This window comes from Gobio gobio (assembly GCF_949357685.1).
Source record: "Gobio gobio genome assembly, chromosome: 4".
NCBI classification, from domain to species: Eukaryota; Metazoa; Chordata; class Actinopteri; order Cypriniformes; family Gobionidae; genus Gobio; species Gobio gobio.
The window spans coordinates 58,832,192-59,038,145 of record NC_137100.1 but is presented as its reverse complement, the minus strand read 5'-3'; the positions used below and the strand labels follow the sequence as shown (position 1 = coordinate 59,038,145).

General features: G+C 38.0%; 1 protein-coding gene across 2 annotated transcripts; it reads right to left on the bottom strand.

Moving 5' to 3' along the window:
- Nucleotides 1-78,781: 78,781 nt before the first annotated feature.
- On the bottom strand, nt 78,782-199,403 carry rtn4r (reticulon 4 receptor). Of its 2 annotated transcripts, none has more exons than XM_079815183.1 (2): nt 198,902-199,403; nt 78,782-80,892 (listed from the first exon to the last, which is right to left on the bottom strand). In XM_079815183.1, the coding sequence occupies exons 1-2, from the start codon at nt 198,921-198,923 to the stop codon at nt 79,478-79,480; spliced, it is 1,437 nt and encodes a 478-aa protein (XP_079671309.1). In that variant the 5' UTR covers nt 198,924-199,403; the 3' UTR covers nt 78,782-79,477. The 2 variants fall into 2 exon arrangements, with proteins under 2 accessions (XP_079671309.1, XP_079671308.1); XM_079815182.1 differs by lacking the exon at nt 198,902-199,403 and adding an exon at nt 179,258-179,386 and having other exon boundaries at nt 78,788-80,892.
- Nucleotides 199,404-205,954: the final 6,551 nt, after the last annotated feature.

The window sequence follows — 205,954 nt, the reverse complement described above, 5'->3', positions numbered from 1 at the left end:
GACCCCCCGGGAGGTATGGACAGGACCATCCTGGTGGTGGTGGGGAGGATGGGGGTAATCGTCGCTTCATTATCTGCGAACTCAAACATGTGTAAGTACCGGGCTTTTATACAGTGAGCATGAGTATATAATTGGGTTAGAATGAAGGCAATAAGTGACGTAGTAGTTGAGTCTTCCCAGCAGAACTTATGCTAGAGCTTTAATTTCTCCATTTAGTAAACAAATTCAACCCAAGCGCTCTTTGGTGACGTAGATGATTACGTTATTGTTGATCATCTGTCCATCATCATATAAAGCCCGTCCTGACAATTTGATTGGTCCGAGCAGCTCTGGTTCGAGCATAGTTGCTCCACAACGGATCAAGTCCAGGCCGAACTTCCTGACCTCAAATGTTGTGGGCGGGGCTAAGTTCGGCTGGCATCCAGGATAGGAAGTATCATCAGCAAAACTGGAAATGGCGATTTACTGCAGAGAAAGTACTCAACGCAATCAAATATTGGTGTCACTGTCACTTGATGGTGGATCTGGCGAAGAAGCTGTCAGCAATCAAGATATTGATTTTGAAGATGTTGAAAATGATAGTTTTGAGAATATGTTTGAGATGGCGAATATGAGCCAGATGCTGAATGTACTAGGAAATGAGCTCTGACGAGGACAGTGATGGTGGTAAACATCTGCTCAAACTGAACCCTTCCAAGCTCCAAAAGGTAACAAAATATGCTTTATTTGATTATTCTGTAATTGTTACTATAATATCAGGAGAGTTTTATATAATCGTGACAGGTAGAGCTCCATCCGTGTTAGATACAGATCCAGGTCGCTAAAGACCCGAATATGTAATAATGATTGGCGAAAACGTTCATGCATTTAAGGGTTAACCCCGTCTTGTTTAAATGTTTGAAATTGATTACCAGTTGAAAACATTTGTTAGAAATGTAGAAAAGTAATGTAATCAGTTACATTACTTTAATAAAGTAATTGAAATAGTTACACTAATTACATTTAAAACAGGGAAACTTGTAATCTGTAACCTATTACATTTTACAAAGTAACCTTCCCGACACTGATTATATTACACCCGACAGCAAACCTGCAGCAGTGAGTAAGGGCAGTTTCTTATCCCTCATAGGTAGAGGTTGTTGTAAAATGGTCTGTTTAAATAGAGTGAGGGTGACAAATGGTCATGAAAATAAAAATTATAACTGTTTTGGTTTAAAAAAGAAACCTTACTAGGCATGTAAGTACAGATCAGGAGGAAAAATAATGATAAATGCTGTATATGACCCCTCTTAAGAAAATATTGCTGCAGTTTGTCAATCAGTTTTCCTATTTTCTTTTTAGGCTTTCATCTGCTTTGTATTCACAGGTAGAACGCTTGTATGGCATCTGAAATAGAATACAGCTGTATAGAAAAGTTGGGAGGGAAAAAATGGGAACAAACCTGCGGTAGCACCATTCCAAGTTGGGGAAAAAAATGAATTATCCCTTTCAAATGAGTTTGTCGTATCTTATGTGTCAGCAGCGCATTATGTTGGCGAGAGCAGCTGTCAGAATGAGGCTCTATTGGGAAGAAAGCGGCAAGATTGAATTACTTTCCTCTCTGAAGGCTGACTAAGAACATATCAACAGAAAAAAAGTAGTTTTGACATGACAGTGTGAGATAACTGTGAAGCAGCGTTTCAGATACAGATATCTCACATCTCTCTGTGAAACTTTCTGGATATTGACAAAAAGAATTTCTAAGAAGACTCTCTTCTTGTTTTACAGAGGTTTTAATATGAATATCAAGAAAAGAAAGCACTGAAATGCATAAAAGGTTGCTTTAGCTACTTTTATCCCAAACCTTCAAAACATTGGGCCAGCCAGTTATTTAAAATGTATTCCAGCAGAATGTGTGTGTGTGTGTGTGTGTGTGTGTGTGTGTGTGTGTGTGTGTGTGTGTGTGTGTGTGTGTGTGTGTGTGTGTGTGTGTGTGTGTGTGTGTGTGTTATAATATATTTAGATTCCATTGGTAACAGACAACATTTATTTAAGGGTGCAGTACATATTTTCTCTGCCAAAACTATCAATGCAAAAATGACTGCTATTGGTCAGTAAAAGATAGTCCTGCACATGCTCACACCATTGGTTGTGTTAGTATTGTTGTTTCAGGTTGGATGGATAAGGTAACCAATCAGGGGTAAACCACCATAGTATGATGGATTGTAGAAACTAACTAACTAGTCACGTCTGTATCCCGAAACCGGTAATACTGTAACACTGCCACAGTAAAGCCCTGCATGCTCACTATAAATATATATATAATATATAAAGGTCATTGTATATGTACATGTACCATGCCTAAATGATCGTTGTTTGTTTTTTTGCATGTATGTTGATTTTAAGCATTTGCATGTGCCTTTTTGTTGGCGGAAGAATTAGGGGGACTTTTGTTGGCCTCTAAAAGACTCTTATTATGATGGGCCTACCGATAAAGGGAGAGGGCGGCCATTTTAAATATGGGTGTTTGGTGAGATGGCATGTTTTTTTTTGGGTAATTGTCTAAAAATTGTCTCTGGGGAATAGAGATTTTGTAGACTTTGGAGCCGTTTCATATGTGCTCGCTCTGGTCGAGGATATACGTTTTTGGACTATACGCTGGAGACTTTTTACAGCTGGAGGATAACCTATTTTTTTGTGGGGCCCTGAACCAGTGGATTTATTCCTTTTCTCTTTTTTTGTGGACATTTTTTTTTCCATCAGGACTTTAAACTTCCTACCTTCCACAAAGCAGAAAAGGACTGTTGAGTATCATTTTTTTTTTTTTTTTTTGTTTACCTTAGAGCTGTTGTGTTGAGTCAACATATTGTAGGCTATTATGTTTGTGTCTAAGTTGCTTTATATTTTCAATCCTGTTTTTTTGGGGTCTTTGATGTGATTGAAATCATGCTGATTTTTGTGTATTACATTTTTGGCAAATTAGTAAAAGAAAACAATAGTCAAACTCCCCTTGGGATAATGATTCAACCTTTTTTGTAAAGAGTTGCTTTACCTCTGTCGTTTGAACCATGTTAGTTCAAGAATATAAGACTGGCATTAACTCTTTCCCCGCAAAACATGAAATGTTCTGTTATTTGTGAGAAAACATCTTCCCTGCCAATAATGGAATTTTCCAGTTTTCCATGTTTGCACTGTTTTACCCTATGGGGCGCTATACATCTTGTGAAAGAGTACACAATCTCCAGATTAACACTCATTCGAAGAAGACAAGCGATAAATATACAAATGTAAAATATCGCAATCACCAACATTAAACACCATATAAATCAAAACTGCTTAATATTACTGAATTAAATGTCGACCCAGGACTGTGAAGCTTTGGGGGTGTTGATGGACTCGATCTACTCCATCTATGTTTCGATCATCGTGCTAAATCCCATCCAGATATAGTCTTTGACAAAAACTTGACTTTCTCAACATTTTGCACAAAATAGCTTTTTTAATGAAACTTGCCCATAGTCAAGTGTTGATAAAAAAAACGAATGCAAGACGCTAGAATAAAATTAGTTGTTAGGGTCTGTTCTTTCTTTTGATATATTGTATGTTCAGATACACATAAAACAAAATATTCTGGGGGCCATGACATTTTGGTGAAAATGGTGAAAAACGCTGGTGGGGAAAGAGTTAATTATGGTGGAGTAATAACTGTGAGTGCTGTATTTGGCGTAACCTCCCTTTATATACAGGGGTGTCAAGTAACGAAGTACAAATAATTTGTTACCTTATTAAGTAGAAATTTTGGGTATCTATACTTTGGGTATCTATACTGGAGTAATTATTTTTCAGCCGAATTTTTACTTCTACTCCTTACATTTTCACGCAATTATCTGTACTTTCTACTCCTTATATTTAAAAAAATATCCTCGTTACTCCTATTTCAGCTTGTTTTCATTCCGGCTTGTCATCGTTCCAAAAAAAAAAAAAACCTATCCAGATAAATCGCGCCATCCAGATAGAGTGAATTTAATTCTGGTTGGATGAGAAGTATAAACATATTTCGATACTCTATTGGTTTGTACGCGATCCATCGCATCTGCACATGACACAAATCACGTAATGCTCAGTAGTATACATATATGGTTCGTTAATGTATTTGCATTGTACTAACTGCGTTCATTTTCAATGCGGCTGAAACAGGTAGCCTAGTGCATCGAAAATTTTCAAAATTACCCTTTTAATATAACATTAGAATCATTATGACCTTGAGAAATTTTTTTTTGAGGAGGTGGGTTAGTGCACTATAGGCCCCCTGTGGCGCGGCCTAAGCTTTTGTCCTATATGGCATTTTTTCCTTACATTAGGCTACTTTTACTTTTATACTTTAAGTAGTTTTGAAACTACTTTTACACTTAGGCCTACTTGAGTAAAAAGCTTGAGTTGATACAACATCTACAGAAGTCTTTTTAAACCCTAGTATCTATACTTCTACCTGAGTAATGAATGTGAATACTTTAATTTTAACAAGAAGCTCGAGAGCTATAGTTCCAAATACATGGTAAGTTTGTGACGCTGTTTGCAAATGTTTGTTGGAACTACGGTTTGATGAAATGCCAAACCGTTGAACTATGTTGGTAACAACGGAACTTGTGACCATAGTTAGCTAACGATGCTTTTGCGAAACACACCCCTGGTCAGTTCCTTTCTTTCTTTGAGTTAATGAATATTAATAAAACAAATTAAATTAACAGTCTGTCACATCTTATAAACAGATGTACAGATAATGTAACATTGATTAGACGGCCAATTACCTGTGGAATTCTGGGGCAGCCACTCTGGGGCAGGTTTTATTAATGCTGTTTGCATCTATGAGTAATAATAAACATAATAAACATCTGTGGCAAAAGCCGGTCTCTTTTATCAGTTCGTGCAAACCTCAACCTGTAAAGCAGGGGTCTAGATCTCAATTTTCCTGGGAGCCACAAGCCAGGTGTTGTTCTCTATCAGGGACCAGTTGAACAGTGTTTTTACAACTGTGAATTTAATCTATATGCAGTTATTAGCACACGTGTAGGACTATTGATGCATGAACAGACGTTTTCAGAGTTGAGCGACACATTCTGCTCTGCACATTTAATGGAGTAATGATGCTTGTCATTTGTGTTTCTTGAGAACTGTGATTTTTCTCCTTTCAGATCAGGCAGGTTGCAGCTTCAGCGTCCAGATGGTCAGTTATTTGATATAGAAATACTATTAATATGCATAGCAGTTAATTCACACATTATAGTTGTAAATAGAATAATTTTGCTTTAGTTGTGCAGGCAAAGTAAAGTGACTGGAGTAGTTGTGTCGAAAATAGAAACATGTTGTGTGTCGATTGAACACAATACGAGTGGCAGTGTAACTGCATTAATTATATTAGGAGAAATCGCTTGGTCTCTATGTAGTGCACTGTGATATTCACTATATAGAAAATGGCATGAAATGTGAGCGTACAAGCATTATCAAACTGTTTTTGATGGTTATCAGTATGCAGGCTTGTTCGTTGTCCTCGCATAGGAGCAGCGCTGCTTTATAGCTGATTTGACTTCGTTTCATATTGACAAATTTTGCAATTATTGAATTAAATGGAATAAACATTGAACTGGTTCAAAGTAAATAAAGCCCTAATGTCTTTTATAACTGAGTTGATGAACTTTACACAGTTATTTAACTGAACTGAATCAAGCTGTTGTCATTTTCATTGACTTTTAATTTGTATTCCTCAGTTGTTTGTTTCCTGTTTTCCTTTGTTCCATTTCTCCCGCCAACCATTTGTTTCTATGGAGACTCATTTAATCTCCACACCTGTTCACCCTTGGGCCCATTATCTTTGTATATTTGAAATTCTGTGATATTCTGTGAAAATGATGTCATGCGAATGGGTATTACATAATCAGTCTATATTTATGCGTAGTGTTTCTTTACAAAGTGGCATCGCCATCTACTGGCTTGGCAGCAGAATAGTTTTCTGCTGAATAGATAGCCTGAAAATAGTCCCCAGCTAGCAGCTAGCTGCCTGTGCAAGCAGGTTATGACATTGGTTATGTTTATGGAAGTTAGCCTATTTTCAGGTGCTGCGTAATATCAACATTTTGGTCATGTTACAATGTGCCCCTCACATGTTACAATGTACCCCACATATGGGGCATGTTGTCACATTTCACTTCCATTCTTTTGGGGTAAATTAAGAAAAAAGTATACACTGTATTAATGAAACAAAACCAAATAATTGTACTAGACAAGTGTGAAATTAATGTGGGAAAAAATAAATACTATGAACCCCAAGTGGATTTACACAAAATGAGAATGTCAAAAAGCGTTAAAGGTCCTGTTCTTCGTGATCCCATTTTTCAAACTTTAGTTAGTGTGTAATGTTGCTGTTAGAGCATAAATATTACCTGTAAAATTATAAAGCTCAAAGTTCAATGCCAAGCGAGATATTTTATTTGAAGGGTTAGTTCACCCAAAAATGAAAATTCTGTCATTAATTACTCACCCTTATGTCGTTCGACACCCATAAGACCTCCGTTCATATTCGGAACACAAATGAAGATATTTTTGTTGAAAGCTGATGGCTGAGAAAGGCTTCAGACAGGCCTCCATTGGCATTCAGTACATTTTCACTCCCAAGACCGATAAAAGGCACTTAAAACGTCGTTACAAAGTCCATCTCACCACAGTGACTCTACAATAATCTTACGATGCGACGATAATAGTTTTTGTGCGCAAAAAAAAATCAAAACAACACCTTTATCCAACTTGTTATTGCCTTCCGTGTGTGCCTCCACGATGCATGCGCGAGAATATGACGCAGATCCGGCGTTCGGACAGATGACCCAGAAGCGATTTGTTTACAATCAGAGGACGACGCGCGTGTCTAAGCTGTTGGATTCTACATTGATCGTGCTTTAGGTCTCGGCGTAGTTCTCAAAATGGGACTAAAGTGCGCATTTCATGGATTCCCGAACCCCGGCGCTACGTCATATTCTCGTGGAGGCACACGCGGAAGACAAGAACAAGTTGGATAAAGGTGTTATTTTAATTTTTTTTTTTGCGCACAAAACTATTGTCGTCGCTTCGTAAGATTATTGTAGAGTCACTGTGGTGAGATGGACTTTGTAACGACGTTTTAAGTGCCTTTTATCGGTCTTGGGAGTGAAAATGTTCTGAATGCCAATGGAGGCCTATCTGAAGCCTTTCTCAGCCATCAGCTTTCAACAAAAATATCTTCATTTGTGTTCCGAATATGAACGGAGGTCTTACGGGTGTCGAACGACATAAGGGTGAGTAATTAATGACAGAATTTTCATTTTTGGGTGAACTAACCCTTTAACAGAAGTTCCCTTTCAAAGCCTACAGCGAATGGCCGGTTTGGACTACATCCCTGTACATCCGGCTTTAATGACGTCAGTAGAACAGTTTGTTGACTAACCTCCGCCCACAAGAATACACAAAAAAGGGGGCGTGGACTTGTTGCTCTCCCACGTGGAGAAGAGAAAGTGTTGCGTTTGTAGAGAGTGTTTGTCGCCATGTCGTCGAGACAGTTATTTTCATCCCGGAGTCAAATCACCTTTTTTTGGCCTTCAGGGACGCTGTACTTTGAGCACATGCATCTCCCCGTTATGGTAAGAGGCGTGACCTTTCCGGGCAACGTGCGCTAAGCTGCTGTCGAATCACAACACTGGAACCGCTGGCACAATCAGAACTCGTTACGTATTTCTGAAGGAGGGACTTCATAGAATAAGGAAATCCTCCAGCCATTTTTAGGACAGTGAAAACAGCGGTATACAGATAAGTAAATTGTGTGAAAAATACTGGGTTTTTTTACACCCGAAACATGAACACGTTATATTGCACACTGTAAACATAATCAAAGCTTAAAAAAAACTGGAAAAACGGGACCCTTAAGTTGTGCCCCGCTCTCCCCTACCCTTGTTTTATACCTTTTGAATCTTGATCATCTTCCTTTGGACCTTCTTTTTGAACTGTCTTGAGTACTGTGAGTAATTACATAGTATTTTTTTAGAGCTGCTTTACAGCAGAATGGAATTCTGTTTGCATCACTGATCGTTATTTTCCTGTTTATCACTGTAAAGCTGCTTTGAAACAATCTGTATTTTATATAAATAAAGACAACTTGACATAGGCTAGAATTGTGTGGTTTAGGTCTGTGAGCCATGTTCAGTTGTGTATTTTGAAGGTTTTGGTCGTCTTTTGAAAAGATTGTGTTTCAGATATGGATGCATATGATGGGTGTTGCACTCTTTATGTGATTCTGCATAGAATTCTTCTGTCACTGGTTATTCTTAATCAAACTGGTGAGGCACTGAGGGTCAATTTCAATGACAAATGACCATGAGATAAAAGTATGCTTATCTCGCTTGTGCCTGTTTATGTACTGAACTCAAATTGATGTGAACATGTGCCGCAGTTTAAATGTTAGCTCCCAACTCCAATTAACATTAGTGCTAGAGTGCTGCTCAAATGCGTAATTGACATAAACATGGCAGGTTTTACATGTCAGCTCAACCATTCTGCACATCACATTGTTTGTTTAATTACAGTGCTTGTAAGGCAATGCTGTATTAATATTGCTAAAATATTATTTTTAAAGTTTAAAAATGTCCCATTAACTGTAACAATAATATAATTGCCATTCTTTGCACTCTGAATTCTAATAGTTGTTATTTCTTTCAGCTATTGAAATGTGATTGTTCTAGATTATAATAGATTAAATAAATGTTATATTTATCTATTTAACTATATACATTTACAAAGACATTGTTCCTTTTTTGCTTTACGAGCATTGGTATTTCATTTAGAAATTAAAAATCTTTATTAATAATTAATTTTCTACTCCTTAGTAGTTGTGTATTCAATATGTAATGATGCATAACCGTATTTAGATGCAAAAGGAAATGCATCTATTTGCATAGAAATGACTATATGCATTTACAAAACCGCCTAATATTTTAACATTAATTTAACATTAATTTCCATCAGAAAATAAAAATATTGAATAATAAAATCCCATTTTTGGTATTAATTTGAACTCATGGATGCATTTTTGTTCTCCTTAGAAGTTCCTTTATGTATTTAATATGTTGTGGTATATCCGTATTTAGATGCATCTTCTAATTTATGCTAATTTCTGCATCATTAGCTCTATCTCTAAAGCGACTTTATACACATTTTATGCATAATTCTTTATTCAAAAGCATGGGTGAGAATGGGCTGTTCCTCTGGGAGAGTCTGCTGTCATGTGATAATATAATCTTGAACTATGAATAACAGCTGGAGGCAGGAATAAAGAAGGTTAAAGCCCCTAAATAATCTGACATCTACAACAATTTGCAGAGAAATGCGGGAAGCCTTGGAGGTTAGTACAGTTTTTACCTGAGCAGCTTCAGTAAGCTGTGATAATAAGACCCTGAAGTCTTACTGTCACTATTACTTTTAGATTTAGATATTTGTGACTAATTTGTTTTTATGTATAATGAATGTGTTAATGTAAAAGGGGTACAGGCAGTTTCATAGCTAAAGTTTTAAAGATAAAACTGATGATTTTTTATTATATGGGTCATGTCTATTATTTTGTTAAATGAAGAATACGTTTGTTCTCTACATAGTCTTACAACATTCACATTTTGTTTCACATTGTCTCATGTATGTGAGTGGTGTTTGCCAATGCAAAACTCACCGCTATGTTGTTGTGAATGCCGTGGATACTACATCCAAGCTATTCACAACACCAAAGCGGTGTTGAGTTTTGCTGAGTTGTTCTGAGTGGTTGCTTATGGGTCTCTGTCAATAGAGCCTAGTTTCTATATTGGTTCCTTCCTCAAGGGATTTTTGTTCTCATGTTTTATCACCCATCAAGCAACAATTGTATGTCTGATTGCTTAGAAACATATTAGTGCACCTCTCCTCAACAAGCCAAATCATTTGGGGATGTAATTTAAGTCTGTAGCATAATTGTTGAGGAATGAGTTATACGCCAAAGTTTCAATACATAGGGTTGGGTAATTGTTCGATTCTCTAACCTTAAACGTATGAGCAATATTAGTAATTATTGCCTTAGAACACACCTGAAACAAGTTAAACACACAAAACCCCCCATGCCCGACCCCGGAAGATGGTCGTTGCACCGTAAACAAACATATGAAAGTCCAACAGAGGAGAGAGGGTATGGGCTCTAGAGGAGGACAAGGGGACTGGTACAGGACAGGGAACAGGAAATGCCGACAGTAGAAACCAGGACGGAGAAGACTGAGGGAGGAGCCAGGCGGGGACCCAAACCACAGCCAAGACGAAGGCCCACAGTGGAGCCAAAGGAGGAAGGAGCAATGGTGACGACCTGACCGGCGAACCCAGGGGGACAACAGACAGTGATGGATCTGGAGCCGCAGCAACGAGTGTACAAGGTGGAGCCAGGGTGCTAGATGACTGAGGTGAAGCCGGAACCCGACAGAACCGAAGGGGTGTAGGGGTGAAGCGCAGCTGAAGGCCCAGAAGTATGTGGCACAGACAGAATGTTGTCTGACCAATGTGAAGCCGGAGGGACGAGCGAGCTTGGTGGAGCCATAAGGACGATGGTCCCAGGTGGAGTGACAGGGTCAGCAGTGGGAGGGGATCCTCTTGACAAAGTGGAGTTAGAGACCTGAAGACCCGAGACAGATCCACACAGCAGAGTAGTGTCAGAGGGACTGAAGGAAACCAACCAGTGGAGGCGGGGCAGAGGAACTGGCTGTTATGGAGGAGGTGGGAGAGGGAGGTTGGGTGGGATCCCTGAAGACACAGGAGACTTGGAGCTGGGCAGGACCAGTGTAGACACGAGTTGGAGCTGGAAGGGACCAGCGACGACATAGGAGACTTGGAACTGAGCAGGACCTGCGTAGACACAGAAGACTTGGAGCTGAGAGGGACCAGTGGGCACTGTAGACATAGGGAAATATCCTCTTTCATTTCCTCGTAATGGTTAACAGAGGCCAGCTGCAGCTCACCCTCAGCGACAGGAGTGTGGGCATGGCTCCAGTCCATGCCCTCAAACTCCATAAGGGCACCCACAATAACAGATGGTGTAGCCGGCTCGACAATCCGGCCTGACAATCCATTGGGCTCGGGCTCCGGGGTGATGATTGTCTTTTTCCTGTCTACTGCTGACATTGCGGCAGGCTGGGGAACCGTGTCTGCAGTGGGTCTGGCATGCGCTCCGTGCAGTGTGTGGGATGGGGCTGGTTTGGTTCTAGGTCAGGAGTGGGGCTGGTAATGTCCTCCTCAGCAGGGCAGATGGTGAGTGGAGATCCGCTATTCACCCATTCCACATAGGCTGTAAAATCTCCCCGAGGACCAACACTGGGCAGGCATGCCTTGGATCACTCGAAGCGTAGCGTTAGTTCTGGCGGGTCACGTTAGTCAAGCTCGCATCAGCTGACTCTCAGGTGATTTCCCTCCTACCTATAGTAATACGACACCTATCACAAAACACATATGTATGTGTGTGTGTGCATATATTTATAAAAAATATAGGGTCCATTCAGTATTATCAGCATCATGTTGCTCAGGAGCTAATTACCCTCCTCCATCCCCAGCACCTCCTGTCGTCCAGTCAGGATTTGACCTTCTGATATTTTGCGGTTACATTAAATTATTGTCATTAAGGACATTAATGATATCGCTACCTTACATTGGTTCTGTTCTGTTTACCCTAAGGGGGTTATCGCTGCTCTCCCTGCTCTTATCCATGCTAGGCTGCATGGATAGGCAGGGAGTTCTTGACCAGAACACAAATCCAAACTGTATGCTAATTGTCAATCTTTGACGATAATGGTCCTGACAGAACTAAACACAACTGTAAAAGCACCATTAAAGTGCCCCTATTAAGCTTTTTAAATATTACCGTTGATGTAGTGTGTAATATAGCTGTTTGTGAATGAAAAAGATCTGCAATGTTTTAAAGATCAAAGTGCACAACAAATAAAGTCTCCAAAAAGAAATTATCAATTCTGAACTGAGTCGGAAACGAGTCGCCGGTAATTCCAGTCTCACTTCCTGTTACAAGGTTTGTAACAAATTTGCACAATTCCAGCCTATGGTATTCATTGGCTGCCCTTAAACACTGTAGCTGAGGCATAGAAGTGTTTGGTTTGTCGACATGTCGAGAAGATCTTGTTTTCTGTACTGCGAATCCACTTTGCATGCACTTCAAAAGGATAAGGACTCGGGCTCGATTTGATACTGTAAAACCGACACATCGTTATTGTTCGTATGTGTATCAAGGAAGCCTCTGGAGCTGAAATTGAGATATAGCAATGGGCATTTTGTTTCTAGCGTTTCTAGACTGTAAGCGGTAGACCAATCACAACAGACTAGGCCATCTGACCAATCAGAGCAGATTAGGCTCTAGGAAAGGAAGGGTTTTGAGAGACAGAGTCTTCTATTAACCGTTTTCAGACTCTTTGAGGAATCAGCTGTTGCTGTAATGTATATTACGATACATTTTTTATATATATATATATATATTATATATATCATCTTGTATGCATGTAAACCTATTGTAGGAGATCTCCAAAACAAAATTAGGAACCTTTAAAATGGCATAATAGGTGCATAATTATTTAATTATTTTATCTTAAATGTGACTTTTGTGCAAGAATATAATGGCCCTATTTTGAATCCCTGAACACTTGCATAAAAAAAGCCTAATTTTCATTCAGTAAAGACATTATATCAGAGCACATAGTCTTACCTTCACTGGTACTCTCCCCATTTGAAAATCAGCCAGCAATTTTGTTCCTCAGCTTCAAGTGAGTAATGAGTGCGTGATTATACTTCAGGCTGAGCTCTAGTAGTCAGGACATCATCTTTATGGTGTATACAGTGGTTCAAAAACCGAAACACACACTCACACTCATGTTGTGTTTTCATGTTGCATGGGGACTTTTCATAGACATAATAGACATTGTATACTGTACAAACTGTATATTCTCTCCCCTTACACTATCGCTACCCATAAACCTACCCATCACAGAAAACGTTCTGCATTTAAAAAAAAACAAACAAAACACAACTTAGTGTGATTTATGAGCTGTTTTCCTCAAAGGGACCAAACCAAAACATTTCAGATATTGCCATCTTTGTGGGGACTTTTTGTAATTGACAATTTTGACTTTTTTATGCAAAGAAGTGATGGCTTATGGGTAATTTGTCTTGCCACATCGATCATTGCCAAATTGTGTTGTGTTTTTGTCAATTATTTTCAGTTGTAGCTTTAGTTATTTTTGTACATCAGAGTAAACTAAATGAAAATGAGAAGTTTCATTGACAGCTGAAATAAAACAAATGTTAAAATATATAAATATAGAATAAAATACATTTTTAAACCTTTTTATTTTAGTTATTGTTTGTTTTATAGCAAATAATTTTTTTTGTTTATTTTAGTTAAGTTAAAGGCCCACTGAAGTGCCTTGAAACGCAGAATTGTTCAATGTGTTGACGTAATTTCCCCTGAAACGGCTCCAGCTGTTTGCAGCTCCTCCCCTTTTTCAAAACATCCAATAGCGTTTTGTTAATACCACAGTTTGACTAGAGCCTTTCTGTTTGGTAAAGCCAGAGTTTCCTCCTAATTTCTAACTGTTTATCATCATAATCTCCTCCATATCGCTTTGAAATACAGCACTCTGTGCAGCATTTAAATGGGTCCGATATGTTTTGTTGTATGCGCTGACTCACACACATGATCCGCGCTGCGCTCTCGGTTCTCTAGTCAACGGCTCTGGTCTAGACTATGTGTGTGCTGCGGCGGTACACGTGAAACTCTCGTGAAACCAGACTTCATTCGCCTCAACTGAAAGCATATTTACACTGTCTGAATCTTTCCTATCGCATGTATAGTGCGCTATGTCAAGTCAAGTCAAGTCAACTTTATTTATATAGCGCTTTTAACAATGTAGATTGTTTCAAAGCAGCTTTACAGTGTTAAACAGGAAAATAATGCAGCATAATTTTATTCAGCTGTATAGCCATTCTGGAAAAATTTCAAGTATCATACAGTGACAGTGTGGGCTTTAGATTAATAATTTGATCAGTAATTTAGTTTAAATGGTTAATTTAGTTTATTATTTAGATGTATTTTGATGTTTAGTTGAAAAATTTAGTGTCCCCAACTGAGCACGCCAAGCCAGAGGCAACAGTGGCAAGGAAACCAAAACCCCATTAGGTGACCTAATGGAGAAAAATAAACCTTGGGAGAAACCAGGCTCAGTCGGGGTGCCAGTTCTCCTCTGGCCAATTAACAAACAGCGTATTATTATTATTATTATTCTGGCAGTTTTACAGCTCGGAGGTCATAATAGATCAGAATATTCGAGGGACCGGGGGCAACATGCTGGAGACGGGTTTATTGAGGATGATGTTGATTAAATAATTATTAAAGTGCAATATTCGAATGATCGGAGGCAACACGCAGGAGACGGGTTTATTGAGATGCCGTGTCGATGAGGCAGTTTCAGGGGGAGTCTAATCACGGTCTCCCAGACACTTCGGGGTCCTGTGTTGGTCTTCTCTGGGCGCAGGTCCACCATCTGATCTGGATACGGCCCGGATCCAGCTGACTGCAGTAAACCTCGGGATAAAACAGAGAGACTAACATTAGCGTAGATGCCATTCTTCTGATGATGTAACGAGTACATCAGGTGTTATGGGAAGTGTTCCCGGTTCCGGCTGACCTAGTTAATGCAGCCTAACAATCATTTCATTGAAAAAGTGTTTTATGTGTATGCCACAGTAAAAAGATGTGTTTTTAGTCTAGATTTAAACTGACAGAGTGTGTCTGCTTCCCGAACAATGTTAGGAAGACTGTTCCAGAGTTTAGGTGCTAAATAGGAAAACGATCGACCGCCTGCAGTTGATTTGGATATTCTCGGTATGATCAACTGGCCAGAATTTTGAGACCGCAGTAGACGTAATGGAGTATAATATGTTAAGAGCTCGCTCAAGTATTGGGGAGCTAAACCATTTAGTGCTTTGTAAGTAATAAGTAAGATTTTAAAATTTATGCGATGTTTAATAGGCAGCCAGTGCAGTGTTGACAGAACTGGGCTAATATGGTCATACTTCCTGGTTCTAGTAAGAACTCGAGCTGCTGCGTTTTGGACCAGCTGGAGTTTATTTATTAAGCGAGCAGGGCAACCACCCAGTAGAGCATTACAATAATCTAACCTTGAGGTCATGAACGCATGAACTAACTGTTCAGCATTTTGCATTGAGAGCATGTGCCGTAATTTAGATATATTTTTAAGATGGTAGAAAGCAGTTTTACAGATGCTAGAAACGTGGCTTTCAAACGAAAGATTGGTATCAAAGAGCACACCCAGGTTCCTCACTGACGACGAGGACTTGACAGAACAGCCATCAAGTGTTAGACAGTATTCTAGGTTACTACTTGTGGAGCTTTTTTGTCCAATAATTAAAAATTCAGTTTTTTCTGAATTGAGTTGCAGGAAATTACCAGTCATCCAATGTTTTATATCAGCTATGCATTCCGTTAATCTTGTGGATTGGTAAGTTTCTTTAGGGCGTGAAGAAATATAGAGCTGAGTATCGTCAGCATAACAATGAAAACTAACGCCATGCTTCCTAATGATATCTCCCAGTGGTAGCATGTACAGGGTGAAGAGTAGCGGTCCTAGCACTGAGCCTTGCGGTACTCCATACTGAACTTGCGATCGGTGTGACATATCTTCATTTACTACTACAAACTGATAACGGTCGCATAGGTATGATTTAAACCATGATAATGCAATTCCACTAATACCTACATAATTTTCGAGTCTATTCAAAAGAATGTTGTGGTCGATAGTATCAAATGCAGCGCTAAGATCGAGTAACACTAATAGAGAGATACAGCCACGATCGGATGATAAGAGCAAATCATTTGTAACTCTGACGAGAGCAGTCTCAGTGCTATGATACGGTCTAAATCCTGACTGGAAATCCTCACAGATACCATTTCTTTCTAAAAAGGAACATAATTGTGAAGACACTGCCTTTTCAAGTATTTTTGACAGAAAGGGTAGATTTGAGATTGGTCTATAATTGACTAAATCTGTAGGATCAAGTTGCGGTTTTTTAATAAGTGGTTTAATAATTGCCAACTTAAAAGTTTTCGGTACATATCCTAATGACAAAGATGAATTAATGATATTAAGAAGAGGATCTATGACCTCTGGTAGCATCTCTTTTAATAGCCTAGTTGGTATAGGGTCGAGCATACATGTTGTCGATTTTGATGATTTAACGAGTTTAGCCAAATCTTCTTCTCCTATAGCAGTGAATGAGTGTAATTTTTCCTCAGTGACACTACAATGCTCTGTCTGATGTGATGCTGTATTAGACGGCTGCATGGTTAAAATTTTTTTCCTAATATTATCAATCTTACATGTGAAGAAGTTCATAAAGTCATTACTGCTGTGCTGTTTACAATCATCAGAAGTTGAAGCTTTATTTTTGGTTAATTTAGCCACTGTATCGAATAAATACCTTGGGTTGTGTTTGTTTTCTTCCAAGAGAGTTGAGAAATAAGCAGATCTAGCAGTTTTTACAGCCTTTCTGTATGTGATCATGTGCTCTTTCCACGAATTACGAAATACCTCTAATTTTGTTTTCTTCCAGCTGCGCTCCATTTTTCTGGCTGCTGTTTTAAGGGCCCGGGTGTGCTCGTTGTACCACGGCGTTGGACTATTTTCTTTAATCTTCTTTAAGCGCAGAGGAGCAACTGTGTCTAAAGTACTGCAAAAGAGAGAGTCAATAGTTTCTGTTGCAACATCGAGTTCTTCTATACTATCTGGGATGCTGAGCAGATGATACTGATGAGGGAGATTATTTAAAAAGCAATCTTTAGTAGCGGCAGTGATTGTCCTGCCATTTTTAAAGCGAGGGGGCGGCTTTGCAACCTTAGCTAAATTAAGTATACATGATACTAAGTAATGATCTGAGATGTCATCGCTCTGCTGCAGAATTTCAACGGTATCAACATTTATTCCATGTGACAATATTAGGTCTAAAGTATGATTATGGCGATGAGTGGCTCCTGACACGTGTTGCCTAACTCCAATAGAGTTTAGTGTGTCTTTAAATGCTAATCCCAATACGTCTTTTCCGTTGTCAACATGGATATTAAAATCACCAACAATTAGTACTTTATCTACGGCCAGTACTAACTCTGATAGAAAATCAGCAAATTCTTTGATAAAGTCTGTATTATGCCCAGGTGGCCTGTATACAGTAGCTAACACAAATGTTGAACGGGTTTTATCATGTACACTACATAGCGTTACATAAAGCACCAAAACTTCGAAGGAATTATATTTGAAACTAGACTTCTGAGTAATACTGAAGATATTATTATAAATTACAGCGACCCCTCCCCCTTTACCTTTCAGACGCGGCTCATGTTTATAACAATAATCTTGGGGGGTGGACTCATTTAAGGTAATGTAGTCGTCAGGTTTTAGCCAGGTTTCTGTCAAACAGAGCACATCTAGATTATTATCTGTAATAATATCATTAACAATAAGCGCTTTTGGGGAAAGGGATCTAATATTCAGCAACCCAAGCTTTATCAATTGTTCATCTGTATTATATATTTTGTTTATTTGTTGGACGTCAATTAAATTTTTACTGTTGAATGGTTTTGATGTTTTTTTGTATTTACTAATTCGGGGAACAGACACAGTCTCTATATGATAATATCTAGGTGAAAGAGTCTCTATGTGCTGGGATTTATCTGACTCCGGTAACGTGAGACAGCTAGCAGACGGTCGGTTTAGCCAGTTTGTCTGCTTCCTGACCTGGGCCCTAGTGAGTCAAGGTTTAGCTCTAAGACTATGTGCCAGATTACTAGAGAGAAGAGCGGCACCACCCCAAGAGGGATGGATGCCATCCTTCTTCAACAGGTCAGGTCTGCCCCAAAAACTTTTCCAATTGTCTATGAACCCTATGTTATTTTGCAGACACCACTTAGACAACCAGCCATTGAGTGATGATAGTCTGCTAACTATCTCATCACTCCTTTTTACCGGGAGCGGTCCAGAACAAAAAACAGCCTCAGACATCGTACTAGCGAGTTCACACACCTCTTTAATGTTAATTTTGGTGATCTCCGACTGGCGAAGTCGAACATCATTAGTGCCGACGTGAATAATAATCTTAGAGAATTTACGATTAGCTTTAGCCAGCACTTTTAAATTTGCTTTGATGTCAGGTGCTCTGGCTCCCGGTAAACAAGTGACTATGGTAGCTGGTGTCTCTATCTTCACGTTCCGTGTAATAGAATCGCCAATGACTAGGGCACTTTCAACAGGATACTCAGTGGGTGCTTCACTGAGAGGGGAGAACCTGTTTGATGTTCTAACCGGAACGGAAAAGCGGTTCTTTGGTCTGCGACTATGCTGCCTCACTGTTACCCAGTTTCCCTGCTGCGAGGGCCCTGCAGCCGGAACCGAAGAATGTACAGAGTTCACTAAGCTATTCGCATCCAAATCAGTGTCTAAAGCTGTTACATCCTCACTACTCTCAGATAAAGTATGGATGCGTGTTTCTAATTCTGAAATCTTCTCCGTCAGCCTAACTATCTCCTTACATTTATCACATGTGAAGCCCTTTTCGCCAGCGGAGAAGCCTATACTGAACATGTGGCATGCACTGCAGGTGATAATGACAGGAGAAGACATGACTTACCGTGTTTGTTGATTAATCCAATTTACCACTTACCACAATCGTTTGCTGGACACAATTTACTAATCCAAGTTATGAACTCAGAAAAAGGGAGGCCCGGGTGCAGAGATAACAAGCTAGCAAAATGCTAACGTGTGATGGTGATTTAGATTAAAAGCTAGCGATGTCAAATTTAACGTGATAGGCAATTTTTAAACAATGTATGCTGATGAGTAAGTTATATTTAGCAGTAGAAGAAAGAGGAAATATCAAAATAAAGATTCAAACGTAAGCAAGGCTCTACAGAGCTACAGACTTGAGCTACAGAGCAACAGACACAGCAGGCAGACAGGAGCAATCGATCAGCGAGCAATCATGTGCTATTCACCATGTAGAAAATAGTAAATGTGTGAACTGCTGACTGATTTCAGCCGCTGCTTCAGCGTCTATTTATAGTGTAGGGGTAGTACTGTAGTTGTGATGCATGATCTGTATGCATCTTTAAATTGTGATTTTTGTAATTAATTATTCAAAAAATGTAATAAATGAACATAGCATTTAGCATATATTATACATACTTCAATATTTTGCAATGATTTGGATACAAGCAATACAGTGATGAAGAGGAACATATGTATAATGCCCAAATATTTTGTTGTATTAGGTCTTTCATCCAAACAACTTTGGCATTTTATATTCAGGGTTGATTAAATGGTAAACAGCAAGTACAGTATAAACTGTATTCAAAAAATCTATGGCCTGAATTGAGAATGATATAGCATGATATAATGAGAATGATACAAGTGTGTGAGCGCTTGTGTGTGGCTGTTGTTGTTGTACGTCTGTTTGACTTTACAGAGGACATTAATTCTATTATAGCTGTGTCCTTAGGCCCAACACTATAATTTTATTGCAGAAGAGGAGAACAACTTCATCATTTACTTCAATTATTGCAGAAAAATTGTCAGTATGCTGCGAAATGAGACAACGTGCAGTCATAAATCAAAAGAGCATAACAGATTCCCCACTGAGACTCATTCTCCTTATGTTGCAAACATCCCATAAAAAACACACACAACTATGAGTTAACACACACATACACTTTTTTCTGTTTAATTTTGTCAAAAACACGGTAACACTTAATAATAACTGCATGCTATGAATCATTAGTTAAGCATTAGTAAATGGTTAATTTATCATTTATAAAAGCATTAATTGACAATAATAAGCAATTTATAAATACAGCTATAAATGTGTTATTCTTGATTTTATAAGAATATCTATAATGTGTTTATTCATTAATAACAACCAATAAACGCACATTTAAATAGTTTATTAATCAATTACTTACACTTTCGAAATTATCATATGAACCACTGACAATTCCTAAATAACATTTCTAAATTAATATAATTTAAAAATTATCATGAATAAAGTATGGAAATACAATTATTAAACACATAGATATTCTTATAAATCAAGAATAAAGCATTTACAGCTGTATTTATAAACTGCTTATTAAAGTCTATTAATGCTTTATAAATTATGAATTAACTATTTACTAATGCTTAACTAATGATTCATGGCATACAGCTATTATAAAGTGTTTCCAAAAATACATATATACCGACACACAATCTACTACAAATCACTTTATATACCATAAACTTATCCAACTTTTTGTATTGTAGAGTTGTATGAATGCAAATTTGTCTTAGAACTGAGACAGTCCTCCTGTTAAATGTCATATTTCAGTTTTGTTCCCAAAATAATTTATGCATTACTTTTAAGAAAGACGAAGAAAGCTCAATGAAAAAGTAAAGAGTGCATCATTTGTCTTTGTCAACTATTAACTCTTTCCCCGCCAGCATTTTTATTTTATTTTTAAGTTGCCAGCCACCGTCAGCGTTTTTGATCATTTTCACAATTTCATGGCCCCCAGAATATTATGTTGTATGAATATCTGTGAACATGTTTTATCCTAGCTTCATGCATTATTTTGATCAACTCTTGAATATGGATACATTTAATAAAAACAAGCTACATTTTGAGCAAAAAGGTGAGAATCACATTTTTGTCAAAGACTACACACTCTCAAAAAAAGAGTTCCAAATTGTACCTTTTAGGGTACAAGTGGCCATCACTGGGGTGGGTAAGGGTACGTTTTGTACCTCCTAAGTAGAGGAAAACAATGGTATAATTGTATCCTAAGGACCAATTGTGAACCTTTAAAGGTACAGTTATACGTTTTGTTCCCCAAGGTACAAAATTGTACCTCCACTGTACCATTTTTTTTCTGAGAGTGCATCCAGATCAGATTCCGAAAGATATCCGAATCATGGATGGAGTAGGTAGTCCATCAACACCCCCAAAAGCTTCACAGTCCTAAAGCTCGCCCTGGGTCGACATAAGAGTTTTGATGTATATGCTGTTTAATGTTGCCGATTGGGTTATTTTACATATGCATATGATTACATTAGATATCGCTTATTTATGCATCTTCTTTACCTGCGTTTTGATACTCTTTCAGAAGATAAGTAATAGCTACCGCATAATAGTGAAAACACGGAATCACGGAAATTCTGTGTTTGGGGGGGGGGGGTGAATTGCAAAAGTATTTCAATGTTTAATGTGTGAGACACATGCTGTGTTGTATGCTTTTCCACTCTCATTTAAAAGGTAATAAATGTAAGACCTTGCTGAGACGTTTGCCTGTCTGTCATGTGGAGGGAGACCGTGTGCTACAGATGACCGTCTGCCAGCCTGAATCCAAGTAAAGGGTTCTGCTGTTATGCCTGAGAGCAAACACTTAAACACTCTTCTCAGGAAAAAAAAACAAAAAAAACAATAGGTGTTCCGGAACACAACCGCTTCAATCTTTCTCCGCTACCTAGACCCTCTGGCTCGCCTTGAACATCAGAAATAGTTTTCAATCAGTCTGCCAAAAAAGAAGGTTATGGGAAGATGGAAGCTGTCAGGGTCATCTTATCTTGAAAAAAACGATGTCCTTTGTTAAGAAACTCAAAAATTCTGGCCTCCCAACTCTATAAGAATGATTGGAAACGGTACTGGAATCAAGTCTTTAATAGAAAATTATACAATGAAATGTACAATTTAAGCAAACACAGTTTATCTGAAGAAAGAAAGTCATAGTAGAAGCCAAAAGTGATGTCCGGATGGGATATTTGCACAACATAAATATGAGGATATGATGATTGTTATATTGCGAAGAAGTATACTCTAAACTTGATTTAAGGTATTACAATGACAATTATTTGTTCAGAAAGGCAAACTCCAACTTGTAATTAAAAATGGGTTTTATTGTATTATGCAAAAAAGGCATAAAACAAAAAGCTCACTGGAATAATTTATAAATGTTTTGTTGGTTCTCTGTTTTTGATTACAGCAGCCATTCTCCTGGGCTAAACTCACTAAACTTTGCACGTGTCATGCTTAACTTCTTTCCAATCCTCCTTAAGTTCTACCCAAAGTTTAGCATCATTGGAAGACCTGCATGACATATCACAATTCCCGTTTATAATTTCCCAAAGGGTTCCAGTGGCTTTAAGGTCAGGGGACTGAGGAGACTTCAAAATGCTGAGCATGAACACTTTCATTGCGCACAATCTTCTTGTGTTTGGGATCGTTATAATGTTGGAAAATGCACATTTGCTCTCAAAACCCACTGGTCCATTGACACAATCACATTATGAAATGAATGTTTTCTCATTGGCCACAATTGGCCACAATTATTGGCACCCCTAGAAATTCTTATGGATAAAATATCTCTGAAGTATATTCCCATTACTATTTACATTTTTTAGCAGGTTGACTAGGAACATGAAATTGTCTGGCTAAGACATCTTGATTCACAGGAGTATAAATATGAGGAAACACAAAGTCAGAAAAAAATCCTCCTCACTTATCCATAAACTCCGGCATATTCAGTTGTCAGACAAGACTGGAACTTTAAACGGGACCAGCTTCTATGGTCAGATGAAACTAAAAAAGAGCTTTTTGGCAGCAACCCCACAAGATGTGTTTGGTGCACACAGGGATAAAAAGTACCCAATGTCCATGGTTAAATACTACTGGATCTTTAATGTTGTGGGCCTATTTTTCTGCTGGAGGTCCTGGACATCTTGTTCAGATAACAAGCGTTGATACCAAGATACATGGTATCATGGATTATAGAAAATACCAACAGATAAAAAATCTAAACCTGACGGCTTCTTCTAGAAATCTTACAGTGGGCCGTGGTTGGATCTTCCACCAGGACAAACATCAAAATCAATACAAAAAATGTGTCACTGAGCACAAAATGAAGCTTCTGCCGTGACCATCCCAGTCCCCTGACCTGAACCCTTTAGAAAATGAGTGGGGTTACCTGAGGAGCAGCACCAACATACATGTATCTGGGAATCTGAAGGATCTGGAGAGATTCTGTGTGAAGGAATGGTCTCTGATCTCTTCTCAGGTGCTCTCCAAACTAGTCTAGCATTATAGAAGATGATTCAGAGCTGTTCTCTTGGGAAAAGGATGTTGCAAAAAGGATTTAATAAAAGGGTGCCAATAATTATGGCCAACATGTTTTGGAAAAAAGCATTTATTTCATAATGTGATTTATTTATTTTTTGCTTAATGTAAAAGCAGCCAAGCAAACAGCTGCAAATGAGGGACATTCAGAATGTGTTTTTAATATAGGTGACGTCGGGTGAAGTGTTAAGCAGTCTGACAAATAGCCATAATAAGAGCCTATAGCTTGAGGGTTGAGAGCAAAACACACACACACACACACACACACACACATTCACATTCTCCACAAGAGTTTTGAGATCATTAAACTGATTAGATCCATAGGATACTTTGAGGCGTTAAAAGAAAGGAACATCAGGGAAAAGAAACATTGTTTGTTTGCGTTGTAATTGTCCTTCAGCAATGCTATGGCGGATGGCTTCCCTGAATTATTTGTCTCAGCAGAAGTTTGTGAGGCCATGCGTTGTTGTCTAAAGAGAAAAAAAATGTACAGTGACAGATTTCAAGCTGTGTGAACATTTTGTATGGTAATGTTTAGAATTTGTGCACAAGGCTATAACGGATTTACTTTGACATATATTGTCCTAATAACAGCTTACATGCATATTAACATTTTAAATTAAATATTTGTGTCACCTCAACATTGTCATCATTAATTTATTATATTTGTTGATGAGGTGTTGCTCTTTTGTATTTCACAGTGTTATGAAGCAATGCATGACCTAGATGTACTGCTTCATAAACAATATAAAAAAACAGAATGTGAAATATTTAACAAGTCCTGTATTTCGTTTTATGTGGGCGTTTCTTCAATATTTTATAAAACAAGCCATCTTTTCACACTCTCGATAGTTTATTTAATTTATCTGCGTACAGTTTTCAACATGTTTTTCATTCTGGGTTGGAAATTACATTTGAAGCATTTATTGAACTACTGAAACATAGCATTTTATGATTTGTAGATACACTTGTATAATATTTTAAAAAGTTTTGCATACTGCAATATTTTTGGTATATTGTTTTAGAATAAATAAGTGTATTTTTGCTTCTAAAGAGATAACACTGATAGGCATAACATTATGATAGGTGAAGTGAATAACACTGATTATCTCTTCACCACTGTTAGTGGGTGGGATATATTAGGCAGCAAGTGAACATTTTGTCCTCAAAGTTGATGTGTTAGAAGCAGGAAAAATTGGCAAGCGTAAGGATTTGAGCGAGTTTGACAAGGGCCAAATTGTGACGTCTAGTGTATAGTATGTCATCTCCAAAACTGCAGCTCTTGTGGGGTGTTTCTGGTCTGCAGTGGTCAGTATCTATCAAAAGTGGTCCAAGGAAGGAACAGTGGTGAACGGGCGACAGGGTCATGGCCGGCCAAGGCTCATTGATGCACGTGGGGAGCGAAGGCTGGCCCGTGTGGTCAGATCAAACAGACGAGCTCACATTGCTCAAGAAGTTAATGCTGGTTCTGAGAAAGGTGTCAGAATACACAGTGCATCGCAGTTTGTTTTGAATGGGGCTGCATAGCCACAGATCAGTCAGGGTTCCCATGCTGACCCCTGTCCACCGCCGAAAGCGGCAACAGTGAGCATCATAACTGGAGCCAAGACCACGGAGCAATGGAAGAAGTTGGCCTGCTCTGATGAATCACATTTTCTTTTACATCACGTGGATGGCCGGGTGTGTGTGGTTCAAAAATGGTTCAGAAATGGCTTGAGGAGCACAACAATTAGTTTGAGGTGTTGACTTGGTCTCCAAATTCCGCAGATCTCAATCCAATCGAGAATCTGTGGGATGTACTGAACAAAGAAGGCTGATCTATGGAGGCCCCACCTCGCAACTTACAGGACTTAAAGGATCTGCTGCTAACATCCTGGTGCCAGATACCGCAGCACACCTTCAGGGGTCTAGTGTAGTCCATGCATCGACGGTATATAACCTACAACTTTGCCTCTTTTGCCCTTTTTTGCTCTTTTTTTTTATTTTATTTTTTTACTAACTTTTGTTTTTGAAGTATGATGATCTTTCTTGTCAACGTTCTGACACCCTTCTCATTACACCTCCTCTTTCCAAAGGATTTCCCAGTTCAAACGGCCATGATCCACGTTTCCTGTAAACCCCTGCTGTCCCAAATCAATACTGCTCTTATTTAACGAGTTGAATCCCTGTTAGAGGATTTAGACACGTAATGGCAGCGGTTACGGCTCAGTGTCGTGGTTTTCAGTTTTGTAATGAATTTTGGGAATTCAACAGAAGGGCAGCCTATTTTGCTGTTGATAACAGGCACCGTCCATCCAGTGGTCAGCTTCACTTCGTCTAATGAGGTGACAGGTTTAATGTTTACGCTTCCATTGCTGCTCTAGTTTGAGGAGTCAAGTGTGTTTACTTCTCAAACATACAACCGTAATGACCAAGGCTAAATAGTTGACCCTCCATTTTATGCTGCATATATTGAAAAGGTCAATGGTAAGCTCAATATAGATCTCTGTGTCTGATGGAAATAAAGTAAATATTAAACATTTTTATGTATATGCACATTCCAAAACTGCCTTATTTCCACCACAAAATGTGCAATATACTATTCTAATCCTTCAATCTAAAAATTGATCTAACATGCATCCCAGTCTACTTCATCTCTATTCATTCTGCTCCATCAGTCATTTCATTATTCAGATTCAAGTCTTGGCGTGACACAGATGTCCGTGACATTTTCTGTCAAAAACGATTTGAGGGCAAAGCCTCATATGAAGTTCAGAGGCTGGACAAGGAATGCATTTGAGCAGCCAGACTTGTGAAAAAAAACTTTTTCAATTCCTGCTTTCTGCTTCGCTAACAGTACTTTATCCAGATTGGCAACAAAACTGCTCCTCACCTCCTTGTCTGTGGTCATGGAGTGAGCTCAACTCCACAATAAGGTTCTGACCTTTCCGGAAATTATCCCAGCACCCCTGATTACCTCAGCTCGTTCAGACCCTGTTTTGACCTCCTGCTTTACAGAGCTGGAAGGGTTTAAGGATTAAGGATTGTATCTATATCAAGAGTTTACTAAGAGCAGGGGATATGGGACTTTCCTGGCTGCTTGTTGTTTCAATGACGCTATTATATTTTATATTTATTTCTTAAAATGATCTCTATTTATGACCTCTATGGAAAACAGTTTGGCCATTGTTTTTTTTATTGTTTTTTTATTTTAAAATATTTATTTATTTACACTACAGGATATACACAGATCATGCATAACATTATGAACACCTTCCTATTGTTGCTCGATTGGATTGAGATCTGGGGAATTTGGAGGCCAAGTCAACACCTCAAACTGTTGTGCTCCTCAAACCATTCCTGAACCATTTTTGCTTTGGGGCAGGGCGCATTATCCTGCGGAAAGAGCCACAGCCACCAGGGAATACTGTTTCCATGAAAGTGTGTACATGGTCTGCAAGAATGCTTGGGTAGGTGGTACGTGTCAAAGTAACATCCACATGGATGGCAGGACTTTCCCAGCAGAACATTGCCTACACCGGCTTGCCGCCTTCCCATAGTGCATCCTGGTGCCATGTGGTCCTCAGGTTAGCACGCAAACGCACCCGGCCATCCACGTGATGTAAAAGAAAATGTGATTCATCAGACTAGCAATCTTCTTCCATTGCATGGCGCTTTCGGTGGTGGACAGGGGTCAGCATGGGCACCTTGACTGGCTTGCGGCTATATGCAACAAAGTCCCATACTCAACAAATTCAATAACCAGCATTAACTTCTTGAGTAATTTGAGCTACAGTAGCTCGTCTGTTTGATCGGACCACACAGGCCAGCCTTCGCTCCCCACGTGCATCAATGAGCCTTGGCCACCCATGAACCTGTCACCGGTTCACTACTGTTCCTTCCTTGGATCACTTTTGATAGATACTGACCACTGCAGACCGGGAACACCCCACAAGAGCTGCAGTTTTGGAGATGCTCTGACCCAGTCGTCAAGCCATCACAATTTGGCCCTTGTTAAACTCACTCAAATTCTTGCGCTTGACCATTTTTCCTGCTTCACATCAACTTTGAGGACAAAATGTTAACTTGCTGCCTAATATATCCCACCCACTGTGATGAAGAGATAATTAGTGTTATTCACTTCACCTGGTATAATGTTATGCCTAACCGTGTATAAGCAAAAGCTATAAAAAATAAATGAATTATAAATAATTCATAATAAATAATTTATTCATAAAGAATAAGTATGTGTTCAAACTTTTTACTTAATGAAAATAATACTATATTAAATTATTACAACATAAAATACTTATATATTTTGCTCTTGCACATATTGTTTGTTCAGAATTTTATTTTATTATTTTTATTTATTTATATTTTATGATGCCTAGGTAATCTGTTTAGGAAATGGTGACTGATTACTTGTATTGCCATTTTTTCTACACTGATGCCAAGGTTATTTCTTCAGAAATTGTATTATATTATTTATGTTACTAATACTATACATTTCAAATGCAAGTGTTATTTTGCTTTATTTAACAATACATTGGTATTGGTTGAAGTATATTGGATTGGGTTTTGACTGGTCTTAAATTTGACTGGATTAAAGATTTGCAGTTGAAGTATTTCAAGAGATGTTTATATATGCATGGATCAATTGCTGCAAATTGTTATTTTTTTCTCTGGCTTAAGAATAGTGAAAAGCAGTCTTTCCAAAAACTCAGGATAAACCCATTTCGTGTGCTTGACCCACATTCATCTGATGATAAGAATAAGACCAACATTAACCTTAAGAAGAAGATTAAAAAAGAATATGAATTATTTAATCATGTCATTTTGTATGAGGCATTGTACAAAAAACATGTCAGTCTTAAATTAAACTCAAAGAAAGTGTTATAAATGATAAACAAAATGGCATGGCTGCTATTTACTCCCTGAATGATTTTTTGGGAGCTGACAGCAGCTCACAAACCTGTCTGAGGTTTCATCAAACTCTATCTCTAGTCTGTGAAGATAACTCACAAGATTAGTGACAAAGCCGAGCTGTGGATTATGCATTCATTATAAACATATTCCCTTTTCTGCTTCAAGAATCAAATTAGTTTTTATTTTTATATGCCCTTTTCCATAGTCTTGGTTTTGTGCATGTCAGAAAGCATCTGTATAATTCAATGAATTTGTAGTTATTGCACAAAAGGATTTATAAGGCTACATCAACACAAAATCGTATATGCTTTACTTGCATATTTATAAGCGGACGATCAGAAGAAGTGAACACTTAGAAAACAAACAGATTTCAGTTATATCACATCATATCAGTGTTTGATGTCATATGATCTCATCTATGACACTGACATGAGTACAGAGGATTGTGACTCAGTCTATCATTCAGGGAGATGTAATGGGGAATTATGAATCTGCTTGGACCATACGTAGAGGATCAACCATATTATTCGGGTTAAGCCTCAGCTTTAAAGCTGATTTGATGCTTTCCACAGAGCTCAGAACACAAGCCATATGGTTTTAAATGATTTGTGGTCATTTTGGGGAAGTGTAAAGCTCAGGCCTTAATCTTTACTATTTTCATAATATGGTTGTAAATTAATAAAATTGTTGTTCTGCTTTCACTATAATGCAAGAGATCACTTAAGTGTTCGGTTTATTTTGCGTTTTATACATTGAAAAAACTGACTTGATAAATATCCCATTCACAGCCCTTATCCTATAGGATACTACTTGCATTTGTTGTATGTACAACCAAAGCACTTTCCTTTATGGTGCTTTGGCCTAAAGAGAAGGTGTTATGCCCTTTTCCAAAGTCTTGATTTTGTTTTTGGGGTCTTCTAGAATAGATTTCCATGCTTGAATGTTAAAATAAAACTAGGGCTGTCAATAGATAAAAAATTTAATCGCATGAAATTAAGCATACACCATGTATCTTTTTAAACACATTAATTTTGTCATAATTTGCTATATCCAAAGTAAACAATCAGATTGAAGGGTGATTCTCACAAATCAGTTTTTTTTGTTTTAGTCTCCAAAAGGACACAAAATAACCAAATATAAGGAGTCCATATAATTATATTATATAATACATTTATACACACCTAAGCATCCATGAAAAAAAAAAAAACATTACAGAATTCACAGTGTATAGTATGTGTACAGAGCCACAACAACGAGATTGTTTTCATTTTAGACGTTTTATGTAGAATGTAAATTTAAATGTAGACTGGTCAAGCTGCGATACCGACCAGAACCACACGGAGATGGCAAAAAAACTCCTAAATCAACCGCTTTGATGGAATAAACCTACGATTATTAAACACAACAACGTCGCTCACTGCGCTGCACGCATGCTCAGTATATCAGCTGCATCAGTTCTCTCTTAACAGCAGGTTAAGTCAGTGTACTGTTGGAGTAACTGAATAACTCCGGGATGTTGGTTTATTTCGAGCCAGAGGAAGAGTCAGACACATCAAAAAGTGAATAACTTTAGAAATTTGTGGATTAGTGCATACTAGAGATGCGAACTGTTTGGAACTGATCAGTCCGATTTGGTGAACTGGTTAGATCGGTTCACTCAAAAGAACGATTAGTTCGCGAACTTGACATTTAAAGACGTCCACATGACAAATCAAACATTATCCTTCCTGAGTGTGTGTGGAAATAATGCGAATGTACTGAAATGTGTCTACATGAATGCAGCGTGCGATCAGTGATCGAGAACGCGCACATACACATTTGCTTGTGCAATGCATCAATATAACAGACTCTCACGCGCTTACTGCAAGACACCAAAATTGCGCTCTTCACAAACATTTGCAGAATAGGCTACGACAGAGCTCGTGTTTTAAAGCAAAGCAAAGCAAACAATGGAATGAATAATTCACTAAAAACGTGATGTGAGTCTCTATTCTCTCGGATATCTGATTTAGCATAATCAGCCTGGCCTTCTTTACATTAGCGCTGTTTTGGACTGTTTGAATGAACAATTTCCCAGGGTTTAACGGCTTTAAATGTCCTGATCACAAACAGAGAAGCAGAATCGGGTTAAAGAATTAGAATGGACATTTCCTCCTACCAGGGTTACAGGTGCAGATGCTCAGTGTGATTGTGATAAACTCCCCACTTTTAACATCATCTAACTACATGAGGAAAATTACGTTAATGACGCAGCTTCACGTACTTCTGTAATTTATTTGCGTCAAATTATTTTTACGCGTTAAGGACTTTAAATTAATCGCATGCGCATTCGAAAACACATTATTTTACCCCTGTTTTACATTGTAGCAGCAACTCTCTTCCCAGTCTGTCAATAACGCTCTGTTTAGTTCCAATCTCTATGACGCCCCTCCTTCTGAAAAGCGCAATGCACTCTGAATGGTTGGTTTTGTGATTGGTCAACTGCTTCAAGCGTGTTTCAGAATTGTCACGCCCCTTACCTTAACCACGAGTTTCAACCAAGTGTCTGCTGGATGCAGTACAGGTCATAAACCCTGCCCTCTTCATGAAATGTAATGGGATGTAGACCAACTAAACGATCAAATTACACTTTAAATAATTTTTTTCCAAAGATGGTTTGTCTAGGCAGTTTTTAATCACGCTGATGTTAGTTCATTCTTTAAATAAGTTTGGTTTTAGTTAGTTATTTGATGCTATAAAAACCTGGATGTGACATGGGTGTGACATGATTGACAGCTGAGATTGAAAGTTATCAATGAGGCACCAGCTGACATTTTTCGGGGTCTTCGGGAGTAGATTGGAGCTTTAACTTTAATTTGTAGATTTCCATAACTGTTGATTAGGCGGGAGTGTGGGTGGGACCTTATCACAGCTACACTTCACGCTCACTACTGCGCAGACTCGAGACCCAAGATGTCAGCGCCATATTTGGACACTGGCGGCTTCACTTATGTCAACGGAAGATAGTAGGTGTGTTCCATTCGACATGGTCCCTGCGCAGTGTTCACTGCTCCCTACTCCCTGAGCACGGTATATCAGCTGAAGTGGACTTCGCTGACAATAATCGCTCATTTGGAATGCCCTAAAACGTCATCAAAGAAAGGCAACGACGGGGCCACGCAGATTATGATATAACTCAAACAAACATCGAAATTTACTTTACTTTCAAATTTAAAAACTTTTAGTAGTTTATTTACAATTAGTTTATTGCATAGACTACATTATATTTTATTGACTATTAAAGATTTGAAGCTGTAGCCTACTGTAACTTTCATTCAATATGAAAATACATTTTGATTTGGTTAACTGTATAAATGTGTTATTAATAATGGTCTTAATAATTGTAGCGGTCTCATAGCACGAGCAGCTGCATAGTAAACATTCCTGAGGTAAATAAAGTCAAATAAAAAATGACAACCCTCAGCTGCTTCTCAACACTTTTAATTTGTTTACATATTCATACTATGTAATATGCGAATGTAACAGTATTTGCCATAACCATTCATAAATACTCTAGTTTGTATAATAACTATGAATATTCAAATGCATACATAAACTCCTCCATCACAGAGCCGTTTAAAAACTCTTAGTTAGCTCCATCGTTAGTTCAGAGTGGTGATTGTTACGAGCAAAGACGGTTGGGTGATTTTCGGGCTCCACTTCTTGTGAAGTGATGTATCGATGTTCCCTTATTCCCTACGCCGTTCGCAGAACCCTTCGAACTGAACTTGTACACTCCCTTCAGATTGGAAGCTCACTTAAGATGGCGGAATACCCTGTGAAGTCTACTTCGCAGTCTACTTACGGTTCGAATGGAACGCACCTAGTGAAGGCTTTGCCAGCAGCCATATCACCCTGTAGCCCAAGACTGGTTTCCCACTGAAGTTAAGCAGGGCTGAGCCAGGTCAGTACCTGGATGGGAGACCTGGGAAAACTAGGTTTCTGCTGGTAGAGGTGTTAGTGAGGCCAGCAGGGGGTGCTGCTCACCCTGTGGTCTGTGTGGGTCCTACTCCTAACACCCCAGTATAGTGATGGGGACACTGTACTGTAACAAGCACCGTCCTTTGAATGAGACGTTAAACCAAGGTCCTGACTCTCTGAGGTCATTAAAAATCCCATGGCACTTCTCGTAAAAGAGTAGGGGTGTAACCCCGGTGTCCTGGCCAAATTCCCTCCATTGGCCCTTACCAGTTATGGACTCCTAATAATCCCCATCCATTGCATTGGCTCTATCGCCCTCTCTCCTGTCCACCAATAGCTGGTGTCTGGTGAGCGCACTGGCGCCGTTGTACTGTGGCTGCCGTTGCATCATCCAAGTGGATGCTGCACACTGGTGGTGGTTGAGGAGAGACCCCTGACATAGTTGTAAAGCTCTTTGGGTGTACAGTAGTACATATGAAAGCGCTACATAAATGCTTTCTCATATTTATCTTTCATTCCTTCATTCAAGGTGCGTTAGTTTGTTAGTTTAAAAATCTACTTTAAATATAATGGGAGAGAACACTATTGTTATTGCAGTCAGTTTGATGCAAAATTGCTATCTTTATTTTGAGTCAAGATTGCATTGGCACCACAGGATGGATTGAACATATAGATGTTTTTTAAACACTCCCCAGGAATCCGTTTATGCAACATGTAATTATTTATAACATGTTTTTGAGCTGTAAAACTCACAGCGATGGTCTCTGGCATTGGCTTTTTGATCTTCCAAAGTGTTGACTGTGAGGTACTTAGTTTGAAAATTGTTAATCCATTCATGCTGCCTGGTGAAAGGCAGTCTCTTTGTTCTCGCTGCCAATAATACACCTGTTTTCTGCATGATCTGATCGGCCAGTCAATATTATAAAAGACTTCTGGGAATTCTGTGCATCACAGAAAGCTATTTGTAACACTAATTGATGTCATGTGTAAATGACTAGCCACAGGGAAATCATTTCATTAAAAAAAACTGCAGAAAAAAGAACCTCTATTGAAAGTTTTACAACTGCTTCTACTTCTATCCATCCGTCTGTCCGTCCCATCCATCCATCGTTCCATCCATCAATCGTTCTATCTATGTATCGTTCCATCCATCCATCCATCCATCCTTTCGTTCCATCTATCCATCCATTCGTTCCATCTATCCATCCATTCGTTCCATCCATCCATCTATCCATTGTTCTATCGATGTGTCAATCCATCCATCCATATTTTATCCATCCGTTCCATCCATCCATTAACCCATTGTTCTATCTATGTATCGTCCCATCCATCCATCCGTCCTGTCCCCACAGTTCTTCATTTAGATTTCTCAGTTTGAGAGTTTCCCAACACTCTTTTGAAATTAAGTTTCATTCAAACCGGAATAAAAGGTTTGTTTTTAGGTTTAGTATTTGGTTGTTAACTGATTGCACATTTGCATTGATTTGCACTGATTTACATTCTATTCATTTGACATTTATTTCTATAGCTCTTCACACAATTACATCATTAAAGCAATTATTACAAGTTCATAGTAATACATTGCTCATAATGATTACAATATATAGAACATTTGGAAGTTGTGCATGTTGATTCAGAGTTGGCGTCATCTGAAGTCCTTGCAGGGGTCGGGGCATCTGAAATCTTTGTAAGAGGCAGAGTCCAAACTGGAGCTGGTGTGATCTCTAGTTAGAAAACAGGAAAGAAAAGCAAATAGTGTAGCTGCTGTTCATAACATTTCAAGCAATAGATAGTCATGCGCATTTGATCTAATATAACTGGAGTGCAAAGTTATGAGATGCATTATGTGAATGCTTGGCTCAGGAGATCTAGATTTAAACTGGGAGGGTGTGTCTAAGCCCGAACATGATCAGGAAGGCTATTCCAGAGTTTAAGAGCCAAATACAATCCTTTATTGGACTTGGACTACCAAAAGTCCAGAGTTTTGTGACCTTAAAGGGGACCTATTATGCAAAATTCACTTGTGTCGGCAGTGTGTATACACAATCACCCTATAACAGCAAAAATCCACCCATTCTTTTTTTAAAACCCTAAATCCTAAGCAGTGTCTTAAAATAAGCCGTTTGCAGTATCTATGCAATGTGACATCACATTGCACAGGCCCGCCCACGACTGCTGACAGACTTTGCCCTATTAGCATAGACCCCACCCTGAGTGAACCGTACACAGTCTGCCATGTTTATCTCCTCACCAGAGCATTTAACAGCAGCATTCAAGTAAGAAATTTATTCTTATTAAAGCTGCTAAAGTTATTCAGTCAAGAGCAGTGAGTGATTTTCTGTTTTTCTTTTGTTGTTTGATTCAAATTAACAGCATAGCAGTATGTACTGTATATTACACTGCTTTCACTTTAATACACAGATCTAATATACACATGCAATTTCTTTACTTTTCTTCACAGACCAACTGTGTTTATGTGAACTTTTTGTGCATTTGACATAACCTTGTGTGTATTTGACAAAGTAATCACAATTTCACAATGAAAGAGAACCTTTTAATAGAAGTTTAATACTTACTGTGCGCAGGCTTCTGATGTGTGTGCTCAGAAAACCATATGTCAGAAGTTTAGACTGATATGACCGTGATCAAGATGATAATCAAAACCAAACAGATGTTTTGTTAGTTTTTGGCAGAGTATCCGAGGTACGGGTTGTAGGCTCCGCCCTCTTCTGGAAAGTGGGTCGGGGAGCAGCAGCTCATTTGCATTTAAAGATACATGAACAAAAACAGCCAACACGTTCTCACTCCCAACTCGTCACATATTGACACTTGGTCAGAACCCCTCGGTGTCACTTTTTTTAACACTCATGGTACCCCTTTAGCATAATTTTCCAATTCGCAGGGAGCTCCATTGATTTCAGCTGTTTGCCCAAATGCGACAGATCAAGACTCATTTAATTCTTTGCATTTGTAAAAGTAGACATGATTTTTTATTTTATATATATAGGCTACTTTTATATTTTGGAGCAACTAACCTCACCCCTACCCTAAACCTACCCACTTCTAAACAATATAAAACGCGTAACAGGCAAATAAAAGTACAGTCACAGGTATTTATTGTAAAAACAGACCAAAAACAGTATAAAAGTATTAACTGGTGTTGCATTCCAAGTCTTCTGAAGTCATACGATATCTTCATGTAAAGAACAGAGTTGATCTTAATGTTTTAATTGCTGAAATGATGATCCCGCCGCTCCGTGAAAGAACGAATGCACACACTCAGTCAAATCTCATTCAAAAGATACACCCGACTCTTGAGCATGACACAATCGGTCACAAGCCACACGAGAGCCAATGACATTTTACAATGAAAGCTGACGTAATTACGCTATTGGTCACGATACATACGAGAGCCAATGCAATTTCACTATCAAAGTGTAACATTTCTTCGGGGGGCAATTTTTGAATGTGTTCATGAGGATTTTCTTCACACAAATCAATCGTTTTTTTATTATTTTATTATTATTTATTTTATTTGAATAGGGACAGTGCACAATAAAACATTAACCCTGTATATAACAAGGAGAGATGCATTGCACCGGGTTTTAGCAAATTGCTATTTTCCACCCGTAGTCCCTGGGCAGGTAAATAAAACATACAATAAATTAACAGTTACTAAAGTTTGGCCTCGGAACACTTGGAATATTTGTACTTTTGACAAAGTTGTGTCTGCAGTCGTATCTGCCTGTTATATCCTGTGTTTTACATCATATAATACACACATGGGTAGGTTTAGGGATGGGATGAGGTTGGGTATTGTTCAAATATGTAAAAAATAAATGTAAATAAAGTATCGTTATGCTGTCTGATTAAATTGAGAATCACACTCCAACATGTCATAATGGCAAAATCATAACTCAATATATAATTTCATCATGACGATAACATTTCCATGCCCAACATTTCCATGTGTATGATGCCAAAGGTTTCTCATTGAAATCAAAGGAGCGTCGGAAAATAAAGGGGTACCCTGTGCGAGGGGTCCTGACCAAGCGTAAATATGTGACGAGTTGGGAGTGAGAACGTGTTGAACAGCATGTTTTTCAACATGGTAGAATAAATTATATGTGAGGTATTTTGAGCTAAAACTTCAGACATATTCTGGGGACACCTGAGAATTGTATTACATCTTGTAAAAAGAGGCATCATAGGTCCCCCTTAAAGAGCGTGATGGAAGGTTGGGTAATAGAAGCATGGTTAAATGTGCATGAGCTAAACCATTTAGGGCCTTATAGGTCAGTAGCAATACTTTGCAGCCGATATAGAACTTAATAGGTTACCAGTATAGAGATGATAAAACTGGGGTTAAATGATTTTATTTTCTTGACCCGATAAGAGCTCTAGCAGCTGGACTGTAACTTTTTTGTTGAGGATGCAGGATTACAATAGCAGATGGGAGTTCGTACAAACCTCTTGATCCCGCCTCTGCTTCAATTTCATTGGTTGAATCTGTAAACCAATCATTTTCCTTTCTGCCCTCAGAACATGTTTGAGTAAGTAAAACTCCCATCTGCATTACAATAATCCAGTTTAGAGTTCATGAATGCATGAACTAGCTATGAAACTGAAATGCTGATTAATCAATCAAAGCATTTGCAATTATTTGTAAATCAATATTTGCAAAGAAAAGCCACCAAATGAAGATCTTTATATTATTGTGACAGATTAGTTGACAAAATGTCTTTAGAAGTCCATATATTGGTTGTTTTATTTCCTGTCATTGAAGGCAAGTCTGTCCTACCGTTCTGAGAAATCCTTTTTAGAAGTACACATTTTTCAATCTGTATACACGTTGAAAGGTTTTTATGGGTTATTTTATACATAATTGTAATAAATGAACAGCCCTACTTTGAAATCATGTACAATAAATTGTCTAAATAAAAGTCCAGCTGTTGGTATGGCAACCAGGGGAATTATTGGATGGTAGAAGAGGTCTAGATGTGCTTCTCAGTGATTACTTTCCCATTCTCACAAACTGTTCGCATCTCTTCAAAGGCATTTTTTAGAGTGTCCCCGTTTAACACTGTACATCACACGTCTCTCATCTTATTATGAATGCATGGTCCTTGAAATTATAGATAAAATAGTAGTTGCTTCAGTCGCTGCATGTGGTCTGTGATATGGTTGTTTATTAATGTCCATATATAGCTGAATGCTCTTATAGAATCATTATTTTATTAGCATCTTGTCACTGGGTAAAATTTGATATTAATGATCTGAATGCCCTTTTCTGGGCTATATTAAAGCAGTGACAAATCTGTGGTAAAATGTTCTATTGATTAATTTAGTGAAGATGAAGTAATTCAACCTGCTACTGTTGTGTTGTTTTATAAATAAAAATTCGAAATAATGTTTTCCATTTTGTCAGTCCTTGCTCTGAGAGTCAAGTCACCTTTATTTATATAGTGCTTTATACAATAGATATTGTTTAAAAGCAGCTTTACAGTGATAATAGGAAAATTATGTTGTTCAGCTGAAGTCACTTCAGTGTTGATTCAGTTCCATTGGAAGATCCTCAATTATTAAATTTCATCTATAAAGCAGTTCTGCAAAAAATTATGTCATCGACCAGTTCAGCTGAGTTCAGTTCTCATACAACAGCTCAGTACTGTCAGATCAATAATATTGTTGAATATTAAGTGTCCTCAACTAAGAAAGCCAGAGGCAAGGAACCCAAACTCCATCAAGTCATAAAATGAAGAGAAAAATTGAGAAAAACAACAACAAAAACATATGGAGAGTGATGTGCTGCTGCTTACTAATGTAATGCACTTTAGTTTATTTCAGAATTTTATGTATTGTAACCCTGCTAGAGACTTTGCCATTTCAGCTTTCCTATAAGATCATTAATCACACTGTTCGACGTCAATCTAATAAACATGGGTACGACATGTATGTAGACTGTACGACTATATTGAATTGTAGGCTACGTACAGAAGAATAAAACATCAGCAGCATGTGCTAGTGGTAAACAAGAGCAAGATGAATCGGCCTTTGGCAATTGTGGTTTTTATGTGCGCTGAAAAAAGAAGACGAAACAAAAGTGGAGATGGCTAGGGAAAAGAGGCAAATAGAGCTTGAGGTAAGTAGTTTTAAGTTTTAGTGCCATGTCGTGTTGATGAAAACGCCATATCATGTTGCATTTTTATTGGCTAGTCAGTAGACGTAAGTCTAAGGAAAAAAACACACTGGCTGCATCCGAAAAATGATAAATGCTGTCTTTGGAGGACGCATTCCAAGGTAGGAAGGCATTAAAGGAACACGTTGACTTTTTGGGACTTTAGCTTATTTACCGTATCCCCCAGAGTTAGATAAGTCCCTTCACACCATTCTCATCTCCGTGCGTGCCATAAGTCTGTCTGACGCACCCACCGCAAGCCTAGCTTAGCACAAAGACTGGAAGTAAACGGCTCCATTTAGCCTAGGCTACTGCTCAATAAGAGACAAAATAACGCCAACATTTTCCTATTTACATGTTGCGATGTGTATAGTTACATTGTGTACGTAATAATCAAGGAACTTTGCTGCCGTACCATGGGTGCTGTGTAATATCATTGCGCCGCTGCACTCATGGTACGGCAGCAAAGTTCCTTGATTATTACACAGGAATGAGAGAATAGTTCCTAGCCATATCAGTCTAGAAAATTACAACTTTTCATTTTCCGTCGGTCTTAGTACACAATGTAACTATACACATCACAACATGTAAATAGGAAAATGTTGGCGTTATTTTGTCACTTATTGAGCAGTAGCCTAGGCTAGATGGAGCCGTTTACCTCCAGTCTTTGTGCTAAGCTAGGCCTAGGCTAGGCTATCTTTGGTCGCAAGACTGTGATAACAGTCGTCTTTTAACCTCTCTCATTGTATGATGTAGGACCACCGTTTAGGAGCCACGACCACAGAAATCGCTAACATTGGTCATCTTTCACTGTGGCGAGGTGGACGAGCGAGAGACATGGGAGGAGCGAGCGAGATCGGTGTGCGTGATTGAGAATGAACGTCACCTGCGAGGCACACCGGTCTCGAGTCCTCTCATGAGGGAGCACGGAGACATAAAAGGACGAGCGACTCAAATGAAGGACGAGAGAGGACCAGGCCTGGATTTTAATTTGTGTTTTATTTATGTTTTGTTATGTGTGTGCGGCAGTCGTCCGTGAGGGGCTGCCGCTTTTACTTTCACTTTGTTTGTATTCTTTTTGATTAAAGTGTGTTGTATTGTTCGCCGGTTCCCGACTCCTTCTTCCCACACGAACGAACTTTACTACATTCACCCTTTAAAAAAAAAATTAAATTAAGTTCAGTCTGATTTACATGGACTATAATACAAAACATTATTTGTGTAATTGTGGTCATAAGGCACAATCTATAGGCTAAGCCTAATTTATATAGACATGTGCTGTATTTGCTCTGAAAAGAATGACAATGCCATTTAAAAAAAAAAAAAATAGTTTTGTTTGTGAAATATGTCTCAAAGGATCCAAAAGAAAAGATCCTGTGACATTATATAGTCATCACATCTCCAGAATATCTAATACCATAGGCCAAAATACAGTCTATGATAGCCTATATTACTTTAACGACTGCAGCTTTGTAAGCGTTGGATGTAAAATGCCCTCATTATCTTGATAAAACGAGTGTTAAACTATGCGCTGAGGATTCACCTCACACATAAGACTCTGACAAGTCGCCACACAAAAGACACAACGGTGCATGGAATCTGATTACTTCAATCTTTGTGCATCTTTTATTCATGATGGAGACGGATATTTTATCAGGCACTGTGTGAAATGGAATTGCCATGATTTGAAGATACTGAACATTATACATATACATTATAACATATTTCCACATCATGCATGTTTGTTTTTTTTCCGACCAGGTCATTGCTAATGTAGTGTTTCCCTCCCTCCCTCTGTTCTGGGTTAAACTGAGTGAGTTGCTCTGTGCTATTGATTCAGGACTGGCTTCCCTCAATGGATGGCTCACCATAACTCACCTGAGATCTGCACGAACAGGTAATATCCGTCAAAACATTTGAAAATGGTTCAGATATTCTCATGATACCATAAAAGATTAATAAACTATGTCTGGAGTCTATTCCCAGATATTCATTGTGCGGTAACTAGAAGCTTAAAGCTTAATGTGATTTCTTTACATATGGTTTGCATCACTATTTCTTTTGCTCAATCTGAAGGTAAGGGATTTCAACAAACACTTAGTATTAAATGTAAAGTTTTAAAGATCAAAGTGCATGATAAATGGATTTATTGTCTCCCAAAAGAAAGAGTCTATTCTGAAATCTCTGAAAAACAAGTCGTTAGTAATTCCATTTTTAATCCTGCACAAGGAGTTGTAACAAACTTGTGGAAAAAAAGATTGTTCCTGTTCATATCTAATTCAGAAATGGTAATAGCCATTTCGTTTCCAAGCGATAGACCAATCACACCAGCCTGAGCCATCTGACCAATCAGAGCAGAGTATGCTCTCGGAAAAGTGGGGTTTAGACTAAAGAAACTGAATTCTTTATTGAACCGTTAGAATTAGGGGTGTTCGATTCCAGTTTTTTTGGAGTCGACTCTGATTCCCGACACCCACTGTAGGAGTCTATGGAATCGACTCATTTAATTTACATCAAAACAGCGTCAGAAATAAGACAAAATTGCAGTTGTTACACACTTTAATTATTTCCCCCCGACACAAAGCCTTAAAATCCCCTTATTAAAACCTCTCACTTTTAGCGTGACTGTCCAAATGAGTCAATTAGCGATGATTCGATGAGTGGCTATCAACGTTTTCTAGGAAAAAGTCACGAAAAAACTGTTGTCTTGTGATGGCGCTAAACGCACATGATCATTGTCTTAAAAGGTGAGTTAAATATACTAAATACTAAAATACATACAATAATGTAAACGTATTGATGTGTGTCTTCTTGATGTGAGTTTTTATTTTATGATTTATGGTTGGTGATTATGAACACAATGGAAATCCAAATCTATATTTTATGCATATACAATCAATCAAACTAAAGCTAGCATGGAGGAAGCCTATGTATAATTACAAACTAAAGTCGCTGTGAGTGTTTTCTGTTTCTAAAGTAAGCACTCAAATAAATGTGTGTGACAAAGTTTCGGCGACAGCTCTCTGACGCGGTGTATAACGTCAGTGCTCCATGTAAACGCACCTGTCTGAATTCCTCGCTTCATTTAATCCCCTCCTTGCTTAGTGCACTCAACTTCCATGCACTTTATAGGGATTAGAGAATCAGTAAACAAGTGAGCGATTTCGGAAACCGTTGACACCGAGAGTCGATTCCTGTGCTGGAGTCGACCCCGACTCTGGGGCTGTTCAGAGTCGGCTCCCAATCACTAGTTGGAATATGGCACACAGCATTTGTGAATAAAGCACCATTTCTATCCAAAGAGAAGAAGAGAACAAAATCATCACTTCCTTATAAACTTGCGTCAAACTAAGAAAAATGTAATTTGGCTAAGAGTGAAACGCAGGGTGGCGGTCTAAAGTTAAAAGTTCCCCTGCTGAACATGATACAAGATCCAAGATTAGATCATTGCTACTTCTAATATTTGTTAAACAAGCTTAAATGTATGTAAAATTCATAAAAAAATATATAAAATATGCTCTACTGTAAAATAAAGGAAAATTTTAATAATTATCATGCAAACCAGTGACTGTGTGGAGTATTTTAAAGTTTTGAGGATTTAAATTAATCCGTAAACATTAATTCATGTATGAAGTAAAATAATAAACTAGAATTATATCCAACCCTTTAGGCTGGTTTAAATAAACAACCCAATTTGCAGGGTAAAATTAACCAAATTAAAATTCAAAGTAAAATTCCAAAGTAAAATTCAATTTTACCAATTTTACCAAAGTAAAATTCTGTCCTATTTATCCAGCCCTATTGCCTATATCCAGCATTCTTGCTGAACAAAAGTATAAATTTCATTAAAATAATAAAAGTTCTTCTTACTGACTCCAAACGTTTGAATGGCAGTGCATATCCTCATAATTTTCCAGCCAGCCAAACACTGAACATAATGGCTCGAGTGCAGTTGTTTGCATTTCAATTTTTTAAACCATTACTATAAATGATTCATTATATTTACATAAATATCTGCAGCTGCAGTGTTCCTCCTCACATCAGTTCATTCAGTAGTGGTCTGAGGTGGGATTTTAGTACGTTCAGACCCCTGCTGAACTGAAATGCTATGCATATCTTGCTTTCAAATAAATATGAATATTGCACTTAACATTTCAATCTCCCTCTCCAGGCTTGATCTTTCTGTAAAGTCTTCATTTCACAACAAGCATTACCCAGAAGAGACGATTAATGGTACTGAAACATGATTATTCTAAAAGAAATTTGCATAACTAATATTGTTTATCTGTAGTTTTTAAGGTTTGTTTGTTTTTTGCTTGGGTCCATTTGATGACAATAACAGTAATTGCCATTTCATTGCTGGTCCTCATAGCATGGATTTCAGTTAGTGTATGTAATTGTGCACAACGACAACCTCACTGATGTCTAATCAGTTTCTTTGTGATGTCTGAATGCAGATGAATACTCCAACACTGATGAAAACTCAGCTTAAACTGCAGAAATATTTGTAGATAGATGTGACATTTGTACATATAGGCCATTAGAGGCTGTGTGTTACAGTGATTTGATTTTACTATGATAAACCGTTGATAAAAATCGCCTCAGTACCTTTTACAGAAATGTCAAATTTTTATGTAAAAATCACTGTACTGTAAGTCAGCTTTGAGATGGCTGATTTTGAAATGGTGCAAGTGCAATATAAAATACACCAGCAATAAGCTATTAACATTTATTAAACATTAAAGTGCCCCGATTATGCTTTTTTGAATATTACCTTTCATGTAGTGTGTAATATAGCTATATTGAATGTATGTAAATGATCAAAGTGCACGATAAAATGAGTTATTGTCTCCCAAAAGGAAGAACCGATTCTGAACTGCCTAAAACGAGTCATCTGTAATTATAGTCTTACTTCCTGTCCTATTATGTTTGTTTAATATTTGCATAATGTTAGCCTATGGTTTTCATTGGCTGCCCACGAATAATGCCTACTTTGACCGGTTTCCGAACCCACATCACAATAGATTGTGCCATCCAACCAATCAGAGCAGAGTAGTCTTTTAGAAAGGAGGAGTTTAGAGAGAACAAATCCTTCATCGAACCGTTTCAGACACTGTGAGAAAAGAAGTGATGCTGTAATGTATATTATGATAAAATTAAAGTTAGTTTTTTTTTGTTTTTGTTTTTTTACCTTGGATGCATCTAAACCTGTTGTAGGAGACCTAAACAAAATTAGGAACCTTTTAAAATAGCATCATAGTTTCATTCAGTTGATGTATGGATACAGGTGTGCATAATATACAGTGGATTTGAAAGGGTCTTACCTAATAAGATTGAATAGGAATCCTTATAGTTTTATAAATGCATATCAATAACAGGTACGAGCAGGTTCCATCGGGCAGCATATTGACTGCATATGCTGAACATAACGAGATGCTAAAGGGAATCCAACTGGCATTTCAGGAGTTTTGTGTACTTCACTGAAGCTGAGCCACATTCACTGGCATAAGCTGGTGTGTGCTAACCTCCTGGTTCACATGCAGTATGAAGAATATGAACCTAAACATTACATCAGACATTATTTAAATTAGCATTTTAATGGAATTTTCTTTGTGTACAACCGCCACCGAGGCAATGTTTCTATTTGGTGTGTACAATTGCACCATGAATAATGTGTTACTCAATAATGAGATATAAAAAAGTTGAATATGTAATTGGACACCATTAGTTCAAGCCATTTTCAGTTTTCTTGGAAGCCTGCTTTTTCTCCCTGAGTTTAAAATAGTTAAAATAGTTCCATTAAATACATATAAAACAAAATATGTGGGAATGTACTGTTTGCAGACTTCACTAGTTAAACCTTTAGAGACAAAAACGGTAGATGTGTTCTTCTATAGCTATACAGTAAAATCACTGGTGAAATAACATATTTCCATTTTTTTAATTGAGGATATAAAGTGTCTAATAAATTTCTTATCATATTATCTTTCATATTCACAGAGAGATTCTGGATAAAGGATATAAGGTACACCAGTCCTCATTAATATAATCATGGATGGTGCTGGTTGTTGCTCTGTAGTTTAGGCGAATCTCATTCATATTCAACAAAGACACTGAAATGTACCATGTATTGACACCATCTTAAATGTAAAGACTTTTGCAAATGCGCAACTTTAGAAATGTTCAAATCATGGGACTGAAGTTCACTGCTCACTATTGCGTAACATCCATTACGAAAAAGTTTATTCAAGGGGACTATTAGTCTACTTCTAGTCAACTTTTTATGTACTTCTCAGAAATATACTTAAAATTGCACTTAAGTATACTTGACTTATACTGACAGAAAGGTTTATTTGCGCTATCCAATATTTTGATCGAGATATAATTAAAATTATAATAAGCTTTTATAAGTATACTCTAATTGTAGTTGTGTTTAATCTTTTGATTGAGTAGCCAATTGAATAATTTTTTCACATAGTTTTAAAAACTGTCTTATAAACTTATATGGTTTGAAAATATTGATATATAAAGAAAACAGATATGTTCCTAATTCTGATTATCTGCATTTTTGTGTAGGATAGTCCACTGGTAGTGTACTTAGGAATTTACTTCAAATCTACTTTCTCTCTTCCCCCGCCATTCACTGAATTTTAAGCTATGCATGTGTTCACTGTTATACGGTAGGGGGCGCTATTGCGGGTCTTCCAGTACGAAATCTCCGGATCAAAGCACAGGTGAAGAAGAAGCAAAAACAAGTCGATGCTGTTTACGCAAATGTAAAACAACCTTATCATAAAATATTAAGCAGCATATACAACTGCCTAACGTTACCGAATGAAATGTTGAACCCATGAAGAGGAAACACCTGTGATCTACTTCATCTGTGTTTTTATCATCATTCTGAATCCGATCCGGATGCAAGTTAGTCTTTTTAGACAAAAATGCAATTTCCGCAACTTTGTTTAAATTTTTTTTTTTTTAAAGGAAACTTACCCACATTCAAGTGTTGATAGAAAAAGAAAATTGCACAAATGTATAATTAATGTTTTAAAAATGGAAAGAGTTAAAGAAATTTCAAATTAATACCTAAATAGAAACATATTAGTAACGTTATACTTAAAGTACAAAATTAATACATACATTTTAAATTATACTGTATGTATGATGTTATGTTCACTTAAAGAAAACTTACAAGTATACTTGCAGTATAAAAACTACTAAACTAGTAGTTTACTGAGTGAGTATACTTCAAAGTGTACTTTCATAAACTAAAAAATGTACTACAAATATTAAATAGTAAACTACAAGTATACTAGCAAGTTCACTTGTACGTATTGTGACCTAGTTGTACACTTAAAGTTTACTATTGTTACACTTAGGCCCTGTCCCAAATGGCACACTTCATATGCACTTTCGGTCTTGTGGACTTACAATGGCCGCTTTTTTATATAGTAAAAAGTGGGCCAATTTACTCTCAAGTAGTATTGAAGCTTTTATTTTAATTTTAGTTTAAGGTTTTGTAATTTTGGTATGTTATTTTGGCATTTTTATCATTTAAATTATTATTATTTATATTTAGTGATTTTAGTGCTTTAACTTGCATTTATTTTATTTCAGTTAGTAGCACTTCTAATTTCTAATTTAATATTTGTTTTATTTTATTTTGATTACATTAAATGATGTGTAATAGTTTTAGTTTCAGTTAACAAAAACAACAGAGATTTCTCTTTATTAATGAATTTAATTCTCATCAGGGTTCAACCTTAAAGGACATTTGCATGTCTCTAAACTTGTAAATGCATAAATATGTCTGTAAATTGATGTTGGACTTTTGGTAGAATGTTATGGATTTGGTATGAATACTAAAGAGATGTCATTGTTTTCATAGATAAAGGCTGGAACGGAACGATGCAGCTCATGTGCCTTTCATCTGGGGTCACCTTAAAATCAGTAAGTGACGTTTCTACTGTCACAGGGCTATAATTTCATTGTTTTTGTCATCATTTGCTTGTGGTTAATGGAGAAACTAAGGCTGTAGTTGCCGTATGCACAACACTCTCTAATGATTGCTACCAATTACTGGCAGCTGTGTTACTATAATGACAAGGTTTTAAAAGTCAATTGAACTTTCAGATGGCAATACAGCTGGAGGATTGAGTCGAGGCATTCTAATACCTGAGGTGCGTTCCATTCGACAGGGTCCCTGCACAGTGTTCACTGCTCCCTACTCCCTGAGCACGGTATATCAGCTGAAGTGGACTTCGCTGACAATAATCGCTAATTTCTGCAATGTCATCAAAGAAAAGCAACGACGGGGTTGCGCAGATTATGACATAACACAAACGAACATCGTAATTTACTTTACTTTCAAATTTAAAACCATAAAATATATATATACACACACAAAACACAGTATGTATCAATCTAATAAATATAATCAAAATATTGTATTAGTCTATTAGTTTTACTATTAGTAGAATAAAAAAAAATTGACAGCGCATGTTCGCTCCCTTCGAATTGGAATTCTGATTTAAGATGGCGGAATACCCTGTGTATTCCTCTTCGCAGTCCACTTTTGGTTGAATGGAACACACCTTCAGAGAAAGCGGTCCGTTAGCATTCCCATTCATTTGGGTTCCATCTTTGCACCAGCAGTCTGTAAGTTACAACTGATCCTAGTACTACTACTGAATATTTGAGAGTTGCACCGTGAAAGGGTTAGTTCACCCAACAATTCAAATTTTGTCATTACTCATTACCCTCTGAGCCTTTAAATCTCCTTTGTAAAAGCTTTACGAGGCATAAATAGTCCTCACTTTAGATGAGCTCACAGAAATAGTTAAAGGGTTAGTTCACCCAAAAATGAAAATTCTGTCATTAATTACTCACCCTCATGTCGTTCGACACCCGTAAGACCTCCGTTCATATTCGGAACACAAATAAAGATATTTTTGTTGAAATCTGATGGCTGAGAAAGGCTTCAGATAGGCCTCCATTGGCATTCAGTACATTTACACTCCCAAGACCCATAAAAGGCACTTAAAACGTCATTACAAAATCCATCTCACCACAGTGACTCTACAATAATTTTACGATGCGACGACAATAGTTTTTGTGCCCAAAAAAAAATCAAAATAACACCTTTATCCAACTTGTTCTTGTCTTCCGTGTGTGCCTCCAAGACGCATGTGCGAGAATATGACGTAGCGCCGGGGTTCGGGAATCCATGAAATGCGCACTTTAGTCCCATTTTGAGAACTACGCCGAGACCTAAAGCACAATCAATGTAGAATTCAACAGCTTAGACACGCGTGTCTTCCTCTGCTTGTAAGCAAATCGCTTCTGGGTCATGTGTCCGAACGCCGGATCTGAGTCATATTCTCGCGCATGCGTCGTGGAGGCACACACGGAAGACAAGAACAAGTTGGATAAAGGTGTTTTTTTTTTTTTTTTTGCACACAAAAACTATTGTCGTCGCATCGTAAAATTATTGTATAGTCACTGTGGTGAGATGGACTTTGTAACAACGTTTTAAGTGCCTTTTATGGGTCTTGGGAGTGTAAATGTACTGAATGCCAATGGAGGCCTATCTGAAGCCTTTCTCAGCCATCAGCTTTCAACTAAAATATCTTCATTTGTGTTCCGAATATGAACGGAGGTCTTACGGGTGTCGAACGACATGAGGGTGAGTAATTAATGACAGAATTTTCATTTTTGGGTGAACTAACCCTTTAACTGACAACTACTAAATGTTTTATAACTACCTGAATTAATCTTGAATTACAGTATGAATACATGTTAATAAAGCATTTATTAACACAATGAGTAACTATTATTATGTCTAAATAATAAGATTTACAAATGTAAATTTAAATAGTTTATGAATCCTTTACTTACACTTTCTAAATGATCTTATGAACCACTGACAACTCCCAAATAACTGGTTTATAAATAATGTAATACTTAATTTAGAAATTATTAATTGATCATTTATAAAGTATGAAAATACAATATTTAAACACATTATAGTTATGCTTATAAATCAAGAATATAGCGTTTATAGCTGTATTTATAAACTGCCTATAAATGTCTATTAATGCTTTATAAATGATGAATTATCTATTTACTAATGCTTAATAAATGCTTCATAGCATGTAGTTATTATAAAGTGTTACCAAATACACTTAATGCTAATGTACTTAATGTCACTTAATGCAACAAAAATATAAATGAAAATGCATAAATATCAGTCATTTTATTATTCATTTTGTATTATTGTTTTCTACAGACTCATTTTGGATATGGCTCCAGTCAATAGATTATTTACATATTTATATATTGTATTTCCATAGAAATGTAATTTACAATTAACAAGGTAAGTGGACAAAGCTTTTGAAAGAAAAACCGTGTGCGTGTGCGTGTGTGTGTGTGTGTGTGTGTGTGTGTGTGTTGACAATTGTTGAAAATGTTTTTTAATTGTGATTAATCACACCTAACATTAAACATTTTTATATTTTTTTTTTTTGTGTTGTAAATATAATAATTGTAACACATAATTAATGACCCTACCAGGAAAGAACAAAACACTAAACTTGGTTAAGGTGTTTATCTGACAAAATTATTTGGCAAAGAGGGGAAAATTGCAGCTACAGGTTTTATTGTACTTAGCAAAAAAAGCATGGACTACAACATAATCAGCTATTAATATTTTGTTGGGTTCTCTTCTCTCTTGTTTATGTATGTGTTCATAATTTGACAGCCTGGTCAAAAATTATGTCCACTCCAAGCACAACTACATAAAATGCTTACAAAATCTTAAAAAAAAAAAAATGTTTTAGTAATAATTTAATAAAAGATGAAGATTTCTCTAGGCTGGACTTTTGGCCACTACTTTATATATACTGTATTTCCAATGTTTTCCTTCTGTCTGCTCTTTTCACCCTGTTTTCTTTTGTTTCTTGCAGTGATAATTTTGACAGCATATTTTGATTTTTAGTCATAGTCTTTTGACTAAAATGCCATTTAGTTTTAGTCATATTTTAGTCACCTGAATTGTTTTTAGTTTTAGTCTAGTTTTAGTCGACTAAATATCATAAGATTTTTGTCGACTAAATCTACAGTAGATTTAGTCTCCTAAAATCGAATGAGTTTAGTTAAATTGTAATACATTAAGCATTTAAGTATAACATAACCGACTGTCACTTGAACTGACATTTTGTTTTTGACATTAAAAATAACACGAAAGAGATCTCAATTCACTTTTTTGTTTGTTTTTAAAAACATCTATATAGTTTTTATAACTTTGTATTTCTGTTTTAGTCAGTATATCATGTTAAGCTAAGGCTTCAAATAAGTTTGTTTATTTATTTTTTTTAATTTCAGTTAACATTTATTTAATATCAAATAACAAAGTTTTTTTTATGGTTTTAGTGAACTATTATAACCCTGATACTTTATTGAATATGTGTCAAATACTGGTCTTTCCTCCTGACTATGAATTAAATGGGAATGAAAGTAAATACAGTTTATTGTGCAAGCAAAAACGAATATATAATGTGTGACTTTTAATTATAAACCAGCTGGAAATACACCGGGACTCTTATTTTGAAATGTCTGCACCTTACTATTGGAGGTGCAGACAGTATATAGTGTACAGTACAGTGTACAGTATATACTTGAATGAGCAGGAGCTCATTCAAGTTCAGGTGAGGAGATAAATATGCGTTGTTACAACCGTCTAAAACTCATTACTATATAAACATTGTAAAGTAAACATTGTCATTATTCATCAGCATTAGTTCATAAACAATTGCCTGGCATAAATGTGTGTTATTCATTGATTGTGAGCCGCTCTGGAGCGCTGGATTGGGGATGCGTGAGCCTGTAGAAGCGCAACAGCTCCGTGTTTTCCAGCGGTTAGATCAGTTCAGATCAAATATGCGCATCTGTTACAGGATATCAGTTCTGACTGGATCTCTTCCCTAATCGACCCTCCCTAACATTTTCGTATCGTTTTTATTTGTTGAAGAAAATGACAGTTGATTTTCGTCATAGTTTTTGTCATCCAACACTAGTTTTTATTTAGTTATCGTCTCGTTTTCGTCAGTGAAAAAAGGTTGTTGACAAAAATTATGACACAAATTATTCGTCAACGAAATTAACACTGGTTTCTTGTTCTGTTGACCCGTCAGTCACCCGTGTGGATCATAACATTTGAAAATGAAACATACCTGCTACACAGCAGCAACTATCTTGTATGTTTGTGTTTGAGCCTTTTATGCGCCTTCGCTTTGTTTTGGGCTCAGCTCTGTTTTTGTAGGGACACGGTAAGGACGTGTCCCAGCGGTCTGTGTCCCAAAATGAGAGCTTTATCTTATTTAATCATGCTAAGCCAGCTCATTACTTGTACCCTTTGGTAAAGTACAATCTAGTTAAGAGAAATCCCTCAATCCTGTTGGATAGCAGCCTGGCCTACAAACCTAAAATCCTGACAACCTTCATTTTTAAGCTGCAGACATAAGCAGATATGCTTTATATTATATCCCTACTTGCCCTTTTGAATTGTTGATTTTATTATTCATCGTTCTAGCTTCAAAAAATAATTGTGTTAAACACCCAGAGAGGCTAAATGTTTCTGATGTTGCATTGTGTAAGCGGGTTTATTTCACAAATCTTTGGAATAATTTATTCTGATTGGCCATGCATTCACAAAATGCTCTTGTTAAATCTTTTTGTGTAAATTGCATAATGTTCCAAATCAATATTTCATGTTGATTTATTTATTTAGGTAAGTAGCCCATCGGTGGCCCAGTAGTGCACAACACAACAAAATTTAAAAAGCAAACATAAATTCACAACACAAAGAAATCAAGCCTCTACACAACGTAATCAAGCAACAACACAAAAAAATCAAGCCACAACACAACGAAATCAAGCCACAACACAACGAAATCAAGCCACAACACAATGAAATCAAGCCACAACACAAAAAAATCAAGCCACAACACAACGAAATCAAGCCACAACACAACGAAATCAATCCACAACACAACAAAATCAAGCCTCAACACAACGAAATCAAACCTCAACACAACGAAATCAAACCTCAACACAACGAAATCAAGCCTCAACACTACGAAATCAAACTTCAACACAACGAAATCAAGCCTCAACACAACGAAATCAATCCACAACACAACAAAATCAAACCTCAACACAACGAAATCAAACCTCAACACAACAAAATCAAACCTCAACACAACGAAATCAAGCCTCAACACTACGAAATCAAACTTTAACACAACTAAATCAAGCCTCAACACAACGAAATCAAGCCACAACACAACAAAATCAAGCCTCAACACAACGAAATCAAGCCTCAACAAAAACGAAATCAAGCCACAACATAATGAAATCAAGCCTCAACATTATGAAATCAAGCCTCAACACAACAAAATCAAGCCTCAACACAACAAAATCAAGCTTCAACAAAGCGAAATCAAGCCACAACACCATGAACTCAAGCCACAACACAACAAAATCAAGCTTCAACAAAGCGAAATCAAGCCACAACACAACGAAATCAAGCCACAACACAACGAAATCAAGCATCAACACAACAAAATCAAGCCTCAACACAACAAAATCAAGCTTCAACAAAGCGAAATCAAGCCACAACACCATGAACTCAAGCCACAACACAACGAAATCAAGCCTCAACACAACGAAATCAAGCCTCAACACAACAAAATCAAGCCTCAACACAAGGAAATCAAGCCCAAACACAACGAAATCAAGCCTCAACACAACAAAATCAAGCCACAACACAACGAAATAAAGCCTCAACACAAGCCACAACACAACGAAATCAAGCCACAACACAATGAAATCAAGCCTCAACTAGGCATGTGCCGGTATCAAATTTTCATGTTGCGATCAATTGCTGAAGCTTTTATCACGGTATACGGTATTATCACGATATTGAAATAAGTTGCAAAAAAAGTGTTGTCATAGAGACAGAGCGACACGCGTCATAATCTGAAGACCACGCCCACCGGGGGGGAAAACAATCAATCCGTCTCCATTGACTTTGCATTGCGGGAGGCTGCCGCCTTGTCATTTCGGACTTATAACAAAAAACTGAACAATGTATAAAAGCTGATATGTGACAAAGTGAACTGCAAACAAGCTAAACAAAACCCAGAAGCAAAAACCCAGACGTTTTTATAAGCTGTTTACCCAAAAAACGAGCGTTTAAGGACAAAAAAGTGGATTCAGGCCATTGAGACAGCGCGCGACGGGTCATATTACACTGAGAACTACGGCGACTAGAGGGGAACGAAATCAGCCACTGTAAATATAATATATAAAACGGACATTTGGATATTTGACTTAACAGTGACAAAATATTTACTGCACACATAGACATATTGAGGCATACTGAGTGTCAGGATCCCAAAATTGACCCATTCACCCTGCAGAAGCGTTACTTCGTATTGCCTGTATCCACTTTTATCTTCTTAAACGCTCGTTTTTTGGGTCGACAGCTTATAAAAACTTATTTCTGTGTTTTTTAGCTTGTTTGCTGTACACCTTGTCACATATCAGCTTTTAGACATTGTTCTGTTTTTTGTTATAAGTCCGAAATGACAATGAGGCAGCCTCACGCAATGCAAAGTCAATGGAGAGCGTTGGATTGTTTTCCCCCCCGGTGTGGGCGTGGCCTAAATACGCTCTGTCTCTATACTATAACAGGTTAAATCACTTTCTTATAACAAAAGAACCAAACATTTAAATACAATAAAGCAATACACAAAAATGTATAAAGTAAACAAATATTTAAAACAGATTAAAGTGCAAAATAATTATAAAGAACAATAGGTATGCTGAAATGTACATTTAACTAAGATTAACACATGCTTTAGAAGTATTTTTCATTGTTAGTTTGTTAATGAAGGAACTAATGTTAAATACTGGAGCCTTGTAAAGTGTGTGATTGAACAACAGTCAGAACATATTCAAATAATATCTAGGGCATGTAATTTAGTCCAGATTAAAAAATAAAATGTAAGTTTGAAAATGAATAGCCTTAAGTCTTTAAGTATTATGTATTAGGTTGTGATTACTGGGGAAACGGCTGCATTTCTGCTGTTCCGTCAGCGCCCTCTGCTGTCGAAGAATGAATGTGCACTTCAGCGTGTCTCCTCATTCCGCCATGTGCTCAGCTCATGCACTGTCTATTTACATCAGTGCTCGTTCCTCTTTGACGTGTTTTTCATTTTAAACGGTTGATGGGTAAAGTATTCATAAAATTCATTCTAAAAATCTGAATAATTCGTAATAAATAATTATTCACGGTATTTTGAAGTGCCCACGATAACAATATTGTGCATGTTCATTATTGCGGTATATCGTATTACCGTTTACCGGCACATGTCTAGCCTCAACACAACAAAATCAAGCCACAACACAACGAAATCAAGCCACAACACAACGAAATCAAGCCTCAACACAACGAAATCAAGCGACAACATAATGAAATCAAGCCTCAACACTACGAAATCAAACCTCAACACAACTAAATCAAGCCTCAACACAAATGAAATCAAGCCACAACACAACGAAATCAAGCCTCAACACAACGAAATCAAGCCACAACACAACGAAATCAAGCCTCTACACAACAAAATCAAGCCTCAACACAATGAAATCAAGCCACAACACAACAAAATCAAGCCTCAACACAACGAAATCAAGCCTCGACACAGCAAAATCAATCCTCGACACAACGAAATCAAGCCACAACACAACTAAATCAAGCCTCAACACAACGAAATAAAGCCACAACACAACGAAATCAAGCCACAACACAATAAAATCAAGCCTCAACACAACAAAATCAAGCCACAACACAACGAAATCAAGCCACAACACAACGAAATCAAGCCTCAACACAACGAAATCAAGCCTCAACACAACAAAATCAAGCCTCAACACAACGAAATCAAACCTCAACACAACGAAATCAAGCCTCAACACTACGAAATCAAACCTCAATACAACTAAATCAAGCCTCAACACAATGAAATCAAGCCACAACACAACAAAATCAAGCCTCAACATAACGAAATCAAGCCACAACACAACGAAATCAAGCCTCTACACAACGAAATCAAGCCTCAACACAATGAAATCAAGCCTCAACACAACAAAATCAAGCCTCAACACAACGAAATCAAGCCACAACACAACGAAATCAAGCCACAACATAATGAAATCAAGCCTCAACACTATGAAATCAATCCTCAACACAACAAAATCAAGCCTCAACACAACAAAATCAAGCTTCAACAAAGCGAAATCAAGCCACAACACCATGAACTCAAGCCACAACACAACAAAATCAAGCTTCAACAAAGCGAAATCAAGCCACAACACAACGAAATCAAGCCACAACACAACAAAATCAAGCCTCAACACAACGAAATCAAGCCTCAACACAATGAAATCAAGCCCCAACACAACGAAATCAAGCCTCAACACAAGCCACAACACAACAAAATCAAGCCAAAACATAACGAAATCAAGCCTCTACACAACGAAATCAAGCCAAAAATTAACAAAATCAAGCCTCTACACAACGAAATCAAGCCTCTACACAACGAAATCAAGCCTCAACACAACGAAATCAAGCCACAACAAAATCAAGCCATAACACAACAAAATCAAGCCTCAACACAAGGAAATCAAGCCACAAGACAATGAAATCAAGCCACAACACAACGAAATCAAGCCAAAAACACAAAGAAATCAAGCCACAACATAACGAAATCAAGCCAGAACACAACCAAATCAAGCCACAACACAACCAAATCAAGCCACAACACAACGAAATCAAGCCACAACACAACGAAATCAAACCTCAACACAACGAAATCAAGCCACAACACAACGAAATTAGGCCTCAACACAATGAAATCAAGCCACAACACAATGAAGTCAAGCCACAACACAATGAAATCAAGTCTCAACACAACAAAATCAAGCCTCAGCACAACGAAATCAAGCCTCAACACAACGAAATTAAGCCACAACACAATGAAATCAAGCCTCAAAACAAAATCAAGCCACAACACAACGAAATCAAGCCTCAACACAACAAAATCAAGCCACAACACAACAAAATCAAGCCTCAACACAACGGAATCAAGCCTCAAAACAACGGAATCAAGCCTCAATACAATGAAATCAAGCCACAACACAACGAAATCCAGCCACAACACAACAAAATCAAGCCACAACATAACGAAATCAAGCCAGAACACAACGAAATCAAGCCACAACACAACGAAATCGAGCCACAACACAACAAAATCAAACCTCAACACAACGAAATCAAGCCACAACACAACGAAATTAGGCCTCAACACAATGAAATCAAGCCACAACACAATGAAGTCAAGCCACAACACAATGAAATCAAGTCTCAACACAACAAAATCAAGCCTCAGCATAACGAAATCAAGCCTCAACACAACGAAATTAAGCCACAACACAATGAAATCAAGCCTCAAAACAAAATCAAGCCACAACACAACGAAATCAAGCCTCAACACAACAAAATCAAGCCACAACACAACGGAATCAAGCCTCAATACAACGGAATCAAGCCTCAATACAATGAAATCAAGCCACAACACAATGAAATCAAGCCTCAACATAATGAAATCAAGCCTCAACACAACGGAAATCAAGCCTCAACACAACGAAATTAAGCCACAACACAACGAAATCAAGCCTCAACACAACGAAATTAAGCCACAACACAATGAAATCAAGCCTCAAAACAAAATCAAGCCACAACACAACGAAATCAAGCCTCAACACAACGAAATCAAGCCTCAACACAACGGAATCAAGCCTCAATACAACGGAATCAAGCCTCAATACAATGAAATCAAGCCACAACACAATGAAATCAAGCCTCAACATAATGAAATCAAGCCTCAACACAACGGAAATCAAGCCTCAACACAACAAAATCAAGTCTCAACACAACAAAATCAAGCCTCAACACAACAAAATCAAGCTTAAGCAAAGCGAAATCAAGCCACAACACCATGAACTCAAGCCACAACACAACAAAATCAAGCTTCAACAAAGCGAAATCAAGCCAAAACACAACGAAATCAAGCCACAACACAACGAAATCAAGCCTCAACACAACGAAATCAAGCCTCAACACAATGAAATCAAGCCCCAACACAACGAAATCAAGCCTCAACACAACAAAATCAAGCCACAACACAACGAAATAAAGCCTCAACACAAGCCACAACACAACGGAAATCAAGCCTCAACACAACAAAATCAAGCCTCAAAACAACAAAATCAAGCCTCTACACAACAATATCAAGCCTCTACACAACGAAATCAAGCCTCAACACAACGAAATCAAGCCACAACAAAATCAAGCCATAACACAACAAAATCAAGCCTCAACACAAGGAAATCAAGCCACAAGACAATGAAATAAAGCCTCAACACAAGCCACAACACAACGGAAATCAAGCCTCAACACAACAAAATCAAGCCTCAACACAACGAAATCAAGCCTCAACACAATGAAATCAAGCCCCAACACAACGAAATCAAGCCTCAACACAACAAAATCAAGCCACAACACAACGAAATAAAGCCTCAACACAAGCCACAACACAACGGAAATCAAGCCTCAACACAACAAAATCAAGCCTCAACACAACAAAATCAAGCCTCTACACAACAATATCAAGCCTCTACACAACGAAATCAAGCCTCAACACAACGAAATCAAGCCACAACAAAATCAAGCCATAACACAACAAAATCAAGCCTCAACACAAGGAAATCAAGCCACAAGACAATGAAATCAAGCCACAACACAACGAAATCAAGTCTCAACACAATGAAATCAAGCCACAACACAACGAAATAAAGCCTCAACACAAGCCACAACACAACGGAAATCAAGCCTCAACACAACAAAATCAAGCCTCAACACAACAAAATCAAGCCTCTACACAACAATATCAAGCCTCTACACAACGAAATCAAGCCTCAACACAACGAAATCAAGCCACAACAAAATCAAGCCATAACACAACAAAATCAAGCCTCAACACAAGGAAATCAAGCCACAAGACAATGAAATCAAGCCACAACACAACGAAATCAAGTCTCAACACAATGAAATCAAGTCTCAACACAACAAAATCAAGCCTCAGCACAACGAAATCAAGCCTCAACACAACGAAATTAAGCCACAACACAATGAAGTCAAGCCACAACACAATGAAATCAAGTCTCAACACAATGAAATCAAGTCTCAACACAACAAAATCAAGCCTCAGCACAACGAAATCAAGCCTCAACACAACGAAATTAAGCCACAACACAATGAAATCAAGCCACAAAACAAAATCAAGCCACAACACAACGAAATCAAGCCTCAACACAACAAAATCAAGCCACAACACAACGAAATCAAGCCTCAACACAACGGAATCAAGCCTCAATACAACGGAATCAAGCCTCAATACAATGAAATCAAGCCACAACACAATGAAATCAAGCCTCAACATAATGAAATCAAGCCTCAACACAACGGAAATCAAGCCTCAACACAACAAAATCAAGTCTCAACACAACAAAATCAAGCCTCAACACAACAAAATCAAGCTTCAACAAAGCGAAATCAAGCCACAACACCATGAACTCAAGCCACAATACAACAAAATCAAGCTTCAACAAAGCGAAATCAAGCCACAACACAACGAAATCAAGCCACAACACAACGAAATCAAGCCTCAACACAACGAAATCAAGCCTCAACACAATGAAATCAAGCCCCAACACAACGAAATCAAGCCTCAACACAACAAAATCAAGCCACAACACAACGAAATAAAGCCTCAACACAAGCCACAACACAACGGAAATCAAGCCTCAACACAACAAAATCAAGCCTCAACACAACAAAATCAAGCCTCTACACAACAATATCAAGCCTCTACACAACGAAATCAAGCCTCAACACAACGAAATCAAGCCACAACAAAATCAAGCCATAACACAACAAAATCAAGCCTCAACACAAGGAAATCAAGCCACAAGACAATGAAATCAAGCCACAACACAGCAAAATCAAGCCACAACACAACAAAATCAAGCCACAACACAACAAAATCAAGCCACAACACAACGAAATCAAGCCTCAACACAACGAAATCAAGCCACAACACAACGAAATTAGGCCTCAACACAACGAAATCAAGCCACAACACAACAAAATCAAGCCTCAGCACAACGAAATCAAGCCTCAACACAACGAAATTAAGCCACAACACAATGAAATCAAGCCTCAAAACAAAATCAAGCCACAACACAACGAAATCAAGCCTCAACACAACAAAATCAAGCCACAACACAACGAAATCAAGCCTCAACACAACGGAATCAAGCCTCAATACAACGGAATCAAGCCTCAATACAATGAAATCAAGCCATAACACAATGAAATCAAGCCTCAACATAATGAAATCAAGCCTCAACACAACGAAATCCAGCCACAACACAACGAAATCCAGCCTCAACACAACGAAATCAAGCCACAAGACAATGAAATCAAGCCACAACTCAACAAAATTAAGCCAAAACACAAGGAAATCAAGCCACAACACAAGGAAATCAAGCACAACACAACGGAAATGCTCCCGACCACTAGGGGGCACTTTGGGGGCGGTAAAGTTTGTTTTCCTTTCTGCAGTCTTACAAAGATATCCATACAATCAGTTTAAGTGTATGTAACCATTGTATATTAATTCAAAATCACCTACATGCATTAAAGCTGCATATTTATACTCGAGAATGCTTTGACCCGCTACCACGGTGCATGCCGCCTAAGGAAACATCATTGAAACGTATAATTTGTAATAATTAAAATCACTTTTAACATTTAAAAAAAGACATGTTCAAATTCCAAAGTTGTGTTGTTGTGGCTTGATTTCATTGAGTTGTGAATTTATGTTTGCTTTTTAAATTTCGTTGTGCCGTCCACTACTGTGCCACCATAAGTAGCAGTGCAATAAGCGGGATAATGTACAGTCAGATAGTAAGCAAAATAAACCACTGACTCTACACAGGAATTTATGCTGAGGTTTAGTTAATGAACACAATTTTACCATACTTCATCTTGAATACAAGATAATCCTTCACAATGTCTGCCAGCAATGAAATAATGAGCAATTAATGTACATTAAATTCTGATGTCGCTCTGCTGTTACTGGATGTAAGGAGTATGTCTTAATGCGTCTGTGTAACTCACTCACCATGTGCATCTGAAGTGCAGAAACAGAACTGAGATAAATGGAACATTTGTCTGCCTTGACAGAAGACCGCAAATTAGGATTAATAGAAATATATGACAGTGCTAGCAGAGCCAGGTGATCAATTCCAGCCAATTTTCAGGCCTGGCTCACTGTCCTCACCTCTGTCACTGCGGGGAAAATCTAGTTTTATTTAAATGACTGGATCTGCTTATTCTAGTGAAGTTTAGCCCCTAGTATAGTGTATTTCAGATGACCTAAATAAGAAATCATAATGATGTAACTGTGTTATCGTACACACAGCTAAAATTTATAGCAGACGTGTCCTGCACTGTAGAGTTATTTTGAAATACAGAAATTAAGAAATTATATCATATGGCTTCTTGTACTATTACTTTACTAATTGATCAGTCAGTTTGACTATAAAACAGGTATAAACAAAACAAAACACTGCATTCTAAGAATTGACCACTTAAAAAATACCATCTGACTAACATGTACAGCAATCCGTCATACTTTTAGTTTTTATGTGCTGTTTAGAGGCTGTTATCCGGTATCTTGTAAATACAACTTTGTTTCCATGTGGACTGTAAAAAAAAAGCCTGTGTAAAGTGTTTTCCAGCCACAACATTCAGAACACCCTATTAATTATGGAAGTTTCCGCCACAGAATAATCTCGTAATTCTGACTTTATATCATACAATTCTGACTTTATATCTCACAATTCTGACTTTATATCTCACAATTCTGACTTTATATCTCACAATTCTGACTTTATATCACACAATTCTGACTTTATATCACGCAATTCTGACTTTATATCTCACAATTCTGACTTTATAACTCACAATTCTGACTTTATATCTCACAATTCTGACTTTATATCTCACAATTCTGACTTTATAACTCACAATTCTGACTTTATATCACACAATTCTGACTTTATATCACACAATTCTGACTTTATATCTCACAATTCTGACTTTATATCTCACAATTCTGACTTTATAACTCACAATTCTGACTTTATAACTCACAATTCTGACTTTATATCACACAATTCTGACTTTATATCTCACAATTCTGACTTTATATCACTCAATTCTGACTTTATATCACGCAATTCTGACTTTATATCACACATTTCTGACTTTATATCTCACAATTCTGATTTTATATCTCACAATTCTGACTTTATATCACACAATTCTGACTTTATATCTTACAATTCTGACTTTATATCACACAATTCTGACTTTATATCTTACAATTCTGACTTTATATCACACAATTCTGACTTTATAGCTCACAATTCTGACTTTATAACTCACAATTCTGACTTTATAACTCACAATTCTGACTTTATATCACACAATTCTGACTTTATATCTCTCAATTCGGACTTTATATCTCACAATTCTGACTTTATATCTCACAATTCTGACTTTATATCTCACAATTCTGACTTTATATCACACAATTCTGACTTTATCTCACAATTCTGACTTTATATCACACAATTCTGACTTTATATCACTCAATTCTGACTTTATATCTCACAATTCTGACTCTGTATCACTCAATTCTGACTGTATCACAATTCTGACTTTATATAACAATTCTGACTTTATATCACACAATTCTGACTATATCTCACAATTCTGACTTTATATCACACAATTCTGACTATATCTCACAATTCTGACTTTATATCACACAATTCTGACTTTATAACTCTCAATACTGACTTTATATCTCACAATTCTGACTTTATATCACACAATTCTGACTTTATATCTCTCAATTCTGACTTTATATCTCACAATTCTGACTTTATATCTCACAATTCTGACTTTATATCTCACAATTCTGACTCTGTATCACTCAATTCTGATTTTATATTTCACAATTCTGACTCTGTATCACTCAATTCTGACTATATCACAATTCTGACTTTATATAACAATTCTGACTTTATAACACATTATTCTGACTACATCTCACAATTCTGACTTTATATCACACAATTCTGACTTTATATCACTCAATTCTGACTTTATATAACAATTCTGACTATATCACACAATTCTGACTCTGTATCACTCAATTCTGACTATATCTCAATTCTGACTTTATATAACAATTCTGACTTTATATCACACAATTCTGACTATATCTCACAATTCTGACTTTATATCACTCAATTCTGACTTTATATCTCAATTCTGACTTTATATCACAATTCTGACTTTATATCACTCAACTCTGACTTTATATCACAATTCTGACTTTATATCACTCAACTCTGACTTTATATCACAATTCTGACTTTATATCACAATTCTGACTTTATATCTCGCAATTCTGACTTCTTTTCTCACAATTGCGAGTTTATATCACACAATTCTGACTTTATATCACACAATTCTGACTTTATATCTCACAATTCTGACTTTATATCACACAATTCTGACTTTATATCTCACAATTCTGACTATATATCACACAATTCTGACTTTATATCTCACAATTCTGACTTTATATCACACAATTCTGACTTTATATCAAACAATTCTGACTTTACATAACAATTCTGACTTTATATCTCACAATTCTTACTTTTCTCAGAATTGTGAGATATAAACTCGCAATTGTGAGTTATAAAGTCCAATTCTGAGGAGAAAGACGGATTTTTCTTTTTCAGAATTCAGAATTGTGACATTTAAGCTCGCAATTACCTTTTTTTACTTTTTATTCTGGCGTAAACAAGCTTCCATAATCAATTGCATGGAAACCCTTCTCATTTTCTTTTGAAAATGTATACATTTTAATTGAATCTTTTGGATGTGTCCAATTGGTGAACGTTGCCCTTTCTTTGGATAACTGACAAAAGATGTCTGTCTTCAAAAAAAAAAAAAAGGAAGAAAAAAAAAAGATGCTGCTTGTTGAGTTGACAGATGGATTCCTTGTTTTTTTTCCCTCCATACACTCAATGAAGGTTAATGGCATTTCGTGGCATCATGATCCCTGGGCATACAATCCTACAACTCTCTAGGTGTCCGCTGCTGCCTCCTCCCTCACGCTCTGTTCCAGAGTTACGAGGTGACATTGATGAACCATCTGTTCAGTGCATGTCACCCCCAGCAGTGCCTGTGATGGGCGTCAGGGCGAGAAGCTTTCTGACACTTCCCACTGCCTGCTCAGCTACTTTCAGCCCCAAAATAATCACCACCGACCAGGAGCAAGTCATCAGTCTGTCCGTAGAGACTCACAAGAGGGTTTGAGTTGAAACGGAAGATGGGATACGAACTTGTCTGGCTTATTGGAGCAAAGGGTGAATCTCACAAAACTTGCCAAGTCATTTCATACCAAAATCTAAGGCAAATGTATATTTTACTGTTTAATGACCATTAAGATTTCTTAGCTTTTCGTTGCTTTTGAATTATTATAATGCAATATATATTGCCAAAAGTTTTGGGACGTCTGCCTTTACATGCACATGAACTTTAATGACATTGCATTCTTAATTCGTAGTGTTTAATATGGAGTTGGCCCACCCTTTGCATCTATAACAGCTTCAACTCTTCTGGGAAGGCTTTCCACAAGATTTAGTGTGTTTATGGGAATTTTTGACCATTCTTCTAGAAGCGCATTTGTGAGGTCAGGCACTGATGTTGGACGAGAAGGCCTGGCTCGCAGTCTCCGCTCTCTAATTCATCCCAAAGGTGTTCAATCGGGTTGAGGTCAGGACTCTGTGCAGGCCAGTCGAGTTCCTCCACACCAAACTCACTCATCCATGTCTTTATGGACCGACGCTTGTTCACTGGTGCTGGAACAGGAAGGGGACATCCCCAAACTCTTCCCACACTTGGAAGCATGAAATTGTCCAAAATGTCTTGGTATGCTGAAGCATTAAGAGTTCCTTTCACTGGAACTAAGGGGCCAAGCCTAACCCCTGAAAAACAACCCCACACCATAATCCCCCCTGCACCAAACTTTACACTTGGCACAATGCAGTCGTTGTGCATTGGGCAACCGCGAAACCCAGACTCGTCCATTGGATTGCCAGACAGAGAAGCATGATTGGTCACTCCAGAGAACACGTCTCCACTACTCTAGAGTCCAGTGGCGGCGTGCTTTACACCACTGCATCCGATGCTTTGCATTGCACTTGGTGATGTAAGGCTTTGATGCAGCTGCTCGGCCATGGAAACCCATTCCATGAAGCTCTCTACGCACTGTTCTTGAGCTAATCTGAAGGAGGTCTGTAGCTATTGACTCTGCTGAAAGTTGGCGACTTCTGCGCACTGTGCGCCTCAGCATGCGCTGACCCCGCTCTGTGATTTTACGTGGCCTATCACTCCGTGGCTGAGTTTGTTATAATACCACTGACAGTTGACCGTGGAATATTTAGTAGTGAGGAAATTTCACGAATGGATTTATTGCACAGGTGGCAACCTATCACGGTAACATTTACTGAGCTCCTGAGAGTAACCCATTCTTTCACAAATGTTTGTAGAAGCGTCTGCATGCCTAGGTGCTTGATTTTATCAGTATTTGAGAGAAATATCCAAACCTTTTCACTCGGCACAAGGATCAGTTGGGATCCTCTGGATGATGGATTATCATGTTTACTGTTATTACCTTGTCAATTCATAATAAAAGAGCCTTGTTTGCAGTTGTACCACCCTGACATTTGAGAATACTGTATACAAATTGCTGAACAAAAGTTTTTCAATTATCTCAACAGCTTTAAAACTACTGATATTTATGAAATGTGTTTATATGAAAGGTTTCCAACCTAAATTGATTTAGGTTTTTTTTAAGAAACCATTTTAATCTTTGTCTATTAAAACATGAAATATGTATTATTTAAATATACAAAAAATGTATTCAAACTAAATAGGCTTATAACTCCATAAGAGGCTGTGTATACGTCAGAGTTATGTGTTCATTTATGCCGTTTAATGTTATTTGTATATGCAGGAACAGTTAAAGAACTGTGCGAATGTGCATGTTACATCTAAAAAGAGAAATGTGAACCTCTCCAGTTTGAGAGTGGGCGTTCTGGCTTTTTTGAAGCGCTGAAGTTCAAATGCACAGCTCTTTCAGCTGGCCTACACTCATGCTGGATGTACGGCTATATCAACCGTTTGGCTGGTATGTAGTTCTGTAGGAGTTGTGCCGTTTTTGGTTTTATTTTTGGATCAAAAGCAGGAGAGAGGAGGAACAGCTTCATCCTCCACATACGGGCCTACGGTTTCAGGAGGCCATGATCCTTAAGAATTGAGTCACTCCTGTTTGCTTCGTACACACATCACTTCCACATCTTGTGTTTGCACCTTGTTGCATGTAAGATCACGGAAAATTAAGTGAAACTGCATTTTCTGCAGAGCACATCGTGCCCCTTCCATCTTCAGTCTAATTATGTTGGATGAGCTCAATTGTGCATGCAGAACTTAGATTAACTTTCTGAGAAAAAAAATGAAGTTTCAAAGAAAATGCATGATGCTTTCTTGCATCTACGTTTCAAGACAATTATAGTGCAAAAAATATTCTACATCCAATGGAGGCTACTAAAGTCTAGAACCATTGGAACAGGATGTGTAAATCTGTAGAAATAGTCCTGTGCTGGTTATACTTTGACAGCTTTTCTCTTTTCTAATTTGTTCTATGCACTAAAGAAAATCTTGCTGACCAGAGAACTGATTCAGCAATGAATAAGGTGAGTTCTTTTTTAAATTGCATTTTTTGTAAAAAAATCTTTAGGCAGTCTGATTGCATAAGGAGTCCAGATCTGCATGTATCCTGTGTGTTTTATAACTTTTTTTTTTTTTTGCAAATGTAGCAAGTTAGGTTTATGCATACAGAAAATGTACATTCTGTGTATATAGTATACATACTATATTCTACACAAACAATAAGATAATAATATTTTCCAAACAAAAATATTCCAATTTTTTTTTTATTTAAATGTAAAGTTTTGCCTCTTTGTCGCCATCTCTGTTTGAAATCTGCAATTGCAGTTATTTGCGGAATTATCATCTTTATGTAGGTTGTGCATCGGCGACTCCTCAGCGCGGATGAATCTAATGTTTTGAGGATTAGGGGAGAGCGGGGCACAACCTAACGCAGGGTTAGTTATAACACACATGGTTTAAAATTTTCCACACATGCTAGGATGACGAAACTTGGTGTATTTACTAGTTGCCATATCAACATTATTTAGAGAAAAAATTGCAGCAAAATTAAAAAATCTTTGGAAGATATCACTGAACATTTATTTAACCATAGCAAATGTATTAAGTTTATTTTTCATCTCTGTTTTTTGTGTTTATTTAAAATAAGCCAAATCTGATATTATCTTCTATCTGTTATTTAAGAGTTGAGATCGTTCTTTAATGCTGATCTAACAGCAGAAGACACAAGCCGGGTTTAAATCCCAGTTGTGCAGGTGGGGAATGTTGTGTCACTGCATTACAATGAGCCCCTATTAGAACTAGGCTTTTATATTCTATACTTTTATGAATTATTTTGAGAAAAAGGTGAATAATGGCTGCGAATCAATGTTCAGAAATTATGAATTATTATTATTATGTTTTTAACTATGCTGTATAGCTGTATTTAGCGATGTGTTTGTTGTCAAACTCAAAAATTACTATATTTTTAATGATAAAAAAACCCATTATTTTATTTAAAAAAGTTAATAATTGTATTTTACTGAACAAAATATTTTAGTTTGTCTTGGATTTTTTTTTATTATTATATCAGGTAACATTTTAAGCTGTCATTTGGTCATGTTAAAATGTACCCCACATATGGGGCATGTTGTCACATTTCACTTCCATTCTTTCGGGGTAAATCAAGAAAAAAGTATACACTGTATTAATGAAACAAAACCACATAATTGTACTAGACGTGTGAATGAGAACCATTTTCTTTTCTTTCTCTCTCTGTTTTGTTAACACATTAATTTTCGTTCAATACCCACACGTTCCACTTCTTGGCTCAGACTCTGTAATCTTTGCAGCTTTGCTATGCTATTTGGCACAATCATACAGTTGATAAACTTAAGTTCAAATGGCCCTCAATGGTCATGCTCTTATGGCATCAGGCTAAAAGCCTTTAGCCAGATGGCCATATTCCTCCCATGCTAAATGAATCCAGTGCTAATCTACAGTCTTAACATGTAAAAACACCACATTTGTGATAAGAATGATCTTAGTCCAAAGGAATAGATCAAAAGTTCACAAAGGATGCAAAAGTGATATGTGATCCATACGATTGTGCACTATTTAAGTCATACAATAGTGTTATATGAAGAATAATCGGGTTTACAGATAATCTTGATGTCCACCCCAGCTCTTCTCACCGTGTTCAAGTAGTGATTGTTAGATTTGTGAACAAATTGCTATTTTGATTTGGATCTTTTCAGTGAATTGATTAAGCTGGTTCACATAAATGGGGGAGAATGATTTGTTTAAAAGTCAAAAAAAAACAAAAAAAACATTTGTTGGTTAAAATGAACTAACAGTAATAATATTTGACATTGATTATTATTTGTTTGTTTTGTTTTTTCCTCTCACATTTCACCAGTATTAAGCCTCTCGTAAAACTTGATTTTGCCGTCAGGAAAAAAAAAACTGTTTTTACTCTAAAACAACACATCTTTAAAAGTATTAAACTGTTTAAACTGTGGGACAGAATGTGCTAAAAATCTATTTAAATGCACATTTTCGAGCCAAATCAGCCAGTTTGTGTAATTGACATATCAACAACATTTGAATAAATCCCTTGCGTCATATTTTCTGCCTATATTGAGATGCTGTGTCGCTGCCAAATTGCTAGTTTGTGGTGGAATGAGTCTGTGGTGCAGATGGGAGGGTGATATAATTAAGCCTAATTTTCTGTTTTCTGTTCTTATGATAACAGGGTAAACCACAGACTCTCACAACCCAGTCCCAGCATAACAGAATGTCTTCAGAAAGTTGCGTGATGCCTACAGATTTTCATAGACACAGAGACTGTTATTTCAGGCAAGTACAATTAGCAAACTCTAAATGTTTGCCTCCAATGCCTTAGGGAGTTTATACACTGCAAAACCAAAAAATCTTCCTCAGAGGTCACCCGTGCACCGGAACTAGATCGTATGACCGTTACCGGAAGTGATTATAGTTTACAAATAAATATGGATATTTTTCTTACACAAATACATCTCTTTGCTTCAGAAGGCCACTGGAGCTGTGTGGATTACTTTTTACGATGGATGGATGCGCTTCTTTGGACTTCAAAAAAATGAGACCATTCCCATTATAAAGCTTGGAAGAGCCCTATGTTTGGCTGAAAGAAGAAAGTCATGTACACCTAGGATGGCTTGAGGGTGAGTAAATTATGGGATAATTTTCACTTTTGGGTCAACTAACCCTATAATACCTTAAATCTTTGCTTCTCAATAAATGTATCTTGATTTAAGAATGTTTAGATATTTGTACTGAAAAACGAGACAAAAATACAGGGGAAGAACTGAATTGGTTATTTTTGTCGCCAAACTCTGAAAACCCCAAAACTACTACAACTAATCTCTTCTCCATGCCAATCTCTCACATTCAAAGGATGTTCTCTGGTGTTCCTGAGGGTACTGTTCACTTATTTCCTGTTTCTTGACCTCAGCTGCAGATCAGTGTCTTTTAAGTGTTCCTTCAAGCTATTCTGGTTGTGAAGGTTAATCGAAAACAATGGCTAGCTGCTGGGATTTGCAAAGCTGCCGCATTTAATCCCCTCATTCACTGTGAGATAAACTCTGGATTTTCCACAAGATCTTCTCTTAATTTGTGAAGATTATCTACAGTGGATAATTCCCACCAGCAAATATATAGACACAGCTTGTCGTCAATTGCTTAAGCAGGAAGTATCCATATATTTTGTGTATATTATATACAATGTGATCCAAAAGTTTGAGGCCACATTTAAATGATAGGGTTTTTTCCCCATGTGAATCTTATTTTAATTTAAGAAGTTTAACTGGAATATATATATGCATATATGCATTTTATATATAATATAATTTTTACTGTGCAACTTTTCACTCAAATTGGCATACTGTTAATATGATTTAGAATTTTTAAAAAAAAGTGTCATGGAGGGGTGAGGTGTCTAAAATTCAGGGGTGCCTCAGGGCTCCGTATTTGGACCTTTTCTCTTCTCCACCTACATTTCATCACTAGGATCTGTCATTCAGAAAGATGGCTTTTCCTATCACTGCTATGATGACACACAACTCTACCTCTCATTCCAGACAGATGATTTGACGGTAGCTGCTCGTATCTCAGTATGCCTGACAGACGTTTCTTGCTGGATGAAGGACCACCGCCTTCAACTAAACCTTGCGAAGACAGAACTGCTTCATCGCTTCATCAGATCTTCTCCATTCAGCTAGGTTAGTCAACCATAACTCCTTCCAGGACAGCCTATAACCTTGTAGTTGTGATCAATGATCAGTAAAACTTCACATACCACATTGCTAGAACTGCCCAGTCCTGCAGATACAACATTAGGAAGATCAGGCTCTTCCTATCGGAGCATGCTTCTTTCCAAGCTCTTGTTCTATCCAGGCTGGACTATTGTAATGCTCACTTGGCAGGCCTTCCATCATGGACTGTCAAACCCCTGATCCAGAATGAGCAAGAGTGGTCTTTAACAAGCCAAAGGGAGCACATGTCACACCTCTCTTCATAAACTTGCACTGGTTGCCAATTGCTGCTTGCATTAAATTCAAGGCACTGATGTTTGCCTCCCGTACAACCACTGGCTTTGCACCCCTATACCTGAACTCACTACTTGCGTTCTGCAAGTGAACAGAACCGTGTGGTGCCATCCCAAAGAGGCACAAAATCACTTGCACGGACTTTGACTGTTCCAACTTCCAAGCTGGTGGAATGACCTGCCTCAGTCAAGTCAACCCGAGTTGCTGAGTCTTTAGCCATTTTCAAGAGATGGCTGATGACGCATCTTTTCATCAACACTTGACCCATTAATACTAACACTTACTATTCAATCTAGCAAGAAACACCTTGCTATCCTGTGCTAGACTAACTAGTACTTGTCACAGCTATTGTTGGTTTTGTAAGTTGCTTTGCATAAAAGCATCTGTTAAATGAATAGAAGTTTTTTGCCCCCCATCCTTTTTTTTATTTTATTAAAAGCCGCGTTTCCACCGAAATTACCCGGAACAATTTGTACCAGGAACTTTTTTTACAGGAACTTTTTTCCCCCCAGACCTGTTCCTGTCTGTGTTTCCATTGCGGTCTAAAGTACCGTGAACATTCGGCAAATTAGTCCGGTGATGTAGGACTGCGCGCGGCTGCTCCTCCCAGTCACCGACGAACAGTAATCATTTTTGCGCGACACTGTCTGCAACAATAACAAGGGGAGGAGATGCAAGCAGCGCTGCTTTTGCTGGTTATGTATTGGTTTACTAAAGAGGTAATTAACAAAACTGCAGAAAAGAGATGAGCACTGATACTAAAGCGTAATCTGAAAGCTCGTAAAGCTAGATTTAAAATAAGACAACGCATGTTATTATCAGCTATTACGGATATTGACCGTGCGATTGCTGAGACGAACGCCTGCCATCGGACAGAAAGAGCAAGACTGATATTTACTGAACGCAGAGCGAACCTCGCAAAAGACCTTTAAAAATGCCGGTTGAAATAAAATGCTGCGTTAGCTCAACCAATCAGCATGTTCAGCGCCCAAGTCCCACCCCCGTAAGTTCCCGAACTTTGAAAAAGTACTACCTCGTGAGCAGGGCCGTTTGGAGGGGGAAATATTTATCCAGAACTTCATTTAGACCCCGGTTCCTGCGGTCGAAACACACCAAGTACCACCCCAAAGTTCCTATTTCCTGAGGAAAGTTCCTGCGGTGGAAATGCAGCTATAGTCACATGACACACATCTTAGAAAATCTTTATTATTGGTTTTAGTTGCTTTAAAGCAGAACATGGCCAGACTTGTAACTTGTTGACTCCATTTTGTTTTTAAACCTAAACAAGTACAGTATCTTGCATTTTTCCCCGCTGAAAATATGTAATTTTAGAGGCCCTTAAAGGGACGTGGTTATGGGAAGAAAAATGTTTGCATTTCCCAGAAGAAAAAAAAAACCCCACAATGACGCCTATAGTTTAAAGGCTTCATGCATTTCAGCCATTTTAATTCTTGTTCAAAATGAGGCTGCAGGTTAACAGCAGAAATGTATTAAAAGACATCAAACGACCTTCATTTGCATCACAATCCAATCAAAACAAAACACATAAAGCACATCTGATTGTTGGACTCTCATCGGCCCACCACGTGTGTGATTTTTCCTGTGGAGAATTGTGATGAGTGATATTGTGCGGTACTAAGAGTGGGTGGCGTAAATAAACTCAATTTCATACTCTCGCAAGGCTGCGGCAGATGCCTGGGGCAGATGATGTAAATACAGCAGCGGCTCCTCGGCATGTCGAGGAGCTCGGCTCGGCGCCCGGAGAGAGTAAGACTGATAATTACCACTGCACATTATGACAGCGACACTTCCCCCAGTGTCATCACTTACTGCTTTCCTCCTTATCACGACGTATAGATGGCCATCATAAGACAATATTCCAGTGGAATGTTTTTCCTGTGCCGATAAAGGTTAAATGTGGGACCCAGAAATCTTGCAATAAGATGTGAATTCTCTGTAGTGACAGTGCAGGCTTTTTTTCTTTTCTTTTTTGGATAAAGGATGGATGGTTTTTACTCTGGGATTTCATTTAAAGCCACAAGCTATGAAAATCTTTGAATGTCAGTCACCCCGAACAGGTCACTGCGAAACCAGTGACCTTTACTTTTAAAAAGAATAGCAAAAGCACATCAAACAAGGCCTCAGACTGTTCCCCAGACAGCTCTCGCTCAACACAAGTCGATACGTTTAAAAAAAAAAAACATCTTAAGACTGTATTTTCTGCTTTAACGTGGAGTTCATCCAACAAGGTCCTTGTGTTGGTTAAGATCATTCCTTGAATATCTATGTTTTAGGACTGAATTGTTAATAATGCTGCTGAGTGGAAGCACCATCATGTGTGGTTCACTTTAAAGTGCCCCTATTATTTTTTTTTTTCAAATATTACATTTTGTGTAGTGTGTAATATAGCTGTTTGTGAAAGTAAAAGGCCCTCAAAGTTTTAAAGATCAAAGTGCACAAAGAATAACGTTATTGTCTCTTAACTCTTTCCCCACCAGCGTTTAAAAAAAAAAGGTTGCCAGCCACAATTTTCACAAAAATTGAATGGCCCATAGAATATCTTGTTGTATTAATATCTGAGCATGCAATATATCAAAAGAAAAAGCAGACCCTCTGCTTTTAAACAAAAAATAAATAAATACAATTTATTTTAGCTTCATGCATTCCTTTTTTATCAACACTTAAAGGGTTAGTTCACCCAAAAATGAAAATTCTGTCATTAATTACTTACCCTCATGTCGCTCGACACCCGTAAGAGCTCCGTTCATCTTCGGAACACAAATGAAGATATTTTTGTTGAAATCCGATGGCTCAGAAAGGCCTCCATTGGCACAATGCACTTTACACTCTCACGACCCATAAAAGATACTAAAGACGTCGTTACCAAGTCCATCTCACTACAGTGGTTCTACAATAACTTTATGAAACGACGAGAATAGTTTTTGTGCGCAAAAAAAAACTAAATAATGACTTATATAGCGATGACCGATTTCAAAACACTGCATCATGAAGCTTCGAAGCGTTATGAATCAGTGAGTCGAATCATAATTCGGATCGCGTGTCAAACCGCCAAAAGCTGAAATCGCGTGACTTTGGCGATCCAAACTGCTGAATCAACTCACTGATTCATAACGCTTCGAAGCTTCATGATGCAGTGTTTTGAAATCGGTCATCACTTTATAAGTCGTTATTTAGGTTTTTTTTGCGCACAAAAACTATTCTTGTCGCTTCATAAAGTTATTGTAGAACCTGCACTGTAGTGAGATGGACTTTGTAACGACGTACCTTTTTATGGGTCTTGAGAGTGTAAAGCGCATTGTGCCAATGGAGGCCTTTCTGAGCCATCGGATTTCAACTAAAATATCTTCATTTGTGCTCTGAAGATGAACGGAGGTCTTACGGGTGTCGAACGACATGAGGGTAAGTAATTAATAACAGAAGTTTCATTTTTGGGTGAACTAACCTTTTAAATATGGGTACGTTTCATAAAGCAACATTTTGAGCAAAAAGCTGAGAAAATCATGTTTTTGTCAAAGAATATATCCATATCAGATTCAGAGCGATGATCAATCCCAGATGGAGTAGATCGAGTCCATCAACACCCCCAAAGCTTCACAGTCCTATAGCTCGCCCTGGGTCGACATTTCATTCAGTAACATTAGATAGTTTTGATTTATATGATGTTTAATGTTAATGATCACGTTATTTTACATATGCATCTGCTTACATACGATTGCTTGTTTTTTGCGTCATCTTCGCCTGTTTTGATCAGGAGATTCTGTACTCATTCAGAAGATGCGTAATAGCGCCCCCTAGCGTATAACATTGACAACACTGAAACCCTGAAACCCTGAAAATTCTGTGTTTGGCGGGAAAGCATTTTCTCACAAATAACAGAAAATTCTGTGTTTGGTGGGGAAAGAGTTAAAAGAAAGGAACAAGTCATCAGCAATTCCATTCTCACTTCTGTGACACATCTACGTAGGTTTTGTAACAAATTTGCATAATGCCAGCCTATGGTCTTCATTGGCTGCCCATTGAACAACGTCTACTTTGTTATTTTGATCCGCCCTCAAACACTGTAGTTGTAGCTGAGAATCAACACGTCGTGTTGCACTTCCAAACAATGAGGACTAGCGCTGGAATTGATACGGTTAAACCGGCGCCTTTGTAACTGTTCGTTTCACTGTCAATCAAGTGCTGAGGAAGATCCGGAGGGGAAATTTAAATATGGTAATGGGAGTTTAGTTTCTAACACGCGCTGTAAGTGGTAGAAAAGTTTTTTTTTGATCTTCAGTGTTAAACATGAAACATTTTTAACATTTTATCATTGTGGTATCATGGTGGTTGTGAATGTGCAATCGTCCACCGCTCACCCCTCCTTTTCGAAGCACATAGAGAAGCTAAGGTGGCTGACACAGGACAAAGATGTCATTGTCTGAGACAGCAGTGAGTAGCTAGCGCTCTGTAGAGCAGTTTGTCCATTTAGGGCTACTGTAAAAACATGACGGCGCAAAATGACGACTTCATTGTAAGGGGACCTGCGCAGTGTATGTAGATAAACATGGCTCATTCTAAGGTAATAAAAACATAAAAGTTTGTTATGTAAGGTCTTTATACACCTTTGAAAACATAATTATGTATATTATATTGCATTTCTGTAAATAGATCCTCATACATGCTACACACTGCACCTTTAAATCATTATCTAGCATTCCGCCTTTATTCAGTAGAGCTAAATTTATTAGAACAATAATTAATTCTCCTTTGTACATTCAGGGTCAGCATTTTCTTGCAATTGGAATACATTTTTCCCATTTACTTATGAATGTGATTTTGCTTGGATATAAATCTACAGAAGTTATTATTTTTGCTAACCTTAAGAGTATCTATTTCGATTAAACCATCAGATGTTTGCCTTTACACACACTGTATTTAAATGAGTGTATTGTTGAACTTCTAGATGAACACAAATCAAGAAAGGAACTTCATATTCTTCAGTCAACGTGATATCAAAATGGATTTGTTATAAATACTAACAAAAATATAAAAACTATTAAAATAATTAAATTAATTAATATTAAATAATAAAAAATATATAATAACAGTCTTTTTTTTGCAGATATCCCCTATGCTACTTAAGTTTCAACCAATGAGTTCTAGCTGTGTTTTAGGTGTCGTCTGGTTCTATTCTAATATGAAATGCTCATTTTTCTTGAACCGATCAATTCCCAGTGCACACAATCCTGTACACATTGTTTTCTCAGTAAGTAAAATGTTTTATGAAAACTGTTGACCTTTTAAACCTCAAGTGTTTGTCCTCTTGCACACCATCTATATTGCAAGTGTGCAGCAGCAATACAAGAAAACTCCTATAACCAACAAATCTTTTTCGTCATTGCACGCTTACTGTGTGTTGTGGATTGCTTCAATGGTTATAACCTGAGTGTTCTAGTTTTGTCATGTCACAAGCAGTGTAGACGGGGCGTAAGTGAGCTGACAGGAGTGTGTTTAGTATAACATACGACTGCTGGCTAAACCTCTCCCTACTGAAGTGTGCCTCGCTCTCTTATGCCAGACTCCTGCAGTGCACGAGTAGTTGAAGGCAGTGGACGAGGACTTGAGTGCCGGCCAGATTTGACAAAGCAATGGGTCATCATCCGCAAACAATCCCAGCACGCTCCGCCATCTGTTTATGGGAGAGGACAGAACATGGATTCCTCTGATAGTCTATGACCCATACTTGAGCGCTTTTCAGTGTGTACAACTGATTAGAGGTTGTTCACTCTTCACGCTTTTTTCCAGTTCAAATTGGTTATAAATGGTGCAAGGGTTCTCTTTTAAATGAATAAATACACCATATTGCCAAAAGTTTTGTGACGCCTGTCTTTACATGCACATGGATTTTAATGACATCTCATTCTTAATCTGTAGTGTTTAATATGGAGTTGGCCCACCCTTTGCAGCTATAACAGCTTCAACTCTTCTGGGAAGGCTTTCCACAAGGTTTAGGAGTGTGTTTATGGGAATTTTTGACCATTCTTCTAGAAGCGCATTTGTGAGGTCAGGCACTGATGTTGGACGAGAAGGCCTGGCTCACAGTCTCCGCTCTAATTCATCCCAAAGGTGTTCTATCGGGTTGAGGACAGGACTCTGTGCAGGCCAGTCGAGTTCCTCCACTCCAAACTTGCTCCTCCATGTCTTTATGGACCTTGATTTATGCACTGCTGCGCATTCATGTTGGAACAGGAAGGGGCCATACCCAAATTGTTCCCACAATGTTGGGAGCATGAAATTGTCCAAAATATCTTGGTATGCTGAAGCATTAAGAGTTCCTTTCACTGGAACTAAGGGGCCAAGCCCAAGCCCTGAAAAACAACCCTACACCATAATCCCCCCTCCACCAAACTTGACACGAGGCACAATGCAATTACCAATCACATCGCCGAATCTGCTGTTTTGTCCGACAAAGCAGTCAGGAGAGTTAGTAGATTAATGTGGGTGGAAAAACTGTGTGTTTCCGCGGTTGAAACAACATTTCTTTTAGTGTTCATTCATGTTTATTTCCTGCTTATCAATGAACTAGAAGGAAGAGATGATCGGTTCATGAGCAGCTTTAACTGAGGCGCTACAGCGATCACGACACATTAAATAGCTGCAAAACGGTATTTATTGTTTAAATTTCGTAAAAAAAAATTACAATTTTGTTTAATATCAAAAGTAACCTGCTCTGTCCTTTCTGTCGGCCTGTCTTCAGTGTCCTCTTTGCTCCCCGATGTACAGTGGGGCAAAAAAGTATTTAGTCAGCCACCAATTATGCAAGTTCTCCCACTTAAAAAGATGAGAGAGGCCTGTAATTTTCATCATAGGTACACTTCAACTATGAGAGACAGAACGAGAGAAAAAAAATCCAGAAAATCACATTGTCTGATTACAGTGGATGTGTTGTGTATAATAATGTGGCACACAATTCACATTAACATATTGAACTATTTTCACATTAAATTATTTTTTAAATTAGCATTTAATCTAACTTTAGTATACTAAATGTATTGTCACAATTGTTCATTGTCCTTTGTCTATCCAGTGTCAGTATTTTCTTTCGTTGCAAATTAGATTGAGTTTTTTCCATTTACTCTGAATGTGACGGATTGCATAATAAAGGTGTGGGAGAAACTTATTCATTGCATAATATAAAAAAAAAAAAAATCCATCACCTTGTTGCCCAAACCACTGGTTATGATGTCTTATGAATTTAGGGCCCTTAATAGAATCTTAAAGCTGCAGTCCGTAACTTGTTTGGGTTAAAAATTAACCAAAATAAATTTGAGCAAGTACATAACCAGCTAGTGTTCAATACTATCTGCTTACCTTAGCTCGATTTAAAACGGTAAGCTTGTAATAATGTTTTTAATTCCAGTGGTACTGGTGGATTTCCGCGGGAAATTCAAGCATGTCTTTGCGTCATTACGTCATCTGTACACATGAAGGTGTCCCGGCTAGTAGGCTATATTGCGTGTGAGGATGTTGGAGGTGGAGATTTATAGCCTTTTCTCACAGCACTTGATATAATTAAACTTATCAATTTGATGGCGGATCCAGAAAGGTTCAAACCACAATTTGTACCCGTTGTAAAATGCAAAAGACTTCGTACTCTTGGAGTGGCTACAGAAAAAAAAGAGACTTCAACCGGGCCCATCTGAAAATAAGGATAAAAAGGGCTTTTGAAATGTGATGTGAACGCTGCGCTTCAAAACGGACTCAGAGACCGCTTTTTTTCTGCTGGACAAGACATTTCAATGGTTCAATTATGTAACAGAAGCACACTTGTTTGCTTAATTCAAACAGTTACAGAGTTTTCTTTGTTGTGCCTTTCTCGTTTTGCTATGTGCATTATGGTAAATATAAATTTTGCGCTAACTATGAGAGGGAGCAATTCCCCTCTACTCCAAATCAATTTGTTGGTATATAACAGTCAGAAATTAGACTGCACAGAAATGGAAACTGAACTACAGGTAGCCCTGATACACTTTAAATGTAGTCACGCAACGCTGATGTTGTTAACAATTTGAAAACAAAGTATAATTTGCACGGTTTGACGTGATATGATAAGCGATCGTTAGATTTAATCATCGCAATTTATTGCAATGCTTTTTTCCCCTTAGTTGGTCAGAACAAAAGTGGATGTTATGTACTTACTTGTTCAGATGACATTTTCCCGTGAAAATTCTTATGTTGGTCATACTTTCAAAAAGTAGAATCTGTGATTCCGAATGACAGTATCCACACCGGCGCGGTGACTGAATGCCGCACATTCTCCTCAAAACATTGGATTCCTCCGCGCTGTTGATCATTCCGATAATAACTGCAATTGCAGATTTCAAACAGAGATGGCGACAAAGAGGAAAAACTACGGACTGCAATAATAACTTTTTGTTATTATTATTATCTATAAATACTAGTGCTTTCAAACCGATTAATCGCATCCAAAATAAAAGTTTGTACTTGCATAAATATATGTGTGTACTGTGTATAATTAGTATATATAAATACACACTCATTCATATATATTAAAAAAATATTTGCATGCATATTCTGTATATATATTTATATTATATATGAATATCAATATTCTATATATATAAATGACACATTTTTCTTAAGTATATACATGCATGTGTATGTATACATAATTATACACACACACACCTATTATGTAAACAAAAACTTTTATTTTGGATGCGATTAATCACGATTAATCGATTTGACAGCACATAATTTCATTTTACATGAAAAAATGTCTAGTGCTGTAAATCATTGCAATAATATTTTTCAGTCTTTATAAGTGGTGATTATGAGCATGATGCCAGGCAATAGCCAAAGGATGTGAGTTTTACTGCTACGGATGTGCAAATTTTAATCACTATTTCATCACACCGTACACAAATGCTTCTTAAATGTCATAATATTATTGAAAATCCTTAATAGTGAATGCCAAGAGGAAGAATATGAGGAATATTCTCAAATTCAGTCAGTGTCACATCCATTAAATTGGTTATGAAAGACGCCTGGTTGTTTTGGCACGCTTCATGTTGTGAATTTCTGAGCTTCACACATGGATGAATCATTAGTGATTATGTTAAAGTTCATTAATGAGCAGCAATACGTGCCTTTGAGGTTTCAATCCTAATGGAATATACATGAAATAGACATTCCGTTCTCCTGGGTTTCATTTAGTGTTTGTATTGAATTGAAAACCCTCTTGATCACTAATGGACAATTATCCTTTAATATTCAATATACCTATGCCACGTGTTTCTTCAGTCACATGAAAAGCCATCTGTAAAAAATGAGATATTTTATTTGTCATATATTTATGCTTGTACACCAGCAAAATAAAATGCATATCTATGATTCCATCGCAATTTCAGTGAACAAATAGATAGCATTCCTTCCCAAGATGCCACCTGCAGTGTATCATGACGCAAACAGAACATAGCACGTATTTGGGGAGAGTTAAACATTTGTCTTTACTGAAATACTTATAAACATAAAAAACAGCATCAAACAAATGTATCACTTTTGAAAGAAAACAAATTATTGGGAACAAAAAAAAAAAAAAAGTAAATCCCCTTCGGTTTCATATCAGCAACATTCCTGTGTGCTTTCGGCGCTCTGGTTTAAGGATTTTTTTTTCGTTCTTTTTTTTTAGTGGTTCATCTACAATAGTCACTTTCTGATCAGCTTTTTTTTAGGAGGTGATGTGGGAATAGGGAGCTCTTCGCAGTGTTGCTTAAACACAGCACATTAAAAGTACATAGAACAAACATTTGGGCACAGTTTTATATACATTAGATTTCATGTATTCTGTAAAGGCATCCATTTCTTTTAATGCGTCGTTAGCATTGCAACTTCTTAATTCTCAACCATGCGGAGCAACGTCGTAACCCCCTTTTCAACGTCTTTTGTCTGTCCACGTAGGCTACTGCAGGTATTTTGTGTCATTGTCAAGAGCAAACTGATGGATGAGAGTATGAACTAGGACAGGGCCAAACACAACCAGAACAAGGGGAGAAACAGAACAGCCGATATTTGAATGATGGACCCATGACCCTTTAGGCAATACTGGTCTGATTTGGGCTTTTTGGAGCACTTTTTTTTCTTTTTAGATGGCGCTGTAGGTTCCAGATTGTCCAGGAGCTCTGGGTTGATTTGGTCCAAGGTCTGGTCGAGTTGGTTGGACATGGTTCCCAGAGGACCATCATTGAGACTCTGCTTATTACGAGTGTCGTTTTTCGTTCGCTCGACCTCCCGAAACTTGGTCTTGGAGATGTTCTCCTTCTCTTTCAGGGGATTGTTGGTGATCTGCCGGCTGTTGTAGGAGGAAGGATCCGGGAGGGACTTACTGGAGATAATGGAGGATTTGTCGTTATCCGAAAGACAGCACCTGGGAATGCTTTCGACAAGAGGGTCATCAAGGGAGAGGAACTTTCCAGCGCGTGCCTTGGTGTTGAAGATGCTGGTTTGAACCTGCGACGGAGAGTCCACGCACCCTTCCAAATCGTTGCTTTTCAGTCGTTTCAGGTCCTTCCCAGTCAGAGAAGTGGGAATGTGGCATTCCAACTCGGAGCTAGAGCCTTTGAAGCGTTTGAACCAGTCCCACAACGGCCTGGCTCGGCAGTCACAAATCCACTGGTTCCCATTGAGCCTTAGATACTGGAGGGACACCAGCGGGTTCATGGCCTCCCCTGTCAACATGGTGAGGTTGTTGTAAAAGAGAAACAAGGTGGTCAGCTTGCCCAGATCGTTGAAAGCCCGCTGCTGCACGTGTATGATGCGGTTCTGGTGCAGGAGCAAGCGGTCGAGGTTGATGAGACCACGCAGCATGTGATCGGTCACCACCTTGATCTTGTTGTTGTGTAGGAATAGGTAGGTGAGGTTCGCCAGGTCCAGGAAAGTGTCCTCGTGCAGGGCCAGAAGGTTATTGTCCTGCAGGTACAGATACTGCAGAGAGAAGAGTCCTCTGAAAACTCCCACCGGGAGCTCGGACAGCCCGCATCTGTGCAGGTGAAGGGTGTGCAGCTTGCTCAGACCACGAAACGCGGTGGGACTTATGATGCGAAGGTTGCTGTTGTCGCCGATGTCTAATTCTTCCAGTCTCTCCAGCCCGTAAAAGGCCCCCGCCTCAATATGGCTGATATTATTCGAGTACATCCACAAGACCGTGAGGTTGTGCACAGAACTAAAGCTGGTCGACCGGACCACTGTCAGTTTGTTGCTCTGGAGGAATATTCGCTGGCTACGGACGGGGATCTCAGTGGGAATGGAGAACAGACCCTGCTGTTGACAGGCCACGGTTGGCCTCGGCTCGCTGTAGCACACACACTTCGCCGGGCAGCCATTCATCACTGGCACCAGGTTAAGCCATAACACCAGGCAGAGGAGGCGACCACCTGTTGAGAGGAGACAGAAAGGCAACGGGTCAGTTCAAGGTCAAAGACAGTAGCTACTTCATTCGGCAGGTGAAATAATGGAATGTTTGCTGTTGAATCTGTTGATCTGCTGAGCAATTTTACTCAAGCTTGAAAACTGTGATCATGCAACATATACACTGACATTCACTAAAAGATATATTTAGCAAGGATGCATTAAACTGATCAAAACTGACTGCAAAGACATTGATAGTTAGAAAATATTTATATTTCAAATAAATTATGTTCTTTTGAACTTTCTATGTGATTTCCACAAACGTATTAATCAGCAAAATCTGTTTTAAGCATGGATAATAATCATAAATGTTTCTTGAGCAGCAAATCGTCATATTAGAATGATTTCTGAAGGATCATGTGACACTGAAGAATGCAGTAATGATGCTGAAAATTCAGCTTTGAATTACAGGAATAAATTACATTTTAAAACATATCTAAATAGAAAACCGTTGTTTTAAATTGTAATAATATTTCACATTATTACAGTTTTTACTGTATTTTTGATCAAATAAATGCAGCCTTGGTGAGCAGAAGAGACATAAAATCTTTTCAAAAATCTTACATACCCCAAGCTTTGTAAAACATTTTAACTTGCTTTGAATTATATTTATAATGGAAAGATGTATTTACAAAGAAATCTAAATTGAAAATAAAAAAGTCATAACGGTACATTTCTAATGTACATCTAACATTTATATCGGTAGAAAACCGGTAACTTAATACAAAGCAAATATTAAAGTCCCCATGTAGTCAATAATTGTATCCCTTAAAATATTTTTTTTGGATCACCAAAATGGCATATTAAAAAAAAAAGCCTTAAAATAGCTTGAATGCAACTCTACACCCTTGCTTTATTTAGTATACATGGACTATTAATATGCAAATTAGCCCCACATCCACTCACTCACACCAGCTCAGAGATCCACATGGTCAACTTTACTCAAGTTACTGTAGTAAATGCTGCACAGAGGTATGGCTCTTTACAACGCCGGACACATAACGGTAATTCATATGATTAGCCTTTTGTTTGACTACGTTTTCAAACAGCTAATAATGTGTTGCTAATGTTGCACAAACCATGTTCCCATTCGCCATCTCAGTCTGCCTTCTAAAAATCAACATCCTTAGAAACGCTATTCCCGCATCAGTGGAGAAAGGCATAGTGCTCATCATTACATCATAATATACATCTGATCATATACATAATTCACCCGCTATATTGCTAAATACACTGATTGTTCATATCAATGGACAAATATACAGAGATAACCTGGCTTCTCTTGAGACTTCCCTGCTTCAGAGTGTTCATTGTTAATGATTTCACCTCAGGGGGTCTTTAAATACATCGATCTATTACTTACATTCACATATCACATACATTGTAATGGAAGAATAGTGTAAATCTCTTCACCACAAGTAAATATTTAAAAAAGTCATTTCAAATGAGTAAAACAGCATGCATTCAATTCAGACACAGCTCTTCTATACATTAAACAGCTCTAAAATGGCCGCCTGCCTGTGAGTGCAGGACCTGTCTGTACTCGCGCCTGCATGTGTGAATGCTACCGGCAAAAATTAGTGCCGCGGGATCCATTCCCATCCATCAGCCAACGCAAGCGAGAAAAGCTGGCCAAATGAGAGAACTGATAAATGAAACATAGGAGGGAGGCTTGAACAAGCTCCATCTTTGCTATTAGCACTAGCTAATCACATTCCAGCATGGTGTAAGGTTGACATTTAGTCTGTCCAGGGGGAGATAAGTGTGCTGTGGGTGTTCGATACGTGGTTGGGTGAGATGGGGCCAGGGGAAGGACTTAGGATGTTGGATCTGTGTTTAATGGGAGTGTGGCGAGTGTGAACATGCTTGAAGTGATCCTGGAGAGTTACAGATAAGATGGCCTCTCTCATCTCTGATCTGATGCCCAGTGGTCTGTGTGTGGATGTGGCATCTGAGGGTGGGTTTATCTACGGGAGGCACACAGATAAGAAATGTTGTTTTTAATCAGCCACTCTTGATGTCAGCCATTATTTTGGAGAGCAGATGAAAAAAAAATGCATCCATCAATGAGATCTTCATCACACATCACTGGGAGATTTATGTAGGGAAACATGCATCTCTGGACAATTAATGTTTCACATGTCAATCCACAATATCTGATACTTGTGCACTACAAGCCTCTTTCCTCTGTCCTTTTTTGGAACAGTTATACATTATGGTAACTTTATTTTGACGGTCCCTTTTGAACATTCTGTTAAGTAACTTTGCAACTACATGTCAACTAACTCTACTTGGAGTATTAGTAGACTGTCTGTTTAATATCTGCTAACTCTTTATTGTGATGGTCCTGTGACTATAAGTAACTTTGCAAGTACGTGTCAACTTATTCTAACCCTACCAGTAGGTGCAAAGTTACTTATAGTCAACAGAATGTGTTAAAGGGACCATCAAATAAAGTGAAAGCTACATTTCCACCAGGGCAGCTGTAGTACTTTGTAAAATAATAATAAAAATAAAAAAAACACTTAAAATAGTCATCAAAGATGAGAATCTTGGGCCTCGAGAGCCAAAGCAGTGATTACATTTTTACCAATATTTACCAAAAAAAGTCAAATATTTCTCCCAACTGGATATGACTGTAAAAAGGTTAGATCAGATTTTATCAGTCTTTTATTATTATTTTAAATAATACATGTTAACTTGTCACAAACCTGGTTTAGTTAAACGGTCGGAGTCATCTGATTGAACACTATATTGCCAAACGTTTTGGGACGCCTGCCTTTGCATGCATATGTACTTTAATGCACACTAAACCGTTTCAGAGCGGCATTCGAGGCCAAGCGTATTCCCTCATGCATTATGTTTGGGGAGTAAAGTGCCTCGAAATCAGGAGATGTCGAGAAAAACGTTTCACTGCAAGTTAAATTGGTAGTAAAACATTAAGTGTTGCACATTTTATTGGTGCAAAGATGAGAAGGCTGTGTATTTTGTAACTGCTTTTTATCAATTTTAAAATTGTGTCTTCTGTTAGTTACATAGTGACTACTGAACATACATTCAGAAGTTTATTTTAAAATGCAAAGTATTGAAAATAAATAAAATGTAAAAAAAGCTTGCATTTTTGCAACACTCTAAGTGTGTATCGGGCAATCAAAGTTCCATACACACTTGCAGTCTTCATGCCTACTTGAACACTTGGGCCAAATACAGGAAATACTTAATGTACACTGTAAAAAAAAAAAAGCAGGTCTCCAATTGAAAATTTTCAAGTGACCGATCATATCTAAATTTTTTAGTTGGCCAAATTGAATTTCTGTGAATTAAATTGCATCAATTCACAGAAATTCAATTTGGCCAACTGAAAAATTTAGATGTGATCGGTCACTTTAAAAGTTTCAATTGGAGACCTGCTTTTTTTTTTACAGTGTAAGTAGACAAGTGGTCAAGTGCAAAGACCACAAGTGTGTGTATTTGGACAGGGCAAGTGACAATGAAAACTGAACATAACTGTTACAATAAGAGATTTCTTAAAAAAAAACATTTAAAATATTACTGAGCCCAAGTATGATTGAGATACTATTATTCTTTTTTTATGAATATTTTGAATTAGTTTTTTTTTTTTTTATATTTTTTTAATATTTAATATTTTAAAATTTAGTTACAGGTTTAGTCATTTTGTATTATTATTATTTTATTATTACTATTTTATTTTTTATGTCAATGCTATGTTTGTATATATTTTTTTTATTTCAGTTGTAGTTATTTTAGTACATCTAGTTCAACTAAATGAAAATAAGAAATGCTGTCTTGGCAAGCTGGCCAAGCTGAAATAAATTAAGTTTGTTTTATTTAATAAATAAGTTAAAATTGCCTCTAAACTTGGGAACGTGAGCACAAAGCTTTTGTCTTTTTATTTCTTTTATATTGTTCAACAACAAAAACAATATTTATAGAAACTACTTGCAAAAATTCTTATTTTTAACCTCTGTGACTTTCTTACACCAAACTAATGAATACTATGACCCATGCGGTAGTCGCTCAGACAGCTCAAAACAAGAACAGAATAGAGTCAAAACAATTTCAAATAAAAGGGGAAAGCAGACAAAAGAGGAGAAATTATATTACGGATTGTGCCGCAGGGAGAAGAAAAAGAAAGCAGCAATTAGGAAAGGCATTGAGAGGAGCGAACTGTGTGTGGAACAGCCTGTCATCGGCTACAACACCTACATCCACACTGCTCCTCCCTGACTTTAACCTTTACCTCCACATCGACACTGCTGCTGATGATCAGATGAACAGGAACTAGAGGCTGATACGTTTGAACTTATGACCGTCCATGTGTACGGGTCAATAATGCCTGCTGGATGATCAGAAACCAGGGGCCCGTTCTTCGTACCTCGCTTAATACATCTAAGATGATTTGACAGATCCCAGATCTTTTAATCGTGATAACTGATGTCTGGCTAATTTGGTTCTTCAGACGAATTTGCGGATTGGATTAAATTATCTGGATTAAATGATCTAAGATCACTGCGCGTTCTTGTTTTCCCTGAAGAGGGCAGATGCATCGATACTCGAAACCACGATCAGCAATGCAGCGATTGGCTGGCGTCAAGACAGCAACGTAATGACATCATCTAATTAAAAAAGCCACCTGGGAAAAAACTTGACAAATTACACAAAAAACCCCCACGAATTTCTGAACCTTTATAAGGAAACAGCCAAACGACCAAACCAACATAAAAGTTATAATAGATAAATGATAAATGTTTTTTTTTTTAACATGATTACCAATTATTTATATTCACGATTTTATACAGTATTTGTACATCCTTTACATTTTTATTTCAATGTTGTAATTTAATTCTTAATTCAATTTGAAGCAGATTTGTAACGTGACAGTATTCAAGTTTCTTATGGGTCAAGATCAAATTATCCTCTCTTGCGCTGCATCAAGCCATCCCATAATATCAGTCATCACTTAAATTAATGCACGGCTCAGATTAACTGCACAACATGTGTCTAAACCAATAAAAATAAAATTATATAAAGTAATTATTCCATCCCAAATAAATCGTTCAATCAAGTGTCTGGCTATAGTATTATACACAACATTATACATTCTCATATACATATACAATATAAAATTTTTATATTATTTTTTAAAATTATTATTATTGCTATTATTATTACTGGTTCAGTAATGAACTCTTGTATTAAAGTAGCAGTGGCTGGGACAGATTTTAAGTATCACCTCAAGATGCAATCTAATCCTGTTTACAGAAATAAGCCTGCTCCCGAGTAGGTTTAAACTCACGGACCTGTTACTATGACAGCAAGTCCAGGATGAGCTTCGAAGAACCAAACAATCCAAGATCATGTCAAATCGTCAACAATCAAATCCAGCTAACTGAGTTAGCGAGGTACGAAGAACGGGCCCCTGGTCCTTACAGTCACAGTCAGGGGAAAAATAATCAAAGCTGTTTCTGTCTTCCATACATTGGTCTATCGTGTGTGTGTAGTTTTCCCAGTGCACAGCTGGTCACCAGTATTTGTTGTTGATTTGTTGTTGGTGTGCTGGTCTCCTCATTAACCTTTTTAACTAGGTTAACCTCCAAGATATTCTTAGTCAATACATATACTTTCCATGAAAATCCATGTGTTCACTCCAGTCTCTGAAATGTTTAGTACCGTACATCAATGGTTAACAAAAATAGATCAAGTCTTGATCACTATTTTTTACTCTTTCTCTCTACATATAAACTTGGCACTCGATTTTAATTGGTACTTTAATTCTGTGGTTAATTGGCCTTCAGAAAGCTCACAACGGAGCGGAACCAGTGGGTGCTAAAGAGGCTTGAAATGTGGTGAATTTATTTTTATATTCTGCAGCATGATTAAGATGTTGGCACTGTCACTCATTTGTTTATTCAGTGGTAATGAGTGTAATTAATGTCAACTACGGAAATGATAATGTAATCCTCTATATTCAAGTAATGCAGAAAATGGTGCTGACGGGTAATGAACTGGAATGGAACGAAGATGCCTTTAAAAATCACCAGAAGTATGACGCCACTAGATTATGATTTTATTCATATTTTTTTTATTCTTTACTTGAGGGCAAATATGCAAAATATTGAAAAATTTGAATACATTCTCACATTATATTCGAATCAATTCTGAACAGAATATCAGTGTGTTCGCCTGTGCAAAACTTGTGCAATACCAGGACATTTGTATGCGGGTACTAAGGTGTTCTGGGTGGTTGTCCGAAGCTTGCCCAAGTCAAATTATCCCACTAAAGTAATATTTTGTCGTTTTGCTTTAAAATGATCTAAACATCCATAAACATGCAAAATTGCATAAAATATTAAGACTTGGTTTTCATAGAATTTGTCTTGAAATAAAAAAATTTCTTACCCCATTGGTGATTTTTATGCACAAGTCTAACTTACAGAGCCACTAAAGTGAAATGGTAATGGAAAAAATGTGAAAGGTGAAAGGAAAAATAATATTTATCAAAAGTTTTGCGTTCCCCCAAAAAACTGTGTTCGCTTGCAAAAACCTTTGTGTTCTTTGCAAGCGATCGCAAAGTATTTTGTGGGAGCGCAAAAGTTTTGCAAGGGAACACAGGTTTTGCTAGCAATCAGAAAGTTTCTCAGGGTAACACAAAAGTTTCGTGAGGGAACGCAAAGGTTTTTTAAGCGACCGGAAAGTTTCTCGGGTGAATGCAAAAGTTTTGTGAGGGAAAAGAAAAGTATCGAGAGAGAGCATAATTTTAAGTTAGTTCACGCAAAAATAAAAATTTGCCCATGATTTACTCACCCTCAAGTCACCCTAGGTGTATATGACATTCTTCTTTCAGACGAATAAAATCAGAGTTATATTAAAAAAGTCCAGGCTAATCCAAGCTTTATAATAGAAGTAATAGTTGCTCTGTTTTTTAAGTCCATAAAAATGCATCTGTCCGTCAAATAACGTGCTCCACGCGGCTCCGGGGGGTTAATAAAGGCCTTCTGAAGCGAATCGATGCGTTTGTGTAAGAAAAATACCCATATTTAAAACTTTATAAAGTGAAGTTTCGGCCGACCGCCTTCCGTGTTCAATTTATAGAAAAATTGTTGAAAGTTCCCCTGCCGATCGAAAGACTAACACGACCAGGTAGGCACGTCATGACGTCACGTACGCATCTTGAGTTTCACTTTCAACATTCAACACTTTTCCACTCAAGGCGATCGGCTGGAACTTTACTTGATAAAGTTTTAAATATGGATATTTTTCTAACACAAATGCATCAATTCGCTTCAGAAGGCTTTTATTAACACCCCGGAGCCGCGTGGAGCACGTTATTCAATGGACAGGTGCATTCTTTCTGGACTTCAAAAACAGAACAACTATTTCTGCTATTATAATGCTTGGATTAGCCAGGACTTTGATTATATTCGTCTGAAAGAAGAATGTCATATACACCTAGGATGACTTGAGGGCGAATAAATCATGGGCTAATTTTCATTTTTGGGTGAACTATCCCTTTAAATCAAAACAAACCAATTTGTTAATCTGGTAAGAATTTTTATTTTATTTTATTTTATACTATTAAAAATGTAGAATGATCTTACACTACAGTACTTACTTCCCTGTTTTCATTGTTATACGGTAGGGAGCGCTATTTTTCATCTTCTAAAAGAGTACAGAATCTCCTGATCAAAACACAGGTGAAAAAGATGCAGAAACAAGTGATATCTTATGTTAGCAGATGCATACGTAAAATAACACAATCACCAACATTAAACAGCATATAAATCAAACCAGCCTAAAGTTACTGAATGAAATGTCGACCCAGGACGAGCTACAGGACTGTGAAGCTTTTTAACGTTGCTTTTTTTTTATGAAACTTACCCACATTCAAGTGTTGATAAAAAAGAAATGCATGAAGCTTAAATAATTGAAAACATTTTTGGTTCCTAGATATGGGTCTGTGGGATGCTTCCACCCATTTTCATTGTCCGCAAGGTGAAAATTTGTTTACTTTTAAGTTCATCATTTATGTCTGTAGTGCAAATAACGCAGGATGAGATACTGAACGTTTACAATTTGGAGTTTGTTCAAATCCATCCACGCCATGTCCAAAACACACCTGCTGGTCTCCAGACAAGGGCCGCCATTACTTTTCATGGCCACCAGTTGAGATAAAAGGTTGTTGATACATGCTTCCCCATATGCTGAAGACATACTGTACGCAAATGTGCTAAGTCAGAGATTGCCACTCGTCCCTGCTGCCTCTCTCTCACTCTCTCTCTCGGTGCACAATTATCTCAAGTCCATGTTCAGTATTCTGTCTCCTTTGGTTTTCCATACAAATAATTCAATTAGACAGCCGAGAAGTATCCTTGATTTCGCCTCCATGTTTATCAATGGTTTATTCGCTCTCCCGTGGCGTCTTTTATATCAGGATGAGAGCTTTTCACACAAGTGGAGAGACAAGCAGCAATCAGTGCATTTTATGCAAAGCTGAAAACACCGTTCGGCTTGTCAGTTTTGCAAGAGGGTGGTCCTCAGCACGTCGAACGGAGCGCTGCTAATAAGCTCGTCATCTGAGAATGCAGCTTGGCTTCTCTGCAAAATGAGTAAAGCGGTCGGCTGGAGTGCTGCTGCTATTATGAGGAATTCTCTTGAGTTTAGAAAAATACTGGAGGTAATGCAAAACTAATAGGTCGGTAAACAGTTATATAGATTGTGGGCTGCAATGCAATAACCTTTTATGAAACAGGCGAGTAGCTGTTCCTCCGATGGCACGACAGGATACGAGCTTCCCCTCGACTAAAAAGAAGAAAAACAGAAATATAAAAAAGGCAAAGCGGGGCTCCTTACTGGGATTAGAGAAAGGAGAGGCATGACCGGCATACTGATGGAGACGAGGTAGAAAAACATTGAGTGCTACTATGTAGTCCATGTCTGCCAAATGGCCTTTACAGTGAAGGGCGCCCAGCAATAAAGGACACGGGTATGTGACTGTCCAGGGGACGAGACAATGCACCGAAATAATTGGAGGATGGCGTATGACATTTTGAGTAGCTTTGCTCAGCACTAAACAGATGAAAGACACAGAGGAAGCGCAAGGTTAGCAAGGTCGGCTACGGATGAAAAAAAAGGAGCTTTGAAAACGGGTCTCCGACGTGCATTGTGTGGGTGGGGATAGTCCACTAATGACTAGAAGATAAAACAGAAGGTCTGGTAGATTCATAAAGCCTAACGTTTCAAAGTGCGGCGATGGAATATTTTTATATCGGCAGCGAGGGTGAAAGAGAAGCGCTGTGAAGCAGAAAGACAGAGGAAGGCTGACAGCTCACTGGTGGAAGATGACAGGAGCGGGAGAGGGAGAGGGAGGATATTTGAGGGAAAGTGTAACACAGGGATGCTGTCAAGCCTCAAGCAAGCTCCATTTAACAAGCTGCAAGATTGAGGGATGGAGAAGAATTCAGGAAGCCGGGCAAGAGGATCTAGAGGCTTCTGCATGTGCAAAAGATCTCACGTGGGTTTGATTAAGTAAACATGGTTGGAGAAATAGCTGGTGAACGTTCACAAGATATTGAGGTCTATCTATCATTCTGTTGTTTTTTCTTTCTATCTATCTATCTATCTATCTATCTATCTATCTATCTATCTATCTATCTATCTATCTATCTATCTATCTATCTATCTATCTATCTATCTGTCTATCTGTCTATCTGTCTGTCTATCTGTCTGTCTGTCTGTCTGTCTGTCTGTCTGTCCACAGGGTTCCCACGCTTCTTGAAAGCTCTTGAATTTCTTGAAAGCTCTTGAATTGACACATGGATTCAAGGCCTGGAAAGTACTTGAAAACAAACATAGGTCCTTGAAAGTGCTTGAATTAAGCATGAACGGCATTTTGTTAGAGTAGCATGGTGCTATTACAAAAATTGCAGCAAAATAGCATTACGGGAGGAGCCATTTCAATATATTTCTGCTATTCCATAAGCGCTAGGGCTGCACGATATGAGGAAAAGCTGCGATGTGCGATAACATTGTTTACTATTGCGATGACGATATGACTAGCAATAAATATTCAAATGTGAATGTTAGCTATACTGTTCCCATGTCTTAGTGCTTTAATAGGTCGTGTTCAGTGTTGGGCAGTAACGGAATACATGTACCGGCATTACGTATTCAGAATACATATTATGAGTAACTATTCCATTACAGTTACAATTTAAATAGTTGATATTTAGAATACAGTTACATTGTTGAAATCAATGGATAACATTAAGGATACTTCTCTGTTTCATGAGTTTATTTACTCTCTAAATAAATTAAGGCAACTCAATGCATTTCTCAGAACGCCCCAATATGAAAACGAAAAAATGCACAGTTTGCGTGATCAGTCACAATGGAGTCGGAGAGGAGCAGCGGGATCTAGAGGTCGAGATGGAGCCAGAACAACAGAGCCAGGGCAAGAAAGCGTTTCTATCTTGGATATTCAAACAGCATTTCATATTAAAGAAAGAGAAGGGAGAACGAAATATAACACGGCAGTGCAACTGTGCAGTGCCGCGGTGGTTGGGGTAGCGGCTATACACACGCACGCCTATATTTTTTATATAGCCTATATTATATATAAATTCGTTATATATTCGTTAAATATATTATTCGTTTATATTTTTTATTTTCAAAATGTAGGCTATTTAATTGAGATTGACGTGTGTATATATATATATATATATATATAATATAATATAAATAATATATATAATATATATAATATAAATATATAATATATATATATATATATATATATATATATATATATATATATATATATATATATATATATATATATATATATATATATATATATATATATATATATATAATAGGCTCAATTAAATAGCCTACATTTTGAAAAAAAAAAAAATAGGCCTATTTATAAGGCTCAAACATGCGTGTTTATTTTAGTAGGCCTACTTCCGTCAGTGAAACAACAAACTACAGTCTGTAAAACATTTAAATAAATATCTGTAAATAATCGAAATATAAATAGTATAAGTTAAATATTACTTAAAGAAAAACATTTTTATATTTCCTCACAGACGTGCGTCATGCCTCTTTGCGCTGAAAGGGAAGACAAGAGCAGGAAAGAAGCATCGTTTTCTAATATCTTAATGTTTTCTCCTGATGTTCCAAAACTGATAGGCTACTTGTAGTAAAATGTGAAGAACGAAATTATCTTCGGCGTGTATGAAATGCGCTATACACATAAACTTGACCAAGTCTAATAGCAAGCACAAACTGTGTTAAATAAAGTAAAGTTTGAAGTAAAATGTCTGTCCTACTCCGTTTTCTACTTCACCACAGTAAATGATGCGAATATAGCCTAGGCTACTCCTAAATTAATCAAACAAGTAAGACACGTTTAATCCCCTGTGAGAGACGTAAATGAGGATTTGGGGAGACAAATAAGAGATTCCATGTCCAGTAGAATAAAATGGAGTAAGCCTAAGCCTATTGTTAAATTCGAGGAAAATCTTGTGACCAGATAGCAAAACGCAAGCAATCTTAAATTTGTCTCACCATACAAAGCTTCCTCTCTCGTTCGGCATGAATCCTTATGTTTCCATGGCTGTGATGTAACATTTAACTGCGAACCTATTATTTATTTTGTAAATGAAGCTTTGTGCTTCACTCGTGTCATTAATATTCACGTAAAACAGCATTCACAAACAAAAAAAAGGTGTTTTGGCCGACCACCGCCGGTGCTCCCTGCTTAGTTGACGTGCAACTTTACATTCTCCTATGTGCTGATTTACTAGTCCAAGCGCCGTTGGCCCCGTTGACGGCAGCTAAATATTTTATAATAGCCTATATGTTTAGTAAGCAGGATTTGATGGCCGCATTCCTAGACTTATAAAATGCAATTCAATGTGGAAGTAATCCAAGTATTCAGAATACGTTACTCAGATTGGCGCATGTAGGCTAATAAACTGTTTTTCCTTATTCATCGTGTCAGGCTGTCGGTTGCGATGTGTTCATCGCGCGAGTTCATATCGCGATGACGATGAAAATTCGATGTATGGTTCAGCCCTAATAAGCGCCATCTACTGTCAAAAGCCCTATTCGGAGGGTTATTGGTTCCCGTGGGGCCGTAAGGTATTTTCATCATTGATAGGGGCTAGTTTGTGATTTTTTTTTTTGCCGTCTGAATCCAGAATGAATCCGTGAACAGAACCTACTGTTTTTAGACAAACACCAAGGACGTGTGGTAATTTAATTGCCGTCCGAATCCACATCTCTGAGTTTTCAAGAATATATCATTTCAAAATTCACTGTTTATATCCTTTTTGACCACTGCAGGCCACCGTACGGTTGTGCTTTGCTGTAATAGGGCTCGGGCGCTGCGTTGCATTCTGGGACGTGGCGGCCATGTTGATGGCCTCGCGAATGTAAACATACAGCAAATCGTACGAGGAGAAGCAGAGTTGGGAGAAAGAAAAACTATGTTAAAATCCCGAAAAGGATGTGGAATTTACCGGGATACGTTAAATAGGGAAGCCAGGGACCGGTATATGGACAAAATTGGAACTATTAACGGTTTGGATTTATATGAAATTTGCAGTTCACAAATGGATGGGTTCAAGAGCTGCAGATCATGAAGCCTATGTAACGTTAACCTTTTACCTTGAAGCATTCTGCACCGTTCTGTGTTCACGGGTTGCACTACTTGCAAATAAACACTGAAAAATATCTGATTGTGTGACACTTCTTGCTTTTGCACATTATACGGTTATTGCGATTGTGTGACACTTCTTGCTTTTGCACATTATACTGTTATTGCGATTGTGTGACACTTCTTGCTTTTGCACATTATATTGATTTAAGTATATTTATTTTGAAGATTGTGGGTATGGATGCAACAGACACTTATGGCTGTATTTAATGCACATTTATTTTATTTCAACGCTAGGGCTCATGTTTGTCAGAGCACAACATACATACACAATCTTATAGAGGAATGTCATGTCTTCGTCCTTGCTTGGCAACACCATGTGAATCGGTACTTTATCTGACAAAATAGTGTACTTGTTGCGGACGGTTACAATCACCCTTTCCACGTGAATTCGGAGGTGGGCATTTTTTCTTGTGCTCCCCACATCTCTTGCATCCAGCTGACAGCGTTCTTTTGTGAAAGCAGGGATCTTTACCTCGTAAGTCCCACACTGTTCTTTATGTCAAAGCCGCGATCAGCCAACACCATATCCCCAGGTAACAGTTTGTCTTACAGCCGCGATTCCAAGCGAGCCGACGACTCTTTGTTACCTCGGATACTTGGTCTCCGTGGTTGCGTCTCCAAGCAGGAAAGCGGTGGAAAGTTAATCCATTTTCGAACTTTTTCCCATGGCGATTATGTGATCTAGTGTTACACCCCACAATGCAGCAACGGTTTACCATGGTTTCCAATAATAACGCCAAATTAAGACACACGACTGAGAGGGAGCACGTCTATAAACAGTGCGCAGTAGTCCGAGTAGCAGCAAATGAGGCCATCAACATGGCCGCCACGCAAAGTAATGACGTCATACGCCCGAGCCCTATTTGGATGCATTTTAAAGATCTAGACTTTCATTACTGAAACTCTGGCAAGTATTTACAAGAGCAATATTTCATCACCGCTCAAAAAATAAAAAGAAGAAAAGCACGTAAACATTTGAAATGGGCCGTTATTACGGCAGCAATTATATATGTTAAATATAATATATGTGCAGGTCTTAAAAGCCTTCAAACTGATTTTTAAAAAGGTACATGTACAGGTGATTTAAGAAATAATTTTGCATATTTTTAAGGCCTAACAATTAACTTGTCCATATCTTTAATTTAACTGGAAAATTAATGTATACAATATTATCTCTATATTTTGATGTTTTAATTAAGTGATGATTAATAAAAAAGAAAACTAATACTAGAGTGAAATAAATGTTAAAAGCAGGAATAAGACAACTGCAAACTGCATCTCTCGTTGAAACTCACTCGCTCTTGTACACCAGCATCTTTCCTCACTGGATTTTGTAAAATTTGAGATTTTTCCTCATTGGAGCGTTACTGCATTAATGATAGACACAGGTACAGTAGGTATTTGATATATTGGCAGTAACACACCCACCTTTATCGTATTTATTGTGCTTGATTTAAAATAAAAAAGGTGCTTTAAAAAGTCCTTGAATCTGGCGTTCATGAAAGAGTGGGAACCCTGCATCCATCCATCCATCTCTATCGAGATCAGTGATATTCAAATGGTGGACCACCATCCGGACAGCGGGACATAATTGCGGCATTTTACCGTTTCTACAGTTTAATGCGAGCATCGCGTCAAAACAACGGAAAGGTTCACAACACAAGTGCTCAGGGTCGTTTATCTTTTGCCGCTATATCCTCTAATCTTTTTATCAGAGACAAACGCGCATCATACAAGCCCTTTCCACTTCTCTCTCCCGCCAAAGACGTAAAGCGCCACATTAAGAGCTGCAGATGATTCGGTTCTTTTAACAACAGAAGCAGAAACGCAGTGAGCAGAAAAATAGATGTTTTGCCAAAACAATGCAGAAAATAAAATTATTTTAATCTGCCATACACTATATTGCCAAATGTATTGTGACACCCCTCCAAATCATTGAATTCAGGTGTTCCAATCACTTCCATGGCTACAGGTGTAACGTTTGGTGGAGGGGGGATTATGGTGTGGGGTTGTTTTTCAGGGAATGGGCTTGGCCCCTTAGTTCCAGTGAAAGGAACTCTTAATGCTTCAGCATACCAAGTCATTTTGGACAATTTCATGCTCCCAACATTGTGGGAACAGTTTGGGGATGGCCCCTTCCTGTTCCAACATGACTGCGCACCAGTGCACAAAGCAAGGTCCATAAAGACATGGATGAGTGAGTTTGGTGTGGAGGAACTTGACTGGCCTGCTGACCTCAACCCAATAGAACACCTTTGGGATGAATTAGAGACTACATTAGTGTCTGTCCTCACAAATGCGCTTCTAGAAGAACGGTAAAAAATTCCCATAAACACACTCCTAAACCTTGTGGAAAGCCTTCCCAGAAGAGTTGAAGCCAATATAGCTGCAAAGGGTGGGCCAACTATGGAAACCCCACCCTTTAAATCCTACGGATTAAGAATGGGATGTCATTAAGGCACTTTGGCATTTTCTTTTTTAAGACATGGGCCCGTCTTGCGCACTTACTTCCTGACGTGTGCACGCACTCTCAAGCGGTATTTGGACAGGGCAGGTCTTCTGTTCCTTTTTTGTCTGTCTTACCTTCACACGACAACGATGTACTAAAAATGGAAAAGGTTTTCCTTTGCATTTTTTTTGCATAGAGACAACTCCACTGCCGAAATTATCCTTGTTCACATGGATCTGCAAAAAAATGTCACTTTGTAAAGAAACACTATATAATACTTTGTCCGGTATTGTTTGTGAATGGCACACTGTTTCGTTGAGTTTGTACCTTTATGGATTTCCTGAGTTTGCTTATGTTAATAAATGCGCTATCATTTCTTCCCTTGTGCCTATCTTCATCAGTTTTTCTTATACCAGCACAGAAAAACAAAACAAAACAAGTGAACAACATCCCTGACCCCTTTAACATGTAGACACAGTATATTTACCGCACGTCCTGTGGACATGAAGGGCACCGGGGAAAGGTAAAGGGCAGAAGAGAGGGACATTTAGAAGAGATATTGGGTGAGAGTTAAGAGGCAACAGGAAAGGTGACACAGATGAAAGGTGTTGTTGGGACAGAAATGTAAAGATGGATGCTCAAGGAGAACAGATGCCTGAGGTTTGTGCTGTAACATTGAGTATGAGCTGTGGAATGCAGATGATTTTATAGATGCTGGAGCAAAGCGAAGCAGATCAGGACTTATTTGTGTCTGCCTTCTGTACCACATGCTCAAAGTTTGCCAGATGGTTCATGAATAACAGAGAATCGAGCAGGTTGCGGGAAAAATAAATAAAGGAACTCGCACAGACACTGGTTTACTACTGAGGCCAGAAACATACTTTATGCAAGTTCACAAATGCAAATAAATGCTTGGCCAACACATTTATCATAATACAAAAGTAAAGATACTTTTTCTAAAAGCAGCTTGAGGTGGATAGAGAGCTGTAAGTACGCCATTTTAGGTTGAATTCTCCAATTTCATATACAGTTATTTCTGACTTAGAATGATTTATTTTGTGCCTCTAGTGACTAATTCTTCGTTATTCTAGTCACTAATAACAAGGGTTTCTGAATTCTACATAAAGCACCTTTAAAAATATAAGTGCCCTATTTTAACGATTTAAGTGCTTGGTATAAGTGCACATAGGGCGTGTCCGAATCCACTTTTGCTAGTTTAAAGATGGGAAAAATGGTCGGCATGTCCGGCACATGGTCTAAAAGGGTTGCCCCTATTCTCTTAATGAGCCATGGGTGTGTTTTGGGCGTAATGTGCAATTAACCAATCAGAGTCTCATCTCCCATTCCCTTTAAAAGCCAAATGCACTTGCACCATGGCGGATTCGCTATTTACATGGAAGGAATATAGACAACCTCAACCTGACGAGTCAGTTTAAATACATGTGTGTATTGCCACGATTGGTTAAATAAGTAGCCAATTTCATTCGTCATTACTGCAAACAGGTAATTCTGATACATGCAATGACTATCCATTATTGTTTGTTTACTCAAAATAGCAACGCGCCAACAATGCGCCTGAACACACCTGCACGCCCATGGGCCGCAAATGCATTTGCTATTTAAACAACGTGGCGCAGGACGTGAAAATGATAACTGAGTCTGTCTATAACTAGAAAAAAAAAAACACTTGTGTATGATAGGGCCCATAGTGTTGGCATCAGTGGGTCCATTAAAACCTTAAGCCTTAAATTGTGGAATCTTTCCATTTCACAAAAGGTTCTTGATAGTGGAAAAAGTTCTTTAGATTTATAAAGTGTTCACTAAGAAAAAAAAAGTTTGCTGAAAAGTTATTTGGGGGAAGCAAAAATGGTTCTTCTATGGCATCACTGTTATTTTTAAGAGGGTTTAAATGTTTAAAAGATCTAACTTAATGTTCTGTTCAAAACTGATGCTCCGCCATCACAGTAGTTCATATATATATATGAAAGAGAAAACTGAATGTACACTATCATTCAAAAGTTTGGGATCTTACATAATTTCTTCTTATTCTGATAAATGTTGACAACAGCTGTGCAGCTTCATATTTTTGTGGAAACTGGATTAAAAAAAAAAGGTTTCAGGATTCTTTGATGAATAGAACGTTCTTTTTTAAACAGACATATTTTGTAACATTCTGAATGTCTTAACTGGCACTTTTGCTAAATTTAATGCATCCATGCAGGATAAAAGTATTAATTTCTACAGCATTCTGACACATTTAGGAACCGATAGACATGAAATTGAGCTCGGGAGCTAAAAGCATCTGTTCATGTACCACCGTAAGATTGTACATTATGTTTCAAGGCTGAGACTGCAGAGTTTAAATTGATTATGGATTTTCAATGAAGACACCGTAAATACTAAACTTTAAAGTGAGTGGTTAATAATATAAGACTTTGGGAGGTGAGGTTTCAGGTCCAAAACACTTGACCCAATCTAATTAGTATATAAACAATATTAATATTTAATATTTGACTACTTCTAATAGCACTTTCCAATTCTCTCTCAAAACAATTTCCATCCTCCTCCCACCCATGCAATCCACTTCTCCTGCTAACAATTATGATTTCCCAGCCCATTTCTCACAAGCCCACACGCTCTACCTATATTATGAGCCAAAATAAACACAAACACAAGCATAATCATATTATATTTATAACTATCCCCAAAGCTTCATCTTAAGTCAGCACAGTAATAACTGATAGTTTTAGTACTAACAGAGCCTATAGCCTACTTGCAATATGCATAACCACAGGAATCAGTAACACTCATCATTCACAAAGTATTGCAAATCCCCTGCCACTTAAAGACCCCGTAACATGTCTTGTAAAGCTTTCATTTCTTCAAATAGGAAATGTGGGAAGGGACATTTAAAAGCAAGCTGATAGCGTTTGTTTACATCACAGCTGTGAACCATGATTTTCTCCTTGTATTGCTAGTCAGAAAATGGTGGTACTTAGTCATTCTAAACAGCATTTGGACAAGATGAGCCATAGACATTTTGATTCAATTTCAATTCAATTTTCCTGTAAGAAAAAGACTATACCTTTTGAATGTTTTGTTCATCATTTCAACATTTACTAATACATTATTAAAATCAAAAGTTGTATTTGTTAGCATTAGTTATTGCACTGTGATTTTTTCATTAACTAATGTTAACAAATATTAACAAAAACTGTAACAAATGTACTGCTCATGGTTAGTTCATGTTAGTAAATACATTAACTAATGTTAACTAATGAAACCTTATTGTAAAGTGTTACCGTCTTATTTATACTTTTATAGTAATACTTTGAATCAGATTTAAATTTTAGATTAAGTTTTAGTAATTTCTTATGCAGTTTTGTTTTTTTTATATTTCAATTTAGCTTCTCTATTTGGAAGCAATTGGGAACAACAGCACCTCAGCCACGAAGTGGTAGGCCCCTGCATCCGAGCGGGGTCAGCACATGCTGAGGCGCACAGTGCGCAGAAGTTGCCAAACTTTCTGCAGAGTCAATAGCTACAGACCTCCAAACTTCATGTGGCCTTCCGACTAGCCTTACATCACCAAGTGCAATGCAAGCGTCAGATGCAGTGGTGTAAAGCACGCCGCCACTGGACTCTAGAGCAGTGGAGATGTGTTCTCTGGAGTGACCAATCACGCTTCTCTGTCTGGCAATCTGATGGACGAGTCTGGGTTTGGCATTTGCCAGGAGAACTGTACATGCCTGACTGCATTCTGCAAGTGTAAAGTTTGGTGGGGGGGGGTTATGGTGTGGGGGTTGTTTTTCAGGGGTTGGGCTTGGCCCCTTAGTTCCAGTGAAAGGAACTCTAAATGCTTCAGCATACCAATACATTTTGGACAATTTCATGCTCCCAACTTTGTGGGAACAGTTTGGCGATGGCCCCTTCCTGTTCCAACATGACTGCGCACCAATGCACAAATCAAGGTCCATAAAGACATGGATGAGCAAGTTTGGTGTGGAGGAACTTGATTGGCCTGCACAGAGTCCTGACCTCAACCCGATAGAACACCTTTGCGATGAATTAAAGCAGAGATTGTGAGCCAGGCCTTCTCGTCCAACATCAGCACCTGACCTTACAAATGCGCTTCAAGAAGAATGGTCAAAAATTCCCATAAACACACTCCAACTCTTCTGTGAAGGCTTTCCACAAGGTTTAGAAGCTGTTATAGCTTCAAAGGGTGGGCCAACTCCATACGGATTAAGAATGGGATGTCATTAAAGTTCATGTGCATGTAAAGGCAAACGCCCCAACACTTTTGGCAATATAGTGTATATATAATATATATATATATATAGATTTAGTTAAGTGTTAATAACAACACTGCACTATATTATCAAAGCTAATATGGATTTGCTTTATATAGGGTGTTGAAGTGTTTACTATTTTTTTTAATTAAATTATTAATACATTTGGTTATGCTTTCATATATCCATAAGCAGACTGATCTCATGAAATCGCGTATGTATGACATGCCAATTCGCTATGCCATTTTGGCGTGCTTTCAAGACGCATAATCGATTTTTAGCGTGTTTATCAACGTCGTTTCATTCTATCCCCCTACACTGCTCCTACCCCTAAACCTACCCATCACACACACACACTGCCCCTGCCCCGAAACCTACCCATCACAAGAAACATTCTACATTTTTACATTTTCAAAAAAAGCATAATTTAGTATGTTTACAAATCCATTTACATTCATGCGGAATCACACGGCATACACATACACGCGGAATCACACAGCGTACACATACACGCGGAGATTATGTCCGTTTCGGCGTAGCCTACACATACACGCGGAATCACACGGCGTACACATACACGCGAATAGCTCAAAATGCGTACAGATAACACGCCATTTGGCTTTAGAAAGTGGCGTGTATGTTTACGCAAAGTCATGATGTCATGTTGCCATAAGAATGTAGTACTCCCAGCATCAATGCAGACATCCACATATTTTTGCCTCAATCCAGCACTGAAAATGTCAAACGTAGCAGTTTCTGTCTGGCCCTGCTCATATGTGTCCACGCTACAGATGATTTTCAGTATCTCAAATGTCACGCTACATCAGTACATAAACCACACCATACCTTTCAGGTACCTTGGATCCAGCATATTTACTCACTACAAAGACACATTTAGTTCCAGATAGCTAACCCTGTGGACAGATCTGTCAAAATAAAAAAGGCTCCTCTACGCCTCCGTTCCCATGAAAAAATAAATTCAGCGGCTTTCATCACAATGTAAACAATTTATTTTCTGCGAGTCGAGACGTGAGCTGGAAATCCCCCAACTTTACCGAGACTGACAGTGGCATCTTTTAGGTGCCTCACTTAATGAGATCCTGGACTGGCGGATAAACATTCTAATTCAGTTTTGGGTGGCAAAGTGATTCGAAATGCAGTCTGGAGTAAAAACATCTGCGCGTTTAAATAGCTGCACGTTGGAAGCAAATTGAAAATTGGCTTGGCGCACAAAGCGTTGTCATTCATTCAGGCTTTTCTCACCTAATATATAAACACGCACATGCTTGTGCTGGAACTGTATTTCCACACCTTTCATTACAATGGAGAAATCCTTCAGAGCAACAGAAGTCAACAGCCCTAGAAAGCAGCGTGTTGTCTCAGCGCATTTAATCTTGATTACAAATAACTGAGGATGGGCTGTCATCTAAAGAGGGTCATCAACTGGCCATTATCTTGAGTACACAAATAACACTTTTATACAAATAAACAGCCGAAAGTGGCTCTAGCTGCAACTGGAGGACAGGGCAGAGAAATTAGAATTAATCACTTGCTTGCTAGTCTCATTTTAATAAATATCCATGTACATTTTATTCTGTAGTCAGCAATAATTCATTTCCTCATCTCTCACGTTGATGTAATCGCTGAGTATTTCTTGTTAGTACATTTATTATGCAAGATCATAACCCACAGTTCATACAGTAACAGGCCCTGTGGTGAAGCTTTCACCTAGAGACCAGTCAAACCTATTTTAATAAATTCAATTTTTAAAGATAGTCAATGTTTCTTGCACCAAACACAGTCAGATTTTAGTTATACAAGAGCATTTTTACTGTTGAAATTAAATATGCCTATTCAAAGACTTTGTTGTGTTGTGACTGGTGAAACTTTTTGCAACCCCAACCACCTGACATTTTTCACACTCACGATTTCTGATGATAAAAACATGGCCCACCATACATTTTATTTTAATCCTTGTTGAATATAATTTCTATTTCCACCACAGAATAAAGACATAACATTTTTATATTCATTTCGATTTTCTTCCCCAGAATTATGTTCATTTCTTGCAATTGCGAGTTATTCTGACTTCTTTCTCAGAACTTTGAGTGTTTAAAAAGAGCAATTACTTTTTTCATATTTTTATTCCACTTTATGGAAATAAGCTTCTGTACATACATTTGTCACATTATGAATATAAAACTGGGTGCAAATGTTTACTTCAATGACATCAATATATCAACTTCCCTCGTGAAAAATAAACATACTAAAATGTATTTGATATACATTTATTTTATGCTAAGTATACTACAAATACATTTACATTTTTATGTACTTAATATAAATGCCCTGCAATTGTGCCCTGCTAAACTGGAACAACTAATTTTGTACTTTATGTACTTTAGTTATTCAGAAATAGTCCAACAAAAGATATATTTAAGTATATTTGATTGTGCTAAAGTGAAACTATTGCAAGTATACTTTAGATACACTTTAAATGTCTTGCATTTAAAGAATGATATTATACGGTGATCATAGTGATATTACATGCATTTTAGGCTTAATATTAAGAAATATTCATAATTTGCAGCTTTTGGAGGAGCTTTGTGTTGTAAATGTTTAGATAATGTCCACTTCAAACTCGATTTCAAAAGCATAAATCCCATTTTCCATTATTAGTCCCTATTATAACTTTCCAAGCCATTACCTGCTCTTTCATTAGATGCAGCAAAGCTACCGTGCTTTCTCGCGCACATATACTATACACATCATATTTTACATCATTACCTTTTTGACCTTCTTTTCAAGCTGCACTGGACCGCTAATAACCGCAGTGATAATATTTCACAGGCTGTATCCACCTGTAGCAGTCAGACTAACACAAGACTCAACGACCTCTCAAATTTCGATGAATTCTGGATAAAAATAGCTGAATGGCACCGTGGAGCTGTCAACTGTCAATATTGAGCTTCTGTGATTAAGTGTTTGAACGGCAGCGTCTCACTGTCTCGCTCTGTGGTCAGCTGTAGGTCAGATGATATGGCTCAGATTCTTCACAGACACAACACCGTATAGATGTGCAGCACAAGCTTTCTTTTGAACAGTGTAGTGAAAAGCATCTGTTCTGGACATACAAGGGTCTCTTCAGAACACACTCCTGGATTTTGATCCTGGTAAACCCTATGTTATGGGGACTTTTTTTTTTTGGTCTCCATAAGGAAAACAGCTTATAAATCATACTAAGTTTTCTGTGATGGGTAGGTATAGGGGTAGGGGATAGAATATACAGTTTGTATAGTAGGGGTGTAACGGTTCGCTTATTCGAACCGAACGGTTCACGGGGTGAGTTCCAAATGGAATCAGTATTGCCTATTTGATCATCCCTATGTGAGCAGGACACGCGTGTGTCGTATGTAGCAGTTTGGAATGCACTTGGCAAAGGGAGCGGCGTAATTTCCTCATTATCTTCAGCTGGGATGTTCCCGTGACAACGCAGCACAGTGTCCGTCAGCAGATCAGGGTTGCCAGATATTCACAACAAAACCCGCCCAATCGCTACTCAAAACTAGCCCAAAACAAGCCCAGTCTCATTTCAGTGGGGTTTTTTCGGTAAAAATCTCTTATGGGGGGTAAAATATATGTCTTTTTGGCAGGGTTGCCTGCTAAAATACGCATTCCCGGTGCTAAATTTCACACAAAATTCATGCGGACATGCAAAACAGCCCATGTATGAACTTGGCAACACTGCAGCAGATGTCGCAGTTTTATCTGCATAATTCTTTTCTTTTTTTAGCCTAACTGTTGCAAATAAAAATAAAAAATTATTTTAAAAAGTTTATAAAAATATGCTTTGTAATACTGTATATAAAAAGTAACATAACTCTTAAAAATATGAATTGTATATTTATTTATGCCGGCGCTGCATTGTCACGGGAACATCCCAGCTGAAGATAATGAGGAAATTACGCCGCTCCCTTTGCCAATGTGCATTCCAAACTGCTACATACGGCACACGCGTGTCCTGCTCACATAGGGATGATCAAATAGGGAATACTGATTCCATTTGGAACTCACCCCGTGAACCGTTCGGTACGAATGCGCGAACCGTTACACCCCTATTGTATAGTATAAAAATGAGAAACCATGGCCCCAGTTCTGTTCATAATTTTTAGGCGCAGCCAGGGGCCAGAGTGTGTTCGGTTTTGTCTCTGCTTTTTGGGGATGATGTTGTCATATTGGCCTCATCACACCAGGACCTTCAGCGTGCTATGAGATGGCGTGCTTCTGAGTCCGAGGCCATGGTTCTCAGTTGGAAAAGGGTGGCTTGCCCGCTTCAGGATGGTGGCAAGTTCCTACCTCGAGTGGAGGAGTTCAAGTATCTTGGGGTCTTGTTCACGAATGAGGGAAGGACGGAACGGGAGAGTGACAGACGGATCAGTGCAGCTTCTGCAGTAACACGGTCAATGTACCGGCCTGTCGTGGTGAAGAAGGAGCTGAGCTGTAAGACGAAGTTCTCGATTTACCGGTCGATCTACGTTCCTCCTCTCACCTATGGTCACGAGTTGTGGGTCATGACCGAAAGGATAAGATCCCGGATACAGGTGGCCGAAATGAGCTTTCTCCGCAGGGTGGCTGGGCGTTCCCTTAGAGATAGGGTGAGGAGCTTGGTCACTCAGGAGGAGCTCAGAGTAGAGCCTTTGCTCCTCTACATTGAGAGGAGCCAACTGAGGTGGCTCGGGCATCTGTTCCGGATGCCTCCTGGACACCTTCCCGGGTAGGTGTTCCGGCACGTCCCACCTAGAGGAGACCCCGGGGAAGACCTAGGACACACTGGAGGGACTATGTCTCCCAGCTGGCCTGGGAACACCTCAGGATTCCCCCGGAAGAGCTGGAGGAAGTGTCTAGGGAGAGGGTAGTCTGGGCGTCTCTGCTTAGACTGTTGTCCCCGCAACCCGGCCCCGGATAAGTGGAAGATAATGGATGGATGGATAGTATAAAAATCATTATGTCTATGGAAAGTCCCCATCTGAGCACAAGGTCTGAAGCGCATGGCGCAGGTGCACTTAGGGCGTGTCCGAATCCACTTTCGCTAGTTTAACGACGGAAGAAACGGTCAGCGCGCCAGACGCATGGTCCAAAGGGGTTGTACCTAGTCTCTTAATGAGTCATGGGTGTGTTTTGGGTGTAATGTGCAATAAACCAATCAGAGTCTCATCTCCCATTCCCTTTAAAAGCCAGTTGCACTTGCACCATGGCGGATTCACTATTTGCATGACGGAATATAGACATTGTATTAATACATCGTGTGTATTACCACGATTGGTTAAATAAGTAGCCAATTTCATTCGTCATTACTGCAAACAAGTAATTCTGATAGATGCAATGACATGTAGGCATTTTTATCTTTATTTAAACAATAATAATCTTTTACATTGTAATAATTTTATATTTACTGCACCATTGACTTCAGACCAGGTTTTTGTTGGTCAATGGCGCAATGGAAACTGAAAACACCTCGTTTTCAGTTTCCTCAAAATAGCAACGCACCAACAATGCGCCTGAACACACCTCGTTTTCAGACCAGCACGCCCATGGGCGAACAGATGGGAGTGAGTGCATTTGCTATTTAAACAATGTGGCACTGGACGTGAAAATGATAACTGCGTCGGGCTGAAACTAGCAAGAAACATTTGCATTGCGCCGAGTGTATGATAGGGCCCGTGTGTGTGTGTAGTTGTGGTGCTTTAAACCCTGGCACTTTATTTTCTGTCCTTGGGATAAAACAATGGATTTGTCCCTTGTTCTACATGCTCGAAAAATCAACCACACCATGTAAATGTGTGACCAAAGCAGTTGTACATTTCTCTGGCATTTTTAAAATAGCCTGCATCACAGACGCACTAAAATACACAAACAACAAAGGCTTTTTATAAAGGCATGCTGGCATTTTATCATTCTGTCAGTTTTTAACATGGTGCATACATTATGTAACTCGTGCAACTAGATAATCCATATTCTGCCAGCAGAGACCCAGTTTCTCTGGTCTCTGTAGGAGGAGGTGGGGCGACTGACTTTTGCATGACTTTGCTCAGAATGACACATCTAGCTGGCATATGTCAAGTGTCACAGCTCAGCCTGTATTTCACAAGAGCAGCTAAAAAAATAAATAAAAGACAAACACTGGGAATCCAGATTGACACCTACTAGCTGATAGTGATGGTTTGCACTGATAGAAAATGATAGAGAGAGGGAGAGAGGGAGAGAGAGAGAATCCAGTGGTCTTTCATTGTCATCCTTCCGAAAAAACATTTTATGTGCGAATGCATTAAATTATCTAGGAGGGCTTCTCTTTTCTCTAAAAATAAAATACCAAACCATAAGAAAGAGAAATCATGAACGAGATCTATTTAATATCTCAGTTGTTTCCTTCTAGATGGCAGTGAGATGAAATGGAGAGCAAAGGATTTTTTTTTTCTCCTGAAAAAAACCTCTCCTTTAAAGAAGTCTGACCAGTCTGAAGTAAGATATCAGTATGAAGTCAACCATTTCCTCAACACGACAATATAAGTATTTATTTTGACAATATATACATTTATGAAGATGCACAAGCAAACGCACACGCACACACACATATATACAGTACAGATATGTGTCTGTGTGTGTGTGCGGTCCTGGTAAACTCTACATTATGAGGACAAAATGTCCCCACAAAGATGGCAATATCTGAAATCCTTGTCCTTGTGGGAAATTTTTTTTGGTCCCCATGAGGAAAAAAAGTTTATAAATCAGACTAAATTGTGTTTTTTGAAAAAGCTGAAAGTTTTCTGTGATTGGTAGGTAGGGGGATAGTATTTATAGTTTGACAGTATACAAATCATTATGTCTATGGAAAGTCACCATAAAACATGAAAAAACAATGTGTGTTTGTGTGTGTGTGTGTGTGTGTGTGTGTGTGCGGCTAAAAAACTCCCATAAAAATATTGAATAAAAAACAATAATGATTCCGGGCATCACTTTTGGCAACAACTGTCTGTATAGCTATATTTGAAAATGCCATATGGGATGCTACTTGTTCTGTCTAAATATACCAGAATCTGTTTCATAACAGCTTCGATTGTATGCATGTGTTTACTGTTCAACAAGCATTAAGCTACTCCGACACTAAATATCCAGAAAAGTCAGAAGAGTGTGCAGTAAGTAGAGCCCATTCATCGCATATGCAGTGAATTAAGAGTCAATAAAAAAAAGTGCATTCACTGTTATTAACCAAAACCAGAAGAGTTTATTCATCGTGTGTCTCTCAAAATGAGAGTTTGGAAGGCTTAAGACCTGCGGTTGCACACAACTACTAAATATTTCATAGTCAGACATTGACTTGTCAGGAACTGTCTCATCGGTTTAACATTTCGATCCCCTGTGTTGACACGCTCTGAGGATTTGTAGCTGGCTCCATCTCTATATTTGCCAGCATTAAGAGTTTTTCGTTCAAGATTAAAAGTACTTTGATAATTGAATTCTTTGTTTGGAGGGCTTCGAACGCAATGATGAATTTACAAGAAACTTTTTTATCGCATTCTACCAAACTGTTCTTTCTATTTATGCAGTGTATTCTACATATATCTACTGTGCACAGTATGCATGGAATCACATTTTTAAATGCACGCTTGCGCTTGTTAAGAATAAAAAAAGCCGCACAAAATATGTAGGCCTACATTTGCATAATATATAATATCAAATATTTTTTTTACAGTTTTAGGGTGAATAAAACCAATGTAGGCTTTTCAAATAAAACAAACAGCCAAATTAGATCCTCAAAGTTCCCGCTGTATGTTTGGGAAAACCCTACTAATTGCGTCCCCTTTCCGCAGTGCCCTTCAGAGACGCAAAAGTGCCACCTGTCTTCGCCCAAAGCCCTTCCTTTGTGTATTCAATCTGATTGAAGGCTCTCTGTGAGATCCTCCCTCAATTATACGGCAAATGAGCCATCACAACGCCATTAAAATGATGTTCTTTTTTTCCCTCGAATTGACTAACTGTCTTCCCCCTTTTTCCCAGAGCTTTTATTAGCAATAAAATTCAATTTTGCGTTTCCAGGTTGCCAGCCTAAGGGGGTAAAAATGCATTACCCCAGACCGAGGGAAAGTGGGAGCTAATGATTCAGCTGCATACAATCCAAGAGGCTTTCCATCATCACTGCTGAATTATTAGCCTGATGCTATACAGTATCGTCCTGTCGGTGGAAGTGCGGGAATGCGCGTATATCTGTGAAATGAGAGCGCAGATGACTGAGCAGAACAAGTTAAAGTATGTGTGTCTGTGCTATTTTCAGGATGATTAATTGGTTACCAACTACAGTAGATCACAAGGGACGAGTCTTCGGTTTTAACATTTACAATAAAGAGCATAGCTGGTCAGCGAGCGCATCTCCCGATCTAACCAGCTGAAATGTTACCAAAACACATTTTTGGGTTGTTTTAACCAACCATCTTTTTTATACTTGTAAAGAGAAGCGTTTTTATCAACAAAAGAGAAGCTTTAAAGGTGCAGTAAGCAATTTCTGAGAAACGCTGTTGAAAGTGGATCGGACCGAACACCAAAACACACTTGTAGCCAATCAGTAGTAAGGGGCGTGTCCACTCATGAGAGGGGAAGTGCCTGTGCTGCATAAGGTGTGTTAGAGATGGGCTGCGGCTGGATACAACCGATCGGCAAGAGTAGCCGCGTGCAGGCGGGGAGGAGCTGCAAACGGAGACGTGAAGTCGGACACTTTCTGCTTCCCGCAGTGACGCTCGCGCTGTGTTTGCATACTTTATCACAGCTGGAGTGAAATAAATGCAATACAATGCATATATGTTTCTGAGACATTTTCATGTAGGCTAATACTTTATGTACTGCTTAATACATGTGTTCGTAAAAGAATGAAGTTCAACATAAGTGAACTATCAATGAAGTGGGGTCAAGGTTTTTTATCAGTTTTATTTTGATAAACATAACACAATATAACATCGCAACTACATGAAAAGAGGTTTTACTGTTATAAAATACAGATTTGTGAGCATTAGTAGAACTGTGAGCATTAGTAGAACTGAAGGTTTTAGAATACACACGAAACGCACATGATTGTTGTCATGCGGTGAATCCGGCCAATCATGGAACCGCTGTGTCGTCATTAGCACTCGTGCAGTCGCTCTGTAGACGTTGCGCTAAATGCACCAGCTGGCTGCTCTCGAATCGCTCTCCCGGCACTTTGTTGGCATATGTCACAGTCATGTGGTGTGCGGCATGCACTGCTTCAAGCCGATCGGTCTCCGCATTGCTGTATGAAGTCGAACAAGCTTAGAGTGTGTTCGTGAATTTGGGGGCAGAGTCATCAAGATAGGAGGTGATCCTATTGGCTAGAGCCGTGTTTGTTTTTAGTGTTTTCAAATATCAACACCTTTTTTTCAGAAATTGCTTACTGCACCATTAAAGGTGAACTATGTAAGATTTTTGCAGTAAAATATCCAAAAACCACTAGGCCAGTGTTATATATTTTGTTCAGTTGAGTACTTAGAATATCCCAAATGTTTCCAGCTATTTATAAATCGTGAGAAATTGCTATTTCAACCAAGGAACCGGGACGTGTGAGCTATGCGTGTGAGGGAGTCGCCTGTCGATTTCGTCATATCTGCGTCCCCCTCGGTTTCCGGTTTTATTTAGAAGAAACGCTTTACTCTCACTGCAGTGTGAACAAGTGTCACAGCAGCCGCCGAGCGAACGTCATAACTTCCTTTTCAACACATTCAGATATATCTAATACGATAAACAGAGTTGCGTTACCGAGTTGAGCGTGTATGAAGTTAGGACACAAAGTTGTGAAAGAGGCCGACACAATTACTCGAAGGCCTATGTGACACAAGTATTGAAAATCTATTGTCTTGATTTAGTTAGCAAACATAAACCACATTGCAGACATTGTGGATTCAGCACAAACATGCCCCCTCATTTCTGAGCTAATACTACAGGGCTCCCACACTTCTGACCACTGGATTTCCATGACTTTTCCATGACCTTTTCAGTTGCAAATGTTTCGATGATTAGAGCTTTTTACAAATCATTTCAGGTTTCCATTTATACGCAGTACCAATCTTTTGAGTGACTAGACTTAGATGATTACACTTGTTAGTGTACAAACGTCTGCATCAATGGCCCCTTAACGGACAGACTAATCGCTCTCATCATGCTGGAGCAAGTGCTCGCAAAGACCACCTAGCCGGTTAAATATTTTAAAGCTGAACAAGAATAAACACTCTCATTAAAAAGTTTGGTGTTGGTAAAGTATTTAAAAGAAGTGCTAAGGCTGCATTTATTTGATCAAAAATACATTAAAACAGTACTATTGTGAAACCATGATGCATTTTATATCTTTGAGGTTTAGGGTTGGCATTCACAACAAAAACATTTCTATTTGAAATTGAAATGTTTTGTGACATTATAAATGTCTTCAATGTCACTTTTAAGCAATTCAATGCGTCCTTGCTGAACAAAAGCATCAATTTATTTTAAAACCTTTGAAGTCATGCACTACTCACATATCCTTAAGAAAATGGAGAGAAAAAAAAATCCAGTTTAGTAACGTATACTGCATTAGAGAAAGCTATGATCCTCTCTGCTCCTTTTGCAGAAGGGCTCTATAATGCAGTGTGCTGATGAAGCAGACCTGCAGCAAATGTGTGTCATCTACAAACAGCTGAGTAATGCTGGCCCCTGCCCTAAAACACCATAATGAGCCACGGAGATTGAGAGTGTGTTGGTGTAATGAAGTGTGATCTCAGTAATGAGACAAAGGTAATGTGTGTAGAGAGGTGGAGGGATAGAGAAAGAGAGAGAGAAAGGTAGTGAGTGTGTGTGTGTTCCTGGTATACCCTACGTTGTGATGACGAAATGTGCCCACAAAGTTAGTACAGTTTAGAATATACAGTTTGTACAGTATCATTATGTCTATTGAAGGTCCCCAAATAGAACCCAGCATATGCGTGTGTGTAGCCAGGTAAACCCTACATTATTGTATTTGTAACAGAGGCCAGTAGTCGCTGTGTGAGTAAACTTCACTCCTCTGATATCAAGAGACGCTCTAGCGATGGACACTAGAGGTTGTAGCCTTTAGCCTCCTTGTTAGAGCGTCCGACTCTCATTCCGGCAGACCCGGGTTCGAGTCCCGCTTGGAGCGGGTGGTGCGAACAGGAGGGGTTACAATGGTGCCGTGACCCGGATGAGAGTGAGGTTTAGGGGGGTGAGTGTAACGGAGGCCAGCTAGTAGTTGCTGTGCGAGTAAACCTTAAATAAATAAGACCCGGGTTCGAGTACCGCTTGGGGCGGGCGGTGTGAACAGGAGGGGTTACATATGATAAAGATGACAATATCCGAAATCCTTGTCCTTGTAGGAACATTTTTGGTCCCCATGAGGAAAACAGCTTATAAATCAAACCAAGCAATGTTTTTTTTGAAAATGTAAAATTGCGGAAAGTTCTCTGTGATGGGTAGGTTTAGAGGTAGGGTTAGTGTATGGGGACATAATATACAGTTTGTACAGTATAAAAATCAGAAAGTCACCCATGAAACATGAAAACACACATCGTCTGTCCGTGTGTGTGTGTGTTTGTTTGTTTGTACATGTACACAATATTGAAATATTGCAAAGTATATATAATTTTACAAATAATTACAAAGAACAGCAATTAACACACTGAATAATAATAACAACAATAATAATTCATAATAATAATTATTATTATATAGCCATATTGATAATTACCCTAACCCTTATCTTTGTTTTATTTAGAACTTCAAAACAATCGTCTTTATTTTTTTACACGGTACTGCGGGAGATGAAATTATTAATCAACAGCAAAAATAATATGAAAATAATAGTCAATAAGTATCCCCAATTTTTATTGGTCTTAAAGCTGCGGTTCGTAGGATTGACAGCTAGTGGTCGAAATAGGTACTGCAGTCCTCCTCAGACTCGACGCTCACGCGGGTTGCCAACTTGAGGACACACAACAGGAGCGAGCGCAATTGACAATGAAAGCCACACTGTAAGTTGATGAGTTGGTTTATCCACGTTTTCATATGCTCTAATATACCGAGGCTTTTTAAGTCGGGTAGAATCTGCGATCTCTGACCCAGTTTGTTTGCTGGATTTCATGGCTGCTGCAATACACTGTGTTTTTCACCAACTGGCAACCTGGGGTGTCAAAATACTATTGGGTAAATCAGACAAAATCAAAAACAGACATTCCGACACAGAACGCACATTTGAAAGTAGAATAACTGGCTGTAGCATTGTTTTTCCTGAGAAATGAGTAGGTCAATTTAGAGCGTTTCCTACATATCTGCAAGCATATTATGGTATTTTTATGCTTTAGTAAAGTGAAAAACTTACATACAGCACCTTTAAGAATAGCAAAACCTAATATACCCACTCAATCCACAATCCAATTCAATCCTAATGGATAAAATGATAATATTCATGATATCCTTCTAAATGTTAAAAATAAGGCACATTAAAAATGTTAAATGTGTTAGCAATGCTTTTTCCTCTTGGAGCCACACTTCACTTAACTAACTTAACTTCCTGCTGTCCTCAACTACATGAGTATCCAAATTGTGGGTGGTTGAATCATCCCCACAAGCATCCATTAATAACTCTGTTCCAGAAGTAAACATGCCCACACTCAAAAACAACCTTCTGTCCATATGCTTCTCTTGCAGTCATCTCTCCAGAAATGGTTCTGTTCGCTCTAATTTATAACCAATTCTCCTTTGAGGTTTTACACATCAATATGTTTGTTTGGACTATAGAGCAAAGGCCCAGAAGAAAAGGTCTCCAATCTCAGTTATATCAGTAGGCCTATGTTATTGGTAGACTTTCTGCAGGGTGTCTTTGGACATATTAACCCAAACAAACATCTCTGTTCTTGTCTCTGGATATGAACAAATTCAGACGAAAAACACTAAATCGCATTGCTCATATTGAAATATGATCTGGAGTAGAACTGCACACACTCCACACGGCTGACTCAGATGCCCTTGAGCAGAGCATGTGTTAGAAGTCATGTTCTCCATCAACACATCTGGTATGAAATACTCCTTTTTGCCTAAAATCTAGATTAAGCTTCCTCCCTCCAATTTGTACACATAATTATGATGAGAGGAAACATGAGCAACACAGAACAGCATGACACACGGCCTCTAGCAACACCTAGACATGGTATCAGCTTTCTTATAAATCAAGCCGGAGTCTCCTAATTATCATACGGGGAATTCGATTTCGGTTAGGATTTCATTTCACGGTTATGTTTTAAGTTTCAACATTATCTTTGGAGCCTTCGGAGGAATACAAATAGCACTAGCTATGTTTCCATACAAAGTTGTGAATTGAACTTATGTGCAATATTGGAATATTGCATCAAAACATTTGCAAAAAAACCTAAAAATATTTAGTCCTTGTCCGCTTAGCGTTCACATTGGCAATTTAACACCGAAACTAAAGATACCGAACTTAAAGCCATAGGGATATGTTCACAACCTGATTGGTCTGCTATTATTTCGCGACGGAACTTCTCGAACATCCAAGCCAATGCTGTGTGCTGGGCTAAATGCGCTCGTTGTATCTGCATAGCCTATTATGATGTTATTTTGACCGGTTGAGAACTCGTGAAGAGCTTATAAAATGTGTAAAGGAGTCAAAACAGTGGCGGGAATCCCTCCGTCACACACACAAACGAAGATCTGCTGCGAGGAGACGCGGTTCTGATGCCTGAACCAAACTGTGCTGGGCAGCATCACGACTATGACAAGAAAAAAACAGGTACGCTTGAGCATTCTGTCTTTTTTAGGGTCGCATCTTGTGACATCGTGTCCTGTTTTTGGTTCGTTTACATGGCTTTGGTCCATGCACTGAAAAAAACAGTGTGTTGGATTTACATGATTTAATACTCACTAGTGATTTAGCCATATGCAAAGCATGCTGGGAACTAACACGCTCCGCCTAGTTTCAGTTAATGCAACACAAATCATTCATGTAATCTCAACACAAACGGATTAAGTACACTTCAATTCGACTTTTATTTAAGTGGATTGAACACAATCAAATTAAGTTAGGACAAAATGTATAGCAATTGTGTTGCTTTAGCTCATTTTAACTAAGCAATTTGAACAAGCAGTAAAAATATTCATATTTCATTCGAATCGCACCAGAGTTCGCTTGGACGTGAACCGAGATGCATCTTTTCAGTGGTCTCGGTCCGCTTGTTTGGTGTGCGCTCCAGGCAGTGTTCACACTTATTCAAATGAACCGCGCTAACAGAGAAATCGCACCAGGGTTTGTTTTAATCGAACCAAATACGTGTGAACACACCCTAAATCTTCACTTCCTTGGCGCAAAATATCTGTAATAACAATGTTTGTTGCAGTCGGGGAAGCCAGTGATATTTTTTTTCTGTATTGTACATCATAAATTACTTGCGCTTTGCATTTCAGAATGACCAAACCAACATTTGAGATGCTGTGCTATGAAATTGGTCCACTGATTAGTCCAGTTATCCAATCACATACTTTGTTGAGGCAAAGTCTTGTGAGCTTTTTTTATGGCATTGAGGGATTTATTTGGTAAATGTTTTTCCATTGTACTTTAGGCACGTCGCACATTTTTTGAATTAATGGACATTTTGGTGTTTCCATTCAGTGTTTTTATGTGATATACCAACATTTACATAAGGTGGATGGAAACATCTCTGCTCTCATCAGGGATGTGCCCAAAGCTGAATACTATGTTCGGAAAGGAAATGACACTTTCTACGAATGAAAAAAAAAAAAAAATAAATGGGAAAAAAAAAAATATTTCAATGCTTTCGCGTTCTCTCGCAATTATATAGTTGGGTAATTATATTGTATATAATTTGCAGGCATCAAGGAGCCGCTATCAGATATTGATCAAGATATCCAAATTTCTTTTAAATGCATGCTTGCTTTTCACTTTCACGTTCGATTTCACGCGTCCTCTGTGTATAGGAAGTGACGGTACTGACCACACATTTTACAAGATAAGATGATGATCAATGACGCTCAGGATCTGTTGTGCACCAAATCCTCCGCTATCGTCCTGTCAGGCATCTCTCCTTACTATCTTCATGAGATAAGTGAAATCTGATGTACTGTAATGTAACCGTCTACCGCAAAAAAAACCTAACCAGAACACACTGCACATTTTCTGTGCCTTTCCGAACTCAGATTTAGGCTTCGGGCCTAAGCAAATCCCTAACATCCCTAATCTTATTGTCAACATTTAACTCATTAGTGTCTAAGAAATGAATGTGGATAGAATATACAAGATTACTTGGTCTTTGAGAAATGTTCATAATGAGTTCATATTGAAATCACCTTGGCATTTTGGAATGTTTCCTGTTAGAGACATTGCTGAGATCTTCTCTGAAAGGAGAAAAAAAACTGACAAAGATGTATTCTCCATTTAATCTGTTTGACATCTAGAAGAAACAACTTGAAATGTTCAAAAGATCTTCTTTGTGATTTTTTTTTCATGGCAAAAAACAAGGTTTTCCCATTCTTCAATTCCTTACCCAGCTGTTTCAACAAAGCAACAATTTCATGCCAAGTTATCTAGGTGAGCAAGTTAGCAACTTTTAAAAATAAAGACACACAACACTGCTCTACAACTACAAAAATATAGGTTTGAGAAATCAGATTTTTCAGACGTCATCTTATGACAGAAGAGTTTGGCTCAGATATGCTCGGATTCAGAGGAAACTCATATAAAATCACTCAAGGTTTTGTATAAAATGTAGACTGGGTTTTACTCAGCTGTAAAATAACTGATTCAGATATTTGTTCAAATCTATTCAAATATTCAGATGCAAATCCTCTACAACTACAAAATATAGTTTTGAGAAATCTGATTTTTCAGACGACATGACAGAAGAGTTTGGCTCAAATATGCTCGGATTCAGAGGAAACTCATATAAAATCAATGGTAACACTTTACAACAAGGTTCAGTAGTTAACATTAGTTAACTACATGAACCAATAATGTGCTGCACTTATAAAGCATGTATTTATCTTTGTTAATGTTAATTTCAACATTTACTAATGCATTATTAAAATCTTGTTAACATTAGTTAATGCACTGTGAACTAACATGAAAAAACCATGAACAGCTGTATTTTTATTAACTAACGTTAACAAAGATTAAGAGGTGTTGTTCATGGTTAGTTCATGCTAACTAATGCATTAACTAATGTTAACTAATACAACCTTATTGTAAAGTGTTACCAAATCAATCAAAATTCAAAAAAAGTTTGAAGCCATTTTTCTCCTGGTAGACTGGGTTTTACTCAGCTATAAAATAAGTGATACAGATATTTGTTCAAATCTATTCAAATATTCAGATGCAAATCCAAAATAAAATGCAACAAATATGTAAATTAATGAGATTTGGACATTCTAACAATGTTTTCTAACCTTGCAAAGTGTTTTTCTGTCCTCACTAGCTATGTTGCCATTACCCTGTTTTTATGCGAACTTTGAAGTATCGCATCAGAAACGAGTGATGGAAACGCAGAATTTCACCCAAAAATCCCTTAATTTGCTAAAAGTTTTTACACTCGCTTGAGGTGTTTTTTGACTTGTGCGAAAAAGAGTTAATGCGAATAATGGGAGATGGAAACGCATTCGCCGAATAATTCTGATGTAGAGAACATTAAACCCACGTGACTGATCGTCTGTTTCCCCTGATGGGGACATTCTAAAACGCTTAATGTACAAAGAAAGTGACATTAAAAGGCCAAACTCAGTAAACAAAATACTAATAAAGCATACTATGTGCAGAAAAGCAGATGGGCCCAGAATATGACGAAATATGCAAATTTGTGTTCAGGGTGATAGAAATTGTTAGAATAGTACTCCCTCTTATGACAATCTAAGAGAAAGTACAGATTTTGTTTTTGCAAGTCACTAAACCTGTGTTGTATTAAATTGTATAACTTTTTTGTTTTTGTTTCTTTTTTTTTTATAACCGTTGGTCCATTAAGCCTCATTATAAGCGCTTTCTTGGTTTTCTATGGGAGGAAACGATTAGCGTGTATTAAACGCGTTTTGTTCATATCCTGGACTCATCTGCTTTGTGAAACGCTGAAGCAAAACAACAAAATCAAAGCTAAATGGAACAAATGTGATGTTTAAAATAAAGCTGAAATACAGCTTGATTTTGAACCAGTGACATTTTGGGCGGGGCTCCACAGCACAGTGGAACAGAAATAGAAACCAAGTGACCCATAAAACTTGTCTGATTAGAGAAAAAACTACATCGGCATGCAAGTGATTTATTACTTGTCACTTTGCAGCTTCATGCCTGGCTTGAACAAGGTGTAAGAATGCTCAAAAAGAGACCCGAGAAAAGAAGGTGCACAACTAGTCAAAGGCAACAGCTGTGAATCAGCTAGTAACAGTGATCTGTGTTAGTAGTCAAGAGATCCCCTGGTTGTGCGGTTGAGGATGTTGCTTTGCTGACACTGATGCACAGATAAGCCAAACACTGTTATCATCCGCAGAGTCTAGCTCAGCCCTCACTGATCTATTTCACTTTACCAGCCGTAAACACCCTGGAGGCAAATTGACCTGAAAAAGCAAACTCCTTTCATCTCTTCTCAGTTTTCTGCACAGGCTGCAGGGTGCATTAAGTCCAGGCCATGCTTTTCTGCACTATTTTGCCGCAGTTGCGGTGCCCCAAGTTTGAAATGTTACAATTGGAGCCTCACTGAGTGTGTGATATTTCAAATGTATTTGTCTGCACACTGAAAATGGTGTTTACTGAGGTTTCAAAGTTCAAGGATCAAGTCATCTCTATAGCTCTTTATACAGTACAGATTGTTTCAAGCAGCTTTGATAACAGGTTGTTCACCTGAAGTCAGTTCAGTGTTTATTCAGTTCCGTTGGAAGACCATCCATTATTAAATTAGTTCACTTCATTTATAAAGCAGTTCTGCAAAAAATGATGTTATCGTCCAGCTCAGTTTAGTTCTCAAGCAGCGTCAGTACAGTCAGATCAGTAATATTGTTGAATATAAGTGTCCCCAACCAAGCAAGCCAGAGATGACAGTGGCAAGGAACCCAAACTCCATCAGATGACAGAATGGGGAAAAAAAAACCTTGGGTGAAACCAGGCTCAAACTTATGGCAAACCATTTGTGCAACAGATGTGAATGATGCCTCAAATCACGCAGCATGTTGAGATGACGTCTGATACTTTTTAAAGCAATCAGATTTCAAATGTGTGCCTGACAGATGATAAAACTGGGACCAGAATTTCATAGAAACGTTAGCCTGGAATCTTTTTAAAAACAGCAACCACCCAGAACATCCTAGCAACCTGCTGACAACCAATCAGAACACCTTAGCAACCACATAGCAATACCCTGGGAACTACCTAGAATTGTTTGACAGGCTCAGCTATTTTTTGTTTGTAATATTGGTAAAACTTTATTTTCTTAAATTTCTACAAACTATAACTTTGTAGACTGTAGACTAATATCAGTAGACTGTCTGCTTAATATCTGCTAACACTTTACTTTTATGCTTCCCAAACAGACATTCGACTAACTATAAGTAACTTTGCAAGTACATGTCAGTTTATTCTACTAACCCTAACCTAACAGTCTACTAATACTCTAAATTAAAGTTGATATGCAGCTGCAAATTAATGAGAGTTAGTTGATGAAACTTATAGTTAGTAATGTCTAAAGTGGACCACACACCCACATACACACACACGTAACGTAGGCCAATAAGAGGTGTGCGTGTAAACCTCACTCCCCTGGCCTCAAGAGGAGCACTAGCGACTGTTGCTAGATGCTTTATTGTCCTTGTTAACATGCCTGCCTCCCACGCAAGAGACTCCGGTTCGAATCCCGCCCAGAGTGGGTCGAGTAGGACCGGATACATTTGGTGCCGTGACCCAGATGGGAGTGAGGTTTAACGGGGTGAGTGTAATGTAGGCTAGTAAGAGCTGTGCGTGTAAACCTCACTCCCCTGGGCTTTAAGAGGCATATTAGAGGCTGTGAGCGTCTTTAGCGTCTTTGTTAGCGTGCCCGCCTCCCACGCCAGAGACCCCGGTTCGAATCCCTCGCAGAGCGGGCCAAGTAGGAATGGTTACATTTGGTGCCGTGACCCAGATGGGAGTGAGGTTTAACGGGGTGAGTGTAATGTAGGCTAGTCAGAGCTGTGCATGTAAACCTCACTCTCCTGGCCTTTAAGAGGCACATTAGAGGCTGTGAGCATCTTTAGAGTCTTTAGCGTCCGTGCCTGCCTCCCACGCCAGAGACGGCAGTTCGAATCCCGCCTGGAGTGGGTTGAGTAGGACCAGTTACACACACACACACACACACACACACACACACACACACACACACACACACACACACACACTCACACTCACACACACTCACACACACTCACAATTATATTACTGTAGATGTTTTACACTGGCTGTTCAGTTCTGCAGGGACACCAAATGTGAGGAAGCAGGGTGGGCATCGCTTGTTTAACGACTGTCACTGTGATCAATGAAAGGTGTAAACGGGGATAAGACAACGATAAAGAGCTCAAAAGCCATACAGTGAGAAGGTGAGGGAGAACGAGGGGAACAGTGAGAGGAAGGGAGAAACAAATGGTCCTGTGAAAATACCCTCCTTCCTATGCTGGAATATGGCATGGAGGCAGCAGGCAGGCTTAGAGTCCCAACACTTGAATTCAATCAGCCTGCGCGCTGAATCCCTTCCAGAGAGGGATGTGAGAGGCACAACCATCTGTCTCTGCTCTGATGTTTCTGCCGTCCACGCTGTAAGCCAGCAATTACAAGGCAAAGCGGCAAGCTGGCCTGGGCCGACATAGAAGCATGGATGAGCCGCCCCCACCCTTCTTCTCTTATCCCTTTAACAGGCCTTTCAACCATTCAGTAGAACTCACTTTGAGTTAAGAAATCCTGTCATGAAAACTTCTGTTTTTAACTCAACCTGTTTGAGGCATCTCTGCTATTAAAACGTGATACACTATCGTTCCAACACTTGGGTTTGGTAAGATTTTTGTTTATGTTTTTGAAAGAAGACTCGGTTACATTTTATTTTAAGGTGCTTTTGTTACAGTGTAATTATATAATTATATAAGTACTGAGTAATATTAATGGACAACATGTACTAACTATAGTGTTAGGGTAGGATGAGGATTTGGTTGAGGGTTAGTTGCATGTAATTATGCATAATTGACTGTTATTTCTATGGTAAGTACATGTAACATATGTAACAAGGACACTGTAAAATAAAGTGTTACCGAAGATTCTTATGCTTATCAAGACTGTTTTTATTTGAGCAAAAATACAGTAAAATAATGGTTTTCCATATGAAAATACAGAGCTGTATTTACTCCAGTCTTCAGTGTCACATGATCCTTCAGAAATAGAAGAATATTTGCTGATCAAGAAGCATTTCTTATTATTATCAGTGTTGATAGCAGTTAATATATATTTTAAAGGAAACCATGATACATTTTTCAGGTTTCTTTGATGAAGAGAAAGTCCAAAAGAACAGCATTTCTTTGAAATACAAATCTTTTGTAACATAACACATATCTTTTCTGTCACTTTTGATGAATTTATTGCACCCTTGCTGACAAAAAGTTATAATAGATTTTTTAAAAATCTTTCAAAAATGGAAAGAAAAATGTTACCGATCCCAAATCTTTGAATGGAAGCGTACTAGAATACCTTAATCGTTTTAGGATGTAATCAGCCATAAATGTGGATTTGTATTTCATGATTTTTTCAAAAGGCGAGCATCAAGAATTATTACTTGTTTAAGGCATGAATCAATAAAAACATTTATGCTCGAAAAAAAGAAAACTAATTATCAAAGGGGTAAGAAAAATAATATGCTACTAACTTAATACAAGATGTATTCTTTGAAAGCAAGTCTTTACAAAGTTGTATAATTTTACTTATGCACACACATACACTCACCTAAAGGATTATTAGGAACACCATACTAATACTGTGTTTGACCCCCTTTCGCCTTCAGAACTGCCTTAATTCTACGTGGCATTGATTCAACAAGGTGCTGAAAGCATTCTTTAGAAATGTTGGCCCTGCAGTCTTGCAGTTGATGGATATTTGTGGGATGCACATCCAGGGCACGAAGCTCCCGTTCCACCACATCCCAAAGATGTTCTATTGGGTTGAGATCTGGTGACTGTGGGGGCCATTTTAGTACAGTGAACTCATTGTCATGTTCAAGAAACCAATTTGAAATGATTCGAGCTTTGTGACATGGTGCATTATCCTGCTGGAAGTACCCATCAGAGGATGGGTACATGGTGTTCATAAAGGGATGGACATGGTCAGAAACAATGCTCAGGTAGGCCGTGGCATTTAAACGATGCCCAATTGGCACTAAGGGGCCTAAAGTGTGCCAAGAAAACATCCCCCACACCATTACACCACCACCACCACCAGCCTGCACAGTGGTAACAAGGCATGATGGATCCATGTTCTCATTCTGTTTATGCCAAATTCTGACTCTATCATCTGAATTTCTCAACAGAAATCGAGACTCATCAGACCAGGCAACATTTTTCCAGTCTTCAACTGTCCAATTTTGGTGAGCTCGTGCAAATTGTAGCCTCTTTTTCCTATTTGTAGTGGAGATGAGTCGTACCTGGTGGGGTCTTCAGCTGTTGTAGCCCATCCGCCTCAAGGTTGTGCGTGTTGTGGCTTCACAAATGCTTTGCTGCATACCTCGGTTGTAACGAGTGGTTATTTCAGTCAAAGTTGCTCTTCAATCATCTTGAATCAGTCGGCCCATTCACCTCTGACCTCTAGCATCAACAAGGAATTTTCGCCCACAGGACTGCCGCATACTGGATGTTTTTCCCTTTTCACACCATTCTTTGTAAACCCTAGAAATGGTTGTGCGTGAAAATCCCAGTAACTGAAATACTGAAATACTCAGACCGGCCCGTCTGGCACCAACAACCATGCCACGCTCAAAATTGCTTAAATCACCTTTCTTTCCCATTCTGACATTCAGTTTGGAGTTCAGGAGATTGTCTTGACCAGGACCACACCCCTAAATGCATTGAAGCAACTGCCATGTGATTGGTTGATTAGATAATTGCATTAATGAGAAATTGAACAGGTGTTCCTAATAATCCTTTAGGTGAGTGTATATACTGTATATACACACATGGATTGTAGTATGAAAGAAGTCTCGCTTGTGGAAGAGAACTGCTACTGATCACATACAATTTGCATCTTTGCATGCTTCCAGTCACACTCATTATAGGATAATGCATTTCTCATAGCTGTTTGTCTTCTAATAAACTACCTTCTGAGAGCAGCTCATATTTTTCACATCTCATGCAACGCATCTGCAAATGTCATTCTGTGCAAAGTTCTAATAGCAAATCCAAAGGGAAAACACTAGAGTGAAAACGGTGTCTTCCCCTCCCGAGTCGGGACCTAGCTACAGTGGTAAACAGCTGTCGCTAGTACTGGCGGTGGTACTCACAATGATGATGCAGAGTACCGTGTTTTGGACGCAAAAGTACAATGTGAAAAAAGTCCTGTGGGGGCAAAGGGAGGAACAGAACTCTGGTTCAGACCAAAACAAGAGCGAAATACAGCAACTTGAGTAGCTGAGTAGTTCCTTTCACCTCGTTCAGAGCACAGTTCCATCTCAGAGTTATCTCTTGGGATAGTTTTGGTCTTTGAAATGGGACGCGTTTCTGACTAAACCCCAAGAAAACAAGGACAGAAATTTGCACTTTTTGTAATAAGGGCACTTCAGAGAGGCTCCGTAGAGGCTGAGCGTGTGAACGCCTTCGCTAAAGAAAAACATATGCATTATTTACTACCTGTCTGTGTTCCGCTGCTCTTCACTGTTCAGGCAAAGCTCAAGGCCCACAGCAGAGAATTGAGTGTGATGAGAAAGAGATGAGGCTTGAGCAAGGCCTCTTCTGAGCCCTTGTTTCATTCTAATGTCATTTTTAATTCAAGTCTATCCATTTGGCCGCCATATTGCATGCTATTTTAAAGAGGCTAAATGTAGAATTCAGAAACCCTTGTTATTAGTGACACCGATGACCATTAAGTGAATTACAGCCAGCAACGTATTGCACATGCTCGCACTTGTGCACACGTAACATATAAGAGACTGAACGTAATTGATTCAATGCCCTGATCTAGTTGCAGTGAAGTTCTTTGTCGGTTTTTGCATAGAAGTAAAAACAGTTGGAAATACCTTTGCAACAATATACTGTTAAAGAATATCCTAACATCATCCACACACTGTAAACCCCAATAAGTTGGCAAAAAAAAAAAAAAACTGAGGTAATCAGTTACCTCAAAATTGTTAAGTTAAGAAATTCAAAGTTTATTTATTTCTATTTTGTACTATGGCTCTTAAGTTGAAGTACTTGAGTAAGCTAACTCATACATTTAACTTAAAATTATCATGTAATCTCAATTTAAATATTACTAGCTAATTCAGTAAATGCTAAATTGGTTACAAAAGCTTTGTTTAACAGAAAGTGCTGAATGAGTACGACAAAATAGAACAATATGTCTGTTGTCAAACTAAAGTAACCCCCTTAAAAACCCAACATAACAGAAATTAGCATAGCAAAGCATTAAACACAACTAAATCTCCCACTTAACATTACTCTCGCAAAAAAAAAAAAAAATATATATATATATATATATATATATATATATATATAATTTTAGCATTTATTCTCCTTTTCTAATGCCATGGCAAAGCATGCTGGGAAATAGAAATCCCAACCCAGTTTCAGTTAAATTTAAGTTAGTCAAAAGATACAAGTTCATTAAACTCAAAACAATGAAACAATTCAGATTACTTAAAATGTGTCAGTTTCATAAACTCAAAAGAAAAAGAAAAATCTAAATACTCACAGGTGATTTGTTTGAACTAATTTGTTTAATTTAAGTTTGCAGCATTATTTTTCAGCATTTAATTATTTTGAGCAGTAGGGTTTACGGTGAGCGATGTTTAGATGAATATGTAAATATATGCTGCAAGCTTTCCTCTCAGTAACAAAATAAACAAAACTAAAATGACAGTGTTGAGATGTGTCAAAAAAAACAAAAGAGAGCCTCTTGGCAGCGCAGGTAAACATCACATCCTTTAAATTTTCCCAGTAAAAATGCCCTGAGTCCTTCACATAAAAATAAGTCTACAGTCTTTCATAGACATCCTCGGAAGTCAGGGAAGGTTTGTGTTTTTGTTTTTTGTTTTTGAAGTTTTGTTACAAGCTTTTCACACATTGGCAATAAAAAAGCGATTAATACATGAAACTTCTTACATATAGCCCCTTTAAGTCATGTACATACAGTTCGTTAAAAAACGCCTTGCTAAGTTATGCATCAATATTCTCACTTTAGTTTAGGGTCCAATTCTCTCTATTAACTAACTATTAACTACAACTTTTGCCACCATGAACTCCTCATTACTGCTTATTAATGGTTAATAAGGTAGTTGTTAAGTTTAGGTATTGGGTAGGGTTAAGGGATGTAGAATAAGGTCATGCAGAATAAGGCATTAATATATGCTTTATAAGTACTAATAAACAGCCAATATCCTAGTGATATGCATGCCATTAAGCAACTACTTTAAAGTGAGAATGGGACCTTAAACTAAAGTGTTACTGTATCAATATAACAATATAAGGTCAAATCACCAATAAAATCAAACAAAAAGTGACAACACTTGGAATGCCCACAAGCAATTTCCCAGCACAGAGACTAGCGACATGCAGCGATAAAGTCGTCAATGGTGTAAACGGTGTGTGAGAGCCTTTTTAGGTGCAGTTTGCGTGACCAACCGTGCCTTTAACAAAAAAAGATCACTCTGACAGCGAAACAGCAACTTGAAGTCATTCATTTTCAACGAGTACTACAGCAGGTGTTGGCGACTTGACAAATTTTCAAGTGTAACTTTATGCAAATAAGAGCGACTTGTCTCACATGATTAGTTTGCTGTGCGTCGAACTGCAGACAAGATGTTCATGTTAATGTAATCAACTTTACTCTTCTATATGATTTGTCTTTGCCCAGTGCAGATACATAATTACAAAATCATTGTCATTCTGAAGTGACTTTGATTCATGCATTGATAATCGTTCATCTTAATCATGATGTGATGCATTATGCACTGCTGCAATTTAACTACAAGCACTTTCCCTTGTAGAATTTTAAAGGGATATTTGAATACAAGTTAAGCTTAATCAACAGTATTTGTGGCATAATATTGAGTAACAAATTGGACACACAAATTGGACACCTTATGTTTAATTATAAAAAGAAGCAAAAATCGAGATTGCAGTGAGAAACTTACAATGAAAGTGAATAGGGAGGATTTTTGAAAGATTTAAAAGCAGAAATTGTTGCTAAACGAATAAAATGTAAATAATAAAATTGAAAGCTTATGATTTTATAAAAAGCATTTATGTTAAAACCTTTGCATTATTTGAGCTTAACCCTATTTTAAGGATCTGAGCGCATGGTCTGAAGTGCACTAAGGGTGTGTCCGAATCCACTTGCTAGTTTAACAACGGAAAAAATGGTCAGTACGCCAGGCGCATGGTCCAAAAGGGTTGAGTCATGGGTGTGTTTTGGAAACGTAAAATAACCCAATCAGAGTCTCATCTCCCATTCCCTTTAAAAGCCAGTTGAGCTTGCACCATAGCGAATTCTCTATTTACATGGTGGAATTTGCTAGCAGAAAGACTGAACGCTACTCCAGAGAGGAATCCTTTTATTTTTCATTTTTTAAAAATGTGTGTGTGCTGCTGCCCTGTGTGTGTGTAATAATCAGAGTGTATGTGCTTTGTGCACCCGCCTATTGGCGCATATTACTAACGTGCCCTTTAAATAACACAAAAATAATACTGCTCGTTTTCAGTTTCCACAAAATAGCAACTCGCCAACAATGCGCCTGAACACACCTGGTTTTCAGACCAGCACGCCCATGGGCGAACAGATGGGAGTGAGTGCATTTTCTATTTAAACAACGTGGCGCTGGACGTGAAAATGATAACTGCGTCATGCTAAAACTAGCAAAAAAAACACTCGTGTCGCTTCACATTGTGCCGGGTGTATGATAGGGCCCCTAAAGTTGTTCTTGTCACAATTTAAAAGTCGCCATGAAATCCGTTCTTATTTTTTATTTAATATTGTAGTTTTATTATAAATGATTTATCTGTGCACTTCATTATTTGTTTTTTTATTCATGTGCCCTCATAATATTTATTCAAAAACGTTCCCATCCCCCTCGAAACGACTTCTCTTCTTGTGCTATGGCGAGAGGGCGGGACTATGGCGGTCTGTCTCGTTTCTGCCTCCATTTTGTTAGCAACGGCCATCTTCCAATGATCTAATCAATTCCCGAAAGACCAAATCAAGCCCCGCCCTACTTTTTTTGAGACATTTTCTTTGATGAGATAATCGCAACTTCTGTTTCATGCTGACTTTAACATTTATGATAAATGTTACAAAAAAAGTTGTAACTGGATATAACTTGCACAGAAAAGATTAGTATGTGATTTCCCACCCACATTAAATATGTTATTATACTATTAGGCTGCATGGTACTAATAGTATGGTACGGTTTTTATCTTGTGACTATACTATCAAAACAGTATTTTAATGATTACCAATTGGCCCCATTGACTTCCATTGTAAGGGCCTCACTGTAACCCAGAACTTTTGCTTTATATTTTCAAGAAACTAAAACAGGAGAAGAGCTGAAATCATTAGTTGTGGTAACTGAGCTGTAACTTGTATTGGAAAAGGATTATACCTTTTATTTTTAACATCAAGAAAACGGATTCCTTGCCAAATTACACTGACATATTATTTTCATCGCTGATTCATCTCATCATGCCGGTTGCATTGCAATTCCTCCCATTAATTTCCCTACGAGTGGCCCGTCTCCTCCTTAAAGTGCTGCTGATCTCTCTCCACTCTCCTTCACATCTGTCTCTTGAATCTCCAGCTAAACAATCTCAGCTTGTTTCCGAATCTAGTGCCCTTCTCCCAAGCATATTTCCTCCTCCTCCTCTCTCTTTTTCCCTGATGAAGTGGTCGTCCTCTATCAGTCCCCTATCAGTCCCCTCAATGGATCACTCACCCTTTTCTCTTAAAGGTCATATCTGCAGCGTGGAAAGCTGATAAGCTGTGTGTTTGTCTCAGCTGTGACAGTGAAACAGAGGTGGAGGCAGATGTGCTCTCTGATAGGTCCATGGGGTGAGGGATGAGCACGTTCGAGAGGGACTGCGTTACGGGGGTGGCCATCAGATAAGCGGCACGATATGCTGGCGAGACAGATTGGTAAGCATTTGGGTTGATACCGGCTTGCTTGACTATCTGCACTCTGTCTGTGGCATTTCCAAAGCAAGTGCGGAAAAAAGAAAAGTCATCCAGAAATGTGGTTGAAAGGTTAGCGCATGTGCTGCAGACATAAGCTGTGGTGCTCCTGCATGGAAGAGTATTATTATATATTTTTTTTTAAGGGAGTTAATTCAGCAAGGGTGCATTATATTGATCAAAAGTGACTGTAAAGACATTCATAATGTTACAACAATTATTTATTTCAAATAAATGCTGTTCTTTTGAGCTTTATATTCATCAAAGAATCCTGAAAAAAAATATGTAAATTGCTTTCCACAATAAAATACTGTTTAAAACACTGTTAGAGAAATATATCTTGAGTATCAAATCAGCATTTTAGAATGATTTCTGATGGATCATGTGACACTGAAGACTGGAGTAATGATGCTAATAATTCAACTTTCCCATCACAGGAATAAATTACTGTTTAAATATATTAAAAAAGAAAGTTTTATGGTTATAATATTTCATAATATTACCGTTTTACTACATTTTTGATCAAATTATTAAACACTAAGAAACAAGAAAGATGGCATCTATTTACTGCTGCATGTTTTGGTTTACCAAAATTTTATTATGAAATAAAGATTTTAGAGTTATACTGTATCATACTGACGAGCTTCGTTTAGGGATATTGACCAGATGACTGCAACTTATTCCAATTATTACACCAATACTTGCAAAGAAAATAAATAAATAACATGGTCAAGAAATATTGATTTGAGGTAAAATTATCTTATAATGTGAGAAGAGGGGAAAAAGACCAGGAATTGCTACGCGAGTCAAATTCCTTGTAGGTTTAACTGCTAATGAAACATGAAACACTTAATGCTTGATGCACAGATCTGATCTTTTAACCATATCTGTTTTTTTTTCCCTCTGTTTATTCACTTTAGACATGAGTGGTATCCGATATCTGTGTTTACTTTAATCCCTGCCCAAAACGATTCTGTAGGTGACCGCTTTACTATGTGACATGGTTGAACCAGGTTTTGAATGGCCGTACTAAAATTATTTTTTCACGTTGGGTGGCCATGATTATTATACAAGTTAAAAGAGTACATGGATGCTTGCAGCACAACATCTGACTGAACAGATAGCCTACCAGAAAATAATAGTAATAGTTTGAATCATTTGCAGAGCAAAGTATTCGCCAGCTAAACAATAATACAGAAGGTAAAACTGCCCTATAAAAATGTACCACGGTAACTATACTTTCTGCCAAAACAAAATAAATTACAGCAGTTATTGCTACTACTAAGCCAAAATGCATTTAATACGAGAGGGAGACGCGCAAAAACATACTTGGAACACATTTTACAACCAAAAATCAAAACAAAATAAGAAATTATTTTGGCATAAAGATTATGAAGCCTGTTTTTAATGAACATTTACTCAGGATTTTTTTTTTTCATTGTGACATTTTATGACACTATTTGGATGGATGGACGGACGGACGGACGGACGGACGGACGGACGGACGGACGGACGGACAGACAGACAGACAGACAGACAGACAGACAGATAGATAGATAGATAGATAGATAGATAGATAGATAGATGACAGACATGGATGGATGGATGGATGGATGGATGGATGGATGGAACAATGGACATAGATAGATGGATGGATGGATTTACTCAGGAATTTTTTTTTTCATTGTGACATTTTATGACACTATTTCGATGGATGGATGGATGGATGGATGGATGGATGGATGGATGGATGGATGGATGGATGGATGGATGGATGACAAACATAGATGGATGGATGGATGGATGGATGGATGGAACAATGGACATAGATAGATAGATGGATGTATGGATGGATGGAGCGACAGGTATAGATATATAGATGGATGGATGGATGGATAGATGGATGGAACGACAGACATAGATAGATACATGGATGATAGATGGATGGATGCATGACAAACATAGATGGATGGATGGATGGAACGACGGACATAGATAGACAAAATGACAGACAGACAGACATAGATGGATAGATAGATGGATGGATGGATGGATGGAACGACAGATTCATTTTCTATATTTAAATTTTCTATATTTTCTTACAGTAGTGGCTAACACCAGAGTGTATTGTTGTATGAATTAGTCTGGAAACAAAGGCTTCCATGACCATTGTTATCACGGTACTCATCCAAATACAATAAGCAACTGTTTACCTGCATATTTCTAATAAGACTGAGGGCATGTTGACAGGACGCACTTTCACTCTGTCAGGAATGGTTTGTTCCTTTTCACGCCTTGTCATGCTTCCATGTGTTTATGCAGTACCCGTTTTCATAATGACCCACATGACTGAGGTTTTCTGCCCTAATGTCTCGCTAATGAGTAGCTCAGCCCACGAGAACAACAATCTGCCATGTTTTATCCAGCATCTCCAAGTAGTGTCCTCTCTAGGGAAAGGTGTGTGCTCTAAGGTGCAGTGCTGTACACTCAAACTTCTCTTCACTAGCTAATTCTAATGAGCCTGCCGCATCATGGAATTAAACAGACATGCAAATCAGCACTAAAAAGGCAGACACGGCCCGCTTTATGCTGCCTGCATTAGCATGCGCTGCTCCACTGAGTGCTGTTAGGTGTAGTGTAGCTTCTAACAGCAATGAGCATCAGTGGAAAGTGCAGGCTTGGTTTGATTTATGCTAACTAATATAGACGCTTGTTCGACCCAGAATTTGATAGTGGAAAGTCAATTTGCGGAGCGGTCCTGACTTACATAACAGATATGCACAGAATTACAGCCGATGACAAAGAAAAGTCTGTGTACTGGTGCTTTAAAGAACCCACAGAGGAATATTATGTTACGAAGCACTGTTGTTTTAGTATCAATGAGATATTATTGTAGTTTTTATTAATAATTAGAATTTTTTTATGGCTTTAGTTTTAGTTAACCCTTAAAGAACCTTTTTGGGGCGCCTCTACTTTTCTTAGATTTTCTCACCCATTCTAGCAGTTAGCATCAAGTGTCATATATCATTTTAAACAGGAGAACATGAAGTTTCCATCTAGATCATTTGAAGTTTGAATTAAATTAATATAATTTTAAGAAAACGGCAGCAAAAATGTGGTGTTTTTACTGTACTGTACTGGCTGTCTCTGTCTTTATGAGTTAAAGGTGGTGTACGTGCGTTCTGGTAACCGATGTTGATTTCAAATCACCAAAACAAACACGCCCCTATTTTGATAGCTCCGCCCCAAAACATACGTAACCCAGGCAACGAATATGGTGGAATCTGCTGTGCCAGCCGGGCGAGGGTATGAGGTCATCAATAAGTGAAAGCAACGTGTGTTACTATGGTAATCCAGGTCGAATGTTCAGTGAAAAAGTCATCCCTTACATCCCAAAAACACAAACACAGTTCTCATGAACAACTCGATAGCACGAGCACGACAGTCCAACTAACCAACATATTACAATTATGACAAGATTAGAGGGTTATAACGGTCAGTAAAAGAGGAACCAAAGGAAACAAACATATTCGGAGTATATTATCTTACTTTTCGGACACACTTTGGCAGCTGTCGCTTGAAACAGACAGTGGAGGAGGTTTAGACGCTCCAGGCTTATACGGTGTGGAAATGAATGGGTCTTTATCATCGCTGAAGTGAACGACAATACGATCGCAAATGGACAAGCAAGTAAACATGACACATGAGCATATTCAAGCAAAAGCCAGCATATATTAGTTCGGTGAAACAAAACAAAATCAATGTTACTCGCCAATCGAGAAGAAATAAAGCTACCTCGGCCTTCGCTCCTTGAGTTCTCTCCAGCGCTGGAAAGCTGTTACTTCTTGCCTGATCGTAAGCCTTCCACAGACTTCCAATCTTCCACATTGTTTTTTTCGTCGCTCGAGTAATGTCCGTCCTGTGTCGTGTCTTTTGAATAATGACGTGCACTGAGCGCTCTCTTCTCCCCGTCATTAGTAGACACGCCCCTTACTGCTGATTGGCTATACGTTTGTTTTGGTCGTCTGCCCGAGACACTTTTCTAAAGTATTTTTTAACTATAAAAACCCTGAAATGAGGGACCTATAATGTAACATCACAAACTCTTCATCTCCCTCCTGCTGGAAAACCTAGTTTAAAGCTGGTAGATGGAACATAAAGTAGCTGATTTCCAGATGTTCAATGCCTTTCATTAGCTGGTTGACCAGCTATTGTGTTTTAAAATGTTGCATGTACAAAATAGCTTGACCACCTTAAAGGGATAGTTAAACAAAAATGAAAATTATCCCATACTTTTTTTTAACCCTCTGGTGCTCTTCGGTCATTTCTGACCGGAAAATTTTCTGTTTTGAAATTTTTAAAAATCACTGCTTCACCTATGAAAAACTGAACCTATGAACCACATTTTGAATTTTAAAAAATCACAGCTTCATCAGAATATGCAACTTGGTGACTTTTCTGGCATTAAGTATGTAAACACACCAAAAAAATGGGGTCATGATTCGAGCATGCTAATTGGTCGTAAAAAAAAAAGAAGTAGCATGCATTGTCTTCGGTCATAAATGACCGACCATATGAAATGAAACGGAAATCGGCAAAAACACAAAAATTCTCCGAATATTTGTGTGTACAATCTACAAATCGGCCACGATGCTGAAATAAAGTACACAGCAGTATAGGGGTGACACACTAAAACATCAAGTGTGAGATATTGACACATCCACGCGCACACACACACACACACTACTGAAACTGAACCTATGAACCACATTTTGAATTTTTTAAAATCACAGCTTCATCAAAATGATATGAAACTTGCTGACTTTTCTAGCATTAGGTATGTAAACACAAAAATTGAGGGCATGATTCGAGCATTCTAAGTGGTCGTAAAAAATTACTCCCATTTGTGCTTTTCGGTCAAAAATTACCACCATAGGAAATTAATGGGAAATCTGCAAAAACACAAATTCACAGAAAAAAAATCTATATTTCTAACAAATAAAAAAAATTCTAAAACTTTATAATAAATTGTCTTTGAGATTTTTTAAAAATATATTCAAATCCATCAACAATTAAAAAATCATTACATGTGTTCAAAAGAGAACTAGTGAATTCACAAGCTTCTCCATAGAGACCTCTAGTGATTACACCCATGGTTGCATGATTTCTTAAATAATTCCAAAAGAGGGCGCTAATCTGCCTAGTCTCTATTTAAACCTGAATACTGCAGTAATTAAAAAATTAAATAGAAAAAAAAAAAAGTGTTTAATTTTCAATGGCAAAAATACACCATAATTATTGCATAAATCTAAAAAAAATACCATCAAATCATCTCAAAATACAAAATTAAAAAGAAAAAATATTATTATAAGAATTATAAATTGCATTGGTTTTATTGGGGTGGACGAAGTAAAATTTTTAGGTGTCCGATCACTTATGACCGGGAAGACAACCAATGCAACCCCTAAACGAAGAGCACCAGAGGGTTAAATGTAACTCTGATTGTGTTTGGCTGAAAGAAGAAAGTCATATACACATAGGATAACTTGAGGGTGAGTAAATCATGGGGTAATTTTCATTTTTGGGTGAAGTAAACTTTTAAGTTGGTATGATCAGTTTGTTGCTGGTAAAGGATGGTCTAGCAGATTTCACCAGCTAATGACCAGCAAGAAGCCAGCTACCATGTTACAAAGCATCTTAAGATACAGTAGAGTGAAAAATGGCCTTTGTTAAAGACCTTTGGTCGTTTTGCTGAACCTTAAGATTAGATAACCTTGATTTTTTATTTTTTTGAGTGTTACTAGAATACATCTGTGTTTGCACATAAGGTGGTCAAACATTCTTGACCGTGTCTTTAATCGCACCACGCAAGAGCACACACTGTTTTGTTTGTTTAGGTTCGTGTTTACCCCTATATACTATTGATTTCTTCAGCCCGCCCTGTATGATCTCTCTCTTACACTGCTGATATTGAATATCAAGTTCACCTAAAAAAAAAATGTTTTACTCATGTTGTATACTCATCCTCATATCATTCCAAATTAACACAACATGTACATTTTTCAAGATTATTCTTATGTATCTTTTCAATACAATAAAAGTGAATGACGGTCAAGCTCCAATTTGACAAAAAACGCTTTAACAAGAAGACATTACTTTAACCCCCGGTTTCACAGACAATGCTTAATGGGTTAGTTCCCCCAAAAATGTAAATTCTGTCATTAATTACTTCCCCTCATGTCGTTCGACACCCGTCAGACCTCCGTTCATCTTCGGAACACAAATGAAGATATTTTAGTTGAAATCCGATGGCTCAGAAAGACCTCCATTGGCACAAAGCACTTTACACTCTCAAGACCCATAAAAGATACTAAAGACGTCGTTACAAAGTCCATCTCACTACAGTGGTTCTACAATAACTTTATGAAGAGACGAGAATAGTTTTTGTGTGCAAAACTGATTTCAAAACACTGCATCACAAAGCTTCGAAGCGTTATGAATCAGTGAGTCGATTCAGCGGTTTAGATCGCCAAAGTCACGTGATTTCAGCAGTTTGGTGAACTGATCATGATTTGACTCACTGATTCATAACGCTTCGAAGCTTCATGATGCTGTGTTTTGAAATCGGTCATCACTATATAAGTCGTTATTTAGGTTTTTTTTGCGCACAAAAACGGCATCTCGTCGCTTCATAAAGTTATTGTAGAACCTGCACTGTAGTGAGATGGACTTTGTAACGACATCTTTAGTACCTTTTATGGGTCTTGAGAGTGTAAAGAAAGGCAATGGAGGTCTTTCTGAGCCATCGGATTTCAACAAAAATATCTTCATTTGTGTTCCGAAGATGAACGGAGGTCTTACGGGTGTCAAACGACATTAGGGTGAGTAATTAATGACAGAATTTACATTTTTGGGTGAACTAACCCTTTAAGTCTAGTCCCAGGCTAAAATGCATGCGAGCTGTTTTAACTGAAAGCAACTTGTCCTGACATATCTTAACCCTTTCATGCATGGCGTCCAATACAGTGGACAGATATTTGGAAGCCATTTTGAACTACCATGTCCCAACCCTCAATAATTCATGCACGGAAGGGTTCAAATATGTCAGTGCCATTGTTTTGTCTCAAGATGCACACCAGTAATGTTTCTTTTTTCTAAGGCACGTTTATAAAAGCTACTTTAATGTCCTAATTGAACTAAGGTCTAATCCTGGCTTAGTCTAAGCCCTATCTGTGAATCCAGGCCTAAATGTATTTATAGCGTCTTCCTGTCATTTAGAAGAAACCAAGCCACAGATAAAGAACAGGACAACTAAGGTTTGGCTTAAATATTACATACTGTTATTCACAGGTAAATTAAATCAGAGATTAGTGGAAAGGTTAGGTAATCGTTTTGTTATTTTGCATTGGGAGCAGTTCCCCGAATCTTTTGAGCCATTAAAATGTAGTCAAGCTTCCCCTGTGCCTCTAATATGGGCGACTCCTGTGACTCTGTTTAATGAACCTGCGTTCAATGCTGTGGAACACTCGGGGTGATTTAATTAGGTGTATTTGCTTTAAAGTTTGTATTTCTCTGCAATTAAACTGTGCAATCATACCCAGCCAGGCCAAACTAACCATCTTAGCCAAAATATCCAAGTCACAACACGTTTAATTATCCTGTAAGCAATTTGCAAAACTAAATAACCTACTCGGTGGGGTGAAACAGGATATATATGAGTTAAAGTAAGAAGGAACTTATCCTCTCACCAAGGCTGCAATTATATATATACAGTATATAAAAAATAAATAAAAAAAATCAATAGCTATGTTTCTATCAAACTATTTATGCAATGTGCATACATTCTAAAAAGGCGTGAAAAGTGAAAATAGCTAATTTTCTTAGCTATAGATCATACCAGATGGTGGACCTGCGCTAGAAGCGACCAACGCATCCAACTAAAGCCAACTAGACTCTCCCGTGACGGCCCATCAACACAATATCTTCAACAAACCCGTCACCGGCGTGATGACTCCGGTTTTCAATCAGATGGAACTGATCAAATATTCTGAATATTCCGATCTAACAAGACTTCTGACCTGTAGTGTTGCCTGAATCATAATCATACGCTGTTTGTTCGTTGGCCAGAGGAGAACTGGCAACCCGACTGAGCCTGGTTTCTCCCAAGGTTTTTTTTTTTATCCATTCTGTCTCCTGATGGAGTTTGGGTTCCTTGCTACCGTCGCCTCTGGCTTTTGGCTTGCTCAGTTGGGGACACTAAATGCTCAACTATATTACTGATCTGCCAGCATTGACACTATATGATAATTGAAATGAGCTGGATAACATCACCAGAGTGGCTGTACAGCCGAATCAAATTCTGTTGCATTATTTTCTTGTTATCACTGTAAAGCTGCTTTGAAACAATCGGCATTGTATAAAGCGCTATATAAATAAAGGTGACTTGACTGGACACTAAGTTTCAATAGCAATGGATTCTATTTACTTTAAGTGAAAATAGCAGTATCTCTTCGCGATCTGCTATTTACAGTAGTTAGATTATATTTATACTTAATGATTAAATGCATGCCACCATCTTGGGACAACAAAGCCCTCCCTAAACCTACCCCTAACCGATAAACACATGCTAGACACTTTATTTCCACTTTTCAAATATTTTCTTCATTTTTGTTGAAAATAAATGCCTTTCCGATCTGATATGTGATGGGAAAAGGGATTAGAGCGAGTTCGGCAAAAGGCGGATTCAAACCTCGGGTCGATTTACATTAAAACTTTCTGCCGGACACTTTACCCCTATACTATTGCTGCTGTACACAAACCAGCTTTCCATCCTTTTGTCTGGCCCAGACGTCAGTGGGCGGAGTTAGCGCAAATAGCATATGCCAAAAAGGCATTTGTTTCAAGGCGGGCTATTTGCACTTAGTGTAAATAGACACTCCGTTCAAAAAATCTGCATGAAAAACGTATGCGCTCAATTAGGGTGGATACATTTTTTAACTGATAAGAAGACTTCGATGGAGACACATTTACTGAATAAATCACTCGATGAACAAAAACACTCATGTGACTTTGCCTCAACAGTGGATGTGATTGGATAACTGGCCTAACCAGTGAACCAATTTCAGCATCTGATAGCAAGACCTCGTTTATTGCATTTCATCATTTATGATGTAACAGTGGTTTCCCCGAATGCAGCAACTTCTATTTTTATTACAGATATTTTCCTCCAATGTATCACCAAGTGACAATTTGTTTTCTCTTGAACACACGACATTCGCAAATGTTGGTTACCCTTTATTTTAAGGTGTCTTTGTTGCAGTGTAATTATACATTTAAGTACTGAGTGATGATAATTAACTACGTGTACTTACTATATGGTTAGGATTAGGGTTTGGTTTGGTTGAGGGTTAGTAGAATGTAATCATGCATAATTTTCTGATATTACTACATGCATAATTTGTAACAGTGACACTGTAAAATAAAGTGTTACCCAAATGTTTTATGCGATATTCCAGTTTTGCACATTAGTTAAAATTACAACGTTGGATGTAAACATGGCTAATGTTGTGTTACTTGAAATTTTAGTGGAAACCATGATAGAAAAACAACAACAACAACAACAACAACTCAGGATTCGATGAATAGAAAGTTAAAAAGAAAAGCATTTATTTGAAACAAATCATTTGTAACATTATAAATGTCTTTACTGTCACTTTTGATCAATTTAATGCATCCTTGTTAAAGTAATATATTTTTTTTTTTTATCTTACAGTCCCCAAACTTTTGAATGGTAATGTATAACATAGTGATATAATATTCTTAATATTTACCCCTTTTTATTATGAGGTAACAGTTGTATGAAACCAATTAAGAATGGTCCATGTTATATTAGGAATATAGTCACGTCTGACTACGTTACATACACTGCATGTACCAAACATATTTTATATTCACATATAGTACAATCTCTTGTACCATTTTGTTTAATTGAATTCCCAAAGCCAGTCAGAATTAGTTAAGCAGCAGAGCATTGATGAATAAAAGAAGAAATTGACTGTGACCTTTTGAACCTTCTTTACACCCCGAATCCCTCTGTGACACAAAAACATTTGAATGCCCGGAAAAAAAAACAATGTATCATGGGTCATAGGTGAGCTACACGGGTACAAGTTGTGAGTTGACTGTTTTAGAATTTAAATACTTTCTAAGTTTAATATGCAACTATAAGCAACATTAGCTATGTTTCCATCCACCTTTTTTATGTGCATTTTGAGAAAAAGAAAAAAAAAATGCTTGATGGAAACGCCAAGATGTGCATAAATTCTAAAAATCAATTCTCAATTGAGGAGGAGCATTTTTTAATCTGATAAGACGACATAAAACTAAGATGGAAACACATTTACTAAATCAATCAATCGATGCGCACCACAAAACGTGTGTGACTTTGCCTCAACGGAGGATGTGATTGGATAACTGGACTAACCAGCAGATCATTTTCATTGCACATCATGTCAGATGTTGGTTCGGTCATTCTGAAATGCCTGAGTCAAAGTCTGCCATCAGAATGATTTGGTTTAATTCCCTCCCAGAAGCGTACGCATGGATGCATTCCCAAACACCAGCACTCGAACGCAAGATAGCATGACTGCTTTAATTGCGTTTCGTTAGCGCAAGAGACACAAATAATTGATGGTGTAGGATAAAAGAGTCACAGTGGCTTCCCCGATTGTGGCAACTCCCATTTTTATGACAGATATTTTGAGCCAGGAAGTGATGTTTTATGCAATATTCCAAGTTTGGATGCAAATATAGCTATTGACTCGACCAAATAGTTTAGGACAGGATCTATATCTGTCTGACCTACAGCACAAGTGCTAGGGAAACCTGTTTGAAAACAATAATTATTTTTGCAAATCCATTTGGCGACACCCGTGGCATAGAAATGACACACTTAACCTTTAAACAGAGAGTGCAGTAGACAAGGTCTGTTGAGGTTTTGATCTGAGCCCTGAGCTGACATTGCACATCCAAGATGAATGCAAATGAAATCAGGCTGTGCAAACGCAGACCTCTCAGTCAGGCTTCAACCGTCATGCATCCATAATGCAGCAGGAGGGAAATCCAAGTGACTTCTCCCAGAGCGTTCGAGTTACACACACATACTGCTACTACTGAGAATACGAGGAAGACCTAAAGAAGCAGAACGCGGCAGAAAGAGGTTATGAATGTGAATCTATTGCAGGTAGAGCCACAAATTAAACAAAGCGAGAAGCAGAGTGCAGGACAGACGGGGTGTGTGAGAGATGTTCTGTAACTGGCATCTCCGTTTCTTTCATTCTAATTGTGTGCATGAAGCTCAAGTTTGCCCCCTAGTGTTCACGCTATTCCCCAGAGGACTCCAGTTCAAATATAAATGACCCCCTTCCCCCGCACTGCAATATCCTGCAGATAACTTTCCCCTCCGCTCAACATGCCTGATCATATGATTTTGTGCCTATGAATTATGAAATACGTTTGAGTTGGCGAGTTAGTGGTTTAATATGCAGTCACTCTATCCCTTTACATCAGCCCTTACAGAATCTAAGCCACTTAATGCAAAACGTTGCTTGAGGAAAACACACTTTTATACGCCTCATGACACATGGACGAGAGTTAATATGCAAAGAACGACAAAACTCAAACGTGTTCAGCTTATATCTGATTTGTACAATGTTTGACTTAATATCTCTTCCTGCTATGGACATTTAACACACATTAACCACAGTGAGCCTTATTATACTACAGAAAAAATGAGGTATTGTGAACTAACAATGAACTATTTTCTACAGAATTTATTTAAAATGCTCATCTTAAAAAAATGTTCACTGTTAATTCATGTTTGTAACATTAATGTGCAAAACAAATGCATTAATATATATAGAAATTAACATTAACCAAGATGAATAAATGCTGTAATAGTATTGTTAATTGTTAGTTCATGTTAGGCAATGCATAAACAATTTTTCATATATAGAATAGCAAAAAAATATATCATGGCACAAATAAAATTTGTCGGCGCACACATACACATACACATACACATTAAAGGTGCAGTGTGGGTAATTTTTCACAGAGTTGAAGCTGTAGTAGCAGTACCACTGTGTTGAGCAGCAGGAGCTGGAAGTAGTTAGAAACTCCAGTGGATCTGAAGCAAGATGGACTACAGCTCATTAGCAGACCCACATGGAATATACGTTTTATCTATCTATCTATCTATCTATCTATCTATCTATCTATCTATCTATCTATCTATCTATCTATCTATCTATCTATCTATCTATCTATCTATCTATCTATCTATCTATCTATCTATCTATCTATCTATCTATCTATCTATCTATCTATCTATCTATCTATCTATCTATCTATCTATCTATCTATCTATCTATCTATCTATCTATCTATCTATCTATCTATCTATCTATCTATCGCACATCCCTTTATATGTAAGATGTGCTCTGTTCATATCTTGATGCAATTAGATGCAGTGTGAAAATCACACCCATCACAGTTCTGACACATTCTGCAGTGTGCGCTGAAGCTTATGGACTTCATCTGCCCTTCCTCTGTTTTTCTACTGGCAAGATGGTGTCAAGAGAAGCAAAATGACCTGCAGGGGATGACGGACCCATTTTTTGACTTGCCCATTCTTGCTTATTAGTGACTTCTTCAGCCTGTTGCAAACGTTACCATTTCTTTACTTAGATATTTTCAATGCTTGTGGCTGTCCGGTTCAGAGTCTAACTAGAGGCATTCTGAGCCCTCAATCCATTTACTGACCGTCTGGTACATTTGCACACAAAAATGGCAAGAACTGGGAGAAAGAAAAAACAAACAAATCGATAGTTCTGATCTGACTGGTTGGTGCTACACAACTTCTGGGAGTTGGGGTGAACCAATCCACTTAAAAACCAACTAATTCTGACAGGTTCCTGAGTTTGAGGAAGAACCAATCACTGGATTTTTGCCAAAGTTCACCAGGTTAGTGGCATCAAGTGTTTGAAAAGAGTTTTTGCATATCCAGATTTTTTTCCAGATTATGTCTGTGCAACAATACCGTTCTGTTCAAAAGTTTGGGATTGGTAAGTATTTGCAATGTTTTTGAAAGTCTCTTATGCTCACACAGACTGCATATATTTGATAAAAAATACAGTAAAAACAGAAAATATTACAATTTAAAACATATTTTTTCTTCAATAAAATATTTGATAATGTAATTTATTCCTGTGATGCAAAGCTGAATTTTGAGCATCATTACTCCACTCTTCAGTGTCATGATCCTTCAGAAATCATTCTAATAGGATGATTTGATGATCAATAAACATTTATTATTATTATGCATTGAAAACAGTTGTGCTGCTTAATATTTTTGAGGAAACGTTGATACATTGTTGAGGATTCTTTGATGTTTTACCGTAATTACTGTCACTTTTTGTTCAAAATAATGCATCCTTGCTGAATAAATGTACTAATTTCTTTAAAAAAAAAATAATAATGGTTGAATGGTAGTGCATACTGTATATTACCTTTAGACATAGATTGTAATTAACATTTCCACTAATTTGTAAAGATTCGATCGCAAACCGACTGTCACATCCGCCAGCTGGAGTGGCAATGATCGCCACCAGAGGGCACTCCTTCTGTCTCCTGTGCTATTTCATCATGAACTGCATTTCCCATAAACCATTGCCTGGACTCATTATGTTTGATTGCTTCCACCTGTGTCTCATTATCTTAATGCCTGCCTATTTAAGCCCTGTGTTTTCACTCATTCTTTGCGAAGTCTTGTAGGCTGTAACACTGCATTTCTGAGTGTTATCCTAGTTTTCTGTCTTTAAGAAGGAACACCTGAGACTGATTAATCAAGAAAAACAAAGGAAACAAGCAAGGCATTTTTACAGAGACTGTTTCTCAATATGCGTTCTTCAGCGATCTTGCGTCCTTGTGTTCTCGTACTACGTCATCATCAACCATCGAAGTTCAAATCTAATACACAAGAACGCAAGAACAGAGGATGCATAAAAGTACCCGGATTTGTTCTTGATATCGAGAATGCATCTAATGCAGACTTGAGAGAATCTTAAAGGGTTAGTTCACCAAAAATGAAAATTCTGTCATCTTCGGAACAAAAATGAAGATATTTTTGATGAAATTGTTACATTTTGATGAAATTGTTGAATAAAGTTATTTTAATTAGTTTTTTGCACAAAAAGTATTCTCAACGCTTCATAAAATCAAGGTTAAATCACTGTAGTCACATGGACTATTTTAACAATGTTTTTTCCTACCTTTCTGGACCTTGAAAGTGTTAATTAAATATCTGTCTATGGAGGGGTCAGAGAGCTCTCGGATTTCATCAAAAATATCTTCATTTGTGTTCCGGATTTGGAACGACATGAGGGTGATTTTTGGGTAAACTAACCCTTTAACATTGACAAAGCATAGGTAACACATAGGCTACTCATTTTCATAAATACACACGGTAAAAATGTTATTTATTGTGCATTAGCCACCATAAGTATAATATGCTGGGACGTTCAGTTGAGCAACAAGCACATCTCAATTCTCATAAAGATGCGTTCTGTGTGCTCGCGATCTTCCGAGTTCGTTCTTTCAAGGTCGCCTGGCAAGACGTCTGTTCATTGCGTTCTTGAAATTGAGAAACAGTAACCTAGAAATCTAGTCACGCACCCTAGCAGCAGCACATGTAATTTGCAGCCAGGGTCGTCTAGCAACTCTCTGTTGACTTGCGAGCATGAAAAACCAAACTCTAGTCAGGCCAATCACATTGTGTTTACAGTCGGTGGGCGGGCTTAACATAAAGCTGCTGCTGCTGGCGAACAGCGGCCTTTCCAATCGGCTTTGGCCACGACTCTGGAAGACTTGGAGTTGAGCTTTTCTTTGAGAAAAGAACAAAGACCGGCACTGAAGTCGTTCTTAAAAAAAAAAGATTTTATTTGGAGTTTTGCCGGCATAAGTTTAATCTATCAACTAGCTCTGCTGGTGGGAAACCACAACCCGCTTGTGATTGTTGTCTCACCACTGATAGCGCTCTGGTTGGTTGTAGCGCTATCCTATAGAGACAGAGCGTATTTAGGCCACGCCCACACCGGGGGGGGAAACAATCCAACGCTCTCCATTGACTTTGCATTGCGGGAGGCTGCCTTATTGTCATTTCGGACTTATAACACAAAACAGAACAATGTCTAAAAGCTGATATGTGACAAGGTGTACAGCAAACAAGCTAAAAAACACAGATATACGTTTTTATAAGCTGTCGACCCAAAAAAACGAGCGGTTAAGAAGATAAAAGTGGATACAGGCAATACGAAGTGACGCTTCAGCAGGGTGAATGGGTAAATTTTGGGATCCTGACACTCAGTATGTCTCAGTATGTGTATGTGTGCAGTAAAAATGTTGTCACTGTTAAGTCAGATATCCAAATGTCCGTTTTATATATGATATTTCCTGTCGTTGATTACATTCCCCTCTAGTCGCCGTAGTTATCAGTGTAATATGACCTGTAGCGCTCTGTCTCAATGGCCTGAATCCACTTTTTTTGTCCTTAAACGCTCGTTTTTTGGGTCAACAGCTTATAAAAACGTCTGGGTTTTTGCCTCTGGGTTTTGTTTAGCTTGTTTGCAGTTCACTTTGTCACATATCAGCTTTTATACATTGTTCAGCAGGGGGAATTTGAAAGACAACCGTTTATCCCGCCTCTCGGATTGAGCCCTGCCAATGGTGTGTTCCCAGACCCAACATCTTGATTTGGGTCTGGCTTGTCGACTAGAGAAACAGCCAAAGGCAACCAGGAACTAAACAGGAAAGTGGAAATACCCTTCAAAATAAGAGTCCACAAAAACAGCAAATGACACAAGACAGGGATCATGACACCGACATTGCAGTTGAATCCTTTGAATGAGATCATGACCCATTACCGTCAATCAATTATTTTAGAAGAACCCCCTTAAACATCTTGTAAAAATTATAATTGGTTGCTTTAAATGTCAGTCAGATGGTCTTTTTCTGTCTAAGTGATAAGCGAATGTCAAAACGTGGCTATGTGAGACTAAACTAGCGGTTAGTCATCAAAAGAGAGATGCAGCAATCCTTGTGTCTATGAAAGCTGCAGCTCCATTCCTGCTACGCTAATTATAATGATGAATCCGTTTCTATCACAGAGGCTTAACTGAGTCATGCCCTGAGTTACGGTTAAAAACAAATGCTTCAAAGCCCACTAATGCCTGTCTCGCGTGCTTTAGGACCAGTCTCTGTGCTGTAGCCATCTAACTAATGACTGGAGTCGTTTTGACCAAGGAGGGCCATGCTGAGCACATCCACTGACTTCCCTCGCCCATTCATCATTATACCCCGCCACTGGCTTTGATCTAGAGCTAATAAACACCTTCTTTATGGTTTATTCATTGTAGCAAGGCCTCACATCCAGGATAAATTGTGGGTCAGTGGTTGGGTCATTCAGAAAGAGGTGAGCGCAATAGAGAAAGTGCTTGGTGTTGCATGTCAGTTGTTTTGTCTGTGCTTAAAGACCCGTAACAACCTTAATCTCACATGCCAATAGACAAACATATAAACCAGACTTGTCTACATAAAAAGGGCTTTTCTTGACCTTACAAAGAGGTGTCAATAGATGCTTAACACAATCAATATGCTAGTAAACAAAATACGATGCGATCAATAATCACATTTCTCAGAAGAATTGGGCCTCAAACGACACAATGGCTTCTTTTGCAAGCGCACACATAGAGGTTGCCCTAATTCCATAACTAAGAAGTTGCATAAACTAAAATGAAGCAAAAACTCCACCTTTAGCTTGCTGGACTGAATTTTACCAGGGAATTTAGCTGTGGCTGACTCTTCAAGCTGTCAAAAGTCTTTGTAATAAGGAGATGAATGCAGCTAGCTGTTAATTTCCTTTGTGGATCCTTGTATCCTAATATAATAAAGGAATATTCCTCAAATGCAAAGAAAATGAGTTCTATTATAAACTGTTATACATTTCTGAAGAGATATATTGGGGGGTGATAACTTGTTTTCAATAATGTAGTACTGAGCCTCTGCGCTTCAGTGGAGTCGTATATCACCTAGCAAATGTTCTCAGTCAATAATTCATAATTTCTTTGCGAATCAGTCTTGAAAAGCTCAATACGTACAATGAATATGAATGTCCCTGAAAAATTCCATCTGTAATTGTGCTTTGAACAGTGGGATGCTGATGCTTTTTCACTGACAGCTTCATCTGTTCCACTGTTGTTGTTCATAAGTGGAGAAACAGATCCACCGTCCCTACAGAAAGACACTGAGAACCCCACAAACAGGGCAGGAACAACTCATAACCTCTCCAAAGTCATTTATGAAGAAATAAAAACCATATTATCACATATTATAACCCACTATCTATCTACCTACCTACCTAGCTACCAACCAACCAGTCTGTCTGTCTGTCTATACATCTCTTGTTTACTTGCTAAATATACTGCTAAATATACTTTATTTGTATAGCACTTTTCGCTAACACAAGGTTCATTAGTTAACATTAGTTAACTGCATTAATTCACATGAACTAATAATGAACTGCACTTATAAAGCATTTATTTATCTTTGTTAGTGTTAATTTCAACATTTACTAATGTATTATTAAAATATTGTTAATATTAGTTAATGCACTGTGAACTAACATGAACAAACCATGAACAGCTGGATTTCTAACTAACTAACTAACGTTAACAAATGCATTAAATAATGTTAACTAATACAACCTTATTGTAAAGTGTTACCCACTTTTCGTACATAGAATGCAACTCAAAGTGCTTCACAAGCTTAAAAACAAATATTAAGAAAACATTTTCACGTAATATCAACATAAAAATATTCGAAAACAACTATAAAAAGGTAAACAATGCAAGCTAAAGAAATTGGCAATTCAGTTTCAATTCAATATCAACATAAAACTACTCCAAAAAAACTACAAGAGAATCAGAAACTAAAATAAAAACATAAAACAACCTTACACACAATAATGTTATACTGATAAGAAACTTTAAAATATATGTATTAACCCACTTTTAACTCTTTCCCCGCCAAACACAGAATTTTCCATTATTTGTGAGAAAACGCTTCCCTGCCAAACACAGAATTTTCCGGGTTTCCATGTTTTCACCGTTATCTTATGAAAGAGTACAGAATGCCCTGATTAAAACACAGGTGAAGAAGATGCAGAAACAAGCGATATTTTATGTAATCATATACATATGTAAAATAACGCAATCACCAACATTAAACAGCAGATAAATCAAAACTGCCTACTGTTATTGAATGAAATGTCGACTCGGGATGAGCTATAGGATTATGAAGCTTTGGGGGTGTTATCGAAATGTATCGAAAGAAAGAACAGACCCTCTGCTTTTAAACAAGAAATCAATTTTATTCTTGCATTCTTTTTTTTAATCAACACTTAAATATGGGTAAGTTTCATAAAAAAGCAACATTTTGAGCAAAAAGCTGAGAAAATCACGTTTTTGTCAAAGACTACATCCAGATCAGATTCAGAACGATGATCAAACACAGATGGAGTAGATCGAGTCCATCAACACCCCTACTGCTTGCGCAGTCTTGATTTATATGCTGTTTAATGTTGATGATCACATTATTTTACATATGCATCTGCTTTACATATGATCGCTTGTTTTTTGTGTCTTCTTCGCCTGTGTTTTGATCAGGGCTGCGTTTCCCAAAAGCATCGTAAGCCTCAGTAGATCGTAAAAAAAAAAACGATCGCACGAATCATCTTACACTTACGGGCCGTTTCCCAAAACCATCGTAACTTAAGTAGTACTTGAAAATAGAACTACGTGTGCTCTGGAGTAATCGTAACTCCCTAAGTGCATCGTAAGGAGACAGAGCTACGAGGTCACCTGCAGGACAACCGGCGAATTGCACCTAAACTTTACTCCTGTCCAATGTGACTTTAATATTGTTTTTATGTATATTTATTTATAAATGTTTCCCTTTTTTTGTTTGATTAAATTAATTTTGAATAATTCAATAAAGAAATAATAATGAATAAATAAAATAAAAACTACATGAGTGAACACTGAATAAATTAAAGAATGAAAAAGTGCACTGCTGTATATGGACATTCATAGGGCTTGTATGGTTATTTACAGTACTATAAATAGCTATTTCAATTTGAAACACTTAAGAATACTTCTACTGCAGTATTTCATGGAGCCTTGGTCTTTGAGTGGTTCAACAAACACAAGGACATCAAACCTTTGAATCTAAATTATTTGAGTTTGTTCCCTAGATTTTGCAAAAGACATCGCACAATGGGATATGTCCTTACTACATAATGGAAAATAATATTTAATGTTGCACAAGAGATTATTAAAACATATTAAGTAGTCATGATTAACCAACATCAAACAATATTACCTGGATCATCTGGCAAGATAATTGGCACCAAAATGGAGGGCCTTGCAAACCTCATCTCCTCCAGTGCCAGTCTCCTCTCTTCCAAAGCCAGCTTGGCCTTCTTGAGGTCTGTGAGCTGCTGCTGAAAGTTGATGTCCCTCTTATTGCCATATTGAAGACGTTTTCTGATGTCTTTTAAGACATCTAGTTTCTCCCTCTCCAGCTGCACTAAGTCCTGACTACAACCACAGACATTCTCAAAGCTAATTCTCAAAGGTGTTGTTGTCTGATAATTGAAGATGGAGGTCATGGGTAGGCTGTTGGGAGGACTGGGAGGTGAACCTGATTGCTGAGCATGATGGACCTAGTTCATGTTCGGGCATTCCTATTCCTCCATGGAGGTCAATACCATCACAAATCCTATCTGAGGCTGAGTATTGACAGTGCCTTTTCTTCTTCCAGTCTAAGAAGGGGGGAGTCATTTGGCCCATCATGCACCTGTTTTATTATATGTTGACCTCTGCGGTACCCTTGAGGCTTGCAAAGTCCTGCCACTTCTTCCTGTCCTCCTTCCCTGATTTTAATGCCCTTGCTTATAGTTCGTTTTACAGCAATATCCTCTCAGAATTTAGTTTTTGTTTTGTTTATTTGTATGACTCATTAAACCTACTGAAAATCTTAGGGCCCCCTTGAAAACGAGATGATTCATCTCCATGGGTTTATCCTAAGGAATAACATTTGTTCCAAAATTATGTATGTTTAGCTCCACCTGTAAAATAACATTAGTTTCCTCTTTTTGATTTTTTTTTCTATTTGTTTTTGTTTTGATTCAGCCATTTTTTGTCTCCACCTATGTCTAAACTATGTGCTTATATAGATTTTTGACCTCGTAGCAAATGATAATTAGGCTAAACATTTTGAAATCCAAGCGTGTGCTACAACTGCGAGCCATTCTATAAGGTGACGGACAGCGATTCTTAAGTAGCACTAAAGCACAGCTGCGTGTGATCGTGTTAAGTGCGTGTTTGTGAAACGCACGTGAAAGCAACACATACGTTCGTAATATCGCTCGTAGAAAATGCTCTTAAGTGTGAATATCGACCGTTATCTGGAAACGCAGCCCTGGAGATTTTGTACTCATTCAGAAGATGTGTAATAGCGCCCCCTAGCTAGGGTTGGGCATCGTTTTGATTTGAACGATTCTGATTCCGATTCCGATTCTTAGTTTCGATTACGGTTCTTTTCGATTCTCGATTCCGATTCTTTGAGGGGTGGATTCACAATATGTCACAGGCTCATTTCACAGAGGAAAATTTTATTTTAATTCAATAATGAGTTTTAGTTTTGGGACTTTCTCCGCTGGCATTTTCACTTGCTTTGCTGCAAAGGTGAATGGAGTTTCACACCGAGTCCCGGTTTAACAACAGCATTAGCAGTCATATTAGGACTGCTACTAGCGTCGGCAATTTGCGTATAGCTACATTTATCTACGAGGGGGAAAAATAATTTCAGTAACGTTGTTGTTCACCACAATTCGCAATTTGGTCAAGGGCTTTGTTATTACACTACAATCACTTACCTGATTATGACGAGGTGGGATAATGTTAGTTCACATTGAAATGAAAATAAAGCCATCTTTTACTCACCCAGCTGTTGTTCAAATGCGCGTGTTCCTGTGTGTGCGCACTCCAAGCCGCAGTAGCCTCGTGCAATATTGTCATGACAACCGGTACACAATATTCACTTAAGGAGGTTATATTATTAGTATTATTTCTTATCAAATACATTATAGAAAAGACGAGAATCGCGTTTTTTTCTATTGAGCATGATTTCTCAAAATGGTGCGTGTGTGTGTGTGCGTGCGTGCGTGCGTGTGTGTGTGCTTATCCTGGGTGCAATGACGAGTGCGAGTTATTATTGTAGGCATGAGCGCCGGCGGCTGCTGACAGCTCATAGTGTACACAGAGGAGTGCGCTCAGAATAACGGCCGAGCTCAGTGTTTTGACTGAATAATACGGTTTCTTTCTCGCAAAACCTTATAGTGTGCCCCCTGAACACTTTCCATATGGCGCGCGTCTCCCTGTATCGTTGCGTGATACATTTGTTTATTTTTTGTAATGTTTTAGCTGATCGCCATTCACTGCCATAATAGGAAGGAGCGCGTGCAGGAACAGTATTTTAAATGTCATAGGACATAGGGCACTGGGACAACATCAGGGTAAGTAAAAGAAGGCTTTATTTTCATTTCAGGATGAACTATCCCTTTAATAACGTTGGTTAGCGCAGGGTTGCCCGAGGAGGACAGACCTGCGCAGCATTTCAAACACGCTACACTCGTTAATTTATACACCACATATTTGTAGTGCATCCTCCCGTGCAAGAAATAAGTTTGTCATATGTGTTGCACTGTGCCGACCCAGGCTTTTTTAAAAAAGTAAAATAAAGCCACACTTTTGAGCGCCGCTTACCGTGCTCCATGGCTGCAACAGAACAAACGTGCGCGGCAAGCACTTCCGAAAACTTGCGCGTTTGGAACCGATGATCGGAATCGAAAACAAAATTTCTAAACGATTCCAATGGCATCGTTATTTTTTAAACGGTTCCAAGTTGGAACCGGTTCTTGATGCCCATCCCTACCCCTAGCGTATAACAGTGAAAACACGGAAACTCAAAAAATTCTGTGTTTGGCGGGGAAAGAGTGTTTCTGTGTTGTATCTCGACAGACAGATGGAAATGTATAAAGGTACCAGATTATGCAGTGTTTTATAAACTAATAAAAAACCCTTAAAATCAATTCTTTGGTGAACTGGAAACAATGTAATTCAATTAAAACCAGTGTAATATGCTCTCTCCTTTTTAATTTCATTAGTACTCGGCTGCTGAATTTTGATTCAGTTGTAGCTTATCTATAGAACCCTTAGGTAAGCCAGTATACCATTACAATAATCAAAATGAGAGAAGATAAATGCATGAATGAGTTTCTTAGCATCATCCAAAGATAAAAAAGGACGAGATTGTGTCACTTGATTAATATGAGACTCAAAAATCAGATCGCAGGCCAAAATGGCACATTATTTACTTCGATTGTAGGGCTAAGATGCCCTTTCCAGCTTCTTTTTTTGCACTCGTACGCACCAGATACCCTGTGCACTTTCTGAGACAATTAAATCGTCCAAGCTGGTCTTTTCTGAACTGTTTATTTACCATCAGATATTCCAGTTCTCATTCTCTCTGATCGTGATGTACAAAGTGAAAATTGATGACTTTTTCCGAGTTTGAGATGCTCTCTTGGATAGTATTAGGGTTAGGTCTATAATTAGATATCAAGGGAAATGCTTGCAAAACTTGGCTGTTTTTTTATTCTCCTCCGCCAGGAAGTGAGTGATTTTTGATCAGCGGTTATTAATGGGCGCTCAGCCATCGTTCTCCTTCTCTAGCCCTCATTTTCTTCTTCTCATTATGATTCAATAAAGCATAGCAAACAAAGGCTGAGATTCCCTTCGTGATACCTAAACCTATTATCTCAGCATCTCTGCCGTGACAAATTGGTTCAGCTGAAAAAGGAAGGGAAAATATTCCAGAAAGGCTATAGTGTAGGGATGAGCATGCAAACAAAGTGCATCTGGTCAACAAAGCTTTAGCAAACTTTGAAATTATGGTTTAAAATGATGGTTTTCTTCAAAGGTTCTTTAATCCGCAGAGATCATGCAAATCACCATCAATCCCTTTTGATAAACTTGAATGGCGGAATCAGAGACTATTGAAAGGCACGCTATAGTCTTTTCTTTTTCTTTTATGCTAAATGGATGCTGCGCTACTGCGGAACACTGGCATTGATCTGAAAAAGCCCCGATACAGTCCATCCTGAAAGAAGCACTTTAATTAATCTCATACATGAAGGCTCCAGCCGCTTTCACACAAGACTTGCCGTCTGTTTGAATGGGAACTAAATCCAGTTCACGAAATGAACGTGATTACCTGCCCTTTCACAGATTTCAGAAGGCCAATTAGGCTATTAGGTCAAGTTACGATTCACGCCTGAGCGCAACTAATCCGCTACAGTGCACATCACAAAAGAGAGGAGCGAACCTGATAATCCTCAAAACAATTGCATGATTTATGTAAGTGCAGCAGGAAGATAAACAGACCTATTTGTTTGCTCTGCTGCAGGTGCATGAGTGTGTACGATAAGGGACTTGCAGCATTGTGGTCGATGTTTCTAGCAAAAACACCAGGTGGACCAGAGACAGATGGATAGAAAGAAAACGTAGAGAGCAAAGCTTAGGTTTGATAAATATCTCAAAATGTTCAGGATATATCCACAATGATTTTTACAAGCAAAAGAAAACTACTTTTTCTTTTACTAGCAAAATTATCTTGTTGTTTTTCTAAAGACAAATTTAGCTTGTCGTTCTACTTGTAAGAAAGTATTCAAACAAGGAATTTTCTGCAGGGTCAGTAAAAATCAATGTGGGTATGAAACAGATTTGTATGGAAGCTTGTTTCTGCCACAGAATAAAGCATTTTAAAAGACAATTGCTACTTTTTATCTCACAATTGTAAGTTTACATCTCGCAAATTGCGAGTTATAAAGTCAGAATCGCGTGATATAAAGTCAAAATTGTGAGATATAATAAAAAGTGCACGTTTATATCTCACAATTCTGACTATATCACGCGATTCTGACTTTTGTTACGAACCGCTCGTTTGAAGTGGCAACATAAAAGGGGGATCAGACGACAACGTCTAATAAGTGAAAATTGTTAATTAAATTCAAAACATTTTCATTGACAACCTTTTTTTCCCATAACTAAGACAAGACGAGATGACACAACGGTAAACGATAACTGTGACTATATAAACATGCAATATCCTTGACGAAAAGAGACAACACTAAAATTTAGTTTATAAAATAAATAATTTAAATCCCCCAATCAGAGCTTTTCTGTTAAAAGAACAATATCCAGTGTTTTAGGCTACTTCAAAGTTGCAATCTGGCAACCACGTGCACGCGAGCTCGCTCTCTCTCTTGCGCGGATGATCTGAAAATACCAATAAACAAGTAAGCTGCATTTCAGCGATCTCCATTTGAGATGTTCTGCTTAAAGTGCCATTCAGGTGGTCTGTGTTCTGTCACGACTCATGAGCTGCTTGTGCCGTTTGCTGAATAACTGCACTTGTGTGAGCTACTGAAATGAGACTTGCTGTGAAACAGCCAAATCAGAGCAGAGCTCAACATTATTATTCATGACTATTCCAAATAAGGTAATAACAGCTCATTTCATTCTAGGGACAAATCCTAGGGTTGTAAATGGACATGTAAAACCGTATCTGGAGTATTTTTGCCCTTACCTAAGCCACATACCATCTATGTAGATATCAGAGAACAATTTAAAATATCGTATCAATGCATTCTATGGCACCTTTAAAAAAAACATGCCTTTGTTTTGCTTACATCGTATATCTACTAGTCAATAATGGATGAAATAATAGAAAAATCACCCTTTCAAGTCATTTAAATATTAAGGCACTTATTGAACGATATCACATGGCTAAAAAACTGAGATATAATTGTTTTAGCTTTATTGCCTATATTTGTCTCTTTTCCTCTGCCTATTGCTGTGTTGTAAACCAGTTGAGATCCAGTTTGCGTGAGAGTCTGTAACATCAGAGCTTTGGGGCACAACAAACGCTCTTTAAATGGTTGAGATGCTATCAGAGGCTAAACCCTCCTTATCATCCCCACCTTAAGTGTACACATCAGCCCTCAGAAGACTAAGGGAAGGACGCATGTCCAGCCCCGTTCTTTGCATGCCTGCCAGAAAAACAATATAACAGGGAGTTCACACTGACAATGATTTGCTGCAACAAAGCGACCGGTTGACATTCAATGAGTGTTGAAGGAGATTCAAGGAGACATGAGCAACAATAACTGCTGGCGATGTGACAAAGATGAGATAAATTTAACTTTATGCAAATGAGGTGATCCTGATCCATCACCAGTCAATAGCCTTATATAAATGTACTTACCAAATACTTACAAGCAACTAGTAATTAAATTACCATAATAGTGAACATTCATAAGAAAATTACTAATGTGCCATGTCTCAAAAAATAGGTCAAGTCAGTTCTAATAGGGACAGGAGGTAAATAAATACATTTACACTACCATTTCAAAAGTTTGGGGCTTTTAATGAAATCAATATGCAATAATATGCAACAAGAAGATACTTTATAAAGACAGTACATTACGCGTATACAGACAGGAGCCATCTTGGAAAACAGTCTCGACAAGTCGAGCCACGAACGCTGTGCTAAGTGATGAACTGTGACTAGGAATCTCATATGGTCCGTTGGTCCGTTTTTTTTCGGAAGAAAGCACTGAACGCAACAGAGAAAAAAAAAAAAAAAAAAAAACTGAACGCAACAGAGACTAGTGCTTCCAAAGGATACACACTAAAGACATGGCGGATTATTCAACCGTGGCTCGACTTGTCGCGACTGTTTTCCAAGATGGCTCCTGTCTGTATACGCGTAATGTACTGTTTTTATAAAGTATCTTCTTATTAAACTGTTTGTACACTTACAAAGTTCTCAATGCTTCGGTTTGCATGTAGGGACCCTCATTATGCTACCGTGTTAGTGTGAGGCTATTTTGAGCCTTGTTAGTGATATTAACTAGCGATTTAATTTGACTTATTCTGTGCCCCATATACTAGCGTTATAAGCTAATCTGTTTTTAGAGGTAAAACTCTTTACATTCGATTTTCATGAAAACGCATCCCAGGGAACGATCTACTCGGTAACCATGTGTTAATTACCCCAGGTTCATTTTTCACCGGAGTTGTCCTTTAAATTGATCAAAAGCGAATACTTTCTATTCATCAAAGAATCCTGAATAAAGTTGTTAAAAAAAAAATTCTTGAGCACCAAATCAGCATGTTAGGATGATTTCTGAAGGATCATGTGACACTAAAGACTCAATTACATTTTTACACAACATATTTTGTGCAGTGAATTTCTTCGTATTTGACTTCGTCCTATCAATATTTGCTCGACAAGACCGTTTTTTGCTTGAGCACCACCAAGTTGTGTTTTACTGTAACTTCAGCAGCTCCAGGCACGTGAACAAAAGCGCCGATCTCATTGGTCGACCAGTTTTTAACGCGTTGCATCAAAACAAAACAAAAAACGAACCCAAGCCGTTTTTTTTAATTATGCTTTTACATCTGCTGTTTTGCGCATCTGTGCACACTCACATTGGTGCCCTTTGTTTAGTCACGATGCGTAAAACGTTGGCGATAAACACGGGCAAAAATCGAACAGGCCTTTGGGTGTGCAACTGTTTTCAGGGAAACGCACAGCTAAAGTAGTTCAGGCAGGTCTTGACTGCATTACAGTTCCATATCACTACGCCAAATGATTTCAGTTATTTCAAAGGTCTTTACAGCCGACAACAGCAAAAGAACCAAAACCCACAGAGACACAGACCAAGCAAAGGAATATAGTAAACGATAGAATAAAAACAACTAATTATTTCCATGTTTTTTGCCTCAAAATTACGTTTTGTTATGTAAAGTGCATACTCTCTTTCTCCCGCTCTCTCTGCTCTCCCACTCAAAGCACACACACAATGGGGACACATTCACAAAAACATGTCGTCAGCGTGGCTACTTTATCAGTAAAATAGTTTAGCCACTTAAAAGCTACTTGACATTGCTCACTAGCAAGGTAATAATGGCACTGTTCTTACAGTATATATTAATAGATGCTGCTGCCGAACAACGCACAGACTGAGGTAATTCACATACTCTCTCTCTCTCTAATAACTGCATTAATAACTGCATTACTCTGCTATCAAAAGCTCTAAAATGACTAGGGATGCACCGAATGTTTGGCAAATCGAAATTATTAGGCCGAAAATAGCAAAAATTGCACTTTCGGTGTTCCGCCGAATTAGTGAAAAGACCAAATAATTTTTACCGAACAATGAGGTTTTTGATGACGTGATCAAATATAGCAACCAGCGCGTGTGAGAGAGAGGCGCGCACGCTTCTAAATTCAGCAATGCAGCACATGTCGGAAGTGTGGAAGCATTAAGGCTTTAAGAAGACTTTAAAGTGTCCGAGAAAGACGTAGAAATGGCCATTTGCAGACACTGTTATACTGAATCGTCTAAGCACCCTCAAATGCAAGCAAGAGCACCCTCAGTTGATACTGTAATAATATATTGGCAAATGCGTATTTGTGTCTGTAGAACGTGAAATGTATCCATATACAACATGTTTCTGCAGTGGTGACATAGCTGTTGATCTCCTGTATGCAATGGCCAATATGTTTTAAGTTAGTCAGACTCCACTCACTGCTCAAACCGTCAGAGTTTTCATTCAGTGCTGAGTTATACAGGCTTGCAAAACCTCTCATGAACAAACAAACAAAATTTGATTAGGATTTGAGTATGATACCTGTAGGCGTAATAGGCCAAAGATAAGATAAGATGGCCAAATAAAAAATATTTTTATTTTACTTTTTTTGTTTTAATTTATTTTAAGTTATTTTGTGCTTTGTTTGTATAATGTCTGCTGGAATGCTAAAAATGTTCAGTGTTAAATACATATTTTTAAATTGTAGTTTTGTCATTTATCTATTTTTGTTTTGTTTTGTAATTTATTTTAAAAGCAAGACAAAATAGTACAATTTATGCAATGGTGAAAAAAACAGGGAGCATCAAGAGTGCAAAACAGACAAAAAAAAACTCACACACACACACACACACACACACACTTATACACACAAAAACACACGCACACACAAATTAACGCGTGCCATTCCAAAAGCTAATTGTGTGTGTGTGTGAGGTTTTTTTTTGTCTGTTTTGCACTCTTGATGTTTTAGAGATTCACCCGTTCACTGTTGAGTCCTTTTTTTCTGCCTCCTGGCTGATTTGTAGATTGTATGCACAAAAAAACTCTGTATTTTCATATTTTTTCCAATTTCCCATTAATTTCCTATGGGGGTCATTTTTGACCCGAAGGTCCTGAGTGTGACTATTTTTTTTACAACCACTTAGACTTTTCAAATCCTGTCCCCAATTGTTTGGGGTGTTCATATACCAAGTACCAATAAAGTCACCAAGTTTCGGACCATTCCGATGAAGCTACGATTTTTAACATGTTTTATTTAAAAAAAATTAGAGTCAGAAATGACCGAAGAGCCCCAGAGGGTTAAGTGGAATAATTGACTCCAGGCTGTTGAATTATTGAAAAATAAAGCACACCCGTTTTGCGTCATGACCGCATTACCACCTCGGGTGTCGGCCCGGAGTCAATTATTCCTTACTTATATATCCACATTCACTTGCTGCTCTTTAGTTTTCTATAGAGGGAAGAGCTGAACAGACTCGAGTGCCTGAGAAGACTCGGGTCATTTAATGTGTGCAGCAGCCTGTTACAGATGTTATATCGGTTTGTAAGAGCCATAGTACTTTAGATAGCGCAGAGGGAGCAACACTAGTTCAGCTGAGATTCCAAACAAAGTGATGAAGGAGGCCGGCTGTGTTATCAGACCTCACCTGGGCTCTCCGGAAGCAGTGGCACAGAAGATGATGCTGGTGAAATTGGAATCCATCCTGAAAAATTCTCCATGTCCTACCCACAACGGTCCGTCCTGGAGGACCTTTAGCCACTGGCTTGTTCAACAACACTGTTTTATATATATATATATTTTTTGTTGTTGTTGAAAAAGCACTACTGGGGAACTTTTCTGCCTGTTGTCATCAGCTGGTACAGCACTTACTTATCTCCCAGTTGTGCCCGCCCTCACATTACTTCGGGCAGTCAAGCGGGCCTGAAGTAACATTGCACGTGTCTCTTTTATCTCACTCTGATGTCTTGCACAAGAAGGAAGACTGAGCAGTGTGTTTTGCATTTGATGTTTCCGCTATTTTGCTCTGAATTTCCCATCAGGGATCAATAATGCACATCCATTTCTTGCAAACACTTCACACTTTCGCAGAAAAAAAAAAAGACAATTTCGCAAGGAAGGGCGAGATAAGACCATCCTAAGACAGAGCAAAGTCAGGGTGAGTGCAGTACGTGCCCAGAAGCTTTGATAGGAATGGATGGAGAGCGACGCAAGGAAACTCATTTAGCAATTAAGGATCTCTAATTGAAGAATTGTAGAAACTACAGAGCAATGGTTCTCCATAGTCACATTGATCTTGGCCAAATTGAGATTTTTTTGTCCTAAAGGGAATTAATTTTGGTACTGGAAGAATAGTTTAACTACATTTGGCCTGTTAGAGTGGCCTGTAATCCTTTACAGCTTCTCATGAGGGATAGATCTTGTAGCTCAACTGATAAAGCATGATTACAACACTAAAGCCATGGGTTACTCTCATAATATACTTCATATATAACATACTAAATAATTGATTTCTTTGATGGCAAAATTTTCAGCATCATTACTCCAGTCTTCAGTGTCACTAATCCTTCAGAAAACATCCTAATATGCTAATTTGCTGATTATTTTTGCTCAATTATTAAAGGGGTGGTAAACCACGATTTCACTATTCTAACTTTAGCTAGCGTGTAATGTTGCTGCTTGAGCATAAACAACATATGCAAAGTTACAACGTTCAAAGTTTAAAGCAAAGGGAGATATTTGCTTTTAAAGAAATCAGTTTCTAAGCACTACAGCAAACGGCCAGTAGGCGACTACAGACATTCCTCCAGGGTTGGTGACATCACCAGCCTCAATATTTACATAAACCCCTCCTCCGAGAATATTAAATAAGGGGGGGTGAGGCAAGGGGGGTGAGGCCGCTGTTGTTGTGGTATAGTTAGGCTGGAGTGTTGTTGCCGTGATGCAGAGGAAACGCTGTTATTTTCATCCGGATTGCAGGTCTGGGGTACTTGCTTTGTTCAGCCTTCCTTGTGGGACGGGGGTGCGTTGCAGAGCGTTTAACATACAGCATGTTATATGCACGTGTGTATGAGACAGAAGGGAACAGGCGCGTGCGGGGCTCCCGCTGCACATCTCACGGAGGAAAACTTTCACCATCTTCGCGAGTTCAATGCCGGATTTGCACAACGTCATCTGCGTGAGACAAACACTGCCAGTGTGTGGATGCACGACGCGAGCGCTGCACATTTCACGGAGGAAAACTTCCACCATCTTCGCGAGTTCAATTCAGGATATGCACAACGGCTTGTCCTGAAAGCTGGATGTACAAACAGAAGCTGTTTACGGGCCACAACCTGTAAGTCTGATTTATATTTCATCGATGTGTTTTCCTGTAATAGGTTAATTGTACGTTGTAGCAAGGAAGTAAACAGATGACAACGCTGTTCTGCAAACCAGTCTGTTAAATGCTCATTCATACTTAACGTTATCCGACGAACACCTAACGTTACAAACACTAACGTTAAAATCTCAACAGCGAACTTGGCATTAGTGTAAATTATTCTTTGATTAGAGCTTTTATGTATTGTTTATCTACAGGCATGCTAAACATGGTTCTGTGTGTGATTTGGCTACTATAGTAAAGCCAATGTTTAGTGTTCGTTTTGGGTTAGTTCTTGCGACAGATATTTGGCTATAATCGTTCTAAAAATACAAAAGTAACAGTGCCATTCAGTAGCGATCACTATAGATCTGCAGTCTTTACTCTTGAGGACTGAACAGGTTCTGCTCGATCATCTTCACTAAAATGTTCTGGGTCTGATTCGGGCTCAGATTGGTATGGTTTTATTGACGCCTTTGTTTCTAATACTGCCAAAGGACAGTCTACCGGTAAAGGTAAGGGGCGTGACGTTTCCGACAAACGTGCACTAGGCGGTTAGCGAATCACAACACACTGGGCCAGCTAACCAATCAGAGCCCATCACGTATTTTTGAGGGACTGGCTTCATACAACCCGGAAAGCATCAGACCGTTTTACAAGGAGGGACAGAGCAGTGTAGAATAAACGTCAAATATATGAAAAATAATGATTTTTTTTTTTTAAACGAAGCATGAACACGTTACAGTGCACCCCACAAACACAATCAAGCCTTCAAAAGAATGTGTTTTACCACCCCTTTAATGATGGTTCATATTATTTTCAATGTTAAAAACAGTTCCCTTTCAGTCGGTCACATTCAACGTTACGTCAGTTTAGTCGGTCACATTCGACGTTACCGACATATTGGGATCCTTCAGGGAACGAGGGTTACATACGTAACCAAGACATTTTTGCTGCTTAACATTTGTGGAAACTGCAATGCATTGTCAAGGTTATTTGATGAAAAGAAGGTAAAAAATAAAATTATTTTGTAACATTATACATGTCTTTACTGTAACTTTTGATCAATGTAATGTGAAGTTTAAAAAATACTTCAGTATCACAACAGATTGATATTAATAATAATCAACACATTGATATTAATAATAAGAACGTAAAAATCAGCACGTGACACTTAAGAAAGCATAAATGATGCTGAAATTTCAGTTTTGCCTCACAGGGATAAAATACATTTTATAATATTCAACTGGAAAACAGCTATTTTAAATTGTAATAACATTTCACAATATTACTATTTTACTGTATTTGTCATCGAATAAATGCAGCCTTGGTGAGCAGAAGATATTTTCGTACAAAAACATTTTAAAACCTTAATTATTCCAAACATTTGACCATGTATGTTGTTGTGTATCTTCATTCAAATTCAGCCAATTCATATTCTGAATGCATTGTATGTTGCAAAGTGAATAAATGAAACTTACAGATTTACTTCCGATTTTAAAAATTCTAATTACTTTTGATTCTTATAAGAAAACTTTGAAAGTATATGTTTGTTAAACATCTAGGGCCCTATCATACACCCGGTGCAATGTGACGCGAGGTGTGACGCAAGTGTTTTTTGCTAGTTTCAGCCCGACGCGGTTTTCATTTTCATGTCCAGCGCCACGTTGTTTAAATAGCAAATGCACTCGCGCCCATCTGTTCGCCCACGGGCGACTGCGCCATTGACCAACAAAAACCTGGTCCAAAGTCAACGATGCAATAATTTCTGTGTTATTTAAAGGGCACGTTAGTAATAGTCGCCTATAGGCGGGTGCACAACACATGTAAACTCTGATTATTACACACACACGCAAGCAGCACACAAACATGCCAAATATTACAAATAAAGGGATTACAATGTAAAAGATTATTAGAGATACATAGAGATAAAAAAAAAATTATATTGGATAGTCATTGCATGTATCAGAATTACCTATTTGCAGTAATGACGAATGAAATTGACTAATTATATAACCAATCTGGCAATAGATATATGTATTTAAACTGACTCATCAGGTTGAGGGTGACTAAATTCTGCCATGTAAATAGCGAATCCGCCATGGTGCAAGTGCAACTGGCTTTTAAAGGGAATGGGAGATGAGACTCTGATTGGTTTATTGCACGTTACGCCCAAAACACACCCATGACTCATTAAGAGACTAAGGACAACCCATTTGGACCACACGTTAAACTAGCAAAAGTGGATTCGAACACGCTGTAATGCGCTTCAGACCATGTGCTTAATATTAAAAGGTTACAATATTGCCATGTCAAAGAACATGCATTTTTTTAAAGAAAATGAATGAGCATGAAGTGTACACCCGCAATCTAACACAGGCAGATATTCTATTCTAAAATAGCCACATATCTGACCGAATATATAATGATTTATCTTTTTGCATTCAGCAGATGCTTCATTTTATCAGTATGTGTGTTCCCTCTGAATCAAACTCACAGCTTTGGCATTGCTAGCAGCTTCAGTTACTGAGATACTTCACATCTACCTTGAAATACACACTGTGATCTCCAGCCAGGCAATCTGTTCTTAATCATCAAGCTCTATTCACCACCAGATCATTACCTTCACATTAAACCACCACACACTGAAGAAAGACCAGTCCACAGCATCAGGTGCTCACAACTCAATTAAAAACACTCAGAATTCAATCCGGTGAATTTTATGTTACAATGGAAGACATTCACCCATTATAATGGCGTCAGTGAAGTGCATCAGCCCAAACAGAGAGGAGATGCGCAGTCTCAGCTAATGGTGAATATCCTGAACCTTCCAGCATCTCTGACTCCTGACATTTATCTAATGTACTGGGGTGTTTTATTGTGGTAAGCTAAAAGTTCAACTCTCCACGCTTTAGTAAGTGAAACTGCTGCCTCTGGATACTTTCGCCTTCTACAAGGATGTTTTCCTCTTTAATAATTCTGCTGCTTGATGGATAAACAATGGGTTCTGTGCTCATGCATTCACAACATTCATTATGCAAGGACACTCTCAAGGAATTTCAAATTAATCCAGAGCTGTATTACAGCTTTAACTGGGATTGTTGCATCGAGGAACAACAAATAAACTCTTAGAACCCCGATACAAGACTTGACTATGTGTGAACGTGTGTGCCCCTGATAAATGAATGCTGCCTTCTCAGCTGCATTCTCTGTGCATTTAATGGTCCCCTTCAGTGTTACAGGCTAAATAGATCGGCAATTAGCGAAAGAGCGGCTTTGTCTATATGTTCGCCGCAGTGGTGCACAGTGAATGTGAGCTGAAATGGTGGTTTAGACGGCATGGCATCAATAGATGGATACGACTTTTAAAGGTGGTGTAGAGAGAGAGAGAGAGAGAGAGAGAGAGAGAGAGAGAGAGAGAGAGAGAGAGAGAGAGAGAGAAAGAGAGAGAGATAAAAGCTGAGTGTTGCATGAAGGAGTGGAACATCAATATTCAATGGGCTCTGGAGAATCCTCTTTTGAGAATTTCTCCTCTGGACCTGAGCGCACACACACACACACACACACACACACACACACACACCTGCTCATTCTCTCTCTCTCTCTCTCTCTCTCTCTCTCTCTCTCTCTCTAATCTTAGCATCTCTCAACTAGGGCTGTCACGATTATGAAATTTGACTGACGATTAATTGTCCAATAAATAATTGCGATTATGACGGTTAATTGTCTGTTTTAGGGCTTTGGCGATTAATTGTCATACAAATTGTTGTGATTATTTAATTGAATCCCTTGTAAGTTGTCACTTGCAATAACACATTAATACACTTAAAGCCTTTAAATATTAAAGTAATTTATTCAATGAAAAATATGTATCTCTTTCAGAAATGTGTAGTGTACATTTAAAGAAACAATGTAAATGTATATGAAAGTATAAATAATATAAACAATCACCATAAAGTTACCATAACACAAAAAGGGCGGTCAATATCTCAATTCCAAACTAAAGTAAAATATAAATATATTTTACAAATTTGAAAATTCAGTAAATAACAGAAACGATGAATCACAAATATAAACTATGACCATAACAGAACAGGCCATAAAAGTCAAATTTTGAAATAAAAACAATCATGCTCCTTAATGGCTTGGTAGATTCCGGGAAAGAAACACTAGCATGTTGACTTTTTCTGGCTTAAGACAGCATCTAACTGGGGTGACAATGTTGCCAGCTGTACTGAACATTCTCTCAGAAGCAGTACTTGTTGCACATATGCACATGTACTTTCTCGCCAACTTGGAAATTAAAGGAAACCTGGATTCATTGTCTCTCCACCACATCAGAGGGTCTGCCGAGTTATCTAGTGCTTCTTCCTGTAGGTACCTTGACAGTTCAGCATCAGCTTGCTCTCTTTTTGGTAAGCCATGTGTGGAAGGTTGAGCTCTTCTTTTCTGCAGCAGATCACACAGTCTCTTCTTTTTTGGAGGAGGTGCAGAAGATGTTGTAGGCACATCATCATCTGCCGCAGCTCTGTCAGACACTGTAAAAAGTAAAGGGGTAGCTTTTACCTTAAGCAGGATGTCTACCTAATATAACCCTTAAAAATTATTTTTGTTAGTGTATATATATATATACACTGAATGAAGCCAGTTAATTTAGATTGCAGCATGAACATTTTTAGGTCATATTTTAGGTAAATATTTTACAGTGTAGTTCCCACCTTGTTCAACATTGTGTCCTTCCTCTGTCATCTCCATTATCTCTTTTAAAAGCTGGCCTTTGGTGTCATCTATAATTGCAGCTTCAAAGTGGGCCCTGTATCTTGGATCAAGAAGGGTGGCCTTTCTCAGGAGCTCTTGAAGTGGAGCTGGGCTATACTTTTCATCAAGTACAGCGCACATTTTTTTCTTGATATTTGAAGTAAGAGTTGTGTCATTGGAGTCAGGGGATAAGAGTTCATCTTTTAAAAGGTCTAGCACAGGCTTCACCGAAGACACAGTAACATACTTTTCCCCTGATAGAACATCTGTGAAATCAGCCACAGGTTTCAGTGCCGCATTAATGGACTCAAGGACAGATACATCCTGCCAGGTCGGGTTTAGGTGTCCATGTTTTCTGTCATCAATCAGGACACGTCTGATTGCAGGTATTTGCTCCAGAACTCTGTCTATCATTTTTTGTTTTGTTCCCCAGCGTGTAGAGACATCCTGGAGGAAATATGACATGTTTGTTATAGTTTATATAATTATTAACTAATATATATTATATATATATATATATATATATATATATATATATATATATATATATATATATATATATATATATATATATATATATATATATATATATATATATATATATATATATATAAACATGAGTTTCAGAGATTATATAATATAATTTAAAGTAGAAAATTGGTTTGAGGATTATAATATATTTTTTAAAAGAAAAATTTTACTGTTTACTTTTTTTACTTTAATATACAAAATAAAAATACTTTTAATAAAATATTTAACTTACCAGAACTAAATTATGCTGAGGAATGTCGGCCTCCATCTGTGCCTTTTTCAGGTCTCTTCTTTTTATCCAGCTCATGCTGAACATGTTCACCAGATTCCTACAAAGTCCTAGGGCACGTGCTGTGCGATCCTTCTCACTTGCTATGGCATTTGTAACAGCCAAGTGGAGATTATGGCCAAAACAATTTAGCCATGGCCAGCCAAGTTTGCCCACTGCAGCCACAATATTAGCCCCATTATCAGTGGTTATGCAGGAAATTTTTTTCTCATCTAATTCCCAATCTGATAAAATGCACTTAAGAGTTTCTGAAAGTGTATCAGCAGTATGGTTCTCTGGGGTGTATCTTGTCTCTAGACATTTTGATACTAGTGTCCAGTCAGTTGTGAGGTAATGTACTGTTAGGCTCATGTACGGGGTCATATTTACACTGGACCACATGTCTGTTGTGGCTGAATAAAAATCAATTTCTTTCAAATCCTTAAGGATTTCATCCTTCACTTCTCTGTATAAATTTGGAATTGCTGTTTTGGAAATGTATGTTTTCCCTGGCAATTCATATTGCTTGTCGAAGTTGTGGAGCATTTCTTTAAATGCTGGTTTCTCCACAGTATTAAAAGGCTGCATTTCCTTAGCGATGTATCTCGTGACACTGTCTGTCAGCGTGCGCCATTTCATACTGTCGCGTTTATATTTTGTTACCCGTCCGAAGGCCTGCGCTATTGTCACCTGACTGGAAGTATGAGCGGCTGTGGATGACTTCAAAACTTCGGCGAACTCTGTTGGGTGATGTGCTTTCAGGTGATTCCTAAGATTTGTGGTGTTGGCGGCTTTCGCTGCTATTTCTCTCCTACAAATTCGACACACTGCCGTGTCAACGTCTTTTGGCCGCCCTTTATCATCGGGTGTAAAACCAAAATGTGCCCAGATTGGCGTTGTCGTTTTCGGCTTCGAAACTAAATCCATCTTTGTTGAATCACTGGGCTGCTCTAACTCAAGAGGATGGAGAAATCAACAGGGCAATATCATTTGAACGTAATGCTCAGCGTAATGAATTCAGAGGGAGACCGGTAGAAGTAGTGCTGCAGGCACGTCGTTCATGAACGAATGATTCTTTAATATGACTCGGGACTGCCGAGTTGTCTCAGAGAGTGATCCGTTCATTTTGTTGGCCGGGCGTGCGCGCAAAATCCCATAGGTTCTATACATGAAACAGAAAAGATTAGTTCTTCCTGTTATGCTGAAATGAACGAAATACTTTTTTTTTTTTTTCATTTTGCTGAACGAGATTCAAAGATCCGAGTCTGTAAAATGATCCGAACTTCCCGCTACTAACTACAGGGCCCCCTTGTGTCTTCTAATAGGTGGCGATTATAACGATCATCTGTAATGACCGCGATTAGACCAATTAATCGCGATCAAACGATTATTTAATAATCGTGACAGGCCTACTCTCAACTACTACAAAAAAGTAGGTTGCACTTTATTTTACAGTATGCACGCTTATGTGTACTTACAGTGTACTTACTTAAAAAGTACTGGTTAATATAAGGTAACTACATTGGTTAAGGTTAGGTTTAGGGGTAGGTTCAGAGTTAGTACCTAGTTATTACCTAGTTATTGTAAAAACTATAATAAGTACATAGTATGTACATGGGGAACAGGACCAAAAAGCTTTTTTTGTTGTTGAAAAAGCACAGTTTTTAAAGTTACCATGGTAAAATCATGACGTAAGAAGGTTATTGTGACAGTTACCATAATACAATCATGATATTTTACCTTAAAAAACAATGTTATTTTGAACTTGTAATACAGTAAAAGCACAGTATTGTTTGAAATACCTTGAACAACCATGTTTTCAGACATTTACCATAATAATACCATGGTATTATTTAAAGTATCTTGGAATAATAAGGCTAGCTTGAGAGTTACAATGGTAAAATCAGGATATTACTGGAAATAGCTTTAAAACAATGTTATTTTGAACATTTACTATAGTAAAACAACAGTATTATCTGAAGTACTTTAAATAACCAATGTTATAATAAACATTTAATAAAGCAATAGGTCTTTCCATATACTTCAAATAATACCATGTTATTTAGGACATTACGTGGTATTTCTTGACTTCTATATCATAATTGTCAGTGTGAACTCAACTCTATATCAAAGAAGAATTGTATAACAATCGGATACATCACTTTACCATGGTACTGCCACTGTATTGTTGAAGGTATTTTGAATTTGTAATATTTGGAATAGTTTTTTGCCCAAAAATAAATAGGCCAATGTCTTCATTCAAATATAAATGCCATAAGAAATCTAGTATGCAGAGCCAAGGTTATACAAAGGAAATTCATAGTGCACTAGATTCACACGCATGCAAAGTCAAAGAAAGAACAAGTCAAAGGTCAAAAATAGTCTAATACAACAGTCTAACTTAAAAGAAAAGCTGCTATAAAATATGTATGCATGTTGGAAAATGCAAGACGTCTGAGTGCAGCTGGTATTTGGGTTATGTTGTGGCTGTTACATAACCGTGTGCGGCATACACATAGACTTCACTAAAATAGAATATTATTTTATCTCTAAAACACAGTCTACACTGGAAGTTGGCAACACGGAAAAACTAGAGCACTCTAATTTTAAGCAATTAAAGGGATACTTCACCCAAAAATTAAAATGTTTGTGATCATTTACTGACCCTCAAGTTGTTTCAAACCTGAATGAAATTCTTTCTTCTGTTGAGCACAAAAGAAAATTTGGAACAACTTGAGGGTGAGTAAATGATGACAAAAATTTCCTTTTTGAATAAACTATCCCTTTAAGTTTTCTATTTAGAATTACTTAGAATAGAGTAAAATAAATGAAATAGTAAAATTGTGTATGCTGCATAGAGGCTGCTCACTGCAGAGCAAATGGGTGGAGTGTACATGTAGCTCCTCCCCACTAGAACTCCAGAGAGGAGGAGCTAAATGTCATTTGACTCTGCACTCGCATCCATATGCAAACTAGAACCTATGTATTATTGTACATAGTATGTACATGGGGAACAGAACTGTAAAATAAAGTGCTACCAAAAAGTATTTCTATGGTTTTCTGTGCATTTACCATGATAATACCATGGTGTTATATGAAGTATCTTGGAATAAGAAAACTATTTTGACAGTAACCAAAATCATGATTTTATTTGAAGTATCTTAAAAACTATGCTGTTTTGAACATTATACATAGTATTACCAGTTTTATGAAGTACCTTGAAGAATCAAAACCTTTTTTTGACATCTACCACAATATTACTATGGTTTACTATGGTTCCCGTGAATAAGGCGGCTATTTTGAGTTGCCATTGTAAAATCACGATGATATTTTAACTTAAAAATCATTTTTTTTAATGTTATTTGAAATACCTTGAAGATACATTTTTTTTTTTGCATATTTACCACAATAATACTATGGGTTTATATAACATGCCTGTGAATAAGGCTAACTTGACAGTTAAAAAGCATGATATTATTTGAAATACCTTAAAAACAATGTTATTTTGAACTTGTACTATAGTATAAACACAGTATTATTTGAAATACTTTTAATAACCATGTTCTTGGACATTTACCATCATAATAGCAGTGTTTTGTTTGAAGTATATTGGAGTAAAAAGGCTATTTTGACAGCTACCATGGTCAAATTATATTATTTGAAGTACCTTGCAGAACCACATTTTTGGAAATTTACCACAATAATACCATGGTTTTATTTGAGATGTCAGTGAATAAGAAGGCTAGTTTGACATCTAAAAAATCTAAACCAAAATAATCTACTCATACACACTTTGATCATACACGCTTTCTACAAACAGTTCTGCTCCTGCTCATCTATTTAACAAGCTCTAAGCAGTACCTAAAAAAAAGTCTTTCTTTGAAAAGATTCGATATCACAAACTTTGCCAAACCCAGAAAGGCAGGTCTCAAATGTGTTCAAAAGTTGGCCATTTCAGTAACTTTGCCAAATCCAGTAAGGCAGGTCTCAAACGTGCTCAAAAGTTGGCCATTTCAGTAACTTTGCCAAATCCAATAAGGCAGGTCTCAAATGTGTTCAAAAGTTGGCAATTTCAGTTTGTGCTTGCCAATATTTTTTGGGCAAGAGCACGGCAGTGATGGCCCACTTTTTAAGCGTTCTTGGTATTTCCTCAAAGTATTTTTCCCATTTTCATTTTCAAAAAATATTGAATAAATGACTTCTGAGTCATCAGTTCAGAGATGAATCACAACATTTACATAACTCTGATTGAAGCAAAAAAATCAGGAAAAATGATAAATGTTCAAGGTTGCAAACTCAAGGGAATTAACTCATTATGCCATTCACAAAGACTCATGAAAACAGCCCATGAAGCATTATGAATGTAATATCCCCCCAAAATTATTTTACTGTTTTTACTGTATTTTTGTCAAATAAATGCAGCCTTAGGCACTGATCAGACAGAATGCAATTTTGCAGCGAGAGGCGCCTTATTTTAATAGATTTCTATTGGCAGAGAGCGTTTTGCGCGCTGCTTATGCGCCCCGGGGGCCTCGCGTTTTAGAAGGACCGCTCTGAGCGCCTGAAGTTTTTGTTGGTCAATGGCGCAGTTGTTTTCAGTTCCTCAAAATAGCAACGCACCAACAATGTGCCTGAACACACCTCATTTTCAGACCAGCACGCCCATTGGCGAACAGATGGGCGTGAGTGCATTTGCTATTTAAACAACGTGAAAATGTAAACTGCGTCAGGCTGAAACTAGCAAAAAAGTGTTTTGATAGGGCCCTTGATTACTGATGGTTTTTAACTGAAGTCTATACCAACTAACAACTGAAAAGCTCACGATACAGAACCTGTAAACGTTTCGGACCCACTTTATATTAGGTGGCCTTAACTACTATGTACTAACATTTTAATGAATCATTTTATACAATGCACTTATAGTGTACGTACATGTATTTACATTGTACTTACATTTAAAAAAATACCTGCATGTAATTACGTCTGTAATTAATTTCAGTAGTTACATTTGTAATTAAACAGTTGACACTTCCCTTACACCTAACCCTACCCTTAAACTTACCCATCCCACCACACCTGTCCCTAACCCTACCCATATCCCACCTCAATATCAGCAAAGGTGTTTTGCAATACAATTTGAACACAGTAAGTACATTGTACTTATTTTCTGATGTAAGTACATAGTACTTAAGGCCACCTAATATAAAGTGGGGCCAACGTTTCTATACAATTGTTAAACACCAATGCCTCTATGGAGAAAACGAATAGGGATTTTTTGCTTTCTATAAATTAACTGTTGCACTCTATATACATGACATGAACTGTAGGCGTCCCATATTACTTTATGTCATGTTTTATCTTCTTAATGAATTTTACTTTACTCTTTCCTAGGCAGAGTCACTCCTGCAATCTGAACTCTTAGGGTGTTTTCACACTTGGGTTTCACACTTTAAAAGACTCTTTTAAGTGGACCAAGAGGTGAACCAAGTGAAAAAGGACCCAGTTCTCTTCACGTTCACACTGTCCCAGTCCCTGAAAGAGGACTCAGATCCTTTTTTGGTCCACTTCAGTAGGAATGTGGTCTCAGACCCCTATGTGTTCATACTGTTGCTTTTTGGATCTAGTCCAGTTCAGTGTTTGATGGCTGACCCTATGGCCTTCAACATTTGAAGATATTTGTTTGTAAAGATTTTTTTTTTATGACATTGCTACAAATGTTGTTGAATTAAGTTGTTTATCTTTATGAAAAAAGTTGTTTTTGCAATACTACATATTCTTGCACTAGCTGTATCACACATCCACCTTTGTAAATAACATTTATTTGGATTTGTTTTCCCTGAATCATGTTAATTTTATTGCAGAGGGCAATGATAACATCAGCATAAAAAAAATAAACAATGCAATAAAATAATAAAAAAAAGATGCAAATTATATAAACTGCTTTAAAATTTCCGGGTGAAGTAGGTATGCCTAAAAACAGCAATCAAGTAAGAAATTGAATAATCACATGAAAAATAAAACTGCATAGGCTATTCTTCACTGTATGATGTCCTCGGCTGGTTCTTATATTAGGCTAGTAATGCAGATGTTTACATTCACTTAAGACAAAACCACCTGTTTATTTGAAACGTGTGTTTTTTTTGACACTTCAGAAAGATTCAGTTTAGTACTCGCGCTGTGACAGCTGACTTCTGTCTGTGCACGCGCTTTAGGTGTGTGTGCGCTCGTAACACCTTTTTAAACTGGCAAGGTGCACAGCCGCGTCTCTTTGGAAGCGGTTGAAATTGCAATAAATAAGTGTAAGTTGTGAACGAATAATTTGTAGAGAATTGCCAGAAGCAGCAGCCATGATGAACAGCGATTTGTACGGAGGCATCTGATGACCAAGCTACACTGGAATTCGCGAACAGAAAAATCAAGTAAGCCCAGAGCGGTTTGTGTTCAGATTGCGTGTTTTTAGCGAACCGTACCATATGATGACATCGAACTGTACCCAGACCACCTCCTGAGATGGTCTTGGTTCGGTTCGCTTTAAAGGGGTCTGAGATTGTTTGGAGTGTTCACATATGGGCCAAAATCACACGAACCGCGCTCAGACCCCATGAAAAGGACCAAGTGTGAAAACACCCTTAATGACCATATCTCCACCCGGGCGAATCCCGCTAATGCCGAATCCCACCTGCCGCTTCCACTCTGACTGTGGCGGGGGTCGTAATAAAGCAGACCTCATTAAGAGCACGTTTGCTTCCTGTGCACCATGGGCTGCCTGTCCTCGACCTGTTTTCCTCCCCTCTCTCTCTTTGTATATTTTTAGTCTCGTTTCAATCTCGCAGTGTTTTAATTTCAGCTGGCATCCTTGAAATTAGAGGAGAGATAAAAGAGACCCAGCGCTATGTTAATATCTCTTTGAAGATGAGTCGAGTTGGACGTAGAATCCCTGGCTTTTCTCCTCCTGAGCAGAATACCGAATGAGGCGATCCTGCCTCGTCAGCTCCGTCAAGACGCGGACATGAAAACAGCCCCTCTCCCCTTCCATCCGTCCATCCATCATGTAGCCATTCCCCTCCTTTATTTATTTACCCTTGCGCCGAATTACCTCGACTTTTTCTACAAAGGCACCTCTCTTTCTGCCTGCCTGCTTCGATTCGTCGATCTTCCCTGTCCTTGCGTGTCACTCGGGTCGGTGTGCGATGTGATGGTTTACCGTCTTAAGCCCCATTACTTCTTAATGGCCATGAGAAATCTGAAAGTAAACCCTGGAGCCAGATCTCTGCACTTCTCTGGTAAATAGGCCAACACATACTGGACTTTAACAAGACAAGCATGAATATTCACACTGCTACGGTCTTTGATCAGACTCCTGGCATCTCGTTCTCTCCACCCGTTCTTTCAATCCATTTCTCTCTCCTTCTCAAACACACAATCGCTCATTTCTTCTCCATCTCTCCCTCTGACACTCTTGATCTATTCCAAAATGTGTGAGCTGCCTCACTGTCTGCATCCTAACTGAAATGGAACCTCATAAGTGACTGATTTGGAGCGCTCTCGGCAGCGACTCAGCATGACACATAAATACTCCTCACACGATGCCCACAGGAGACTCCACTCAAAAATTGATGTTGGCATGTTACTAAACTAGCAATGTAATAAGCATTATAAGCATACTACTTTTAGCATACAATCTAATAAGCATACTACTTTTTTGTCAGCCAATCCACTAATATCCTGAGAATCTATGTTAATATGTCAACAATTTACCAACACACATGTACACATGTTCATAGTTTTTTTTATTTGTATGTTGGTTAAGTCGTAGGTATTCGATATACAAGTGAACAAATAAAATTAAAAAAATATATATATTTCAACAAATAAAATCTTTATTAAATATTCTTAAATGTGACCCTGGACCTCAAAACCAGTCATAAGTTGCATGGTAATGTTACGGGTTAAACCCGTCTCCAGTGTGATGGCGCCGATCTTTCGAATATCCCTATCTAATAATTGCCTCATCGACACGGCATCCTCAATAAACCCGTCTCCGGCGTGATGACTCCGATCCTTTGAATATTCCGATCTAACATGACTTCTGACCTGTAATGTTGCCTGAATCATAATCATACGCTGTTTGTTCGTTGGCCAGAGGAGAACTGGCACCCCGACTGAGCCTGGTTCCTCCCAAGGTTTATTTTTCTCCATTATGCCACCTGATGGAGTTTTGGTTCCTTTGGCTTGGCTTGCTCAGTTGGGGACACTAAATATTCAAATAAATATTCCAATAAATGTTCAACTAAATTACTGATCTGCCCGCATTGTCACTAACTGAAATGAGCTGGATAACATCACCGTTTTCTCCAGAGCGTCTGTACAGCCGAATCAAATTATGTTGCATTATTTTCCTGTTAAACACTGTGAAGCTGCTTTGGAACAATCGGCATTGTAAAAAGTGCTATATAAATAAAGGTGACTTATGTTTGTGGCAATAGCCAACAATACATTCTATTTCTTTTATGACAAACATCATTATGATATTAAGTAAAGATCATGTTCCATTAAGATATTTTGTAAATTTCCTACAGTAAATATATCAAAAATGTATTAGTAGTAGTAATATACATTGCTAAGGACTTCATTGGGACAACTTTAAAGGCGATTTTCTCAATATTTAGATTTTTTGCACCCTCAGATTTTCAAATAGTTATATCTCGGCCAAATATTGTCCTGTTGTAACGAAAAAATCTCAATAGAAAAAAAAAAAAATCACCCTTATGACTGGTTTTGTGGTCTAGGGTCACAAATATATGTAATACTTTAAAACCCCTTAACTGTCACGGTTGGTGCTTGGCGCCTTTTTCATATCACATATTTTAGAAATCATCATAAATTAGATATCATTCGAAAGCTTACGAACTCAAAACTCATCCTGTGAAAACCGTTTTGAAATAGGAGTAGCGACAGTTATGAGTCCCACAAGTCCCACGGAGGAGCTCCGGAGGGATAAAAGAAGGAGTGATGAGGACCAGGCCTGGACTATTTTTGTTGTGTTTTATTACGTTTACATGCAGCTGTCGTCCATGAGGGGTGGTCGCTTTACTTAAGTTTTTTTTATTTTATTATTAAATGTTCACCGTTCACCCGGTTCCCGCCTCATTCTTCCCTCAGCCGCTAAACCTTGCTAAACAGTTCAAAACAGCCTTCCTGTCAAAAGCATGCCTAAAAATGCTGTCTAGATAGGCAGTTCTCAAGTGTTTAGAAAAGAGCTTCGGTCTGCGTTTACTAATCTTGTCTTATCAGATCTGCTTGTTTAGCGCTCCGTCCCGATGAACAGCCTGACACGAGGAGATCAGCGTGAGACGAGAAACCCCAGAAGAAAACCTCAACATGTCGGAGCACGTTGTACAGCTCTTTACATTTAACATGACAAAAGCATGGGTGGCGTCAATAATTGACTGTCTATTTCTAAGACATGAGATGAATTCAGCCGTCCCTGCGGTTCACACATTCAATTTTACTTATCTTGAGAGTGGCTATAATTAGCACCTTTTAAGTCTTTTAGACTGGCTGGTAGGGATGGGTGGTATGACTTCAATCACACTACAAGTGAATATAATATGGCATACATACTGATGATATAGTTATTTGTGCTGGTAATTTAATAAAGAAAACGATATTTATACTGTATATTAAATAGATGTATACATTTTCAGATAACTTAGGAGGTACCATTAAAGGTCTAATTTGATCATTTTTACTTTCAATTTGGAACTTGATGGACATGCATATGAGTATTGTGTGGTGTTTACAGATAGGAACAACTGATAAACTGACTTCAAATAAATCAGGATAAAAAAATAGCAAAACCCTTGAATGACTTTCACTGGTGTAAATGTTAAAGGCACAATATGTAAGATTTTTGGATTAAAATATCCAAAAACCACTAAAACAATGTTACGTATTTTGTTGATTTGTGTACTTACATTATCCCAAATGTTTCCAAGAATGTTTAAATCCAGAGAAATAAACAATTTTAACCAGGACATGGACTGTGTCTGTGCATTGCCTATCAATGACATCATACCCGCGTTACTCTCGATTTCTGTAAAAACATGGAAACACCAGACGCTTTAATATATATGTGTTTTATTAGACAGGTGAGCAACTGTTTGGATACATTAATCGACAGAAAACTAATCATTGTTATATAGCTCAACACAGTTAGTCTTATTGTTTGAATCTCGTTTTCTTGATTTACCGCGAGTACCATGTTTTACCATGCCTAATATCAATCTAGCTCACTGCAGTGTGCAACAAGTGTCTCATAGTAGCCGCCGAGCAAATGCACAGAGTAGCATTATAACATAACTTTCAACACACTCAGATGTATGTAATATGATAAAACTGCGCTGCGTTACCACACATACACATGAGCGGAAGAAGTGGAAGCGTCGTCTGAGGCATAATAAAAGCTCTGTGAAATCAAGGCGTCATCAAGCTACGCCTTTGTTTTGAATAAGCGACCTCTAGCGGCAAAATAATTACATATTGTGGCTTTAACAGAATTGTCATTTTTGAGTGAACAAAAGGTGTTTACAGTAGGTTATATTATTTTTTACACCTTTTTCATGCATATTAATAATTGAAATTGTAACTGTAAAACACTGTAAAATGCAACAGTACTATACACAGAGAAAAACTGTAAAAGATCTAACCTTGCATTTTGTACATTAATTTTTCAGCAAAATACTGTACCATTTTTGTAATGGTAAACTGACATTCTCACAATTCCCTGCGGGACACTTTACATTTGATGATTATGTTTCCTCTTTTTTTTTCTTCTTCTTATAATCAGCTGTGCACATTAGGGTTTTATGTTATATCTTATGTTGTTAAAAATATTTGACTAAATATTGAACTATATTACTTTTTATTAAATTCAGTTGCATTATTTTCCTGTTACTCGATGTAAAAAGCGCTATATAAATAAAGGTGACTAAACTAAAAGAATGTTTATTGCATTATTTTAGTGTCATGTGTTTTACCATGATTGTGTTTTGTGTTTGTGTGCATGACACTGTGTGCACCTTCTATAGTATTTACCTCAGCTTGTGGAAAAGCTATCATTTTTTCTCCTTGCCACTAGCGTTATTATGGTGGATATCAGTATGTGTTAAAAGTTCAAAATAGATTTAGGTATCAACGTGGCTTAAACTGTAAAATGCACAGGTTGTTCTGTCAGTATGTTTATATTTTACTGTATTTTTTACAGAATTGTTTGGCAACCACATCTGCTTTTTTATGCTTTACTATGAAAGTAAGACCTTTATTGCCATAAGCTATGTATCCACAATATCATGGAAAGTTACAAAAGCACAATTTCTCACTTCAGAGTTCAAGACAGAATCACACACACTGTATGCACGAGTACACATGGAAACAAAGATCCCACATAGCAGCGGCATGCATGTTGGCATGAACACACGCACACTGTATGCACAAGTACACATACAAACACAACTCCCACCGAGCAGCGGCATGCATGTTGGCATGAACACACACACACTCTCGCCCCTCATTTCCTCTGAAGCACACTAGGCTGAGGGTGTAATCGCCAGTTAATTACTCTGCTCTTGACCTGTGAGTGAAACGAGTCGCTTTGGTGCTGCTATCTGTATAAAATGCATTAGTTCAAGCTTTCTCTAATTGCTTTAATTAGTCAAGAAGGAAGGCCTGATCTGCTGCTAATTGATAAAGATTTAAATAGAACGGCAAATGGTTGGATAATAATGAGATTTCCAGACGAATTTGGTGAAATACTGCAAATTACACAGATATCTATCTATCTATCTATCTATCTATCTATCTATCTATCTATCTATCTATCTATCTATCTATCTATCTATCTATCTATCTATCTATCTATCTATCTATCTATCTATCTATCTATCTATCTATCTATCTATCTATCTATCTATCTATCTATCTATCTATCTATCTATCTATCTATCTATCTATCTATCTATCTATCTATCCATCCTTTATTTGTCATGCAGTGCTAGAGAAAATGGTCGCCATAAAGAAAAAAGGTGTTATTGATCTTTTTGCACAGCTCATATGAGGATGAACAGCCCAAAAAATAAACTGCAGAGAAGAATGGAGCCTGCAAAAATAAAAAATAGGAAATGTGTGATGACTAAGAACATCTGAGCTTCACAGTCGTAGGTGTTCTTGTTTGCATATACAATATTTCTCACCTAATTTTCTACTCACGTCTCGCTCTCTCTATCCCTCTTTCTCTGTAGCAAGGTCTCCAGGGAGAGGGAGGTGTGTGTGTGTGTGTGTGCGTGTGCGTGTGCATGTTCACCTATCTGATGTGGGCCAGGTGCTCACCGGCCTCATGTGTTTGTGGCTCTCAGTCAGTGGGATGCAGCTCTGCTGTGCTGCACATATTCAATCTGCTTTTTGCTGGGAGATATCAGACACAGCAAGCCAAAAACACAAAACCTGTCAATTAAACATAACTCTGCTATAATTAATTATTAACTTTAATTGACAGAACTCATTTGAGACTGAACAATCAAAAGACATTATTAACTTTGCTACAGACATCTACATATTGCTTGCTTTTAACCAACAAAGGGTCAGATTTACTAAACAGGGCAAATTAGCATGAGAGCGCAATTCCATAAAAGCGCCGATGGGAGTGGAAAGTTCAGCATCGTTCGTGATCTACTGACGACCAGCACATTAAAGCAACGCAATCTATTTTTTGGGGTAATAAATAATGGAGCAAACACTAAATTGACGAGCGCAAACCTTAGTAAATCACCTTGCATGATTAATTTAAATACTCTCCTCCCATACATTTGCGTCTGAAAGGGAAACTCCTAGCCTGACGTCGCTATACTCAGATTCTAGTCAGAATATGAGTCTGATTCTGCTCCATTGGGCTCTGATTTATGAGGCGTGTTTCAACCGAACCAGGAAAGAAAATGCCTCTGCACTCAATTGGATAGACCAACAACCAATCAGAGCAACGAAGTGACGTGTTGAGCGACGCATAGTTGTCAACAGAACTCAACTGCACGCACGCTGGAAGAAGTAGAAGAAGATGATGAGTGTAAACGATCTTTGAGAGTGTTGTAAAAAGAATTTAAGGATACACGGAGCACTTACCAACACGAACGATCATCCTTTTTGAGAGAAATAGTAAAGGTGAATGCATATACGAACAAGTTCTCCGTTTAGTAAACAAATTCAACCCAAGCGCTCTTTGGTGACGTGGATTATTATGCTACTGATGATCATCCCATCATCGTATAAAGCCCGTCCTGACAATTTGATAGGTCGGAACAGCTCTGGTTCGAGCATAGTTGCGCCACAACGGATCAAGTCCAGACCGAACTTCCCGGCCTCAAATGTTGTGGGCGGGGCTAATTTCGGCTGGCATCCAGGCTAGTAAAAAACAGTATCTCCTCACAACTGATCTCAAGGTCTCAAACTGTGCTCAGATTCGGAAATGCAAATTCACGTGTGTAAAGTACAAACCGTACAAAGTGCAGCTCAAACAAAGCGGATAATGGAAGAATAAGATGCAATCTTTTTTTTTTTACACCAATAAAAACAAAATATACTGAATCTTTGTTGTGCAAGTGAGATTAGTAAATACATTCTAAAACTACAATAACCCTCATGTTTACACACAACCTCTGCACTTACGATTTTTCGCAACATCTGGACAAGAGAGCAGTCAAAAATTGTAAAACAAAGTAACTTGAGTTACTTATTTGAAAAAGTAACTCAGATATTTTGTTGTAAATGTTATAAGAAATGCGTTACTTTACTAGTTACCTGAAAAAGGTAATCTCATTTAATTCACTCAAGTTACTTGTAATGTGTTACCCCCAAAACTGGTTGTGTTTGTTTCCTGTTTGATGATTTATTTTCCTCACTGGAATTCCTACATAACTTGTAATATTTTAAACAACATTCGGATGCAATACATACTATAGTGTGTACTTAAAGCTTGTCAATCAACAGTAGAGTGCCACCCTCAGGCTGAATAATGCAACCTCTGCCAAAAGTGCTCTGCGTGTCTTGGAGAGACTGCTCACTGCAGAGCCATGGGTGGAGCTTACGTCTAGCCCCACCTCTAGCTACACATAAGCTCCACCCATTTGAATGTAATTTGGGCCTAATGCTAGAATATCCAACCACACCCTAACCCTACCTATAACTCTATCCCTCCACCCCGTTAAACTTCCAGAGAGGTGGAGCTGCACGTCAATTGACTCTGCAGTGAGAACCACTTGGTGTGTTCAGCGATTACAATATAAAGCTTGCAAAATATTTATGATAAACTGACGCCAAGATCCAGAATCTGCCCTAAATTTACGGTCAGGAGCTGCTGCTGGATTCTTAACACACTTGAGAAACAATGTGTTTTTAATTTGTGCGTGGTTAGGGCAAAAGGTCAGAAAGTCTAGTTCTGTTTCTACCTCATTTTGTGTGCAGTAAAGAGCACAGTCTGCGCGTGTCTGTCTGTACCTGTCTGTCTCTGCGCCAAGGCCGTGTTCGTAGAGTCTGTACACTGTCAAGGCTTTTCTCGGTTCAAGGCTGGTGACAGTAGACAGCTTCTCCACTGTGCATTCTCTATTTAATGAAAGATAGCATTCTAGTTGACTGTTTTGTGCAGAATTTTGTATCCATTGGGTTGGTTCTATTGGCTCTAACAAGTAACCAATCAGCCCTGGCAACCACTCTTGAGATCCTAGCAACAAGCATAGCAGCACTAACAACCACCCATAATACCTTAACCAATATCTAATCCGGAACATCCTAGCAACACTAGGGCCGTGCGTCCACCAAAGCATTTTAAGTCAGCTGCCATCAACGCCAGTGCTCTTCTGAAAACAGGCGGTTGAGGGCGCTTCGGCGGTTGAGATGTTATCTGTGCTATGACACAGAATATCTGCAGAACTGTTACTAGTATCTGATTTTGCAAATAGTTCGTTTCTGAATATAAAAATGTCGAGATGATGTAAACATACTTGCTCTGGCACTCGTTTTGGATGAAGAGATGTGCTTGTTGTTGTCGTTTGTTATCATTATTCGTTGTACAAGCAGAATGTGACGATTGGTCAGCGTGGTATTAGTCCCGCCCCTCCTCCACTGTGATTGGACGGCTGGGTAAAAAGTGACAGTTATGAGTGCTGTGTTTTACCCAAAGTTTTAGTACAAATATCCAAATGATCTTAAATCAAGATACATTTAATTGAAAAGCAAAAATGACTTAAGAAAAATATGAGGTAATGAAATGAGGTAAGAAAAATATGAGGTAATGAAATGAGGTAAGAAAAATAATATTGTTTTCCCTTTGAATTGGCAGAATTGTTTTCTAATAATTTTGCTTCTTAAGTAAATGTATATAGATGTATATTTTTTTCTTCTTTTTTTAGATATTTTTAATAGAAAACAAGACAAAAATACTAAACAAGTAAAACATGTTTTGCAGTCTATCAACCACCGAAAACACCCTAGCAACCACTTATCAACCACCTGGAACACCCTAGAAACAGCATAGTAGCACTAACAACCACCTAGAATAACCTAACAACTACCTACGCTCAGAACATCCTAGCAACAGCATATCAGCTCGATCAACCACCAAAAACACCCTAACAACCACTCAGCAACCACCCGGAACAGCATAGTAGCACTAACAACCACCAAGAACACCCTAACAACTACCTACAGTATCAGCCACTCAGAACGTCCTAGCAACAGCATATCCGCTCAATCAACCACCAAAAAACACCCTAACAACCACTTAGCAACCACCCGGAACACCCTAGCAACAGCATAGCAGCAATAACAAACTCCCGAAACACCCGCATTGTGTTCCTTAGTTTTGCAGAGGCCTAGAAAAGAAGAGGCCTTTTGTTTCCTTCAGAAACATGGAATTGTTTTGACTTTTAGGCCCGGTTCCACAGACAGGGCTTAGATTGAGCCAGGATTAGACCTTAGTTCAATTAGGACATTTAAGCAGCTTTTATAAAAATGCCATAGAAAAAAAAAAAAACTTAACTGGTGTGCATCTTGAGACAAAACAATGGCACTGACATATTTTAAGATATGCCAGTGCACGTTGCTTTTAGTTAAAACAGCTCGAACATGCATTTTAGTCTGGAACTATAGGCTTAAGCATCATCTATGAAACCAGGGGTTAGAGTTAGATTTTTCATTCTTTTTTATTCAATCTTATGTCTGAATTTGAAATAGCCCAGAAAACTCTATTACCATGCACGAGAATATCTGCATTGAATTCAACTCATTCACTCCCCACAAGCACCCTTTACTATGTGAACAGTGTATGAAAAATCACCCATAACAATGATGCCATTAGTCCTATGAAGGTGGTTATCTCCATAATCGTGTGAAAGTCATTTGCTCGGATCCAGTGAAACATCCGTGTTGTTTCTCACTGTCAGACATTGCCTTCTCATCTGCCTCACTTCGGTCCTCTCCAACCAGACGAATGGCGGTCTGAATATCTTTTTTCCATGCAGGCCTGCCTCCTAATGTAGATACATTGCTTGTTTCGAACTATACTTGATGAAATACAAGATCTTTTGTCTTCTATTCTGTTTCACACTTTTTTGTTGTTTCATTTTATGACAGTATTTTTATTTCTCTGATGGGCATATCAACCATTCACTTTGTGCCTTTGTTTCTCTGTCTAGCCATTCGTCTATCTCTCTCTTTCTCTCTGTTGATCTGTCTGATTCTTTTTCTATCTTACTACTTATTGATTTTTCTTTCCTCAAAAGGAAAAAAAAATTCTAAGATGAACAATACTTGCACTTCTGAATTGTATTAAAAGGCAGTGTAAAAGGAATCAGTATTTTGTTATTGTTCTAGAAAAAAAACAGTTTATAAGGGCTGCTTCTTAGAAGAAGCTTTGGAGAATGTTTGTTCCCCATCTAAAGAGATATACTTATTTAAAGCCAGAAGAAAGAAGCAAAAAAGATAAACACAGTTCTTCTTTGTTCATATTTGATGAAATTCTCAATGTTATTCAACAGTATCAGTTAACACAGGAAAAGTCAATATCAGTGTGATACACTAAGGTTTTATGTGATATCTCAAGTGAGTTTGTTTAGCTATAAATTTAGTCTCAGATCCAAACAAGAGTCAGTTATTTAACAGAGATAGTCTAATGTAAAATGATCTGGTGTTTGACTGTGCCTTATCTCCATCGCATCCTTGACGTCCAGATTAATATATTTCTGTCATGACAACTCTCTAAATGTTTGCCGTGGTAATAGATATGACAATGTTAATATGTTTGGTCTTGGCGGGATAGATCTGCTATTGATCTGATTATTGCTGCTGCTGCAGAGCAAGTACAGGACTTGCCACTGCCATTCACGACACGCTGCTGCTGTACAATAGAGCATACATGAGTAGCAGATCTATACAGGTGGAGCTGGGGAAGGTGGAGAAGGTTTCTGAAAAACGTTTTGCAAAAGCTACAGAAAATGCCGACCAGTATTTGAAGGTTGAGCAGCGAGCTCATTGGCTACTGATACAGCAGGAACCAATCAGCTGTGCCCTATAGAGAATAATGTAATTGCAAGCAGATTGAGTTAAGGACCTATCAGCCTGCGCCATCTACGCAAGTTTTATCACAGAACTTAATTTACTCCAAAACCAAAAGACAACAAATAAGAAATTATATTTTGCATAATGAAATTAAGCCTATTTTTGGTCCATTAAGTTCTTTTTTGGGATAATTACATTTTTTCATGAAAATTAAACATGGATAATAATTCCCCCCAGAAATTCTGATTGTTGAAATAGATTGAGAAAAAGATTTTAAATATATAAACTGTGATTCTTTTTAGATTTGATTAACAGTACTTCAATATAATTATCTTATCATTTTTAATAATGATTCAGTTTATTATCAATACAGTAATAAATATTTATTATCATTTTATTATAGTTTTTGTTCTGTATTGCAGGGAATAATAAAGGGAATAAATAAATAAATCAGACTTGATTTTTTTATGAAACATGTATTTTCTTATTTCTTTCTTGTGATTTTGGTGTGATACTGTATACAATCCAGACATGTTCTTGAGAAGTAAAACATACACTATATTGCCAAAAGTATTGGGACACCCCTCCAAATAATTGAATTGAGGTGTTCCAATCACTTCCATGGCCACATGTGTATAAAATCAAGCACCTAGGCATGCAGACGCTTCTACAAACATTTGTGAAAGAATGGGCCGCTCTCAGGAGCTCAGTGAATACCGTGATAGGTTGCCACCTGTGCAATAAGTCCACAACTGTTAGTGGTATTATAAGTGTGCCAACTTTCTGCAGAGTAAAGATTACTGTATCGCAAGAACAGTGCGTAGAGAGCTTCATGGAATGGGTTTCCATGGCCGAGCAGCTGCATCCAAGCCTTACATCACCAAGTGCAATGCTAAGCATCGGATGCAGTGGCGTAAAGCACGCCACCACTGGACTCTAGAGCAGTGGAGATGTGGTCTCTAGAGTGACAAATCACGCTTCTCTGTCTGGCAATCCGATGGACGAGTCTGGGTTTGGCAGTTGCCAGGAGAAAGGTACTTGCCTGACTGCATTGTGCCAAGTGTAAAGTTTGGTGGAGGGGGGATTATGGTGTGGGTTTTTTTTCTCAGGGGTTGGGCTTGGCCCCTTAGTTCCAGTGAAAGGAACTCTAAATGCTTCAGCATACCAAGACATTTTGGACAATTTCATGCTCCTAACTTTGTGGGAACAGTTTGGGGATTGCCCCTTCCTGTTCCTACATGACTGTGCACCAGTGCACAAAGCAAGGTCCATAAAGACATGGATGAGCGAGTTTGGTGTGGACGAATTGGGATTTGGTGTGGGATGAATTAGAGTGGAGACTGTTAGCCAGGCCTTCTCGTCCAACATCCGTGCCTGACCTCACAAATTCGCTTCTAGAAGAATGGTCAAAAATTCCCATAAACACACTCCGAAACCTTGTGGAAAGCTTTCCCAGAAGTTTTCCCAGAGTTGAAGCTGTTATAGCTGCAACGGGTGGGCCAACTCCATATTAAACACTACGGATTAAGAATGGGATGTCATTAAAGTTCATGTAAAGGCAGACGTCCCAAAACTTTTGCCAATATTTAAAAACTGCTGTAAAAGTTCCACTGTACCCATTATCTAGTGGTTTATTTCCCAAAGTCAGATTTGTTTTGACTAGAAAAATATAAATGCACACACACACACTGTGGTTCTCTAATTCTATCTGATTTCACGCCAATGCTCAAAACCAGACAAATAAATCTATATCATAACGACCGTCTGTCCAGACTCTGAATCCAAATCATAGTGGCTCTCACACTGTAAATTGTGCTGATTTCTAAAAGAGATGCTAAAAGATTGTCACTAATGGATCTGTGGTGTTAAAGGTCTGAAAAAAAATCATGGTTGCCGGAGTGATAAAAAGAAAAAGTGACAGCGAGCAGAGAGAAACCGAGTGTAAAGGTGGCTGGAGAGGGCCAAACAAAGACATGCAAAGATTAAAATGGTGAGACGGGCAAGAGAAGGAGGGACGACACTGACTTATAGTCCAGACAAAAGCTCCAGTCATGCACCTAATTTAAGGTCGTCCTGTGCTCTGTCTAATTAACTATTTACCAGCTCATCCATCATGAGCTCTATTCAGCTCCTTACAGAGACCTCTCCTCTCCAGATTAAAGAATAAATGTTTCATTACCATGGGCGTGTTCAGCTAAAAATGGTTGCTAGCTGTAGCATTCATATTCGAGTTTTGTAATGAGAAAAAAAAGAGGTTGAATCACCATTATTATTTTTTTCCTAAGAAAAGAGAACGGCTCCCGCAGCTTAAAAGAGGAGCACAGGCTCCCTTGTTAGCTTAAAGCTTTCCATGTTTGCTTTGGAATGGAGAAAGTGGTGTTTGTCTGGAGATGGAGTCGGAAGTTAATCCTCAGAGGGACGCTTTACTGCATGTCCACCTCTTGTCAATTACGCTGTAAGTTCCAAGGCACCGTGTTCACTGCAATTAGATCCTCCTCCCAGGCAATATCTCAAATACATTTACATATGATCATTTATGCAGAATTTAAGGCAGACAAAAGTTGTTGATCAAACGTACCTGCCCAGGAGCAGCACTAATTAACAGAGCTGGACGGTGCCATGTATACAGCGTATATGCCATGTAAATGAGGAAATGTGCCATTTTGCTTTACCATTTATAATGTGGGAGATGTATTTAAGCAGCTATCAGTATGCAGGCGTAGGCTTTATGTTACAGATGACAGCGAGGTACATGATTTCTCATCTTGTGTCCTAGTTTTTGTGCATAACTGATGATGTTTACAATAGTTTTTCATTCAAACAAGAAGTTACAGTGAGAACTAACAAATTAGTTTTACCGTCTACATTATGTGAATTATATGGAAGCCCCTGAATAAACAATACAAAAGGTAATTGGAACTTTTCATCTCACAATTCAGACTTTTTTCTCAGAATTGCATGATATTAGCTCGCAATTGCGTTATTAAGTCAGAATTGCGAGGTATAAGCTTGCAATTCTAAGAAAAGAAACTCAGAATTGTGAGATAAGTCAAAATTACCTTTTTTTTATTTTGTGAAGGAAACATGATCCTTCAGAAATCATTTTAATATGCTGATTTTTCCACAAATATATTAAGCAGCACAACAACTGTTTTCAACATTGATAATAATAAGAAATGCTAAGTATGTATATGTGTTAGTGTATATATATATATATATATATATATATATATATATATATATATATATATATACACTGGTGCTGGTCATATAATTAAAATATCATCAAAAAGGTTGATTCCATTCAAAAAGTGAAACTTGTATATTATATTCCTTCATTACACACAGACTGATATATTTCAAATGTTTATTTCTTTTAATGTTGATGATTATAACTAGCCTGGATGCCAGCCGAATTTAGCCCCGCCCACATTTTTTTTTGCTCGGGCAATTCGGTCTGGACTCGCGCCATAGAGGAGGAATTATGCCCGAACAGAAACTGTTCGGACCAATGAAATTGTCAGGGCGGGCTTTAGACGATGATGGACAGATGATAAACAGTAGCGTAATCATCCACGTCATCGAAGGCTCTTGGGTTGAATTTGCTCTCATCCTAAACGGAGAACTTGTTCGTATATGCGTTCACCTTCACTATTTCTCTCAGAAACGATGATCGTGTTGGTAAGTACTCTGTGTATCCTTAAATTATTTTATTACTGGCAAAGATCGTTTACACTCATCTTTTTCTTGTAACGTTACTTAATCCAGCGTGCGTGCAGACAGGGTTTCCAAGTGTTTTTGCAATGTCGCGCACAATTGCTACTCAAAACTATAGCCCAAAACAATAACTTTCCGGGGGGTTCTCCGGAAAAAAATGGCGTTTGGTTGGCAAAATATGTTATTTTGGCAAGGTTGCCTGCTAAAATTCGCATTCCTGGGTTTATATAATCACATAATTGGGGTCGCTTCAACCCGCGGACATGGAGAAAAACACGGACTTGGTAACACAGTGCAGTTGAGTTCTGTTGACATTTGACAACTAACGTTATGCGTCGCTCCGTTGCTCTGATTGGTTGTGGGTCTATCCAATTGAGGTCTTTCCTGGCTCGGTTGAAACACGCCCCATAATCAAAGCTCAATGGAGCGGTACCAGACTCATATTCTGACTAGAATTGAGTATGGCCACGCCAGGCTAGATTATAACTGACAACTAAGGAAAATCCCAAATTCAGTATCTCAGAAAATTTGAATATTGTGAAAAGGTTTTGAAGACACCTGGTGCCACACTCTAATCAGCGAATTAACTCAAAACACCTGTAAAGGCCTTTAAATGGTCTCTCAGTCTAGTTCTGTAGGCTACACAATCATGGGGAAGACTGCTGACTTGACAGTTGTCTAAAAGACGACAATTGACACCTTGCACAAGAAGGGCAAGAACCAAAAGGTCATTGCAAAAGAGGCTGGCTGTTCACAGAGCTCTGTGTCCAAGCACATTAATAGAGAGGCGAAGGGAAGGAAAAGATGTGGTAGAAAAAAAGTGTACAAGCAATAGGGATAACCTCACCCTGGAGAGGATTGTGAAACAAAACCCATTCAAAAATGTGGGGGAGATTCACAAAGAGTGGACTGCAGCTGGAATCAGTGCTTCAAGAACCACTACGCACAGACGTATGCAAGACATGGGTTTCAGCTGTTGCATTCCTTGTGTCAAGCCACTCTTGAACAACAGACAGCGTCAGAAGCGTCTCGCCTGGGCTAAAGACAAAAAGGACTGGACTGCTGCTGAGTGGTCCAAAGTTATGTTCTCTGATGAAAGTAAATTTTGCATTTCCTTTGGAAATCAGGGTCCCAGAGTTTGGAGGAAGAGAGGAGAGGCACACAATCCACGTTGCTTGAGGTCCAGTGTAAAGTTTCCACTGTCAGTGATGGTTTGGGGTGCCATGTCATCTGCTGGTGTTGGTCCACTGTGTTTTCTGAGGTCCAAGGTCAACGCAGCCGTATACCAGGACGTTTTAGACCACTTCATGCTTCCTGCTGCTGACCAATTTTATGGAGATGCAGATTTCATTTTCCAACAGGACTTGGCACCTGCACACAGTGCCTGGTTTAAGGACCATGGTATCCCTGTTCTTAATTGGCCAGCAAACTCGCCTGACCTTAATCCCATAGAAAATCTATGGGGTATTTTGAAGAGGAAGATGCGATATGCCAGACCCAACAATGCAGAAGAGCTGAAGGCCACTATCAGGGCAACCTGGGCTCTCATAACACCTGAGCAGTGCCACAGACTGATCGACTCCATGCCGCCGCATTGCTGCAGTAATTCAAGCAAAAGGAGCCCCAACTAAGTATTGAGTGCTGTACATGCTCATACTTTCATGTTCATACTTTTCAGTTGGCCAAGATTTCTAAAAATCCTTTCTTTGTATTGGTCTTAAGTAATATTCTAATTTTCTGAGATACTGATTTTGGAATTTTCCTTAGTTGTCAGTTACAATGGATCCTTTACCTCAGATCTTGAAATTAAACAAATGGAAACAAGAACGTTCAAACTGAGAATATACTTGTTTGTTCAATGACATAGTAATGTATTTTAGTAATGTTTAAATGGTATAATATTTGTGAATTTGATTATGTAGGCTACTTATCCATTACCTTGCGAGTGCTGTCAGGATTAATCTCTGGTGCCGTACACTTGTCGCGAGAGCCCGCCCACACACTGTTCTGATTGGCTGTGCTTTTTGATTGATTTGTCGCATCTTGTAGTCGCGTTGCATCTGGTGTGGACAGACAAGTTGCTTGTCGCTGGAATCTTATCGCGTCGCGTATTGTTAGGACATGGTGTTATAGAATACTCTGACCAGTCTTTTCAATTAAAAATAACAACAGCACATCATAAAAGTATCATAAAAGTGGTGAATGACTTTTGCGCTAAATTTCAAAGCCTTCGCATGAGGAACAAACTGAATCCTAAGCAGTTATCCACTTAAATACTGACATTCGTCCTTGTGAGAGAAGTAACAATGGGTCAGGTCTCCTTGACTAACTGCGCATACTCACAAATTTGAGCATGAAATTTACATACGAATGCCTTTACGAACAAACCAAGACTCACCAATAACTTTCATATTAAAATTCGTTCAAAATGTATGAAAAGAGTGGGAAAATAAATAAATAATCAATAATACGCAGATAATTGATTTTAATAATAAATAAAATCAACGTTTAGATGATATTCTAATTATATGACCAGCACCACATACTGTGACTTTAAATCATACTTCCCTGCAATGTATGAATTCATTTTTACACAGAATAATAATGTTTGGAACTCTGATATTAAAAACGTCACAATGGATTTACATAAAATGGTGTCATGATAGTCCAAAACCATTATGACGATCCTCAAAGATTTAATTTCTCCCCAATTTCAAATTGAAATCACGCAAAAGTTGTTCCAGTTTCACTCCACGCTATAGCTCAAAGCATTTTAATATTCAAATGCTGCCAAAAATTAGATGTTATAGCAGCTGGTAACAATTTTCTCCCTTCAACCATGACTGTTAAGGTTATTTATCTAAATATAACTTCAAGTTTAACAATGTCTTCATTTTGTCATTTACAAGACATCCCATGTCGATGAAAGACTGCAAAGCATCATTAAACCACATCTCTAAAGGTCACTCGATTGATGCGGTCTGGTCATTCGGTTGAACACAGAGCTTGTCTGATGCAAGAGTATGTGAGATTACCTGAATAAATGAACCTATTGCAGTGGATTCACTTCATTTAGAGGGATTTGATGAGCGTCTATTGAGTTTCTCACCACGCCTGCAATACTTTTCCCACTATATGCCATTCAAGTATTAATTTTTGAGTGCAAAATTGAATCCACAAATGTTGCATAACGCAGCATCAGCCACATACAGCTTTGACAGTTTGAAGCCCACAAGATACAGGAAGCTGGTATTTTCAGTATTCTTATTATATTCTTCAATGTGTTTCCATCATCCTGGAATCCATACAATTACATAATGTGTCAAGGACAAACCCACACGAAAATTGCTCTAAGGTTGCTCTTTCATAGCTCATGAGATTTGAGTTGAACATATTTTGAGAATTCCATTACGTATTAACAATGTTTCTCCTGAAATCCTAAAAAAGAAATAAAAAATAGACACAAATGAGTCAATTGTTAACACACAGTATGAATACAGAGCCATAAAATCAAGTTGAGTTCATGTTGAAATCTCATTTAAATCATATCTCATTTTGAGATATTGTCGAGATATTACTGGGGTCTTTTCCTCAGACAAAAATCTGAGACACAGGAGCATAAGTCTATTTGATCTTACTTTTAAGATATTTCCTTCAGGAAGTCACCAAAGTGAAAGGCATATACATATTGTTTTTATGTTTGGTGATATTAACATGTCTTTATTCTTATAGCTGTTCAATGATGCTTCCCATCTATTCAATAAGGTGGGGTTTTCCTGTCTCTCCTTTTGTTGATGCTTGATAATGCTGCCATCTCAACAAATGACTGAGCAAACCAGGTTTACACTTACCAGAGAGATAATAATTAGAAGTGATCTCTCCAATTATCGCCTGCTTTAAATTGCTGTCAGTGTCAAAGAAACAAAAGGTTGATTCGTTTTTTGTTTACATAATCCACAGTAAACTGAAATTGTGATAGAATCTTGACTATACCTTGTTGTTTCTGCACATTAAATGCAATTTTTAGCAGCCAGTCGGAGGTCAGCTGTCACTCAGAAGGCTATTTGGCAGAAACATGGGAAGACCAATGACCTTGATAACTTCACTAAAATACACAGCAGGAGCTTTAAGCTGTTTTCTGTGCAAGAACCAATGTTTTGCATTCCAAACTCTCTTGAAAACAACTGGTACATTCCAAAATATATCTGCAATATACATATATATATATATATACGAATCAGGCATAACATTATGTTAGGCCCTTGTCTGGCTATCACCAGGCCAAGCTCAATTTAAGATTGAACATTGTCTGCTCTGTATTTTCTACTGCACTCGAGGCGTGATAAACGAGCATAATTCAAATGACTCTGTACGCAATTGGATAGTCCTTCAACCAATCAGACCACAAGAGGCGTGATCAACGGGCAGTGACCCATTGCTTCTCTGTCCGATATCGTGTTAAACTCGCCAATAGTGCGCCAGGTGGATAAGCCAGTCTGTGATTGGTTCCCGCAAAAGTGTAACATGAAGCAGTAGAAATGAATGTACAGGTTTCCAGACTGAGCTGCAGGACAAAATCAAATCGCCAGCAGATCAGGCTGGGTTTACCCAGTCTAGTCAGTCCCCCTTTTTCTGCCAAAACAGCCCTGACCCGTCGATGCATGGACTACACTAGACCCCTGAAGGTGTGCTGTGGTAACTGAGAATGAATGAGGGAAAGTCACGTGAGAGGAGGCAATGTCTCCATCACGCTATGATTGGATATGATTGGTTTGTGTGATAAATCCCACTTCTTGTTTTCGTGCACATTCTCGAATCGGACTGCGTGAAGACAATGACGGCGTTAATGGAAAGACCAAAAAAAAGTAAGTAAACAACACAGCCACTTAGATATCACCACTTTATGTCACGTCAAAATCAAACTTAAAACATAAAATAACCTGAAAACATGTTGAGTGTGGGGGTTTTAGTGAGCAATCAGCTTGGGGAAATTAAAGGTACAAGCTTGATGACTGCTGAAAATAAGATGACTATTAAAAAGTAAAAAGTACTTAAATTGTTACTGCCTTTAGTTATTATTTTGGAATAATTGTAAAAATGCATAGTATATACTGCATATAAAAAGTATATATTAAATTGTGTTTACCTATACCATTTTTTATTATGTATTTACTCATACAGAAGCATAATATTATATATAGTTTTCATTAGTTAGGGAATAACTGATTATTTGACTATTGTATTACATTTTTCTTGTGTTCAAATAAATACAAAACAAAATTATTTTAAAAACAAATGTATTCGTTAATTTATGATTCATGTATTTAATTAAAAATAATTACAAATGAATTCAAAATCTATTTAATTTAAAAAATAACACCGATTCAAACGACACAGTATAAATCCAGTGCAATACCAGGGCGACTTGATTGGTTGACTGTGATGCTTTCAAAATGAAACCTCTCGACAAACACACACGTCATTGCACACAATTGAAAAAATATTTATATCACCAAGCCCTATCGTGATGTTTGAAATCCCAGCACTATCCAGACCACAGCTAGCCTGATTCATCCTATGGCAACCCCTGCGACTTCATAACAGCTGATCCTCTTTTTTTCACACCTGCGAGTAGCAGATGAAGCTCTGTATCAGAGAGACCTCTCAGCAGAATGAGCCTCCCTCCAACAGAGAGCTCTCTGTGAGTCTGCCATGTATTCTGATCATCCTCATCATTTGGTTGGATAATAGGAGACTGGAGTGGAAATGACTTGTTTGCCGTCTGTGTAAATATGGATGGTTCTGAAGAGGGCCTTGTTGAGAGTGACAGTCTAAAGGAAAGATATGAGACAAAGCCTTCTTCTAAAAGCTCACCACAATGAATTAGCTTTCTGCTGGAGAGCTGCAGGCTGGGATGTTTTCCGCACTTTAAATACGTTTCTCGACTGACTGGAAATGGAATGTTTACAACTACCTTTCTGAAACTGAAGCAAAAACGCTACTCAGATGTTGACTCAAAACACAAGCAGAACTGCAGAGCCACTGCTACAAGCTTAAACCATTGACTGTAAAAAAAGATGGATGTTAGGGCTGTGCGATATTGAAGAAAAATGCGATATGCAATACCTTGTTAAATATTGCGATATTCGATATGCGATACGATATTGCTTTAAGTGTGTAAAATCTATTTAAATTATATTTTTAAAAAATATTTAAAAACTGAGAATGATACCATTTAAGTGCGTTTCACATTCTTTCTGGGAAAAGAAAGCATCGCTACAACTTTTGAAAGTGACCAGCCGTGTTTTAGCAAAAATTTATGTCACAAATCTGACAATATAATTTTAACATCAATGTAAACAAGCAAAAAATGTAATGCCATTATTTAAATACCAAAAAACTCTTTGCTTGACTTGGTAATATATAGTTATATGAACCTAAAACTTGACATCAAGAACATCCAGGTAAACAAAGACACCTGAACTAGAGGTGGACGATTATTTTTTATTAAAAAAAAAAGAACTAAAAACAGTAGTCCTCACATGAATTAAATATACACTGATACATAATAAAGCTACAAAGGTTATTCAGCCAAGAGCACAGTGATTTTCTCTTTTTCTTTTGTTGTTTGCCAGACAGCTGCAGGTTTACCGTATTAGCAGGTTTACTGTATTAGCAGGCTGTCACTTTAAGACCTAATGCACGGATCATATTGACCCGCATTCGGTTTATTTCCCCAACTGATATTGTTCACTTAAAGCATAACCGAATGTTTTTACATGAATACTCATCAAGACAGCCATTTTGACATAACTGTGTGTGTATTTGACAGTTCGACACGCTTTCAGGCGTGCTTATGCGCACGTTTCGGTGTGTGTCAGAGAGCAGACAGCGTGAGACTGCAAGGAGTTTTTTTTCCGCGAGGTATTGCGTTTATTAACTCTTTTTAGCGTCAAGCAAGTCACATAAGTAACTGTCGTGTGCCCAGTCTATTCTCTGCTATATGCGTCGACCTAAAACTTACACTTTTCACAATGTTGAAGTAGCCTATTAAAATAATTCAGATATTGCGTGCCGTTGCAATATGCATATCGCGATAAGTACATTTGCGATATTTCGATATATTGCGCAGCCCTAATGGACGTAGTGTCCGTGATGTCACCCGTAGGTTTCTGAAGAGAGTTTTTGAAGCCTCAAAGTCGGCCGTTGCCATCTTGGCAGCGCGTCACTCCCGGATAACTGAAAATGGGCAAAGAGATGGGATGTGGCTGGAGCTGAGGTGACGTGATGACTAACAGACAGCAGACAAACGGCTATCCACCTGTCACTCAAAGTGGCCATGCCCTTAATTATGCAGAACTTTAAGGCTTTATATAATGTAAACGAATGAGTTATAAAAAATTCACCCCCTTCACAGTTGTCATGAAGGGCAAAATTAGCTATATAGACCAAAACCACAATTTGTACCAGGTTGTAAAAAAAAATTCTGCTGTAAAGTTGGCCATTTTAACATGGGACTCAATGAGATTCTGCTCCCTTTTGGAGCCTGTCCCTAGCGGCCAGTCGATGAATTGCAGTTGCCGTATTGGCTTCAAGAGAAACTGGGGGAGGCTTAAATACACACATCTCTGTTAACCATGCCTATTGACTGAAGTGCTTGCACTTTCTATAGCCATGTTCACCAGGTTTCTGCTTTTATCTTTAGTGTCGATTTGCATAATTTGCCACCTACTTTACAGAAAGATTACAACACAAATATATGCACATTCTTTAAACTTGCTTAAAATGTAAAATTCTGTCATTATGTACTAGATCTTCCCCAATCCTGCTGCTCTCGAATCTCAATTCCCCTTCAGGCGAGAATCAATGGCATTGGTGTTAATGATATCAAACCGGCTGGGTTATATCAAAATGTGCCATATTTTAACTTGAAAGCAAGTGCAAATTAAACGTGTGAGTTTTAGGAGACAGTTGTTGTTGTTGTTTTTTTTGTCTGTTATGTCTGTTTATTCAGATCTAGCAATGTACATTACAACATAAAAACATACAATATATATATCACTGATTCTTGAGATAAGGGACAAATCATACTAACACTGTATTATTAAAAATATATATTTTTGTAGACAAAGGTCTCAGAGAATGAACCATGTAAGGGAACAGGCTTATTTCTAATTTTTTTTTTTTTCCTAAAAAATTACATTTATTCACTCCATAACTTAATGTGTGTCAACTCCGTCAGACACACTAAAAAGCATGCTAATTTAATTTAATCCAGCCCAAAATCTTCAGTTATGTAATACTGGTGTTCAGTAAAGGATCTAAATCATGAAATACATTCTCTGTTTATTTTTTGTTTGTTTACTTTTCACACTATTATGATCAACCCAGTTTCTAAATTCCTTAATTCTCCTGAATCCTTTTAATATTAAACATATAACACCAATGTTCTTAGGCAATTAAGATATAATATCATGTATTTCCATTGATGTTTTTACAATTTTACACAACAAATAAAAAAAAAAAAAGACATTTCTTTCAAAATGAACAAAAACCTTCACCTAACGGTAGTGTTGTAGTACTCGAGACCGGTCTTAAGACGGTCTTGGTCTTGTCTCGGTCTCGACTGCATTTCTCCTCGGCCTTGACTTGGTCCCGGACTTAGAGGACTCTGGATTTTATCTCAAGACCAGTCAAGACCACAACTGCAAGATATCACTAAATTGCCGGTGGTGCATTGTCTGATTTAACATCGTTAATGTGATTTGATGTAAAACTTACTGCTTAAAAAGCAATCAATAACTTCTTTGAAATTTGATTTCTTTTGTTACTGTGCTGCCGGGTTCAGAATCAATGCAGCACTGTCTCAAAAATGCCCAAAATGAATATAAATGCCCACAAAATTCTGAGATTTCGTTTTTTTATATAACATAGAATATAATTAAGCAATATCGCGAGAGCAATTTTCATGAATATAAGCGTGATTGCAAATGATATTGATTTGTAACAACTGCTTTGAACAAATCGGTTGAATGAAGGATTCTGTGACTGTTAAATAATGTTGAACATTACTTTATCTGAACATTATTTATGCAGGTGTAATTGTACCAATTCAGATGGAACTTCTGTGCCATGAATTGTATTGTTAGTGATTTGATTGGGAACAGCACTATAGTGTCTTACTATTGTAATTGTATTTATTAATTAAATATAAGTAATTTCTCAGACAGTAGATATGGATCTTTTAGATTAATTTAAGGAGTGCTGGTCTGGTCTTGGTCTTGACTCGGTCTCGCCCCGTCTTGGTCTTTGTCTTGTCTTGTCTTGGTCTCAACCCCACAAAGTCTTGGTCTTGGTCTCGGTTAAGGTGGTCTTGACTACAACACTACCTAACGGTGTAAAATACTGAAGGAGTTGACAGAGGTTAAACTGAGGCCAAAAATACAGTATAGGTAAATAGAATTATGAAACAGCATTAGAAGAATTCCCCATATGCAAAAAAAACAAACATTAAATCACATTATACAGATTTGTAGAGCGCACTTAACCATCAGACATAAAACATGACAGAGTTGACAAAATAAAAATCTTTTCCACCTTAACCATGCGTTGTACAGCAGCGCAGCAATTAAATTTTTTCCTCAGTTGTAGCTGCCTTAATAAACATATCAAAATGGCACGATTTATCCCACAACTATTTACAGAAACTATTACACTGCGAGGACGGAGTTGACTTGTTAAAGCTGTGACCGCAGAGACTTCAATATTGTTTGCTTAAAATATTAAACAATCTATAACTTCCAGGACTGTGTGTCCTACTGTGAGATCCACAATGAGCAGGAAACAGTAAGTGCTCCTCAGAGTTAAAGCTGCCCTTGACACTGCCTGATTCATTCAGAATTATTAAAAAAATCCTGACGCAAAGTGAGGACACAACTTTTATAGCCAATTCAATATTTACTTGTTGAATTGTTTGATATCTTAAAGATCTCCTCCTTTTAATGTAACAGTGTATTTTTTAATTTGTCGCATTTTTAAACACTTTGTTTGGCAGTTTTACATTGTGACCTCGTGCTGAAAACAGGTTAAAGGGATAGTTCACCCAAAAATGAAAATTTGATGTTTTTCAGCTTACCCCTAAGGCAACCAAGATGTAGGTGTCTTTGTTTCTTCAGTAGAACACAAATGAAGATTTTTAACTCCAACCGTTGCTGTGTGTCACTCATATAATGCTTGTCAATGGAGACGAATTCTATTAGAGTAAAAAAAACATGGACAGACAACTTCAAATTAAACCCCGCGGCTCGTGACGACATATTGATGTCTTAAGACACGAAACGATCGGTTTCTGAGAGAAACCGAACGGTATTTATGCAAATATATCACCTCATATCAGACGAACGCTTTAGCTCTCCAGACTGCCATCACTTCCCGTAGGTGAGGTCAAAATTCCGTCCGGGTCATAGATATGTATACGTAGATTCCTCATTCGAGCGATCCATGCCATGATCCACGCAGGCACTAATGAGGAATCTACGTATACATATGTATGACCCGGCCGCTATTTTGACCTCACCTACGGGAAGTGATGGCAGTCTGGAGAGCTAAAGCGTTCGTCTGATATGAGGTGATATATTTGCATAAATACCGTTCGGTTTCTCTCAGAAACCGATCGTTTCGTGTCTTAAGACATCAATGTGTCGTCACGAGCCGCGGGGTTTAATTTGAAGTTGTTTGTCCATGTTTTTTTTACTCTAATAGAATTCGTCTCCATTGAGTGACACACAGCAACGGTTGGAGTTAAAAATCTTCATTTGTGTTCTACTGAAGAAACCTACATCTTGGATGCCTTAGGGGTAAGCAGAAAAACATCACATTTTCGTTTTTGGGTGAACTATCCCTTTAAATTAATGTTTCCAAGTATAGAGTGTGCTTTTAAAATAATACATTATTTAAAAGAATAAGCAATGTCCTGAGTATACAGATTTCCCTTAGATGTAACTCTTGAAGCATTTTTATTGTGTTGACGTTCTTACTTTTTAGTTGTGTCCCTCATCTCAAGAACCAGTGATATTTGTGTCAAACCTTTTAAAGGCAGAACCATTTTAATCACTAAATTATGACGTGGAAAACATTCATAAAGTATAATAAATATTATATAAAGGTTGTTGTTTTTTTTCCCTTCAAGCAAGTTAAAGATCATTTGAACTACATGCTAATGTTCACTCATTAATAAAAGTAATCATATTACTGTATAGTTGCTTAAAAGAGGCACAAATCAGACAAAGAGAAAGAGAGAAAAAGCTTTTTGAGTGGGCTGTCACCACTCAACTCGGCTCTTGCTTTAATTACAGGATTCCCAGCAAAAACAAATCATCCAAATATCAATACCATCACACAACCCTGTACGGAAATGAAGACATCTTCCTCTCCTCTTTCCTCTCTCCACCCCAGCAAAACCATCTGCGCGACTAGACTACCCCTCTTTCTCATCCTTAACGCTCTCCGTCTCTCTATGATGGAATATTTAATGTGTTTTCAGTTCAATCAGGTTAGCTCCGTGAGACGGGAGGGGCCACGGATACCCGATGGGTCTAAACAGTGAGAAGTACGTATCCATCTGGCATCATAAACAGCATCACAACTCCTGTGAGAAAGCGCACCGTGAGGAAACGCACAAGATGGATGAAACGCTGCACTGAAACCTTTTTTTTTTTTTTTGGAACTTTAATTAACGCAATACCTTTTGCAGTGTGGCAAAGGATGAAACTAGAGTGCATTGCGCTCGCCGGACGAGAGTAGTGCAGTGAGCAGCTTCCATCCTTTGAGCTTCACGGATTTAGTCACTGCTGTATAGGGTGGAGCACTGCTGCTTTTCACCACCTCCCGGAGCTTCCTGTGATGTGATCTTTAGTTAGATCTGCTCACGAACTCGCAGGTGCAAGCACAACAAGCATCATCAAGTTCTTTGTTCAATCCTAATTAGACCATGGGTAATGCAGAACAAATGTGTTGCAACCATTTTCTACAGTGCCCCGATAAAGCTCTGCTGTCCTCTTTGGGTTGAAAACAGCAAAAACAGGAAGATGAACTCAACTCAAGTCTCTGTGTTGAGTTGGTTTCAGCACCACGGACAGCATCTTTCTCAATTAATGTGAACTAAATGTGAGACTGATAAAGTAATAGAATAAAGTAAGTTCATGTTTATGTGCGATCCCCTCGATGTATTTGTCAATAAATGCAAGGGAAAACTACAGAATGTTACACTGAAAAATGGCTTTTTGATTTTACTAGCCTTGTAATAAGTGAATTAAATTCATGCATCTACATACCAGATACATTATGAGCAGAACATACTCATTTTTAGTTATACAAGCTCAGTTCTAAAGACTTAAGTCAGCATATCCATCTACATCACGCTAATTACTTAACAGAAATGCACACACACGATTAATATTTGAACATAAACCCAAACTTCAACCTGATTTTTCATAGGATGCAAACAAGAAAACGCTCTATAGACGTAAGATTAGCGTCCCTTTCTTCGGATACTGGTACTGAATGTGCTCAAATACACACATTGCACATTTAATAACTATTGTAGATCAAATCAATCCCCAACAGAACTGTACGCGAAACTATCAATTACCAACAACAACTATGAGCAATCCTCATAAGCTCCCATTCATTGTCCAGGCCTACGTAATTAAATATCCAGGTGTAAAAGCCAATGACCACTCCCCCAAACACAATATGCAAATAAGGAGACAGGACCGCATCTGAAACAACTCAGATGGACACCGCGCGGATATTTTAACCCCCTTCATTATGACTCCCCAAAATGTAAAACATTTTCAAATAAATTACAAAAAAAGTATAGGCCTATACTTAAATTTTCTCTCAGCATCAACAACGGGAAGAGTCTCGTCTCCGGTAGGAAACTACTAACAGTAACCAACCTCGACCATGCGCAAACTACCCTGCATAAACCTACTCAGATGCCCAAGCTCGCGCATCCCTTCATGAGGGCGCATTAACGAGTTGAGAAACATGCATAACTGGACGAGACATAGCAGCTCGTGTGACAAGCCAAAGCAACTGGGATTCTTCCTGACACTGTTTTTAGTGGGATAACGTCGCGTCGTGTCTCTCGAAGTGAAAAATTATCGCTTTCTATGGGGAGTTCTGAATGTATGATTCAATATTTACAATAGCCTGTACCGGGATACAAGCATAACACCCTTCTCGTCCGTGACAGATATTTGGAGATGCGCGCGGCGCATATATGCGGCAGTTAAACTAACTTATGTGTATGAAATAAACAATAACGAATTCAACAAATATAACTTTGTAAAACAATTCCCATGACTTACCCTCAACAATTAAAGTCTTCATATTTATGAATATATCCAGTAAATGAGTAATCCCAGAAAGAGGTCCCCGTTGGACTGGAGAAGACGGTGTTTGTTTTCCCCTCGCTGTGGTAAATTTTAATAATTTGCGAACCTCACGGAAGGTGAAACCACCATCATCCCTGCCGTTCAAACTTTAGCCGACGGTCGCCGTACGGGCGCGGGACGGAGAGCAGCGTCTCCCGGTTGTTCCTCTCTCAGTCATTTGGGCACACAGACACAATCACAGTAATATCCAAACTCAAAATATCTGCTTCTGCCGAAGCGGACCAGCCCGGAGGAATGCCGAGAAACCTGGCGAAAGTCACAGTGGAACAGGGGATAAACTAGCCTACTGTCGGGATGAATCCAAATAGGCTGTATGCCACATTTCCGGTGAAAGCAGAAGTACTATTCCAACGATCCGAGTGTCCGTGCAGCCGCGCGGGAGGAACGGAAAGAGGCTGTGGCGCCGTGCGTGTGTGAGAGAGAGAGTGAGGTGCGCGCGTGTGTGTGTGGAGTGTGAGTGGAGAGAGGGAGAGAGAGAGAGAGAGCGAGAGAGAGAAGGGGGGGGCTGTTGGTGGCGGCTAAGAGATAAATACGGGTCATTTTTCCAGACATTTTTCTAAAGACATCAGCAAAAAATTGTGTAACATTTTGTTGAAAACAAGTTATATGAAAGTCTTTTTTTTGTGTGTCTCCAGTTTAACACCTGTTTTCCCTTTCTACAGTAATAAGCTATTAAAATGTTCTTATTTAACTTTTTTTTAACTTGGGAGTGCACAATTAACACGTAGGCCTATTATTAGTCATGCAGAATGTTTTACGAAAATCACTCAAATAAAACTGGAAAATCACTGGTTTTACATAACGATCCAAGAATCGTGTAGCTATATTGATAGAAATTGTGTTATCTTAAAGTTCACCCAAAAATGAAAATTCTGTCATCGTTTACTCACCTTCAAGTTGTTCCAAACCTGTATGAATTTCTGGTAACACTTTATTTTAGGGTTCAATTCTCGCTATTAACTTTTGCTTATTAGCATGCATATTACTAGGATATTGGCTGTTTATTAGTACTTAAGCACATATTAAAGGGATAGTTCACCCAAAAATGAAAATTAGCCCATCATTTACTCACCCTCAAGTCATCCTAGCGGTATATGTTATATTACATTCAACACTTTTCCACAGAAGGCAGTCGGCCGAAAGTTTACTTGATAAAGTTTTAAATATGGATATTTTTCTTACACAAACGTGTCGATTCGCTTCAGAAGGCCTTTATTAACACCCCAGAGACGCGTGGAGCACGTTATTTGACGGGCAGATGCACTTTTTATGGACTTCAAAAACAGAGCAACTATTAATCAAATTCTAATGCTTGGATTAGCCTGGACTTTTGTAAAATAACTCAGATTTTATTCGTCTGAAAGAAGAATGTCATATACACCTAGGATGACTTGAGGGTGAGTAAATTATGGGCTAATTTTCATTTTTGGGTGAACTATCCCTTTAATGCCTTATTCTGCACCCACTTTATATTAGGTGACCTTAACTACTATACTAACAAAAATTAATCATTTGATACATGTACATGCATGTTTTTACATTGTACTTACATTTTTTAAATTAGCTGCATGTAATTACATCTGTTATTAATTTCTGTAGTTACATTTATAATTACACTGTTATAATTCCCTTACACCTAACCCTACCCTTAAACTTACCCATCCCACCAAACTTTACCCGTATCCCACCTCAATATCAAGTGTTTTGCATTACAATATGAACAAAATAAGTACATTGTACATTATACATACATAGTACATTTTTTTTTATGTAAGTGCATAGGCTACCTAATATAAAGTGGGGCCCTTAATCCTACCCAATACCTAAACGTAACAACTACCTTACTAACTAGTATTACTATAAGCAGTAAATTAGGAGTTTACTGAGGCAAAAGTCGTAGTTAATGAATATGTGTTCCCCATACTAAAGTGTTACTGAAATTATTTTTCGGTGAAAACAGTTGATGTGCCCCATTGGCTTCCATAGTCCATACTATGGAAGTCAATGGTGCCCATCAACTTTTTGGTGACCCATTGTTCTTTAAAATATCTTCTTTTGTGTTCAGTATAAGAAAGAATTCATTCCAGTGAACTACCCCTTTAAGATCTGAAGATTCTAGTGTTTTCTTTATCTTTTTTCAATTATTCATCTAGTATTGTTGTTGTTACATTTTTAGTATTACACTTGACTTAGCCTCTCTTAAAATGTCATTTCACAATACTGTACCCAAATAGTACTAATATATATATATATATATATATATATATATATATATATATATATATATATAGCGAAAACGGAGTTAAACAACAACAAAAAGTTAGAAAGGGAGAGGGGAGAGAGGGTATTGTGGGGTTTCTTAGAGAGGGAGAGAGAGAAAGCAAGAGAGAGAGAGAGAGAGAGAGAGCGCGCGAGAGAGCGAGAGAGAGAGAGAGAGAGCGAGAGAGCGAGAGAGCGAGAGAGAGAGAGAGAGAGAGAGAGATGAATGTTTTATAGCACAGGAGCAGGAATAGAGCACTAATGAATCTTTTATAGATTTCAGATGCTTTGACGTGCAGAGAATCCATTTGTATAAAACTAAGGCATCCCTGCACATATATACACACAGCATTATAAACACAGAGGCCTGGGGACATGTAAACCTTTAGAAAATTATGTTTTATTAACAAAGTTTGGGAGGAGCATGTTCAGATAATCTAACCAATCAGCGCGAGAGGAGGCATATATAGCTGACTTACCTCAGTTCCACGCCAGATTTTCAGCATCCCTCCTCCGCCTCAACTCCTCACTCTCGATTATTCCTATCCCAGGCAGGGATGGGGGGAGTACTCTTGGGTTCGGGCTAAATTCCGAGCTCTGAGCCCTCTCCCCGGACCGCACGGCAAATACGCATATCCCATACCCTATAGGATTATATGTAAATGCAAATGAGTGAAATTCCCCGAGCATTCTTTTGACCTAAACATCTGTGCTGTGACTGACACCATTAGAACAGCTGAAGAAATATCAAATTCCTTTGCCTTCATTTAACACACTGCTCCATAAATCAACTCTCTGATTGTAAAATGTATAGATGTGAAATATGAGATGTTCTAACCAGAAAGATGACATACGATTTTGATGACTTTGAAGGACTCTCATGTTACAGTCATACAAAAAAAAAAAAAAATGTTTTGGCTATCCATAGATTCTCCCCTCGCAGACTAATGATGTGAATTATTTAACAGTGCACAGATTGCATTCAGTTCCCAGTTGTTTAACATATGCATTAATCTATATGTGGCTCTCATCATGTAATAATGCAGCATCTAGCTAATTTTGTCCATATGTACATTACCTTGAGGATTCTCCGAAGGTGTTGTTTGTGCTGTATTTGAGCCTTTAATACTGAGCAATAATTGAGCCCGTGGCTACCAAACATATTTTGCGCTAACAAATTAGTGCTGGAGTGTAATGAGCAGTACCAGATTGTGGACGGAATACAGTATGTAAACTTGAACAGTGGATGAAATTAGCATGTTAATTCACAAAAAAAGTAATCAGGGATATTGCTTTAGGTAGAAGACGCCCCCCAGTGACCAAAGAAGATGGAGAAGTCAGTTTTGGATGCTGATTCTAACATCCTGTAGTGGGGCACGTTGTCACACTATAACGACACAATGGAAACCTTTTGTTAAATTATTTGAAATATGAAATACTGCCCTAAAATGTCATCTTTCAACATTTCTGTATTTAGAATTCTGGGCGATGAAATTGCATTTTAGCTTTATATTTAAACAGAAAAAAACAAATATGAACACACTGAAAAAGTAATATACAGAAATATCAAACTGTACTTAATAAATCATGAAATGGCAATATATAAAGCGCAATTTCATATTAATGAAAAAATATTTTAATATTTATATGCCTTGTCCTGAGAACAAAGAACAAAGTTCAAACTCGGTTTCAGTCCACCTCCATTATTTATTTGACTCTTGCCCGGATGTACGTCCTTGTGACTGTTATGTTCACTAGTCACAATGCTATTTTTAGTCACTAGAAAATCACCATGAATATTGATATATTTTAATTTAATTCATTTAAAGTGAACGTTTTAAATTAAGTGTGGATTATAACAATTTTCTGTTGTGACAAGCCAGGTCTCCCCTCGAGAGAAATCCTTTCTCATAACTGCAGAAAGGATTTAGAAATGACTTCTTAAAAATTGTTTTAAACGCAAACATAAATTATTTACGATGGCCACAAATTCAAACTAATCTCTTCCCAAGTCTTAAAGAGTTGAAGTGATGAAGGGTTTTTAGATGACAGAGAGAGAGAGAGAGCTTTCACGCTGGGAGCTGTTTTCAACCATTTCCATCAGCCACATCCAGAAGTTCCTGCAGGCTTTTTTAATGTCAAAAAACGAATCAAATTGTATTAGGGATCTGCCTGTATGCTGACGTGAAGAAATCAGGGTTGGTCAAAATATGCTCTGGGAATCTTGGGTTTATAGAGCTCGTCCAACTGCAACTTCCTCAACGGATCTCCATGTATCAAATCATGCAGGTTGTTTTTTTATTTTTTTTTATTTTTTTACAATTTTGATTATATCACGACACATCAAAGTATTATAAAATCTAACAAAACACACAAGCCTAAAATTCAGGTAGTAAACTGATTTGTATGCAGAGTGGACAGGAGAATGGGACGATAGAATTGTAGATAGAACAACTGAGAAACAGAGCGATAGATAGAACAAACAAACAAACAAACGATGGAAAGACAGACAGACAAACAAATAGATCAAACAAACAAAAGACATACAGATCAACAAACAAGACAGACAAACAAACAGAGACAAATAAAACAAACAAAAGACAGACAGATCAACAAACAAGACAGACAAACAAACAGAGACAAATAAAACAAACAAAAGACAGACAGAACGAACAACAGAGACAGACAGACAGACCAAACGAATGAAAGACAGACAGAGAGATAGATAAAACGAACAAAAAAATAGACAGACAGAGAGATAGATAAAACAAACAAAAGATAGACAGACAGAGAGATGGATAAAACAAACAAAAGATAGACAGAATGAACAACAGAGACAGACATACAGACAGTCCAAACGAATGAAAGACAGACAGACAGAGATAGATAAAACAAACAAAAGACAGACAGACAAGATGGATGGATGGATGGATGGATCAAAATACAGACAGACAGAAAACAAACAAAAGACAGACAGACAGAAAACAAACAAAAGACAGACAGACAGACAGAAAACAAACAAAAGACAGACAGACAGACAGAAAACAAACAAAAGACAGACAACAAACAAAAGACAGACAGACAGACAACAAACAAAAGACAGACAGACAGACAGACATAAAACAAACAAAAGACAGACAGACAGACAACAAACAAAAGACAGACAGACAGACAGAGAGACAGACAGACAGACAGACAACAAACAAAAGACAGACAGACAGACAGAAAACAAACAAAAGACAGACAGAAAACAAACAAAAGACAGACAGAAAACAAACAAAAGACAGACAGACAGACAGACAGACAAAACAAAAAAAGACAGACAGACAGACAGACAGACAAAACAAACAAAAGACAGACAGACAGACAGAAAAAAAACAAAAGACAGACAGACAGACAGAAAACAAACAAAAGACAGACAGACAGACAGACAGACAGACAGACAGACAGACAGACAGAAAACAAACAAAAGACAGACATAAAACAAACAAAAGACAGACAGACAGACAGACAGACATAAAACAAACAAAAGACAGACAGACATAAAACAAACAAAAGACAGACAGACAGACAGACAGACATAAAACAAACAAAAGACAGACAGACAGACATAAAACAAACAAAAGACAGACAGAGAGACAGACAGACAGACAACAAACAAAAGACAGACAGACAGACAGACAGAAAACAAACAAAAGACAGACAGAAAACAAACAAAAGACAGACAGAAAACAAACAAAAGACAGACAGACAGACAGACAGACAAAACAAAAAAAGACAGACAGACAGACAGACAGACAGACAGACAGACAGACAAAACAAACAAAAAACAGACAGACAGACAGACAGACAGAAAACAAACAAAAGACAGACATAAAACAAACAAAAGACAGACAGACAGACAGACATAAAACAAACAAAAGACAGACAGACATAAAACAAACAAAAGACAGACAGACAGACAGACAGACAGACATAAAACAAACAAAAGACAGACAGACAGACATAAAACAAACAAAAGACAGACAGAGAGACAGACAGACAGACAACAAACAAAAGACAGACAGACAGACAGACAGAAAACAAACAAAAGACAGACAGAAAACAAACAAAAGACAGACAGAAAACAAACAAAAGACAGACAGACAGACAGACAGACAAAACAAAAAAAAGACAGACAGACAGACAGACAGACAGACAGACAGACAGACAGACAGACAGACAGACAGACAGACAGACAGACAGACAAAACAAACAAAAGACAGACAGACAGACAGACAGAAAACAAACAAAAGACAGACAGACAGACAGAAAACAAACAAAAGACAGACAGACAGACAAAAGACAGACAGACAGACAGACAGACAGAAAACAAACAAAAGACAGACAGACATAAAACAAACAAAAGACAGACAGACAGACAGACATAAAACAAACAAAAGACAGACAGACATAAAACAAACAAAAGACAGACAGACAGACAGACAGACAGACATAAAACAAACAAAAGACAGACAGACAGACAGACATAAAACAAACAAAAGACAGACAGACAGACAGACATAAAACAAACAAAAGACAGACAGAGAGACAGACATAAAACAAACAAAAGACAGACAGACAGACAGACAGACAGACATACAGACAGACAGACATAAAACAAACAAAAGACAGACAGACAGACAGACATAAAACAAACAAAAGACA

What these genes read in the sequence shown, in the direction of transcription:
- rtn4r (XM_079815182.1), bottom strand. Translation starts at nt 179,315, where the DNA reads ATGATAACAAACGACAACAACAAGCACATCTCTTCATCCAAAACGAGT. An exon ending in CAAAACGAGTGCCAGAGCAA is followed by an intron (nt 80,893 to 179,257) that starts GTATGTTTACAT and finishes TCCTCTCAACAG; the next exon opens with GTGGTCGCCTCCTCTGCCTG.